At 45.3% G+C, this 207,142-nt stretch overlaps 1 protein-coding gene across 9 annotated transcripts; it reads left to right on the plus strand.

Annotated features, from left to right (window-relative positions):
* Window positions 1-22,604: 22,604 nt before the first annotated feature.
* Window positions 22,605-180,503, plus strand: OSBPL3 (oxysterol binding protein like 3). Of its 9 annotated transcripts, none has more exons than XM_045827450.1 (25): window positions 22,605-22,928; window positions 41,704-41,834; window positions 76,383-76,450; window positions 106,175-106,415; window positions 121,334-121,450; window positions 121,612-121,665; window positions 122,627-122,740; window positions 126,030-126,197; window positions 126,806-126,929; window positions 127,899-128,002; window positions 128,207-128,299; window positions 129,557-129,713; window positions 139,975-140,102; window positions 143,643-143,750; window positions 148,667-148,801; window positions 149,729-149,822; window positions 153,603-153,853; window positions 156,517-156,654; window positions 164,305-164,368; window positions 166,330-166,408; window positions 167,581-167,725; window positions 171,634-171,781; window positions 175,060-175,186; window positions 177,012-177,134; window positions 180,144-180,503. In XM_045827450.1, the coding sequence occupies exons 4-25, from the start codon at window positions 106,323-106,325 to the stop codon at window positions 180,238-180,240; spliced, it is 2,661 nt and encodes an 886-aa protein (XP_045683406.1). In that variant the 5' UTR covers window positions 22,605-22,928; window positions 41,704-41,834; window positions 76,383-76,450; window positions 106,175-106,322; the 3' UTR covers window positions 180,241-180,503. The 9 variants fall into 9 exon arrangements, with proteins under 9 accessions (XP_045683406.1, XP_045683404.1, XP_045683411.1 ...); XM_045827448.1 differs by having other exon boundaries at window positions 76,383-76,432; XM_045827451.1 differs by lacking the exon at window positions 22,605-22,928 and adding an exon at window positions 40,116-40,305 and having other exon boundaries at window positions 76,383-76,432.
* Window positions 180,504-207,142: the final 26,639 nt, after the last annotated feature.

The raw sequence follows: 207,142 nt of genomic DNA on the forward strand, positions 1-207,142 counted from the left end.
TGCAAGTGTATCGCTCTGAGCCTATTGTGTGGACACTATCTTTAGTATTTGAGCCTCAAGCTGACTCTCCTTTTGGTTCTCAAGTGCTTTTTTTTTTTTTTAAAAAAAAAGATAACTTGTGATCCAGCAGTTGCAAAACTTTAGAATTTTCCCTTAAAAATTGTTTTCAGTATGAATGTTTTCTCTTTTATCGCCATATGGCTGAACGAATACCTATTATATGACTCCTTTGGGCAGATAAACAATTCTTTTGCATTTCTGTGGAAAATCTTTTTTGTCTACACTCAGCATACCCTTTTTCGTGACCGAGTCTAGCTAGCCCTGTTCATCTATTGGAGCTGTTTTGAGGCTCTTATTAAGTCGTGGTAACTGATAGATGTGTAAATGCCATCTCGTCAGGTAGTGATTTCTGACTGACTTCCCTCTGTAGAAACACTTGTTTTGTCTCTATTTGCAATTATGAAAGATAATAGTTTCTTATTGTGTGAAATGACTTGTCCATTACTTACAGCCAAAAGCCTCCTGACCAGCAGCCCCTGTGATGTGGGGTCAGGAATACTTCCCACCTGCCCCGCAGGATCCTGGTACACAGGCAGTTTGAAAGAAGGTGTTTGAAGATACGTTTGCTAAAGGATGACACACAGTACATGAAAGGTATGACGCACAGGTCCTTTGGTGCGTGATATTTAAATGCTTAAATATCCCCCTGTCTGAGTACAAAAATTAGAAAAGAAATTAGTTCATGTACACTCTCTCTGGGCTTTCACATGATGACGGTTTTTGCTTTTGAACCTAACCTATAAAACCAGGTCTCATTCATGTAGTTTTTCTAAATTTGAAAGTTGGAATTTGTTGTAAATGGGCTGTTGGAATTCAAGAGAAACTGTGGTCAAGTCAAAAGACCTTTAGTAACTGAAAGCACAATGATCAATACCACAAGGTTTAATTAACTGCTGCGGCATTCCATTACCGTATGTCATCTGTGTTCGATTACTTGTCTCGGTCGTGTAGATGGTTGAGTTTCTAGATCATTGTAGAGCTGAGTGTTGGTTTCTAGCAAAATATCTAAGACCCTTCATGGCCGTGGACAGCGGGTGTGGGACTGCGGGGAAGAGGGTGGGTGGAGGTGGTGGAGGGTATGGGGGGATAAATGGTCATGGAAAAAAATACAGTAAAAAGAAGAAAAAATATCTAAGACCCTTGTTATCTCTAAGGGATGTTACTTAATTTACACAAGGTCTTAGCACGTAAATAAGTGACTGCTTATTAAATCCCCTTTGATAATTACCATTGCTATAGAACCTCTCCCCACCACCCCCACCCTCCAAAAGAGTGGCAGGCACTTGAAATTAGTGTCTGATTTTTCTTATGTTTGTCTAAACATGTTCTGAAAACCGGGTTTGAGTTAGGCTTTCTTGACACTTGGTTTTCGGGTTACAAAACTTTTCACCCCAGTGGCCTCAGTCTTCAATTAGCATCCGTTAAATGGGCAGAGAGGCAGAGACACTGTTATTTAAAAAAAAAGAAAAAAAGAAAAAAACAAGCTTCTGCCCTGATCTGTGTAGTTCAGTTGGCTGGGCGTTGTCTGGTAAACTGAAAAGTCACTGGTTCAATTCCCAGTGAGAGCACATGCCTAGGTTGCAGGTCCGTTCCCCTGGTCAGGGAGAGTACAAGAGGCAACTGATCCATGTTTCTCTCTCACATTGATGATTCTTTCCCTCTCTTTCTCCTTCCCTTCCCCTCTCTCAAAAAATAAATAAATAAAATCTTTAATAAATTTTCAAGGTTTAAAATCTGGTGACTAAAGCCATAGTTATAAAAGCAGCAGGAGCCAGGGTTAGGTTACGGAATCTTTGCTCTGGTTTAGAATTTAACGTGAAATCATTTGCAAAAGCCATTCTCAGACCCCACGTGCCTTCTGTTCCTTAGCTCAGACAAACTGGAACCAACTAACCAGCATATCTAAGGATCGACTGTAATTTGTTTTTTTTTTAAAGATTTATCTTAAAAGGGTAAATGCGGATTCACTAGTTCATCCTGATTTTCAGATAGTATAGGTATGTTTGCCATTGATAAGAGGTGCCCGTTTCCTCTTCCTCTCCCACTGCTGCGTATTTGAAAGCCAGCAGTGGTCTCAGCCCTGACTGCACATTGGAATCAGTAATAAGATCAAAACAGAGTGAGCATAAAAAGTACAAACAGTACATTTTACCTTTTTGTCACACTGTCTCTGCAACCCAGTGTGCACTGGCTACATAAAGCACAGCTTCTTTCAGACCAGCCACATTTCCATAGCTCAATAGCTCCATGTGCCTGGTGCCACCACATCGGACAGCGCAGATCTAGACCTAAGAGTTCAAATAATTTTAAGAAAATGAAGATGTCCATCAGGAGTAAAAGCATGCTGAGAATCTTGTCTTGTTCTCGGGGTTGAGTAGGCAGCGACTTACAGATCCTGGTAAAATGTTAATTAATCCATAGGAATACAATGGATACATTTTAAAGCACTGGAGAAAAAAGTAGAACCAATCAAACAAAAGGCAGGAAGTAAAACAAACAAACAAACAAACAAACAAACAAATAAGTAAAATAAGCCCTGGCTGGCATAGCTCAGTGGATTGAGTGCGGGCTGCAAACCAAAGTGTCACAGGTTCGATTCCCAGTCAGGGTACATGCCTGGGTTGCAGGCCATGACCCCTAGCAACCGCACATTGAAAAAAAAATTAAATAAAATAAAATAAATGAGAAATCATGGCTGAGGGTTAAAAAGTACATCTAGTCCCTTCAAACTTTGGAATAGTGCGCTGTAATTGAAAAGAATCAGGTGGGCATGCACTGATGTCCCCGCTGGTCCCGTTTACTGGCACTGATGCTCTCGTGTAATCCCTGCTCCTTGACCAGAGCTGGGCTTGCGACTCTCTCCTCATGAACAGAATGTGGCAGAAGTGCTGAGATGTTACTTCCAAAATTAGGTTACAAAAAGGATGTGGTTTCCATCTTGGGTACACTCTCTCTCAGTCCCTCTTAGGTCACTCACCCCAGGGAAAGCCAGCTGCCATGTCCTCAAGTGACCTTGCAGGAGGCCTGTGTGGCAAGGCCAACAGCCATGTGCACTTCCCACCCCACCCTCAGTCAAGCCCTCGGGTGAGACCACAGGCCCAGCCAACAGCCGAATGCAACCTCATGAGAGACTGTGAGCCAGTCACCTGGGTGAGTTGCATCTGAAACTCATGCACAGAAACTGTGAGATAATAAATGTCTGTTGCTTTAAGAGTCTTAAGTTTTGGGACAATTTTTTATGTAGCAATAGATAATGGACACAGTAGCCATATAGCAACATTAAATATCAAAAAACCAGTTGCTGTTTAGTATAGGTGGTGTGATCCCATAGATATAAAGACCACCACAGTTAAAATGTGTGAGAGGTAGATGGAATAAGATTTGTCCATATATATGATTATTCCAGCCTTTGCTTTTGCCCTCTTCTCTCTCCACACACCAAGGTGAGTTTTGCCTCCCTGCGCCCCTCCTTTTAGGTGCTGAGTCAGAAGCATATAAAGAGATCTGCCTGAGAGTAACGAGGATTTAGTGAGAGACCAAGGTAGTCTATATAATAAAGACCTAAAGGTTAAGGAGAAGGGAGAGGAGAAAACTATACACAAACTGGGGCTGGAGAAAGTTTTGTGACTTAGCGTGTCAGAGCCCCTGGAGTGCCTAGGAAAGCATAGTGTGTGGTGTGATTGGGGCACCTTTAAGGGCTTTCTAGAGTTGGGTGCAAGGATTAGAAATGCTTCTTAATTAGCATTTTTTATGTACTATATTTCCTTGAATCTCACTTTATTCAAAGACTGGACTATGTGGAATGTAGAATTTATTAGAGTCATATATATATACACAAATATGTATATGTAAATATTGGTATATAACAAAATGTATAAGGAAGCAGTGAAGGCCTTTCATTTTTTACTCTTTATTCTTCTACATTTGAAATTTCAATAGCAAACCTATATTGATAAAAAAATCTGCCCTGGCTGGCGTAGCTCAGGAGATTGAGCGCGGGCTACAAACCAAAGCATGGCAGGTTCAATTCCCAGTCAGGGTACATGCCTGGGTTGCAGGCCATGACCCCCAGCAACCGCACATTGATGTTTCTCTCTCTCTCTCTTTCTCCCTCTCTTCCCTCTCTAAAAATAAATAAAATCTTTAAAAAAATACTACCAGAACTTTAAAAAAAAATCTGAAGGAGGAGCTGATTCACTAAAACATCTGTGAGAAGCTGTCAGTGCAAGACAGATGTGACATAATTCTGATCAACAGCTATGGCATGGGTGGCAGTGGGGCACCGGTGGCCTCAGTGGGGACATAAGACAGCACAGCGGAGAAGGAAACGGTCGCACCCTGTGTCACTGAGAGGCCTTTGCTGTGAATGCAGGTGAAACACCCAGGGTTTGTTGGAAGGAACTTGGAGGGGGAGCTGAAGACCCAGCAACTGCGGCTTGCAAGAGTCAGAGAAATTCTGTTTCCTGACTGGCTTGTGACCCAGTTTTTTTTTTTTTTACTTTATTTTTATTGTTGACACTGTTAGAGATGTCCCCATTTTCCTCTCCCCTTTGGTCACCTCTACCCAGCCCCCACCTCCCCTTCCCTCCGGCCATCACCACACTGTTGTCTGTGTCTGTGGGTTATGCATGTGTGTTCTTGGCTAGTCGCTTCACCTTCTTTTAACCCTGGGATTGTGAAACCTGGGAAAAGGAAGACGGCCCTTTCATAAAATTACTGACAATCCTAATCATCCCCTAAACAGCCTATAAAAGTCAGTGAGTCAGGCCAGCTCCAGGGTGCAGAGAGATGGGACCCCTCAGGTGCTGCTGGTGAGAGTGTACACGGCAGAAACAAAGCAGCCCTGTAGAGGGGAAGCTGCTCAACTCACGGATTGCTAAGCAGGCAATTAGATCTTCAGATTACATACACATGCACACACATACACACATGTATCCAAAGGAAAGTAATTCTCGCTCTATGCTCCCACTCTCACATCCCCAAACACCTCAGTCACCCTCTGCCTATGAAAGCTGTGCACGCCTGCTGGGGCACTCAGCTGGCTCTGGTACAGCAACAGTGTGCTGAGGATCTGTCTTCCTTCTGTCTAGCACTGTGCCAGAAGGCAAGGGATTCAAACATCCTAGCGAGAGTCCTTACCTATCAGTTCTTAAAATCTGGTTGAGGAGAGAAATCACACCCACTAAACAGTGAGTGACAGTGTTGGGTAAACTGGCACTATCTACCAGCTGTCAAAATACAAAACCGTGTGGCACAGAGAAATAGTTACTGGGCAGTGCTAATAACAACAACCAGACCGCATTGTATACCATCAACCCAATGAGGTTATTTGGGCATTTACAAACATTTCCATTATAAAGTTTACTGAGGAGGAAAGGGTTAAAGGACTTGCTCAAAATCACAGACTTTCCCTCCCTCCCTTTTTCCTCTGCTTGCTCCCTCCCTCCTCCCCAGCCTCCCTCTCTCCCTCCCTCTCTTTCTTCTTTGCTCTTTTCAGCTACTATTTCTTTAACAGATGTTTATTGAGCACTTACTATGTGCCAATCTCTATATTCAGTCCTAGAGATAAAAAGGTTAGCAAACACCATGGCCCTGAAGTTCCTTGGAGTGTGTAGGGGAGATAGATCCACTAATCACACAAATAAATATAAAATTATGATTTTGGTAAAGTTGCAAAGGAAAACAATACAGTGCTAAGAGACTATGTATCCTGATCATGGGGTTCAAGTCTAGTTTGACCCCTGCTCTTCCTGCCAGTCACCCTTTTCCTCCTGCCAAGTAGCCAAATTCTCATCCTAAAGATAATATTGCTGATCTGGCTTTCTGGAATCTGTTGTCCTTTGAAACTGTCAGGGTAGGTCACCATACATGCATCACAGTTGTCATTGCTGGGGCACAGCAGCGTGATGCCAGGCTTCAGACTTAGAGAGCTCCAGCTTTGTCACTTTCTATCTCTGTGACATCGGGCAAGCCATCGGGTCTCTCTGAGCCTCAATCCCCTTAAATGTAAAGTGGGAATATTAGTACATGTCAAGCACATGGGATGTAATACAAGGCAATAATTGACTGTCATTACTATGACTTAAAACTGAGAATGTCATTTCCTTCAAATCTGGAGTTCTAAACCTAGGAAAATCAGGTAGCTTGTTCAGAGTCAGAGCCATATCTGATGTCTAATTAGAATTCCCCTTCTTTCTTTTCCTTCCTCCCTTCTCCCTCCCTCCTACCCTCCCTCTCTCCTTCCCTCCCTCCCTCCTTCTTTCAAGAGCAACATCAGTTTGTTGTTTCATTTATTTATGCATTCATTGGTTGATTCTCATGTGTGCCCTGACCAGGGATCAAACTCACAGCCTTGGTGTATTGGGACACTGCTGTAACCAACTGAGCCACCTGGCCAGGGCTCTAAACTAGAGTTTTCTACCTTATGTTTATGAAATCTTTTTCAAGATAAGAAATGCATGGTAGGTTTGAAGGCAGAAAAACAATGGAAATATATATTCACAAAAGAGAAAGATAAGATCCTTGGTGTTTGTGTTTATGCAGTCATCATTTTCTGTTAAAGAAACCCATTTGAGTAAGAAGTTTCTAGCTAAAGCACTTTAGCTGCCTGTTTTGGCAGCAGTAATGGGTGTGGTGCCGAGACTCTTAAATACCCTGTGGTTCTGGAAAGCTAGAGTCAGGGTTTTTGTTCCTGTAAAAGTGACGTTGGATTGTTTGTCCACTTGCATCCAGTAAGACTATTATCCACTGATTGCAATGCATCACAACCCTCTGGAGATATTTGGGCATCCATTCTATTAAATTCGTGGCTCCTGGCTAACACTTGTCTTCTCTGACACCTCAGCTTTATCCAGATGAGCAAATTGTTGCCAATGTACATCCATTATTCTGATCACTTCTTAGGAAGGAGGCTGTGGCGGTACGAGTGACCTGTCCTGCTGAATGGTGGAGGGAGCCCCGCACCCTTCAAGCTGCAGGCTTGGAGGTGCCTTGATGTAAGGGGTGGTGTTTGGACTAGGTTCTAATCCTGCTCTGCCACTCACTAGCTGTGCAACTTGAACTGGTCACCAACCTCTCTGAACTTCAGCTTCTTTTCCTTGACTTTCTGTGCCTGGCACATAGTAAGCGCTTCTTAAGTGTTTTAGGTATTACTGCTGTGGCATAGGTTTTATCCTCCCCATTTTTTCATATGGGAATATCAAATTAAGTTCAGAGGAGTTAAGATCAAGGCAACACAATTAGTTGGGGGTGCAGCTAGTGTTTAAACCAGAGTTTCTCAACCTCAGAGCTACTGATAATATCAGATCATTTTTTGCTGTCTTGTACATTGTAGAATGTTTAGCAACATCCTGGGCTCTGATCAGTAGATGCCGGGAGCACCCTCCTTACCCAGTTATGACAGCTAAAAATGTCTCCACACATTGTCCAGGGTCCTCAGGGGACAAAGACGGTGCCCTACCCCAGGCGGGGAAGCAGTGACTGAAACCCAGGTCTTTCTAGCTCTAAACCCTATAGTCATTCCATGACGTGATGCTGTCAGTTAGAGATACCCCTTGATCCCTTATTTAAAATAGACACTTAAACAGGCTTCAAAAGTTGATTTCAGCCCAGTTGTGAGGTCAGTACCTCCTGTTGTAAGTTCCCCTCTTTTGCCCTTTTGGCCTTTTCATCTATTCATAGTTCCCAGGTTGACTTCTGTTCACTCCCCATCAGGTCCCCACTGACCTCATGTCCCCATCCCTCCATCATAATCCTCTTTTCTGCCTTTAGATGCTTTAAAGTTTTGGTTACTGAAAGGTTGTTTGGCAACCCAACTCAAACATGAGCAGAGGACCTGGATACACATTTCTCCAATGAGGACATGAAGCTGGCCAGTGGACATATGAAAAAATGCTCACTGTCACCAATCATCAGAGATACACACATTAGAACCACAATGAGATATTACCTCACACCTGTCAGAATGGTATCATTAATAAATCGACAAACAATGAGAGTTGGCAAGGCTGTGGAGAAAAGGTAACCCTTGTGCACTCTTGGTGGGATTGCAAATTGGTGCAGCCACTGTGGAAAACAGTATAGAGTTTCCTCAAAAAATTAAAAACAGAACTAACTATGACCAAAGCAATTCCACTTCTGGGAATATATCCAAAGAAACCCAAAACACTAATTGGAAAAGAATATGTATATCCCTATGTTCATTGCAGTATTATTTACAGAAGCAACCCACATGCCCATCAATAGATGAATGCATAAGGAAGAACTGATACATATATACAGTGGAATGATATCTCCATAAAAAAGAATGAAATCTTATCATTTGTGACAACATGGATGGAGCTAGAGGGTATTATGCTAAGTGAAATGTCAGACAGAAAAAGAAAAATACCATATGATTTCACTTATATGTGGAATCTAAAGAACAAAACAAACAAACAAACAAAACAGACAAAGACTCATAGGTACAAAGAACAAACTGTGGATTGCCAGGTGTGGGGTGGGGGAGGTGTGGGAGTCTGGATGAAAAAGGCGAGGGGATTAAGAAGTACAAATTGGTGGTTACAAAATAGTCACAGGGATATAAAGTACAGCTCAGGGAGTATAGTCAATAATATTGTAATACCTATGTCTGGTGCCAGGTGGGTGCTAGAACTTTGTAAATTATATAATTGTCTGACCACTATGCCGCACACCTGAAACTAATATAAAACAATATTGAGTATCAACTGTAATCAAAAAAAATTTTAAAGAAATTTGGTTGTGGTTGTTTAGATGTGCCTTTTGCTTTTATTTATTTATTTTTTGTTTATGTATTTTTTTGTCTTCTGTTTTGAAAGCGGAGTTGAGCATTTCAGGTTAAAAGCCTGTGTACCTCACCAGCACTTGCAGCAAACACTCTTCGTTCAGATCATCCAGGGAGTTGTTATGAGTGGTTCCAGGTCTGCTAGTGGCATTCGGATTCCGTTGGGGAGTTTTCCAAACTACGCTGTTGATTCTAACAGGCTCAAGTGTTGAGAAACTTCAGAGATGCAGAGTCCATTTACTGCATTAGCAGTGCTTGTCCATCAGCATCCCCGGAATTTGTTTAAAGAAACAGGCACAAAAGATTTCTCACAAGCAGAGATTAATTCAGCAATTCTTGTTGAGCCCCGAACTCTTCATTTTAACGAGTGACTGAGGTGGTTCTGCCATGGTGTCCCCAGACACTTGGGGAAACCCTTTCAGGAGTTAAGTTTGAGTCATACTGGGTTCTGCCACATGCAGGCCGTGTAACCTGGAGGAAGAGGTGAGACTTCTGAACCCCAGTTTCCTGATCTGAAAAGTGAGGATATGTGGGGGAGCTTTGTCCAACAGAGTACCCCCAGGTGGTATGGATGAGAATAAGTCTTCCAAGACATGATCTGCTTGGGGAGGAGAGGGGGCCAATCTCTCAGAGGAGAAGGGCCTTGAGCCTGTTCCTCAGTGGGCTTTTACTGGGCTCAGTTTGCACAGGAATACAGGTAAAACTCATCAGTCATTGTCAGGCAGTAAGGATCAGACAATAGGTAACATTCAAAGAACTCTGAGGGCTTATTCTGAGTCAGAGTCTGATGACTAAAGGGCCATAAAACTTTGGGAAACAAACTCATTTCATACTTGGACACTTATCAGAAAATTGAGGGCGTCCTTAGCAAAGCAGGTTTCACAGGATTTTATGCATTCTTTCTTAGGCCTGATCTCCCTGGGGAACTGCCTATTCCTGCCCAGGGCTGGAATTGTTTCAGGCTTAAGTCAGGTAGGGGAAGTAAGGCAGCTAAGAGATTAGGAGACTTCTCGAAAACAGAATGAGGACTCAGGCTGCCTGAGGACAGAATGAGGACTCAAAGCTTAGGGGTGAGGGTCCATCACCCCCTTTTTCTGTAGCCTTCTCCAAGTCATTCCCTGAGGACTCCTTCATGACCATGACTGTCTTAGGTCATCTCTCCCTTGAGGAATCTCAACTGCTATTGGTAACCAGTCATCCACCTGGGGCCAAGCAGGGTGAAGTGAAAGGGGCAGAGGCTGCGCCCCTGCCAGGGAGATGAGCTTTGTCTCCTTAGTGGTTTATGGTCCCAAGGTCCTTTACTCAGCCTTAGCCATGGTGGGTTATAGCTTCTGAACCAGGCAGGGCTGTTCCCAACAAGGATAAAACAGAACCCACCTTGCAGAGTTTCTGTGAGATCAGAGACATCGCACAGGTGTAAAGCTTTGGGAAGTGTTTGTGGCCATCAATGTGGCTACTGGGTTTAAAACCTTAAGCAATTTTGATTATTATTCTTACTAAGAATTTTTTTAAAAGATAAACCTAACAGTAGAAACTATTTATAGATTACTTTTGTGGGGAGGGAAGGGTTCTTCCCCAAAACAGGTATAAGGCGTTCTCAGGGGTGGCTGCCAGCCCCCTTGGGTGCTGTGTGTGTGCAGTCGCCTCCCCCACTGCAGCGGGAGCTCCCCCACAGTGTTTGCTGCCCTGTGGCCACCCAGTCCTCTTCTCTACCCTTAAAGTGGCCTGCACACCTTTGTGGAATCTAATGACTGGTTCTATGACTTTACTAGAGTGACCGTGACAAAGTACCATGAACAGAGTAGCTTGAACAACAGAATGTCTTGTGTCCCAGTTCTGCAGGACCGAAGTCCCAGATGCGAGTGTCTGCAGGGCCGGTTCCTGCGGGGGGCTGCAAGGGAGGACCTGCTCCATGTCCTTCTCCTGCTTCTGGCAGTTTGCTGGGCTGTTTGAAGCATCACCCCAGCCTCTGCCTTCTCCCTGTGTGTGTATCTGTGTCCCGATTTCCCCTTTGTGAAAGGGCACCAATCGTGTTGGTTGCGTGCCCACCCAAATGACCTCATTTTAACTTGTTAGAGACCCTATATTCTTAGGTAAGGGCACATTCTGGGGTACGGGGGTTTAGAGCTTCAACATATGAATTTTTGAGGACATGGTTCTACCACAGTGAGGGTCCCCTCCACTGGGAATTGAATGCAAAACCAAGATGTTATTGATTCTTCACTGCAGTGAAGAATATTCATGCCACTCGCAAAGTGGGGCTTGAACAAGGCAAATTCACCATCACTTAGTTGTGAAAATAAGTCACAAGCCCACCACCACCCTGAAGGAGAGGCTCCCTGTGATCACCACTGAGTGCCCTGTCCCCAAATGACAGGTAACACCTTCTCTGCCGATGTGCCCAAAGCCGCTACCATGACTCTGTGGGGGGGTCTCTCCGTGTTTTCTGACAACATGGAGTCTTCATTTCTCTAACACCAGCCATGTTAGGAAGTGTGATTTCTCTCTCCATTAGCAAAGGCAACGATGGCCTTGTTTTCTTTAAATAAGGGCAAGTGCTTAGAACGTGCATGACCTCTTGGTTTTATAGCTCATGGTGACTGCTGACACTGGTGGGGAAAGAGAACTGACGAGATGGATGTAAAGATAATATACGCCGTGAAGAGTAAGGCTCTTAAAAAAAAAAAGCAAATATGTGGCGTCATGATTTGATTTTCCCAAAGCCTCACTGATGTGTCCTGGCATCTGGGCACTCAGATGTAGGGAGGATCCCACAATTCCTTAGCTGCTAAGTGGCTCGCTGTGCCTAAAGTGTTTGTGCGAACGAAGTGGTTTATGCTGAATACCTGTCTTCCTTCTGAGAGCCTGGAGTTTTAGTATGTGCTGGAAAGAGAGTGCCCGTGGGACCAGCCCCCATTGAAAACCGGGGACACATAGGCTCCCTGGGTAGCAGCACTTCCCATGGTTTCTCACATGTTGTCATAACACTCGTTGCTAGAGAAATTCAGCGTGTCCTGCCCTGTGTGCCTCCACAGGGAAGCACTCGGAAACGAGTGCCTGGCTTCCTCCCTCCCGATGTCGCCCAGCCACCTGTTCTCTTTGCTGGTTTTGCTTCGCATCTCTCGGCTGGAATGACTCACAGCCAGGAGTCTGACAGTGTCCCGAGTCTGCGCATCCCCCCAGCGGATCCTGCAATGTGGAGGTGGTCCTGGGGCGCCTTGGGCGGAAGAGCAGCTGCTAGCAGGAGGAAGCGCCTCTTTAAGCTAAATGCCTACAAAAACGGGATGCTGACATCACTGCAACTTGTAAGTGATTCAAGTGATGGCACTCTATTTGGGATTACTATAGATAGAAAGTAATTTACTATATAAAAAATAATTTTCTGGATTAGAAGCCCATCGAACAAGTGGGAGGGCCTTTTTACTTTTATTGTAGAAGACGCTCCTAAGTAAACTGTGAGGGAGCTGGAAGCAGGCACCAACGAGCTGACGTTAATTAGAAAAAAATGTTTTTCCTCCTAAAACATTGGCACTCGATTTCAGTCCATAACTTCTGGGAAAAGTCAAAGTGCTTTTGGAGGCTTAGGCCGGGCCCTTCTTATTGCGGTGATAGTTAGTGCAGAAATATATACGTACAGATGCTGTTATCTGGAGCTTGAAGGCAGTCCCTGGAGAAAACATGAGAAAGATGTCATTTTCGAGAATAACAAAAAAGCACTTTAAGAAAGGGAACCAAAACTGGATAATGAATAATGAGTGTGCAGGAAGCGGATGGTGCTCTGGAAGCTCAGGGAATTGCTTGCTGGCTCTTGATTTCTAACAGGTCTGTGGTTCTCAGACTTCTTGGAAATGAGGCTCGCATCTAGGTGTTTGAGAATTGGAACTCTGCACCAAGCTCTGGAATTCTTCAGTGCACTTGACCAACTGGATCATTCTCAGGGCGCCCAGGAGCCCAGTGGTGTGGGGTCAGGTATGCGAATGAGAGGCCCACGCTTCTCCCATTCCTCTCCACCCCCGATCTGTGGCAGAGCCCACACCACCCAGATCCGGGTAGCTCCAGGCATCTTGAGCAATTCTCTGCCATCCAAGTTTGGAAATGACAACTCTAGAATGCTGCTGGCTGTTGTGAGACTCTGGTGCTTTCACCGAAGAACGGGCAGAGAGCTGACTGCAGCGGCATTAGTCAGGAGGGCAGACCCAGCTGCGATAAATGGGAACTCGTGCTCTTAGCCCTGGGCCGGCACAGCAGGGCCTGAGGAAGCAGGGACCTCGGGAGAGAGAGGAACCATTCGTGACCTTAAGGCCACGTGCAATTTGAAATGTGTACACAAGGAATTTACCCGGAAGGGTGAACTCTGTAGTGGAGGATTGATTATTGAACAATTCCAAGTTTCTAGAACCCAGAAAAAAAAACTTAAGGCCTCTGTACGGTCAAAAAGGATGTCGCAAAGTCCACATGGCTCTGCTACTTTGGTCCTTGCCCAGAGTGCACTTGAACTTACTTTATACCCCCCAAAATCTGTCTTTGGCCTCCATGAAAACTACTCCCGGTGGTCACAAGACCTTCCTGGGGTTAAATAATGTTCTTTCTTTTATGAATTGATTGTCTGAGCAGCATTTTTAAAATGCTGATTTCTCTTTCCCTCTCCCCTGACTTTTAGGAAATTAAATAATTCATTGAGGTCAAATTCACATCATAAAATTGACCATTTTAAAGTGAGTAATTCAGTGGCATTTGGAATATTCAGCATTGTGAACCGTCCCCTCTCTCCAGTTCTGAGACATTCCCATTACCCCCAAGTAACCCCGTACTCATTAAGCAGTTTCTCTTCATCCTCCCCTGCCCCCAGCCCAACCACCGCAGACCTGCATTCTGTCTGTGCGGATTTACCTGTTCTGGAAATTTCATACAAGTGGAATCATACCATACGTGGTCTTTGTGGATGGCTTCTTTCACTTAGCATAAGGTTTCTTCAAGTTTCATCCACATTGTAGCATATTATCAGTACTTGAATCCATTTTATGGTTAAGTAGTATTCCATTGTATAGATATTCCACGGTTTGTTTATCCGTTCATCAGCTGACAGACATTTGGGTTATTGCCACTTTAGAGCGACTATGAACAGCGGTGCTGCTAGAAACAGAAACGTTGCGTGTTCCCCGACTCTTGCCAACCCAGGTTCTCATCTCTGCAATGCAGATGATGTTGGTGCCCACCTCACGGGGCTGTTAGGGTTAAATGAGGAGTGGACATTTATAATAGTGCCTGGGACACGGTTAAAGTTCAAGAAATTCTTGTTATTATCGTTTTATTATTTTATTTTTTACGTATTTTATTTATTTATTTTTAGAGAGAGGGGAAGGGAGGGAGAAAGAGAGAGAGAGAAACATTGATGTGCAAGAGATCCAGTGATCGGTTGGCTCTCACACGCCCCCAGCTGGGGACCTGGCCTGAAACTCAGGCATGTGCCCTGACTGGGACTTGAACTGGCGACCCTTCAGTTTGCAGGCTGGCACTCAATCCACTGAGCCACACCAGCAGGGCTTTAAATATATATATATATATAAATAGTTATATATTTAGTTATATATATAACTAAAAAAGCATCAGGAGTTCATTTCCATCAAGGCAGATAACTTTATACTTCTTAATAATTCTTGAGGTCATCATTATATAAATTTAATAATTAATGTAAGAAGTAGTGACCCTGAATCACAAGTGAAAGGTTAACAGTGAAACTATGGTTAGTATTGTCTGGGTAAGAAGGCAAGGATGAGTGTGATACCACATTGCCGAACTTCCACCAGAACTTGGCATTGGGTATGGTACACAAGCATGGCATTCCAGGGACTGCAACACAGTATCTTTTTAAAAGTAATGAGCTATGAGTTTGCAGAGGACAAGTCAGATAATAGGGGCCTTGGTGTGCCGTGTCTCAAGCAGAATTGTGTGATGAACGTGGTAAACGGAGAAGACCATGCCGACACTTCTGAGCCCCGTAGATTTGAGGGGATGCTGGAAGATCAGAGAGGAACTCGTACAGGGGTTGTTGAGGTGTTGTCCTTGAGCGGTGACTGGGCTTATGAAGAAGCAGCAATGTACCAGGGAGTCACCTGTATGAAAAACTACTAGTAAATGGGGAGAGACGGAGCAGAGGAGGGGAGATTCAGAACCAACGCTGTGAGCTCTGGTGAGGTGAAGGGTGGCGGTGCCGTGGACGGTGTTTGGAGAGCTGGAAAGGGAGCTGCTCTGAGTCAGGCCGTGGGGACACCTTCGACATGTCATTGCAGGTGTGTCACGTCGCTCACTTCTAGGTCCACACGGTTTTTACGTTCTGTTTAGGAACGAAAGCAGATACACTCCTGGTTGCATTCTCAATATCCATTTTCCACTTTTTCCTTGCTGTCATCAGTAGGAATTGGTTAAGATACGATACAGTAACTATCCCACAATTCCAGTGATGTCACAACAAAAGTTTATTTCTCACTTGTGCTGAGAATGCCTCTCAGCTGGGCTGGGTTGAGGCTCCTTCATCTTCATCATCCTCACACGGGGCCCCGGGCTGGCGGGGCAGCCTATGATGGGAATACTGCCCAAGATGAAACAACTACTAAAGGGAAAGGGGGCATTTAAACCTAGTTGTTTGGAGTCTTTCAAAATTCAGTTGTATCTGTTCTGGTATAAACTGAGTTGGCATCATACCTATTTAGGGCTTTTTAGTCTTCACAATAATTATTTTAAAGGATTCACAATATTCTGTTGACGAGTATGAAGTAGCAATTAGGAAAACATGATACAATTTAAGTTTGTTTTTACTTAAAAATTACAATTGCATGAAAAACACTAGAAGGAAACAATGAAGAATAATAATGTAAGCTAGGGTTGTTGTCTGTAGGTAGAATTATAGGCCATTTTATTCCCTTTAAACGCTTTTGTCAATGACAGTTGATATTCAGTATCCTATTAGTTTCAGGGGTGCAGCATAGTGGCCAGACATTTACTTATATTACTTTTGTTATAAAGTAGATCTTGTGAGAAATAACGACGTAAAGCAAATGGATTTTCTCTCGTTTCTCGGTTTCGCAGCCCCAGCAAGTCTGCCCACTGACTCGGAGGAAAAGCACGCGGTCTGGGTATCGCTACGCCTCCTTCCAGGTACATATTCTTCACAGAAGAATTCATTCTTGGTTCCGGGAATTCAGTTCATCATATTGTGAGTCTCTAACAGCCAGAGCAAGACCATCACAGTGTCTTCCCCGCAGCGCTGGTCTCACCTGAGTGAGACAGTCCCTGCTGCGGGGGGTCGTCGAGAGGGGGATGGGGTGAAGGGCCAGTGAGCAGCGCCCTGCGCCGGATGAAACCCACGGGACCCAAGTCCCAACCCCGCTGCAGAAAGGAAGAGGTTAACACGAAGGCGAAAGACCCACTTCCAGAAAAGGTGAAAATACATAGCCATTAAGGATTCCTACTTTTCATTTCTATAAATAGGGCAAGATCTATGGGAACTGGGCCATGGCAAGCGAGAGGCAGCTCAGGGAAGCCCATCTCTGAAGTTCCTTTTGATGGGACTTGGGAGAGTTGACGCGGGTCTTCTAAGGGGTAGGGAAACATGTTAAAGGGTAAAATCAAAATCAGTTAACATAGGACCCCGACAAAGTGATAACTTAAGGACCTGGCATCTTTCTGATGTCAGCTTGCTACAAGAGCATCTGCATGCTCTCCACCCCCACTCCCACTACCAGCAGGAAAGGTAATTTCTCTGGGATTCCCTTTATTTACTCAACAAACATTTGAAGGCCAAGGAGCTGCTGGGCGCCGAGACAGTCCTTGGGAGGTTACAAACTGGATTATAGGCCCTGGCTTGGTGAACCTATAATCCAGTTAGTCAGAAGTTAATCAGAAAAAATCACAAAAATCAATGTAATTGCAACTGTGATGGGTGCTACCAACATACACCCTCCCCCCCCACACACACAACCTCTAACAAGAGCATAAGATAGATGGACTTGACCTAATCATGCAAGTCAAGGGTGACAACAGAATGACATGTAAAGGATGAGTCAGCATTGATTAAACGAAGAGAAAGGAACAGCGCATTTTAAGCAGAGGCATATCCCGGAGAGTGCTCCTCGTCAGGGAGAAGCAGCCCAGTCCTGGAGGCAGGTCAGCGTGAGAGAGAGGGGTGAGAGGGAGGGGCGCCGGGCAGGAGATGAAGCTGGTGGGCACCAGATCCCCTGGGAGCTTGAAAATCATGTAAGGAGTTTTGTCTTTTTTCCTGAGAGCAAGGGGCAGCTGTGGACAGGTATTTAGTTTTAGATTTGGGTTTTAAAAAATCACTCTGGCGGCAGAGTGCAGAATGCCCTTCAGGAGAGCAAGAGCGGGTTTCAGGGAACCGGTCAGAAGTCTGCTCCCGCTTTTCAGGCAAGAAATGACGGTGGCAGGAACTGTGCAGTGGTGTTGCTGGGGGAGCCTGAGGTGGGGATTGAGGGGGGTTGGTGAAAGACGGAGCCTTCTGGGTTGCTCTGTGAAAACTGAAACACACCAAAGAGGATATATAACATATAAAACCCTTTTCTGCCAACACACTTGGTGGAGATTTGGAGATAAAGATAGACAGTGCATGCTGTAGCTTGGCTCACTCAACTACTAACCCAGCCTCCTTCTAGTGTGCCTTGCTGCAAAGCTGAAAATCTCCTTTCCCAGCCTTCTTTGCAGCTAGATTTGCAGATGGGATTTGGAATGTACCCATCACATGCATGCATGAAAGGCACAAATTTGCAAATGAGGTAATAAAGGAGAAGCAGGACTCAAGGTGCCCGCTTTATTGGTGAGGCTTGTACCAGGAGGGTGTGGTCGGGGCAGTTCGGCCAAGTCTTTCTGGTCTGACAGGCAGCCTCCTGGCAGTGGCAGGAGTGGCAGTCATCTTGGCAGCCCAGCTTGGCAGTGCCTGGCATATCAATGTGGACTCTTATTATAGTCCTTAGGATTTAGCTCAGACAATACTGGAGGATGCCCATGTGCCGTGGAGACAGTACCTGAAAGATAACGGAGTGCTCAGCGGTGACTTCTGAGGTGGTTCAGTCCTGAGGGAAATACAGATCCATGGTTTAAAGTGTATGACATTGGTGTCCCTGTACCTGCCTCTGTTCCTTGTTTACAACTGCCCTGTATTCGCCCAGTCTAACATGCAAAAAATCTGGTTCTTTCAAATGCCTGTGAGAAAGGTAGCCTGTTGTCACTGAAGGTGAACAGTCTTTCTCTAGAACCTCCCAGAAATTTAAACGTCTAATGAAAAAATGACCATCAGTTAGAATGAACTGTCACTTTTAGTGGCACTGATAATATGCACTTTAAGCAGGAGCTGTGTCTAAACCAGGAAGCTTAACAGTGTTGCAACTTCCTCTGCGAGGACCACTTTATTGTGACAAATAAGAATTTTTGATCAAAAAGTTAAAAATGTCAACAAAGACAGGCAGGAAGTGACACTCTGCTCCTAATTCCCCAAATAATTTCTCTGTTCCCTGAACACATTTTTGGTGCCTTTCTTAGGACATTTTCCCATTTTTTTAAAGCTTGTATTGTAGTTATTTATGTCCATGACTGATCTGCCCAATGTATGCAACTGTAAAAACATTGAGGGCAGGGACACACACTGACTCATCTTTCGGTCTCTTCAAATGCCTGCTGAGAACCGTCCCTGACACAAAGGAGGCGGTTAGTCTGTACTTAATGAAGGAGTGGTGGCATCTTGCACAGTCCCGAGTCATGAGGACTAACACTTCTGCAAGTATGCTAACGAGGTGTTCTGTGCAACTAAATATACTTTGATTCATTTTCCAGAGAGAAGAGAAGGGGAAAGAAAGTGAGTGGGAGTGCACAGGATGGAGAAGGTGGCGTCACTGCTTCTGACAAGTGTTTTCTCCAGCTCCCATTGGTGGCAGGAGTGGCACAAAGGGGACACTCTAAGAGGGTAGGAGACTCGGCCTCTGATTGCTCATAGGCTGTAGGATTCTAGTCCAATGCTGGAACTCTCTCCCCTTCCTCATGAAAGGGATTGAGGAAGCGAAGAACCATAGTTCCTCCTCATCACATTGTCTTACAGTCACCATTCCAGAAGATTTAAGCTCTAATTTTATGATGATTTAAGATCTTAATCTTAACATGTCTTAAAGTTTTTATATCCTCAACGTGGTAATTCAGCATCATCTCATGTGTTGACCTATCAGTAGCTGCTTCCTAAAGCACTGTGTTTAGAAGGATTCTGCCTGCCTCTTTGGGTTCAGTGGAAAGACGGTGTTGATTTAATAGTGTTACCTGGTAAGAGGCAGGGAGGGGAGTAGCAGCAAATAAGCCAAGATAGGTTATCCCTGATCTAGTCCATTGCCTTCATTTCACAGGAAGGAAATGAGAACAGAAGCTCACGTCTTGAGCTTACTTTGGGCCAGGTACTGTTCAAGTTGCTTTCACATGTACATATTTACTTAATCCTTAATCAGTCTTAAAGGAGTTAGCATTATTTGATTCCCATTTTGCAGATGAGGTTTAGGGAAGCAAATTTTTCCCTGGAGTTCACACTCTGGAAATCCTTATTTTTAAGCATTTCTCTATACTGCCTCCTAATCTGGGAGCACTAACTGTGTGCTGTGCTAATGGTACAGCCAGGTGCAATTTGGCCCTCCTGGAGACTTCTGGCAACGTCCAGAGACTTTTTGGTTGTGGGAAGGAGAGGGTATTCCTTGAATCTATTGGCTAGAGGCCAGAGATGCTGCTAACTGCGCAGAGCAGCACCCAGAAAAGAAGGTGTATCTGGCCCAAAATGTCAATAGTGTTGAGATTGAGAACTTGGAATTAGGCCATGTGAAAGTCATTTTCAAACCGATGATGAAACTCTTCCTGTGGCCCAGTAAGTACAATTACTGTCTCCATTTCACAGACAAGGAAAAGTGCTCTCAGAGTCAGGAAGATTACAGGACAGGAACCCAGGTAGCCTGATTCTGGAAGCCTCTGGAGTTCCCCTTCCACAAAACTCCATTCTCATCAGCTTCCTTTACTGTCAAAACACATAAACTCTTTAAAAAAAAACTCATTATCTTTTCTATTTTTAAAAGATTTTATTTATTTATTTGTAGAGAGGAAAGGGAGGGAGAGAGAAATATCAATGTGCGGTTGCTGGGGGTCATGGCCTGCAACCCAGGCATGTGCCCTGACTGGGAATCGAACCTGCAACACTAAAACACATAAACTCTTTAAACACATGCTTACATATTACAGATTTCAGAAGCTAAGGATGTACAGCCAGCTCTGAAAAATTTCCATCATGGTGGCTGTGTCTTCATAGATTAAAAAAAAAGTATTTGTATTTGTTCAATAGTTCAGAGAAGAGGGTCTTTAGAAGTTCATAGTATAGAGCCATTGACCTCGCTGGAGTAGGCACGCAGATCCTTGCTCTAACATAAAACTCCGAGGAGAAAACTAATTTTAGAACATTAACAAGCTTTCCCCCCCAGAATAATTAGCTCTGCGTGGGATTCAACCTTAATTTTTTTTCTTTTGTTGTAGGAGCTAGCAAGCCTGGAAGCTTATTTAGGAGGAGAAGAGGAAATGAAACGATTAAAACACAGTATGATTCCTCTTTTTCTAGGAGGTGAGGTACAATCTGAGTATGAATTACTTTCTCATCCTGTCCAACCGACTGCCTCAAGTACAAATATAAAAAAAATATATATGTACAAAAACTTGGTTAGCTGGAAGAAATTGAAGAAGCCAAGAACTGAATGCTCGTTTCAACAATAAAGCCCTAGCAAATAACTTCCTTTAGGACGCGAGGCTCGTCTCCTGCAAAGAAAACCATGCTAATATAGCAGGGTGAGGGTGGGAAAAGGAGAAAAGAAAAAGACGTCCAAGAGCTTGAGGGAAGGGGGGGGGGGGAGGCAAAACCTAGCTTCCCTCTGAGAGAGGAATTACGGAAAAATGCGAGAAAGACCGGGACCACAGCGTCTGAACTGCTCCAGCCATCCAGGCTGGGTGTGGGCACGGTGCTTCCTGGAATTTGGAATGGAGGGTCAGGCGCCTGCCGGACCTGTCCGCCCACCCCGCGCTGTCAGGTGATGTCGGGGGCAGGGGGATGACTTCAGAACCTCCAAGTCATTCGATTTTAAATCTTCTCCCGTAGGGTTCCCCGTATACACGGACGTGGGCAGCCTGACAGTGGGTTCGCTGTGCAGCTGGTTGGGATCCTCCCTCCCTCGCTCGCTGCTTGCCAGATCCAAAACAGTCCCAGACACCCCGCAACGCGGATGGTTCCAGAAGCCGAGAATCTAGCGCGATGAATGAAATGCGAATAGTATGGCTCTGGCAAGAGACTCAGACACCTTAATTTGGGGTCAGGTGGGAAACTGGAAAGGCGTCGGCTGCCGCAGGTGGCAGATGGCGCTGGAATTTAACATTTGGGAGCCCCTACTCTACGCCAGGGAGCCTGGTGAGCGAGCCACACTCTTTGTTCAGCTCGGTGAGGCAGTTTACCTTGCATCTGCCCTTTCCTCGGCCTGGAATGCTCTTCCCGAGACCAGTTCCTTTCAGGAATCTGCATAGAAGCCACCTCCGCTGAGAGGCCCTTGGGGTGCCTTGGGCTCCCTGTCACACCAATCATCACTTTTGAAAGCCCTGCTTAGCAATCACCCCAGTGCTCACAGTTCATCAGCATTTTCTCGTTTGTTTATATTTGCATATGTTCTTCTTTGTTTATGGCCTGTCTTCCCGCTAAAATATAAGCTCCATGAGAGCAGGAACCTGGTGTGCCGTCATCCCCGCTGCGCGCCTGCAACTGCTTCCGACGCACACCGGCGCAGCGGGACAGGTTTGGCGCACGCCCACAACTGGTGCTCCCGCCACGTGCGGCACCCCGCAGCAGGTTCGCTGGCTGCAAACCGACTCCAGGTGATCAGTTGGCTTGCATTCACGCTAGGACCCGAGGAGGCCTAGGAGTGTGTGGGCAGTCGAGTTATGTGGACTTTACCGTCTTTTAAAGAGCTCCTGCATTTTAACTCTGAAGTCGCCCCCCTCCCCCCCCCCACCCCCGCCCCGTCACGAGAACTGCATGGAACGAAACAACCACACTCCCTGCAGGCTGCCTCCCAGGCCCCCCGCACGAGTCTGCATCGCTGCCTCTGCGCGACAGGGTCACAGTCTGGGGCCAGGGCTCCGCGCCGAATCTGTCCTTCGCCATCCCGTGTCTGCAATCTTCCCGTCACCACCAGCTCTCCTCCGTTCTCGACCCCTTGGCCTCGGTCTGACTTCCTCAAAGCGTCCAGTCCTCTGTGCCAGTTCGACCACGTTGTCCCCTGCAAGCTCCCCCCTAACCAGCCCCTCCCGCGCTGCCTTCACATTTCCCCTCCTTCCCTAGCCCGGAAAGGCCACTCGACAAATATTTATGGGGCATCTACAGTGCACAGATAGCTCTCGGGGCAGCTGGAAGCCCCTTCCCAGGCCCTGCCTCAGCTCCCACCTCCCTCCACCCTCCCCACCTGCCGGGAGCCCAGCGCCCCAACTCCCTTGTCTGCGTCATGGAATCCACACGCTTTTTCCAAGTGTATCACCCCACCCCCTTCCCCGGAGCCGACTCCTGATTGGTGGGCGCATGGGTCACTCTGCGGCCCCTCTCACCTTCCCCCGCCTTCCGCACATGGCCCCGCCCCCAGGGTGGGCTCGGGCTCCTCCTCCTAGTTTATTCCCTCCTGCTAATCGCTGGGCGAGGAGTGCGGAGAAGTTCTGGGCAAAGTCCCGGGAAGCGGCGGCGCTATCGCAGCGCCCGCGAGCCCATGAGCCCTGCTGGGCCAAGGGACTGCAGCGCAAGACAGTCAGTTCGCGGAGCGGGCTCCAACCCCTCTGTCGGCCCTCGAGTGGCCGTCCCCGCCCCGGTCTCCTGCAGCTGGTGAGGGAACTGTCAAACACACGTTGCCGGGGGACGGAAGAAACCGGGTTTGCCTACTCCCGGGTCTGTGGACGAACCTCAGAGCCCGGCACCCACCGGGGAAGTAGGCAGCGTTCCCGGTTGCAGAGCGAGCAGGTAAGCGCCGGGACGCCTGCCAGATTGGTGCTGGGGTGTGGTAGGGGCCCGGCGGCAGCGGTGGCGTGGGCTTGCTAGGACTGCGATTTCGGAGTGGGGGCGACCAGTCTCGGCAGGACCCCGGGGTCAGCCCGAGTCAGCCTCCTGTCACCGAGAAGAACCTACCGGCCGGAGGGGCAGCCCCGAGCCAAGGAGACCGTCCTCGGCGCCGGTGCCAGTCTCTTTGGACGTAGGGCTCGAGTGCTGCCCACCCCAGAGCTCTGTCCTTGGAGGGATGGTTTGGCTGGGATTGAGGGCGGCAGCGTGAAGGCGTGGAGCTCTGGGGGGCCTGGGTCGCCGGTGCGCCGGAGGATGCTTTGCAGAGGGGCTGTCCTGGGTTGTGGGGAGGAGCGCCGCGGGGGCGGGAGGTCACAGGAAACCCGTTTAATTGGACTGAGCGCGAAGCTTTACCACATCCGCGGAATGGGGCGCGGCTGGGGGACCCGGGTGACGCCGGCTTTGCAGGCACCCGGCTGGCTCGCTCGCCTCGTTCGCCAGGCCTGCTCCACCTAACGGTGCCCAGGCTGGGGTCTGAGGGCTCTCGCCCCTCGGGGCTTCCTAGCGCCCTGGTTATCGTCTTAGATCCTGCAGATGCTTCTTCTTAACCCTGGACGCGGCGCCCTGCTTCGGTAATGAAACTTGCCAACCACCTTCTGCACACTTGTACGCTCTCTCCTCCCTCTCACAAATTACCAGTCTCCCGAGTCTGGACTCTGAGCCGAGGGGACTGTGAAGCTGTCGCGTTAGATGTGTCTGGGAACTGCGTTGAGGTACATAAGGTCCCCCAGGTGTTGCACTGACCCTCAGGGTTTGACTACGGAATGGGGCATTTAGAAGTATTTTAAGCTGCAGATGCGAAGGAGATCCTTCCACAGACAGGTGAAAGTGTAGATTTGACTTCTGATCATGGACCCTCCACCCCCAAGCGTGACCATACAAGGTGAGGTCCCCCTTCTGGCCCAAGGAGACCAGTCAAGCAGGCCTGGGCTGAAATGCACTGAGGCTCAAGCCCCTCCTCCAAGTTGCTAGTACACCACCTTGTTCCACATTCCTCACAGCGCTCAACTCTCTCTGAAATTCTCTCCTCGGGCTCTTTACCAGCTGCTTTCCGCCCATAGAATGGAAGTTCCAGGAAAGCAGCGATCTTATCAGTCTTGTTCATCACTGTCTTCAATGTCGGCAACAGTGCTGGACACACGCAGTAGGTGTGCAAGAAATACTTACTGAATGATGAAATCCTCTTTAAAATATGAGGACTGGTGATTTTCATGGTGATTTTCTTTTTCTATCGGAGAAAATTAAATACCAATAACTCCTCTTGATTGAGTGCCTACTAAGGACTAGCTATGTATTGGGAACTTTGTATAGATTACCTCATTCAACATTACAGTGGTCTTGTTAGCTAGATATTTCTAACCAGGTGGGAAGTTGAGGCCCCACCAGGTTAACCAGCTTCCCCAGGATGATCCTGGCAGAACTGGAATTCCAGCTCATTTTCTCTTCTGTTGTTCTGGGCCTCTTCCAAGAAACTGAAATGTGTTTTCCACCATTACAGCCCATAGATCTTGAGCTTTATTTGTAACAGAAGCTATTGCTTCGCCAAAGGAAGATTTGTGGTTTTCTCATTCAGATATAGTTTCAATAATAAATAGGCCAGATACTACCAGGCTGCCATAAGCCCATATTATCTTATTTAATCTTCACCAGTGTTGTGAGGCCACCTCCATGTTGCAGATGAAGAAACTGCGGCCTAGCCTCAGGGACTTGCCGGGTGGACAGTCCATTGCTGGGCTAGATTTTGTGAATAGCCCTTCTGACTGCAAATATTTAGCTCCTTCCACTGCATAGAAATGTGTCCTGCTCCCACTACTTAATTAAAGGTTACTTCATTATTGTAGAGTCCAATTGATACAACATATTAAACTAACAGAATTTGGGCTATAAACTTTCTGCTGCCAATATCAAGTCTCTGTTGTATGACTTTCTAAATTATTGAGACTCTTGCTGCCATTGATTTTTGTGGTTGAGTGTATGGTTTGTGGGCCTGCTAGTTGAGGGACTTTAATGTAGGAGGAAAGGAAATTCTCCTTTCACCTAAATTTAAATTTACTTTCACCTAAATCTAAACAGAAACCCTGTGGGTTTTGCCTGTTCTGATAAATGAGCTCTGAACACAGGAAAGCCTGTTCTGATAAGTGAGCTCTGAACACAGGGATGCTTTGTGCCTCTTTTTTTTTTTTTAAGATTTTATTTACTTATTTTTAGAGAGGGAAGGGAGGGAAATAGAGAGAGAGAAACATCAATGTGAGGTTGCTGGGGGTCATGGCCTGCAACCCAGGCATGTACCCTGACTGGGAATCGAACCTATGACACTTTGGTTTGAAGCCCACGCTCAATCCACTGAGCTACACCAGCCAGGACTGCTTTGTGCTTCTTAATGAAAGTGCTGGGAACATCCAGCTGGTTCCTCTGGTCCCATATGTGGAATGGAGAGTTAGAGACCCCTGTGAATCCCAAAAGCTCCTGCAGCAATCTTTTAGTAAAGTAACTAAGTTTCAACTCTTTATACTCTTTAGTGAAACTGAGGGCAAGAAGTTACATAAGAGTGTGGTGGTTGCTTCCTAAAGGGCTAGCTGCAAAATAGGGGATGGGAAGAAATTAGAGACTCTTTTCTTCTTCTACTTCCATTCTAGTTTTAGGAGGGTAGTATAATGTTTTTCCCTGTGTGAGGGTCTGGATAATTCAGTTTTATTTATAACATGCCTCTCAGCAGTACTATATTTTTATTTATTTATTTATTTATTTATTTATTTATTTATTTTTAGAGAGAGGGGAAGGGTGAGAGATGGAGAGGGAGTGAAACATGAATGTGTGGTTGCCTCTAGCACACCCCATACTGGGGATATGGCCTGCAACCCAAGCATGTGCCCTGACTGGGAATCGAACTGGTGATGCTTTGGTTCGCAGGCCGACACTCAATCCACTGAGCTACACCAGCCAGGGCTGGTACTATATTTTCCTCATTGTTAATTCCATTTCAGTAGTCCCGGGAGGGCAGGAGAATGCTCCCACCTAGAATGCCCAGAGAAGTGACGGGAGTATGGGACACCAAGGGAGATGGAAGCTGTTAGGTTGAAACGCCTTCCATGAATAATGGAGGGCTGCTTATAGTTCCCTGTGAATTCCTGTCCTGTGTATGTCTTACTCACCAGGTTTTTAGCCCTCTCCTCTGGAAAGCTTCTTGACTTCCAAATCTGTGTTCATACCAGGTTTATGCTCACCCCAACTCTTGTCTCTGTCCTCCTCATGGTCTCTCATACCCATGCCCTCCCGCTGCCCCTGTACCATCTTAGCTCAGAGTCTTGGAGGCTTCTGTGCTCTGGCCTAACGTTGCTCACAGGTGGATTTTCCTCCCTCAGTCTCTTCCTATCACAGCCCGGTGGAGTCTGTAAACATTCATGAGTTACATTCATAACTTATATAGTTAATAACAGTAATAATAAAAGCAGCAGTAGCTTATGAACTTTTTATTCCAGGGACTGTCCTAAGTGCTGCCTGTGAATTATTACATTTACTCGTCAAGAGCAACAACACCTGAGCTGGCACTATCATTTGTACCCCCGTCTCCAGACAAAGCTAGGAAAAGCTAAGTTTGCAACAGCGTCACACAAATCCAAGGTGCAACAGAGACCCAAACCCCAGGTGCTTTCTCTCTCTTCACTTAAGTGTAGACTGCTTAGCCAAAAGGCCTGATCTGGCAGTCCGGACTCCCAGTCGCCTTCGCCCCGTCATCACCCCACCCTGTGCTCTATCACCCCACCCTGTGCTCTGGCAGCCTGAGCTTGGTGCAGCATCGGAGCATTTTGCCTTTTGCTCATGCGCTCCTGTTGCCTAGAAAGCTCATTCATGGTGTCTCTCCGTGAAAGCCCATGCCTTTCAAGGGTGAACTTTCATAAGCTACTTTCATCAGAATAATCTCTCTGAACTCAATCTCTCACAGCATTTAAAAAAAAAAAAGTGAGTCCCCAGTTCAGTTTCTAACTTCTGAGTGTGTTGGATTCTTTCTTTCCTTCAGCACTTTGTTCCGTTCCTACCCCCCATCCCCCCATAGGAGTGCCTCCTGGCTTAGTCATTTATGCACATGTACTGCCTTCCTTTCTAGATTGTAAATGCCTTGAAGGCAGGGCCAATATGCAATATCCCTCCTCTTTCTATCCCTCATGTTGTTAAACCTGGTATTCTATCTGTAATAAATAGGTGCTCAATTAAAAAAGAGACTATGAAACAATTGTATTTGGTTATATTCTCTTTGAATATTCTGTGAAAAAGTAACTAGAACATGGCATTGTGTTTCCTACTTTTTGATCCACAGTACTGTGGTGCCTTCAGCAATTTATGATGAAGCAATAAAAATCCTAGTTATTCAAGTCCATGGAAACCACCTTTTGAGGTTGTTTTCACCTTGGAGACATTGCACAGAGATCTCCAACCCCCACATAAAGCAAACACTGTAGAGTAAATATCATGTGTCTTACATGCACTATTGTTTTCATACACATGGTAATGTTATTACAAATATTAAAACTTAAGGAATTGAAAATAAATTTTTGTTGATGTTTTATTGATTGATGAATATTTTACATTTTATACCTGATTTACCAGATTCTCTATGAGTAAGCTCTTCTCTTAGCTCATTGCTCAGCGTGTGAACTAAGGTCAGCATGCTGCTTGCTGCCCTGCTCCCAGGCCACGCTGAAGGTGCTCTGCCCTCCCAGCATTTGCATATCTTTTGTTCTCCTTATAACGTTATCCCCTTCCCCCATATTCACCTGGCTAATTCCCACTCATTCAGCACATTTCGGCATGGATGTCCCTTGTAGGAAGCCCTCCTCTGCAGACTCCAGATTGAAGGTGGAGAATACTCATGGCACCCTGTGGCCATCCGTGTTAAAGGGAGTGGCTGCCATACCTAGTTGCAATTGTAGGTCACTTGACTGAATCTTTCCTGGAACCACTGACTCTCATCTGGCTCACATTAGAATCATTTAGGGATCTTAAAAATCCTCACTGGAGGGCATGCTCGTTGATTTCAAAGAGGAAGGGAAAGAGGGAAGGAGAAAAACATTAATGTGCAAGAGATATATTGAATCATTTGCCTTCTGTTTGTGCCCAGACCAGGGGACTGAACCCACAACCTAGGTATGTGCCCTGACTGGGGGTCAAAACCGCAACCCTTTGATGTATGGGGCGATCCTCAAACCAACTGAGCCACCTGGCCAGGGCTCACTTATGGATCTTTTACAAATATTCCCTGCCAAGGCCCGCTCCCACAGTTTCTGGATCAAGTCAGCAGCTTGTGGTAAGGAGGGCTGGTCACTGAAATCATTTTCTCTTTTAAAGGAGTTTTCTCAGTCTATATTGTAGCTGGAGAGTACTCCACTGTGTGAATGGAACCGACTTTATCCACTTATTTCTATTTTAATAACAGTTTCATTAAGGTATACTTGACATTTCATACAATTCACCCACTTAAAGTATACTTTTAGTATATTCACAGCTATGCAACCATCACCATAATTAATTTTAGAACATTTAGAAATTGATTTTAGAAGTGAGTTTCATCACTTCTGAAAGAAATCTGCACTGATTAGCAGTCTCCTCCACTCCTCAGCTATTAATCTACTTCAAATATGAATGGATGTGCCTATTCTGTACATTTCATGTCAGTGGAGTAATGTAGTATGTGGTCTTGCATTTAGCATGTTGTGTTTAAGATTCTTCCTTAATCTAAATTAATGTAGCATGAATCAGTACTTCATTCCTTTTTATTGCCTAATAAATAAAACTGCATTGTATGTATATGTCACATTTTATTTATTTGCCAGTTGATGGAACTAGTAGTTTATTTTTTAAAAAAAATTTTTAAAGTGAGAGAGGGAGGAAGAGAGGGAAAGGAAGAGGGAGGAAGAAAAGGGAGGGAGGGAGGGAGGGAGAGAGTGAGGGCAGGGCAGAGAGAGAGAGAGAGAGAGAGAGAGAGAGAGAGAGAGAGCGAGAGCAGTTTGTTGCTCCATTTACTGATGCACTCATGGGCTGATTCTTGTACGTGCCCTGACCCAGGACCGAACCACAACCTTGGTGCAGGGGGATGATGCTCTAACCAACTGAGCTGCCTGGCTAAGGGTAGAACTGGTATTTTTTAAAGCTTCCCCAGACAATCCTAATGTGCACTCAGCAGCTAAACAGGAAGTTTTTTTTATGAGTCTTGTTCTTTGTTGTGTCTTGGTGCTGGAAAAGTGCCTGGCACCAGATAGATGTTTAATGAGCATCTGAGCAAATAAAGCATTTAACTGAAAGTGTAACTCCCATTACGTGGGTGTCATAAAAAAGTCATTAAAAAGAGATCCTTCTAGTTGATTGTTTAGATTCCAATTTGAACAAAACAACTGTTTTAAAAAATTATGAGATAAGGAAATTTGAAGATGGATGAAATGCTATGATTTCTAGTATCTGCTTCAAAATAACCCGGGGATCGGAAGGAGTATAGCAGTAGCAAGGCTGCTGGTTAATTGATGATTACTAGAGCTAGGTGATGAGTTCATGGGATTTTTAATGCCATTTCCCACGGCGTCTGCTGTGCACTGGGGTGCCATGGCCACACGTGGCTACTGAGCACTCATACTGTGGCTAATCCTTACTGAGAGTTACTGTGAGTGTAAAATACACACTGGGTTTTGTACAAGAAAGAATGTAAAATTATCTCAATAATGTTTTGTTTATATGTTGAAATGATAATATTTTGGCTATATCATAATATATAACTAAAATTCATTTCACCTGTTTCCTTTTACCCTTTTTAACTGGCTACTTTAAAAAACCCAAATTACATATGTAGCCCCTATTACAATTCCGCTGGACGGTGCTGCTCTACGCTTTTGTATGTGCCTGGAATTTTTGGTAATGAGTTAAAAATATCTAAGACATCTGAATTTTCAAAAAATCTGGAGTAGTCTTCCAATGTCATTCCTGGACATCATCTACACAAAAAGTTAAAGATTCTTCTACAATAAATGGAAAAGCAGCATGAGGAAGTAGAATTTCTCCTTTAGTTATTCTCCTGATTCTTTCATCTGTTTGGGAGCCAGACAACAATTGTTTCTAGACTCCCCGTAACTGCTGGGATGTAAGTGGAATGTACATATTTCTTAAACAATGATAACAATAATGGGTGGACTCTGAGCTGAGAAGCACATTGCTTTCCTGTAACGTTTCTTTAGATGAACGTCCTGTCGCTGTGTAGATGTCTGTGTCAGCTCACAAAACAATAGCCACGGCGATGAACCCAGTGCTCTGAGACAGATGAGCCCAGAGGACACTCTTTCTCACCCGTGTTTTCTGACATAACAGAGTGGACCTGGATTGAAAAATCGCTTGAATGTAAAGTAGAAAAGAATTCAATGGCAGCTAGCAGCCCAGCCAAGAGGTCATCAGAGGATCTGTGACTGTCACTATAAAACAAAATAAAGTTTATTATTTGATTACTCTCCATGGAGAAAATATTAACTGATTACTCTCCATGGAGAAAATATTAACACCTGTTTGTTTTGTCGGTATTCTGTGGGTCACTTTTCTCAATATAACATTCCTCCACGTATGTATTCAAATGTACCATTATTAAAGATTCCCGTACTTGTTTTCAGTCTTGATATCAAATGCAATACAAGGAATTTAAAGTTACAGTTTGAATCTTAGAAAACAAATATTCTTCCCCAAATTATCTGTGGCGGGCAGTAATCTGAAATGGTTAGAAGCACAAGCTAAATAATATCTTTCTAATCTCACAAACATTATTAAACTTGAAGGAAATGCCTTGCTAGTCTGAAAGCACTCAGGAGGACTTTTGTTCACACATTAAATAAGTATTTATTGTACGTGCCGGGCACTATGATGGGTACAGGGCACACAGAGGTGAATTGAGTGGGTGTGGAACCTCTCTTCAAGGGACGTACAGTACAGGAGGAGACACAGATGTTAAACAGTGACAGAGACTTCGTTAGTTATAATGGGGATTTGAGGCTCAGAGGGAATGAGTCTGCATTTTAATTGGGACCCTGGAGAGTGACGTTCCATTTTTCTGTAGGTCATGATTCAGGCCATTGATGGTCTGAAGCAGGAGGAGGGAGGCGGATGTGGCTGGGGCATCCTCAGCGGAGCCAGACCTGGGGAGTCCCAGGCTCTCTGTTCCCCTCTGCTGACCGTGGGGGGTCAGGCGGAAGTGAGTAAGCTCGAGAAGGAGCAGTGTAACTCCTCTTCCAGGTTTTCAGTTGCTGTGATGCTACACATAGCTTTGTTTATTTGCCATGGGAAATTAAATCCAAAGTTGCATTTCTAGTACCTTTGAAACTAAAACTGCATGAGATCTAACAATCTGTTCTCCAGCAGAGAGAGCCATGGAAGGAGCTTAAAGTAACTCGCTGGCTCCGACTCTGGTGCAGCTCGGCTGTCTAGTAGCCGCGATGAAGTGAGTGGGGGTGTTGGAAGGCCCCAGAGAATATAGGGAAGACCCACTTGGGTTTTCCTCACAGGTTCAGAGCTGCTTCCAGCAAGTGTTTAGTGGATGTGGAGTGAACTGATGTGTCCCTTGCAGCTTGTTGGAGGCATTAGGGAATGGGGACCCATCCCGTCTGTAAAGGTGGCTGGGGAACAATGACGGTCATTTGCTCATTGGTTGTCCCACATCCATTTACCCGTTCGGATTTCCACTTGAGAAATCACTCCTGGGGCCTTTGGGTATGGTCTCGTGGGGCCGGAACGAGGGCCCCATTCTCCTCCGCTAAGCGTGGCCCTGTGAGCCTCTTGCTGCAGTCTGGGTCCAAGGCCAAGGGTCATGGAGGTTCTGCTGCCTAAGGCGCGTCCTGACCAGACCATTTCTGTTCAGACCACATTGTCCTGGTCTGGCTTCCGGTCCCCTGACCCTGTGCAACTGCTTGCTTCTCCAGCCTCCCCCCAGTTCTTTAAACTGATATTTTCCCAATACATTTTCTGTGGTTTCACTTGCCAGATTGGTTTCTGTGGCTTCTACTCAAAGGACCCGTGACCATCAAAGGCCTAGAGAGGTTTAAGTAGTTCACCCACCATCACAGAGGGAACAAGGGGCGGAATCGGGTGGAGGCAGGACATGCCTCTATGGCCAGGCATTCAGTGTGGTGGAAAGCACGGGACTCGGAGCCCAGGATGTGGATCCAATCCCAGCAGTGCCTCTACCTCCATGACTCTGTAGGAGCAGAGCAAGAGCCATCAGAGATGCATTTGCTGAGAAGCGGACAAGTGCACCAAGCCTGGAAGGTCCCTTATGATTGACATGAAGGAATGGAGCAGAATAGAAGGCTAGGCAGAAAGGACTTGGCAGGCGGAGAGTGGGGGGTGAGCTGACGCACAGCATTGTAAGGAATGACGAACCCTTCACTTTATGGAGACAGACTCTTTCAGATGAGAAAAGTGACAGGAGCGGAGAATGGAGAGGTAGGTTGGGGCCCAGCCGCAGCAGATCTTGAACCCCATAGTCGGGGTTTGGACTTTATGCTGCAGAGAGTGAACAAGGAGGTGCTGGGTGGGAGCTCTCCTCGAGAAAGTACTCTAGCAAAGGGAGAGAAGGTCACGCTGGGAGTCCAAGCCCCGCGAGACTGGAACTGGGGTGCTCACAAGGGGAGAAGAAAGAAAAGACAACACAGAAATATTGGGAAGTTAGAACGAGAGCCTCTGGGAACTAGGGGGTGGGGGGTGGGGTTGAGGGAGAAGGTAGAGGTGATTCTATGGGAGATAATAAACGGTGCTGGTACAATCAGGTCAAAAACAAAGTGGGTCAGTGACTTCGGGTCATAGTTTGCAAACTGGCCGTGCTGGAAGTATTTGTATCATGGAAACCAGCAGAAGCAACAAACCAGGACGTTGTTTTTTCCAGAGAGCTGGTAGATAAACATTTACTAGTAACCACTGTGTGTCCTAAATATAAACTGTCTCTGAAGGATACACAAGAGATTGGTAACATCAGATTCCCCAAGGCAGGGAGAATGGTGGCAAAGGTGCAGATGTGAGATTCAAACTGCACCTTCTGAATTGTGTCCCAAGTAAATATGTTACTTATTTGGCATCAAATATACTAGAAAACAAACAAAAACTGTGGCTCTAGAGTTGTAGGCCTGTGTGACTGTGTTATTTAAGATGCCATTGAAAACAGATGAATAGATCTTAGGGAAAAAGAACGGTTTGGGTTTTGAACACACTGAGCTTCAAGGGTATGGGTGTGATTAGTGGAAATGACCTGTAGGTAACTCAGAAGAGGGCAAAGCTGGTGATCACTTCTGAGAGCCAACAGTGTAGCTGAAATTGTGGGAGTGCAGGTTTCCAAGGGAGGCCCAAGCCTATACCCCTTTTGGGCTGGTCCCAGGAGAAAGAGGGGAATGCATGTGGGATCTTGGCGAACGCCAGCCAAGAGGTAGGTAGGGAAAGGGTAATTAGTCACAGAGGTAGGAGGACGGTGTAATGATACAATATTAATAGTAGCTTCCTTTTACGGATGGCCTACAAAAAGCAAGGCACTATTCTCAGTACTTTTTGAAAGAATATCACCTGACTTAATTCTCAGAACTGCTCTCCGGGGTGGGTATAATTTCCATGATGGCTAGTGAATAGAGGAGGACAGTTTCCCCCCCAAAAAGAAACAAACTAGAAAAGAGCTCCTGGAGGGATGTTCGTAGGGCATGACCTTGAAATGTAAGCTATCAAAGGTGAAGACACTTCAAGGAAGAGGGGAATGATGAGCAAAGGCTGACAGTGAACTATTAGATGTAGGCAGAGGTGCGTGGGAGTTTGCCGGTGGTGCGTGGCTGCCCCGCTCTCTGGCAAATGGAGAGCCACAGAATGTTTATGCTTTAATTAGTTTGTGTTCTTGAGCATTTATGCAGCATTCATTGTCCGAGGCGAGGTCTGGCAGGAGACGGGAAGCATCACCATGGCACTCTGAGATACGGCCCGTCGAGGCCCCGTGAGCACGGGTGCTCTGTCTGCAAACAGGAACCGTGACGGCCGGTGCCAGCCCTCTCTTACTTCTTGTTGTTTTCCTCTCCCGTGGAACTTTGTTGTAATGAGTCTCGTTTTCTCTGACAGATGTTTGGTCAAGTGGTTTCCATGACAAAGTCCTGATTTTAAAAACTAATAACAAAACATGCCACACATGGAAAAAAAAACCCCTCAAAACAAATGGTTTACAAAACATGTTCCTTCTGAAGGGTTTACAGTGCACTGTAATCATTAACCAGTCTTTTCCTATCAAACAGCCAACTGACACAGAGAGCTCTGAGACAGTTCTTCGGCCACCGCGTAAGGCTAGGGTGGCGAGCACTGGAAATGATCTTCAGTTAGCCTTCCGGGCGTTCTGGGCAGACTTGGCCCCTGTGCCAGCTCCAGCAGCTCCAGGGCTCCGAGCACGCCCACAGCAACTCTCTGTCCCGAGTCACAAACAGCAAATGGACCCGAGGACGATAGTCAGAGCAGCTCTCGACCTGCTGGGAACTATGGCAGCATCACCCTAGTTAAAAAACTCCAGGCCATCTAGCAGGTTTTTCCCAGAACAACCATCGATCGTCTCCTGCATCTCGGCAAACCAGCCAGCAATGTGAGCTGCGTGGCAGCCCAGCACAGGTGCATAGCCGGCCCGATTTGGCCTGGGTGGCTCAAGATAATCACCCGAGCCGTGGAGCCAGCTGCTTCCACTGGGGGGTCATTTTTGCTGCCGTCAGTCACGTGGCCTCAGCGAACATTTTTGAAAGACACGTCTTGACATTGAAGCCCACATTTTCCCCAGGGAGAGGTTCACTCAAAGCTTCCTGGTGCGTTTCCATAGACTTTTTACTTCACTTGTAACATTGACTGGAGTGAAGGTGACCCCCATGCCTGCTGGGTTTGAGAACGCCAGTCCGCATTCAGGGACACTACCAGCGCCACCGTTTGCAGACATCCCGGAGGGGCAGCGCAGGGGATCGTGGGTGGATGAGTTGGCGGCAGGATGCAATCCCGAGCCTCAAGCAGTGCTTCCACTGGCACTGCCATCTTCACTGGTGACTTTCCATCCCTTGAACCAGGGCATGTTGGCACTGGCGGCTGCATGTTGTTGCCACCCAAACCAGAAATTGGCACAGATGCCACTGTGTCAGGGTTGTAGCCAACTTTCCTAATGTAGGTGCTGACTTTTTAAACTATCCTCTCTCTGGCTGCAGAGCAGGTCAGCGGAATCTATTTTGTTCACAGCAACCATCCGCTGTTTCACACCCGGCGAGTGAGCCAGGAGGCACACTCCTGGGTTTACCAGTTGTGGGAGACACCTGTTTCAAGTTCACCCGCACCAGCAGCAACAATCAGGACAGCCCGGTCAGGTGGGGATGTGCCTGTAGTAATGATTTTGATAAATTCCCCATGTCCTGGGGCATCAATGATGCTCACATAGTACCTGGTGCTCTCAGATTTCAACAGAGAGCTATCAGCGGTGATACCACGGTCACGTTCAGCTTTCAGATTATCCAAGACCCAGGCATACTTGAAGGAGCCCCTCCCTGTCTGAGCAATGTCCTTAGCAAATTTCTCTCTGTATTTTTGTTTACTTTTTAAATCCCACCACGTTTGTAGATCAGATGGCCAGTGGTGGTAAATTGCCAGCATCTACACGTGCAGTGACGACGATGTTGATATGTGTCTTTTTCATTCCCATTTCAGCTTTGATTTAGTAGTGGTTTTACAACACCTGTGTTCTGGCAACAGACCCATCGCAAAAAAAAAAAAAAGCTGGCTCAGAAATTTCTAACATTTATGGTCCTGTAGCTTCAAAAATCACTACTCACACAGACAGACTATTTCTACTGATGGCTGGGTAATTGCATGAAGCAAGAACAATTCAATATTTTCTCCAACAAGTAGCCTTTGGTTTCCACACTTTTTTCATGTACTTATTACAGAGTTTACAGACCAAGGCTTTGTGCTCAGGAGAACTCAGCGTTATGATTCCAGCTTCAATCTCCACACTGTCAGGTTTCCTTTGGAAATACTTGGTGAGGGGATGCGAACCCGGGCCATAAGATGTTGTGCAGGCTGAGCCTGCACAGAGAACCGATGGAAACTTTCAGTTCGTTCATCTAGTCAAGGACTGCAGAGTGTTGAACTCTGCAGAGTGTCAATGAACTACAGAGTGTCATTATTGAATTAATCACTGAAAGCCAGTTCTAGACATGACGTCAGCTTCATTAAGCTAAAAGAAGTAGTAGGAGACTGTAGACACTCCAAGACAGCAAATATTTCTAATTTTGTATCAATTACACGGTCTGTGATCATCTTCCGGCATGCTTCATTGTTTTCAGTTATAATACCAGCAATATCACAATTTTCTCTGACTTCAAACCTGAGTTTACATATCACATCCCACACTGAGGGAGAAAGAAAGGTGGTAATTGATGCTCTAGTAGCATCTGCCCCTGCTGGGGGTCCTAGGCTGGGGGACACGGCCAGGAGGTCCCTGAGGGTGTAGCAAAAGCCTGGGGTCCAAGTGGATCCCTCCATCTGCCCTGCCAAGGCCCACCTGCCAGGAGGTCCACAAAGGGGCACGCAGGTGCAGCGGGCGCCTCGCTCCCTTCCATCCACAACTTCCGGCACCCAATCTTAGTTGTTTTTTGGACTCAAGCTGAATTTGCCTATTGTGGTCATGTATTGTTCATCTGTTTTCATTTTATCTGTCAATAAATTATGGGCTGGAGATTCTATTTTCCAGAAGACAGCGAATAGGGAATCAGGAAAGTGTAGGTGAATTTTTTTGTGTATGATTTATATATGATTTATAGAAATAATGTTCTTTATAACACATGCATGAGACACCAAGCGTGTATCAGCGGTCCTCTGATCTTGGAACTACACATGTGTACCAACAGTATAGTTTCACCCCGATTAGCTTTTCAATGCAGTCCTTCCCTAGACTACTGTTGTCTTAAGTTTGTTGTATGCAAGCCGTTAGATGTGAGGAAATGACACATATGAGGAAAATAATAACTGTGGCCTAAACATGGTTCAGAAAAAGGTCTGTCTGGACTTCTTCATGCCGACCAGCTTAGACTCCTGACTTGTAATTCCTGTTTTTCTAGTCTTTGACCCCCGGCCAAAATAGCATTCCAGTTTGTTTGTTACTCTGGGTTCTGCATCATTTGTTTCTTGATTAAGGACCTGAAAGCCTCTTTTGTTCTCTGGCATCTGCAGGTTGTACTTTAATGTGGTACGTGCACGGGTGTAGGTGGCTGTTTATATAAGATAGCTGCCGTTTCTGACCCGCGGATTAAGACACCTTTATCTGACCAGTGCTGGGTGACCAGAAGGACAGGATGCTGGAGTTTGGGTCTTTGCAAAATGTGTGATGTGTGGTTCTGAGAGATGTCCCAATTTTCCTTCATGGCTAAGAACTGCACAGAATAGTTGGGCAAAATAACCATGTTCTTGGGGCTTGCTCTGGCTAGTGAACTCATGCAGAGGTTTGGCATGTCAGGGACTTTCCCATACCCTCCTCCTCTCTCTCAGAGGAGTTGTGTGAGAATTAGCCAAGTGTTAATAGATGTGAAGGGGGTTCTGGAGGACACGAGAGCCACGTGATTGCTAGCTGGGCAGGGAGCCAGCTGGAGGAGTGTGGTCCCTTCGAATGGGATTCCCAGTGTGGCGGTCCCCGATGGTTTTCTCTGAGTTGGTGGTCTAAACTTCAGTAGCGTCACCTGCAGGGCTTGTAAAAACACAGATTGCTGGGCCCCGCCCCAGAGCTGCTGATTTGGTGGGTCTGTGGTGAGGCCCAAGATTCTGTGTTTCTGACAAGTCCCCAGGTGATGCAGATGCTGCTGGTCCAGGGACCCCTTTGAGAATCCAAGCACCAGCTCAGTAGGCAAAAGACTCTGAGTCTCCCTCCACCAGCCCTGAGTCCACTCTGATTCAGGGAAGAACTAGAGAATTCTGGTTATCATAACCTCCATATTTTGCCTAGCATTTCCACACTTGTAAATCACTTCAGTATACTTCTCACAACAAAGCAAAAGCTTGTGAGGTAGGCAGGACGGGAACTAGCCTTGTTGTACAGGAGGGGAAAATCCAGCTGAGGACCTTGAGTGGGAAGTGATTTACCCAAGGGGCAAATGGCAGAGCCTGAGACCTGCATCTGGATTTTCTTACTGTGGCCTGAGGGTGGCCTTTGTGCTCCTTCTCTTTAAAGGTAGCGGAAAGCTTAGAGGTCACGTGTTCTAATAATGCTCAGTTTGTTCAAACCACCCTTTCTGCTCCAACAGCCTTTCGTTCTGGAACAGTTTTAATCATTTTTTTAATCCTCACCTGAGGATATGTTTGCTGACTTTTAGAGAGAGGAAGTGGGGGTGGGGAGAGACAGAAACAGTGACGTGAGAAGCATTGATTGGTTGCCTTCCATATGCACCTGGACCAGGAATGGATCCCGTAACTTAGGTATGTGCCCTGACTGGGGATTGAACCCTCAACCTTTGGCTGAGCATACGGGTGGATGCTCTAACCCACTGAGCCACCCAGCCAGGGCTAGAACAGTTTTAGATCTACAGAAAGGTTGTGAAGATAATGGCAAGAGTTCCCATATGCCCCCCACATCATTCCTCCTATGATGACTACCTTACAGTAATGAGGTACATCTGTCACAATTAAAGGAGCCAATACTGATATATTACTGTTAGTACAAGTGTACACCTTATCCAGATTTCCTTAGTTTTTACCTAATGTCCCTTTCATGTTCCAGGATCCCATCTAGGATTCAACGTTATGTTTAGTCATCACGTCTCTTCTTGGTTGTCACAGTTTCTGAGGCTTTCCTTGTTTTCAATGAGCGTGACAATTGTGAGGAATGCTGGTCAGGTATTTTGTAGAATGTCCCTCAGTTGGCATTTGTCTGATGTTTCTCTCGTGATTAGGCTGGGGTTGTGGGTTTTGGGGGGAAGGCCACAGAGGTAATGCCATTTTTATCACATCGTGTTCAGTGTACATCCTGCCAACTTGATGTGTCCGTGCTGATGCTGACCCTGGCCCCCGGGCCGAGCTAGTGTCCATCTGGTTACTGCGCTGTGAAGTCACTCCTTCCCCAGCCCACTGCGCGCAGCCCACACTGAAGGAGCGGGGAGTTATGTCCCACCTCAAGGGCGGAGTATCTACTGGGTTATTTTGCTCTGCATGTAGGTTTGTCTATCCTCCCCCATTCACTGATTGATTTATTCAGTTAATCAGTGTTTATATCAGTATGGGTTTGTGGATATTTGTTTGGCTTATAATACAATAGCCCTTTATTTATGTCAGTGTTCCAATTCTTCCAGCTTTGACTACAAGGAGCTTTTTCAGTTGACTCCTGTGTCCCTTTGACACAAGCCCATCATTGTCTGTATTGGAAGTGCATCCTCACTTTCCGGCACTACAAGATGCTCTAGACTCATCTGGTATAATTTCCGTCTCAGTCCTAGAATCATATTTTTAAGGTTGGTCTCGATCCACAGGCTTGATTTCACCGTCCACTCCCTGAGTCACTACCCACAGTGGAAAACATGAATCTGTCACATGTTGAAACTAAGGCAGTTGGCACCTGGGAAGGCTTACTCGAGGTCACACACAGTTGTTTGCAAAGCCAGGGCCTGAGCAGGTCCAGGTCTCGGTGCCCTGGGCTTCTTTCTGGTCCTGTGCCTTCTCTGCCAATTTATGCTGGCAAATTCTGCCGTTCGGCACCTGGCTCAGTATCCTCCCCTCACCCAAGGGTGCCTAGGTGATCAGATGTGAGCTCCACTGCACATGCTACTGTCTACCCAGGACAGATCCCAGCAGAAAGGGGCAGAGAGTACGGGCCCGATTCTCGTGGGTTCTTGTGTCCAGCCTGTGTTTTTCTATCAGAATATGGTTTTGGAATGGTGAGCACGTTAAAAACCCACAGATCTGACTGCTGACATCGGCCCTTTGTAACTGTGGTTTGAGCACGTGACTGGCCTCTGTTTTGTGGGGTCCGAGGGAGGCTCGTAGAATCCGTGCACTCTTTATTTGGGTTTTCCTCCTTTTCACAGGGGAGGCGGAATGAAGTGGATGTAAGCCGCAAAACTCAAATTCGACTTCATCCTAGGAATTCTTGGGATCCGCCACAAAGACTGAGCTGAACACATTGGTTTTTGGTGTTCTGAAGGCCCCAAGAACCGAGTGTTAGGATGTGGTGTGACTAATCAGTTACACCAAGAAGCTTATTTTCTCTTGTGGGAGGAAATAATTCAGTCTTCAAAAGGTCTGTAGATGCGGGGAATAATAAAGGGAAAGACTTATTTCATGTCCGCTTCTCAGATGTTCCACTTCAAAAGATACTTTTTGATTTTTTAATAATTGAGGGGGAGTGCTCTGGCTGAAGAATTATTCCTATAAACGGTTTTAAAGGAATACAGCAACAGGGGTGTATTAGGATGTTTTGTTTGCAAGTAACAGAAACCCATCCAGCTCAAAGACAATTTAAAAGAAAATGTATTGGCTTATGTTGCTTAAAAAGTCTAAGAGTAGGCCTAGTTTCTGGCATGGCTGGATCTAGGGGCTCAAGTCGTGTCTTCGGGGCCTTGGTCCTTGCCATCTCCCAGCCTGTTCTCCTCTGGCTTCACTGGCAGCCAGGCTTTGACTGTGCGAGGACCTCGCAACAGCTACGGGCCTTTTCCTGCATGCTGACCAACTCTGTCCTGCCCATGATGGCTGCTTCTGATTGTCCCTGCCTTTGGTCACGCCCCTAACTCTGAACCAGCAACTGGGGACAGGGTCATTAGGGCAGTCACTGGCTTGGCAGGGGTCAGGGGAGCTCACAGAAAGACTGACGTTCTGGTAGCAGAAGGATGAGGTGGCTGGACAAAAATGATGGATATCCATCTTTTGCAGCGTTGTGAGCACTCAGGGTAAACGCTTGCTGAGTGAGTGCGTGCTCAGCTCGGATGCTCTCCATGCATTTGTTTATTTCGTCTTTATTCTGTGCATTCTTCTAGCGAGACCTCTTAGTTACTCTTTGATTAATGTGCTAACCTGACTGTCAGCCCTTGTTGGGCCCTCAGCAAGTCTTCTTCTTGTTGTTTTTATTGCTAATTTCAATTATTCTTGGCTAGATGATGGTGATCTTCTCTTTAAACCTGTTTAACCAGGTTAGTGTTAGACAATTTATGTTTGGTTTTGGCTGAACCGTCGGCATAAGTGCCTTTAATAAACCTGCTTTGATAAAGGAGGTAATTCCCATCTTCCTTTCTCCCTTAATGCCATTCCTAGCTCAGATCATTAGTGGTTAATTCAAATTGTTACTTCTGTAAGGGAGAACAATTTTTTAAAAGAATCATTACATGAGCCAAGAATTACTAGTTCCAGATTTTTTTTAAAAAATTAATTAAAAGTTTGATTATTCAGATCTCTTGCTTGTTTTCATTGTTGCTACCTGCCTTCTGAAAGTTTCACTATTAGAACCTTTGCCTGGAGGTGGACGAGATAAGGCCAAGGGAGTAATAAAACTTCAACAACATAATTTTTCTCATTTCTTTCTATAGGGGCTCCTCATTTGGTGATATTTCTGCAAAACCAGTTTTGTACAATGACTGACATGAACCGTGATGGATTATCTGTGAGTTTCAGTTAATCATCCTTTTGGTATCTCCTTTTACAATAGGACGTTGAAAACTGGCTGCAAAGTGTTCTCCTTCTGGTGGTTGCCAAGACTTCAGATCTTTTCCATTCGCCTGCTTCTTGAGTCCTATTGAGATCGAGTTAAAAATGAATTAATGCCAAGTTCATAAGAGGGTAAGTATTTGGGTCTGTTCGTCAGCCTCCCAAGTGTCTGTTATTTCTATATTTCATAGTCCAATAGAAAAGATTTTTCAAAATCTGCCTCCATTGGCACAGATAACTGAGTTTAATATATACTGATTTTATTTTGTCCATTTCTGTGCTTATTTGAAGCATCGCTTGGCTAGTTGTGCCATCGATTCTTTTTTCCCTTTTTTTAAATCTCCAAAGTATTTGCATCTGGGCTATGGTTAAGATTCACAAAACCCATTTTGATTAGGTTTCTCATTCATTTAAATACTACGTAAGCAGGGCATGCCTTTGTATGGTGAGAATATTTTTAGAAGACTAATGAGGTGGAAGGGTTTGTGTTTCATTCCCTTGGTTTCCCTCTGTTCAGACACCTGCACTTGCCACTAATTACTGCTCACATGACACTCTCCCTTTCTTTATCTGTTGTGCAGTGTTTTAAAATAATGTTGGGAGGGAAGCTGGGCACTGAGGCACAGATCTGCATTAGAATAAATAGTTGTTGTTTTTTTTTTTTTAGTAGTTCAGCAGAAGGCTTATTTAAGAGTAATTGCTATTTTGGTGTAATTTTAAGAAGGTTTTGTTCCTTTTCATCTTTTTCTGCAATTGTGGCTTGTTCCCTATAGCTGGTCGCCTCTGGTCACCCCCTTTTGTTGCTATTGTTGTTTTTCTTAAACAATTGTGAACACCATTTGTGGCCTCTGCATTACTTCAGGGATAGAAAATTGCTTTCTCTGGGATCTTTTTTTAGTAGTAGGCTCTTGGGTCAAACAGTGCAAAGCAGTTGGGTTTGCAAGTGGCTAATGCTCGTTAGGACATTTAAAAACATTTATTCATGAAAGATATTTTAAAAAATGTATTGTCCTTGGGAGGTTTAGCCCATTGCTTTTCTTTTATTCTAGGTAAACTTTTTATTGATGTGTAATGCCCATGCAGGAAAGGATACAAAACACAAATGTAGTTGAGTGAGTTTTCATAAGATGAACACCAGCGTGCAACCAGCATCCGGATCAGAAACAGAAGATTACCCCTTCTTTAGAAGCCTCCTTATATTGTCCCCAGTCCCTATGCCCACTGCAAAGGGGGTCCCCTGACTTGCAGCACCGTCAGATTAGCTTGGCCTGTTTTTGTCATTTAAGTTGCTCTTTGGATCAGTGAGATTCACGCATATTTTGGTGTGATGTTGTAGCTTGTTCGTTCTCTTTACTGTTAGAATTCCATTGTAGGAATACCAGAATTTGTTTTTCTACTCTACTATTGACAAACATTTGTGTGTTTCTGATTGGAGGCTGTTACAGTTAATGCTGCTCTGGACCTTCTTGTACATAGCTTCTGGTGAACACGTGTGTCTTTATAGACTGTGTACCCAGGAGTACAGTTTCGGGGGCACAGCATTGGCATGTGGGTAGCTTTTGTTGATTTACCCCTTTTTCCAGAGTGGTTGTGCCAGTTTCCTCCAGCGGCATATGAGTTCTAGTTCATCTACATTCACACCTGGCATTGCCCAACTTTTTCTTTTTAGACATTCCGGTGGAGGCTCAGTGGTATCTTGTGATTTCAAAATTGCATTTCCTTGATTAGCAAAGAAGTTGATCACCTTTTCCTAAGTGTTTGGGTCATTAGTGCCTTGCTTTAGGAAAGTGCTTTGATCTTTGTTATATTCTTTAGTCATTTAAGTCACAGCCACAATTTTCAGTGTTAAACAATACTAAGCAAAAAACTCAAAAGAAGGATTTGATTAGCATTTATTAAGTTGTGATACGAACTTTTAGGCCCAAGAACAAATCTTCAGGCCTTCACTTCATTTTGTTATCTCTGTCACTGGATTTACAGCACTGGTTTGGGAGTTTAAGGAACGTCTGTAATGAAAATTCACAGTCTTTATTTCTAATTCAGTCTTTCATCCTGCATTAATTGAGTGGATGTGTTGGATATCATAAGGGATGCTAAGATGAAGACCTTGGTCTTGAACTTTGAGGAGCTCACATAAGTACACAGCACAGTGAAATGATGCTATTACAAAGCTCTAAAAATGTGCCCTGGGTGGGAGGGATTAAGTCCTATGAAAGGAATACAGGGGCATTCCATAAGCATTGAAATGCCTTAGAACTTGACTGGAAGTGGCAGGAATGGGCATTTTCCAAAATGTGGCCCATTTGGGCCACAGCAGGTGGTTTAGAATGGCTGGATTACAGGAAGTGCAGAAGGATATAGAAGAGGAAATTCAAAGGGAACAAAATAAATTTTCATAATGCTCAAAGAGAGACTATCAATCAAAAAAGAACCAAAAAAACTCATTAGAAAAAGCAAATGGAAACACACGGAGATGCTATTTTTTACTATCCCATTTGCCGAGATTTTACAACAATGTTTGACAAGAGGTTATATTGACAAATGTGTGGAGAAATAGTCTCTATTTGTGGCTGAAAGGGGAATACATTGCATAAATCTCTACGGAAGACAATCTGGCATTCTTTCTCATATTGAAGATGTGTACTTTTGATCCAGCAATTCTCTTTTAGAAACGTACCTTATAAATAGCTTATGCATGAGCAAGCCGCTATAATGGGAAAAGATTGGAAATAACCTAAATGTGGAAGACCCAATGAAAAGAAAGGGGGCGGTCCCTCTCTGTTGCTAATATTGATATGAAACAATCTCCAAGACTGTACGTTTTCAAAATTATTTATTCTAGTGTCACAGGTTCAATTCCCAGTCAGGGTACATACCTGGGTTGCAGGCCATGACCCCCAGCAACTGCACATTGATGTTTCTCTCTCTCTATCTCCCTCCCTTCTCTCTAAAAATAAATAAAGAAAATCTTTAAAAAATATTTATTCCATAGATGTATACTGAATGCCGATGAATGTGCTGGGCCCCTGTGGGTCCTGGGAATACAACAGTGAACACAATTTTTCCCTGGGAGAGTTTGTGGCTTAAACAAATAAGAGTACCAGGGGCTGGGGGTTGTAACTTGATTTTATATAGAATGAAGAAAGGCCTCTCTAATAAGGTGACCTTTGAGCGGAGACCTGAGGAGAGATAAGCACAGGTGACACAAATGTCTGGGGAAAGAGTGGTTCAGCTAGGGGAAACAGGACGTGCAAAGGCCCTGGGGCAGGGGGAGCCTTGGTGTTTGAAGAGTAATGGAGCCCAGTACGAGTTTGTGGAAAGAAGTGGAGAGAAGTAGCAGGGCAGATAAAAGAGATGTGGGGTGGCTTAGATGGTGTAGAGCACATGTGAAAAGAAAGGTAAAATGTTTGTACATGAGGAGGGTCAGAGGGTCAGAGGATGTAGACGTAGGAGGTAGAATGCACACGAGCGGTCAGATGTTAGAAGACAGTGTCAGGGATACTTGAGGAATCACATAAACGGGAGCAGCTTCGTGGGAAGAAGTGCATATGGGTAGAGAGAAGAGGCCTGCCCTGGCTCATGCAGAGAAAGTACTTGTCTAGAAGCAGCTTTAAAGCAAGGGATACGTGGATTGATCCAGGCAGAGTATGTAGCACGGGGACAGGACTGAGACAGAACCGTTCAGGTGTGTACGGAAGAGCGGCTGGTCATGGAGACTGACCCTCCCTTCCAGGGAGGTGGGAAGATGGCGGGAGCAAGGACCCAGAGGCCACTGGAGCTGTCCTGAAGGCCAGAGCAGTGAAGGGGCATGGGAGGCTGAAGGCTTGTCTGTGGCGGAGCTGGGACTCAGACACCATGCTGACTCCAAGTCAGTCTTTCCATTAAACTGAGGAACACGTGAGTGTAACATAGAATGAACACTTCTGAGAAAAGTAGAATGTCAAATTACATACACAGTATGAACCCAATGACAGAATAAATTAGATAGGTAACCAGAGTACATTTAGGGATGAAATGCAACAAAAATTTATAATCGTTATCACTAGATGGTAGAATTACATGTTTTCTAAAATTTCTAAATGCAATGAACATGCATTATATTTCTTAATCTGGGAAGGGAATAAGCTTAACCTGCAGCTTAAGGGGTTTTGTTTAGATAAGAATTTCCTTTTTTGAAGGCATTGGTGCTCAGGAAGATGATGGTACCCACACTGTCCGCCTTTGCACCTGTTACACTGGATCCCTTTTCCCTGTCCCCGTCTGAGACAGTCCACTGGTGCCTGGGGTTCCAACCTCTGTTGCTCATTCAAGGGCTTTGCCCATGGGTTCACCCCCTCTTTCCTGCATTATCAATTTCTCCATCTCTTGGATTTTTTCCCATCAGCCTCTAAATGTGCAGAATGTATCCTGAATCCAATCCCTTGTCACCAAACCTTTCAGGTCCAAGCCGTCATCATCTCACCTTTGGTCTAGACTAGTGTCCTCGCTGGCCTCTTTGCCCCTCTGCTCCTCCCTAACAGCCTGTCCGCCCCACAGCAGCTGGGGAGCACCACTAGATTGGACGCACCGTGAGGGCAGGAACTCTGTGTCTTGTCTACCACTTTACCCCTATGATGCCAGAAAAATTCCTAGCACATTGCAGGTGCTCCGTACTTTTTTGTTGCAGGAATAAATGAATCCCTGAATGACGCAGTGGCACCCAGGTGCATTATGGGAAAGGTTTAAGTGTGTTTTGCCTTATTAGTAGGCCTAGCTGGTAAATTAGTATGCCACTGGTTTTAAGCAAATTCATGGGTGATGGTGCTGTAATGTTGTGTTAATTCAAAAATAATTAATTGGGAGCCTCTTACATGCCAGAAACTGTTCAAGTACAGGGGTCTGTGTAGCAGGGAGCAAAATAAAATCCCGGGTCTCATGAACCCTCTAGTGACCAAGGGACATCATGGGTCTTTGAAGTCATGGTTATGGAGGGTGGGATCATGTTTTCCTTCCTCATCTGCCCAATTGCTTTATCCTTTATTCCGAACCATCCCATTGGAAGGAATACCTATCCCATCCCTTTAGTACCATTGGCAAGACTCCTTGGTCATGGGGCCACGTATCAGGCCTAGTATATTTCTTACATTCTTTTGAAAAAATCCTTCCAAAGTGTCTTCCAGTATTATATTTTCTAGGTACCATAGGTTGGCCCCCATATTCCTGTTAAGAATCACCAGATTTGAAATTAAAGAGTGTGTCAGTGCAGAATGACTTTTTGTTTGTCTAGCGTCCCAGTTTGAACTTCTTTTTCCTTCACTATTTGGACAGAACCTCAGTTTCTTTGCAGAAGGAGGAGTAAGAAGCATTGCAGGACTTGCTGCTTTGTGCCCTCCCCCCCCCCTCCCCCACACACACACACTGTTCTGATTGGGGTGAGAGAACTGGCCAGGCAGCCGGGAATACTATGGGTGGAATGGTGAGAGCGCTGTTTGTCCAAACACTTCGCTGAGAGCAGAAATGTCCAGGTCAAATGGGTCCCTAGTGAATGTGTTTATGTGAATTCAGGTAGTGTAAATGATTCTTGGCGTAAGAGTAGCTATAATGACATTCGTAATTATACAGAACTTTGCAAGCTATTTTGGTTTGATGCCCTACCCTGTGACTGAAAGATTTTGACATCCTGATGGTAAAAGGTTCAAAAAGTAACAGTCTCTCTTGGTACAGAGAATAAATAATAACCTCATGTCTAAAGATACCTTAATTTGCAAAAAGATTGATCCAAAGTGTTTGACTAGAAAGAGTTTTCATGATAACGCAGCTAGAGGATGATTTCTAGGGTTCAGGGTGGTGTTTTGGCTTGAGTGACAGTGTATTTTGACATCATGGCTCCTTTGTCTCCGGGAAAACTGCAGTTCTTGGGGAAGGGCGAAGAGCGCATCACCGTGAAGGAGGAAGAAAGGTCTCGGATGGAAAAAGCTCCGTGTGATCTCTCCGGGGCTGTCATCTCTGGTGTTACTCAAGCCCTTTCTCTGAGTACGTTTGAAGGTCTGTCCCAACGACTGAGGAAGCGTTTCAGATCGCCTGTCACTGTTGTTGAAGTGATTATCAGGAAGGTGATTTTCTTCAAGAACTGTTTTGTTTCACAGTTTGTAGCAAGGGTTATCCTGGGGTGAGTGCCGCAGCCTTTCAGTTCATGCTGTTGCACAATTAACACAGTGCCAGATGGCGTAGGCCGTTTATTAAATCGAGCCTCAGTCGTGCCTTGGTGAAAAGTGGCTTGAAATTTCATTTTTTATTTGTTCAGTCAGCATTTATTAAGCATCTACTGTGCCAGGTCCTAAAACAGGGAGTGGATATAAATCTATAGCTTCTGCTTAAAACGAGAGTCCTTCCTTGGCTATGGAATGCTTAATCAGTGATACAATCTGACTGCTTTTTAACAAGTTTAGTCCTTTTTCTCTTCATCTATTTGGTTTTCATACTGAGAATAATAACAAGTGCTCACTTAATAAATTCCTATTTAAGATGAAGATTGAAAATTCGGTCATAATTCAGCTGTCATACACTCCTTTCATAAGAGACATTTAAACCCACGTTCTGAGCAATCTTTCCTGCAGGGACAGGAAATTAGAATTTGCTGGTATAATTTTCCCTGAAGGAAACCCCAGGGAAGAGGTGCTTGATTTGGGGAGATGAGGGCTGACTCCCTGGCAGAGCTGACAAACGGTCGGCTCTCGGAATCAAGCTGTTGGATGAGTTGCCAGAACCACTGGAGGGATGAACCAAAACTACTCTGGTGTGGGTTTAATCTTTTCATCTTTTAAAGTAGTATGGCGTTCGAAAAGCCCAGAGTTGTTTCAGGGGAGGTGGAGGAAGGGAAAGGGAATTGGGCAGGGAGATGTTTTAAATTTGGGAACCTCTATGGTACTCTTACTCAATGGTTGGCGATTGCCAAGCCTGGGGAATCCTGGAAATTACCTTGATCTCCTGAGGATTGATGTAACACACAGAGTTAAAAATGTTGTAGGATTTTGTCTATAGCTATACGTGTGTCTGGCGTGAATTACATTGAACTAGATGAAAAGTTTTAGTACCAAGTCTCTTGAGGAGGCTCATGTGAGGCCTTCCTTCCTTCCTTCCTTCCTTCCTTCCTTCCTTCCTTCCTTCCTTCCTTCCTTCCTTCCTTCCTTCCTCCCTCCCTCCCTCCCTCCCTCCCTTCCTGGCCTTTCTTAATCAGTAGAACAACACCTAAAATTTCATTTATTGTTTCAGAATGTTAAACTTTGTTGCAGAGGTGGAAGAGTAGTCCATACCTACCTGAGCTCCCCGAGGCGCCAGCCTGCCGCACTGCATGATGAGCGTCAGGGCAGACGCGAGGCAGGCGCAGGTCCCCCGGTGCACGGCAGCAGTGGCAACGTGAAGCTGCGCAAATCTCGAGCCTGCGGGCCTCGGTTTTCCCATCCCTCAAATGAAAGGTTGAACTACTTATGTTTTGCTTAGTTCTTAAAATTTTTCTCCTTATTTCATATACTAATCTTAACTTAAAGAAAAGAATATTAGTCTTGTTGAATAGAATTTTGTGTGTCCTTCTGGTGCCTGGGTAGTTCAAGTGCGTCTTCACCATTGCATTCTAAGACTTTATCCGTGTCTGAGCTCCTGTTTCACAGCACGAAAGGGTAGCCAGAGGGGGTCCCTCTATCTTCCCTCCTGTTTTTCCTTTTAGTTATTTGGTGAGATAATCCAGTTAAGAGTATCCCCGGGAAGTGTTATCAGTGATACAAAAACTCTTTATAGTCTCATTTGTACTTGAATAAAATGATTCCCTTTTATGTTTAAAAAAATGAAAACATTTGAGGTCTCTCTGAAAGTGTTTACTCGTTCAAGGTGCAAGATGTACCGTGGGTGTTATGTCTGATTTCTGAGAGCTTTTGCAGAAGGTTTATGTCTAGAGTGTTTTGTCTTTTTTTTTTTTTTTGGTATTTGTTTAGAGTAAAATTAATACAGAGCTTTTCTTACTAACACTAAGGAGGATCAATACAGGTTTCTCCCCTGTGGTGCTTTTTTGGTTGGCTTTTAAATGGAAGAAAACAGAATACTTTCCTTTAACTCAATTCTTACATCTTTTCCAGTAAAGTAGGGAACTTGGGGAAAAAGAACAAGATATCTTTGTGTGTTTAGGTTATAAACACTCTTCTGGCTTGTGTAAACCAAATTTCTTTCTCAGCTCTAAAAGTGTTCTTTTTTAAATTTTTGTATCTGCATTCACATTCATGGCCTCTGTGTATATATTTAATATTACTAAGTGACCTTTTTGGTTTGTATTTACTTTTGATTTTTCTCTCTTTTTCTAAACCAAAATGGATCTGAAATTAAATATAAATCCTCTATGCACAATGGAATACATAATTGTGATTTACTTTTTCCTTGAACAAGGCGTTGCTTTATAAAAGGCAATTTACTTATTTATATTATTTTTATTTTATTATTTAAAATGTTTTTTACTTACTGATTTGAGAGAGAGACAAAGAAAGAGAGAGAGAAAGAAACATCAATTTGTTGTTCTACTTATCGATGCCTTCATTGGTGGATTCTTGTATGTGCCCTGACTGCAGGGAGATCCAACCTGCAACCTTGGCATGTTGGGATGGCACCCTAACCGACCCAACTAACCAGCTAGGGCCAAGGCATGTTTATTTTTAAGAAACATGAACAAAGATCACTTAAAGACCCACTTTTGTTAGGCCATTATAAAAAGATTCGCACATAAGATTTTGATTGATTTCTTTGGCAGTCTATTTCCACAATCCCAAATTTCTTTATTTTCTCTTCCCACTTTCTGTGCTCTGATACCACAGTCATCAATAATTGGTGTTAGGCGAGACTTCCTTTCTTGCTCTCCCCTCCCCTCTCCTCCCCTCCTCCCTTCTCCTCCCCTCCCAACTTTTAAGATTTCCTCTCTCAGCAACTCTCAAATGTGCAATACAGTATTTTTAACTATAGCCAACTCTGCTTTATTTTATACTCCCGTGACATTTATTTTACAAATGGAAGATTGTACCTTTTGATTCTTTCACCCATTCTTCTCCCCTTCCCCCATTTCTGGAAACCACCAATCTCTTTTCTGTATCTGTGAACTAGGTTTCTCTTTTTTCCCTTTTCTTTCTTTTGGATTGCACATATAAGTGAAGTCACATGGTATTTGTTTTTCTCTGTTTGACTTATTTCACTTAGCATAAAGCTCTCTGGGTTCGTCCATGTTGTCACAAATGGCAAGATTTTCTTCTTTTAAATGGATGAGTATTATTTGATTGTGTGTGCAGATTTGTATATGTGTGTGTATGTGTATATGTGGATAAAGAAAATGTTCATATATCTGTCCATGTGTATGTGTGTATATATTTTCTTCATTCATTCATTCATTGATGGACACTCAGATTGTTTCCCTGTCTTGGCTATTGTAAATAATGCTTCAGTGAACACGAGGGTACATATATCTTTTCAAGTTAGTGTTTTCATTTTGTTTGGCTAAATACCCATTAGTGGAATTGCTGCATCATGTGGTAGTTTTATTTTTAATTTTTTGAGGAATGTTCATAACTGTTTTTCATAGTGGAGGCACCAATTTACATTCTAACCAACAGTACACGAGGGTTCTCTTTTCTCCACATCCTCACCAACACTTGTTGTTTCTTATCTTCTTGATAACAGTTATGTTAATAGGCATGAGGTGGTGTCTGACTGTGGTTTTAATTTGCATATCCCTGATGATGAGTGATGTTGATCATCTTTTCATGTACCTGTTGGCCATTTGTATGTCTTCTTCGGAAAAATGTTTATTCATATCTTCTGCCCATCTTTAATTGGATTTTGTTTTGCTATTGAGTCATATGAGTTCTTTATGTATTTTGGACATCAATCCCTTATGAGATATATGATTTTCAAATATTACAGTCATTCTATTTATGGGGGTGGGGGTGGTGGCGGCTGTTATATAAGTATTAAATAAACAAATATTAATTGTGAGGCTTTGACACAATTTCATACAAATGCAACTTTTATCTTAATTAAGATTTAAGACTTAGCTTTACATAAATATGAAACTAAACTTTTGTTTCACCTCAGGTTTGTTCTCTGTGGTTTTGTAGCTTGCCTTTCATCTGTTGGGCACTGTCTCTGTTCTGTCCTCGGCGGTGGTCTGAGTTCCAGATTGCACGGCAGCTTTAATTCTGAGCGAACTTGTGCTGGACGGCCCTGTTTTTCCCCTTTTATCTTTAGCCAAGAAGTTTTACAAGTTTTGTGTGTTGAACCAAATAGTTTCTTTTTTAAAAAATATCTTTTATTTTTTATTTTAGTCATTGTTCAAGTACAGTTTTCTGCCTTTTATTCCCATCCCAGCCCACCCACCCATCCCTCCCCACTTCCCTCCCATTTCCACCCCCTCTAGTTTTTGTCCATGTGTCCTTTATATTTGTTCCTGTAAACCCTTCCCATTCTCCCCTGAAATTCCCTGCCCTCTCCCCTCTGGTCACTGTCAGCCTGTTCTCTATTTCAGTGTCTTTGACTGTATTTTGCTTGTTTCTTTGTTTTGTTGTTTAGGTTCCTGTTAAAGATGAGATCATATGGTATTTGTCTTTCACTGCCTGGCTTGTTTCGCTTAGCGTAATGCTTTCCAGTTCCATCCATGCTGTTGCAAGGGGTAGGAGCTCCTTTTTTCTTTCTGCTGCATAGAATTCCATTGTATAAATGTACCATAGTTTTTTGATCCACTCATTTACTGATGGACACCTAGGTTGCTTCCAACACTTGGCTATTGTAAATTGTGCTGCTATGAACATTGGGGTGCAAAGGTTCTTTTGGATTGGTGTTTCAGGGTTCTTAGGATATAGTCCCAGCAGTGGAATTGCTGGGTCCCAAATAGTTTCTACTTTAGCCTTTGAGAGCTTTGATGAGTTTATTTATTTATTTTTTGAGTCTCTCTTGGTTTCAAGACTGGTGACAAGGACTTAAGTGAACATCAGTGCAGGCATCTTGATTCTTGAGAAAGTCCCTTTTACCCACGCATGTGTGTATCTGTTTCTGTTTGTGCGCATCTGGGTGGGGGAATATTTGTTTCTGGAACCTTGATTGCATCACTAAACATTTTCTCTGGTGAGAAAAAAAATGCGGTGTGGTAAAGTCATGTTTGCTTTGGCACTTTTGTGCTGGCACTTTGTGTGTTTACAGAATAAATACTTTCGATGGCCTGGCCTGGGAACCTAACCATTTATAATAGCATTTCCATGGGGAAAACCAATTGTAGATTCCAAGTAGATGAATTTTACAAACATTATAAAACACTGGAACATTGGAAGCTGTTTTAATAGTCCAGTAAGGCCAGGCCCTCCAGTTGGGCTGTGTCTGAGTGAAGGACCTACCAAGTGACTTTATTAATGTGATTATCATCATTTGTAGCCCAATACTCACCAGCTATGACTTTTCTCAGTGGCTCTCTCTGTCTCTCTTGGATGGCCTGGTCTTATATTCACCATACAGTTCACTGAGCTTCTGGAGAGGGAGGCAGTTTGCTCCTCTGGTTGGACGAGGTCCACTCTCCCTGGGATGTACAAAAGAAGGTGATCCCTTGGAGTCTGCGAATGCAGAGCTGGAAGGTATAAACAGAGACCTAGAAATAACCTGAATGCTCACTGCCTTCATTTGGGTTTCCCTGAAAGCATAGCCTCAAGCAAGGAGTGAGTGCAGGTAGCTCATCTGGGTGGCAATTTTAGGGAGCAGGAGTGAGAGAGCAGGGAGAGGTTCAGGGAGAAAGAAAAGCCAGTGTGAGAGTGTGTTATGAAGGCTGATAGAATAGGCAACTGGGGCTCGATTCTGCTCTCAGATTCTTCCTTTAGAAAGATAAGAGACTAGAGCGTGTGTACAGCTGTTCCTGTAGCCTCCAGGGGAGGTTGTAACCTGGGCTGTTAATGCTTCCCCATGTTGGGGCTGCCCTGCCTTCAGGCTGAGTGGTGCTCAGCCCCGGAGAAGGTCCTGGAGGGCGTCCTGGAAGACAAGGGAGACACCTGCGTTGCCTGTGGTGGGAACTGGAAGCCTGAGTCTAGCCTTCTCGGAGCCCCCCGCAATGTCTGTGGCTGATATCAGAGCTGGGCCGAGGGGTTATGACGAGGGGCATCAGAAGCATCTACTGCTGACACCAACACCAAGAATGGACTGATATATAAAGTGCAGCCAACTATATCATTGAATCAAAGTAATTGTAAGACCCAGCATTAATTTATGTACCTCTAAGAAAGAAAACGTACCACTAAGGAAAAAAAATATGCTGTCGAGTAAACTATGATGGCCATTAAATGTGAGGCACACCTAATATCAGAGATGTTAAAATAGGGGAAATATATTTTCTAGAATTGATGAAACAGTAATAATACTATTGTTGGCATGGGTAGCTAGATATGAATAAAGGAAGGAAGCGAAGGAAATCAGACATTATTGAGCATCCTCCACTAGGGAGCATAAGCCTGCTTCACCAGGAAGCTACCACGTCACACGCTCCAGGGGATAGCAGCGTTGCCCCGCCAAGGGGATCGACACCCCTCCCTCCCCTGTACAGGGAGGAAGGGCCAGCTTTTCAGTCCCCCCTGTCCACTGGCCCGGACTATGAGGGGAGGTAGCACTTGCACAGTAGAAGCCAAGCTGGCAACCATAGAGGCCGGTCGGTCTAGCCTGGGAAAAGGGTTGGATTGGCCAAGAGAGACAACCCCAGAACACCTAGGAACTAGATTGGTTAGTGGGTGGACCCATCAGAAACCTTCAGAAAGTTTAGGAGGTTAACTGGTTCGTTTGAAGGAGCACATGGTCCTTCCCAAGACCAGGATAATATAATCCCAGCTAACAAAGAGTTTTCTCCCTCTTTTTCTCTCTTCCCCTCCCTACCTCCCTATCCCCCCATCCCCCTCTCCCACCCCACCCATCCTACCCACCCCCTCTCTCTTTAAAATCAATAAACATATCCTCAGATGAAGATTGAAAAAACATTGCACTAAAAACGTGACTCTGAGGTTCATTCCTCGTGAGGGACTGTTGGTGAAATAACAACATGTGACTTTGAGAGGTAGCCACTGGGGAGTGCGGGCAGCAGTCGGAATGCCGTTCTGCAGGTTTCTGCTCAAGCCAGGCCGCGCGTGCGCATCCTGTGGGCCCATTCTGCAGACCATTGACTTATACCCTGCAGAGCTTTATTCTGAGTTTCCTGCATGTCTCTTTCTCTACTTCAGTACATTTTTTGGAGGGCAAATAGTAAATGGTAACATTTCACACATTTATAGGACTTCAGCTTTGCTTTTATTTTATAAATCCTATATTATAGAATTGTGAACTCTTAGAAGGAACCTTAACATCTTTGAGCCTGCCTTCCATCTGACGTTTAAACCTTTCTAAAAATCTCATCAGGGAGAGGAACTCCCATCTTTGTATTTATTTATTTGTTTGTGTGTTTATTATATACATATCTTCTTGAGGTATAACCGACCAATGGTATAACCATTGTATCAGTGTCAGATGTGCAGCATGATGTGGCACTTGTGTGCACTCTGAAATGATCACAGTGGGACTAGTTTCTTCTGTCACCATCAAGAGCTGTAATTTTTCCCCTTGTCACAAGCACGTTCTAGACCCACTCTCCCAGCCAACTTCACACACGCACTGCAGTTCCGTTAACATCAAGCTGCACACCAGCCTCCCATTCATTTACTCATTTCACAGCAGGAGGTTCTGTACTTCCTAACCTCCTTCACCCATCACCCCCCACCCCCCAACTACCACTAAGTTCTCTGTATCCATGAGAATTTTTTTCTTGGTTTGTTTTTTCTTTTTGATTCCACATATAAAGGAGATCATATGTTGTCATTCTCTGTCATTTTTTAGACAGCTCTGAGCCTCCCCGGAACTCAGCAGTCCAGCCTTCTCTCATACAGATTGTCTCCTTTGTTTAGCGATTTAAAGGTGTGAATGGGGCAGGAATCATGAACAGGAAGGCTCATCCGTTTTACTTGAAGCACATGCCAAACAGCCAGTCTTTTTTGGGTGACTGCTCGGTGCTGTGGGAAAGAGAAAGAATGAAGAGAGTTATTATTCTCACAAAGCTGACGATACAGACGGAGTCAGTGTCTGTCTCACCTGCTGCTCTTCCTCCCCACCCCGCCTGCTACTACAGCGCGCCCATCCAAAGTATGTGATGACGAGGGAAGTGAGCAGAGCAGGGGAGGGAGAGGTCAGTGCCACCTGGAGAGGGCAGGGTGGACCTGGAGCCTGGCCTTAGGAAGTGGGCAGGACCGCTGTGCTTGTGTGGCCTCCTGTTACTTCAGAGTTCAGGAGTCCAGAAGCTGTTCTATGACCTTCTTGTTAAGCGAATCAATTAGCTAAGCTTATTTAACAAAAGAAGATATTTGGAGCAAACAAAATAACGATAATATTTCCTCATAATGACTCCTATTTAGCAGGCACTATTTATTCTACTTAACCACATTTTTTAAGTAATTGAAACTTGCCCTTTTAAGAACTGTGGCAGTTTTTTAAAAAATGACCAGAAATTCCCATACATTGATAGATAGTGTCTATATACCCTTCTTTTTAATGAGTCCTCTTGTGACTGCTTCAACCAATAGAATATGGCAGAAAGGATCCTGTGTGGCTTCTAACACTAGGTCATAAAAGGTCATGCAACTTCTGTCTGCTTCTCTTGGAATACTAGTTCTGGGGAAGGCCATAGATAAATATGATTACTCTGAGGTTTCCACGCTGCAGCAGCTTAGTAAATGGCCCCAGCTAAGCACCCAGCCACCAGCCAGCACTAACTGCCAGCCTCAACTACCGGCCTTGTGAGGGAGCAATTTCTTCAGATGATTCCAGCCCCAGCTGACATCTGATCACAGGCCCATGTGAGCACCTGCACCAGAACTGCCCAGCCAAGCTGTTCCTAAGTTCTTGACCCCTCCCTCTAATTATGAGTCAAATAAAATAGTTGTCTAAAGCTACTAATGTTACATGTTACATAGCAGTAGGAACAAGTACCAAGAAATAGCATTTTAAATCAACTGTCTTGCATCTCTCTAAAATGTACTAACTATACTTTTGAACAGAGTGTAGACATAATTTGAACCTCTTATATAAGCTGAACAAGAACAGCTTATATCTCACATTGTGATTCATGCAGTTATTAGGTTCTTAAGATATGCCAGTGAATTGTGTGCTTCTAGTTTTTTTCTTATTCTTTGCTGCCGATAATCTTTTCACCATGTCTGAGTATGCCACGTTCAAGGTTAAAGCACATTTGGAATCATTGCTTTCAAATTCAGGTGCTACATTTTATGAGAGCGGTTTTAAAAAATATTTAGTGAGCACTTATTTTTGTGTGGGGCATTGTTCTAGGTGCTAAATGAGATGCTAAACTTTAAGAGAGCAATGGACTGTTGAAACCAATGTATCCCCAGTTCCTGGAAAAATTCCCAGTGCTCACTAAGCCTTTGCTGAATGAACAGATAGAGGACACTATGTTAGGTGATCAGAGCAGGTGCTCACAATGGATTCTGTCCTTAGGGGAATGACTAGGATGGAGAAGGGGCTGGAGACCATCATGTGGCGAAAAGGAAATGTTGATATTCAGCCTAGAAAAGAGAAGAGTTGCTTGAAGGAGGGGAGGATTGTTATGTGGAAGACAAATGGTGCTAGGTTGAAAGAGGATTTTCTCTTGTCTTTCTATTAGCAAATAATTCCTTAGGTGGAGTTTATCAGATACTCGGTGTGGTTGTTTTGGCTCCAGAATGTTGCTTGTTCAAATACAAGAGAAAAGCTAAGCATGGAATTTGTCAGGGTAAAAAACAGGCATTGACTCATTGTGCCAGAATTATTGCTCATGCTTTATAAAATAAATATATATATATACATATATATTTTTACTCCTCACCCAAGAATATGCTCATTGATTTTAGAGAGAGAAACATTAATGTGAGAGAGAAACATCGATCAGTTGCTTCCTCTGTAGAGGACAGATGCCGTGCCCAGGGATTGAACTCACAACCTAGATATGTGCCTTGATGGGGGGATCGAATCTGCAGTCTTTCGGTGTACAGGAGGATACCGAACCGAGCCACCTGGCCAGGGCATGAAATATTTTTGACAACAATGTAGATGTAGGTTGTTCATTCATTTAAAGTGTCAGTATTAAAGAGTGAGAAGACCCTCAGAGGAGTTATGTACCTTGCCAAATGAGATTACAAATACTAGTTTGTGGTATAAACTTGTGGATGAAATAGATCGTATAGAAGAGCTCTTGGCATTCCTTCTCCTTTGAGGAAGGAGGGGGGTCAGGTTTATTGAGATTTGAAATTTCTAAGTGGCGCCATGGCATTTTTAACACCTGGAGTTTCTTCTTGTTAGCATCAGCACCGTTGTCTCAGTAATCGAGTCAACAAGGTTAATGGAAATAAGAAAATAGAAGCTCTTGCTTAAAGTTTCCTAATAAGTTACAGCTTTGTTTGTAACCAGACTAGACTACAAAGACTTCATCCATCCCTCAAAATCAAGATCACTTTCTCATCTTTGGTTTCTCCCCAATAAAATTATTTTCTTAAATTATTCTTGATTTCTGATCGACAGATGTTAAAATTTCTTCCTTGGTTTTGTTTGCATATTAAAGGAAATGATTGACTATACTTTCTTGTCCATGCTGGGAAGAGTAATGGAATAAGGGATTCTTAACTATCGTTGTCTCTTCCAGTTTGTGTTTAACCCGAAACACGAGATAAACTAACTACTGACTTCCCTGGAGCACAGAGATAAGTGTTCAGAAAGATTCCGAATGGACCAACCGAAGTGACATCTGTTTATAACTTTTACTCTAGGCAGTGATCTTTTCAGCAGTCCATCCCTGTTTACTCATGTCCTGGGGAAGAGAAAGTCAGCCTCAGGAAACATGAGAGCTCTTCTTACAGCCGCATTTCCATTTTATTAAATTCTCCTTGCCTGATTGCTTTCAAAATTGAGTCTGCTTCTTAGCATGGCTCTAATATTAGATAAGTCTCCTTGGAGATATGCATACATATAGAGTTATAGTGTTAACCCTGATCGTATGTAGTTTAATACAGTTCTTAGAAAAGTGTGCTCTGATTACATTATTAAAATATTCCACAAAAGCAAATATAGAGACCATGGAGATAAGACTGGAGATGGTAAATTTCTGGTTATGAATTTGGTGCTTTGATTCCAGGGTGATTTTGAAGGTCGGGGAGGATTGGGAAAAACAATGGCACTTTTAGGTATCATTGCAGACAGTCTTCCTAAAGGAGCAGACTGTGTGATCAGTGTACCCCAATCTAATCCCAGCAGTGTAAGACAGTCCTATGACTCTTACAAGGGAGTGGGCATATAACAGACTTCTTCTATTTATCAATAAGAGAAAAAAGATTCCTCTTTCTCAATTGCAAACTTTGAAGACTTCAGAGAAGTAGAGAGGGAGCCTGGTGGGGGGTGGGGGGCGGAATTTGTGACGTCTTGCTCAGAGAAGAATTGAGTCTGTGTTTTTTAAAAATTTTTATTTGTTAAATATTGGGCTATGTTTCTTCCAAATGATGCCAAATACAGGTGTGCCTTGTATTGCTGACCCCTAACCTGTGGCAATGCAAACTGACATCACATATAAGTGATGGGACGAATCTGACCTAAACACGTATCGTCGGATGAGGGTTATCTTCCACTTTGACCCAGCAGGCACCTTATACGCTAATAGTTGGTGAAAGTATTTTTTGTTGTTGCTGCTTTGTAACAATAGTTTTCATTTCACTTATATTCTATTACTGACAATCTTGTCTTAATCTAAGAAACAATGTTATTTGTCATGAAAGTTTCTAATTCAGCTACATGAGGAGAATACAATGAAAATATTACTGTTTCTCAGAGGTCCAGCAAAGGAGACTTGGACAAGATCAATGAGATTAGCCTTGAGAGCATTAGGTTCATCTGTGTAATATTTAAATAAAAAGTTGTTGAGGTCATTGATACTGGTTGTTCAAATGAGGCTTGCACTGAAGTGGGGAGATGTGTGTGGGGGTCCCACCCACAAGGCCCCCCCTCCCCCGGCTGCCACGGATGAAAATAAGTCTACCAAGGCACATGATCTGCTGGGGGAGGAAAGGTGGCTGATCTCTCAAAGGAGAAGGACCAAGAACCTTTTCCTCAATGGGCTTTTATTGGGTTCATTGTGCACAGGAATACAGAGAAAACTCATCATTCATTGTCAGGCAGTAAGGATCAAACAATAGATAGCATACAAAGAACTATGAGGGCCTATTCTGAGTCAGGGTCTGTTATCTAAAGGGCTACAAAACTTTGGGAAACAAACTCATTTCCTGCTCGGACCTTTATCATTTAATTGAGAGCATTCTTAGCAAAGCAGGTTTCACAGGATTCTTCTTTCTTAGGCCTGACCACCTGGGGAACCTGCCCTTTCCTGCACAGGGCTGCCCCACCTTCTGTCATTGTTTCAGGCTTAAGTCATGCAGGGGAAGTAAGGCAGCCAAGAGATTAGGAGACTTCTCACAGACAGAATGAAGTCTCAGACTATGTCAAAGCCAAGGGGTGAGAGTCCATCACCCTCTTTTGCTGTAGCCCCCCAAGTCCTTCCCTGGGGGTTCCTCCTTGATCGTGCCTGTCTTAGATCGTCCCTCATTTGAGGAATCTTACCCATCATTGGCTAACCGATCAAGCATTTGGGGCCAGGCAGTGTGAAGTAAAAGGGGCAGAAGTGGCACCCCTGTTAGGGAGATAAACTTTGTCTCCTTAGTGGCTTATGGTCTGAAGGTCGCTCACTCAGCCTTAGCTATGGTGGGAGGGGGAGGGAGTGGGTTACAGCTTCTGAAACCAGGCAGGGCAGGTCCCAACAGAGAGGTAACTTTTTCACAAGTAAAAAAAATGCTCTCAGGTGACCTTATGTTCTGTAACTTCCAAATTCTTCCCTTTGACTCCAGCTGAGAACACTGACTTTCAGATTTCCATTTTAGAGCAATTACACATATGGTCTGCCTTCTCTTATCAGCTGCATCGCATTCCATCTCTTCTTTTAAACTTGGCTTTTTTTTTTTTTTGCATCTTATCCATGGAGCTATTTATAGACTAAAGCAATAGAATTCCAAGAAATTGTAGTATTTTTTGTCTTATCCTTATGATTTACACCATATATAACTCACATGTATCTTTGTATGGGTATGTTTGACACTCTCTTTGGCTGAAATTCCAAATTTTGATAGGTAATTTTGTGAATTATTCATCTGTTGACTTTTCTCTGTTAATAAGTAATTATGTAAACATCGACTATGGGTAAGAACTGGTAGTATATACAAATGCTTGCCTCAACTGCAATGTAAGATAAATGAATTATGGAAAAGCAGATTTTCTTTCTTTTGCATAATATACTTAAAATTTTGCTCAACTGTCACTTTCCCTTGGGAACAGAAGTATAATTAGAAATATCATTAATGACCCTAGTGTGGTATATTTGAGATTAGTCTCGGTTGGGTTTTTAGACTGGCCTGTGATTGTCAGTGGTCTTTTTATAGCTTTCTGGGTGATTCTGTTCTCTTTTACATGTTTTGCTTCTTTTAATCTACTCATAAACTTAAGATGCTGTTATGCACATGAAATCATTTAGTAAGTCTTGGGTATAAATCAGAGTCCACTGAGAGAAGAAACATGCTAAAGGGCTTTTGTTTGCATAGTTACTTTTCACCTTCACGGATCATTTGCTTTTGAACTCTAGGGCAGCGTTAATAAATTGTAGAGCTGAATTGCCTCACATTTGACACCCTTTTGGGGAGTTTGCAGGTGGTACTAATGATACCGCCCTCCTTGAGCATGTGTAACCAATGTCCTCTTAATTCTTCATTTTAACCTTGAGCCATGGAACCCCTCGCAGCTGGGCCCCAGTTCTGCGGGCGTTTGCCTGCTTGGCCTGTTATTACTCCATGAATCACTGCTGGCCTTATTAAACTATTTTGGGCAGCAGCCTTTCTATCCTCCTTATGTGAACTTTGAAGGCTGGAGTTGCTACAGCAGCATAGGACCTGAGTGGAATTTGAATACGAAGGAAAGAAGGTTCACTGGTTTGTAACAGGGCACTCTACCTATAGGATGATAAGCTATGTGCCCACTGAGGCCACACTGTGTCTTGAAAAATTTTTTTGTGCTTAAAAAGTGACCCCAGAAAGTTCATTTCTGAATGTGTAGTATTTAAAATGCCTGACTATTGGCAGTTAGGTCCCTTCTCCATCCTACCACGGCCCCTTCCTTTTTCTTTCATTTTCTGTGGTTGATAGAGTCTAGCATATCCATAATCCTGGTTCATGTTGGTAGTGTTCTCTTGCTCTTGTGTTCTAACCTTTTGAAGAGCTCAGATCTACAGGCGCATAGTATAAGCCTTGACTAAGGCTTGACTAAAGAAAGGAAGCACAGTGAATAGGAAAGTGGCCTTAGGTGAGGCCTACACTTGAATCCCTATAGTGATGGCCAATGACATAACCTCTTTAAGTTTAAAAGAAGGAAAGTGTGCCCAACTGCACAGGGTGCTATAAGGATTGAGTAAGTAAGATGTGTAAGAGTTAGTTAATGGGAAAGCTACTATGGGTTAGAACAAGTTGGTAGAAAAAGTCCTCTAGCTGACATGGAACAGGCTGGTCCCACAACCACATGTGGTGGATAAAAATTTGGGAGGCCTATCTCAGGAGTGAGGAGACCCAGCTCCACAGCAGGTCCCCCAACTTGGGGTTCCAGTGCCAGGAAGAGAAGTCCCCATAACTTCTGGCTACAAAAACCAGTGGGGATTGAGTCAGTGGAAGAAACTTCTGGAGCCCTAAGCAGTTCCTGTTAAAGAACCCATAAACAGATTTATTCAGATTCATTCTCTCTGAGCTCCAGCACCAGGGTAGCAGCTTGATATGTACCAGTGGCATACAGGGAAGAAATAAAGTGTCTGGCATGAAGGCAAGAGCTGGGGGACAGCCATCTCCCAGACAGAAAGACAGGCAGAGGCCATTGTCCCTTTTCTGAAACGTCCCAGCACAGACCTACAGAGCCAGCAGGCAGGAAGGTGCCATATTTGAGACTCCATCAACCTGGCTGACACTCCAACAACCTGGCTGCCCTGCTCTGGAGATCCCCTGAGACTCTGCCCCACCCAACTTACAGGCCCACCAAAACTGTTAACTATGACTTTTCCATATGAGTGGCTGGTCTTGGCTTATGCGTTATAAATTCTAGACCTAAATCCTCTCAAACAAGCAATGGCTGGTCTCAGGGAGGCCCCAGCCCCATACCTCTTGCTAAATAGCCCTAGACCCAGCACTAACAGTAGCCAACCTAGATTTATAGCTTGGCTTTGCCTGAGAACCCTCAAGCCCAGCGTAAGTAGCAGCCATCTCAGATTGCTTTATAACTCAGGCAGGGTGGCCCTGGGCAGAACACAGGTGGGGGCTGACCTTGGCCTGCACCACCCAGGAAACCCCAGAGCCTGCACACCATGTGGACAGCTACAGAACACATCAGAGCACCACTACCCTTCCCCTACACAGCTGATCCTCCATGGAGGGTGGAGGGTGGTGGTCAGTGAACACAGCCAGTCCTTGTAGCTGACTGGCCTGGGTAAATATCTCCTATTGACCTGCCAACAGTAACCAAGGCTCAACTATAAGAGGAGGGTGTACTCAGCCCACATGAAGGTCACACCTTGAATACCCAGCTTGGGTGACAGGTAGACTGTGCCAGTGGACCCTACAGGACACCTACTACATTAGTCCATGCCACCAAGACAGGGAGTCATAGCAGCTTTACCTAATACATAGAAACAAACACAGGGAGGCTGCCAAAACAAGGAGACAAAGAAATATGGCCCAAATGAAAGAACAGATCAAAACCCCAGAAAAAAGTACTAAACAAAATGGAGATAAGCAATCTATCAGATGCTGAGTTCAAAACACTGGTTATAAGGATGCTCAAGGAACTTAGTAAGGAACTTATGTGCATCAACAGCACATAAAATATCCAGTCAGAAATGAAGGATACAATAATTGAAGTAAGGAACAATTTACAGGGAAACAACAGTGGAGTGGATGAAGCCAAGAATCAAATCAATGATTTGGAACATAAGGAAGCAAAAAACAACAATCAGAACAAGAAGAAGAAAAAAGAATTAAAAAAATGAGGATAGTGTAAGCAGGCTTTGGGACAACTTCAAGCCTTCCAATATCTTCATCATAGGGATGCCAGAAGGAGAAGAGAAAGAGCAAGGAATTGGAAATCTATTTGAAAAAATAATGAAAGAAAGCTCCCCTAATTTGGTGATGGAAATAGACATGTAAGTCCAAGAAGCAGGGAGAGTTCCAAACAAGATGGATGCAAAGAGGTCCACTTCAAGACACGTCACAATTAAAATATCAAAGGTTAAATAGAAAGAGAAAATCTTAAAAGCAGCAAGAGAAAAACAGTTAGTTTCCTATAGGGGAGTTCCCCTAAGGCTGTCAGCTGATTTCTCAAAAGAAACTTTGCAAGTTAGAAGGAATTGGCAAGAAATATTCAAAGTCATGAAATGCAGGGACCTACAGCCAAAATTGCTCTACCCAGCAAAGTTATAATTTAGAATCAAAGAGCAGATAAAGAGTTTCCCAGACAAGAAAAAACTAAAGGAGTTAATCATCACCAAATCATTACTATATTAAATGTTAAATGGACTTATTTAAGACAAATAAAATAAAAACTATGAACAATAAAATAGCAATAAATACCTATCATCAATTGACTCTAAAAAACAAACTAAGCAAACAGGAAGAACAGAGACAGAATCATGGATACAGAGAGTGTTTTGATGGTTTCCAGGTGGGAGGGGGGTTTAGGGGAATGGGAGAAGAGGTGGGGGGATTAAGAAGTACCAATAGGTAGTTACAGAATAGCCATGGGGATATAAAGTACAGTATAGCAAATGGAGCAGCCAAAGAACTTATACACATGACCCATGGACATGAACAATGGTGTGGGGATTGCTTGAGGGGGTCGGGGATGCTGGGTGCAGGGAGCCAAAGGAGAAAAATTGGGACAACTCTAATAGCATAATCAATAAAACGTAAAAAAAAGAAAAAAAAAGAGAAAGTTCTCTAGCCTTTATTAGGGGGGCATTATAATTCATATAGTCTAATGTTTCATTTTAAAGATCAATCACTGGGACCCAAAGAGGTTGTGCTTGCCTGATGACACATAGCTGTGCATGAAGCATGAGGATGAGAACCGGGATTTTCTAACTCACAGTCCAGTGCTTTCCCACTAGAGCACAGAACTGCCCCGCATGTTACTGGCAGGGTTGCATTTGAACTACCCTGAGCCTTGTTGACAGAAATATTTGTTGTTCATCAGAAACTACTTTTTCCATATGCAGTTTCACATTTCACTTTTATTTCCTTGTCCCTTGCTGCTATAACAAACAAAATTGTTTTAAGCCACAAAATTAGGAAAATGCACATTTATTCCCTTACAGTGCTGGAGGTCATAGGCCTAACATCCTTCTGGAGGCTCTTGTGAACCATCTAATTCTTTGCTCCTTCTCCCTTTAGCAGCCACTGCATTCCTTGGCTCATGATCCCGCATCATGTCTCCTTCTCCATCATCACATCTCATCACGTTGCATTCTACTAACTCTGACTTCCTGCCTCTCTTTTAAGGACTCTGTGATTACATTGGCCTCCACATGGGTCATTCTGAATAATTATCCCCCCGCCCCATCTCCAGGGCTTTAATTTAATCATACCAGCAAAGAGTAAGATTCACTGGATCCAAGGATTGGATGTAGATTTATTGGGGGCCATTATTCTACCTACCCCAGACAGACAACTGCCTTACAACCCAGAATTCCCATATTATCCTTCTTTTTCACCTGTAGCTCTGAATTTGTCAGTCTGCTCACATACATTTTTGATATCCATTTACTCTCTCTGTGACTCATAATGAATTTATTTTTAAAGAATAGACCTATTCTAGAAATTCAAGGCATTGACACCATCTACTCAAATGGCTGTTCCCAGCTTACCCTGATGCTGAGAGGCAGTGGTTGGGGAACAGATGCCTGAGAGCATTCGCATGTTCATTTTCTCCTTCTAAACATGTGCTTCCTGTGAGAAAAATACCTAATTTGGGGAATTTAAAAAGTCTTCTTTAAATTCTACCATGTGTTATGTGGGGTTTGGATTAGGCAAGCATTTCCTTTCTCTTTTTGAGTGTACCTCATATTGGAATGATTGTCAGCAGAAATCTCACCGATGAATTTATATAATCAGGGGTCCTTCATCTAAACCTAGGGTCCCTGAACTGTTAAAGGCTCAATGGAAGGACTTCAGGGATCTGGACATATTGGGACTGTGCAAGGCCATCTCATCATTTTTCTGGAAAGACTCACCAAAACTTCCATTAGAGTTTTAAGGAGCTTAGCGACCCAGGAAAGGTTAATGACCCACAGAATAGACAGCAGTTATGTTACTTTCCATTTCCTGAATAGGTAAAGGCCTTTGGAAGTGTGCTGCATGTATTTTAATACTCGAAGAGATCTTTTTTAAGCTGGAACTCAACTTCCTCCATTCATGTCACAATAGACCTCCCACCGAAGCCCATGTCTTTTCTGCTGTCTGCAGTAAAAGGTTTATTCTGTTTCTGCTGGCATATTCTGAGATATCTTTAGAACAAGATATGGGAAACCTTTGTTAAGTGTAATCTGAGTCTTGGATAGGCACTATATAATTTGTTTGTTTAAGCAGGAATTGAAGACAAAAAGTTTTGTGGTGTTTTTCTCATATCCCCTGAATACCAGTTGTTTTATTTGCAATTTTTTTCCCCTTTGGAACTGAAAACTAACTTCCTTCAGTGTTTTGCCATGCATTTCTCCCTGACCTTTGATTGCGATTTAGCCTTTCTTCTGACTCAAGTTTCCTCATGAAGAATGCATGATATTTTCCTGCCTTTATCATTCACTTTGCCTTTGCTTTTAGTCTTATCTTGCCTTATGGAACCCAAAGGATAAGGACTGACTTTTGGAGTTTGCTTAGTTTCCATACATTGCTAGATAAATGAGGCTTTACCGTAGCAAAGAAAGACTGTGTGTGCATAAGGCAAAATGATAAAGGGAATCCAATGGTGTGGTTAGTTGCTCCATATCATTTCAAGCTTAGTGGGCAAAACATAAATGACCAAAGGTGATTACTTATGCTTTTTGAAACATAAAGGTTTTTAAAAACAGGTACTATTTGGGATTAAGCTCAGATGACTACAGAAGGGAATATTAAGTTTTGCTGATTTGGCAAAGCAACTTCCAATCATCAGGCAGAAAAGGGAGCCTGTCATTGTATGAAATCTCCTTTCTCGACAGGTTCTTGTTCCTCTTTTTTTCTAATATGTGGTGTTTTGGAGAGAATTATTCCCTTGACATTAATAGGATCTGTACTCATTTTCTTTGAAAACTGTGGGAAATTATGCAAAAATATTGCCAAACTATTTGTAAGGAATATGTTGCTTTTGATAAACCTTATTTATGTTCATTTTTTTTTAAGAAAAAGAATTTAAGTCTCATTTAGCCCAACTTAACCATTTTAGAGAAAGGGAAAAAATGAAGTTAGGATAGATGGTTTTTACAGCATTTATCAGATTTTAGTGACAAATTTAGTGATAAAATGTTAGACTCCATATTCCAACCCAGTGATGTTTCATTTTACCATATTGCCTGTGGTTTATAGAAAGAGGAAAAGGTTGGATGATTAAGGAAACAGATTTTATACCTTGTATGGGGTACACCTACACCCACAGGCATGGCTTAAAGGCCTATCAATACCAAGTGTTGTCTAGGATGTGGAACAACTGAGCTATCAGGCATGGCTGGTTGGAGTATGAAAAGGTGTGGCCATGTTGGAAAGTAGTTTGGCAGTTTCTAATGTTAAACAAACACTTTTACCCAATGGCGTAACAGTTCTGCTCTTATGCATTTACCCAAGAGAAAGGCCTATATGTAAATGTTTATTACAGCTTTTTCATAACAACTGAGAGCCGGAAGTAGCTCATATGCTCACCTACTGGTGAACAGATAGATTGTGGTATATTTATACCATGGAATACCACTCAGCAGTGAAAAGGAAGGGGCTGCTGAAACTAGCAACAGTGTGGCTGGAACTCCAAATTATGATGTTGAGAGAAAGAAGCAGACACACAAAGGGTATATTCTGTATGACTCTATTTAGTTGAAGTTCTAAAACAACCAAAACTAATCGACAGTGATAGAATTCAAAGGGATGACTGTGGAACTTGATCACAGAAGGGCAGGAGGGAACTGTTGGGGTGAGGGGAAAGGTGTTTCTGTTGTTTGCAGGGGTGGTTACCTAGGCGTACACGTTTGTCCGAACTTATCTAACTGTGCACTTAGAAGGGGTGCATGCTATTTTATATAAAGTGTACCTCAGTAACGTTGATTTAAAAAAGAGAAAGAGCTGGGATAATGAGAGGCTAAGGTCCTGAACCACAAAGCACAGCTCATATAAAGCATAAAATATTTTTACCATGCTATTGAATTTTCTCTGATCTCATTTTCCCTCTCAGACCTGTGGTCCTTTTGTTACTGTCCCGTGCCATTTGCCCAAGAGCACAGGCATAACAATAAGCCAGCGTACCATTGTGAAAAAAAAAATGAATAATCCACTCTTGCACATTCCCACGAGCAAGTTTCCTCTGTGCTGGAGGATATTTTGCCAACTTAAACCGTAATCATGGAAATCATCTAGAGCTTCAGTTATTAATTCTTCTTTAGTTACCCAAATGTTACCAGCATAACTGTATATGCCAATAAAATGATACCTGGAAAAATGCCAAGTGCTTTTCTGTTCTCTAGGAGGAAGTTTAGAGGATTTGTAGACTGAATAGGTTGACTTTATAGCTATGTTCTCAGCTAAAAAAAAATCCAAAAATGAAAACGTTGGCATCACAGTTGGGATTCTGAGTCATATTTTAAATCCTTCAAGCCTGTAGCTTAGGCAAATGCTATTCAGAAAACTCTTAAACTGTATATGTGTCTTTGTCTTGCCAACTCCCCTGCCAGCTTCTCTCAGACATTTCTTTCAGTGACATCTAAGGCTGGAACTGAAGTCACATGAATCCTCTTGCAATGAGGTCTAGACATAAAATGAAATCAGCATTGCTTCTAACTGAGTTAAAGATTGCCAAGAGCTTTCTCCTTAGTGTGCTGGAGGATTATTAAGTATCTTTTAGAACCCAAGGCACATTATGGAGCATCTGATTTAAATAACATTAGTGATTATATTCATTCAAGTTTTCTTTTGCTCAACTAAAACAGAAAAGGCCACCAGTATTCTTTGTTACAGTTTTAGCTATATTATTTTCACGTGGGTCCATGTATTAGTTTGCTGACGAAACATTTGACAGGCATCTTGCTAGATAGCAGGATATAAAGGTGAAAAAGAAAAGTGTCTGCCCTCCACGAGCTTACAATTCAGAAAAAAAGGCAAGACTTGCAAACAAATATTTTTATAATACAGTTGCCAGAATAAATTATGTGAAAAGGCAGCCTGGTGTGGGCCAGCTTGGGAATGTAAAGTCCATCTGGTCTACCCTGGAATTTAAGGTCAATGTCTCCTTATTGATTTCATGTCCGGATGATCTCTCCATTGAAAAAAGTGGGTTATTAAAGTTCCCCATTGTTATTGTACTGCTATTTATTTCTCCCTTTAGGTCTGTTAATATTTGCTCTATATATTTAGGTGCTCCTATGTTGGGTACATAATTTTTATGAATATTACACCCTCTTGTTGGATTGACCCCTTCATCATTATACAGTGACCTTCTCTGTCACTTACTACAGTCTCTCTCTGAAAGTCTCCTTTGTCCGATAAAAGCATTGCTAACCCAACTTTCTTGTGGTTTCCATTTACATGGAAAATCTCTTTTTATGCCTTCACTTTCAGTCCGTGTGTGTCCTTATATCCAAAGTGAGTAGGCAGCATAGACGTGGGTTGTTTCTTATCCATTCAGCCACTCTGTGTCTCTTGATTGGAGAAATCAGTCCTTTTGCATTTAAAGTGATTATTGACAGGTATGTGCTTATCGCTATTTTGGTCATGGTTTTCTGGCTGATTTGTAATTCCTTTGCTCTTTTTTTCTCTTGCTGCCTTCCTTTGTGATTTGATGATTTTTCTATAGTAATATGCTTAGATTCCGTTACCTTTGTCTTCTGTGGATCGGGGTATGTTCGGCAGGAGTGGATAGAAAGCCCCATCTGAGCTACAGTCTGAGTGGGGCTGCTGTGCCGCGCTCACGGGGGGGCAGGATGCCTGCTGCAAAGGCTCGGAGACAGTTCGTGGGGACCTGCAGTGGGCGGGTGGGCTGGAAGGTGGAACGTGAGGTGGTAGTGAGGGGAACTGAAGCTTGTGTGTACGACTGAAGACTCAAGACTTCCTTGTGAAAGGAGGTAATCCTCAATCCTGAGCATGTTAATCATCTTTTGAAAAATGTCCACAGGTAGATCCCAGCACTATTGAATTAGAATCTTCGGGAAGAGGCCATCAGCATGTAGTGTCCTTTAACATGTCTAAGGATGATTCTCTGTGTAGCCAGATTATCTATTATTTGTGGGAAATGAGTCTCCACTGAGGAAGTTTGGCAGGGACATGGCGTCCCCTCTCAGGCTCAAACTGAAAACCAGAGAGAGCTTTTTATAAACCAGTGTTCATCTTGAAAGCACTGCTTCTGCAGCTGCGAAGAGGCCACTATCGTTCTTCTCAATTTGGAACGCCTCGGAGGTAACTGTTGTAGGCATAAAGGCAGAATCAATTCCACCAACACTGCCCACCAAGCCCCGTTCCAGGAGCCCGCCTAGCAGCTGTGTTCACCTGTGGTCACAGCAGTGTGAAACCGGAGGCTGGTGGAGCTCCCTCTCTGGCTATTTAAGGGCCATTTTACTGTGACAGCATAAGCTTATCTTTCTAACTCCTGCGATGCGCTCCTGTCCTAAACTGATCCATGGAAACCAAAACAGCTATTCTACTCAGCCCTTCCCATGTCCCAGATACGGGGAAAATAATGGCTGTGGAGTTGGGCATGTCAAACCAGCCAGCTCTCTGAAGTCCAACCAGATACAAGTGCGGGGAGACAGCCTGATTTAAACACACCGCTAGTGGGACCCACCTCTGTTCCTGCTTTGCTCCTCTCTGTGCGACTCAGGGACGCCGCTCGTGACAGACAGGGATGGGGAAGAGCAGCAAAATGTTCCCATGTGAGTAGGAACCGCTGACTGCATTTTCAGCCCTGAGAAGCTAGAAAATGCTCTTGCAAAAAAGGGATTTCTTCCCCAGGAATGTAACTTAGGGGGAAAGACATCCTTGCGGAACTCACCTGAGACATTGCAGTACTCGCCTGAGACATTGCCTGCTTCTCACTTGAAGCAGGCAAGTGACTGGCCACTTGCCAGGAAGGAAGAAAATACTTATTGTTAAATGAGAAGTCCGGAAGGAGAGATGTGGAATCTAGTAGGTCTCAGAGTATTTGGGCGGGAATAGGGATATTTCTGCTGTCTTAGAAAAGGCATCTGGAGATTATATATATATATATATATATATATATATATACACACACACACACACACACATACATATATATATACATATATGTGTGTGTGTATAGAGATAACATACATATATTTAGTAATTCTAGTAATAAATTTAGTAATTTTAGTAATAATATTTAGTCATATTTAATAATCCTGTATTTAGTAATTCTGTGTAGGAATCCATACTTGGTACTATAATAATAGCAAAGTCGCAACATGAGAAGAACAGGTACAAACATGAAAGGTGGTAGACTACCACTACTTTTTCCCCTCTCACTTTATTTCAAGTGATTAAATATGTCTCGAATATATTTTTGTTTTTAACAATGTTGAAAGTACAGAAAATTAATAAGAAAAAAGGCGGAAATTCCCATTATTTTGCCACCCAAATGTAACCATCTCTTTGGGTGTTTTCTGTGATCTTTATTTTCAATATACTTTTTACATAGTTCTATGTACTTTTATATTTAGCATTTTTCCTTTTTTTAAAGATTTTTAAAATTCATTTTTAGAGAAAGGGTAAGGGAGGGAAAAAGAAAGGAGAGAAACACCAAATGCAAGAGAGAAACAGTGATCGGTTGCCTCTCGTAGGCACCCCGGCTTAGAACTGAACCCGCAACCCAGGCATGCGTCCTGACCAGGAATTAAACCAGCAACCTTTTGCTTTGTAGGACGATGCCCAACCAAATGAGTCACATCAGTCATGGCTAGCATTTTTCTTTTAACATGAACAATTTACATGTTATAGTCTTCATAAATATTTTTAGAGGCAGTATTATTCATGATATAAAATAATATATTCTAGACAAATTTGCTTAACTTTACCTCTAGTGCTGGGCATTAAGTAAGAGGATAACAACATTTTAGAACATTTTGATAACAATTGCTAAATTGGTTTCCCAAATATTTATTTAAATTAATTAATTAATTGATTGATCTTCATCCTCACCTGAGGGTGTGTTTATTCATTCTAGAGAGAGACAGAAATACCAATATAGGTGAGAGACACATCAGAAACATCGATTGGCTGCCTCCTGTATGTGCCATAACCAGGGATTGAACCGGCAACCTTTTGGTGTATGGGATGATGCTCCAACCAACTGAGCCACCTGGCCCGGGCAGGGTATTGATATTTAAAATTACTTTTCTAATTTTATATGCGGACAATAATATCTGCCCCTGGGTCAGGTGAGGGAGGAAGCTGTTGGACTGATGCAGGGGCAGCTGCAGGGCCGCAGGGAGGGCGGCAGGAAGCGCAGCTGGAACTTGTCAGGGCCTCAGACTTGGTGCAAACCTGTCAAGTCCTCCCTTCCCCCTGCCAGGTGTCCCAGCCCCTCGGCCTCTCCGTCTGCTTTGTCTGTCTTCGTGTGTCTGATGTCTGTCTGTCTGTGTCTCACTCTGCGTTTCTGAGTCCGTGGGCTGTTTCTCCTTGCCTGCCTCTCACTCCGCTCTGCCTGCCTGCCCTGCTTTCCCATTCTCTTATCTCTGCTTCCCCTGCACACGGCTAAAAACAGCTCCTCACCGTAGCCCCACTTGTCCCCTTCAGTTCCGTGGTCACGAGCCTGTCTCTGTCCCCGTGTCTCTTACAAATTCTGGACAAAGTGAATCTGCTTGGCTCAGCTCCCTCAGTGCAGTGTCTGCCTTTGCTTTGGGTCACCCCAGTAACCAGGGCGGGGAGGGGCGGAGCACGGGGAGGGGCTGGTGCTCAGAGAGAAAGGCGCTGTGGAGAGGTGCCCCTTCCAGGTGCCTGGGGCCCAGTCCTGAGCCCAGTGCTGATGAGTTTCACTCCGCAGAGATAAGTCGGCAAGTGGGGCTGGTGTTGTTTTGTGGGCCTATTCAAGAAAGCTGAGATTAGCAAAAACCTTCTCTTGCTAGAGGACCTACCATAATTGATGGAAAGCATCTTCTAGGATTAGATTTGCTGTCCCTAAGGGGAAGGTGACTTTGCTTCATTGCTCCCATTGCTGAAACTGTATGTGTGGTGGGGGGAGAGTAGGGGGGCTGGGGGTAGTGAGCTCTACTGCAGACAATCTCGGAGGGTCACACTTACATGTTTGCTCTTTCTTTTTCTTTTGCTCTTCTCTTAAAGCTTATTCAATCCTGCCCTTTGTTTTGTTTTTTTTTTGCTTGTTTGTTTTTTTTTTTTTGTATTGACCCTAAGGTAATTAGCTTACTTTGTACTCTGAATGAAACCCTGTGGTTTTCCGAAAGGAGGAAAATCCATCACTTTTCCCCAGAAGCTCTGGGTTGGTGAGGGGTGGGAGGTTGTAGGGGGGTGGGGGAGGGGGAGAGATCCTTGACCTGAAAACCTGAAGTGGGGCTGACAGCAAAGCTGTACATCAGAACCAGGTGGTCAGGCTAGAATGAGATAGGTCGCAGGCCTGGGGCTGAGCCAGGGGCTCTGTGCAGGTCAGAGGAGAGCCGGGGAGGGGATGAGGAGAGGGTGGGGTGGGGGTGGGCCAGGGAGGGCAGCCTGTGTTGTTACAAACTTCCCAGCTCTCATCTGCGATTTATTGTAATGATGAATCACAAAATGCAGTCTGTTTCTTTAATTGTATAATAAGCAATACGTGTTTGTGAAACCACATTCTAAAGGCACCAAGGTATTCACTGAAAACAATTTCCCTCCCACCCTGGTTACTCAGCCACACAATGTTCCCAGGCAAGAATAGTTTCAAGAATAGTTTCCTGGTTGAGGAAATCAGGAGGCAAAGAGGCAAATCGCTGGGATCACCCCGGGGCAAGGGCAAGCCTGCCTTTCTAACACCAGGGCTGGCGCTGTGCCCTGCTCTCCTCACCTGCTCTGTTGGGGCCCTTCGCAACACAGTCCAGACACTCAGGGTTTATGGATAGTTTTTGTTAACATTTTATCCACCTGTTTTCTAGTTCTCCCTAAACAATACCTTTTCTGAGGCCAGGCCAATCCCGTTAGTCCCTATCACAGTGTGTGTAAGTCATTCTAGGGTATTTTTAGAATGAAGTACGTCCACAATTCTAATGGTTCAAGGTCCAGAGATTCCACAGATGTCTTTCAGGTGCCTGCTAGGTACTGGGCGGAGGACATAAGAGTAATAAAAGACTGTACTGATCTTAAGAGACATTTAGAAGTTGCCAAAAGTCATGACTTTTTGTGCATCTTCCCTGAAAAAGATATTTTTTTTTTTTAAATCCAGCAGTTGGACTTTCTGTATGAATGTTGTACTTCAACCAAAAGTTTTTAAAAAAATCCTATGATGTGAACTCCTTTGTTTTCATTTCTATATAAGCAGACATTTACTGGAATTAGAATTTGGGGAGAGGAGCAAAATGCCATCGACACTCCAGCCTCAGGGATCCCTTGTGGGTGGGTTTGAGTGTCTGAGTGGCAGTGGGGTGGGCTTCCCACTGTGGGGCATGGCCTGTGTTTATCCGGTCCTTTGGGATAACAGGGAAATGATGGGACCAGAGAGTGTGCACCCCATTCCCCAGTGCTGTAGCCGGGGGACTGCTGCTCTGAGCTGTGTTCTGGAGTTGAACTTGGAGGGCAATTTCCCCTTATTGGAAGTGCCATCAGCTTTCTGCTTCAAGTGCATTGCATAGGGCTTTCTGGATGCCCTCGGTACGTGACCACAACCTAACAGATTGCTCTGAAAAAATGAGTTTTGAGTTTCAAATAGCTGTTAGTTTTGGAATGTAACCTTTCAGAAGTTGAAATGACTTGTCCTTACTCTATTTCTCTTTCTGATTTGACTACAGTTTGGACTGTTCTTTTGACTAGTGAATACTATGTATGTACATGTATCTATTCTAACCTACATGGTGGTATTTCTGAGAATCAGAGTTGTAGTAACTTTTTTTTTTAATGTGGGCCTTTGCCAAATGTAAAGTAAGCATACAGATCAAAGATCACACAACTGTTTTGGAGCTTAAAGGTCATTTGAACGTCACATCTAGATTTGGCTTTTAATTAGTAAGGGATTTAATTAGACCTCTGATTGCTTGGAAATAGGCCCTCAGTGATCTAAGCGGGCACCGCCTACCAGGACAGAAGAAGGCCTTCAAGATCTTGGAGGACCCCGTGTTTTATTTCTGGGTATGATTGTCAGCAACCTCTCAAATGAAGAGGAATCTCCGTGATCTGTTAGAGAGTTCTGTGATGACTAATGTGGCAGCTGGGGTTGATGAGTCTTATTATAATTTGTATTGGTGTTTCCACGTGTTGAAGTTGACTTTGACCTCTGACTTTTGCTCTTTCATTCTTTCCTTTCCATGAGTCCTCTAGAGCATATATATTCAGGCTTTATGTGAAATGATATGAAATTATAGGCTCCCGTGCTGATATTATTTAACTCATTTGTTTTCAACTTAGTATGATATTTTTAAAGGAGTCATGGTGGAGCTCTCAAAATTTCTTATTGGAGCTTTTTTCCTCTATTTCAGAGCACAGAATAGTTCTTTGAATCTTAGGGCTAGATTTCAGTGTCAGAAATCTGACTCTGCAAAAACAGATTCACCTCAGTGCCAGTGGTTTTTGTGGAAGAAGATAGGTAACTGTGTGTCTGATTCTATTTGAATCAAAGGTTATTTTTAGAAGAGGATAATTTTTTTATTGATATATAATTTACATACCACGAACTTTACCCTTTTAGAGTAAATCAGTGATTTTTTTTTAGTACACTCACAAAATTGTGCAATCATCATCACTATCAAATTCCAGTACATTTTCATCACCCCCAGAAGAAATCCTGTATTTCCCCATTTCCCCCTACTTTCAGCCAAGGCAAACACTACATTCTTGTCTCTATAGATTTGGTTATAATAGACATTTCATATCAATGGAATCATATAATATGTGGCTCTTTTTTTATCCCTCTTCTTTGAGTTAGCACAATGTTTTTAGTGTTTATCCATGCTTAGTATGACTCAATGTTTTATTCATTTTTATAGCTGAATGATGTTCCATTGTATGGTATCTTAGTCAGTTTGGGCTATTATAACAAATTGCCTCTGACTGGTTGCCTTAAACCATAAACATTTATCTCTTACAGTTCTGGAGGCTGAGAAGTCCAAGATCAAGGGCCAGTGAAGCCATTGTCTGGTGAGAGGCCACTTCCTGGTTTGTAGATGGCTATCTTTTCATAACCCGCAGGGCTGAGGGCAGAGAGGGGAAGCAAGCTTTCTTTTTATAAGGGCACTAATCCCATTCATGAGGGCTCCACCCCCTGACCTAATTGCTTCCCAATGGCTCCACCTCCAAGTACCATCACACTGGAGATGAGACTTCAACACGTGCATGTTGGGATGACACAGACATTTAATTTATAACATATGGATATTCCACTTTTTGTTTATTGTTTCTTCAGTTGATAGACCCTTGGGTTTTTTTACTTTTTGACTATTATGATGCTGTGAATATTCTTGTACAAGTTTTTGTCTGGACGTGTGTTTTAAGGTCTCTTGGGTACATATCTAGGAGTGGAATTGCCGCCTCATCTGGTAACGATGTTTAACATTTTGAGGAACTGCCAGATTGCTTTCCAAAATATACATTCCCACCAAAATGTATGAGAGTTCCAATTTCCCCACATCCTTGCTAACACTTGTCATTATCTGCCTGTTGTTTTCTTGTCTGTATCTTTTTGTAGTTTTTTTAACCTTTTAAAATACTATCTTTTTGATTGTTGATACTATTATAGGTGTCCCCATTTTTGACCCCCTTTGCCCACCTCCACCTTATACCCCCCACCACTCTGACCATCACCACACTGTTGTCTGTGTCTAAGGGTTATTTAATTTGTATTCTTTCATGGTTAATGATGTTGAACATTTCTTCATGTGCTTTTTGATCATTTGTGTGTCTTCTTTAGTGAAAGGTGTATTTAAGTCATTTGCCCATTTAAAAAATCGGGGATTTTTTTCCTTGTTGAGTTGTAAGGGTTCTATATATTCTCTGGATACTAGACCCATATCAGATAGAAGATTTGCAAGTATTTTTTCCCATTCTTGGGTTGTCTTTTCATTTTCTTGATGTTATCCTTTGAAGCATAAAATTTTTAAATTTTGATAAGGTACAACGTACTATTTTTTTCTTTTATTGCCTTTGTTTTAGGTGTCATAGTTAAGAGATGATGACCTAATCCATGGTCAGGAAAATTTACCGCTATGTTTTCTTTCAAGAGCATTATCTTGTAGTTTTAGCTCTTATACTTACATCTATTGCATATGGTATGATGTAGTGGTTCACCTTCTTCCTTTTGCATGTGAATGATCCACTTTTCCCGGTACCATTTGTGGAAAAGACTATTTTTGCCATTGAACTGTGTTAGCACCTTTATCCAAAGTGAACTGGCCATACATATGAGAGTTTCATTTCTGTGTTTTCAATTCCATTCCATTTATCTATGTGTCTTTATGCCAGGACCCACTGACTTGATTCCTGTAGCTTTGTTGTAAATATTAAAATTGGGAAGTATGAGTCCTACAAATTCGTGAACATCGTATTCTTGATATGATGTTGCCATCTACTCCTCTCCCACATTCTCTGAGGGATCTGTTCTCTGCCATTGTGAAGTCGTATTCGACCGGCTACTTTGAAGTGGCCATGAGTTCAGTTCCAGGTGCAACCTCGCTGTTCTTATGTAAAAGGTATGGATTTGGAGTCAGGCATATTACAAAAGTTTGAGCAATAGCTCTGTCTCAGTTTCATAACTATAAAATGAAGTTAAAACCTAAGTCAAAGGATAATTCTGAGAATTAAAAATTACAATAAAAGATTTAAAAAATAAATAAAATAATTCTTCCAATGTTATCCTACTAAAAAAGTGATATACATAGAAAAGCATCTAGCATGGCACCAGGAAACGATAGATATGAAATCAATTATCTGTTGCCTTCCCGATGCCCCTCTCAGGGTGTGAAAACTTCCCTCGTACCTCGTGAGATGGTTCTGAACTTTTCCGTAAAGTCAGCCTTCTTCCATTTAGAAACCGTGTTCTCCAGAGTCATCATGTGGGTTAGTATTGTGGAACTTTCTAGTCTGTTTTGTGGTATTGTTTGTAGTACAGTGTTGCAGACTTGGTTCACTGCTTTATCGCCAATGTCTAATGGTACCCGACCCATAGTAAGTGACCAATAAACATTTGTTAAGTGAATAGATTATCGATCTCTTGTTCTTGTTTCCTTGGTAACTGTAGTGCAGATTACTCAGAGGTAGGTTTTGAAGTAAACAGTTGCATGAGTATTTAATTTCTGAAATACTTTCCAGAAGATTTTTTGAGCCTCTGTCCCATTGACTGAGTGCCACTCTTAGGGGTGGTTCTTTATTCCTCTCCGTGATGTTGCACTTGCCGTTCAGATGTTCCCTTGACAGGGTAGTTCAGACTGAAATAGGAAAGATTGAGTCTGAGCAGTAACCTTTAGAAAGCGAGAAGGGGTGGGGAAGTTAGGTTTGGGAGAAGATACGTGATCATGAGAGACCCGGGAGGGGCTTTTAGGGGAGGTGGGGTCAAATAGAGAACTGCATCTCCAGTATCTAGAACATTGCTTATGGTGTTTATGGGACAGTCATGGTTTCTCATGACTTGACATCTCTCAAGTCTGGACATGAAACTATAAGCAAAGGGTATCCGAGTGTTATTACTGGCTTTTGTGAGCCTGATTCATAGCCAAGAAACAGTGCCTGTGCACGTTAAACTACAAGCTACATGACGAGGAAGCCAAGCTTTAAAAGAGTTTTAATTTCATGGACTCATAGGATAATGGAGTTTTTTAATTAGACAGGACCATCAGGCTAAAGGAATGTTGGTGAAGGTTACCTGAAACAATGGACTCCATGATCAAATAGGTTTACAATTAATTCAACAAAGTGAACAGATTTGGCTTTGTTGTTGGCTTGTTTTAATGCGGAACCTCTCAGAGCCTTGACGTGTTAGTATGGATTGCTGCGTGTCTTCACGGGGGAAGGCAGAAGCAGTACTCCCCAAGGTAATGGTCTATGGGGACGTATTTCTTCCCCCGTAGAGAGCCCCACGGGACTGGTGTTTAGCAGGGTGCGAGTTGCTGTTTCTAGGAAGGGTCATGTCTGCTGGTACATTATGTAGAAGCGGACTACGTCCATTGTTTTACTAAGGGAATTTTCCAAACAGCAAGTGCTTCTGTTAGGGATTAAAATCAAACTCCCGAAGCACTGTGAATGTATGCATAAAGTATCCTACCTCCCAGGATCTAGTTTTAGGAATGTGCTACTTGTATAGGTCGCTCTATGTGGTTGGTGCCCTGTAATCCCTGACCTGATGACCTGGTGAAATTTGGTGGCTGCAGCTTTTGCTCTTGTACACACTCCTTAAGGTGGAGGACAGGGTGGGGACACACACAAAGCGAAACCACTGACTTCTGCTGTGAAATAAACAAAACGGGGACAGCTGTTCTGAGCGGTCGGACAAGCTTGTTATGACTGCAATACTGTCCTGGGGTTCCGCGGGAGAGAAGACGGCTAGAACTGTGGATGCGGGCTATTCTGTACTTCTCACAGTTCTCCGCTCGTCCCTCCCTCCACCCAGACGCCCACCCTGCTTTCTTTCTTCCAAGTCATCTGGTACGGTTTGTTCGTTTAGCTTTCTTTAAAAGAGAGGGAGGGAGAAAAGGAAGGGGAAGAGGGAGGAGGGCATGCAGAGAAAGAGAGAGAGGAAGAAAGAGGCATTGGAAGAGGCCTTAGTGGTGTAGCTGCCTTGTTTCCAGTAAATCTAGTTTGCATGTGTTGGAGTGACACCATTGTCACGTAACAACAGCACATCTGGGAGTTCCCAGCATCAGTGGTTTCCGTTCACACCTCTAGGTAAAAGACCTAGCGCCACTGATCGTCCTATTGACGTCCTTGGGAGGTTCCTGCACTCCCCTGCTTGATGACTGTGGGGAAGGGCGACCTAGGCAGGCTCTCCCATCCTGGAGCATCATGTTTCCCCCACAACAGAGACACAGCCCAGAGAAGAGGGTCAGAGAGTGAGGACTGCTGGAGGTATTTGAGTCAGAATCTGAGATTGGTGAGTACTGGATCAGGTGACCGACCATTTTAGAAAAATGAACCATAGGAATCAGAAAAGTAATGACTGTTTTCTTTTTATTTCAGTGATTTGTGTTTCTTATTTTTAAAAATCAGGCAATATATATATACACACACACAACACACACATATATGTGTGTGTTGTGTGTGTGTGAGTGTGTGTGTATTTCTGTCAATGTAAAAAAACATCCAGACCTGTAGAGAATGTTTATGAGTTTATTTGAGCCAAACTGATGGCAATTGCCAGAAAGCAAAATCTCAACGGACTGAGAAATGCTTCAGCAAATGGCAGTGTTACCACTTATTTTATACATCAGAATCAAAAGGGAAGGCGGAAGGGCGTTACATGAAACCCACCGGTGATAGATTAAGGAGGTGGGAGAAAGCAAAGTGGGGGAATCTCTGAGGTCGGATAAAAAGTAAAATAGAAGCCCTGGCTGGTGTAGCTCAGTGGATTAAGCGGGGGCTGGGAACCAAAGTGTCCCAGGTTTGATTCCCAGCCAGGGTACATGCCTGGGTTGCAGGCCATAACCCCCAGCAACCGCACATTGATGTTTCTCTCTCTCTCTATCTCCCCCCCCCCTTCCCTCTCTAAAAAAATAAATAAATAAAATCTTAAAAAAAAAGTAAAATAGGTAAACATATACTTTTACATTGGTGGTGTGGGATAGTTAAAAACTAGCATTCACAGCACAGAGAGATGGTATGTGGGCAACAGGATAGCAATAAGGGGCTCCCGGGGCTCCTGCCCTGGTGGGAGCCTGTGCCCTGAGGGTTCTGGGAAAAGGGGATTACTCTGACATTCCAAGGGAACGTTATCTTAGATGCAGAAAGACAATAAGCAGACTCACTTACGGTAAAGACTGACCTTTATCAAGGAAGCTGCAGGCCCGGGACTGACTACCCACCAGGTCACACTTTTAGTTGAGAAGTTTTTGTTTCGGACCATCCCATGGGCTTACTTTCGGTCTCTGAGTTTGTGAGGCCACCGCGCAGGCCTCCCCTGAGCCTGTCAGGGTTAGTCTGCAGCTTCTTTTTCAGCAACAGTTTAAAGGGGAAACTAAAATATTACTCAGAAATCTCAACCAGAAAATAACCAGTGTTAACATTCATTTCAGGCCTGTCTCTCTATCTGGGGTGAGAGAGGTGAGGAGAGGAATGGGTAGAAAAATGATGGGCAGAAATAATGGTATCAGACTGGGCTGAAACCAAACATAGTTTTAAAAGTAGAATATTCTTGTAGAAGACATGATACTCTGTACAGAATTTCTTAAAGAATTCAACAAAATTAATAGAATTAATAACAACTCATTAAGAAACAAAATACAAACTGAATATACAGACATCTGTCACATTCATAACACTAGTCAACAATGAAAAAAAATAAAAGTAAAATATTCCATTTGATCTTACTTGACTTGAACAAAAGGAAAAGAAATGGCCAATCTATTGAAAGGCTATTCCTTATGCTAAGTGGGTTAGTTGTTTTTTTTTTTTAAGATTTTATTTATTTATATCTTAGAGAAGGAAGGGAGGGAGAAAGAGAGAGAGAGAGAAACATCAATGTGCAGTTGCTGGGGGTCATGGCCTGCAACCCAGGCATGTACCCTGACTGGGAATTGATCCTGCGACACTTTGGTTCACAGCCCGCGCTCAATCCACTGAGCTACTCCAGCCAGGGCCAGTTAGTTTTCCAAGTTCAGAAGAGAGATATTTGGCAGCCAGAATGGGTTCAACCTGCTGTGACAGCTTAACAAAGGATCTAACACCTCACTTCCCTCCCTCCTCTGACTTCAGAGGTGTGTGCTTGTTTTATTTTGATTGTTAGGATTTATGCTTTCAGCTTTGATTCCTCTGGCCATTCCTCCCCATATTTAATTCTCATCAATGCCCTTTTAACTCTTGATTTTTTTCTATGGCTTCACCATTCCTAATAATTTACTATTTGGTGGGCTTTTATTGTCAGGAGTCATTAAGTTTTTTAACAAAAAGCATATGTCCTGAGTTGTTTTACCTTTGGGAATTGTTGCCTATTGTCTTTATTTTTGAAAGACAACTTCCTATTGCTTAGGCAATGTCTCATCCATTACCAGTGGTGCAGCTGCTTCTCCCCCGAGGAAGAAGTCCAGCCTCCGGAGCAGCAGGCCTGCACTTGTTCCCACCCAGTGCGGGAGGAGGGCCAGGACCCAGAGCTGCCGAGCCCTTCGCTGGGCACCTGAGGCTCCAGTGGTCCAGCACAGTCTCTGTTCCTGCCCGGCCCCCACCCCATCGGCTCTGTGCTCCTGCTCGTTGGGCTGCTAAAGAGAGAGCGAGCCTCGGGAGTTTGTTAAGTTTTGATTATATTTCTTTGGGCTTGGGAGAGAGCAGGCTTTCCTTCAAACTATCCAATACCTCTCCTGGCTTTTTCTGAGCTTGTGTCCTTATCCTGTCTGATCTTTTCCCTGCATTTTGCCAGGTTTGTCTCCTCCCCTTTATGGTTGCCATTTTGGCTTCTGCTCAGTAGAAGGACTTTCCTCCCTTCCCCTTTAATTTAAGGGAACTGGCCGGTTGCTCCCTGGGGTGATGGGAGAGCCAGTCTTTCCTGCCCACTTTAAGGGGCAGGGCCATTAATTCGTTTGGTTTGGGGGAGCAACTCCAGCTCTTCTCTCGAGTTTCTGTGAAACTATGGTTTCCTGACTTATTCAGGCTTAGCCAGTTTTCTCCCTTCTCTTTTGTTAATATTGGCTAATACCTAACTAGCTCCCTGTGCTAACATTAGCAATCTGTGGGAATGCCTGTCTTGAGTGGGGAACTTTTATTTAAGAATATCTGTTTGCCTGAAACGGTAGAATCATACTGGGCAGTGACTATTTTGAGTTGGTACATTGGATATCAGATTACTGGAACACTTGAATGTTGGGATATTGGCTATTTTCCTGGTGAATGTCTCATTTCCTTGCAAAATTCACAGCTTGCCTACAGGCCAAATGATAGCTGCTGGGTGCTTTTTGGAGCTGTTTCTAGGACTTTGTAAATTGTGTGGGAACCCTCTTAAGCCTCTCCCCATCCATCCCCACTGTCTGGAAAGGCATCTGGCTGGCTGAGAGTGGAGTTTTGTTGCCATCTGAAGATAGTAGAAAGGGGTAAATATTTATATCTGCCAAAAAAAATTAGCATCTGATAATTGTTTAAGCTGGTAACAATCTTTGTTCCAAAATATGATCTTTTGTTTCACGTCACAGACTATTTTTTAAAAACTGAGTATCTGTTATAAGCCATTCCTAAATGACTCATGGACTTCACACGTCTTTTTGTAACATTCCCAGTGCTTTCCGGTTGAGGCTGTGGAAGTCGGAAGGTCTGATCCTTTTAGCGCAGCTCGTTTCGGCACTGACACAGTTGGAAGTGCCTGTAAGTTGCAGTTGGGCTTATTATTAAAAATCCCTGCTGACCTCATGTAGAAGATGCATAGTTCATGCTCTCCTAACAGTGGAGGGAATGGGATAGAAAATTTCCCCAGTGACTCGATACACTTTGGCCACTGAAGTCGAGCCATGAGCGTTCTCGGAGCCCGTGGAGTGAGAGCACACCCAGCAGACTTCCGGAGGCAGAGATGCCCCGAGGTGTTCCCACCTGGTGCTGAAGGGAAGGAGGGGGAAAGACGTGGCCAAGTGCGGTTCGGTGCGCTGTGAGGCTGTGCTGTCCAACATGGTAGGTGGCAGCCACGTGGGGCTATCTAAGTTTAAATTATTTACAATGAAATCCAATTTAAAATTCAGTTTCTTAGTTGCACTGGCCACATCGCAGGGGCTCCGGAGCCGCGTGTGGCTGGGCGCGGCCGTATCCGATGGCACCCGAAGTTCTGCTGCGTAACTCCGGTTTGCGTGCCGATCTTCTGTTTCGTGATCAGTCAGGGTTCATTACAGCCCTAGAGAGCTGATCACCTGTCTTTTCTCCCTCCCTCCTGCCTTCTGTCATTCTGCTGCTGCAGCTCCAGTGACGAAGCACTGGTCTCCACATTGACTTGCTGGCGTCCTCTGGTTTCTGGGCATGGATAGCCCTTGGGGAATCCTGTGCGTGGTCCACACTAGACCTTCACACCGCAGGATCAGCTAGACAGCGCTCTGGCCAAGGCCCAGGAGGTAGTCAATGTTCCTACCCAAGGAATGAGTGATTCTTGCGATTCTGACTCTTGAATTTAGTAATAAAACTGCTCTTTCACAATCTTTAAATGTATCCACTTAGGACTTTTCCTTCAGTTCCTTCTTTCCCTTCTGGATGTGTCTTCTTCTTCTTTTTTTTTTTTTTAAGATTTTATTTATTTATTTCTTAGAGAGGGAAGGGAGGGAGAAAGAGAGAGAGAGAGAGAAACATCAACGTGCGGTTGCTGGGGGTCATGGCCTGCAACCTAGGCATGAACCCTGACTGGGAATCGAATCTGACACTTTGGTTCGCAGCCCTCACTCAATCCACTGAGCTACGCCAGCCAGGGCTGGATGTGTCTTCTTGATGGAGAGTGCAGTCCTGGGATCTGTCCCAGCTGTACCCCCACGGACGGACCCTATGACCTTAGTAAGACAATTTCTCTGTGGCTCAGTTGCCCGTTGAGAACCCGCTCTCAATCAATGCTAAAGCTAGTGAAGATAAATGCCAAGTGATAAGTGGGAAATGTTAAAGTTTGTATTAACGGGTTTGTAAGGGGCTTGTCTGTCTCGTTACTGTTGTGCCTAGTTTTCGATTTCCAGAGTCCCACTTGTGGTCTGTCACTGTCAGACACATGCCCAGCTTGGCTGGCTCCTTGGCCCATTCACCCCACAGCATGCTGCATGTGAGTCACGGGGCTAAGTCTAGGTTTGTTGACCGGGGAGCCCTCTTCCAAGTCTGACCTAAATGACAAAAGCAGGATGCTGTGTTACGGGGAGCCGGCTGGCCTGAGGGTCAGGAGAAGGGGATTACTGCTGACCGAACTCTGAGTCTCCTTGACCCCGTGTTCTCATCCTTCCCCCAACCGCCCTGGATGTCTGTCAAGGGTTCCTGCCTGGCGTTGCAGTTTTCTAGTGCTGTGTAACAAGCAGCCCCAGATTTGGTGGATTAAGACAATGACCTTAGCCATCAAATCTGCCATGTGGGCAGGACTCAGTGGGGAGAGCGGGACTTTTCCTCTCAGAAGGCTGGAGTGGGGGACATTCGAAGGCTCACTACTCACATGGCTGGGAGCTGGGCGGGTCTTAGTCCTTTTCTAAATGGGCCCCTCCGTGTGTTCTCTCTACGTTGCCTAGTTTGGGCTTCTTCACATCCTGATGGCTGAGTTGAAGGGCAGGCATCCTGAGAGAGAGAGACAAAGAGAGAGAGAGAGCGAGCGAGCAGCAAGTGAAAACTATATTACCATTGCTAACATAGCTTTGGAAACCACACAGCATCACTTTGCCTATAATCACAGGCCCACTCAGGCTCAAGGGAAGGGAGCAGTGACTCCCACCAGTCAATGGAGAAGCATCATTGTCACTGTATAAGAAGAGCTTTGCGATGAGATGTATATTGGTCTCATCATCTTTAAACAGTGGATCTTCCACACCTTGTCGTGATGAATTAGGATTGGCGTCAGCTCTCTCTAAGCCATCCATAAGCCTCGAGGTCTGCCTGCATCTGGGACCTGGGGCCCTTTCATTTTCAGGAGGTAGGATCATCACTGCTCTGTGCGGGGCTGCTCTGCCTTCCAGTGGGGGTGGGGGAGTCACCATCTGCACGGCACTGGGACTCAGTTGCTGAAAGGTGCTATCGAAACATAGAATGATATACTGAAGCACCTTCAGTGTGCTAAGCTTCCTGATTCAACTGACATCGGCAATGAATGCACCATGTATGGGCATTTGGAGTGAAAGTCAGGGGCCCGCTTGCTGAAAGTTACCTTTAAAATTAATCTGATGGAATCCAGCTGGACTTGAGAACATTATTTACACCTCCCATTTTGACTTAGGTTTCCTCATTTGTAATGTCTATCACTTATGACTCTTTTGTGACGTTCTCATTTGATGCTCCTAAACAATTAAGACCCGTCTTTCTACCCAAGTTTTAAGTTTGAAAAATGGATACTTTAGAATATTTCTTTTCCTATTTGAGATCAAGTAAGTTTTAGTAAAAATCTTGTAGCTAGTATAAGGGGGAGCTGACGCAGGTCATCAATGTGGTGAATAACCTGCCACACGCCAGGCTCTGTGCCAGCTGTAGGAAATTAAAATGGTCTTCAAATTGCTTCTGATCTGCACGCTCTCCTGGAGGGAAAAAATAACCATTGTATTGTGGGCATTAGTGACAAAGGGGTGTGTATATTTTTCTTGCCATTTGAACTCTAGTGTGCCAGTAACCGCCCTGTTTTTATCATCTGTTTTCTCTGTCTTTTCCTTCTATTTCCCCTCATAATTTTTGTTCAGTTTGGATAGTTTAAAATAGTGTTAGTGATAGTGTTGTATGTCCATTTTCTTGCAGCATCCTGCCCCTAGGAGTGAACAGAGCTTCCTGTACCACTTCTTCTCCCCACTCGCATTCACTAAATTAGCGATTCCTTGCTTTCTCTGTGGCTTCTTACAGGCATCGTTTCAGAAGTACACCCCCAAAATATATCTCGGGAAATTCATTTTATAGAATTTGTTTAAGCTTGGATTCTCAGTCCTTGGGTTATTTTTAGTGAGGTAGACAAAACTGGAAGTGTGCACATTTGAAACATTAACCATTAGGTATTTAGTTTCTTGTTATTTGAGAGCGTTCAGTTAGTGCTCGTGGAGCTTTTTATTCATTCTGAGCTCAATGTTTACATTTCTGAAAAGACCGATGAGTAAGTTTCTATGGTAGATAGGTAAGTTTTAAAAATTTACCTTTCATATTTATTTCATAGTGACTTGACTGATAGTCTGTTTAGATAAGTAATGAAATGCAGTCCGTGGTTGCCAGTTGTTAAAATTCTACCCGGCCTCCGCCAGCAGTTGTTAGGTGAGGGAGGGTAACAACGCCCACTGATAAAAGTCAAACCACAAGATGTTATTTATAGCGCTTGGGGGACGCTCTCTCTTCCTACCCTTTAAACTGCTCAGTCACATCCTGCTTTGCATTTTAATTTGATGTAAATTTACATGCAGTAGAAGAATTTCTGGCAGTAGATACTAACATGAAATTAAACACTAAAATGAAAGAAGGCAGTTCTGTGGAGTAAATCTCCGTATCATTCCTGGGTGGAGACAAGATTTCGGGCAGCAGTTCCCAACCCTCACCGTGTATCACAGTCACTGGGGAGCTTGTCAAAATGCCCTCCCCCAGGCCTCCCCGCAGAGTGGTTGAGTGAGTGGCGTGGAGCTGGCCCGGACTTTGGTATTTGTGGAAGCTCCCTGGGGCGGTCCCAACCTGCAGCCAGACCTGAGAAATATTGCATGCGGTGTCCTCTCCACCCTCCATGTGCCTCTCTTTATAGTCAAGTCCTACCCACATCTTCAAGGCTCCCTGCAGGCCACCACCTCTTTCTTTTTAAATTTTTATTTAAATTAATTGGGGTGACTTTGATGAGTAAGATTACATAGCTTTCAAGGGAACATTACTATGATACACGGTCTATATACTGCATTGTGTGCCCGTCACCCAAAGTCAGATCATCTTCTGGTCACCAAGTATTTGGCCCCCTTTACCCTTTACTACTCCCCACCCCACTTTCCTCTGGTAACTGCCACACTGTTGTCCGTGTCTGTGAGTTTCAGTTTTATATCCTGCATCTGAAAGAAATCATATGGTTCTTAGCTTTTTCCGACTGACTTATTTCACTTAGCTGAATATTCTCAAGGTCCATCCATGTTGTTGCAAATGGTAGTGTTTCATCTTTTCTATGGCTGAGTAGTATTCCATAGTATGCAGGTACTATGTCTTCTTTATCCAATCAGCTATTGAAGGGCACTATGGTTGTTTCTACACAGAAAACAGTATGGAGGGTCCTCCAAAAATTAAGAAGAGTTACCATATGACCCAGCAATCCTTCTTCTGGGTATCTGCAACAAAAATTTCAAAGCATTTATCTGCAAAGATATATGCACCCCTGTGTTCATTGCAGCACTGTTTCATGGTGACCAAAACAAGGCCACCTCTGTCAAACATTTGCTTACAACTCCAGCCTATGAGCTCCTCCCTGTGAGTCCCCACAACCCCTAACTAGGTTTCCTACCCTCAGCTGTGTTTTGTTTCATCACGTACATTTTCTCTCCTTGGTCAGATTGATTTCCCCCTTGGATTAAGCTTTCATCATTTAGTTCCATCTCTTAGGCTTTGGCACAGCCGTGGACACACAGTAGGTACCTTATAGATCTATACTGGGTTGATTTTGCATCAGCGTGGCTGTTCTCCCTTATCCCCTTGTCTTTGCACTGTAGCCTACTTTATTAGCCCACATTTATCCATGAGTGTTTCTTCCTCCTGAGCTGTGGAAGGGCAAGCAAGAGTGGCTAACCTGTGGAAGGAGGAGGAAACGCAGCCCATTCCTGATTTTATCACTTAAGAGTGGAGGGATTGTCCTTGATCTGTGGCCTCAACATTCAGTCACCCTGTTCTAGAGTGGCTCTCAGGACCATGGGGGTGACAAATGCAAGACGGAGCGGGCTGTCCTGCTGGAGGAGGCGGAACTGACCTGAGGAACGCACCTGTACCGTAAAGCCTACTGACGGGTGTGGGATTATTTCAGGAGAAGATAATGTACTCCGAGAACCTGAAAATAGAAAAAAAAGGGAGAACGGATATTGGTAAACAACAACCAAGTCACGCGCGATAACTTGCCAAAATATCAGATCTACCACTTTTCGCCTTTGTTCATTGGTTTGGATAAAAGGAAACTAAACTGTCACAGGGAGCCTCAAATGTATCCCTAGTCCTCTGGAGTCGTGGTGAAAAGCTGAAGGACTGGAGGGGGGTGTGTTCTACCTTTCCAGGGACTGGAAGAGGGTAAGGAAAGTGTTCAAATAACTGTAGCCCAGCTAGTGTTTACGAACGGGGTGTGGTTTGGGGGGAGGTTCTTGACCTCTTTCAGGACAAGTGTGTTGGGCAAGAGATTTGCCAACTTAAGAGCATTCAGCTGAAATTTTATGGGAAGGAAAAACGTTAATAAAATTTGGATGGAGAACACTAGGCATAGCAAAGATAAGACTGGTATCAGAGAAGGAGAATGTCAGTCATTCACACACACTCCCAACCCCCCACCTGGGAAGCCTGGTGGTCAGAACACCTGTAGCTGCCTGCCACTGTGCAGCCTCTGAGGATGAGGCAGAGTAAACCTGCAACATTAAAACCTGGACATAGATAGGGTCATCTGAGCCATCCACCTAGGTTAGGGTGGTTCTCATGACCGAAATATGATTCCAGAAAGGAACATTTTGCTTTAAAGAAGCAGCCTATGGAAATCCAGCCCCTAAAGGTACATTGCCAGGTATAAGGTTGCCAGGAAAGGTTGTTAGGGTAGGGTCAATATTATTGATTGCCTGACAGAGGACATAGAGGATGCTTTTACCCCAGAGACTGTAACTCTAGAATAGAGGCCACATGTGCTGAAAAAACCCACTGGAGGCTTCGTTCCGTTCCCTTACACTCAACTCTTGACTTGTTTTGCTGGTCCTTTGATTTTTAAGAAGACTGAGGAAATGTGGCAAGGAGATGCCTCTGAAAAGGAATGGAAACTTTGGTCAGTTATGTAGAATGGCAGGAGCCAGGAGGTGACATCCTTAAAGAAGCCATATCCTCTGGAAACATTTCAACAGTTCGGACAAAAGAAAGAAATTAGCTCTCTATTGGCCAAAGACAAAACGGTAAAGAGACTTCCAAAGGAAAGGATAGCTACTGTGTTCTGACACACACATGTAACCCCAAATGATTCCTATAAAGAGGACAGGAGGAAGGCTCCTATGGAAATATATAAGCGTGCTCACACTGAGAATTTTTTTCCTGTTGACTCAGATTAGTGAAGGATATATATATACAGTGTGGCTCAACAATGATTGCTACCAGTCTCTGGTAAAAGGTGAAAGATTTATGTGATCTGAAGAGAAACCAGAGGGTACTACCAGTCTTTGGAAGTTACTTTCCCACAGAACAGAAAATGAGCAAAATGCAATCCCAGGGTGAGAGGTAGACACAGCACCTAGTGGTCAGGGTAGTAAGAGCGAGTCAAAGTGCACAAAATACGTGGCATCCTTTCAGAGAGCTCAGAAGCAAAGCAGGGGCTCACAAGAGAAATAAAACTGGGGGTGGGATGGTTTCAGAAAACGTTTCAAGGCAAAGGCGACCCGTGAAGTGCTCTTCGGAGGGTGGAGGGATTTTCCGCGGGTGGGGGAGGGACACCGGGTGTGAAGGGCACGCTGCACACAAGGACTGGCCGGGAGCAGGCGGAGCAGCATGATTAACTGCAGGAGAGCCTAGAATGTAGGGGGCGCGTGTGAGTTTTTGGAGATTAGGTTTGAAAACTAACAGCTGAAATGTGATTGAGTGGTGTACTTCTTTGAGTTTTACATGCATTACTTAAAATTTGTTTTTCAATTACAGTTGACAGTCAATATTATTTTGCATTAGCTTCATGGGTACAGCATAGTCGTAGATAATCGTATACTTTATAAAGTGTGGCCCTGTACCCACCTGGCACCATACATAGTTTTTTATAATAGTATTGACTATATTCCCTGTGCTATACTTTATATCCCTGTGACTGTTTTCTAATTAACAATTGTCCTCAATCTCTTCACCTCTGCCAGCCAACCCCTCAGCCTCCCTCCCCATCTGGCAACCATCAGTTGATTCCCTGTATCTGGGAGTCTGTTTCAAGTTTTACATGCCTTGTTCTAGTCAAACTTCACACAAACTTAGTACTTCTCTTTGTTCCCCTTTTCAGATGAGGAAACATCTCAGAAGTTCAGAGTTACCCAGTCTGTAGTGGACAGAGCCAGAGTCCAAAGCCGGTTCAATTGAACTGTTTTGTGAAGAGTTTTGGATTCTTAACTTAATTCCATGACTCCTGGGAGTTTAGAGCAGAGAACAGACCCTGGAACCTTTTTTGGGAGGATGAGCTGGGGGCGGGAATGTCAGGTGGGTTAAAGTGAAGAGACACGTGAAACAGAGACCCCCTAAGTGGGGTTCCGCAGTGCATTGGTGGCTGTGGGCATGGAAGAGTGGAAGATGAGTTGGGGGTGATGAGATGCGCGTCAGGGCAGAGCTCTTCTAGCTCTGAATCGCAGTGTTGGGGACCTGTGGGGGGAGGAGTCTGGGTGGCTTAGGAGAGGGTGGGGGTCTTAGTCGGGTCAGGGGAGCCAGCACAGGTATCAGCATGAGGGAATGATGAGTTTTTTGCTCTTGAAGTGACCAGGAGGCTTCAGGTTCCGGTGATAAACGCAGGGGCCGTCCACCAGGCTGGGATCCGGGGGGGGGGGGGGCAAAGCAAACAGCGGGAATGCACAGCTGCCATACTGAAGTCGTGGGTGTGGGTCAGGCGACCAAGAGCTAAAGTCGGTAGGAAGAAGTGGGTGAAGGGCAAAACTTTGGTAACACTTTTAAAGATAAGAGGAATTAGGTAAGAGTGTTACACAATGATGATAGAATAATCTCGGTACAACTAAGGCCAGGAGTGAGCTAACGCTTGCAAAAGTGCTTAAAGGCTACAAGACAGTTTACAAACATATATCCAGGGCCAGGTGAAAAAATAAAAGATAAGCTTCTAGGTGTGGAAACTATCTCTTCCCAAAACATCAGAAGTCAAAAGACTTACTCTAATTCTACTTGTTTTTCCATCTATTTTCTAAAGAACTTCTAGTTAAAAAGAATAAACACGGAGAAGAGGAAAGTGAAATCCAAGACAGGTGAAGGGATAGGAAAGAGGTTCTGGGTTCCAGTCCAGCCCCAAACACACCAGAGACTGAACCACTTCCATCTTCGCAGGACCTCTGGGAGTAAACTTAGTACACCACATGAAAGAGGCTGACATAGTGTCCAAAGTCCAAAAGTGGGTAGATGCTGTCAGGATTATTAGACAGAGAAAGGAAATTTCTGAAAACTAGACCAGTGATTCTCAAGCCCGGCCGTGCATGGGAACTTGGTAGGGAGCTTTTACGAAATACTGTGGCTCAGGTCCCACCCTCGAAGTGTATGATGAAAGCGGTGTAAGGACATTATACCACCCCTTAGGGCATTCCAGCAGGCATCCAGGGGTTAGAAGCACAGTTCCACACCATGAGTTCTGTCTATCACCAAAGTTCTTGAATGAGTTATCTATTACTACATAGGAGGACAGTTCACGCTTAGAAAAGGAGCCTATTTGAGTTCACTTAAGATGGGACATGCTGAAGGACCCTAGTTTCCCTTTGTGGTGAGGTTATCGGATCATAAAAATACTAGACACAGTCGATCTTGTTTTTACTAGTTGATGCCCGAAGATTGGGGGAGGGTCACCCCCAGCTCAGGAACGCGTCTTTGACAGGGCTTGGATGACATAGGGTATGAGGTCTACAACACTGGGAACCACCTGGGTTGAAGACTGTTTGGTGAGAATCTGGTAGCTGGTGAGGACGACACAGCCCAGTGAAGCAGAGCCGGTGGCCAACGCCCCTCCCTGGAGGGAAGCGTGCGTGCAGGGGTGCAGGGTGAGTGCCAGGAGTGATGCGCAGTGGGGCCTCAGCATTGCAGCAGTGTCCTGGGCATCGAGGCCATCAGCCAGTGTTGCCAGAGAAAGGTCTTTATGAGCAGCAAGCTCCTTGCCCACTTTTTAAAGGAGGATGTCAGATTTCTGAAAACTCTATTTGATGTTGATGTTTCTGTCTTGTGATATCCTTGTGACAGTGGAAACTTAAGGTCTAAGTTGATAGCTTCTCTGCTGGTGCAGGATAGGACCGTCTGGACTAGAGCAGGGATGTCAAACTCCTCTTCATCGGGGGCCACATCAGCCTCGCGGTTGCCTTCAAAGGGCCAAATGCAATATCAGCTCCTTGACAGTTAAGGAGTAGTTACATTTATATGGTCCTAAAATTATTTTGGCCCTTTGAAGGCAACTGCGAGGCCGATGTGGCCCCTGGTGAAGATGAGTTTGACACCACTGGGTGTGACATGGAATTTTCATAATCACCCTTTAGAAATTACCTTTGCACCCTTCTCCATATCTGCCTGCAAGTGTTCTCTCCTAGAAACCTACCAGCTTTGACTTGTCCACCTGTAATCTTCCAAAAGGCAGGTAGTTAGCAACGTTGGTCACTCAGGTCTCTTCTAACCTTCCTTTGCCTTTCTTCACGAGCAGTCTTTGATATGCCACGTTCTGGTTCTGGGAGCAAGGGGTTACTATGTGGTTCCTCCCTCCCTTCCCACTTGTTCTTAGGGTGTTTGGGGAATTAGAACTGCCAATCCAAGGCTGGGGCTCACCCAAGAAGATGACATGGAAGGCTTGCTAGAGTTGGAGGCTGAGTAGAAAACTACCTACTAACTACCAGTAGAATACCTGGCCCAGCAGCAGTTTGTACAACTTTCTAGCTTAAAAAAAAACAAAACCAACAACAATGATAACTTATTTAAACATTGTCTTACTTTGCAACATATCCGAAGTTGTTTCCAAGAATACATATACTACACAAAGCATAGTGGGTAGCTGAGAGAATTGGAGCACAGTGACAATCAAGGGAAGCCAAGCACACAGAAACACTCATCTATTAAAGATTGCCTGCAGCACGCCATTAGTCTGACTGTGTCCATCCTCGTACCCCCAACAAAGAGGGGTATGTTCTCAGACATACATTCTTCATGTCTGCAGGCCAAGAACAAGCCAGTCATTTAGGAGTGGCACTTTGATCCAAGACCTGAACTGTTTCTCATAAAGGTCCTTTAAAGCCTTTGTCTTGTGTAAATTGGTACGGCCATGTTGCAGAGCCATTTGGAACATCCAGTAAAACCGAAACTAGTTCTGCCCTAAGATTCAGCAGTCCCACTTATTTTAGAAAATTACACCACAGCCTCACTGGGAGAAGATCCTGCAGCACCATTTTTTAATAGCAAAGACCAGGAAAACAACCTAAAGGAAGAATAAGTTAAACAAGGCATAGTCATGCCAAGGAGCAGTGTCGCAGGAATAAACTAGAATGTATGTGTGGTGTGTAATTATTGTGAGTGGAAATAAGCCAGCTGTAGAAATGTCTGGCATGGTACTATTTATTGTGAAAAAAAATTAAAAAGCCAGAAAAATGGTGGATATGTATGTTTGTATAAATAAGGGTAGAAAACAGTTAATTTTGGGTGATAATAACATGGATTATTTTTATTTTTCTGATACAAGAGAAAAGCAGCCACTGAGACGTTGTGCATGACAGTGACCCCGCATCCCACACAGGCTAACTCATCGAGAGGTGACTGCCCTGTCGTGTTTTATATATGTTTATGTGATTAGCTCATCACTTCAACAACCCCTTTAGGGAGAGCTTTTAATTATTTCCATTTGTCAAGTGAAAAGCTGAGAATTAGAGAGGCTAAAAATGTACCTAAAGCCACTTAGGCTGGCTTTGGACCCAGTCCATTTGAATCCAGAGCTTATAGTCTTACTACACGACTATACAAAATTTCCCAGTGGGTTGGATGTAATGCCCGTCATTGTAGGTCAGGGACCTAACCCCAGGGGATAGGGCAGGAGAAGTATGTGGCAAGAGCCTGGAGGGTAGATATTTTGTGTTCAGGATCAAGGATAGATCCATGGGCGCTGACTCTTAGAACCAGACTACAGTTAATGTCTTAATGAAAACAGGGCTCCTAATCAGGATGAGGGAGGGCATGGGCTTCTGCTCACCCCACCATGCCATGTAGACCTTAGCAGGATAGGGTCTGTCTGGCCAACTCTGTCCTCATGTCTGCAGAGCTGTTTGAGAAACTTTGATGTGATGATTAAAGATGGGAGTGGGGACTGGAAACACGTGTATCTGGCATTCACCATCCCTGGTTAGAAGTAGGAGCTAAGCAGCGGCACAGTATTGTCTTTGAAAAAGAGCTTGGGAGTCCACTCCAGTCTGCTGTCAAACGTATGGAAGATGCCGCAGGAGTCTATGCCCAGGATGAAATATTAACCTTGGCAGTGGTTCTTAAAGGTGGGTTCTTAAAATCAGAGTCATGTGGAGAACTTGTAAAAAACAAGTTACTGAACTTCTGGTCATGACAGCAGAGTTGAAAACATGCTGTGTTTGCCTTCCCCCATGACCACATGAAAATTACATCTGAAGGACAGAACAGCCATCACTGAGAACTGCCTACAGTGTGGCTGAACAGAACTAAAACCAAGGACATAAAGAAGCTCCATCAAGACTGGTAGGAGGGGCAGAGATGCCGAATGGGCTGGCCCCATGCCCACATGTGGGGGTTAAACATTTGGAGGGATATCTTGGCTGCAGAGGTTCCCCCTGAGGAGTGAGGTGTCCCAGGCCCACGCCAGGTTTCACAGCCCAGGGATCCAGTGCCAGGAAGAGGAGTCCTCATGACTCTGGCTATGAAAACCAGTGAGGATTATGGTTGAGTCAGAAGAAGGTATTCCCAGGTGTTCCTCTTCAAGGGCTCATGCATGGACCTACTTGCTGAGGGACTCACTTGCTCTGAGCTGTGACACTGGAGCAGCAGCTTGAAAACCTCCAGAGACATATGGGGAAGAACTGAATTGTTAGGCTTCAGGCAAGGGCTGTTTTTCTCCTAGATGTACATGCTGGCAGAGGCCACTATTTCTTTGTTGAGCCCTCCCCTCTGCAGGTAGAGGCAAGTGCCATATCTGAGTCTTCATCACCCTGGCTCGCACTGTTCACCCCATCCTGGTGATCGCCTGAGACTCTGTCCCACCCAACTTGTGGGTCCACCCAAGCCATTTTCAATGGATTTTCCATTAAAAAAAAATAGCCTGTCTTGGCTTAAGCTTCAGACTTTCCTAAAATCTCTCAAAAGATCACAAACCCCAAATAAGCAGCATTTGACTTTGGTGTGCTCCATACCTCTTGCTAAGTGGCCCTAAACTTGACACTAGTGGCTGCCAGTCTTGGTTTGCATCTTAGTCTCTCTCAGGTACCTCTAAGCCCAGCACAAGTAGCAACCATCAGCAGTTCACTCTCATACCAGTTCAACTCATACCAGGTGGCCCTGAGCAGAGAAAAGGCAACAGCTGACTTGGCCTGCATCAGACCCTTACCAAGAGGCCCCAGAATCAACACACCCAGGAAACAGCTTCAGACCACACTAGAGCACCACCCAATCACCTCCACAAATAATACACCACAGGGCAGGTTCAGTAGGCATCAGAACCCTGCTAAAGTGAATCCTGCTCTATAAAGTCAGCCCCTGTATAACAGGTCTTTCACTGTAGTCACAGCCAGTCCCCACAACCAAGTAGCCTGAGGAGTAGTCAGTTACTCCCATTGATGTGCTAACAGCAGTTAAGGATCAGTTACAACAGGAGGGCGCACACACACACACACACACACGGAACACTTCTGGAACACCTGGCTCAGGTAACCAGGAAAACTGAATCAGTGAGCTCCACAGGATACCTACTACATAAAGCCACTCTTCCAAGGCTGGACACATAGCACCTCTTCCTAATACACAGAAACAAACATAAGGAGGCAGCCAAAATGAAGAGATGAAAAAACAGGTTCCAAATGAAAGAACAGGACCAAACTCCAGAAAAAGAACTAAACGAAATGGGGACAAGCAGTCTGGACTCAGAGTTCAAGACACTGGTTATAAGGCTGCTCAATGAACTCAATGAAAACTTGAACAAAGAGACAGGAAACATAAAGGAGATAAAACAAAAAACATAGAAAAGAACCAGTCAGAAATGAAGAATATAACACATAACCTGAAGCATACATTAGAGGGAATCAACAGTGGAATCAATGGAGCAGAGGATCAAATCAGAGATTTGGAAGGTAAGATAGGAGAAAACACTCAGAACAGTAAAAATACAAAAGAATCCAAAAAATGAGGATAGTGTAAGGGGCCTTTGGAACAATATCAAGCATAATAACATCCACATCATAGGAGAACTAGAAGTAGAAGAGAAAGAGCAAGGAATTGAAAACCTATTTGAAGAAATAATGACTGAAAATTTCCCTAACCTGGTGAAGAAAATAGACATGCAAGTCCGGGAAGTGCAGAGTCCAAAACAAGATGAATTAAAAGAAGCCTACAACAAGACGTATTGTAATTAAAATGCCAAGCATTAAAGACAAAGAGAAAATCTTAAAAGCAGCAAGAGAAAAGCAGTTAGTTACCTACAAGGGCACTTTCATAAGACCGTCAGCTGATTTCTCAACAGAAACATGTCAGGTTAGAAGGGATTGGCAAGTAATACTGAAAGTGATGAAAAACAAAGACCTACAACCAAGATTACTCTACCCGGCCAGGCTATCATTTAGAATTGAAGGACAGATAAAGACCTTCCCAGACAAAAAAATCTAAAGGAGTTTATCACTACCAAACTGATATTACAAAGAATGTTAAAGGGACTTATTTAGGAAGAAGTAGAAAAAAAGATAAAAAATATGAATAATAAAACGACAACAACTACATACCTCTCAATAATTACTTTAAACGTAAATTGATTAAATACTCCAGTTAAAAGACATTCAGTTGCTGAGTGGATAAGAAAGGAAGGCCCATATATGTACTGCTTACATAAAACCCATGTCAGATCAAAAGACATACAGACTGAAAGTAAAGTAATGGGAAAAGATATTTCATGAAAATGGAAATAAAAAAAAAGCTGGGTAGCAATACTTATATCAGACAAAATAGTCTTTAAAACAAAGGTTATAATGAGACAAAGACAGACCTAGCAATTCCACTTCTAGATATTTATCTAAAAAAGTCCAAAACAAATTCTAGAAGACATATGCATTCCTGTGTACATGCAGCATTCTTTACAATAGCCAAGGTATATTCATTGATAGGCAAATGAATGAAGAAGAGTTGGTACATATATACAATAGACTGTTACCAATAAAAAGAATGAAATTTTGCCATCTGCAATAGCAAGGGTGGACCTAGAGGGTATTATGCTAAGCAAAATAAGTCAGACAGACAAATAGAAATACCTTATGATTTCGCTTATATGTGGAATCTGAAAAAACAAACAAACAAACAAAACAAAACCCAAAAATGAACAGACAAAACAGAAACAAACTCATAGATAACATACAAGATTTTGATGGTTGCCAGATTGGTTGAGGGTTTAGGGGGATGAGGAAAAGGGGAGGGGATTAAGATGTACAAATTGTCAGTTTTAAAGAGCAGTCATAAGGATGTAAAGTTCACCATAGGGAATATAGTTAATATTATAATGTCTATGGTGTCAGATGGGTAGAAGACTTAATGGGATAATCACTTCATAAGTTATATAAAAATTTAATCATCATGTTGCACACCTGAAACTAATAAAATATTGCATGTCAACAGCAACTGAAAAGTAAAAATTATTTTAAGAATTAACAAGTGAATACATTTCTATAATTTATAATTTTTGTTTACATACTCCTTAATCATCTCATGACAAAGTTTCTGTAGTGCTATCTATAGGAAAAAATTGAAAGGTAAATTAGTGGTGCGTCTCTTGTGAATAAAACTAATCAACTAAAAAAAAAAAGCAGGTTGTCAGGCCCTACCCTCAGCTCTTGACGTCACAGATTTGTAGCCTGGGAACTGACATTTCTGACGAGTTCCCAGTGGCTGCCGCTGCTGCTGGTCTGAAGACCGCTTTTTGAAAGTCACAGGACTAGGATAATAAACTGGGGTTTTGGCTTCCTACCCTGTCTGCTATGTCACAAATACACAAGTGGAAGAATGAGTTCAGGGTGGATAAGAACAGTTGAAAACTATTGGCTATGTCAGAGGGTCTCAAACTCTAATATGCACAAAAATCACTTGGGAGATGTGTTAAATATGCACATTATCAGGCCCATCCCTAGATATTCGGATTCAGTTTATCTAAAGTGGAGTTTCCAAGATCTGCATTTTAATCAAGGGTCCAGGAGACTTTGAGGAAGGTGAACCTAGATACTTTGAGAAGTCGGACATGATTGCACAGTTATGGGGGATTTACAGTGGGTCAGCACGTCTGGGCCAGAGATGCCAGCTAATGAGCAAACATCCATGAGCGATGGAGAGGATCTCAGTGCCCTGGGTGCGCTTCTCTTAGTGAGTCTCCCAGGGTGACCTCCTTGAGTGAGGACAGAATTCACATACCCACGCCATCCATGGATGCTGTGACGAAGAACAAGTGGGCCAAGTACATGGAATGACAGTTGGTCCCTGAAAATATCTTGACAGACTGGAATAACAGGCCATCATGATTAATAATGATACTACTACTAATAATAATAATAAGAAGAAGAATAACAAAGTTACACCCTGAATTTCAGTAAAAGGAAGTCAAGGATGCCCCTTCAGAAAGAAGAAAACCTAGCTTCTCCACAATTGCTCCAATATCCGAGCCCCAGAGAACAGGGAGCACAGTTAGTGGTCGCAGTGTGTACAGGGCAAGAGAGGCAATTGCCACCTTCCAACCAGCACTGCCAGACCACACTGGAGCTTGTCTTCTGGTCTGGGCACCATTTTCAGGGAGGCACAGATGGATGGAAGTGTAATCAGAGTTGGACATCTGTGACCATGAGGGCTCTGGATCTGTGTCACATGAGAAACGGCTGACAGAAATGTGGCCCTTTGCTCTGGAGAAGAAACAGTCTGATGGGAGGGAGGTGGGGATGGTGGGGAGAAAGGTGACTCTTTTTCTCTGTTGTGATAGAGGGTAGATCTAGAACCGATGTACGGAAATTAGAGTGAGACAGATTTCAACTGTAAATGAAAAACCATCTGGAATTCTTTTTTTAACAACATTAAATCTCTGTTCTGGGAAATGGTCAAACATTGATGATCTGGCAGCAATACAGAAAGAATTCTTGCTTTGAGTAAGAAGCTGGGCTAGAATTCACACTTAGGTTCCAAGATTCTGGGCGATGATTGACAAGTATTTTCGTGCTTTTCCTTCTATTTACTCAACAGTGGTAAATAAATGGTTTGAGCCACTGTCAGACTTTTTGTCTCATGGAAACTGACATGCTGCCAGCCTGTGTCCGTGTGCATTTCCGTTGCCATGTCGGGCTCTGAGCAGTAACAGATTCTCCCCTAAGAAGTGGATTGCCAAGGGCATGAAACACCTTCTTCATGGATGGTGAGGGGTGGGAATGGCTGTTCTGTTTCAACAGGAGAGAGGAAGCATTTGAATCTTTAGTCGTCTTGACCCCAGCCTTCCCGGAAGACAGAGGGTCTTTGGAGGGATGCTTTGCCCATAGAGAAGTGGGGGGTGGAGGTGTCTTTGACTCTGAGTCTCAGTCCTCATCCCGCAGGGACAGCCAGGGAGCGTCCCTGCCTTGGTCAGCGGTCCAGGTCCTTGCGGCAAGTCAGCCGCATCCCACACATTGGCCCAGGATCGGCCCTGGAGGGCACTGTGATTGGAACCCTCTTCCTGGAGCCCCTGCTCGTCTGCAGAACTCACCACCACATAACCAAAGCCCTGCTTGTGGTCATGGAGCGTTCTAGAAGTCAAGACCGGAAGTGCCACTTATTTTTAAAAAGCTCCATGTCTAGGAGTAGAACAATTTTCTTTTACCAAAGATCAGAAGTGGATATTCCATTATACATTTGTTGGTGTTAATTCAGGACATGGTTTATCTATATGCTGTCTGGGCTTCATGTGAATTGTTTGCAAGGATGGAATCCAAACCGGTGGTTCTCAAACAGAACATGACCATGTGTGTGAGTGTCAGCCCTTCGGCCTAAGGGGAGAATAAGGAGCTGTGTTATATGCCCGTGTTTCAAATCGGCCAGCTAATGTTAGGCTGCTTTTTTGGACAGCCAATGGTGATGAATAATGTGGCTTGTACACTTCAGCATTTCTGTCTGCCTCCCAAGCACGTATGCTATTTGGGTGATTTAAAAATCTGTTCGCACTTGTGCTATGGATTTTGGGAAATGTTACTATGTTGAAAGACAAAAGTGTTTTAGAATTCCACAGAGTCCTTATATAGCTGTGGCTGCAAGGGCGGGTAGGAGCTGGTCTCAGCACGGCCACCCCTCTCAGGAAACCGGGAGAGGAATAAATGGAACTAACATCTGTTCGGGGGTCTGTCCTATTCAGGCCAGGCAGCTGATCCTCATTTCCTCCTTTCCTCCTCACAGTTCCTCATTTCCGGGATTAAAAACCCGCAGGTCAGAGAGGTTAATACATTTGTCAAGATGCACAGGGTTTATAATGAGGGAGCACCGGTTCAAACTTAGGTCTGGCTCCTCTCGAGGCACGTATGTGATGCATACATCTCCTTTCTAGCATTTTCCAAACTCTGTATTCTTTCCTAAGTGAAAGTGTCCCAAATAAGTCTTGAAATCGGTCTTTGTTACCAGAAATGCTTGGCAGTGCCTTGGTCATCTATTCTTGGCCATTCTTGGTAGAAATCAGAGCTCTCTTCTCCCTAATGGAAGCCCCATGTGTTTGCATGTCTTACGCCCATTGGACTTTTAGCCGGAACTCCCTTTTCACCTGGGCTTCACCCATCAGCTTCCCAGGCTGGGTGGCGATGGTGACAGAGGACCCAGCTCACCCCAGAGGCCCAAGCAGGGCCTTTTTGATTTGACGTAAATGCATCGGGCTTTACACACCTGTGGGGTTTGGCTACCAGGTGGTCTGTTGAAATGAAAGCAGGTTCCGGACTGGACTCTGTCCCACATCAGACACTTGGGTTAGGCAGGAGGCACAAGAGCGGCCACACAGCCTATTCCTGGAAGCTTGGGCATGTCCCAGCTCTGTCCTGGGGCATGGGGACAAGCACCGGCAGGAGAAGGTTACCCTGGACAGGTACTGCATCGTTCAGCAGAGGGATTGGCCCCCACCAGTTGGATCAGGGGCCAGGGGATGGAGAACCTTCTGGGGTGGCTGCGCATGCTCCATTCCTTCATCTGGGTGGTGGCGATGGCAGCATTTGCAAAGGTAAAATTTCACAGAGCTGTCTGTGCCCTTAGGATTTGTTCACTTTACCGTGTGCTACTTATGTCTCAGTAAAAAATAAAGGGGGGAATGAATGATTGTCCATAAGTTGTTCACAGTCAATGAGCAGGGGAGCTGCTATGTTGTGTTCAAACCCCTGGAGTTAGAGGTTTCCCATGGAAGGGCCGAGGGGAGGGTACAATCACTCGAAGGTTTTCATTCGAGCCCCCCTCATCCTCTCAAACAACCCCAGCTGGTGGCCCGGCCCCTAGACATGATCCGTCTCCCCGAAGCGCTTTCCTTCACCCTTTTGCTGGGTCGGTGGGTGATGTCAGCTACAGGGAGCAGAAGACACGAGGCTTCTGTCTGACTTCCTGGTCGAGGTCCTCTGCTTCGGGACTCCCATCGAGCCTCACCCATCTGGTCACCCCCCAGGCCAGCCCTCAGGGTTCTCTAGGTTGGAAGCAGTGGCCACCTCTTCCCAGTAACCACCATGCCCCCAGGGCCACCGTGGCCTTCATTCTCTATGCTGCCCTGCTTTAAGCAAATTCTTTCCCCTCCGAATTTGACTTCTTTTGTGCTTTAAGCTGCTCTTGGTCATTTTAATAGAATTTCTGATGAGGCTAGGCAGGCAGGTTCCGGGGGATGGATGAAACAGATCTATTTTCCTGGGCAAAAATTCCAGATGCACCTGATGGGTGTGGGGGTGGGGCTCTGCATTCCCACCCTTTCTTTTCCCCAAGGGGGAGAGAGAAGTAGGTGTGGCCACTGACAGTGGTTTTTGCAGAAGTCTTAACATTAATTACCAGTTGAAAGGAGTCGGGCCTGTGGCCTGCTCACAGCCCTGGCCTTGGCAGCTGGCACCTGCGAAGGGAAGTTTGGTGGAGTTAAAAGATAAGGAGATGACCCCATTCATCGGTTGTCCTGACCACAGGGTAATGGTGCTTCTGATTTTTCAGTTTCAGAGTTCCCGTGACTGCATTTCATTGCCCAAGGGTTCTTTTCTTTTTCTTCTTCCCATGTCGTGTACTACCTCATCCCATACGTACTGTTAGAATCTCAGCCTTGAGAAACAATAACAGAAGCTTTTTGGTGGCATCCCTAAGTCACTATGGAATCAGGTGTCATAGCAATGGCTGCCCCCTCCCCCTCACATTTCACCATTTTTTAAATCTTAAGCAGCAACAGCCAATGCTGTTGTTAAATGAACCATTAATATATCTTCACAGCCTCTATTGGCAGTTGTTAACTAGACTGCATTTGCTTCTAACTTCAGGTACAATTAGTCATTCCCCAAAGTAAGGCTAAGTTTGTGAAGAGGCTGGTCCAGTGTTGGATCCAATGCATAATGCATACAGAGATTTGGGGGGTTTCTAAGGAAGCAACATGGGAATTGAGTTCTATAACTACAGGCACCTTAATTTTGTTTTCTGAGATTTTATTTCCCTTCATTGTCTTGGTTTTAATTTATGGCTTTAGTATATTTATTTATTTGTTTGTTTGTTTGTTTTTTAAGAATGAAGTTTTAGTGAAAGGCAGAGGAGATTTAAGTACTTAATAATTAACCAAAAGTTTGATACAATGATGCAGGCTCCAACCAGCGGTGTCTGCAGTGTTGTGGATGTGATGAACAAATTCACACGGACTGCAGAAGTCCTGTGGAGAAAAAGGGACAGCACGGCCACTCTCTGAGTGAGAGAGCACCCCGAATCTTGCTTGGACAGGCTTTTATTGCTTTTCTGGGAGCATTACCTCAAGGAAGATCTTTATTCACCGTTGTCAGGCAGTAATGATCAAACAATAGATAACATTCAAAGGACTATGAGGGCTTATTCTGAGTCAGGGTCAGATGGCTAAAGGGCCATAAAACTTTGGGAAACAAACTCATTTCATACTTGGACACTTATCAGAAAATTGAGGACATTCTTAGCAAAGCAGTTTTCACAGGATTTTATGCATTCTTTCTTAGACCTGATCACCCCACGCAACCACCCATTCTAGCACAGGGCTGCACCCCCAGGAAGCATTGTTTCAGCCTTAAGTTAGGCAGAGGAAGTAAGGCAACCAAGAGATTAGGAGACTTCTTGCAGACAGAATGAGGACTCAGGCTATGTCAAAGCCAAGGGGTGAGGGTCCATCACCTCCTTTTTCTATAGCCCCCGAAGTCCTTCTCTGAGGGCCCCATTGTGACTGTGCCTGTCTTAGGTTGTCTCTTCCTTGAGGAATCTTACCTGTCATTGGCTAACTGGTGATCTGCCCAGGGCCAAGCAGGGTGAAGTAGAAGAGGGCAGAGGTGGCACCCCTACCAGGAAGATAAGCTTTGTCTGGTAAGACAAAGCTTAAGATAAGATTCAGTAAAACAAATCTCCTATCCCCCTCCTCCCAAAACAAAGATTTTTAAAAGTTGCTGTTAAGTACACATGACATAAAATTCACCTTTAAACCATTTTAAGTATGTAATTCAGTGACATTTAGTATATCCATAATGTTTTGCAACTCTCATTCTTACCTAGACCCAGAACTAATCACCCTAAAAGGAAAACCCACAACCATTAACTAGTCATATCCCACTCCCCAGCTTCCCCAGTCCCTGGCAACCACTAGTTGGCCTCCTGCCTCTATGGATTTGACCACTCTGGGTAGTTTATATAAACAGAAGCAGATGATAGGTGGTCTTTTGTGTTTGACTCCTTTCACTTACTGTAACATTTTCAAGGTTCATGTTATAGCATGTACCAGTACTTCATTATTTTTAGTTCCTGAATAACATTGCATTGCATGGTATACTCTCTGTGCATTCTCTTAGTCCCTTTGGACCGCTGTAACAAAATCCCACAGGCTAGGTGACTTATAAGCAGCAGAAATATATTTCTCATAGCTCTGGAGGCTGGAAGTTCAAGATAAGGGTGCCAGCATGGTCAGAGGGCCGCCTTCAGGTAGCAGACTTACTGGTGTATCCTCTCATGGTGGAAGGGTTAGGGAGTTCTGCATGGTTTCTTTTATAAGGGCATTAATCCCATTCATGAGGGCATTGCCCTCAGTACCTGAGCACCTCCCAAAAGCTCCACCTCCTAACACCATCACTTAGGGCATATGAATTGGGGGTGGGGGGTACGCACATTTAGACCATAGCATATACCATATGTAGTCTAGCCATTCATTAGTTGAGGTATGTTTGGGTCATTTCTCCCTTTGGCTATTGTGAATAGCATTGGCATGAATATTCCTGCACAAATTTTTGTTTGTTTTCTATTCTTTTGGGTCTCTTCCTACTAGTGAAATCATTGGATCATATGATGTCTATATTTAATTTAAAAAAAAAAACAACCAAACTGTTTTCAACTATGGTTGCTCATTTTACATCCTCCACAGTAATGCCTGAGGGTTCCAATTTCTTTTAAAACTTGTTATTTTCTGTTGCTTTTTAAAAACATTTTTGTTATAACTATCATAGTGGGTATGAAGTGGTATCTCATTGTGGTTTGGGTGGTTTTTAATACTACTGATTTTGTATGTTTCTGGACTCAAACTTTTTTACTACACACTGTTCTTATGCAAAGCTACATAAAAAATCACATACACATAATTTCCAGGAAGAGGAAGGTGTGAAAGCACCTTTGCCTTCACAGTCCTTGGTGTCACTAAGCCTCGTGGCTCTGTAATCTGTCCTGTGGGTAAGCTACTTGCAGACAGTCAGTGGCCAATTATAAATGATGCCTCATGCCTCTGACCTTCTCTCTCATTTTTTTCTTTGATTTTAGGGATTTCCTCTGGATCATCCAAAATGCTTTTAACACATATTGGATAAGAGCTGAGCCACCTGCCTGTTGGGAATTTCCATACTCTCTGCTCCACTGTCTTCTGATGGCATTTTGACTGCGTCAAGGCCACGCGACCCACCTGCTCATCATGAGTGATGAGAAGAACCTCGGAGTGTCTCAGAAATTGGTCTCCCCGTCAAGGAGCCCAAGTACCTGCTCCTCCAAGCAGGGAAGTCGGCAGGTAAAGTTTTAACTAATGCCACTTTTAATATGCAAATTTAAGTCAGGAAGTTTGCAGATTAAAGTGTGTATATTTACTTGGGAACGCCTACTTCTCAGTTTAAGATCATTTGCTTCCAGTCATATCCTAATTACATGAGACAAGTACATTTTAGATGATTTTAATAATGCAGCTTCAGTGCCTACCAGATGGAAAGAACTGTATTTGGCTCTTTGCATTATTTTACTCAATCCTTGCAAGTGTCCTCCAACACAGATATTAATATCCCCATTTCCTCCATGAGGAAGCTGAGTCAGACCCCTGAGTTACTTTCTTAAGGACAAATAGCTAGTAAGCGGCAAAGCAAGCAACCCAACCTCAGTCTGTTGACTCCAGAGCCCACACTGTCATTTATACCCTACAGACCAAACCAAAAAAACAATTGCTTCTGCAGTAATTATGATACCCCCATTCTCCCCTGCCTTCCCTTTACCAAACCTTTTATGACACCTTCCAACCACAGGCTGCCCTGACAGCGACCTGGAGTCCCACCTGCTCTCTTCCTCAACATATGAAGAAGCGGTCAAAAGTAGGAAGAGTAAAAAAGCGAGTCAAAGGACTAAATAATTAACTCCTAAATAACAGTTAGCTAATTATGTGAGGATTTTGTTTTGTTTTGTTTTGGTTTTGGTTTCCTTTCTAATAAATCCTTATGGGCAGAATTTGCTGGTGTGAGATCAGTGGCAGAAAATGCACATTAATCATTACAACTCTCCCACCTTCAGTTAGGGAGAGAGAGAGAGTGGCAGTCCCAAAGCCCTGGGTTTACCACCAAGGCAGCCTCTGAGCCTCTTCGCTGTCTGCTGGCTCTGTTGGCTTTGCTGATGCTCCATGGGAAGCACGGGCCTAAGAATTGGCCTAGAGGTCTTGGCTGCAGATTTGGAAGCAACAATTTGGCAACCTCCCACCGCACGCATGTCCACATATCTAGAACACATGATCACGGGTCTCTCCATTCCAACGCTGCTGGGGACGGGGAGCCTGCCACCTCACAATACTGCCCCATGTCATTAGAATCCATGATTCTAGCCAAATTAGATTTTTCTATAGGCCTGACATTTGAGGAGTCCTCCAAGATCTCTCCTGAGGGGGTTAAGAAGAATAATTTTTTTTCAGCACAGTCATTACTTTCTGCTGGGATTTAAACCATGACTAAAAATAGTCCTTGGCTGACGCATCATGGCTCCCTGGGACTTCCATTTTCACGAGGGTAGCTATGCCTGCTCCCTTTGTCAGCTTTCCAGCGGGTATTTCTCTCCCTAAGCCAAATTTCTGGTTGGGGTTAGAGCCAAATGAAGATTTTCCCCCTACACTTTGTACCTAGTGGCATCTATTGTTTACCCTCCTTGGATGAAGGGGCAGAACATGATTTATTTAAGCCAGAGCTTGTAACACCATGGGAATTGGAGCAGTCCAGTGAAACCCTAGGACTGAACACCACAGAAACGTTTTTGGCGGGGTGGTGTGTTATTTGAAATTGATTTGGTTTTCGTAGAGCTTTTTCTGAGGTTATATCCTAAAGGATAAAAGAATTGTGTTTGATGCCTCAACTTTTTCTGACTTAGAATGGTTGGTCTCTCACCTGTTCATCAGATGGCCGTCTTTTCTATTTAGAATCTCCCACTTTAATGTGCTCGTGGTGTTTCTTTATAAACAGAAAGATGCATTTTCCCTCTGTGGCATGGGTGTAAATGTTTTCCTCTCTTTCTCCCACCCCCACCCCCCGGGCCAGCACCTGTCTATTGGTCGTAGCTGCTAGGAGCACTGTGTTGAAAAGGATTCTGCAGTTGGGTCTGGGCGCAGTGGGAAAGTACCATGTTTTTAGCTGTGGCTCATGGGCACAGGCAGGGTGAGTGGCAGCACAGGTACCACATTTGTCACCCCTTCGTGACATTAGAGGATTGGCATCAGGAGATCTCTGCCACAGTCTCTGTATTCTGCTATTGGAGACACGTCAGGCGAGTGACATCAGCCTCAGTTTTCCATCCATAAGATGGCCTTGTTTCCAGACCCCCCGACCCCCTGCAAAGAAATAGTTTGCTTTGAAGTAGACCATCCTGTACATCCAGGGCCTTTACCGGACAGGAGCCTGTGCTCCTTGCAGGAAATCCCCGACGAGAGGCGGACAACTTACACAGAGAATAGGTTGTTGGTCCCTGCTGACTGTCTTAATCGTACCCTGCTATTTGTAGTGTTCTGGGTTGATCTTTGCTTCAGCATTCTTCCCCATCCCAGACTCTGGCCCAACTGTCCCTTTAGCTAGACTGATCCACATGAAATTGTTCTGCCCTCTTGAGTTTTGTGATTTTCTTGAGCAGAGTCTTCATGTATTGCTTTAACCCTTTAAAGATGACTTTTTTATAAAAATAGTATCTGCTCACTGTAGGCCATTTCCCAGGTACATGTCTTCTATGTGAACTGCATACCTTAGTTAATTTACTTTTAAATGGCTGCTGACAGGTCAAGTTAAAGGAAGCCCGAGAATGACTGTTGGTTGTGGAGGTCATCTGTGACATCGTCGAGTGGTTTCCTTTGAGTGGGGGGCATAAAGGGCTGGTTAGGGGCTATTCACGAGGGACTAGGAACAGAGGGAGAGGTTCCCCAAGTCCTACCAGACCCCCAGGCAGGGTCTGTGAGGAGCCTTCGTGGATGTTCTCTTTGGGAACCTTGAACTTGGCTAATGCCATGCTTAACACTGCCTTCTCCCTCTACGTGAAAAATTCTTAGATTTATTCATTGATGGAAAGGGTATATGGTTCTTTGAGTCCCAGGTCTTATTTATATATCTTTTTGGTGTTCACAGCACGTGGCAGATGCAAATTAGTGGACTGAGTGTACTCAGTGCCAGCAGCAAGCACCACCACCCCGCCACGCCCCGTCAGGGCAGGTTAGAACGGAGGGCCGGGTGTGCATGTGGCATGGGGACTCAGAGATTCCTCAGCTCGCTCACTCGTGACAATTGCGAGGACCTTAAATAATGAACAAAGGCCTCACTATCGAGTTTCTTCTGCCATGCGATGATGTAATCCCAAATGCCTTGTATTCCTGTGGCCTCTGAATGCGCTTCTCCACTGGAAACTATGGAACAGGAGCACAGACTGTCTCTGTTGACACTGACCTGTGCTCACACTGGCTCTGCAGCCTGCTGGCTGACTTGGCCAGGTTATATAAAACCTCCGAGTCTCCATGTTTCAGCTGTGAAATTTGGATAATTGCGCTTCCCTTTGAGAACTAAATGAAATAATAAATACAAAGTACCTGGACTAGCAGATGGTAGATGTTTGGTAAGTGTGGATTAAATTAATGAATGAAGAAGTCTTTGGTTGCTAGGTAGAAAATTACCGCTCACAAAGCTCTGTAGACCCGTGAAACATGCTGAGAGGTATCTGAGTGGGAGAGGCAACGGCTCTTTCAAAACATGTACAATACGAATAATTGCACTTTCCCGTTGTGTTTTCCCCACCGCCCTGTTCCGTTTCTCTCCTAGAACTCTCAAAGTAACACATTTCAGAAGCCAGACTGAGCTGACGATGAATGAGTAGGTTGTATCTTTATTGAAAGAGTATTATGTGCCCTAAACTTCTATTTCTTCAACCACTGTCTATCGAGAAGCTATTATTAAAGACTGGGCAGGGAGATTTGTAGCTACGAAGGTCAGGACAGCTGAGCAGACTGCTACAAACATGAGGTCGACTCCAATTGGGAAAACTTTGAATTGGAAAGAGGGCACGACCTCCATCTGTTTTTCTTGTTTTCTCTATGTTGCTAGCATTTGCTATATAGGTCAGAAATCAGAAAGAGAATCCTGCTAAAATAATTGGTAATGCCTTGGCTCATGATCACAAGAGATTTGACATGGAAAGATATATTGCCAGATAGGTCTCATACAGTCATGCAGTTTGTTCTTGTCACCCTTTTGTCCCTGGGCTAATCTAAGGTGGCCTTTGAGCCTCCCAGGGTCATCAGTGAGAGTTTATTTCTGCTGGCTATTAGGTGCCGCAGCACTGCAGGCAGCCCAGGCTGGCTGGGCTGGGTGCCAGAACCCATAAAACACAGGAATTGAATGAGAGAGAACTTGCCAAGAAGAAAAATGTGAATTCAAGCTATCATGCTCAGGTGTTTATAAGTTTAGTTATCTGGGTATTGAAAATACTTAGTCCTGTTTATTTCTTTGAATTTATTGAGTCTTCAGAGACATGCAGATTTACCAGCTGCCTTTTGTAAGTATGGGCTTCATAAACACCACGAGAAAGACCAGTCAAGGAGGAAGGACTTGGGAATGTCATAGTTTATCACGTTGTTCTTTGATAGGCACAGAAGATGAAAGGCAATGACTATGAACTTGCTGGGGAGCCAGCAAGGGCTTGAGTTTAAATCTCGGGTTGTTTATAAGCTGTTTGACCTTGGGCAAGTTACTTAAGCCCTTTGTGCCTTGGTTTCTTATATGGTTGTGCAAATTGCTTAGCTAGAAGACAGCCTGCGCGTGGAGAGTGCTATATAAAGTGATGGACACATGAACCATTCACCTTCCCTAAGTAGAGTTCCAGGAGCCCTCAAGCAGTTCCTTAGGGTGATTGTCCCCTGCCTCGTCCTGTCAGCTGCACGGGGACGTGCCACGGTGCAGAGCCAGTGACTTGGCTTCTGTCTGGATGCCTCTGGGAGGAAAAGTCAGCAAGGGACCCTAGACATGAACACGTTTCTGGTGGCATCTTTACAGCTCATAATATTCTTTCCTATGATACTTTGGAGTCTCAGAACAATCCAGGGAGGTCTGTACTATTTTCTGCAAAGAAAATATGGTCCAGAGATACACTGCCTTGTGCAGAGTTACCCAGCTAACAAGTGATAGGGAATCAGGCAACCATCTATTTGGAGAACACTGGATTGCTTAGATGCCACAAAGCTTCTTTAGAAGTTCGTTCAAGTTCCATGTGCCTTATGCACAAATGATCACTGTTTAAACAAACCCAACAAAAGCCAGCGCCTCTATGAATGCAGGGACAGGAATAACATGGGAGAGAGAAGCAGCCTTAAGGATCCCTGGGGTCTGATTGCCTGTAGCTGTTTTTTCTGCTGGGAACAACAGAGAAAAACAATTAACTATATATTTCTGACTCAGTTTTCCAGATTCTGCCTTTCTGAACCTTTACTGTCTACCTTTTAATCGCATCTCTGGTTGTGACAGTATACTTTGGAAGTAGGAAGGGCAAAGATACAAGACTCAGTTCTCAATGTATTTCTATTCTGAGTAAATCCTGCAAAGAAAAACCAAACATTTGCTATAGGAAGAGGTTGAACTCCAGCTAAGATGACATATTTGGGTTGTCAGGGTATCTCTGCTACTCTCCATGTCCACAAATGATAGACTGTCAGCTGCGTTTCCCACCAAAGAGCCGGAGCAACTGAACCTTGAGAACACTTCGGGGAGTTGCCGAGCTGTCGATACTGTTCTGCAGTTCCAGAATAATGAGCACAGCACGTGCATATTGGTGGGTTTTAGAGACACTACCTAGACAGGAACTGTATGGGCTGCCTTAAAAAATAAATGTATTTGTTCGGGGTTGGCATGGGCCATCGAGCAGGGGACAGAAAGAGAACCCTGGCCCAAATGCTTTTATTGAGAGCACAGCTTACTAGTGGTGCAGTTACTGGAATTTTCTCTGGAAGCTATAATGCAAATGTGAACTAAGCTGGCTCAACAGTTCTGTCCTAGGGAGGGGAAAGTCTAAATTTACTTCAGTGTCATGATGATAGTAAAATACTAAAGGCCATGGAATGACAATGTGAGGAGTAGGAAAGAGGCAAAACAGAAGGCTTCCCTAGGACAATCTGACATCTCTCTGAGGTCCTCTGCCCTCTGGCCCCAGCATCGAGTCCGGCTGGTCTCCCTCTGCACCTGCACACAAACTGGCATCAACTAAAATCACCTCCTCTGTCCCCACTCCAGATGAGTCACATTCCTGGCATTCTCTGGCAAATGGTGTCCGCCTTCCACCCCAAAGATATGTCCACATCCTAATCTTTGGAACCTGTGAGTGTTAACTTGGTAAAAAAAAATGTCGTTGCAGATGTAATTAATTTAAGGATCCTGAGATAAGGAGGTCAGCTTGTCCGGGTCAGCCTTAAACATTAATGACCAGTGTTCTGATAACACACAGAGAAGATAGACATGGGAGAAAAGGTGAGAACATGGAGGCAGAGATTGGAATGATGTGGCTACAAGCCAAGGAATGTCAACAGCCACTACAAACCAGAAGAGGCAAGGAATGCTATCATGAACTAAATGTTTGTGTCCCCCACCCCCGGCCCCCGAATTCCTGAGTTGAAGCCTTAACCCTCAAGATGGTGGCAGTTAGAGGCAGGGCCTTCATGAATTTAAGATCAGGTGAGGTCATGAGGGTGGTGCCCTCAAGATGGGCTTAGTACCCTTGTAAGAGGAAAGACATCAGAGCTCATTCTCTCTCACGCTTGGAGGAGAGGCCATGTGAACACCCAGAGAGAAGATAGCTGTCCACAGGTCAGGACGTGGGTTCCTACCCCTCCCCGAATCTGTAACACCAGCACCTCGATCTTGGACGTCCCAGCCTTTACTCTGTGGGTTTTTGTTACAGCAGCCAAGACAAACACATTCTCCCTGGAGCCTCCAGAGCAAGCATGCCCTGTAACACCTTAACTATAGACTCTGGCCTCCGGAACTGTTAGAGAATAAATTTCTGTTGTTTTAAGCCACTGAGTTTGTGGTAATTTGTCAGAGCAGCCTCAGAGACCTTGCTTCTCCCTGTAGATCAATTTTTCTTCATATCCCAGCTCAAGTCCTTACCCTAAGGCAGATCTAGTCTGAGCCCTTCTGCAGTGAGTTTGTTTGAATCTCCCATTCTGTATTTACAAGTTTGCATGTTTGTGGTGTCTCTTTATTTTTAATGTATGTTGGAGGCCAGAATTTGGTTTTACATCTTTGTACCTCCAGTACTTGGTGCTAAGCCACACACCTTTGAGTAGACATTACTTTATTAAATAGAAGCTCAGTATGAACTCGAATAAAGCCCACTTAATACGAAAGTCACTCCTGGATCTGAACCTGTTGCTAGGTTCTCATTAGGAGAACCAGTACTTCTTGTATAATATTGTGAAAAAAAGTCACTGGTAACTTGGATGAAGGATAAGGAATTTTATCATGCTAAACTTCTGCCACCTATTGCTATGGCTGTTAAATCATGCATGCATTAATTAATCAGAATGTGTCTCTCCTTTGATTGCAAGTTTCAGTTAGCTCTGAAAAAATAGCTTGTGCATTCTCTAAGAGAGAACACCATTATCAGCGAATGCCATCCAGCAATGGGGGGGTTCTTGATGTGTTGTGAAGGCCCTGTAATTGGAGTGCAAAAGCATTCTATCTGAATACAGAGTCTGTGATTCTCTCCAGTGCTAAGGCACCAAAGTGCAGGGCTTTATGATATACCAAAGAAAAACATTTTTTTAAATTAGAAGGTAATAGAAAATATGGAAAGAGGGCTGAAAAGTATAAAACGAAGAGCAGAAGTCTCCCCCTGTCATGCCTCTGACCCAGGCCCACTCACAGAGGAGTCCACATTGGAGATTTTCTTTGTCACCACACGGTCCATGCCCAAGTACGATGAGTTAACCCAGGATCTCCTCCACAGCCCGTCTATCCCTCTGGAGAACAGAAGTTCTTGGGAAGGGGAGGGGAAAGGAGTCAGAAGACAGGGCCGTGGTCCTTAAAGGTCCTTCGCTCATTTTTGTGGCCCAACGCAAATCAGTTAGAGTCTGTAGCTCTAAAATGAAAGAGCAGGGTGGGCGACTGCTACTTTCTCTTTCAAACTCTGACATTTAAAAGAAAAAAAAAGGAAATACTGCTGTTTTCAACAACATGGATGGATCTCAAGAATATTACACTAAATAAAATAAGTCAGAAAAAGTTAAGAACCATATGATTTCACTTATATGTGGAATATAAAACTGAAAGCAACCAATGATCACACAAGACAAATAAACACAGACAACAGTGTCCTGATTACCAGGGGGAAAGGGGGTGGTGAAGGGGAAAGGGAGTCAAATACCTGGTGACAGAAGGAGACTTGACTTTGAATGGTAAACACCCAATGCAATACACAGATGACGTATATATAATAGAATTGTCTACTTGAAAACTATATAATTTTATTAACCAGTGTCACCCCAGTATTTTTAATAATAAATAAAAATAAAAAATTTCCATGACTCTATGAAGGAAAACAAATCATTACAGTATACCCAGGAGAAAAAAAAAAGACTCTTGCAGCCCTTGAGTGGACAAAATTGTCCCGTCGTCATCGTAGGCTGACCAGCGTGCACACGAAGTGCAGGAACGTCAAGGATGGACTTACTCTGCTTGGGGAGAAGGTGGTGCTGGGGGCAAGCACTGGGCCGGCAGCAGAGTGGGCAGCCTTGGGTGCACTCTAATGCACCCACCGGTGATCTCGTCCAGTGTGGTCGTTGAGCAGAGAGATTCTGGGGGTGGTCTTCCACCCAGAAAAGGATCCACCACTTAACAGTTTGTGATCTTGGGCAAACTATTTTGGAGCTTCATTTCTCTCAACTGTGAAAGTACCTTCATTATAGAATCGTTGCAAGGCACACAGAAGATATTCAAGAAATAGTATTACTATAATCACTACCACAATAGCAACCATTAAAACTCGACCACCACCCCCGTGGGCTGCATGGACAGAGCAGAATGGCATTATGGGTTGGTGTCTCCATCCATAACAGTCGCTACAGCTCCCAAGAGGCCCTTATTTACAGAGCACAGCATTACAGGGAGAAAAGTGCATAAAAAATGCTCTTCCTACTTTTAAAGGGCTTGCCTACAAACTAGGCAGATATTTAACAAATATTAATGACCCACAGATCTACCTGAAAATCCTAAAAGAGTTCCAATATAATTAGAGCCACAAATGCTAAGTGAGTGATCACAGGGTAGAAACAATCATTATATGTGCATTGAAGTTTTTTACTAATAGTATTTTCATTATAAATCCCTTTGTAGTCAACACATTTGGAAAGCAATTTTCTCTGTGGAAACCCAAGGTGGGGATGACCTCAGGTAGAGACACAGCTGACAGCTCACCTGGTTTTTTCCTCCTCATTGTCAGCATCAGCTGCTGCCAGTGACCTTCCCTTCTGGCACCCCCTGTGCTTTCTCAAGGGTTCATGCCGAAGACTGAGCACATATTCTCCCATTACCTAAGTAATTAAGGCACCAATGTTTTTTGGTCCATGACTACCCAAGTCATTAAGACAAAAGACTTGGGAGCCCGCATCGTGTGTCTGTTCGCTATCCCCGCCCCGGTGTGGGTCAGTGAGTTACATCTGTGTGTGAATGAGAGGAAGGAAGTGGCCGTTGGCTGTGATGACTGCTGCCGCCCTCATAGCCTTGAGAAGCAAAATTGGACTGGGTTCTCTCCCCCTCCCCCTCAGCCCTACTTTTTTCTTTAATCATCTCACTTAGAGCTTAACGTCGGAGACTGTGCTGAGGATACCAGACTGAAGCTCATGCTACTCTATTTTTTATTTGTTTTTTAGGAGACTTTACCAGCCACTGTTTTATTTTATTAAGTATGGTAAGAAAATTTAACATGAGATCTACCATCTTGATGAATTGTAAGTGCACGGTACAGTACTGTTCACTAGTGGCCCATGTTGTACAGCAGATCTCTAGGGCTTACTCATCTTGCATAACTGAGACTTTATATTCACTTAATGTGATAGGAGATTATGATACAAGAGTTGGAAGGGATCTCACAGCTCATTTATTCTGACCTCCTTCCTAGTCTAGGAATCCCCTTTGCAGGTACATCTGACAGAGCTTTCCAGGGACTAGAGACTTGCTCTTTTATTGGATAGCCACATCAGTTTTGTAATTTTACATAGCACTAATTATTAAATAATCAGACAATTCCTTCATTATGCAGACCTGAAATGCAGGACCTTCTAACTCCTATCCATTAGTTATAGTGTTGCCCTCAGAGTGTATTGAGTCAAATCCTGATTCTTTTTTTTTTTTTAAGAATTTATTTTATGTTTAGAGAGAAGGGAAGGGAGGGAGAAAGAAAGGGAGAGAAACATCAATGTGTGGCCACCCCCCGCCGCTGGAGGCCCAGCCTACAACCCAGGCTAGGCCCTGCCTACAACCCAGGCTAGGCTCTGACTAGGAATCAAACCGGTGACCCTTTGGTTTTTAGGCCAGCACTCAAGTCACTGAGCCATACCAGCCAGGGCTCAAATCCTAATTCTTAAGCTAGTCCAGTCTCTTAAAGGGTGGCTACTCTAAGGGGGCCTGGGGCCCAGCAGCAGCAGCAGCAGTGAGCTCACCTGTGCAGGTGCAGAAGCTCAGGCCTTGCCCCAGACCTGCTGCACTGAAATCTGCATTTTGACAAGATCTTCCGTGATTGGTGTGCACGTTGCGGTATGAGAAGCACTGCGTTTGATCACAGGAACAACCACTGTACGTTCCACTACTTTGTTCCCTTGCTTGCTGTCACCTGAGCCTACTGGTGGTCACAAAATGTCAGTTGAGGAAGAAACAAGTAGCAAGAGCAACAATCGCAAATTTCAGTAATTGAAATATAAGTACAGAATTGGCCTGACCTAAGTTAAAGCTGTCATTGCATTAACTGGAATGCTACAGACAAGTGTTTCCATGTGTCCATAGTACAATCGTAAAAGGTGATATTGATGATCCTGAGGCTTTAGAAGGTCAAAAATGCCTTTGACGAACTGAAGACGCATGAAGTTATGCTCCATGTGATTTCATGTTGGGTCTTGCCTTGTGATTTCTAAAATCCTGAAAAACAGACTCAACCACTGATCAGAACAACTCACTCTCTGAGTCACGGCAGATAGAGGCAACCACAAAACTTCCTTCCATCACACTCAAGCTGCAGGGAGAATGACAGTTGAAACTCTTTTCTATTTCTGACGTCGCTGCCAGGACAGTGACTGAGAACCCAGCCTGCGAGGTGCCCGGGAGAGGTGCACTGTGGAAAACAGCTGTGCTGGAAGGAAGTGCTTTCAGCGAGTGCAGTCAGCAATATGGAGATGAACTCGGCCAGCTCGTGAGCATGAGTAAATGCTTATCTGCCTTTCCAATCACAAAGTCTCTTTCTATATTTGGCATTTTTTAGATGTTCAGTAAAACAGACTGAATTTAACGCCAGATGACAGTGCCAGACTGTCTTCAGTTAAACTCAAGCAAAAATCTTAAGATGCCCCTTCCCCCACACCCTGCCATATTTCTCTCCCCACCGGCTCTCCATGGTGAGCTTTAAGCCTGCCACCCTCGGGATGGGACATCGGCCCAGCCACACTGGGCTAAGTCAGCAGGGCCTTGGTCTCCCCAGGGGCCCAAGTCCACTCTGTACTGTGTATCTCAGCTCAAGGTGCATGTCCTACTCCCTGGTCACTGGGGATGTGACAAACAGGTGGAGCCACTCCCTGATACCCAGCCCTTTTATCCGAGAGAAATGGGCATCTCGGCTTTTTTCTGTCCCGAGTACCCATTCGTCCCAATCCAGCACACTGTACTAAAGGCCTTGTGGGTCCTTTCTGTGCTCTCCCTTGCTCCTCAGGCTCATTCACTGGGTAAGTATTTATTAAGGCCCCTGTGTCCCAAGTAGCGAGATTATAATAAACCATAGCCAGCTCCTGTCCCCGTGGAACTGAGTTTTAGTGAGGGAGACAAGACAATGCAAGTGAGGTTTGTGCAGGTGCTGAGGAGTGAGTGAGTTCTGTCTGCGGAAGAGGTTAGGGGAGTCCCCAGCTGAGGAGCAGATGGGGCAGACGCTCAGATGTACAAGAAGCCTGGAGCTGAGATGTGGCTGCTTCCAGATTCCCTGCCCCCGTGGGTGTGGTGGCAGGTCTGGGGGGCGGGGCGGGGTGGGGGGGCAGACCTTGCTTGTCAGCGTCCAGAGGGCATTGTTTCTTAACTCCTTAGCCACCTCCTGGATTTGCCTGCCTCTGTTTCCCTGCCCTATGGCATTTATTTCTGGCTCATCGGAAGTCACGTATTTGAACTGCAGTAGAATATACACTATGCTATCATATGGAGCAGAGGGATTAAAGATGTAGGTTTTGCAGTCATTTGGCAGCTTTATAGCACTGGGGAAGTTATCTAATTCTCTTTTCCTCAGTTTCCTTATTCAAAAAATAAGGAGACTAATAAATTCAGTATCACAGAACTGTGCAAGGATGAAGTGCAATATTGTAAGTATGGTCACTAGCACACTGCCTGATGCTTAATAAATGTTAGCTATTGTAATTGCTTCATTACTTTGTTTAACATATTTATATATACTAGGCTCTGTTAAGTAGTGAACAAGACAGAAAAGGTTCCTGCTTTCCTGGAACTAGAAAGTATACATAGCATGGTGGGATCTAATGTATGGCCTGGTGACCGTATATAACTGTACTGCATTATATACTCGAAAGCTGTTAAGAAAAGTAGATCTTAAATGTCATCACCACCAACAGAAAAAGTGGTGATTTTGTGAGGAAGTGGTAGTGTATTAAATCATCACATTGTATGCCTTGAACTTGCATATCTATTATATGTCAATAATATCTCAGTAACAGTTTGTCAAAACTTAGTTACCCTGTGTTCAAAATGCTTTCGCTCTGATCTGGATGGTAGTTACTGAAGATATAGGTATATAAATTCATTGAACTGTATGTACCCTTAGAATCTGTGCATTTCGTATGTATATTACATCCTAATAAAAATGTGAAAATAAATAATAATCAAAAGGTCCATTATCTTACCACTGAAGTATTGCCAGTTTTGGTCTATCTTGGGATAATTTTGTGATGATTTGTGCATTGTCAAGCATTTTAAAATAAATCTTCAGAATTTTTAGTTTTTCTTTTGCATCCCTTTTTAAGATTCCTTTTCAGTCAATTAGTTGAAATAACCTAGTAGCCAACAATGGGAGATTAATTGTAACAACTGTTTGTACATCTTCAAAATTGCAAACAGCTCAACAGCAATAATTGGCCAACAGAAAGCTTCTGAAAAAATAGAAAGGGGGAAGGGAACAAAATTGCTAGAAGAAGATGAAAATGCTTATTGCAAAAGTACTTTCTTGATGCTTCAGGATTTTCAATATTTAAATACCTAGAATTTGAAGATAATAACCTGCAGCTAAAATGTCATTGTTTTAATAGTTTTAAAGATTTTATTTATTTATTTTTAGACAGATGGGAAGGGAGGTAGGAAGAGAGGGAGAGAAAGTGGTTGCCTCCCATGCACCCTCTACCAGGGACCTGGACCAAAACCCAGGCATGTGCCCAGACTGGGAATCCAACCAGTGACCGTTTAGTTCGCAGGCCCGTGCTCAATCCACTGAGCTGCACCAGCTGGGCCTTTTCATCCAATTCGTAAGGCAGCCTTACCATAGTCCCATGTCACCCTACCCCTCCTTCAGTCCTCATGTCTGTAGCTTTTGGTTAAAACTCAGACTGAGGTCTAGTGGTGAATAAACAGTGACGGTGCGATAATATCAAAGGGAACAAAAATAGAACTTAACAGTGAAATCTTTTCTCTCTGCCATGGTTGCCAAGGTTTGAGCACCAAAGGAGAGAGAAACTTTCCCTTCCAAGAGCTTTTTGGGAAAAAAAAAATCAAACGTGATGCCATTAAATTACAGCATTAAGTCCATAAAATCCAGGAATGGTATAAAAATTAAATTTGAATCTCTTCTCCCCAACAAACCCAGCTAGACTCTCCATCTTGAATGGATTTACTGATAGTATGAAGGACTTCTTCGTGTCATTATTATTTTTTCTTTTAAAAAAATATATAATCTTTATTATATTTTTTCCATTACCATTTAGTCCCCTTAAAGCCCTCTCCCGCCAGCAGTCACCACACTGTTGTCCATGGCTCCCTTTTCCCTATGACTCAACCCCTCCGCCTCCTCACCTCCCCGCACCCCGCCCCCACTGGCTGTCATCTGTTCTCCATCTATGCGTCTGTCTCTGTTTTGCTTGTTAGTTCAGTTTGTTTGTTAGACTACACATATGGGTGAAAGCATATGGTATTTGTCTTTCTCTGACTGGTTTGTTTCACTTAGCATAATGCTCTCCAGGTCCATCCATACTGTAGCCAAGGGTAAAATTTCCTTCTTTTTTTATGGCCAAGAGGAATTCCATTGTGTAAATGTCTGATAGTTGTTTCACCCACTTATCTATTGATGGAGACTTGGGCTGCTTCCATATCTTCGTGATTGTAAGTAATGCTGCAATGAACACAGAGGTGTCTATGTTCTTTTGAATTAGTGTTTTGGGGTCTTTCAGATATACTCCCAGAAGTGGGATTGCTGGGTCAAAAGGCAGATACATTTTCAATTTTTAGAGGTATCTACGTACTGCTTTCCACAGCGGCTACACCAGTCTGTACTCCCACGCACAGTGCATGAGGGTCTCCTTTCTCCACATCCTCACCAGCACTTGCTGTTTGCTGATTTACTGATGGTAAATGTGTGAGAGGGTATCTCATTCTGACAGGTGTGAGACGGTATCTCACGGTGGCTTTAATATGCGTCTCTTTGATGATTAGTGATGTGGAGCATCTTTTCATGTCTATTGGCCATCTGTATGTCTCTTTGAAGCAGTGCCTATTCAGGTCCTTTGCCTGATTTTTAATTGGGTTGTTGAGTTTTGTAAGTACTTGGTACATTTTGGATATTAACCCCTTATCAGATGTATTAGTGAATATGTTCTCCCATTGTGTGGGCTGTCTTTTTATTTTGTTGACAGTTTCCTTCGCTGGGTGCATTATTACTTTCAAAGGCAGCCATTTAACATGAACTCTCTCGTTGGAACAGGACAGCTGGGAAGTGGTAGAAGGACTGAGGGGAGAGATGAATTACACCCAGGAGCCACCAGTTCAGACAGGATTTTTGCTGAAAAAGCGGAAATGGCCCCTGAAAGGCTGGCACAAGGTAAGACACGGGCCTTGGCCTTGGCCTCACCTTTATTTGCACCCAGACTACCGCACTCAACACAGTTCTTAGGCACTTAATTTGAAGTTGAAAATTGGGACCAAGGGAAGGGCGGCCATTTAAATGGAATGTTTTCCTGAATTGCACTTTCTTTCCCACAGAGATTCTTCTACCTGGACAAAGGAATCTTGAAATATGCCAAGAGCCAAGCTGATGTAAGTCTCTGTATCAACCCGACATGCTATTGGGGAATTTGGAAGGGCTGGCTGTCAGCTCACGGGCGGGATTGTGCACATGGTGGGGGTGGATTCCATTTCTCTGACCTGGGGGCCCCAGAGGGGTGATAATTCCTTCACATGGAGCAGAGGTGGCTGCGCCCCACTGTCCCGGCTCTGGGTTCAAGGTGGGCTCGGTTTACCTGCTGAGTGGGGGTGGGGGGCTCTTCTCGACACCCTACTGTGTATCCAGGGGACTATTCGGGCCTTAGGGTCACACTGAGGAGTTCTGTGGGTGGGAGAAGACATTTCTGCAGTGAGAACAGGAACAAAGCACAGGGCGAGCGCCACTCCCACTGTTAGAGTGACTGAGGGGTTTGGCGGAGAACGCTTGGTGAAGGTGACGCGGAGTTCCCCTTTGGTGTTGACTCTGAGCAGATGGCGCAGGGGGGCTTGGAAGGACTGTTGGTTCTGCCCCTCGTGGAGGCCCTTCCCTCCCCCCTCCTTCCTCTCCTTGCCCCCCTCGCCTCGAGGTGCTCGTCCTGAAGGGTTGTGTGCAGAACGCTTGGCCTAACGTCAGGCCCGAGGTAGCTTGTCTTGGCTCCCTGGCCCCATTCCTCTTTTCAAATCACTTCCCCATGAATTCAGACTCTGGAAGCTGATTCTGCGGGAGGCAGTGCAGTCGAAGGTAAATTCGCTGCTGTGCGGTCAGTCCACGGGGCTCACCTTCTTCCTCAGTGGCTGTGTAAACCCCTTGTTACATCACCCCTCACAGGGCAAATAAGGTGGCACACACACGGCACTCAGAGCTCAGTACTGGTCCACGCTAAACACTCGATACGCCGCAGTTCTTAGGGTTGCTGCGAGTGGGTGTGCAGGTAACGGTAGAGGGAAGGAGTGTCAAGGGTGTTACGGTCACTTTAACACCTGGCTCTCAAGTGACCGCTTCCTGCCTCTGCAGATAGAGAGAGAGAAGCTGCATGGCTGCATTGACGTTGGGCTTTCGGTGATGTCTGTGAAGAAGTCGTCCAAGTGCATAGATCTGGACACAGAGGAGCACATCTACCATCTGAAGGTGAGGCCGCCCGCCGGGTGCCAGCTCCCATTGCAGAGTTCCTTCCTGTTGCCATAGGGGGCTGCTGGTGATGCCTTTTCAATATTTCCAAACACCTGGCCAACACGTAGATCTTCAGTGTGAAAGTATTTCTAACGGGCCCTGTTGTGAGGGACTGTCACGCTGCTGAAGGTTTAGCGTCCTTCCCCTCACTCCCCGTGACTGTGGCAGTGACCAATAACCAGAGCGTCATGTTTCCAAATACAGGGTGCCCTGCCCTGGAGGGTGCCATCTTTAGTCAAGAACCATTTACTGTAGGTTAAGCTGTGTTCCTTGAAATGTACTATTTAATATTTAGTCCTATAGTTTTGGCTAATTTTAGATGGATCCATTAAAATGCTCATATTAAATTGAATGTTAAGAATTTCCCCCCTAAAGTGTGGGCCTCTAAATAGTAGCTCTCGGCGCTGCTTGACTCCCGCTGCCCCTCTGTCCTGCAGGTAGTAGAGATGGTTGAAAGAGTGAAACGAGAACTCCGTGGATTCAGATCTGGTTCAATCCTTGGCCTGCTTACTTACTAGCTGTTGGCCTCTGGCAAATTATTTAATCTCTGAAAGTCTCAGTTTTCTCACCACCCAAAATAGGAATTATTCAAGTAGGAAGCTTGATATAATGCCTGGCCTACAGTAATCTCCATAAGTTCAGTTATTGTGTGTAATTATTTGGTGGCACCCAAATGATGGAAATTGAGAAAATGTTAGAACTCTTTTCTCACTTGGCCGCGTTGTCTGGACTGTCGGTGATGGGGGCTGAGTGCTGGGAGAGTAAAAGCACGGGACTCTGAACTCCGTGTCTTTAGATGTCCTTCCCCATCGCGTACATGCAGTGCTTGGGCAGATGCACCCAGCGCGTGCCTGTGAGTGACTGACCGCACAAGACAGTCAGGCCCTTCTGTTTCCCAGCCTACGCCTGTGCCTGTGGGTGCAGTTAACTGTGTAAAGCAGGGTTTCTTACCCTCAGTGCTAGTGACCCGGTGGCCTGGAGGATTCTTTGCTGTGGGGGCCAATCCTGCGCCTTATAGGATGTTGAGTGGCATCCTGGCCTCTACCCACTAGATGTCACCAACAACCCCCTCCAGTTATGACAACCAAAAAATGTCTCCAGACATCGCCACCTGTCCCTCGGGGGGAGGGGCTAAATCACCCCTGGTTGAGAACAACTAGTGTGAACTAAAGAAGGGAGAGACCTATAATCTTCATTTAAAAAAAAAAACAAAAAACAGCTTTGCCCTGGCTGGTGTAGCTCAGTGGGTTGAGCGTGGGCTGTGAACCAAAGCATCACAGGTTAGATTCCCAGTCAGGGCACATGCCTGGGTTGCGGGCCATGGTCCCCAGCAACTACACATTGATGTTTCTCTTTCTCTCTCTCTCCCCCCCTCCCTTCCCTCTCTGAAAATAAATAAATAAAATCTTAAAAAAGAAAGATTTAAGAAAGAATGTTTTCTGCACTCCCATTTAAATGGGCAATCTTCTTTAGAATAATTTAGATTGTTTCTCCACATAGTTCCAATGGCTCCTAGTTCTGTGTTTTGACACAGTCGGGAAATTATAGGTTCTTGTTCATCCACTATTCTAGTTAACCGAATAAAAGTGATTATTAATTCCTAATGTTTAAAGAACTAGAATGCCTTAAGATACATTAAGTGTTTAATATCATGATTAACACAGTTTCATACTTCTCTGCGTTGATTCACTTTAAGTTCTATTTGTGTTTCTTATTCATTCTTTGGAACATCAGCTGTGACTGTCAGTATAGGTCTATGTAGTTATCTGAGGCTCCTACTTTATGGCCTCAGAGGCAGGCAGTTTTTAAAGGGGCTCATCCAATCCCCTTCTCTTATTTTATAGATGATGGCTCTGGCAGCAGAGTTCATTGCTGTCCACCCACAGTCCTAGAGCTACTTGAGGGGCTGAAACAGACCCCAGGTCTGTTCTTTAATTAAGTGCTTTTATCCTTCTACCCTGTTCAACCAGTACCCAGTGAGTCTCGATGAATACCCTGGATGCACTGATTGTTAGGGGCCTCTGAGGGGAGATCAGTGCTCAGGGTGATGTAGATGCCTGTTAACCACATCTGGGAAATGAATATACTTCAAAAACATGATTTAGGGGAGACAGAGAGGTGAGCACTGGTGTCGCTTCTTCCTGTACACGTTCAGTAGCCCCTGGAGGGGTGTTGAGCCTCATACCTACTTCTAATGAATACTTCCTCAGTGAACGATGCTGCTCACAGCTCTCTTTCCACGTCCTTGCCCTCAGCGGTGGCGTCTGTAAAGGTTGTAACAGGACTGACCTGAATTTTTCTTTTTAGAAGTTAACCTACTGTGCATCCTTTTGGGGTGTTATAAATTGCCACTGCATGAGTCTTGGTGTTCCAATATAGAGATATATATCATTTTTCACTTTGAAAATATTAATATGCCCTTATATGCACACAAAAATATGGACTATTAAGAAATGTATATGGTGCATAGGTGTCCGTTATAATCTTTGTCATACTTTTATGAACACTTGAAATATTTTGTCCTAAAAGTTACTATTTACAAACATTATTCTTCATGGAAATTAGACATTGATAGATAGATACTCATCTATGGAGAGAGAATGGCTAAATGTTCGTGTGTGTGTGTGTGTTTGAGAAATCCTGGAGACCACCAATAATAGTTATCCGACTTTTTCTGTTTCTGAGAGCAGGAGAAATGTTCTTTTAAGTAACCTTCACATGTACTAACATGTATTCCTCAGCAATGTATTCTTTGACAGAGAAGATTAACATGGTTAAGTATTTTAGGAAGAATTTACTAATTCCAGTTCAGAGAAGATTAATCTGAAATGTCCTCATTATAAAAGAGTTTGAAAAGAAATAGGGCGCTCGTATCTTCAGCAGGGAGAGGAAAAGCTCGGACACGAGGACTTGGAAATGCTTGGAGACGTATGAATGTGAACTTCAGATTTAGTTGTCTAATATAACTCACACTGGTTTGCTTTCTTAATAATAGCATAACGTTTGGACCCTTTCATAGATGGCCTAAATATATAGTTTATGAAGACCGTCTTTACTCTCCGTTTCCCCCTCTGATTTGTTCCCATAGATCACACAAATGTAAACTAAGTCAATAAGCTGATCTTTCTACATTTCTGCACGTGCCAGTGTGCAAAGAGGGTGTCGAGAGTGAACTTGACTTGGTGAAGAATGGTTCCTTTCAGTGAGTGACACTCTCGTTTCCTCCTTTCAACTGAACACAATTCAGGTGAAGTCACTGGACGTCTTTGAGGAGTGGGTGTGCAGACTCCGCCACCACAGGATGTACCGTCAGAATGAAATCGCCATGTTTCCCCACGAAGCCAATCACTTTTTCCCGGGACCCACCGTCACGGACTCTGTGGATGGGGTCTTTGACTCCATGTCAAGTAAAAAGGTAGTCAGTTGCCAGTAATGAATCTAAACAAAGGGGGTGGCTCTGGGTGGGGAAGTCCCACCTTGGCGGGGCTGGGTGCTGTGTGGGAAGAAGGGGAGGCTTGGGGGCAGGCGCAGGTGAGCTTGAGCTGGTTTCAATGGGCCTGTTTGCCCAGCCAGTCGGAGCCGGGTCTGCGGAGCATCTGTCTTCTCTGGGACCGTGACTGAAGCAGAGCGTGAAAAGAGAGGTTTATCAGCCCTGAACGCTCCAGCTTTCTCCTGACCAGTTTGACTTTGGTTTTCTTGTCTGGTTGTGAAATGCAGCAGGGACATTTGTGGCTATACAGGATTGCAAAATCTCCCAGCATGTATGTCATTATTTTGATATGATTATCACTTGACAGAAGAAGACATGAAGGACTTTAGTCCAAGGCCACCGAGCATGGTATGGCCAAGCTGGGGCGACAGGCCGAGCTAAGTTCTTCAGAGGACTGCTTTGCTAGAAGCTTCTTTCCAGTTACAGGAAGAGGGATCCCAAGAGCGACTGGCCCACGGTGGTACCCTTTTACCCTAACGTGTCCGCACGGGGGTCTTTTCCCTTACAACGTGTTTTTGTGTTCCGTGGAACAGCGTAGCAGTATATCAAAGCAGAATTCGCTTCAGACTGGCAGCAATTTGTCCCATCCTTGTGGCGGGGAGGCACGAGTTCCTTCGTGGCTGCAGTCTTCGGAGGACATGGAGCAATGCTCAAAAGGTAGAGTGACCTGCAACCTCTGCTGCTGTCCGTCACGGCTCTGAGGTTACACTGCTCGTGTGCTTACACCTCAGGTGAACTTAGCTCCTGCTTACCTCCTTCCCCAGCACTGGACTGCGTTTCCCTGCATGTTTTGCTTATTCAGTCTGCACTTCGTGACACTTTCCTTGTAGAGTTTCACATCTTCCCCCGAGGTTGTGTACAGCCCAGGCATCCCAATGACCTGTTAATAGGCTTAGCAGGTTCTCCAAGTGATTCTGATGACACCAGTGTTTGGTTGGCATGATCTTAATGCATTTGGACTTTGACTCCATGGCAGAAAGAGCTACTGCTGCCCAGTGAACAGCAAACTGAGGACTGTTCTTGAGTTAGTGACCCAGGAACTGGTTTGAGAATACTGTTAGCTCTTGTTAGGTCGATCTGCAGAGGATCATCAGGGTCCTCATGCAGGTCCATGGTCCACCAAGTTATCTTTAAGGCCAGTGCAACCTTCACTAATGTAACTTGTTCCGGGTCCTAATAAGTGGACAGTGACACCCTGTTACTGTGACATTAGAAATGATGGTGACGATTTGTGCTTACAATGTGCCAGCACTCTAAAAGCACACTGCATACATTAGCTCCTTTAACTCCCAACCATCCTGTGAGTTAGGTTAATTATCTAGAGCTAGGTGTATAATTGTCCGCATTTCCCAATGGGGAAACTGAAGCACAAAGCAGTTCTGTAATGTGCCCGAGACTCACAGTTCATTAAGTGGATTCAAAAGAAAGCAGCCTGATTCTCGAGACCCATGCCTTTATCCACAACAGTCTGTTGCCTCTTCTGTAAAAAAAGGAAGTCAAATTTCCTGTCCTTACAGATGTACATCAAATATAGGTAAATGAGAAAAGTAGCTGGTGCTAGCTACACAGTGAAACCTGAATGTCAAGTTAAGTGCTCCTGCATTGCCCTTTGCTTTCCCCCCACAGACCTGGCACACTGTCACTCCTACCTGCTAGAAATGAGCCAGCTCCTCCAAAGTATGGATGTCCTGCATCGGACATATTCGGCGCCAGCTATCAACGCCATCCAGGTTAGCCAGAGCCCTCCTCCATTTGCATTCCGAGTCTCTTCTGCCTTCCTTTCTCCTCGCTGCCTTTCGCTAACAGCGGGGTGTTGTCTGGTCAGATGCTTTGGCAAGTTCAAGGGGATGGAAGTCGTCACTTTGCTGTGTGTTTTCCCCTGTTGCTGTGGTGGACTTTACTGTCTGTGCTCTCTTTCCCATTTTGAAACAAAGGGTGGAGCTTTTGAAAGTCCCAAAAAGGAGAAAAGATCACACAGGAGGTGGCGGTCCAGAGCTATTGGCAAAGATGCCAAAGGAACACTACAGGTAACCACTGCCTCCCCAACGGGCTGGATTCTTCTCTACACCCCGAGTGCTAGGGGTTATTTGAACTCAAGTAGGAGAATAGACAAGTGGGCATTCTAGTTATTCTCTCAAATACCCTGTGCAGAGAGATGACTTCAATCTCTTAAATTTTTCTGGACACTACAGTAGGTATGCAGTGGGTATTGGGTAAGGGAAAATAGTGTGAGGTTGGAGGGATATAGCCATTTCTAGGACTTGGGTTTCTCCTTTCATGCTGAGCCTGCCTGCCGCGCCCCTGCTTGAGTAGGCGCTCTGATCCGCCCCTTCTGCTGCTGCTCAGTGGATTCCTCAGCCCTCTGAGCTGGAGTTTCTGGGTACGTGATGTGCAAATGCTCTTTTGCCTCTTGTCTCCAATTTCCCATCAGATGTTTACTGTGCCACACTAACTGCTGGCTTTCCCAATACCGGCTCAGCCAAAGGCCGAGATCTGCAGCTTGGCCATTGCATGTTAAACTGCAACATCATTAGGAATAAACCAGAAAGTTACAGAGACGTCATCTGTCATATTCTTGTAGACTCTTTGGTTCGAAGCAGTTTATGGGCTGAAGTAAATACAAGAGTGATTTCTGTAGAAATATGTGAGAAATTAGATCATTTTGTAGAAGCACCAGGGGCAAATTAAAAACATACACACATGTTTTAAATCCTACCCACTCTAACAACCCAGACCCTGGATGACCGTTGCGGGGAGGAAGGAGTTGAGTGGAACTGAGAAAGAACGCGGCAGCTTGGGTGGCCATTTTCAGCCTGTAGCTTCAGTGCTTCTGTTATTTGTCAAGAATACAGCAGTCTCCCCTCAACTGCAGTTTTACTCCCCCTAGTTTATTTCCTATGGTCCAAAAATATTAAATAGAAAATGCCAGAAATAAACAATTCATAAGCTTTAAATTGCATGCCCAGATGATTCAGTGCTGTTCGAGGTTTCAGGCGTTCCCCGGGCGGGGGGTGGGGAGGTGGTCTTTTAACATATCCCCGCAGACAACGACTGATTGCTCGTAGGCAATTTCTCACCCATTTTTATTTTTGCAAGAAGTCGGTACAGCTTGCAGTAGAAAGTGCTTTCCTGAGTTTTCATTTATTTTCCTTATAAGTAATCATTCAACAGAAAGACTTCCCTACATATCGTCCTTTTCCTACTACTTTCCAATCTTAGAAACCTATAAATATTCTAAGTAATTTGCATCTGAAAAGTAATATCTCCTTTTGGTATCACTTCAGGTCCCTAAACCTTTTTCTGGCCCACAAAGACTGCACTCTTCCAACCCTAATTTGTCAACGCTAGACTTTGGAGAAGAGAAAAACTATTCTGACGGCTCTGAAACCTCATCCGAGTTTTCTAAAATGCAGGAAGACCTGTGTCATATCGCCCACAAAGGTGAGTGAGCTTGCTTTCTCCCTAAGGTGTCCGATGGAAATGTTAAATGCGTGTCTGAATGTATTCTGTCCTTGGAGAGGGGACCTTAGTAGGGTAATTTGCTGATCTATGAGATTTTAGGCAACCCAAGTTTTATTTTATTTTATGTCCCTGGGAGTAGGAGTGTCCTGGCAAAAAGTTTTTTTGTTTTTTGTTTTTAACATTACTATTAGGGGAAATAGTGAGAGCATTAGGTATAATTTAAGAGTTGAGCAATTTATATTCTGCCGATGGGGATGCAAATTGCTACTATTCTGGAGTACGCTATGATATTATGTTTCAACTTAAAAAAATCTGCCTATTTAGTAACTCCGCTTTAAAGAAAATATTTGTAGGAATTAAAATTTATTCAAGTAAAGATATGCATTGTAGCATTGCTTATCACATCAAAAATTAGAAATAGATGTTCAACTTCATTAGCCATTAGGAATTGCAAATTAAAACCATGCTATTACCACACACCTGTAAGAATCACTAACACTAAAAAAAGTACCAACAGCACCAACTGCTGGTGAGAATATGGAGAAACTGGCTCTCTCATTCATTGCTGGAGGCGATGCAAGATGGTACAGCCACTGTGTATAGCAGTCTGGAAATTTTATATAAAAATAAACACACCATGAACCCAATGTTCATTCACATTCCTGGGCCTTTGTCCCACAGAAAATATTAACTGAAGTCCACAAAAACCAAACTGTACACAAATGTTCAGAGCAAGTTTATGTGTATTAGCCAAAAACTGGAACAACGCTAATGTTCTTTAACAGGTGAATGGTTAAACAAACTATGGTATATCCTTACAATGGAATACTACTCAGCAATGAAAAGGAGCAGACTGTGGTTATGCACAAGAAGTTGAGGGGATCTCAAGGGCATTGTGCTGACTAAAAAGTCAATCTCGAAAGATTACATAGTGTATGATTCCACTTACTAACAGTTTTGAAGTGATAAAATTAGAGAGGGGGGAAGAGATTAGTGACTGTTGGGTTACAGACAAGGAGGAAAGGGAGGGGAAAAGTATGGGTGTGATTTTAAGGGTTAGAAAGAGGGACTTGGTGGTGATGGACAGTTCTGTCTCCTGATTCTGGTGGTGGTTCATGAATCTACACGTGTGATAAAATCACATTGACCTATATTTACACACGTGTACACAAATAAGAGCATGTGGAACTGGTGAGATCTGGGTAAAAGCTGTCGGCTCTCCCAATATCAGTTCCCTGGTTTCGATGCTATGCCGTAGTTATGCGAGACATCACCACTGTGGGGACCTGGGTGCAGGGTGCTCGGGACTTCTCTGTATGGTTTTTGTAACTTCCTGGGAGTCGACAATGATTTCAAAATAGAAAGCTTTAAAAAATTAGAAATAACCAAAACGCCCCACAGTCGAGGGACTAGATGTTTTTAATGTAACAGAATCATATGGCAGAAGAGTCCATAGCCACATAATACTAACAGCTGCCTTATTCCAAAGTCCGAGCCATCTATCAGGTATTTGTTAAGCATTTTACATGCATTGTCTCATTAATACTAGCAACAGCCTATGGAGTAGGTGTAAGTGGTCTTCTCCGTTACACAGGTAAGAAACCTGAAGCTTAGAGAAGCCAAAGAACTCCCTGAGGGTCACATGGTAGAAAGCAGCCAATCTGAGACTTGAATCCTAACTGGCCTGACCCCGGAGTCTGCACTCCTCCCCTGGTGTCTCAACGCCCTCACAGACGGGGCAGCCAGGGTTGTTTTATAGAGATAGAAAGATGCTCATAGCATGTCGTTGACTAAAAATATAAGGTCACAAACAATCTATAGGTATGGTCCCAATTCTTCAGAAGAAATAAACTATATAAGCCTGGTATACACAGATATACTCAAAAGTCTAGAAGGAGATACACCAGCATTTTTGTGATGGAGGCTGGAGTAATAAATACTTATCTTCTTTGCACTTATCTTTTAAATTTCATATATTAATCATTTTTTTCACTTAAAAAAAGATTTTATTTATTTATTTTTTAGAGAAGGAAGGGAGGGAAAAAGAGAGAAAGAAATATCAATGTGCAGTTGCTGGGGGCCGTGGCCTGCAACCCAGGCATGTGCCCTGACTGGGAACCAAACTTGCAACACTTTGGTTCGCAGCCCGAGGTCAATCCACTGAGCTATGCCAGCCAGGGCTTTTTTCACTTTTTTAAAATTGTTATTCAAGTACAATTGTCTCCATTTGTCCCCACCCCCAGCCCTCCCCGTTCTACCTACCCCCACTTCCTAACCCTCGATCCTACCCATTTGACTCTGTCCGTGTGTCCTTTATACATCATTTTTAATGGAGAAAATGGGTTAAATTTTTCTGAATGGGAGGGCTGTGTTTACTGTGGGAAAGAAGACATTCCCTCTCTTGCCTTGCTCTCCTAGACCTGTGTTTCTCTTCCTTCCCGTTACTGATTCCTTCAGCTCTCTGTTCCCTCGCCCTGCAAACCTAAAACACGTTGGCTGTGAGGAAGCCGTTTTATGCTCTTTGCAGTGCCCACCTCAAACTCTGGTCCTAGTTCTTACTAGGACGTTGTCAGCGTTTTGCAGTGCTGTTACATGGTCCATCTGTGGAATGCATGGCAGTGCTACCCTGGCCCTTTAAATAAGACTCTTCTCACGTCCCCTTGTGTGTTCTCTGCTGTTAAAGGATCAGTTATAACTAGGGCATTGCATGTTAGGTTTGGAGGGAGGAAATGCCTATAAAGCAGCATTACTTTTTAATAATATGAACTGTCTTTTTAAAAGTGGGAAAATCACTCTCCCGACAGAAGGGAAATAGCCCAGCTTTAACCTCCACGGAAGAAGCTGCTTCCCCAGCAGGAGAGGGTTATTGAGTGGATCCATCGATCCCGTCCTCCTACAGAGACTCAGACTCATAGACAGTCTCTAATGGCCTCAGCCAGCAGTTCTGTCTTTTGGGCTTTGTGAAAGCCCGCTGGCTACAGAGCTACCACGTACCTAGACAAGGTCAAGGTCTGTGCTCCCAGGAAGGCTGGGGCGCACTTATTCCACAACAGCTAGCACCTGGTGGGCTTATAGACAGCGACCTCCATAGGGAGCCTGACGAACTGCCGTCCCTTCCTGCCGTATTAACACCCACAGAGACTGCAGAATCTCGGGAGTCTCTTCCACGGGCTGTAACTCAGAGGCCTCCTGGGCTAAAGTTCACTTTCAGGCTTGCCTGAAGTCCGTGACCTTCATGCTTTCTCGCTCCCATACATTTCTTCCAGCATAAGCCTGATTTTGTTGCTGACACTTTTGATTGTACTTTCTTGACCCTATTGCTAATTTATTGCCTATTTTCCAGCACAGTTGAACTAAAGCCAAGAATTCTACTGATTTTGTAATCTGCTATATACCCACCGTTTCTTCAACTTGTTAAATTGCACTGGAATTCTCCCTGTTGTGTAGAAGTTAGAGCAAATGGTAGGCAACCAATATATAACCATCGTAAAAAGTGCTTGTTATGTTTTATAGACTATAAATTTGTTTTTTATGGTGTATCTTTGAACTAATTCTCATTGGTTCACGCGTCTGGCTTTGTGTTTATGCTGACACATAAAAAACAAAAAGTCTTAAGATCTAAAAGTCATAAGTAATTTATACAGCATATATTAGCCATCACATTCCCCAAATTGTACTTTATGGAGCACTTTACCCATAAAACGCTTTGAAAACAAAAGATTTAAAATGTCTGGAGAACGTTGTTGACTGTAGTTTCTTTTGCAGTTATGCAAGAGACGATAAATATTAAAGGTCCTGATAAGTCCGTCAAGCAGCAGAAGTTCTATTAGCTTGTTTAACTCAATTAATTATTTGCAATGTTATTTGGGGAATTCCCCCCCTCCTCTCCAAACAGCTATGAGCTGTTATCACGATGGAGCTAAAATTTCTTAAGAACATACTTCAGGAACACTGCAAATAACAAGCCCCTTTGGAGCTAGCCCTGACGCCCGCTGAGTCAGAAGGCAGGCATTCATCCTGTGCCACCTCTGTGGTCGACTGGCTGCAGGACTTCGGCCTCGCCGGACCTTTCTGGGCTGCAGCTGCTCCATCTGTGAAACGTCCTAAGTGGTTGTCCTGACTCTTTTAGCTCTCTGATTCTGTAATGGTCTTCCTTGATTAATTTGCATTGAATAGAAATAATTCATACTGTTGTGTATTGTTACAAGGATATTTTATGAGAGTGTTCTAGTAGTGATAGGAACTGAAATGACTGGACTTGGGGAGCAGATTTAGGATGGGAAGTCAGGAGTAGTATAGGACTGGGGTCAGGGTGCTCCAGATCGAGGTGGAAGTTCACGTTCTCCCTTGGAAGGGAGAAAATGAGGTTTTACAGATACTTCTGCAGTCTGTGGAAGGTGTTTTCAGTCAGAGAGATCTTCATTTACAAATGTAAAGGCTAGCAATAGAACAAAATTAGATTCTTTTTAATTTGATATTCTTTTGTTTTTGAATCTCTTCCCGTGTTGAGTTTTAACTGAGTCATTTTGTTTATTTATTTACTTATTTATTTTTATCTTTAAATTAAATTTATTGGGGTGATATTGGTTAATAAGATTATTGTAGGTTTCAAGTGTACAATTCTGTGATATATCATCTTTATATTATATTGTGTGTTTACCAACCAAAGTCAAATTGAGTGGTCACTTTTTTAATGGTTTTGAGCATATGGAAGCATTGAATAAAAAACCAAGTATGTCACAGTGACATCATTTTCATCAATCAAAAGCTAAAAGATGTACTCATACATGGCTTAAAGAAAAGCCATATCATTTATCAAACGTGATTTAGCATAAAGATCTGCTAAGCAATTGTATTTATGTAAATAATCAGTAAGTAAGTAGGACCATTTAATTAAATCACTCTGTACACTTAAATTTAGCATTTTAAAACCCTCTACATTCTGTGAGGTTTCAAAATTAAGGGACCCAGATTACCAAAGATAAAACCACCCCAGATAGTTTAGGGATGTTAACATTCTAAAGAAAATTCACCAAAATGTGGTTTTAATTCAAAACAGGGAAAGATAAATAATGAGTCCTACTGTGTGTTGGGTACTATATAATAGCATGTGTTTTCAGTTTCCTTAAAGCATTCTTGAGACATGGGCATCACCCACACATACAGAGGTGGAAGGTGATGGTTTGTTTGATATCTAAACAGTAACTAAGTGGTAGAGGCAGGATTGTGGGTCACGTTTGCCTTATTACAAAATTTCTTAACCTTTCACCACACTGCTACCAGAAAGGTGACATCCGTGATTGTCCCGTCTTCCTCAAGACCTTATCCCTTTCTGATGCTGAGAAAATTCCAGAGGAGCATATTAAAAAATTGAGCTCAGGTAAATGAAGAGTATAGATGTCTCTCAACACCAGCCGTGGCCCTCCACACACGCTGCCGGTGCTCTCACCACGTGGCTTCCATGCCGTCCTTTTACTGAGCTGATAGAGACGGTACAGGTAGTGGCCACGAAGTGTCAGCTGTGTGATGCCTATGGTGTTCTGTTCTGTCGGAGGCTCGACCCCAGTCCCTCTAAGTACCGTGAGGGGACCTGAGGAATGGCTGAAGATAGCCTGGGAGAGAGACGAGTAAACCAAGATGCCAGAATTGCCTTCCAATATTTGAAAACCTCAGGAGAGAAGAAGTAGTTGTTTGCCAAGGAGGAGCCACTGGGGACAATGTCAAGTTAGGAACCCAAAGGACTTCGTGACCCCAGAAGAGTGGACCACTTTGGGAGACAGCGAATGCTCTGAGAAGTGTGGAACCAAAGACCGTTCAACAAAGCCCTTGGAGGTGGAGAGCTGCTGGTCATTCTGTGTGGCAGTGGCCTTCACGGTCATTGAGGTTCCGTGCAGTTGTGAGCGCCTAAGACTTTTACGTGGTCTTGTTTATTGTCAGATACCCGTTGACGTGACACAGCCATTCGGCATTCTTTTTCTCTGGCATCGTGTTAGAAATCTATAAGGAAGCTCTCCCGTCACAGAATATTCCTGACCTCTGAGATTCTGTGTCTTCGGTGATTAATGTAAATGTGACCCCCTATGAGCAGCCTTTAATCGGCGCTCTGTGTGTGCCAGGTCATGAGGCTGCTGTGAAGGACTGTTTTAATGTCCCCTGAGGGAGCCTAAGCAGTCATTGAAGAAATTTAGTGCATGGGGATCTGGGCTTCTGAGCCCCTTTGTCATGTGGCTTAGAGAGTGCTTTACACCTTAAAATTAAATACAGTGACTATGCCCTGGCCAGTGTGGCTCAGTTGGTTGGAGCAGCGTCCCATAAAACAGAAGGTCACGGGTTTGATTCCTGGTCAGGGCATGTACCTACATTGCAGGCTGAGTCCCAGGTAGGAGAGTGTACGGGAGGCAACCAATTGATGTTTCTCTCTCTCCCCCTCCCTTCCCTGCCCCCCACCCTCAGAAAGAAAGAAAGAAAGAAAGAAAGAAAGAAAGAAAGAAAGAAAGAAACTATATGAGGTTCTTTCTGCTAACTTTATGCCCACCACAGTCTTATCAGCTATACATTTTGAACCAAATGGTGTATGTTCTACCAATTAAAAAATTTTAATAGGAATCTTCCAGTGTGGTTGACACCCAGCATTAGTGCAGGCCATCTGAAAGCCAGAGAAATTGATTTAGTAAATTGGCGACCAGCTGAGTGCCACATTTATTTAATTTAGAGCAATAAATAAGACAGTGAAAAAAATTTTTTTGCAATTAGGTAAGGTGATGAATATTAACTAGACTTACTACAGTGATTATTTTGCAGTATCTACAAATACTGAATCATTTGGTTGTACACCTGAAACGAATGTTATATTATTAATTTTACCTCAATGTTAAACAGGAAAGAATTCTAATAATAAACTAGAGAAACTTCAAACAATGGCAGTGAAGTGGCAGCTCCCCAGGACCCACTCAGCTGGGTGGCGTGTTCTGCGGAGTTGCCCAGGCTGGGAGGGAGCGCCTATGAGGGCACGAGAGGCCGCGACTCCACTGGGGGCTCGCTGCTTTCCAGCTGGGTCTGCTCCTCCACCGCTCCACAGAGTCTGGTCAACCCCTCACTCACAGAACCTCTGCCCTGCAAGCAGTTATCTGTAGGCGTTGTCCTGGCAACAGAGGAAAGCACCCCCCTAAAGCCGCTGCCTGTATTTCGGGAGACCGCAGTCTCCACCGTTTGGCCTTGTCCTGCGCTTCTCTCCTCACCATCCCTGTTACCATCACAGTAACATCTGTTACTTATTATGTGCTCTGCAGTGGGCTAGTGCTTTACCTGCTTTATCCTACTAATCCCCTAATGGTCTTAGGAAGTAAACGCTATTATCATCCCCATCCACAAATGAGGAAACTGCGTCATCATACACTTGCCCCTGGTCACACGGCGAGGGAGGGATGGAGCTGGGGAGAGTCCAGGGCTGGTGCTGGAGCCCACACTGCTGGTCACTCTGCGGGGCTGCCCACCATTTCAGCGCAATCGAACCCTTTAAATCAAAGAGCTGAGTGTGTTCCACAGCCGTTATTAGAACATTCAGTACCTGTTGACCTGTGACCTCTGTCTTATGTAGACGGAAGCACCACAATGTGTGTGTTTTTAAACAGAGTGTTTATTTGTGCTATGACTGTGAACATGCTCGAAGTCTACTGCTCAACACCACAACCTCAGACCGTTTCAGCGGCAGCCTACGGGAAGGTTCGGTCATCCTCACGGCTGTGAATGGAAAGAAGCCAGCCAATAATGCGCCTATGGTTCCCGTGATACTAAGTGGGCCACTCTTGAATCCTAAAATCTCTAAAAAATCCAGACCCATGGAATTCAATAATATACCAGGCCATTTGAGAAGTATGTCTCGTCATTCTTCCTGCCCTTCTGAAACAAAGTATATTGAAGGAGATGGGGGAGATACTATTCAGATGTGATGTCCATCACCAGTAATTTAGATGGCACTTTCCTCATTTGTAGGAGGTCATTTGTACATTCTGTGCTCAACACCTGATGAACTGTTTTGCTGTATGTATTAGTGGGTGTTTTAAATTGAATTCATTGGGGTGGCATTGGTTAATAAAACCATACAGGTTTCAAGTATAGGACTCAATACCACAGCATCTGCATACTGCACTGTGTGCTCAGCACCCAAGGTCAAGTCTCCTCTGCCACCGTTTAGCCCCACTTGGCCCTCTCCCCCCTCTGCCCACCCCCCTTCCCACTGGCAGTCACCATCCTATTGTCTGTGTCTGTGTGGTTTTTCGATCCCTTCACTTTTTTCACCCAGCTCCCCGAGTACCCTCCCCTCTGACAGCTTCTCTCCTATGTATTTATGGTTCTGTTTCTATTTTGTTGTTACCTTATTTTGTTCGTTAGAATCCACATGTAAGTGAAGTCAACCCTGTGGTATTTGTCTTGCTCTGACCAGCTTATTTCACTTAGCCTAATACTCTCGAGGTCCATCCATGCTGTTGCAAAAGTAAAATTTCTCCTACTGCTGAGTAGTATTCCATTGTGTAAATGTACCACGGCTTTTTTATCCACTCATCTGTTGAAGGGCACTTGGGCTGTTTAAACATCAGTGCCGGCATCCGAGTGCCTAATAGTGCTAAGCTCCCACTGTACCTGAATACTCACTGAAGTGAGCAGAGTGGCTGGCTGCCGGGTTAGAGGTGGGGTGTTCTGGGTCAAGCAGCTGGAAAGACTAACAAGGAAGAGGGTAGGTAACACCTTATGTATTTTGAAATAATTTCAAACTTATCAACAAGTTATAAGAATAATACAAATAACTCCTATATGTATGTTACCCAAATTCACCATTTTTAATATTCTGCCACACATATTTTACCTCTTTCTACACATATCCACATGCACGTGTGCTTATTTTTCTGAGCTGCGAGAGTAGGAATCCTATGTCATGCCTCTTTTATGCATTTATATCTAAGAGTACATTTCCTAAGAATAGGGGTATTCTTAACCACAGTGGAGTTATGAAATCCAGGAAATTTAGCATTGAAACAGTGCTGTTACCTCTTCTGCTTCCTTACTCAAATGTGGTCAGTTATCCCAGGAATGTCCTTTGATAGCACGTTCCCCTTTCAGTACAGGATCTAGTTCACCGGTGGCAAACACAAGGCCCGAGGGCCGAATCCGGCCCTCCACCTTGTTTTATCCGGTCCGGCACCTTGTTTCTACCTGGTGGCAATGCCGAGCTCCTTGCCCCTAGTTAAGGAGGAGTTACATTTACACAGTCCGAACACTACATTCAGCCCTTTGAAGGTAACCTTGAGGCTGATGTGGCCCCGTTGAAAATGAGTTCGACACCCCTGAGTTCTAGTCCATCAAGTACTGCATGTAATTGTCATGCTCGTTTAGTCCCCTTTAATTGGTAACAGTCCCTCGGCCTTTCTTTTGCTTTAATGAAATTGATACATAGGCCAAGTTTTGAAAATAGGATGTTCCTTATTTGGGGTCATCTGATGTTTTCTTGTGATCATGCTCAGATTGTCCGTCCCTGGCTGGCGTACAACAAGAATGACGGTGTGTCTTTTTCAGGGTGTTTTACCCCCATGTAACACAAAGCCCATCTGACTCATTGGTGATTAATTTTGGTCACCTAGTTAAGGTGCTGTTTAGTTCCCCTACTACATTGTTACTATTTTTACCCTGAGAACCAAATAGCCTTGTTTTCAAACATTTCCAGTCTTAAAAGCAAAACTCAACATTAATAAGAATCCAGAAGTATAGTCCTTTCAAGTGTCAAAATGTCCTGGTGATAAGTCATACAATTATGGAATTTTATAGTGGGTAGGTGCTTTGGAATTGACAAATGTGATTTTAAAAAGTTGAATAGACTTTATTTTCTTAGAGCAATTTTAGGTTCACAGCAGAATTGAGCTTATAAAGCACAGGACCAGCATATACAACCCCCCACTCACACCTACAGCCTCTCCCACTACCAGCGTCCCACCAGAGCGGTCCATTTGTTCCGATCAACACCCCTGCACTGAAACGTCATTGTCACCCAGAGTCCGTAGGTTACCTTAGGGTGCCCTCTCGGTGCTGTGCATTCCAGATGTGTGTTTCAACAGTCAATGTAGAGTGTGCCTTTCCCGTGCTCAAGATATTCAGGGCTGTTACTTTTCTAAGAAATACCTCTCTCAGTGTCTCGTTCTTAATCACGCCTCTTCCTTCATTCCTTCTCATAATGATTATATCTTTATAGTTTACTTCACTTTAAGGTCAGCTTTCAACACCATATCCGCGGAGAGAGAGAAGCTGAAGCAGCTGCTGGAGCAGGATGTCTCGTCCCCGTCGGCCCAGGTCGTGGGCCTGAAGCGCGCCCTGTCCTCCGTAAGTGCCCCGCCTGTGCTCGGACACACCTGACCACGGGTTCTGGCTCATGAATTTCCCGCACTTTCCACCTCCACGCTTGTGCTGAAAATTCATGAGAAAACCAAACAAATGATCTAAATGACATTCTATCTAGCCTTTCATCAGATCTTCTTAAAGACCCAAACTAAGCCCACCCCAAATCCTAGGAGCTAGTATTTCATTGAGCATAAGATACTTCAGGTTTGGTTTCCTCTCTTTGTCTTGATTCTTCTGTTTCTGGAAAGCTTTTGTTGTGTGTTTGTGTGCGTCTGACAGACACTGGTTTGCTAATGCTTACCAAAAATCTGACAGTTGGGAGATTTCTGCATGTAAGACTTCACAAGCTTTGATTGACTTTCCAAATAACAGGCCGTAGAGCAAAATTTTAAATTCCCTCTGATCTTCTCTGCTGCACAGCACCGATTCTGGCTCCCATTCTTTCAGAGGCGTGAAAATTACAGTGGTACCTCGGTGCTTGCCGTTAATTCATTCTGGAACTTGTGATGAGCACCCAACAAATTTTTGCCATAAAAAATGTTCTTTCACGGGATGTCATCATGACTCATACAAGTTCCAGCACGTGCGATGAGCCCTGAGCAAGTGCCGAGTGCTGAAACTTTTTTTCTCGTCAAAATGTGGCGAGTACCAGGTTTGACAAGGGCTGAAGCCGACGAGTACTGGGGTGTGATTGTATTTGATTTGATTTGATTTGATTGATAGTACGGAACACTTAGCTCCCCCACCCGCCGTCCCGCCCATGGGCAGAGAGAGATGAGCCCTTGCCCTGAAGGTCATCGTCTGCCTGTGTGACAGCAGGAGAACCCCTGTCCAGCGCCAGATGTTCCCCAGGGAGCCGCTCCATCTTTCACTCCCCGTCTCTCCTTGTTGTCATCTGCTCCAGCTCATCCTTCAGAGGAGTTAGGCTTCCGTGAAGGGCTCCTAGAACCCTTCCTTCGAATGGCTGATGTTGTCTGGCTGCTCCCTTTGTATCTACAAAAAGCTAGAGAACTTTTAAAATCGCATACTTATTTGCTCCTGCTTTTGTTCTGCTTTGGATTTCCTGTGGTAAAAGGAGAATGTGTGTGCACCTGTGAAATTATCATCTGCAGAAATACTAAACTTGCTATTTAGGCTTAGGGAGGGGCCACGAATTCTAGGATCTTGTTTTCAGAAGCCAGCTGAGAGAGCGGGAACATATCCACTCATGTTCCCTGTCACCATGCTGGAGCAACGTTCATGGTAAATGCATCGCCAGTAGTACCTAATAAAACACGTCAGGAATAGTCACTTGGTTGAACATTCCACGAATGTTACCTTTGAAAGAAACAAGAAATAATGTGGACCGACCTCATGTGTAGAGTCTTAATGACGTCTGCCTTGAGGAGCTCTGGGGGGGTCCTCAAGGTCAGAGATAGAAACGCCGCCTTTTGGACTGTAGTGGCCAGCCTCACACGGGGCGTTCACTTGGTTTGAGAGAAGCAAGGTGGTGCTTTTTTTTAAAGTTTATTTACTGGTAAAAAAAAGCATTTATTATTGTTCCCAGGTTGCTTTCAGTGCTTTTAGAAGGTGGCTCCCTCTTATGGGCTCTCCAAGTCCCTTTCATTGTGGTCGTCCTCTCCCTGCCCTCTCCCCGTGGGGCTCTGGCCTCTCCCCGTGGAGCTCTGTCCTCTTCCTGTGGAGCTCTGGCCTCCTCCCCGTGGAGCCTGGCCTCCTCTAGGTAATCTGCTGGGCTGGTGGGGCCATTGAGACGCGTTTGGCCATGGTAGCCCAGGCCAAAGGTGGCATTACCTTCGCCAAAGGGTTCCTTGTCACCCCTGTTCAGGATCATGGAAGCTTAAGCTGCATCAGAAGATTCTTTCCTTTTTGTCTTGGACCCCCGATAGAGTCATCTTGGGGCTCTCAGACTGGATATGTTGTGCTGTACGTGCAGTCTTGACATTTTTCTTTTTCTGCCTGTAGCTTGCAAAGGAAAAAGAAGCTAGTAAACTCACTCATTTTTGAAGCCATAGTAAGATTCTAGCCACGGGTATGGATTCTAGCCACTTATACTAAGATACCAGCGACACACTGGCCAGAATACAGTGTAGAGATTGTTGCTACTTGTAACAATCTCTGTTCTGTGTGTTTAAGAAACTTTTTTACTCAGGGTTTCCTAAATGATTTTCGAGAATTTCCAAATAACCCATTCCATCCACAGGCACTAACAAATAAAACCAAGATCCTTGCTTGAGACCCTGGATTAGACAGGGCCACAGGCTTCTGTTTCTCGGCAGGGGACCTGTGTGTGGGCCCTGGTGGGTGGGAGGCCCCGAGGCACCTGGGAGAGCGTGGGGAAGACGGGCGGGGTGGGTCTGTGTGCAGGCAGCGAGGAGCTGATCATGAGAGTGTCTGCGGAACTTGTTCCTTTCCCAAGACAGAGCGCTTGGAGAAGGGTTGGTCAAGAAGCATGAAGGCAACATCTTCCTTTGCTGCCAGGCCAGTTCCTCCCTGGGTGGGCTGTTGGGGTAGGAAATCAGCCCAGCCCAGCGGGGGATAAGAGAGGCCAGGGGTGGGCGTCCATGTGTTCCCATCTCGCCCCTGCCCCCCATGGCCAGGGCCCTGGCTCTTAGCCCTGATCCAGGTAAGTGAGTTGTCTTATTTTTTAAATCAAATATCTTAATCATAAAGAATGAATACAATAATCAGCGCTTATACTGGGGAACAATAAAATTAACCCTCCACAAAATTCTACTTTCTAAGATTCAATTCAACTGGTGTGATAATTAAATAACATTAAAATATGGCCAATCATAAGGGGTGAGAGCTGCATCTTTTTTTAAAGATGAAGGAAGCTTGGAATCATTTGGGAGCAACTTCCACAAAGAGACTACAGTAGCCCTCTGTATCCACAGCTTCCACATCCACGGATTTAACCAACCAAGGATAGAAAATATTCTTTCAAAAAAATGTCACATTGCCGCTGAAGTGTACTGTGTAGTTGGGCCTATGATGGTCATGGTGGTTGTGATGGCTGGGTCTGTACTGAACATATACAGACTTCTTTTCTTCTCATTATTCCCTAAACAACACAGTATACCTCAGTATACCTGTGTACTATTTACACAGCATTTATATTATATTTAGTATTATAAGTAATCTGGAGATGCTTTAAAGTATATGAGAAGATTTTATAAAAGGGACCTGAGCATCCGTGGATTTGGGTATCAGTGGGGACCTAGAGCCAGCCCCCTGTGGACACAGCTGGGAAACTGCTGATCAGCAGAGGAGCTGAAGGTGTTTGTGATTTCCTTCCCCGTCAAAAAGAAAGCCTTCCTAACAGCCCCTCCTCCCGTCTCTGGAAATGGGACTAGAGAAGGGCCACTGCTTCCAGAGTTTTCTTTCATTTCCCAGGCATCTCAGAACCGGTGTCCTGTTGGGCGGCACTCCGGGAGAGAAGCCCACCAGGACGTGCCCCCTCAGGGCCCCCGCACGGGGCCCACTGCGGCGCTTTTCTGAAACGCTATTTTTAACGTGTTCCAGGCCCTAGCACAAAACACAGACCTTAAAGAACGCTTATGCAGAATCCATGCCGAGTCTCTGCTGCTCGACCCCCCGGCTGCTGCCAGGTCGGCGGACAGTCTGGCAGAGGTGGGTAAGGCTTCTCCTCCGGTGGCGTCTCCGTGGTCCCCTTGCCTCCCCCCCAGAGGGGGGCTCGCACCCACCGCCGCACCCACAGCGGCCCGGGTGCCAGGCCCTCCTGACTCTGCTGCTACCTGCATGTTAAAGACTGTTTCCCCCCAGAACTCTTCTTCCCTTCGTGTTTCTTTCCCCCATTTTTCTCCTAAGTACCCCCCCGCCCCATTCCACTAGGTGTGACTGCCACGGGAACTGTGGAGAGATGAACATTTTCTCTTCTTCTGAAAAACCCCGATGTCCCTGACCTGAGCCTCCCAGTTCCCCGCCGGCGTCTGTGCTTCCTCTGTGCGGCCCCCTCTCTCTCTTCTTGGCCGTTCCCTTCTTCCTTTCCCGTGATTTTTTCCTTTTCTTTCCTTTTAAAAGCACAGCCTTACCCAATGAGGGAAAAAAGACTCTTACTACAATTGAAGGGTTTTGGCCAGTTAATAGTACCTTAAAAATGTCTCTTCTCAAGACTTGAGGTGTTCGTCTAAAATACTCTTTGTGTTTGCAATGAGAAATTTCAGAAAAATACAAATGAATTGCTTGAGAAATGGAAAAGGGTAATTAGGGTTAAAACTGTTTTTTAGCTATCTCTTGTGTTTATATGCCTGCCTCAGATATGCTAAATATTTTATTCACACATTTATTAGACTGAGTGCATCTCAAATAAAAAATAAAGAAGGTAACATACAAGGTGCATGTGTGTACATTTAAAAGGAATTTCTAATACCTAATCCATCTTTCTCCCTTTCCTGTCCTCAAAGAAAACAAAACCTCACACAATCCCTTCGCTCCCTGGGAGGCTGCGGTGTGACAATAAGGGGAGGCTAAAGTCGGTCGGGGCCCAGCCTGCCACGCCCAGGGGCCCAGAGGCCGAGAGGCCTTCAGGGCCGTTTGGAGCACAGGCGGCAGCTTGCTGGCAGGTGGGACTCTCTCTTCTGCTGACAGCGTGCCTTCTCTCCACGGAGCTCACAGGCCCTTTACTACACCTGAGACCAAGCTTTGGTCACCTGTGAACTCTACACATTCGCTCCCCCCAAGAGATCTTCTCAGTCATTCTGGCCCAGGCTGAGACGGAGTCTCCCGCAGGCTTGAGCACCTCTGCGTTACCTGGGGCGGCCTTCGCTGTCAGCCTGCACCAGGAAAACACGGGATCAAAGAGGCTCAGAAATCAAGGGGAGGGAGACGAGTGGTTCAGTCAGTTAGGTGGGCACAGCACGAAAGCAGTTTGGGGAGGGGTTTGCATCTCCCATTGCACATGAAAATGAATCGCCAGTGAATTAGAGTTAAATATAAAAATTCAAACGGAAAAGTATTGATTTAAATATTTATCAAAGGGCTTAGAGTAGGGAGGCCTTCCTAACTCTGGAAGCAATAGGAACAATGACAAAAGAAATGTTAACTGGATCTGGCTATTGTTGTTCCTCGGGGGGAGAAATGGTGTGTGTGAAAAAATAATGCATGTGATAGAATAGGAAAAATGTTTTCAGTGAAAAATGACAAACTCAGCTAATGCTAAGGAGGTGGTAATGTATGTCATGTTTAAATCATTAATAAATAATAGCAAGCAGCTTAAGACCTCAACAAGTAAATGGGAAAAGAGAAACAATTCATCAAAACCCCTAAATACAGATAATTTTTTGAAAACTTTTTATTTAGTAATACTTATAAATTCATAGGTAATTGTAAAGAAATGCAGAGGGAGGGCTCAGGTACCCTGACGTAGCCTCCTCCAAAGTTAACATCTCAACATGTAGTTTTTTAAAAGGAAAAAAGTTCGACCTAAATCTTAACAGACAAATGTCAATTAAAATAATTAGATTAGCACACAATATGTCTAAAGTATTTGGTGCCCTTATAGGTATAGAGAAAATAGAGGTTCTCTTACTTGTTGATGTAATTAGGTAGTGTGTATTTTGACTTAAACATCTTAAATAATTCTTCTGAGAACTGATTTTAAGGAATAATGAAATGTAATCAAAGACGCATTTGCAAACACGTTCTCCATCTTTACAAATTTGGAAACGCCCTCAATTTCCAATCAAGGAATTGGTTCTCTGTGGCACACAATTAACGTAAAATGATGTCTATCAACTGAAGCTTATTGTCTCCAAGAACTCTTAACGGCCTGGGGAAAAGATCCCAATGTAATGTTAAGTGAATATGGCAGACTACCCAAGACTTTGTACAGTGCAATCCCAATTCTTCAAACTTCAAAAAAATCCATATACAAATATTTTAATACAAAAATATACCAGCAGATCAATAGGAGCCACATCTGGGTGATGAAACTTGATGGGATGCTTATTTGCTTTTTGTATGTCCTATTTTGAACACGTTACTTTTATCTTCAGAAGAAATGTTAATTTTGAAAAGAGTGATTATGCCGCAGTGTTGTTTGGGGGAAGTTTATAAAATTAGGTAGGATATTTCAAAGGCAGTTATTTCAAAGCAAAACTACATGTATAAAAAGGATTGTAGAGAAACGTATGAAAACAGTCCCAGTGGCGGCTTTAACGTGCCGAGACTGTGTGTTCCCTCCCCTCCCTTCTCTCCATGTACTTGCGCTTTCGTAGTGTAAAAAGTAGATAAACAACTGCTCCTGCCTTGCAGACTTCAGGGGATGTTATTTAATTGAACTGACTAGATTAATATTTTTTTTACTGTTGTTCAAGTACAGTTGTGTCCAGATTAATATTTTAACACATGAGGTCCTGTGTTGTACAAGACCCTGTGAGATCAGTAGGCATTTATAGGAAGCAGCCAAGAAATCTTTCTGACGCATCAGTCTGGGCGAAAGGCAGAGAGAGCGTGAGTGGCTGGTGATAAATTAATGAGTAGAACGGGTAAATAAATCATGAGAGTCTTCTGTGGCAGTGGCTCACCAGAGACAGGACGACCCCGCTGCTTCGGCAAGCGTTCGGGGAGCTCCGTTACTCACCCTGGCGTCTCCCCTTGTGAGGGGGGAGGCCTTGGGTTTGCAGGTGGCAGCAGAGGTGCGTCATTTACAGGTCCTACAGTGATCCTTTACTCGGGTAGAGAAGAAGCCTGCGTTTCAGAAAGCTGTATGGAAAGCTCTGGCTGCAGTGGCTCAGTGCACTGAGCGCCTGCCTGCGAACCAAAGGGTCACTGGTTTGATTCCCAGTCAGGGCACGTGCCTGGGTTGTGGGCCAGGTCAGGTCCCCAGTAGGGGGCACATGAGGGGCCAACCACACACTGATGTTTCTCTTCCTCTTTCTCTCCCGTCCCCCTCTGTCTAAAATAAATAAATAAAATTGTTAAAAGAAAAAGGAAAGCTGGGGTGCATATTAAAATGGGTAGGGTCTTTCAGCGAATACCTTGGGCCAGCTGTCATAGGAAGAATCCAAGAGCAAAGGAGACACATTTAAATGTGTCCCTGGAGTAAACATTTCATAAAGAGACCACTTGCCCTTTATTAATTATGAAAACCTGCTGTGGCCCTCCTGTTTTAGCATCCCCATCACGGGTATAATTTGTTTATGAGGCTGAGAAGCGTGTTCTAAACTTGTAACACTTCTGGGAAAGACATAGAAACAGCTCCTTTGTCAGCCCAGTGAGAAACGGGAACTAATGGGAAGTCCAGGGCAACTATCTTCTCCATTTGGTAGAAATCAAATCCTCATGTCCTGAGTCTGTGCTCATTCCTCAAGGTCAAGTCAGGTGTCACCTCTTCTGGGAAGCCCTCTCCACACACCGAGAGTCCCCCGACAGACTCAATCTCACCTTCGTCTTCACTTCTAGAATCCTTATGCTCCATGGTCTTGGTCTTGTGTACTGGATGCGTCCTCTGCCACGCTCATTCAGGCCAGAAACCTGGGCTTACCCATCATCGTGTCCCTCCATGGCCAGCGCAAAGCAGTTGCTAAATTTGTTGAGGCAAATAGAATTTTCACTTACAACTTGAATAGAAAGCAACATTCTCTAGTGCACAGGTGGCAAACACAAGGCCCGAGGGCCAAATCCAGCCCTCCGCCTTGTTTTATCTGGCCCGGCACCTTGTTTCTACCCAGCAGCAGCACTGACCTGTTGCTTAATTGTTAAGGAGTAGTTGCATTTATACAGTTCTAAAATTACATTCGGCTCTTTGAAGGCAACCATGAGGCTGATGTGGCCCCCAGTGACAATGGGTTTGACACCCCTGCCCTAGTGGAGAAGTCTAGAGCCTAGACCCAGTGAGGAAGGGGATGGAGAGCCAGGCCAGATGAGAAAATCGCGATATTCTATTGTGTTATTTGTGCGTAGCGGCTTCTGAAGGGGACCGGGAATTTCCTTCCCTCGAAGAGTCATTGTGGTTGGAGAGAGACAGAAAAGAATTTATTTCCTTCATCCATGAATAATGAATGATCTGCCACCAGGGGCACTTCTGGACCAAAACACACTGTTCATTTGCCAACGGATAGCTCAAAAGCAGCGTATTGGCTCAGTGAGCACGTGCGGCCGAAGAAAGCTACATCGCTCTGAACCAGCCGCACAAACACATGCGTTCAGTACAATTCAGAGGAAATTTCAAACATCCTGCAGTGGCAGAAAATAAGAGGATGTGATTCAGAGAGCGTTGGGATTCTTTTCTCTGACGTGGGACAAAGACTGACTTGGACAGTCTTTCTCTGCCTCGAGTTTGCTCATGTGCCTGAGCAGCCGGCGATGTGCCCGTACGTGAGGTGCCCGTTTGGAGGAGACCTTCACTTTTCACTTTATTTTGTGTGAGGCTTGTTTCTCCTCCACTCTGGAGCTAACCTCTGCTTCGAGCTGCTTGTTCGCATGGGCCTGTGACCTTGCCTATCATGCAACAGAATCCGTTGTTTATTTTGCTGCTCTTGAGACTGTTTCTAAATATATGTATTTTTTGTTTTTGTGTTCAATAGGAAAACTCCACAGATGACAACCGACCTCTGGTCCATCAGCTTTCCAATGAGAGCCGACTCTCCATCACTGACTCCCTTTCAGAGTTTTTTGATGCACAGGAAGTTCTGTTATCTCCAAGCTCTTCAGAAAATGAGGTTTGAGCACTGCTTCCGGTTAGGGGCCCCAGAATCTCTCTTGTTGCTTTACCCATTCTCTTGATGCCCATATTTAGAAACACTAAACTCCATTGCTGCTTTCTACTATTATATTCTGAGGATCTTCTTATAACTCATACCCCTCCCAAAACACAAAAGAATACAGGATCTTAGAGAAAAAAGTTTGTAAAAGTAGGTATTGGGCACTTCCTTATTTCTGTTACCTGATTTGTTATCCCTCTTTTCAATTACATGCTAATCATTTTGACTCTTAGCTATTTGATAATGAACTACTTCTATTACAGGGCCAGAAATTAGCATCTTGTATTTTTTTATCATTGAATTTGACCTATATTAATTTACAGCACACTATTATTATGTTGTTATACTGTTGTAATGTGGTTATTATAATAATTTTAATATATAACAATATTGTTTTAAGTTGATGCATAAAAACATGCTTTCCTGAATAGGTGGTGTCATAGTTGCCATTGCTGTGTATGAGTGTGTACTGGTAATTTTACCCCTTCAGTATAGATGCACTAATTTTGTTTATTAATTTCTATAGAAGATTCTTTTTGCACAAAGAGTTCAAAGACGAATTGTAACTCATTCTACCCAAGCACTAAAAAATTCTGAAAATGCAGCCTGAATTAATAAGAATTGTAGCAACACCTAATATGTTGAGTTTACCTGTGTTTTCCTTGTGAGAACAAGTCAAGAAAGTTCAAGGATTTTAATAACAGGTGTTCACTGTGAACACCTCCTGTGCAGACAGGTGTGTGGGCCTGAATAAAAAGAGCATCCAAAATTAGGTCTCTAGGTTTGCAATATGGGATTCAAGCTGTTTGATGATTAGTAAATGTGTTATGGAAATCTGGCTTATTTACTCTCACTCTAAGGCTTATTATTTCTTCTTTCTCATAGGTTTCTGAGGATGATTCGTATGTCAGTGACATAAGTGATAACCTTTCCGTGGATAATCTCAGTAATGATTTAGATAGTGAGAGACAAACTGTGGGTAAGATTTAAATTATTTGATCTCTAAAAGCTTGGATCTTTTTGGATTACTAATAAACATATGCCAGTTCTATAAACTTAAAGATTAATGCAACAGATATCTCTTACATGGTCATTCTTTCTGCAAACATATTAGAATATAACTTTTTGTCTTGAGTTTCTAGTGGTGTTTATAATTTAGGAATTCTATAGGGCTTATATAGTAAACGTTCTCTTGTGAGTAGTAATTTAGATTCAGATCCTTTCAGATAACACATATAAAAATAATGAACTTACATCTCCAAGAAGTGGGGGCCCTCAAGTTACCCTAAGATGTTCATTTATTACTGGTTGATCCCAGGAGTAGGAATGAAGCCCAGGAAATGTTGTTTGAACCACAGGGTACCTAGAGTGTCTGGCTATTCCCAAACAGCTCTGATTTAGCAGTTCTGTGAGCAGACTGAAGTCTGTTTAGCAAGGTGCCCTTATGAGGGATCTGTCTATTGGACAGTTCTCTGCAAGAGCACCGTAGCATCATATACTTCCAGTCTTGGCACGCTGTGTGCCTTGCATATCTCGGTTTGTCTGAGCCATGCATTGGATCCCAAGAGCACCACCTGTTTTCTCATCTACAAGGAGGACAGGGACTGGGTCAGGTCCTTCTTGATATTTCAGTGCTTCCCGGCTCAGCAAGCATGTGTGAAATATGAGGATTTTGAGTTGTTATCTGAATGCCCATGAGTCTACTCTTTGGGGACCACAAGAAAGGCAGGTCATTTGACCACCCTCTGGAAGAACATCCTTCTAGCATTCCACTTGCTGGAAGTCAGACGCTCATTAGGCTCTATCTTGCTTGAAATGTTTCTGGAAAGATGAATGTTTTGGTGGGAAAGTCTAAGAATCAATCAATGGTTCAAAGCAGAAGACTGATACCATTAGGAGCTACTTGCTTTCTAGAAAAACAAGGTGAATTGAAAGAAAAATAAAGAAACATCACTTAGTCCCTTGCCATATAGTACACTGTGGATAACGAAGACCAACAACTGAAGAAGTCCTCTTTGAGCCCTTAGGAAGGGGGCCAAGGGTTCAGAGGTCAGAGTTGAGAACAGGGGACTTGCCCTCAAACCTAAAACCACAGCTGTGCTGAGTTGACACCAGCCAGGAACAACATGTCAGAGGTTAAGGTTGGTTTTCTCTACCTCATCCACAGCCATTTTACTAGGATGCTGACCAACACTGCCTCGAACAAACAACGGGCTTAACTCAACTTTCTGCTCTGGCAGTATTTGGAAACAAAAATAAATGCCCTCCAGTTGCTGAGGAAGATTAGATTTCTAAACGTCAGTGCTCTGCTGAAATGATTGGATATAGAAATAACTTTTGCAGGGGAGAACAATGGGGAGCACAGAATGGGGACAACTGTAATTGAAGAACAATAAAAAAAGAAATAACTTTTGCACCCATGACAGAGGTTTGCCTACAAAAGGAAATAGGATGGGATCAAGGCCTTGATAAATGATCAAGAATTACCCTAGAATTTCTCTGAGCTCATTTTAAATGCTAGGCATTTGCCGTGCTTCCTATTGATGTCTTTTCCCCCAAAAATCACACAGGAGCTGCACCATATGGGTGCTGTGGGGGGGTTAAGTCGTTAGGAATACAGATTCAGGGGCAAGATTTCCTTGCTTAACCCCAGCTCTGCCTCTCACTGGTTATGTGTTCTAGGGCAAGGACTTACTTGTTCTGTACATCAGTTTCTTTATTCATAAAGTGGGAATAATAGTACTGTTTACCTCAAGAGGGTGTTATAAAGAATAAGTGAGATAGCCCTGGCTGGTGTGGCTCAGTGGATTGAGTGCTGGCCTGTGAAGCAAAGGGTCACCAGTTCGATTCCCAGTCAGGGCACACGCCTGGCTTGTGGGCAGTGTCTCCAGCAAGGGGCACATAAGAGGCAACCACACATCGATGTTTCTCTTCCTCTCTTCCTCCTTCCCTTCCCCTCTCTCTAAAAATAAATAAGTAAAATAAAAAATAAGTAAAACTATTTTTTAAAAAAGAGTAAGTGAGATAATGTGTACAATACTTGGGAGACTTGCTGCTGAGGGTAAAGGCTAGATACGTATTAGCCACTAGTAGTAGTCGTAGAGTGTTCTTTCAAATTTAGATTAGTTTAATCTAGGAAAATATTTTGAAATTACATGGAAAACTGTTTTAAAAAACTCTAATCATTTGCAGCCATTTACTTGTGTAAATCAGATTCTTACCCATGTTGAGCAATGGAAACAAATTCAACAATTAACTGGATGCTTAGATAAACATAGGACTGCAAAATAGGACCCCAGTTTCATTTATACCTTCCTGTTCATCACAGTAGCATCTTTATTCAGGGTGATTGGCTCTGTAAAGAATACCTGTTAAATATTTATTTTTAACAAATAGCTATATTCAAATATGATCAGCTCACCACTTTCTCCTAAGTTGGTGTAATGCAAAAGATTTCATTTGAAAATAGGGTCTGTTGGGATGGGGAAAGAATGCCAGAGCAGGAGGCAATGGGAGCTGTCACGAGGGAAGAGATTGACAGAGGCATGAAACTCGACATGCAAATGCTTCATTCATCAGGAAACCACTGGACCAAACTGAAAGCAAATGTCAAATGGGGATTAAATTGTCAAACAAATACAAAAACAAAGGATTATGTCTCAATGTATAAATAGGAAAGCAGACGATTCCGAAGAGAAGAAATGTTCTTGAAAGCATTCCAAAACACACTAGGAAATTTCTAAATGGAATTTAAAAGCAAGAAGACAACACTGTCCATCTTACAATTTGCCAAAAATTAAAAGCACACGATGACAGCCCTGAGGAGCCCTCGGGGTGGGGGGACAGTCACACAGGCTGCTGATACACGGGAAACTGAGACAGCCTTTTTGAGGAGCCCTCTGGTTGTACAACTCAAAAGTCTAACAATGTTCATAGTTTTTGGCATAGTAATCCCATTTCTGTGTTTCCTATGAAAATAATCAGATGATCAAATATCTAGGAATATGAACACTCACTACATTGTTGCATCATAGCAAAACATTGCGATACGTCCAAGGCCAGCAGGGGACAAGTGATTCATTCAATTACGGCACTGTAGTGTGGCATTTTATTTACGGTTATTTAAAAAGGATGTTTTGGAGGAATTTTGACTAGCACGGGCAAATACTTATATTACTGAATAAGCAGGACAGAAATCTAAACATGTAATATGAGTTATATCCATGGAGAAAACACTAAGTGAAAATACTCCAAAATATAAATCACTGCTATTTCTGGGCAGTGGGATGATGGAAGACTTTCATTTTCTTCATAATTATCCTGTAATAAACACAATTGTTTGTATCAGAATTTAAAGCGATTTTGTAAAAAAGATTTTAAAAGTTTTGGGTTTTTTTTTTCTGGAATTTTAAGTGCTCTTTAAAAAGAGTGTAAAAATGAAAACAGTAACCTGCTCTGGACATAGAAACCCAGTTTCCAGTTTCAGTATAAGTGTGTGTAGAGCACGAGGAACTAGCTTTTGAACAGGAGCTTGAAGGCCTCTGTGAATGCAGTCCACGAGGTTTAGTGCATGTGATTTTGGTACTTAATTTAGTTGTGCAGAACTCTTTTTATCTTATGACTTTCCCTCATATTCTGAATCACTGATTAATAGTAAAACTGAGTATTTTATTAGGTAAGGTTTCTTTTATGGGTTTCTTAAAAATAATGAAATAAAGCGAAAAGACTTATAAGACAAGGAGGCTTATTTCCCTCTCAGAGCCCGTTCTGGGAAGCGGTGGGGAAGCCAAGTCCAGAAGACGGACGTGCTTGCCGGCGCCCTGCCCCAACACCAGCAACATCAGCGTGTGGAACATCCTGCGGAATAACATAGGCAAGGACCTGTCCAAGGTGGCCATGCCGGTGGAGCTGAACGAGCCCCTGAACACGCTGCAGAGGCTCTGCGAGGAGCTGGAGTACAGCGAGCTGCTGGACAAGGCCGCTCGGATCCCCGACCCCGTGGAGAGGATGGTGAGGACTCAGCCTGCCCACTGCGCCTGCGCCACGCTCAGGCCCGGCCGAGCCAGCACCGCCAGAGCCAGAGCGACAGCCAGGGCCCCAGTCCCCTCTGGTGTTCCCTGGGATTGTTCTTTTGATGGTTCATTTCTCAGTGGCATCTGGTTCCCCTCTGCCTGGCTGTTTTCAGTCACCTGTCAGGACTTGCCATGTGGCGGGGAAGTGGGGGACGCTTCTCCATGACAGCTGGTGCCTGAGGGTAGTTCTGCGCTGTGGGTTTGTGCGGCTTCTTCCCCGCAGCCTTCAGAGGGATTGTTCTGATCAGCCTGGCTGGAAAACGTCTGTCTCAAGGGCTGTCAGGGTGTTTATTTTTACTATCCGGCTGGACAGATTTAATTTCTCAAGCTGTTTTTTTTTCATCCATGGTAAATTTCCCTGGAGGATGTTTTTGTTTATTTTTGGAATTGCCCAGGCTCCTGGATTTTCAGAAAATAACACAGAAGAGATTTTCACATAAGAAACATTCTTCTTCCCCCACCCCTTCTGATTCTACAGAGCTGGGGATGGGGGGGAGGGCGGTGGTTGTTGTCTGATTCTATAGAGCTTTTTTTTTTTTTTAAAGCTCATCCTAGGAAAATTCACCTTCTGTTCTCTACTCAGTTAGCATTTCCAGTGAAGGGGCTTCCAAGTGTTTCTCATCCTTCCCCATCTCGTGGGGGATTCCGTGGTGGTGAGACTGTGGAAAACTCAGCCTTTTCTGCAACTGTGGCTGACTTTGTTCTTCAAGAATTTCTCTTCCCCTTTTTGCTTCCTCACATGCTACCTGCTAAACAGTAAGGTCATTCACTGTGTGGGAGGCTGGGGCTACCTTGTCTTCCCCCAAGAGTTTCTGTCCTGGGCGTTTGCCGATTGGCTAAACCGGAGTTGGTGCACCCCCATAGCTTCAGGCCCTGAAGTCACCGCCCTCTACCTGATAAAGGACACCCTTCTTTTCTAAATTCTAAGCATTCTGCAATTTCAACCTCAATTAAGGCTTCATTACTTAAGTGATTTGAAGATTAAGGGGAGCTCTAGTGGGTGCAGAGAGACATCCCTCAGTCATTCCGCAGTCTCTGGGGACTTCTCCCATCACGGGATAATCAGAGCAGGGGAGAGAAACAAGCACTGCATCTTTTCAATCTTCTTTGTCGCTCCTCCCCAGAGACTCTCGGCCAAACAAAGGGAAGCACATAGCTTCCAGGGCAAGTGTTAAAAGTCAGCATCTTTAAAGAAAATGATTGGCTTTGAAGATGAAAGTATTCTTAAAGGTGCTTCATGCTTGTGGCAATTTAGAAGCCCTCAGGTTGTTCAGCTGATTGATTGGTGTGGTTGACCTTGAGAAGAAGCTTGAGAAAGGCGGTGCATTCCAGCACAGTGCATCCTGGGAAAGTGCTGGGAGCACTGAGGGGGAAGCTTACTCTGGGGTCCAGTTCACTCCACTGTGGGTGGACTCTCTCTCCTGTTCCAGCCCAAAAGGAGGAGCCTGCATCGGGCCTGCTCCCTCCCTCCCATCTCCCCCAGTGTTATGAATAACACCAGGCTCATTTATACATTTTGGTATATTTTAAACTGTGAAGGTGACTCAGGGTTGGTTCAGCATTCAGCATAGACAGGGCGGCCTTGCTGTTTAACAGGTAACACACATCTGAGGGAGCAGAGAGAATAGACACCCAGGTCTCCGGAACAAAGACTGAATTGAGCATGTGCGTTGGTTTTTGTAAACAGTCCAGCTGCTCTGGAGTGTTCTGTAGTGTGAGCTGGTAAAGTGGATCCTGTTTGCAAAAGGCTAAGGGAAGTTGTGCAACTAGTGAACATTTATGAAGGGCATTCATCTTTTTTTTTTCCAAGATAAGAAACCTCATGAAATGTGTTGGGAAGAGGAAACGTGGCAATTGTTACTCAACAGTATAAAGGGAAAGCTGCCATTGTACTTAGGGTTAATTTTTTATCTGCCCCCATCAACCCCAAAAGACAAAAATAATAATGTATGTTTTGTTACCCCAAATAAAGATGCTGAGAGCCTCACAGGGAGGGTGTTTGTGAATCTTTCATGTCCACCCATAGTTTTCCTTTCTTTTCCTTCTTGAGTTTCCCCTTTCTCCTCTCCCCAAAGCAGAACTTTGTAAAAGGCACCGTGCTCTGTGCTGGTGGCCTGTTGCCCAGGCTTAGGAAGTGACGCTCACAGATTTTCTTTTGTCAAAATGAATTTTGAGATTTCTGCAGTATCAGATTGGGAATGGTTCAGCTTAGGATGCTTATTCCTGAGTTTTGAGGGAAGTTTGGCTTTTTTAAGTGCTCTTCCTCCTCCTCCTCCCCCCAAAACCTCAGCACGGCATCAGGATTCTCAGGTATTGTCAGGTTTAGAGGTACTGCCCTCTGCTTAACAGCCCCCAAAATAGTGCAGTTCATGGTACATATCATCATCTCGAAAGCCTATGCCAACTTTCGGCATCAGGACAAATGGGGAGTTTGAAAACGTTTGGTTCATTTGTTTCCGGGGCCACAACAAACATTACTCAAGCCTGCAACTTTAAACCAAAGTTGGTTTGGTTGTCTTTACACCTGGGATGAATCTTTGGCTTTCTGAAACAAACCACGGTCACAGAGAAATAACTATGTTTTTCTCTTACTTGCCTTAGGTGTACGTGGCCGCCTTCGCTGTGTCGGCCTATGCGTCCAGCTACTTCCGAGCCGGGAGCAAGCCCTTTAACCCGGTTCTCGGAGAAACGTACGAGTGTATTCGTGAGGACAAGGGCTTCCAGTTTTTTTCAGAGCAGGTGGGTGTACACCCTTGCTGTTTGTGTACATGGCCTTTTGTCCGCTTCTGCTGAAGGAGTTGCTTATGCCTCCCCTTACATGTGCTTTTGAAATATTTATTTTCCTCCTTTCACCAGCTTCAAAGCAACTGAGATGATTACAGTGCTTTTACCCATAAAGAGAAGGATCACGTTCCCTTCCGTGGAAACCTAGCCATCACTCCTGGGCACAAAGGGTACTAGCAATGTGAGCTCCCTCACTTGGCCATAGGCATTGGCCAGGCCTTTCTCTTTGTTCCAAGTCCTAGTGAGAGAAAATTTCAGAGTAAGAAGCAGTTGCCCAAACTGCCACGTAGAGGTTTAAAACGTGTGCCCTCAACGTGCTGTCCCTGTCGTTCTAGAGCATGAGCGCCCCCATCAGGTTGGGTAGCGCCAAATCAATGCATTACTCTTGATTGTAAGAATACATTCAGGTATGTATTCAGTCGGTAAATATTGCTCCAGCACGTACCGTATGCCTGGCGTTGCTCCAGGGGCTGGGAGAATGCAGTGGGGTGGGGGCCGTGGATGCCTGTCCTCAGCTAATGGATGGGCGTACTTCATACTTACACAGCCTGAGTTCCGTAAGCTTCCACAAGACTCTTCCCATCTCAGAATTAGCAGAGAATAATGTTCAAGAACAGGATCTCTGGGTCCAGACAGCATAGGTTCAAATCCCAGCTCTACCTGTTCCCTAGGTTTGTGACCTGGGACAGGCTGCTTCAGCTCCCTGGGCTTCAGTTCCCTCTTTGCAGTGGAGGTGGGGATATGGCGCAGACTTCAGGCGGCTTTGTGAGGGTTCAATGAGAAATGCTCTCCAGGGCACTCGGCCCAGGGTCTGGCACAGGAAGTAAAAAGTGTTACATGTGTGTTTGCTCCCGTTTCGGACACTTGACGGCATGACTTGCAATACTGTAACACTGGCAATGTCCAAAATGCCTGTCAATAAGGAATGGTTTGGCCAAAAAAATGGGTACAAAGATACTGAAAATAAAAATAAAAAACAATTCTCCTCCCCGGTTAAGGCCGTGATTGAACACGTCCAACCACCATATAACCCTAAATGGCCCTGTAGGGACATTAAACGTGATTGGTTTGATACATGTCTCTCCTGCTGATTCTTAGAAAACTGAGGGGAAAGGGGGTGGGGTTTTCTAAAATATGGTTTCCCTTCCTGTCACGTGCTACCCTCTTTGTCAATGGGTGTGCATTATGGGGAAAGGAGGAGCGGGGGTGTGGCTGGCGGCCTATGAAGACAGTGCTCGTGGGAACTGTGAGTCACAGGCCGTGCTCTCTGGAGCTCAAAGGAGAACGGACCCCCAGCAACCCCCAAGCACGGTGTCTGTGGCCTTCCAGCCAGAAGCTAACTGAGAAATTAAACACTGATATTGGGGAGATAGGGGGTTAAGTCAGTAGCTAAAGAAATACGATAATCTGATTCAAATTCATCTGGGTTATTTAAATACTTAACCTAAAATGGGCTGAAAATATAATTTGGTTACCATGGCATTATGTGCACTCATGTGAAAAAACAAAGGCCAAAAATAGCCCCAAACTACAGCCGACAATCAGGATAAGATGAGTAGCTATGAGAAACAATAGTAATGTGAGCTCGTCTAAGCTAAGCTTCAACCCTGTGAGCCCTGACAGGACAGAGCCAAGTTCAGGGTCTGCCTGTGTATCTCTTGCGGTGACTCGGAGAGAGAGAGCGGAGCTCCCAGGCACATGCGCACAGAGATGGAAAGAGCATTACATAACTTAGTCTTCAGTTCCACGAAATGGATCCCAAGGAAATAGGCAGGAAAGAGATCTGGGCATTGTTAGTAGCATAGGGTGTGCTGGGTATAACGTACACCTGCTTTCAAATCCTAAGCCCACCCCTTACTCCGTGTGTGGCCTTGTATTAGTGACTTAAATTTCCTGAGCCTCAGTTGTTTCTTTTTTTTTTTAAAGATTTTATTTACTTAATTTTAGAGAGAGGGGAAGAAAGGGAGAAAGGGAGGGAGAAGAAACATCAGTATGTTATTGTCTCTCCCATGCCCCCCACCACTGTTGACCTGGCTTGCAACCGAGGCATGTGCCCTGACTGGGAATCGAACCAGCAACCTTTTAGTCCGTAGGCTCTTTGGTTCACAGGCCAACACTCAATCCACGGAGCCACACCAGCCAGGGCTCAGTTGTTTCTTTATAAAATAGGAGTGGTAGTGCTAGCTCATAGGTAGCAATAAGGCTTAAGTGAAATTATAATACACTGCTATATAAAGTATTATTGCACTGAGAACAATACACGTTCAGCACATTGTTACTGCTCTTATATTTAGAGGCAACTTTTAAAATCTTTTTAAATATACAGTGTTAAGAGTAGTAAGAGGAGTGTTGAAATAAGATATACTGTATCCACGCTACTCACTCAAGTGCTTTGAAGGGGGCCTAATGTCACCGGTGTGTCTGGGACAGAAAGCCAGCATGGGGCAGCCAAGAGACCTCACAGCCGGCTTCCCCGGGGTGATACCATGTACCCCGATCACAGTGGAGCCACCTCCTGTGTGTGGAATTTAGCCTTGTGGCCTTAGATAGTTAGTTCTTCTCATACGCCCGAGAATGGATGCGTCTCTCGGAGACAGAGCCACGCCAAGGTTACAAGATGCTGATGCATGAACTACAGAGCTGCTCCTCGCACTCACCATGAAAAATAGACCCGCCGCGGGGCCCAGAGGCGTTGTCAGCACGACCAGGCATGCTTCCCCCAGAGACAGGTCACTCGGGGAGAGGTGCGTGTGGTGAGAGAGAGAGGTGGCTGTTTAATTCAAGGGGCCGGACTGCCCGCTTGCCGCTTCCGGCCCAGGAGACATTGAACTTTCCTTTCCTAGAGACCTCACGACCCTGCCCTTGCCCTCCACGTGCAGGTGACAGACTTCGGCTTTCAGAGCTCAGGGGCTGCTTTGTCTTCTTGCACCTCTACCCTGAGTAGAGGTCACCGAGTGACTAACATCATAAGCTGGGGAGGGCCCCCACGTTAGCATTTTTGGGGTGGAATTTATTCTAACGAGGAAGGGCATTGATGGAACGCATATCTCCAAGTGAAAGGAACCGGGAAGTAACAAGAGTCACTCGGCTTTTCTGCCATGTGTTCTGGACATCGTTCGAAAAGTAATGTTGGTGCCTTTCCTCCAAGCCCTGGGTTTTGTCGCCTCGTGGTTTCATGGGCACGTGGATGTTCGAAGTGGTCAGTGACCAGGGAGGTTGAGGTGCGCCCCAGAGCTCAGCTACATCGAGCTGTGTCGTTTCTCACCTAACAGACCCAAACATGCAACGTCAATGTGACTCGTGAGGTCGGAAACCAGAGAAAACATGCGTTGTTTCAATTTTCCTTGTAACTCGACATGCAGAGTGCCTCACGCTTTTCAAACTGGTATGGGGTCTCATTTGATCTTCAAAACGCCCACAGTGTGGCCGGCGAGGAGAGGATCAGTCACAGGCGGGGATGCCGAGACTGAAGGTGGCAGCATTGTCCAGTCCCCCTCGGCTCACGCCCTTTGCTTCCACTCCCTGGCCCCTGTCCGTCAGCTTTTTTTGGAGGTCTCTTGTGTAGGTTTAGTTGCCACTGGATTTATCAGCTCAGAGCCACTGGATTTATCAGCTGCCCATGTGAAAATAGCCTTTTTTGTACTGTTCAGACGATGGGATTTTGTCTGCCTTGGCCACTTAAACCTTTCATCCTCCAGACTCACGGGAGGACTCTGTGCTCTGCCCCCATTGTGAGCTGGCGGGCAGCCTTTGTGGACCGGATACTTCTAGGAGTCCATTATAAACATTCCTGTCATCCGTTCCACCGTGTCGGGGAAGGAGCTTCCTTTGTGCCAAGAAATCTGATTCAGCCTTGGCTTTCTGAATAAGCCCAAAAGGGGGAAATTCAGGGAAAAAGGGACTTCCTCTGTCCCCTCAGGGACTGAGGCTCCTGCTGCCCGGCACAGAGCGGACATGCGTTTGGAGCTTCATCGGTGGCTGCAGGACTCCGCTCCGAAAACTCGTTTCAGTCAGTTTTGCTTCTCTGTGTACCTTTGGGACAGGTTTGCTGTCTAAATTTAGGACGTGCAATTAAGCTATTGCCTAAAAGTGGCTTCTCCTAATTACCTGAAACTTCAGTTGTCGGGTCCCTGTGTTCCTGTCATCCTAACCATTTACACACTCTCAAGAGTGTGTGGCAGGAACACTGAGTGGAGTTACGGAAAGCTACTAAAATGGGAGAAATTCAAAGAAGTGTTTTTTTCCCTTTGCTCCACGGGCTCGGCCCTTCTTCCTTTTCTGTGACGCATCCGGAGAACTGGAACAAAAATTCTCGGACAGACTGTGAATACCCGTGCCTGTCACTCTTCTCGTTGCAGCCTCACATTCCCTCTCTGAACAGTTCTTTTATCTGGTAGAAGCCAGAGGTGTTTACTGCGGATCACAGTGACCTCTTGTTTAAAGACCTTGTGGGGGTGGGGGGGGGGGATTCAAGCTGTTCCAGTAAAACTAGCAGTGAATTAAATGGAAGGTAGCTAAACCAGTGCCTCTCCTTTCCTAGGTCAAGTCCTCAATGTGTTTTTTTTTTTCCTGTTGTTTTTCTTTTTTCACAAGGACCCAGGTGTATATCAAATAAGAGATTAACTCTGAACACAGGGGAAGAGAAAATAATTGGCAACTGCATGTTCCCCCCAGTCAGGCCAGTATCTTTGGCATCATTCTTAACAGCTCAGTCTCTTATAATCCCCATCCTATCCACCAGCAAACCCTAGGGCATTTGTGCGGAAGCCTTCCTTCCAAAGCCGGCTGTGTTCACTGCCCGCCCACTGGTGCTGGCCACCGTGCCCACGCCACCATAATCAGTGACGGGGATTATTGCAACAGACTCACTGTCTGGTCTCTCATTTCCATAGCAAGCTCCTCACCTGCAGCCAGAGTGATTGCTTCAAGTAGGAGGCACAAGTTCTCTAAACTCTCCAGTGACTTCCCCTGTCACTTGGAATGAAAGCGGAAGTCCTGGCCGGGGCCCACCAAGCCCGCCAAGATGCCACTGCCAGAAACACGCCCCCTCCCGCTTTCACTCATTCAGTCTCAGCCAGGCTGCCTTTTTGCTTCTCCTAAAACACACCAAGCACCTGCCAGCCCTGGGCGGTGGCTGCGTCTTCCACCTGGGACGCCCCTCTCCCAGCTCTCTGTGTGGTTCACCTCCTTATCTCTCTCCACCCCAGAACTTTCCATTATCGGGAGTCCTGCCCCAATAACCCTGTCTGGGACAGCACTACCACTTAGCCCTCCCCCATCTTTATGGCTGGCTTTATCCCTAAAAACTGGCACCACTGACAAATTACATACTCATTTGTTTATTGTCTGCCTCACCCACTTCTGCACTAAAACGTTAGCTCCATGAGGGTGGAGGTTTTTGTTTCTCACGGTGTCCGCAGTGAGTGGGGCAGGGCCCGGCACCTCATGGGGATCAGTCAAGTCCGATGAATGCCATGCAGAGACTGGCCACGGCCCCCTCCCTGGATGGTTTTTTTGTTTTCCATCTGGCACTTGCCCTCTTTTCCACAACTGCCCTTTGAGGACAGAGGTGAGCCAGGAACTAGGACTACATAGTTATGTCTCGGGACAGCTGCAGAATCGATGTATTTAAGGGATATTTTTATAAATCCAAAAAAGAAAAACTCACAAAATACACAAATGTTGAAATACACTCTTTCCCATCTGCTTCTTACCTGTTGATGCATTCAAAGCATAAAAGTAACTAGGTCAGGGTGAAGAACGCCTTCAAACACATAAATCAATTACAAGAATTCTTCACCATCGGGATCTCATTGACCTCAGGCTTGTAGAAAGAAACGTGCATATAAAATCCACATATGCTAATCTCCTGAATGTTTGGGGATCCTCGCCAATCAGAGGGGAGAGGGATGCTGGGAAACCAGTCTAAACCGGATTTAGGCAGTAGGCTAACACAGAGTGTCTGTTCCGGGGCTGGGTCAGTCCCGACTCCAGCTAAGACTCGGATGCCTCTGTGGGTCACCACTGGGTCAACGGGAACAGAAACGCAGCGCTGAGGCAGCTCCAGGCTGTCCTGGCCCTGCTGTTCTCTGCCTGCAGGGGTGCCGCCCAGAAGTGGTGTTCAGACCGCGTTCCTCATTGCAGCCGAGGCTCCGCAGCGGGTGGCTTTGAGGATCTCTTCTCTCTCCCCCCAAACCATGCTGTGAACCAAACCCACTGGTTTTACCATGACTTCTTCCCTGTCCGTGTGGCGGGGAACCCTTCCGTAACCTTTCTGGTGTCTGTCTCCTCGTGTGTAACAGGAAGCCTTCGGGCTGAATGCCCTAAATGTAGCATACTTTGGTAAGAACCAGCTGGCAGGAATTTCTGGAAACACGGCTGGCACCATGACTGGTCTCACTGACACTGAATTACAGTGACCGCACCTGCACCAGCCCTGAGCCTCGAGTTACGTCCGGAGGCGCTGTCTTCCCAGGAGTGCCTTCGTTAGCGAACCGAACCGAAGTGGTGGCTGCAGCGACGAAAGGCAGGGGGCCCGCTAGGGGGCGCGCTCCAGTCCGCTGCAGGGGCCTCCCCTTCCTAGGATGCGACTGTGTATTTACTCACGTCGCGTATTTCTATCTTCACCGAAAGTGAATAAAATTTTTTTAGCAGTTTAGCTCTTTGTAGAAACAGGATTCTTTAAAAAAAAAATTATCTTCAGTCAGTTCCTATAGGTAATTGGCAAAGAGGTTGGATTTGTGACTTTCAGAAGAGTGAAATCTGCGAAGGCCAAGAGTTTTATTTTTATTGAATTTATTGGGGCGACACCGGTTAACAAAATTATACAGGTTTCGGGTACACAGTTCTGCCACATGTCATCTGTGCACTGCACTGTGTGTTCACCTAGCCCAGTCAAGTTTCCTCCCATCGCCATTTATCCCCTCTACCTTCCTCCACCTTCCCCCACCCCCTGCCCTTCCCCCACCCCCTGCCCTTCCCCCACCCCCTGCCCTTCCTCCACCCCCTGCCCTTCCCCCACCCCCTGCCCTTCCCCCACCCCCTGCCCTTCCTCCACTATCACCATGCTGTTGTCTGTGTCCCTGAGTTCTTTCCCCTTTCTTTTTCTTTTCGTTCAATCCCTCCACCCCGCACCCCGCAAAGTGAGTTTTTGTATTGCCAAGAAGTAGCATTTAAAAATATTTGGGATTTGACAATTTAATTAAATGCAAGTACTTTCAGAACAGGTTAATAGGGATTTTGACCTTGGTAGACAATGTTAGATTATATATAGGGTTTATGAGCGGGCAGCAGTTGTGTGTCCCTGATTTTATTTTCACATCTTTCCAAACGTGTCTCTGCCCTTATCACTCACCACCCTCCACCCCCCGGCCACTTTTCTCCGAGGTTTCCAGAGGTTTCCACTCACCCAGTTTCTTCTCATCCCTGACGAACTTGAGCGATCGAAGCTGGCCGCACTCGGAGCACCCTGTGAAGGGCAGGCTGGTTGAAAGAAAGCTGAAGAGGCGCTGAGCACTGTCACATCTCAGTGCCAGGGGGACAGAATGCACTTCCCAAGACACAAAGTTAATAACTTGTTTTGTTTTTGGCTCTTGTTTCCGTCAGGTCAGCCACCACCCACCTATCTCTGCATGTCACGCCGAGTCGGGGAACTTTGTTTTCTGGCAAGGTAATGTGCTGACTAACGTATCTGACCCCCAGTATTTTGGGGGATGTTATAGATTTGTGTCGTAAGGAGCTGCTGGTGAATGCTTGTTAAGATTAAAAGTGGGCCCTGGACGTGGGCTCGCTGGAAGTATCCACTCGTGTTCTTGCCTGTCATCCCTGAGCAGTAACTGATATTTGTCTGCTTCACAGCTGAGGAGTCAGGAGGATAATTTAGTTGCTCCCTCTTTCAAAAAATTCTCAATCGTGTGATCACCACCATTTTCCTGTAACGTTTTCTCTCTTTCATTCCGTAGACATTGAAAGGCCTCACATTTCAAGAGACACAAAAATACTCAGTTGTTTATCATAGTCTAGATAGCAGAGGGGTTTTTGCTTTTCAAATTTTTTAATTTTATTTCTGAAATCACATTTACATTGCTGACTTTTCTTAAATTTGAGAACTGTTCTCTCTGGATTTGGGAGGGCATGGGTTGTTCTAAAGAATAAATAAGGCTACAAATATTTTCTAAATGGATTAATTTTTTCTTGCCTTTTGGACTGAGGTCCTTTGCTAGCTTATTAGCTATACTTCTTTGTTTCACTTCTCAGTTGTTACTTTAGGATTCGTATTATGTATCTTTAATGTATCACGGTCTACCTTCAAGTAATGTGCCACTCCACTTGTATTATAAAAAAACTTACAAAATATACCTTCATTTCTGCTCTCCCAACCTTTGTGCTATTGTGGACGTACATTGTATTCATGTATATTATAAACCCTGCAGTACATTGCTACTACTACTCTCTTTGCTTTACATGGCCAATTATCTTTTTCTTGAGGCACCTTTATCAAGATACCCAATGGTTTTTAGTATATTTACAGAGTTGTGCAACCATTACCACAATCAGTTTTTATAACGTTTTCATTATTCCAAAAGAAACCTATTTATCAACTCCCCCCACCCCAACTTCCCATTTCCATGAGTCTCTTTCACCCTGAGACAACCACTGACCTACTCTCCATAGATCTGCCTTTTCTGGATAGTTCATGTGAATGAAATCATGTAGTAACGTGTGGCCAGGGTCATCCTGGGCCAGCTCCGCCTCTGTCCTGGCCATCGGGCATGGCCCCACTGGCCTCCCTGCTGTCACCTCTGCCCCCCTGCGGCCTGAAGCGTCATGCCGCAGCCAGAGGGGTCAGTGGTCTGTGCCTTTCTCCTTCTGTTCCCCGTCTCCCTGCTGGCACCACCACTCATGCAAGTCGAAGAAGTCTGAAATCATCCCCAAGTTCTCCCTGTCACTCACACTGCACACCTGGTCTGTCACCCAGTTCTATTTGTACGTCTTTACTGGTCCCGGGATCGTTCCCTTCCACTCCATCCCCACCACTACTGTCTGGGCTCACTTCACCCTGGTTTATCCCCAGAGTAGCTGCCGTGGCCTGGTAACTTCTCGCCTGCTCCTCATCTCTCCTGCTCCTACTCCGTTCTCCTTACTGCTGCCAATTGTCTTTGCAAAGTCAGTCCCCTGCTCAGACAAACACCTTCTTTTGCCCAGGGCACACAAACCAGACTTCCTAGGCAGGCCACAGAGCCCACTTTTGGTACCCAGTCTGTCTGTGTTCTCTTCCCTCTGGACGGTCTGACCGATAGGACCGAACCACACCCCGTGCCCCACCTTGAACAGGCTATGTCTTCTGCCTTCAGTTGCTTTCCTCGGCCTGGTGGCCTCCTGCATGGTGGCCACTCCTCTCCTCTGGGGTCGTTTTGCCTCACAACATACTCCACTGTATAGCTCTCCCAAGGGGGCTCTCCCGAGGGGGCGCTGGATTGCATACAAAGTCACAAAGGCACCCTATATGGTAACAGGTTTTATTATGAAGACTGTCCTGTGTCATAATCGACCATCTATGTGGCCCAAGAACACTTATATCTACCTAGCTCTCCCGCTAAATGTGTAACATGTTGTATTATTGTATTTCAGATGTGAGATGGAAAAACAAGTTCTGGGGCAAATCCCTGGAAATTGTCCCCATTGGCACAACCCACGTGACTCTGCCTAAGTAAGTGCTTCTGTGGGTGGGAACTTGACAGAATTCAGGGCCAAGATAATGGCTTTAGGACAGGCTGCCCACGCACCCCCCGCCCCCAAGGCACTGAGTGGTTTTTTCTTAATCTGTTTGACAGTCAGTCCAAACGTTCCCATTTTGACAACCTCACATTTTATTTCCCTCAAATGAAAGTGCTTCCTGGAGACCAAAATCCCTTGAAAAGATGCTTTCTGAAAACTCATTTCCACTTTCTAAAAAGTTAAGAATGGTGGTTTTTCTTTAACATTGCAGTCCTGCCTCACTGTTGAGATTTCTTTGAAGGGAGATCTGGCCTTGATCCTTCAGGGACTGTTGACACTTATTCATAAAACAAAACATGGCGTCCAGAACCACGCCCCCAGGATCCATGTGCCCTCCCTCATTCTGCTCCTTACTAATTGCCAATTGCACATCCTTGGGAGGTACCCTAACCTTTCGGATCTCCAGTGCTGTCATCTCTGAACTGGGCATAATCAACCCTCTACTTCATTGGGCTGCTGCAGAGATTAAACAGATAGTATATGCAAAGCATGTAAAATCGTATGTGGCCCGTGGTATGTGCCCTGCAAGTGCTCGGTCTGGCTACCATTATCCTCATAATTATTATTTACCTCCGTAAGTAGTGTCTGAGCACTTTCTCATTGTAAAATACTTAAGATATATATACATTAAGGTTTATACATATGATACATGTGCATATGCCTACATGTGCATATATTTACATGCATACATATATGTGTACCTAAATGTGTGTGCTCACATGTGTGTCGGGGAAGAGCAGATTGCGAATGCCTTCCCCCACTGCCACTTCCCTTTCCTAGTTTGGGGACTTCACGCAAGTCACCTCTGGCTCTCAGTTCCCTCCTGTGTTGGAGGGAGTGGGCTGTCTGCAGAGATGACCCACTGTAGAGAAGCCTCTGGTGGCAGCTCCTGAGCCTGACTGCCCTCAGCTCCATGGCACAGGTGCCTCCCTGGAGAGTAAAAGCTCAGGCCGCCCAGCGTGGCTGAGCAGCTCCGTCCATGCCGGTTCCCTGGGTGCAGGAATGAGTGTTTCCTGACACGACTTGTTTGTGACAGTGGCGTGCTTGTCTGCATGCACTGTGGGCTCTGCTGAGAGCTGTTCCTCTCACCCTCTCCCCCTCTAGTTTTGGAGATCACTTTGAGTGGAACAAAGTCACCTCCTGCATCCATAACATCTTAAGCGGGCAGAGGTGGATTGAGCATTACGGAGAGATCGTCATCAAGAACCGGAATGACGATTCCTGCCACTGCAAAGTGAATTTTACCAAGGTGAGCTCTGGTGGCCCTGGGCGCTCTGGCCTGGGAAGGCCCTGGCACAGCCGGGGCTGAGGGGCACAGGGGATCTTGGGGAACTTTTCACCTTCGCTTTTGTGCCGGCAGACCAGCCATGCCAGGGGTTCCCTGGTCCCAGTCCACCTCTGTCACCTGGACCAGGGCCATGGCTCCTCCTGGCCTCCTTCCTTCCCTCTGGCCCATCCTCAGTGCAGCAGCCACAGGGAGCCTTTGGAAACAGGTCATCATGCTGCCGTGTGGATGGACCTTGAAGACAGTATGCTGAGGGAAATAAGCCAGACACAAAAGGGCAAATGCTGTGTGATTCCATTCTTATGAGGGACGCACCTCAGTCAGGGCCATGGTAACAGAAAGTGCAATGCTGGTGGCCCCGGGGCTGGGGGGCAGGGTCTGGGGAGGGAGTGTTTGATGAGCGCAGAGGTTCATTTTGGGGGGACAACAATTTCTGGGGAGAGAGATGAGGCGACAGTTGTACAGCATCATTAAGGTACTTACTGTCACTGAATTGTACACGTGCACATGGTTGAAACGGTAGGTTTCATTATGTATGTTTTACTACATTTTTTTTAAAAAAGGAGGTTGTGTCACATTCGACCAGATCTCCAACAACTTCCGTCTTTCTCACGGTACCAGCTTCATCCCTACAGGGGCCCACGGGCCCCGCCCAGTCTGCACTTCCCTACCCACCCCTCAAGCTCACACACACACATGTGCACACACGTGCACACACAGGCATGCACACACATCCCCTCCCTCCTCTCCAACCTCAGCGTGCCCGTCCTTCCTCACTGTGGTCCTCAGGCCACACCGGCCTTCTTTCTTTCTCTTCGTCTTCCCTGCCTGGACCCCTCTCCACAGATCCTCCCACCGCCTGCCCCCCTTGTTATCACATCCCATTGTTGGGAACCGCCCTGACTGGTATCAGAGGCTGAAACCCCCGCCTAGGCTAAAGCTAAGGGAACGCCCTTGGAACCGTGAGCCAGCCAGGAGACAAAAGCTTATCTCCCTGGCAGGAATGCTGCTTCTGCTGCTTTATCCATGACTGAACCCCCCAAAAGCTTGGTCAGTTAGCCAAAGACGGGTAAGATTCCCCATGGGGGGAAAGCGACTCTAAGACAGGCACGATCACTTTGGGAGGCCCCCCCCAAAAGAAGGACTTGGGGGGCTGCAGCAAAAGGGGGTGATGGACCCTCGCTCCTCGGCTTTGACATAGCCTGAGTTCTCAGCGTCTGGGAGAAAATCTCCTTATGTCTTGGTTACCTTAGTTCCCTTGCTCCACCTAAGCCTAAAACAATGACAGGGTGGTGCAGCTCGGTACTGAGAAGTGCGGATTCCCTGGGTGATCAGGCCTAAGAAAGAATATGTAAATTACTGTGAAACCTTCTTTGTTTAGAATGCTCTCAGTTGAATGAGAAGGGTCTTAGGAGGAAGTTAATTTGTTCCTCAGTCTTACAGCTCTTTGACCCCCAACTCAATAGACCGGGCAGAGTTCTTTGTTTTCTATAGTTCCTTACTTCCCCTAATGAGTACTGTACTTTACCTGAATTATTATGCAAAATGATCCCAATAAAAGCAGGTATGGACGGTAAATCAGCGCGCTCCCCACTAGGGGGGGTGGCCATTCTGTCCCTACTTCCCCACAGAAACTAGTTTGTCTCTGTGCATGTGTTGTTCTTTCTCGCGTGTGTTTCGGCTAGCCATCCACAGCGTTCCATGGTCACTGCTGGCCGGTGACCCACACACAACATCCCATCTTCTCCGAAGCTGTCATCGCTGACTGCAATTAGCTTGCTCCCTGTGGGTTTCCTTGTTTATCTGCTACACCCCATGCCCTCCTGCCACCCCTGCCCCAGGAGAGTGGCAGGCCGGTCTGTCTTGCTCAGGGCTGCAGCCTGCCGCCTGGAAGTGGTGCCTGGCGCCCAGTGGAGGCCCATCCGCGCAATGAGTGAGCGGACTGGCCTGCGGCACACGCGTGGAGTGGTCTGCGCTCCCTCCCACCTGCCTCGGTGGCGGCCCCCTTGCTCCTCTCTTCCTCCTTCCATGCCCTGTTGCTGTTAAAAATCTCAAGTACTTCAAAGGGCCTGAAAGTGTTACCCTACCCTCAAAAATATTTGCATTGAGTTAAGGTGAATTCTAAGCTGAGGTATTTGGTTCTCATCATGGGATCTCACGGGGTGCCCTCTGGGCCACCTGTAGCTGGTGGGGGGGGGGCATGATGGACGGGTGGACTGGGGTCTTTCTTACATCCTGCAAGTCGGACTGGGCTGTAGTCAGACACAAAGCTAGTAGTGATCTGGCGTTAAATAAAAATGGCCCTGCCTCTTTGAAAGCTTCGTCTAAGCTGTCTGCAAAAAAAAAAAGCAAAAGGCAGCCTGGCACAGAATCCGCGCGCTCTTCCTGCAGGGGAGAGCCGCCCAGCTCTCAGCATTTCCCCCGAGGAGGTGTGCTGGGCTCCTGTGTCTCCCAGCCGCCTGGTCCTTGTCCACCTCAGACCAGAGCGCAGGTTTTTGTAGCCCCACGAGATGAAGAGCGTTCGGACGCGGGCCGTGTGCCTGCTGCGGAAAGAGAACCTGCGAGCAGGCATCGGCGGCGGCGCCCGTGGGTCGGGACTGCCTCCCATTGAGGCCCCATCCCCTTGCCAGCGTTGGCTTTGTTGGCAAATATGTGTGAGAAAAAACCCGGCATCTGCTTCAGAACAAACTGAACAGCCTGGACAGTATTTTTATCTTTCTTGCCTCAGTTTTACATGACGTGAGAACTGACTTTCAAATTTCTTATTTATTTATTTATTTTTAATCATTGTTCAAATACAGTTTTCTCCTTTTTACTCCCAATCCATTCCCACCTCCCACCCCTCCCCACTTCCCTCCCATTACCACCCTCCCCTTAGTTTATGACCATGTGTCCTTTAAGTTTGTTCCTGTGAACCCTTCCCACTGTCCCCTGAAATTCCCTCTACGACTTTCAAATTTCTGCTTCAGGTCAAGATGCTGAGCACAGACTTGGGGTGGGGAGGCCAAGCCGTCAGACTACGGCCTGAAAATGCCACTCAACTTCATTAGCTTCCAAATATGGATTCTGTTTTGGCTGAAAATAGTACTAGGGTTTTTGAATTGTGGAGTAATGCCTTCCCTTTTTCTAGTGGAGACTTTTTTAGGGCAGCCAAGGAATTGGGAGATTTTCTTTTTTTAATGAATTCTAGGAAGTCGGAGCTCCCTCTGCTGGGCATGGTGTAGTACTGCATAAAGCTTCAAGGCAGAGCTGAGCTGAGCTGGTCTGGTCTCAGACCTGGTCCAACCACAGTGTCATATGGATTGGCTCAGGTCCCTGTAGATTGGATGAAAAGACCTATGGTTGGGGGGAAAATGATAGAAGAAACTGAACGTTTGTTGGTTGACAAAGTGGCCACCTGTATTTGTTTATAAAAGACTGTCTTGTTCCTTTAGAGAAAAAAATTACAGGAGGTATATTTCTTTCCAGCTGCAATAGTCAGACCCACGGCGAGCACCAGGGAACCGCTGTTCCGGGGGGTGGGGGGCGGGGAGCTTACAGGCCAAGCACACTCCATGGCTGATGTGGACAAACTGAACTTTCCCTTATTACTTTGTGTGTCGAAAATGTAGAAGAAAATGCATCTCACACACCCAGAAAAAAACGTATCAAATGTTGGTTCATTGAATTGCAAACTGTAAATAAAGGGTTAGCTATTAATTTTTATTACATAATTAAAAGTGTAATAAAAAATGATAGAATCCAGAACTGGCGAACTATATGCAGTGTAGAATTATCCTTATGGTTCTCTCCGTTCCCTTTTTCCCCCTTCTCAGTGTCTGTAATAAGTGGACCCCATAATACTAAACAGACCACTCCCGCTTGACTTCTAGGCAAAGTACTGGAGCACCAACGCCTGTGAGATCGAAGGCACCGTGTTCGACCGGAGCGGGAAGGCGGTGCGCCGGCTCTTCGGGAAGTGGCACGAGAGCATCTACTGCAGCGGCGGGTCCTCCTCGGCCTCCTGTGTCTGGAGAGCGAGTTAGTATGGGGGATGGGGGAGGGGGAGGCATCGGTGTTCACCGGCGCCCCCTGCCTGCTCTGAGCTGCGTGTGAGCTGTCGTTCCTCTTCACTCACCGAATCATCTCTCAGACACATCCCCAGGCTTATCAGCGACTCCGCCGGTGGCCTGGGGTTCTTTCTCCCAGAACGAAGCCTTTGCTACTCCCCGGTCGTTCTGTCCTCCCGTCAACACACCTCACCCCTGTGCCTACACTGGGCACTAAGAAGGGGTCAGTGAAGTACCGGAAGTCATGCTAGAGCAGGACAAAGAGAGAAACGTTCCCAGAAAAGCAGGGCGACCTGAGGGCACACAAGAGTTAGGGATCCCCCAGGTCCGTCCAGCCCCACAAGCCACTCTGATCGCCCCTGTCATGCCACAGGGATGCTGAGCCCTGTGGGCGGCCGTGGGAGGAAGGACCAGGGGCAGCCAGACCTTCCTAACAGGCCCCAGGGTGTTTTAAGACTTTAGTTCATCTTCTAATCTGATAAGTAGGTTTCCCAGCCGTGGTCCTATTAAAAAAACATTGTTCTGAAAGACCACCATTAGGACGTTTTAGGCTGATCAAAACAAGAAAACCATTCTAATAGTGGCTTAAACCATTAGGAAATGGGCTAATAATTACTAATAAGTTGGTGGGTGGCCCCAGGGTTGACGAGAGGCGGCTTGCCTGTGTCAGGAGCACAGGTCAGGGAGGGTGCATTCTGCCACTCCTGATATGGTGGCCGTGTTGCCCTCCTGGATGTAACCGTTGTCACACGTCACTGTCACATCCCCACGTGACAGGCCACCAAGCAGGGAGAAGGGAGGACAAAAGAGCGTTCTTCACTTATGCCCCACTCTTCTCAGGAGCGCAGTTTCCTCGGGTCCCCAGCGAATGTGTCTTTACATTCTGTCAGCCTGGAGCGGGTCCAGACCCATCCTGCAGCAATGCGGGGCACCTGGGTAGCCCGGAGAGCGTCAGGTGGCTTTGGATTCACCCCCTAGGGAGGACACAGTGCCTCCAGACCAGAGCAGCTTCCCATTAGCAAGGAAGAAAGGGAGATGCCTGTGGAAGGGGCCGCAGTGGGTAGCAGCCACCTTCTCCTCCATCGCCCAGGTCGCTGGAAGTCAGTGTGGGCTGGTCCCGGAGGCCGCCTCCCTGGCCGCAGAGGCGCAGAGGCGCAGAGGTGCATGTGGGATCCTGCGAGGAAGCACTGGCTCTCCTCTGCTTGGAGCCTGTGTCACAGAGCGGGGCTCCCATCCCCTCTGGGTGCTAAGGCAGCACCTGGACGGGAGAGCCTGCATGAGCTGTTGTCACTCTTGCTGTCAGTGTCTTATTCACGGACTTTCTCTCTCTGCCTCGGCCACGAGCGTCCTGGCCCGTCTCCAAGCAAAGCCCCCGTCTTCAGTCTGGTGGGTGGAGATGGGGACAGGTTTCTGAGGGCACTTTGGGAAGCTTTGATGTGATTTCATACTTAGGATACACAGAGAATTAGACCTAGAATTTGACCAAGGACTTCGAAATGTCCGGAAGTGGTCTGTAGAAAAGCTCACGGAACACATTTGTATTTGTGTACATGAACAACTAGAGCTTACGCTATGCATGATTTTATTAGTCTAGATTTGATTTACCCAGTGTAAATTTGGGGGGTTTTTAGCTTGATTTAGCTGGAATTCAAGTCAGGGCAATACGCCTGCACTAACCTGCTTGGGCCGCCATAACAAAATACTGCAGACCGGGCGGGTTCAACAACAGAAACTGATTTTCCCACGGTGCTGGAGGCTGGGGAGTCAAAGATCAAGGAGCTGGAGAATCCGGGTTCCGGTGAAGGATCTGTGCAGACAGCCGCCAGCCCAGGGCCCGCCCCACCCCTCTGACCTCATTTAGCCGTGCCTACCTCCTCAGGGGCCCCATCTCCAAAACAGCCGCACTGCGGGTGGGCTTCAAGCCTTGAACTTGGGGGAGATATGGACATTCAGTGCATAGCATTCTGCCCGGGCCCCCAAATGCATGTCCTTCTTATGTGCAATATGTGTTCACCCCATCCCACCAGCCTCCCAAAGTCTCGCCTCATTTCAGCTTCAACGCTAAATTCTGAAGTCTCGTTAAATATCATCCGTATCAGGTAGGGGTGAGTCATGACGTATGATTCATCCTCCCCTGCTGTGAGCCTATGAAACCAAATGTGCTTCCAGAATACAGTGGTGGGACAGCCATAGGACAGGGGTCCCACGAGGGAGACATAGGAACGAAGGAGAGGGGACAGGCCCCAAGCAAGGCTAAAAACCAGCAAGGAAAAAATGTTATTAGATCTTAAGGGTCCAGGATAATCCTCTGTGACTCAATGCCCAGCCCTCCAGGTCCGTTGGGGCAGTGGCCCTGCCCCCAACATCCCCGAGGCCCTGGGTGGCAGCAGCCTGGCCCATTTGCACTGCAGGGTGGCCTCAACCTTTTCAAGGTGGAGACTGCCTGGCCCCTCCCCCCTGCCTGTGCCGTCTGGGCCTGTCGTGGGAGTGGCAGCCAGACGATATCCGAATCCCCTTCAGCCATTCTCGGCAGCTCCAGAAGGATGACAGGTTTGCCTCTGGGCAGCTCGCTCCAGGGCCCCGTCCTCTGAAATGACAGCAGCCCAAAGGCCATTCTCCTTTCGGTCTTGGGTCCTCCGTCCCCTGCGGGTCCAGCTGCCAGTGCTTCTGCCAGTGTGACCCACCTCTGTTCCTGGCTCCGCTGAGAGGGTTTTTAACGGAAATGTGTAAGGTTCGGCAGGGCAGGAGTTAGGGAAAAGAAGGGCAGGTGTGGAGGGAAGAATAACATTTACTGAGCACTGACAGGGGGTGGTCCAACATGACTGCAGGCAGAAGACAGTTTTAGGAGAATTTGACATCTCTCAAGTGGAAAATGGATGCTCTAGAGTGATAGTCTTGTTAGTGAGGAAACATGGATCTCGAGTTCTTTTGAACAAGTTTGTTTTAGGAACAAATTATTTTTCCGGGTTACACAGTATAGAGCCTTAAGGACGTTTTGTGAATTTGCTGTGTAGCCGCACAGAGGAGGCCTTTCCCTGGTGGGTAGAAGAAGACTTCCAGAGAGGAAAATGTAGAGGGACTATCCAGCCCTCGTTGTTAGCCAGAACATGTTAATGCAAACGGAAGAGTGTAAGAGTGTAACGCTGAGAGAGAAACATCGTAGCTGGTCTGAGATGAAAAGCGTGAGGACGTTAAAATGGAACGTAACTGCAGTGCAAGGTAGGGATGAACGGTCTCTCTTTCTTGCAGATCCCATGCCAAAAGGCTACGAGCAATATTACGGCTTCACCCAGTTTGCACTAGAATTAAATGAACTTGATCCGTTGTTGAAGGCTCTGTTACCACCTACGGACACTCGGTTTAGGCCAGACCAAAGGTAAGGGTCCTTTTTTTCCATCTTTGTCTCCAGAGCTGTAGAGCTTTATATAGACTGTTATTAACAGCTTCCTGGACCCCAGAGGAGCCTGGGATAGACAGATGATGCCATCAGGAACAGGGGTGCAGGGGACCGCAGAACCGTCACATGGGCACCATGGAGCCCAGCTTACGTCTGTGTGTGGCACGACCTCTCTTCATCGGGAGAGCCCCATTCCTGTGGAAATATCAAGAAATGTGTTTTTTAAAGAGTTTTACTGCATTCAATTAAAAAATGTATTGTGCATTTGAAAGGGTAAAAAGCGCCCGCCTCCTCCCCACCCAGAACTGGAATTACTCTGGTGCGCTGAGATCCGGTGTTTGAGTCTCCGTGTGCTGCTGACCAGCTGTGTGACATGTGACATGTCTGCTGACCAGCTGTGTGACGTGTGACACGTCTTTTCACCTTCCTCAGCCTCAGTTTCTGACTCTGAAAAATGGGGAGAACGATCTCTCCCCTAAGGCCTTTCTAAGTAAGACTCAAAACCCAGAAGGGAAAAAGGGGGTAAAACTTGACTTTATTTAAAAACACACATGTACACGCAACACCCTTCTTCGTGGCAAAGTAAATAAAATGTATACGCAAAGTCAAAAGATAAATAACAAACTGAGAAGTTTATATCTGCTACTCATTTCATGAACTGTTTCTAGAAATCAAGATCAACCCATTAAAAAATGGACATAAGAAAATGAACAGGTCACAAAATAAGAAGTGCAGATATCCCTTAAATATGAAAAGACGCTTTATCTGACTCAGACAAGTGCACATTTTTAAAACCCCAGGGACATGCCGTTTCTTAACCTACGGATGGCAATGATTCGAAGGCATGGCGTGCTCTGAGCCTGTGGGGAAAGGCGCTCCGGTAGCCTTGCTGGCAGCAACGTGAATCACTGTAATGCCCATGAAGGGCAGTTTGATTGTATACATTACAGACTCCCCCTTCAGCCCAGCAATTTCACTTCCGGAAATTTCTCCCTACAGTACACTAACCCATGTGCAAAATGAGAGATACTCATGGCCCTTCGTTGCAGCATTAACTGTAACATGAAAAGATCGGTGACATCCCGAATGTCTATCAGTAGGAAATTGTCAAAATAAATTCAGATACATCCCTACAACGGAACACTGTACAGCTTTGAAAAATGCAGGTGTCCGTGTGCTACCCAGGGAGGGCTCCAGGTGACACCGGGTGGGGGCGGGGCAAAGTAGGTCTACAGCTGTACGTGTGGCAAATAATACAGCAGTTAGTAACTAAAACAGGAGTGAACTCGGTTCCATGTACTCACAACTGTAAAACTATGTTTGCCTCGACCTGCGTCGTTACATAGAGAGTAAAGCAAAGGGAACCAAGGCACAGACAGTGCAGTACACACAGCCTGCTACCACTTACGTTTGCAAAAGGGAGGGAAGAGGTGAGGATACGCATTCATGTTTGCCTTACGCGCATGGAGAATCTCCGGGAGAATGCACTAGACACTAGTAACACGGGTGGAGTGAAGGGGGTGAGACGGGGGGAGGAGATCGATAGGAAGAATTAGAGATGAGGATGAGTGGGAGACTCCAAGTGACTTTTTAGAGATCTGATTTTGGAACCACATATATAAACCACCAGTTCAAAGAACAATATCTTCCCTTACTCCCTCAAATACCGTTTGAAGGGTGGAAGGGGGTCTCGTGTGTAGGAAAGCGTCTGGCGTATCCAGTTGGGACACATGCGGTCCCAGCAGTAGTGATCGTTATAGGTCTGTGGGATTTGATTCCTCTATTCTCTTCCTCAATGCCTCAGGTTTCTCGAAGAAGGGAAGGTGGAAGAAGCTGAAATACAGAAGCAGAGGATTGAACAGCTGCAGAGAGAAAGGCGGCGGGTCTTACAAGAAAATAACATGGAGCACCAGCCGCGGTTCTTCAGGTGTGTGCCGGGCCCTGGGGGTCGGCAGGTGCTAGAGACACCCAGTGCTTCTGGTGTGGAGAGTGGACGGGGGTGCCCCCTCCCCACGGAAGAGCGTTCTTCGCATTTTCCCGGCTTCAGCGTGGGGACACCAGCTCCCTCTGCGTGAGGGCCCGCCCGGCTGTGACACTTGGCTCTAGGCCGCCCCTTCCTCCGTCCTTCCCAGCTGCAGTGACTTCCGTTTTGCACCTCTTGCTCTGGCCCAGCTGCCTCCCAGCCTCTAGCCCAGCGAGTTCGCAGGGGAAGTGGTCAGTGAGTCAGTGCTAGTGGAGAAGCAAAGGGACCGCCGTCACCCGGCTCCGGGGCCCGGCCAGCTGGTTAAATCCGTGCCTGAGCTTGGTCGCCCACCCCGGTACATTATACACAGCGACAGGCACAAGCAGCTATCACACCACCGGCTACCAAAATGCCAAGTCCAGTAGTAGTCTCAGTTGCAGAAGTCCCAACAACACACTTGGGCTTGGATGTGGAAGAATTACTCTTCAACTTGCCAAGAGGGTCTTGTTAAAAATAGTCGTAAAGCTGTGGAAGGGGCATCGGGGCTCATCAGCCCTTCACCCCCCTTTTCCTTTGCCCGAGAAGGAACGAGGGGCCGGGGACCAGAGGCAGCGGCAGGAGGGGCCTGTGCAGTGTCCTGGGCCGGGGCCTGGCTCTCGGACCGCCAGGCCAGGGCTCTATACGGCTTCAGGGGGGTTGTTGTTTATTCATTTTTTTTTCAAATCAACATTAAAACACATATGCAGAAAAGCTGTAGGCTCCAGCCCCGCCCTCCCATTGAGTCTTGCTTTCAGGGAAACCAGGGTTTTGTGGTCGTTTATGTGGATTTTGTTGTTGTTATTGTTTTGTTGTCATTGTTTTTTAACGGGCAACAGAAACACTTTTAGGAGAAACCAGTTACTAATACATCACACCAGCAAACTAGCAAAATATAAAGCATGTATTCAAACACAGCACACTGGGAATAAGTAATGTTTCACCCCCAAGTACAATGCTTTTTCTTTCAAAGTTGATGTGGATTCTGTCAGATCCTTCCCGATCATTGTTACAATCTCAGGGCGTGAGCAGTTGGAGACTGGCTGGCCAGAGCTTCATCCCCAAATATTCATAACTTTGTATAAATGTTTTAAAAATAAGACCTTAAATTACATTTTTGAAAACAGGCCAGAGACAGGTAAATGGATAGATTAACAAATAGACTGATGAATTGGTAGATACACACATACACCCTTAAGTAGGTCAATTCTTTTTTTTTCCTTATAAATCATCTAGTGTCACTTTTAAACAAGGAGAATCTGTAATTATAAAGATGTTCATCACAGTATTTTTCAGAATCATTAAAAATTGGGGGTAACCAAGCTGTCTCAAGGGCTAGGTAAGGAGATTCATCAACTGGATGTAATGCGAAAGCATCAAAAATGACTTCACACGCTCTGCGGAGGCCTATGGGAAGCGCGTGAACATTTAAATGCAAAATATCACATGTCACGTAGGCTGGCGTTGCATCTGAGAGTTGTGTCTGGAATGGAGAGGGCAGAACACAGCTGCAGCCAAGGGCCGTGGCTTTTTCCCTTTGATTTCTCTGTGAAATTGCCAGCGTGTTGCACATGGCGAATAAAAACCTGGAGAGAAGGCACGAGTTCTTCAGCAGCCACGGTCCCGGCGAGGAGACGCCCGAGGGGCGGGCGTGTGGGGCCTCGGAAGTTTCCCTGCACGCTCGCTGAGGAACAGTGAAAACGTCATCGGGAGTTTCCAGTGGAAACTGGAGCTTGGGCACAATTGGGCCTCTTCGTTTCCTAGTGAAGTCTTCGATAGGCAGATTGGCTCATTTTAGACACACCCTCTACTAGAATAGGGAAACAAATATGAAAAAAAAGAATGACCTGTGTTCCCAAGAGTGGAAAAACAGGCACCTCTACTTTCGCTTCTAAAACACATAACAGTATCCATCAAAATGACAATCCACATTCTCTCTGACAAATTCTTTGACAGAATTTTTTAATGTAACTACTCATGTACCTATGAAATAGCATATGTGTTTATTATGTTATTATAAACATATTTATAGTAGCTAGAGATTGAAAACAACCTTCTCCATGCCCTCCAGTAGGGTACCTGTTAAACCGAGGTGCATCCCCACCATGGACTATTATGTAACTGTTTTTAAAAAAATGAGAAGTCTCTTGTGGCCAGAGTCACCAAACCTTTTCTGTAAAGGGCAAATGGCTGGTACCGCTAGCTTTGCAGACCGTGAGGTCTCCGTGGTGATTGCTGGACCCCGTTCAGCAGCGTGACAGCAGCCACAGACAGACAGCACTTAGGTGGGCCGGCGTGGGCGTGTCCCGGTAAAACGGTATTGCAAAGGCAGGAGGCTGGCATGGGGCCTAGGGCTGTAGTTTTCTGACTTTATGGTGGAAAATGGCCTCCAAAATATAGTTTGTCAAAAACTCAGGAGATAGGGCACCACAGAGGACTACCACTGTGTAAAACACGGGGGCGGGTGGAGTCTGTGGGCCTGCTCCTGCAGGCAGGAGATTCCCCTAAAGGGGTGAAGCTGGTAAGACGGTTGCCTCCAAGAAGACCTGGGGGACAGGAGTAGGAAAAACACTTCCAGCTAGTCACCCTTTCCTGCCTTTTGAAGTTGGACTTGTGCATTATCGTCAAAGAATAGCGAACCAAGGTGGTTTTTTCCAGACTGTCTCTGCTTCCTATTCCTTTGGTTCTTAATGTTAACGTAGCACGTGATCGGAACAGCCGGGTTGCCTCGGCTAGTACACAGCCCCACCCCGGGGGGCGTGGCTGTCTCCTCGCAGAGGGTCAGAAGGTAGTTTCCAGTTTGCTCCCAGCTCCAGTGCTGGGCTCTCAGGGATACGGAGAACGACAGCAGGGCTAGGAGAGGAGGGATGGATAGGAGAGAGAGCTCAGAGGGCAGTGCTTTCAGGAGCTTTCAAGACATTCTTTCCTCTTCCGCAGGAAATCCGACGATGACTCTTGGGTGAGCAACGGCACCTACTTGGAACTCAGGAAAGATCTTGGTTTTTCCCAGCTGGACCATCCTGTCTTGTGGTGAAAAATGAAAACCGAGCGATGCGTTCTCGTAATTCTGTGTTGGCTTTCTGAAGCGACAAACCTGTGTCTATATATTTAGAAAATGTTCTCTGGAATGTTCACTTGTGCTTAGCTTGGCGTTTTAAGTGTTCAAGCACTCTATATTTTCTTCTGTAGGGTTCTTTACAATTTCAAGTGTTATGATTGTTTATATAAATGTAGAACACCTTGAAATTTCTTTTTTATATATAAAGTATTTAATAAAAATGAAAGATTCATTGTTAATGCGTGGGTTGCAAAAGAAGCTTTAACACTAATTTTCCAAAGGTTAGGAAAATTCAAGTTGAATTTATGCCTTATAAAATTATGTTGCAGAAAAAAACAATCCATCTCTCCCGGGTGCATTAAGAAACAAGAATGCCCAGGGTGACTCACCCATGAGGACGCTACCCAGGTTCAATTCAGTAGCTCAATCTCTTTTTGCCTCAGACAGCTACTGACTTGCTCAAACAGAGCGATCCTGCGGGTGCTGGATTCTGAAGGACATTTGCATTTGCATTTGCATATGGGTGGTAGAGAGGATGGTGTAAGGTTGGTGGAATGTGTGTTTTTTATACGAGGTGCATATGGTACCTTCTTGAAGAGGAAGCCTTTGAGCTCATCCCTCCCCGTAGTTTTTATTGCCTTATGTGCGGAATTATGCAGGTCATGGCTCAGAGGAATTGTCTTTAATCTGAGAAAAATCCCCATTCATTAAATGTCCAAATGAAATCCCAGAGAGGCAGCGGGAAATTTCTCCTTAGAGCTGAATGCTTGACAAGAAACTCTTTTCTGCTTCCAACACCCCGGCTTCCTGCCCTGTCGGGCCACATCCCTGCCAAGTGTGGAGTGTCCCAGCTTAGAGTAAAACATCCAGCACATTCCATGCACCAGTGTGGCTCTGTACACATTTAGCAAAATAACTGATTGTTTTAAAATACTGTTGTGGTATTTTCTACCTCTTAATAAGCACTGTATTTTAGATCTTGTATAAAAAGTCGGACCATCTGCCTTATAGACATGTGTAGAGAATTGATGTTCTTCCTTTGTGTTGAGCTCTGATAAAGCTTTTGGTGTCTTACCCTTTTCCCACACTTTCTTCTTACTCACGTCCCTCTCTTGTGGGTCTTGCAGCCGCCCTGCATTTTACAGATGATAACTGCCGGAAGGGGAAGCTTCGTCTTTGTAAATGTGTCATTTCAAGTGACGAGAATGGAGTCTGTGCAGCAGTTAAATTGTGCTACCGAAAGCAGTTCCAGCTTCTGCCCAGATTACATTAAAACCAAAGCCTAATTTTTTAAGCCTTTTACTCTGATGTCCATAATAACTCTATGGAGTGTGAAATAAAATGGTGTGGTATAAAAGATTGCTCCCAAAAATATTTTTTAGATATTTACCTAACTTCAGAGCCCGTAGAATGCGCTGAAGAGCAAAGCAGGATAAATACCAGAAAAAGGAATGCCTGCTTTGTCAGTGTCACACCGAGGAACCAGTGGGACGACGCCAGGTTTCCAAAGTGGAGAGGAGTCTGCAAGTGACCAGCATTTTAAAACAGTAAACTCATCAGATGTCGCACTCATCCATCCCTTTCATCACGATGTCATGGTGAACACAATGTGAAGAGCATTTCCATTTCCGAGCCGTTAAATGACCCAGTCACCGTCTGCGGTGGGCGCTTTGTTCTTCTCTTTTCAAGCATGGGTCCAGACTCCACCCCCAGACGGGCAGGAGCAGGCTGTCGACTTCAGGGTACTCAAGGGGAAAACAAATCTGGTTTTCACAAAGTGAAGATAAAAGTTGAATTTTAGTAATATGGACTATTAAGTAGGTCTGCTCTAGAAGTTGGTTCCAAAAAAGAAAAAAAAAAAACTGGACGGATGTAGCTTTGTCCTGCAGTATTTGTAAATTCTTTGTCTCGATGCTCTTATTTCAACTGATACTGTGTTGTGTTTCGGAATCACAGGATGAATGGACCAAATATCATCTTTGTAGTCATCTTATTTGAGATGGCGAGGGGGAGGAGTTAGAACGTGATACAGAACTGTATGCAAATTTTAAAATCCACTAGTCTGTGCCAGTATCTCGAAAGGGTTTTTCGGACATTTGAACTTTGGGGATGCATCCTGACACTGTCACCTTAAAGCCGCCTTGAGTAGGACGTGGCTTCCTTATTTCCTTTCAGTCCCTGTTTCTCAAAAGCACTTTGCCACCTAATTCGTAGCTTGGTGTCTTTGTTTTTGTTTTTTTTTTTTAAATTAAGATGAAGAAACCAAACATGGGGTAGAATTGAGGTAAAATTCCAGTGTTCTGGACTCCAGATCTCCTGATTAAATAATGCCAATCCCTGCACCATTGAAGACACTTGCCATAACCAGCCTTTTAGTTCCAATTCTGTCCCAAATGTATCGTGAATTGCACAGATATCCTTGGAAATGGGACTTGGTACAGCCCACCACATGGCACTCAGCTGTTCCTGTGGCCGCTGTTGACTCCCCTCAGCGGGGAGGGGAGGTCCCCCAGCTGACCTGCTGGAGGTCCATTCGGGGAGGAGCCTACAGTCTGCAGTGCAGCTGGGCAGCCCATCGCTTTGGTCCCCAGGCCCCAAAGCCGAGGTCAGCACTTCCCTGAGTCAGATGTACCCACAAAGCCTCACGGCAGCTGCCCTGTGCACGTCAGCCCCTGGGACCCAGGCTGGTCCTGGTATGCATGGAGCAGCAGGCCGGCTACCTACCAAGTCCCCAGGATGCCCCCCTGGGGGACTCTGAAGCAGAGAAATGTACACAAACCAATGTTTAAAATGTTGTCTTTATCCAGGCTGCTGCTTTTCTCATACTCCTAGTTACTTCTCACGCATCATTGGCTTAGGCTTTGAGCACTGCCCTTCACCTGTGTTTTCCAGGTTTATGATGAGTGGTCTCGTTCTGCTATGAACAGTGTCCATTGTAAAAGAAAAATGATAAACTACAAAGTTTGTATTTGGCTATTGAGCCTTGTCGTAGGTCAGCTGCACATTCTATTAATTCCATATGCCTTCCAGCTCTCCCAGAATTTCCTCAGACCCTTGAGTTATGCGTAGGAGCAATAAGAAGCTGTTCTTATGACCCTAGGTAGTTCCAGTGTATTGGCATAATTTATTTGAATGTCTTTAATTTTGATATTAACATCGGCATATATCTATTTTTGCTACCAGATGATAGCTATTTTCATGTACTCAGTTTTCCTCTGCACTGTGTTAATCTGCTACTCAATGTTAGCCATTGTTTCTCTGCATTGACACAATGTATCACACAACTCTGCAAATCACAACGGTCTGGAACACGAAGCATTGTTGGAGACTTTGGTTTGGGGGGATGTGATGAATAGAAGTCGCTGGTTTATGGTATTCTTGATGATTCGTGATCTTCCTCTGGGACCCTCAGAGGATACTATTTTTTTAATGGATATTTGTAAATCTTCCATCTAGCTGTTTATAAGATTGTGTTCTGTTTAAATCCTACCCTTCAACTCACCCCCTGTGCCTCCCCCCAAAACTCCAACTACTTTGTCCCCCTCATGTAGCCAGTTGACTGAATAAATCACGTGGAAAAGGCCGTCTCTGTCTGGTCTCCCGGGTGGGGGTGCCTGTGGGGCTGCTGAGAGGGGACAGAGCGAGGCTCTGGCCTTGGCTCTTCCGAGGAGGACGCACCAGGTTGCCTGCAGGGACGGGGGCTGAAAACAAGGCTCTCCTGGGGCTTAAGGAAACCTGGGGCACACACTGGCCCTGCCTTTGGCCCCAACATTTCCAAGCTGCACTGCAAATGCAGGTCCCCCAGCTCTTAGCCCTGGGGACCTGGGACAGCTGGCGCCCCGGCCCTTTACCTCAGGGCACTATGGAAATAGCCTCATTTTCTGTGTGTCCTCACGTGCAAAAGGAAAACGATGACTATTCATACCAATTTCACGGCCCCTCCGAGTGGCCGACTCATCTCCCCGCACAACCAAGCACGTTCTGTGCGATGTCAGGAACGCCCTTAGCTTCCCCTGAGGTCCCCCCGGACGCAGTGGGTATGTTGGTGGTGTCCCGCGTTGTACAACGCACTGAGAGCAGCATCACACACGTGGAGTCACGTCTCTGCATCCCTGGAAACACGAAGGAGGCGACCCAGAGCAGCTCATGAAACTCAGCTGGCTTCAAAGAAAGGAAAAAACAAGCTATTGAAAGACATTTGCAGGATATTGGTGAAAGTCGCACATAAACATAATGAAGTTACTGATAATTTTCATGTATGTGATGTGTATTGCCTGTTGTTAGGAGCTGAATCTGCTGTCAAAGGAGGAACATTCTCCAGTGTTATTCAAGATAATGTGTCACGAACACTAAAGGAAACCTTAAAAGGCAGCCTCAGCATGCTTTACCATGTGGGCCACCATCATAGGGGTAGGTTTTAAAGCATCCTTACGTGTCATCTTTGAGGAGGCAATGCCGTTCGGATGGACAAGTTCCAGGCCCTTGGTTTACAAACGTAGTCATATTATCTGCTGGTCATGCCGACAGAATACCAGCACTAGCACAGCTGATGTCCATCAGTGGCCAGCAAATCAGGGCGACACCATCTTAGGAGACACACCAGTCAAGGGCGTCTTACTATGCATGTATTATTTGGGATTCCCTGCAGGAGATTCCAACATCCACTGTAGTTCAAGAGACTTCAGTGAAGGGGCCCCTAGGCAGCTGAGATAGTAGCAGGTTTAAGGCTCAGCAGCAGCAGCTAGAAGTGCTTGCAGCCCAGCAGGGGCTGGAGCTCTGAGGAGGGAGCAGCCAGCACCAGGGGCTGAGGGACTTGTGGCCTCTGCCGGAGAGTCCAGGCCAGAGGGAGTAAGAACTACCCCAATGGCTGCCTCTTCTGGCCCCTCCCTGAACCCAGTGAGTCGGAGTGGCCCCACCCCGCCCCAGTGCAGTTCTCAGAGCTCAGACCTCAGGCAGGGGGAGGGTCCAGGAAAAACCAGCACCTGGACCTTATATTCACTAGGTTAGTTCATGTCTGAGCTTTCAGAAAAATTCTCGGCAAGTAAATAGACATAAGAACCTCTTTTGCTTTTGGGGAGGGGGGAAGGATAGAATTTGTTAAATAATTTTGGCTTCCAGTTATTTTACCAAGGATGAATTATAATTAACTGTGCATTTTAGAAACTCTTTGGTTCTCCATATTATTGTTGAAACATTTTTAATGAGCTAAGAGCAGCCTCTCTTCTTTATTAAATGTCATAATGTAAGCAGATATACAACTGGGAAAGATATATCGACTACCTATTTGGCCAATGTCCTGGAGGTGATTTTGCGCATGAACACACGCGCACATGCACACATACGCGAGCACGTCCCCCAGGCCGTTCAGGTCCTGCCAGCGCCGCGTAGTCTCTTAACCAGAGTCTGCTCACCACGGAGCTGGAACACCACCTTCTCATTTCCTGATCGCTCTACTTTAAACGTGGCACGTTGGTAGCAACTAGGCAGGTTTCTTTCTTTCTTTCTTTTCTTTTGTTTCTTTCTTTTCTTTCTCTTTCTTTCTCTTTCTTTCTTTCTTTCTTTCCTTTCTTTCCTTTCTTTCTTTCTCTCTCTTTCTCTCTTTGTCTCTCTCTCTCTCTCTTTCTCTCTCTCTTTCTTTCTAAAACGCTGTATATTGCTTTCACACTCTGAGATGTAAAGACAAGGGCCTTGACACCTCCCGCCCCGCGGCACGTCCCGCGTGCTGCATGCGCACTTTAAAAGGGGCTTTGAGACGGGGAGCAGCCGGCATCGGCTGTGACGGGTTCTTTGAAAGACACTTACTGAGCCCGGAATGGCCCTCACACGGGGAAGCGGGCCAGTCCACAGCCACAGTGGGGTAGGAAGGCTCCGTGACGGAGGCGTTCAAGTTCAAGTTGTGGGGGTGGGGAGTGACCGGGCTCAACCACGCTGCAGCCGGACGCACACGGAGAGGAGGGCCGGACCTCAGAGGCAGGGCAGAGCGTGAGAGGACGTGACGGCGGGGACGGCTGCGGGCGGGGGTGGGGACACCGCACGTGACTCATGGCTCCTCTCCTTGCCAGTTGAGCCACAGCACCGCTACCCTCCTCACAGTGAAATTTCTGATGTTTGTCGCATCTGCTGTCCGCTCGGCCGGTGGAGCTGGGCAGTGCTCAGGTGCCCAGGGGACCACAGGAGGCCCAGGAAATCACGCCCAGGACCCCACTCCTGCCTCTGGTGCCAAGACCACGTAGGCTGCCACCCCCAGGCCTCCCCCACGCCCCAGCCTTCCATCCACCCGTCCAGACACAGTCTCAGGGTGGGGAGGCAGGCGGGCCTGAGAAACTGGACAGGTCCACCATCTCTCCCGGAGGGCCTGAGCAACAGCAGAGCAGACTGTCTGAATCACCTGATGAGACTAAATTTGTTTAACTTTTTATTGTGGTGAAATAGACATAAAAGCTGACCACTTGAACCATTCTCAAGTGTACAGCTCAGTGGCATCGTGTGCGTTCCCACCGTACGACCCTCACCGCTATTTATTTCTAGAACTCTCACTGTCCCACACTGAAAATTGGTGCCCATTTAAGGGTCCCTTTAAACAGAATCGGAGAGCTAATTTTTTCATGCCGACCAACCGGTGACGGGCGCATGCGGAAGACCAGATCAGTTATGGGCAAGGTGAAAGCCTGTTCTCACTCGTGTCTTTTTTCTCTGTTGTCTCTTTCTCACGTGTGAGTCATAGCGTGAGTGCGTGTTGCAGCCCCACAACAACCCGAGTTAGTCCGTCCCATTTAACAGGCTGGTTTGCTGAGAACCAGGGCATCGGTGACCGGGCCAGACTCTCACGACTAGTTAATCGTGACACTGAAACATGAGCGTGTGTCTGACTTGTTTCCAGATCTAGCTCCTTCTGCTACAGAATGGGATGCAAGTAATGTGATCCCAACACCCTGGTCTGTTCCAAGCTTCAGAATTTGTTCTCTGATTCTTCTTTTCCTCATCCAAGGACAATTTTTTTCATTGTTCTGTTAGAAAGAAAGGAAGAGAATGAGGGAGAGAGAGAGAAACATTGATGTGAGAAACATCGATGGGTTGCCTCCCGTGTGCACCCGGACAGGAGTTGAACCCACACCTATGCGTCCTGACCGGGGATCAAACCCGTGACCTTTTGGTTTATGGGACGACACTCCGACCAACTCAGCACGCAGGCCAGGGCTGGTTGTCCAATTTGAGTCCCAAAGTTCCCCTCAGGCCTTTGAACCTGACAGAGGCAGTTCAGTGGTTGGGAACGAACCATGGGATGGGACTTGGGAAACCTAACTCTAGTTAGTGGCGAGACCTCAGTCGGTCACTTACCCTCCGCAAATCTCGTTTGGCCCCAACAGCGAATGAAGAGATTACCCCTAATGGTCTCTCTATGCTGCCACCTGTGCTCTCAAGATGAGGAGGAGATGTTCTTCCGTCAATCAACACACACTCCTGAACCCCGAACAGGGGCCGGACACTGGCCCTGTCCCCAGGGAGCTTACCTACAGGTTACAGAATCTGTCCTGAGCTATTCTTTTCTTCCCTCTCCTGAAAGTGGGAGTGATTTGGCTGTGTGGAGAATGACATTGCATGCTGAGAAAATGCTGTCAGCTTCTGAATCATTGTGCTTTTATGGAGTCAAAATCACCCACGAGGGAGCAGTTGCTGCAAGCCTGTTGATATAGCCCTTTGCCTGTGCACGTTCATCCAGCCAGCAATGCAGGGAGCACAGGAACAAGAGAGAGAGCAAGAGAGAGAGAGAGAGAGAGAGGCCAGTTTCTGTTCTCCTGGATTACTGGATTAGAGCCGGCGGGGCAGTGGGCGGAGGGAGAAGACGATGAACACACACACAGATGAATGTTGGGTGTCCCAGATGTGGACAAGCTGTGGAGATAAACCCTCGAGGACGATGGCAGGGAAGACTGGAGCATGTTACTGGTTCATGGGACACAGTGTAGTAAGGGAGGGTTCCTCTGATCCGGGACTTGGGACTTGAAGGGAATGAGAAGGAAGAACAGGAAGAGCAAATACAAGCCTGAAGCAAGGGCGAGTCTGGTGCAGCTTACTTGGAGGCCGGTGTAGGTGCAGCCGCACGGTGGAGTGGGAGGGGGGAAGGATGAAAATTAGGTCAGGGAGTGACTTAGGGTCAGAGGACTTGGTGTTTACCCTGAGCGAGATTAAGTCAATAAGGGGTTTGGAGCAGAGGAGCGACAAGATTTGATTCACGATTTAAGAGGGTCGTCTGACTGCCTGGCGCAGACTGGGGGGCCCGGGGAGAGCCAGGCAGCCCAGTTTGAAGGTGGTCAGACCCATCCCAAGAGATGGTGGTCGTTAGCACCAGGGTAGAAGTAGTGGCGGTGGAGGGAAGCAGAAAGAAGCAGGAACTGCTTTGAATGCAGAACCACTGGGGTCGGTTAGGGTTAGGGTTAGGGTTAGGTTTGGGATGCGGGGGAAGGAGGGAGGGCTGCCAGGCCTGTGGCCTGAGCTACTAGAAGGACGGCGTTTCTGAGAACTGAGATAAGGAAGCCTAGGAGCAGAGCAGATTTGGGTGCTCTGGTGAAACACCCAGTGGTGATTTTCTCCGAGAGGCGCTCTCAAGGAGGCAGCTGGGCATACGCGTGCAGTGAGGGTGGAGGCAGCAGGCTCGGGTGGCTCCAGCCCTGCACGTCTGTGAACGGAAAAAAGAAAAGAGAAAAGATGGCTCCTGACCCTTTCCTGGCAGACACCCTCCAAGCCTTCGGAGTACTGCTCCTCACAAAAGTGGTTTGGTGCATCTGGAACCGTGGGCCGTGCCAGATAGGTTTTGCTGGAAATGTGATTTATAGTGGGGGCTATGGGCCACCCTGTGTCAGTGTGATCTCTGGGGGAACTGGAGACTAAGTGACTAGGGTCACTCCATGCCTATGTGACCGACCCTGGTCACCAAGGCTTCCCTGGTTGACGATACCCAATGTGTTGTCACATGCAGTCGCAGGGATTTCTCGTGTGAGAAATCCTCCTCCGTCTCCCTCATCCCTTTGTCCCCACGGTCATGGGGACGGAGCCCTGCTTATCCTGGCTGTGCACGGAGCCCCTGTCTACAACAGCCCTAACTCCTTCCCATCCATTCTCTAGGCTGCAGCCAGAGATTTTCCTAAACTCCGACCGTATCATTAATCTCTTTATAATCCTTCTCAGCTCAGAACACCTCAGCACGGTGTGTGGGTCGCACGGTTGTCAAAGCCCAACCTTTGGAGTTAGAGAGACTTGGGCTGGAGCCCTGGCCCTTCTGTGGTCCGCTTCCTCAGTTCTAAACCAGATTAACGCCCGCTCCCCACCCTCAAGGGTTGTTGTGAGGATCACCGGCTGCTGCCATGCACAGAGCAGCGACCTGTGCCAATCACCAGTCCAAGGCTCCCTTAACACCCCCACTCACCAGGGAGGAACTGGAGACCTCGAGTGGGGAAGTTGCTCACAGTCAGTCTCATGCCTGGCAAAGCCAAAGGCGGGTAGGATCAGGGGTGGGAGGTGGGGATGGCTGGGGTGGGCAGGGAGTGGTGGGGGAGAAAATGGAGACAGCTGTACTTGAACAACAATAAAAAAAATGGTAAAAAAAAAAAGGCTCTCAGCCTTTAAGTCAGAAGCCCTCAGAAAGGGATGGGGGCAACCCTGAGGACCCCCAGGACCCATTGAAGGGGAGTGCAAGGTCTCAACTATTTTCATAATAACATTAAGACACCATTTGGCTTTTTCATTCTCTCACAAGTGTTCAGTGGAGTTCTCCAGAAGTGATGGGACCCGTGAGAGTGCCGTAGGTTGGCGCAGAGGCAGGTGCGAGAATCCAGCTGTCTTCTGTTAAGCCAGACACTAATGACCTGGCAGGAACATAAAGCCACACTATCCTTCCCTCTAAGGTTCTCGTTTTGGAGACCATAGCTATGTTTTATTAAACCATGTTTTTATGTTAACATGTGATGGGTTTATTATCCATATTTTATATGAAGTAATGTTTCTCAGTTTGAGTTTCTAACACAGGAAATATCAACAGCCATAACTTACATAAAAAGCTCTCTGGGGTCGCCTATAATTTTTAAGAGCGCGAAGTTTTTTTAAGAGCATATTCGATCGTAAAAAACAGTGTGAGAAACGCAGCACTAAGCACTAAGCTGTACATAATATATGTAAATTGCTTATCACAGTGCCTAATGGGGAGAGAAGGCTCCACAAATGGTAGTTTTTACTACTTCAGAAGGCCCCATAAATGAATAATAAATACACTGGCCCGTGACTACTCCCAGCCCTACTTCTCATCGCTTTCCCGCAGGCACTGTCCTCCCCTGCCGGCTGAACTGCCTGCAGGCAGGATTCCCTGCTTTCACGGGCTCCCTTCCCGACTCCCCCTGCCCACACACACACACACACACCTGCCTGGCTCACACCTGCCCGTCCCAGCTAAGCCTGCACTGGGCATCCACATCTTTCAGGAGACTTTCCTGAGTTCGGCACTATGACTCCAAGCCCTGCCCAGTGATCTTCTGGTTCAGCTCTACTGACCTGGGCAGAAAGTCACGTGATTTTGTTGGTTTCCTCTGGAAAGGGACCAGAGAGGAAGGTTTGTTGTTGCCCATTCAGTGCACTTGAGAAGGAGCCCTCCTTGCCGGCACAGAGCAGTTTCCCATCACTAGAACCACACACGCAAGAGAGATCACGTGCCAGGCCGGTGCTTCCCCAAATGAAGCCTAGACTCCCTGCATCCAGGCCTGGCGCCAGTTAACAGGCAGATTCCTGCCTCCACTCACGACCTACTGAGTCAGGCTCCCTGAGAGTTGGGCCTGAGAGTATGATTTTTAAAAACACAGTCCTGTGCTCATTTGGTGATTCTTATCCACAGCAAAGTCTGAGAACTGCTCTTCTAGGTTCTACTAGGTGCCGGCAGAGAGACTACTCCATCCAGCGGGAGACAGAGATAACTAAGACACTGTTCTGCTCTTTGCGGAGTTCATGTGCTCTGGAAAAAGGATATGACAATGAGAGAGAAAATAACCTATACTGAATATTGACTACAAATGGAAATTAATAAGGGAGGAGCTGTTTCTATTGGTAAGGGGGTCTGGGGATTTCACAGAAAGTGTGGCAGCTGAGTTGGTTTGCATGGGCCTTTTTAGGCAGAGAAGGACAGCAAGGTCACTTGGGGCAAGGAGTAGAGCCTGTATAATGGGTGGCACATAGGAGGGCCCCAAACCATGTAGCATCGTTTGCTTTGATGTTATATTCAACCAAGAAACTTTGTGGATATTAGTTTGGTTACTGAGCTGCTGTGTAGTAGATGGTAAACATGAGTTTTCCAGCCATCGGAGAGACATTTGTAGATCCCACATTACTAACTGACAAACTAATATCCCAATTTATCAATTAGCTTTGGTTAGGGTGTATCAATATCCCAGAGCATGTCAGGTGTCAAAATTAAGTTTCTAACCTGTAACATGACGGCCCTCGGTGTGGTTTCATGAGGCATGAGCTACCTGCCCCATGAGGTTTGCCAGAGAACCAGCTGAGCTCTCAGACCTCCTGGAGCAGACACTGTAGATTGTTTCTCAAAGTGACACCTTTATCCTCCGTACCTACAGAACTTTGATTCTGTTTGGATATGGGCAGCATTATATTTGAAGGAGGCTAAGCCCCCTCCCCAGCCCCACCCAGCCTTCTGATCGGGCTATTCCTCCTCTTGTCTGTGACTAACTCAGGATGCAGTTTCAGCCAATGAGACGGGGGAAGAAAGCTTCTGGCAGTTTTGGGAATAAGAGAGGGCCATCTCTTCTCCAGCCTCGGGCTGCTGTTTGTGCAGACTGCTTCCGCAGTCACCCTCACACCAGGAAGAGGCCAGGCTGGGGACAGCACCAGGGGCTAAAGATGACAGTGAGAAACGGCAGACAGAGCCCAGGTGTGGGGCAATGTTGCCGAGTCTCTGAGTCAGCCATCCTGTGACCGCTGTACCTCTGCACGTCTCGAGAAATGACATGACAAATGTCCTCATTTGTTAGGCCATTTTAAGTTGGGTTTCTCTTTTTGTTTCCTTTCCAACTGAATGCATACTCATGACACCCCACCCACACAGACACACACAAACAGCATACCACATGTCACTCCCCCAACCTGGGAACTGCAATTAGGGTGTCACAGGAAATGTCGGAGCAGCCTTACTCCTGGGCCTTCGGAAACTGGGATATATTTAGGGAACTAGACAATTATTCCGAGTTCTACTTACTTCTATAAATAATAACACTTCTATTCCTCCTCGAGGACAGTGTCATCCTGTCCTCAGCACCTCTCAGCGCCACACACACCCTTCTGCAGTCACCAGCAACTTTCTTACCTCAGCATCTTTTCTCTCTGATAGCTTTCGCCTGCTCATAGCTTCTTCTGCCTGATTTCTCTCTGGGTGTCTTTCAGCTTCGACAATTGACTAAATGCATCTACATTTCAGTTCTTCTGGAAAAGGGTCACATCCTTGTGGGTAAGGCTTTCATGCCAAGCCATCTTATCAGATGCTGACAACACTATAAATGGATTGCACCTGGGTCATAGGTCCAGGCCGGGTCCACCCAGCTGAGACCTAGGTGAAAGGTGACACAGTACCAGTAGGACAATTTACGCAGAAAGAGCCACTTACAAGCGGGTTGTGCAGTATGGCAGGCATTGTGAAGTACAGTATGCGTTACCTGTTCAGTATCATGGGTGCTTGCCACATGTTCATCCTATATGTATTCTCCTCTTAATTCAGGATCATAGACCATTTGGCTGGGGACACAGACATCCAGCAAATGACATTTCCTAGGCTTCTGCTAGGTGTGGCCATGTGACTATATTCTGACTCTAAAGTGAGAAGTGGTATGTTCAGTTTTTGGGTTGTGCCTTTATTAATTTTTTTAAATCCTCACCAGAGGATATGTTTATTAATTTTAGAAAGAGAGGACGAGAAAGCGAAAGAAACATCGATGTGAGAGAAAAACACTAATTGGTTGCCTCCTGTAGGCAACCTGACCAGGAACCAAACTCACAACCTAGGTATGTGTCCTGACTGGGGATCGAACCCACAACTTTTGGTGTAAGGGACAGAGCTTCAACCAACTGACCCACCCAGCCAGGGCTTGTTTTTCTTTTCTTTTTTTAATATATAATACATATTCTTGGCAGAAAAATGAGAAACTAAATTTGGTTTCATAAACTTTTTAAAAAATATTTTATTTGCTTTTTTAGAGAGAGGGGAAGAAACAGAAAAAGAAAGGGAGAGAAACATCAGTGTATGGTTGCCCCTCAAGTGCTCCCTACTGAGGACCTGGCCTGCAACACAGGCATGTGCCCTGACTGGGAATCAAACCGGCGACCCTTTGGTTCGCAGGCCAGTCACTCAATCCACTGAGCTACACCAGCCAGGGCTCATAAACTTTTTTTAAAGCAAGATAAGTGGGAACAATACAACTCATTAGGATTTAAGGCTCTTAGGCAGCACCCAAGACACCACTCTCATAGCAAAGGACACTCGCGCTGATCTGATTCTCTGCCAAGTGGGGGAAAGTGGGGTGGTGGGGGGGAAGGGGGTTGTGCTTCTCGGAAGCAGAGGAGTTCAGGCTCACAGACAAGGCATGCCCTTGCTTCTCCATGAAATTACCTGTAGGGATGGCCCCGACAGGAGACGGTGACCCTCAGCATCCCTGGGCTTTTCTGGGGAAGACCTGGTGTCAAATATCCCACCTTCCGTGCCCAAGAGCCATCTTAAACCCCAACCTTTTGACGGTTCGTTCCTCAAGTACATTCTCTTCACTGCTTCCTGCTCCCCGAAGCAGCCCTCAGAGCACAGTTTGGGGTCCAGTCGGCTTCAGGGCTGGGTCTCCACGGCCCCACAGGCGCCCTGGAGAACGGCCCAGGTGGGCGCGGTAGGGGAGTTCAAATTCTGCGGGCTGATTAAAATATCTTTTCCATTTTCCACTTTCTTCCCAAAGAGTTCACCCTGTGTAGGGCACCCAAGATGTTATTTTCCATAAAACTTCTTTGGAGTTTCTATTCTTCATGGTGGACATTTTTGTTCACTTTTGAATCATGAAAGTAATTCACTACTTTCAGAAAGAGCAAAAATGTAAATAGTTATAAGGTAAAAAGAAAGAATACACTGGGAATTTCCTGAATTCATACCACCCCTAAGAAAATAGTGTTAATATTTTGGCATAGAATGTTTCACTTTTTAGCACTATTTCTATTATATACATTTCTATATCATATGTGTCAATGAATTTCTGGTCCTTTGAGAAATATAAGAGGAAGAAAAAAAGAAATGTAAGTATACAGTTTGCATCAGATTGGTTTGGGAAGTAAATCACCTTTAGGGGAAGAGGTGAGATTTTAACATGGGGGTTCACATCTGCTCCAGGAGGTTTCAGTTAAGGCAGTCCATTGTTGCTTTAATTTTAATCAAAAAAATTTTAATTTATTGATTATAGACAGAGGGGGAAAGTGAGATAAGCATCTTGTTGTTCTGCTTATTTATGCATTCATTGACTGCTTCCTGTATGTGCCCTGACCGAAGTTCATTGAGTTTTAAATGGCATAAAAGCACACCCTAGTGCGGTGATGAAGACCTCGTCATGAAACGAAACCTCGAATTGCTTCAAAATAAAGTTGGGTTTCTGGGGAGATGACACAGGATGGCCTGCAGGTGATCATTTTTGAAGCTGGATGAGAGATACGGGGCAGGGGGTACTTATTATACTATTTGTTCCATCTTCTTTGGTACGGGATTAACATTTTTCGTAACGAAGGTAAACCAGACAACAATTACGCCCAGGAACTGGTGCACAGCGGTAGATGAGAATCTGACTCAGGCCCTGTCCTTTTCCTACGTCTGACCATTTCTCTTTTCTCGGAAGCACCCATGCCACAACTAGTACATTAGTCACATAACATTAACCACCGCGGCCAGCACCCACACGCTCTTCCTCCCCACGTGTCTTTGGTAAGACCAAGCGGCAGAACAGCGCAGGTGGGTGGGGCTGGGGAAGGGTGCGACGACCGCAAGGAGATCCAGCAACCCTGTGCAAGCCTGAAGCGTCATGGGGTTCTGGCTGTTCCCCAAATCTGTGTTCATTCTGCGTCCTCATCACTGTGGACTTTAGGCAAATGGCTTTATCTCTGAGCCTTGGTTTCTAAAGCAATGAAATGGAAATAATCACCCTGACTTCATAGCACAGAAGTAAACCAAATAATGCATATAAAAATTATCACCACAAGTACTGAATCATTATGTTGTTATCCTGAAATTCACATATTGTTATGGCAATTATACCTCAATATAAAAAAGTAAGTTAAAAAATTACTTGGCAGTGTGTCCGACACACAGCAGGTGTCCAGTGGCCACCGCTCCCGAGTGCGGGTGGAATCTGAAAGGTCTGTGCCTTTCTCAACTCACCATAGTGTCAGAAAGGTGTTGTGTCTGTATGGTAGTTTGTAACAGGATGAGAAGAAGTTGCCATGAAGCCCAGTGTTGGAATCCCTCTTAGGAAAAGAACTATAATTGTTGGGAAAATAGCTTTGAACCATGTGGAGGGGGAACTATGACATTCCAAGGATCTGGCATGGCTGAAGTCACACCACAGAGATGGCAAACTCCCAGGACCACCTCATACATCATTTTTAGTGATGTTTTGCTTTCTTGTAAACTCTTCCTATTCCTAGCCCCAAGCATTCTGTAACACCTTTCACACACGTACGCCTGTGTGGGTGGTATTTGTGTAAATGAAAGAAAGGGGCTGGATTCCATGCCTGGGGCGCCTCCCAAGGAGAGAGGGACTAGGTGACCCTGCAGACCCAGGATCGTAAAGCCAGAAGTGAGCATGAGATGGAAGTCCTGGGAGAGGCACGGACTCTTCGGTGAGGTCCTGGTTCTGGTTTGAGGGCTCAAGGTGAAATACGGATTATTTTAAAAAAGAAAAGTCAGGCAAGTGACCGTGACACTGTTTGTGCTAAGTGGCAAATGCCACCAGGAAATGACTTAGAGAGAAGATGACTTCCTTGGAAGCAATCATGGCGGAGTCTCGGGGGAGAAAGAGGAAGAACAGGGCCCAGAAGTCCCTCGTGACTCGGATCGGTACAAGGAAGGAGTCTCAGCCCCAGCAGGTGTGGCTCAGCGGACTGAGAGCTGGCTTGTGAACTGAAAGGTTGTCGGTTTGATTCCTGGTCAGGGCACAGGCCTGGGTTGTGGGCCAGGTCCCCGGTTGGGGGTGCATGGGAGAGGCAACTGAGTGATGTTTCTCTAGCACATCAATGTTTCTCTCCCTCCCTTTCTCCCGCTCTTTCCCCTTTCTCTAAAGATAAATAAAATATTTTTTAAAAAATAAGGATCTCTCCTAAAGAGGGACTGTCCCCTCCTAAAAAAAAGCAGGACCCTTTCCAAAGAGATGTGTGCACCTAAGTGACCCATCTATATAAACATGGGAAATTCAAGATAAAGAGGGATCAGAACCACGAAGAAAAGGCAAGGGGATGGTTGCGGAAACGAGGGAGGACGTGGTTACGGCCCTGGGGCCTCTGGCAAGCCCAGGCGAAGGGACTCACGGAGTGTCCCGTGGCTGGCCGAGGGCGTCATGCCGACCCAGGAGGAGAGCGTCGGAGCGTGGGGAGAGCCCCCTCTGGGGCGTGTCTTCATCTCTGTACGGGCAGGCGCCCTGGCTCTGCAGAGCCCAGCGGCCCGTGCCGTCAGTGTTTCAGAAGACACGGACGGCTCTGGTGAAGGCGGGCCAGAGATGGGCCTGCACTGACAGGCGGCAGCACGGCCATACCAGATAATTGGCCTGAAAAATTCCTGAGACGTGCATCAATATATCTGACACCGAGAGTCTCCACAGAACATGAAAATACCAACTGATTATGAATCAGTAAATGGAGGAGCCACATGAACTGCCATCAAATATGAAAGCAATTAAAATGAATTCGTCATAAACTCTATTCAAATGAAGGCCACGGGTACGTGGATTTATGATTCACACCAAAATATGAGAGAATAATAATAGCACTTTATCTTAAGCTATCACACTTAATTTTGTTTTCAGTGCGCTTCAGGTACTGGCTGTATAACTTGAGATGTCTAAATCATGAAGCAGAAGTATAGGCCAAATGATTTAAACAGTGATGTAGAACTAAACACTGAGTTTGTTGATTCCCAAGAGCTTATAATTGCCTAAACAGAATGGAATTCATGAGGAAAATACAGTGAAAACCTTTTTATTGACACTGATGCGTGTTCAGGAGACTACAGACAGATTCTTCAGGGACGGGTGCGGGGTGGGAAAAAGGAAAGCTCAGTCTGTTGCCAAGCACTGGCTTGCATACCACCTGTTCCTGCTGCCTACTGGACTGAGAAGACAGCCCAGGGTTCAAGGGCATAGTGTCCCATAACAAGGCGATCCCATAATTCCACCAGTGCCCACCACCCACCCCATCCCTGTAGGCCCTTGAATGTTGTGGGGTGTTTCATTGTTTGAGATAACCCATGTCCCATTAAAAAAATCAAATTAAATTTTTCAAAAAAGAAATGACCCAAGTCTCTGGCAATTAGGTTCTTTATCTCTTAAATCAAGTCTCATCTCATAGTTGTTGTTGTTTTTTAATAAATAAAAGAGGCATTAGCATATAGAAGGAGAGGCAAGCAGCCAGGGGAAAAACAAAACAAAACAAAATACCCTTTAAGTTCTAGTGACCTGGATTTCTAAAAAATCACTGAACCATATGGAAATCTATTTCTAAAGTCCCAATGCTCTTTGCAACGTGACAAAACCAAGTTAGTCATGGAAACTACTAGCATCTGGTGAGAAAGACGTCCATAAAATCAACAGCTATTATTTATTAGGCACCAAATATATACGAGGCACGGTGCCAGCTGCTTAACCTACAGTTGGTGGAGAGAAAGGACCTGCGGGTGACTCTGCATTGTCACGTCTGCTCGCAGCCTCCGGCCTCAGCTCCCCACTCCTGCCCCAAACTCTGTGTGATGCCCCCCCCCCACCCCGCCTCGGAGAATACTGTTCTTCCATTCCCGTCCTTACCAGTCCTTCGTCTCTCTGGCCCCAGGCCACTGCCAGGAAGGTGTTTGCCAGCCCCATGCAGAATCCCCTCTTGTAAGTGTCTGGGTTTTGGGTCCACAGCACTACATCCCAGCTTCCGATCGACAATGTAAAAGTTTCAAGTAATTTCAGAGATCGAGTTGTCGCAGTAAGAAACATCCAAACACTGAGAAAATAATAAAATAACCAAACCCTGGGGAGGGGGTTGTTATTGGTAGAGAATTTTTGTAAGAATAGTTGGGCCACACTGACAACCATTGCCCAGGAGCAACATCTTAATTGATTGGGAAAATGCTCTGGAATATGGCAGTTTTGCAGCTTATTTTATACAGTTAGACAAAAAGGAGATGTGAGGAGGGTCCCATGAAATCCATCGGCGGTAGATAAGAAGGTGGGAGCAAGAAATCTCTGGGACTGGATAAAAAGACGCACTAGAGAGGCACACGCTTCTTTGACATTGGAGGGTACGGGACAGTTACTAATAAACATTGACAGCACATGGAAACGGTACATCGGGAATAAGATGCCAGTGAGGGGTTCTGTAGTCTTGTGCTCTGGTCGCGGCTGGGCCCTGAGGGTGTAAAAAAGATCACTCTGACGCATGTGTTATCTTAGATGCAGACAGACAGCAGCCAGGCTCACTCAAGGTAAAGACTGACCTTTGTCAAGGAAGCTGCAGGCCTAGGATGTGACTACCCGCCATGACACACTTTTAGTTAGGAAGTTTTTGTTTCAGACCATCCTGTGGGGTTACTTTTGGTCTCTGAGTTTGTAAGGCCACCGTGCAGGCCTCCCCTGAGCGTGTCAGGAGTAGTCTGCGGCCCATTTTCACCCACAGAGTTCAACCTCTTCAGACGAAACACATGGGACCAGAGAAGCCAAGGGCCCACGCTGGCCAGGAGGCCAGATGGAGGGAACCTCGGGGCAGGGAAGTCCTGTCTCCTGCTCTTTCCATCTTTTGCTAATGATGACACTTGATAATTTATTGATGGGTGAGAAGCAACACATTGGAGAGTCTATATGATCTGTAGCAGCAGCCAGATGGCCCTTAATAAAACATTAATAAAGCAAAAGCAGATGTCATTAATAACATATTACACAAACTTACCTGAGAGCCATCAAAAGCAGTTTTTCCTGGACCTCCTTACAATGGAGACTTTATCAGACAAGACAGAAAAGAGGGAACCGGCCTCTAAATGACAATCTGAGAACATGTTTCGTGGTGCTTGTAGACATTTTGGATAAGGAAAGATTTTAAATGTAATTTTATGGTAATGACAAAGCTTTAGTAGAAACAGAAGCAGGGTCCTACAACTTCCACCTTGCTTGAAAATCCAGGCCCCAAACTAGACTACCCCATTTTCCCACTTTACTAGAAGAAGAGGTGTCTGGATGGCATAAAAAAAATAATGTGTGCTAACATCAGCACAACAGCCATCGTTAGACGGGACCTCGGGGTAGGTGTGTTACCCAACAGGCTCCGGCCCAGAGCAGCTCTGCCCGAGGCCGGCCCGCCGTGTGTGGGTTCCGACTTCATGTAGGAACGGTTTCCCAACACGAGTGCAGGTGAGCTGGGGAGCACGTTTCTTTAGGCTGGGCAGCATGAACCAAAGGAAGGACTTGGGGTGGAGGAAGTGTTGACAGGAGAGAGCCTAGGCTCCCTAGAAAACGTGCAGGGAAGGAGTGAGCCAAGGCGAGGCTGCTGGTTGCTTACCTGGGAGTCAGAGGAAAAGCGAGCCCTGCAGACAGGATCGGGGGAAGCCTGGGCCAGGCGGCCGCTTCCCACTGCGCCTCTGGCTGCACACCTCCTTGGGACCCTTCCAGTGTAGGAGGAGGTGGAGAGTCCACGCCCGGGAAGAGGCATGGTGTGTGCTAGACTGAGCCCACACTGCGTCTTTGTCCTAAGGGCTTTCTGTCTTTTTTTCTGTGGGTGAGAATCTTAGGGGAGGGTTTCAGCAGAACATTCACCAGCTTTCCAGGTGTATTTTTAATTTGTTGATGTGTCATAAGGAGCACATAAGGGGGTTTGGGAATATTCTTTGGTCTGCTATACTGTTTTACTTTTATCTTGAGTCTGTCTGGCTTTTAATGGGGTTTTTGTTATTGGTCCCCTGACTTCACCTGTGCTTGGGTTTAGCTGGCACAAATGACATTAATTGGGTCTCTGTTCTCTACCTCCCCGACCACGGAGATTTAAGCTAGGTATTCCGTTAGGGAGGAGAGGTGTGAACCATTCATACTCAAGTGCCCTTGGTTAGGGGAGCTAAGTTCTTGCGATTCACCGGCTCGCTGTAAGTTGCTCAAATTATTCGGCCTTCTTTAATTTTCTTGTCTCAGTTTCTCCATTCCATTTTCCTAGGAATTGTCCTAGCATCTTACCATCCCGCCTCAGTTGTAGGGGTCACTATTCCAGAGAACGTTTAAGAACAGAAGAAATAACAACCTGTGTTGAATGAGTAAATATTAATTTACCTGAAAGTGAAAAGTTGGACTTTCTGAGTTGCATTTAAATGTATGACTTCCTCTCAAAATTTGCCTGTCAGGCAGTAGTCAAACGTTAAGACTTAGCACTTACTGGGGTTGCTCAGTGGGTTGGGTGTCGTCCTGCAGAGCGAAGGGTTGTAGGTTCGATTCTCAGTCAGGGTGCATGGGTGGGTTTCAGTCCATGTTCCTAGTTGGGGTGTGCAGTCGGGGGCATGTGAGAGGCACCCAGTCTATGTTTCTCTCCTTCTCTTCTCCTTCTCTAAAAATAAATAAAATCTTTAAAAAATTTATTTAAAACAAATTAAGGCTTAGACTCAGATTTTAGTTTAAATCCTGGTCTCAGCAGTGCCAGATTTGTAGGATACCTCTAAGATTTAGTGTTTTTCTTCTGTAAAATAGGGATGATTATACTGTTTGGATTTGTACAAAGATCCAACAAAATAATGTATATAAAGGACCATGCTGAACATAAACATTCAAAAATACAGCTGTGCGAGGAATGCAGTGCGCACTGTTCTGACTAAGCTGACAGTGGTGGAGTTGTGAAATCATTCGTGGTTTCCTTTTTGTAATCCTTCCACACGCCTTTCAACTTCCTCATCAAACCCTGCTCTCCAGAAAGGACCTGTGTCAACATTTAAGCCTTAATGTCATTGTGTGTTGCAGTGCAACTTCCCTGGGCAATGCTTACACCTCGAGCCCACTTCTAGTTCTGGAACAGGAGGCTAATCAGGCTGGAGAAAGGTCTGGCCTTCTCCTTGGCTGGGGCAGGTTTCAGGGGAGGAAGGAGAAACGAGAAATGGAACCCTGGGGGGTCTTTCAAGCACGCTAGTTTGACTTACCTGGATCCTTCTTTGCCGGGTCCTGATCAGACTAGTTTTTCCCGAGTGCATTTTCTGACAACTCTCCTTCCCAGGTAAGAATGGCTGGGTTCCGTGGCCAAGGAACAAACTTTCATCTACCCTCAAGGTTCTTCTGGCTGGGCTGATAATCCAATAGACACGAGATAGAGTAGCCAGAGAAAATAACCAAATGTGACACCATATCTATGGCACCCCACATGCATGAGGGGTTCCGCGGTAGAAAGGGAGATGTGGGAGACGTCCTGAGCTGGGGAAGAGGTGCTGCACCTTGGGGGCTTCAGAGGGTCATTGCAGGATGGTGAGGAAAATAGAACAGAACTGAACAGAAGTTTGTTCTGCCCTGTAGATAGGTCGAAAGGAACGGTCCCTGGTCACAGCTTATTCTGGGCAAGGCCCCTCACTCAGTTTCACCTGGGTGGTTGAGGGGTGGGCAGAATTTCCTCTTGAGCATGAGGCTCAAGTGGCTTTTAGCTCAAAGTGGCCTGTGTGCCACTGAGGCACCTCTGGGGCTGGCTCGTTCCGAAGCCCCGCCCTTCTTTCCCAGCTCTTCCAGCAGCTCGCTCTGCTGGTCCTTGTGAGCTTGTTAAGGGCAGAGAACGGCTTTCTGTAAGCAGATGGTGCGCACTCAGTGATGGATGTGAAATGAAGGAGAAATCCTAGGAACTGGAAACCAGTAATGGCTGCTGCCATGTCCTGGCGTCTGCCAGGTGCCCGACTAGTCACAGGGACCACAGGTGTTAGGTGTTGTCATCTCCGCTTTACCGATGAGGAAACCGAGGCTCGGAGGAGTGGCCAGAACAAGTAGGAGTGAAGATGGGACCTTTGTGCTTGTGCCGACTCCAGCACCACGTGACAGCCCAGTGTGCATCGGTGGCCACGCTGACACGGGCATTTGCCGGTTCGGTTGGTTTCTGGTGTTTGTATTAGTCAGAGTTCTCCAGAGAAACACAACCAAATAGGTTGTACCTATATCCTATATCTGTATTTACCTATATAGATATATCTGTATAGATACAGAAAATTTTCTGGGAAAATTTTTCTCTATACTTCTATATAGTTATCTATGTATCTATATATGTATGAATGTAGATATACAGATATATCAATATAGGATATAGGGTAGATATAGGATATAGGATATATCTATATAGATACCTCCTATCAGTTTTGCTTCATTCTGTCTATGGATATCTCCATGTATTTGTATTGGAGGAGCTTTATTATGGGAACTGGCTCCCAGGAGAGCCAGTGGCATAACTCAGTTTGACTCCAAAGGCTGGAGAACAGGAGCGCCCAGGTCTGAGGACAGGAGAGTGGACGCCCCAACTCCAGCAGAGAGCACATCCCGCCCCCAACCCCCCCACCCCGCCACCTTCTTATTCTGTTCTGGCCTGAGGGACTGAACGCTGTCCACCGCCTTGGAAGGATGCCTTCTTCACTCAGCCTGCAGATTCAAGTGCTGGCCTATCTCCAGAAACACCCTCACCGATGCACCCTCGCGGAAACAATGTCTAGCCAGCTATCCGGTCGTCCGTTAGTCTAGTGAAGTTGGTACACAAACTCAGCCATCACAGTGTTGATGTTTTTGATACGAGAACACTAGCCCGGGAGACAGCGTTGCTTTGAGAGACGGCCTACTGGAGCTGGGAATCCCTGTGCACCCCGTCGTACTGGCCTTCCAGCCTGTGCACCCTGTCGTGCTGGCCTTCCAGATGCCCCAGAGAAACCCAGCCTTCGCCCTGGCAGGCCCAGGTTTTCCCATGGGAGAAATGAAGCTTGACGATTTCAAAGTGTACTATGAGAAAAAAAAATTCCACCTCTGCCAACAGTCCGAAACAAAGCAAACCCTCTCAGGGTGTCAAAGGTGCCCCGAGGTCACCCCCTCGGGAGCTCAACCCCTAGAGCTGGTTGCTCTTCTGTGGTCCAGACGAGTAAATCCATCAGTCAAAATTGAGTCAGATGCCGTGATCATTTTTCCTTGCCAAATTGCTTTTTTTCCATTGTAATTAGCCTTTCTAAGAACCTTACCAAACAACAAATGTGTATACAATTCCCACTCTCTCCAGCCAATTAAAACTCAGCTAAGGTGTTATTGGTAATAATTGTTGTTGATGGGAGCCCCTCCCTCACTCTGCCACCCGTCTCTCCGCGTTTCCTCAGCGATCCTTTAAACCGGGTGTAGGATTAAGAAGGTTTATTTTTTTATAGTATGTGCTCTCTAATCTGGAAATAAATTACTTAAACGAAAAACAAGGTTGCTGCCGTGTGAGCGTCCCTGATTGGGATTCTTATAAAAGCCCTCAGCGTGGCCAACACCTTGCTGTTTCCTGAAAGCATTTGGGGGCAGCGTCTGCTACTGCTCTCAGAAACCCATTTCCTCATTTGTCCCCCAGGTTCAAAGTCTACCTTTTCTAACTTCCCTTGTGGTTAGGGGGACCATGTGACTGACTTCTGGGCAAAGGAAGGTACCCTGAAGTGTCAGGCCCATAAAAATTTCCCACGAGGGAGCAACCGTGCCTGGGCAACCTTGGCAGACTTGGCTAGAAATGGCAGAGCCTGGTTCCTTTAAAAAATTATATATTTATTTTTAGAGGTGAGGGGAGAAAGAGAGGGAGAGAAACATGGAGGCAGGAGAGAAACATCAATCAGTTGCCTCTCCAGCACCCTTAACTGGGGACCTGGCCCACAACCCAGGTGTGTGCCCTGACTGAGAAGTGAACCAGCAAACTTTCAGTCTGAAGGAGAATGCTCAGTCCACTGAGCCGCACCAGCCAAGGCGGAGCCTGGTTCCTAAAGGAACAGAGACCACTGTCTTCCACCCCCATCTCCCACACTCTGGAACTACCTTCCATTGTTCACTGACTTCCCTTGACCCTGATACTTATCCCCCTCCACATGTTAGATGCTCCAGCCAAGCCTTCCCAGGGCACGGGCCATTGAACTGCTTGCCCCTCACCCTCACTGTTTATCTGTCTGCCTCCCCAGACAGCCTCCCGAGCAATAGGAGGGTGTGCACCACATTTCCCTTGCTCACCATTGTGTCTTCAGCATCTAATATCCTCGGCACATGGTAGGTTTAATAAATGTGTGTTAGACTAACAAGGGTTGGACGCATGGACTTTGCCCTTCTCTGTGCTGGATAGAGCCAAATTAGACCCCGAACAGCCTTTGCCAGTGATGATGCTGAGATGAGAAGAGCGTGCACCGCCTTGAGTCGGGTTCCTCGTGAATATTTCCAGACACCTGGCACCTGGTGGACAGCTGCCAGCCTTCGCTGCGCATGCCCTGAAGACTGACAATGATATAGGTTTGTACGTGGACAATGGACAAAAAAATGGGAGTTTTTTATAACTTTGTTTATTTAAAGAGAATTTCATAGAAACAAGTGTGGCAGATTGAAGAGCTCTGGAAATTCTTCGGTGTTTCCACTGACAGGTGTGATTCCCCTCTCTCTGAATGGGCGCTGCTTCCATAAGGGAATGCGGCAGAATAGACTGTCTTCAGGGGCTACATCATAAGACAGGGCTTCTGCCTTCTTTCTTGGAACACTCCCTTTTAGAGCCCCAAGCTTCCATGTATGAAATCTGCCTTCCCGGAGACCACCATGATAAAGAGGACACACGTAGGGGTCTGCTTGATAACCCCAGGTAACCATTGCCTTCTTGCCAAGGCGTTAGACACGTGGGGGAAGCCATCTTGGGTTCACCAGACCGGGCCATGCGCTGGCTAAATGCCACTGAGCGATCCCGGTCAGGGCCACACGGGAGGCACTGACGAGTCGTGCAGCTGAGCCCTGGCCGAAGGCTTGGCCTGCATAATCAGGAGATATAAATGAAATGGTTATTGGTTCAAGCCACTAACTTTTAGGGTTTGTAGTAAATGATAATTAGAATAAGAAATTACTTCATGTCCTTATTTCTCTGATACTATTTGCATCGAGACTTAATTTTGGCAGTTTTGATTTATCATTTGCTGGCTGCCAAGGAAATTCGAGTTCTCCTCTGACTGTATCTGTACCGGCAATTGAACAAGAGATGGTTGGGACCCTGAAGGAGACAGGTTAATCCTGGTCCATAGTTAATCCTCCATGAAGACATCTATTTGAAAGTGGCAGTTGGTAAGATGCATTGGCAATACAGTACCTAGCTTCAAAAAAACATATTTGGGATAGAGGGAGTTAAAATAAATTGGTTTAAAATATATATATCAGCCCCAGCCTGGTAGCTCAGTTGGTTAAAGCATTGTCCCAATATGCCAAGGTTGTGGGTTTGATCCTTTGTCAGGACACATACAAGAATCAACCAATGAATGAATAAATAAGTGGAACAACAGTTGATGTTTCTCTCTCTCTCTCTCTCTCAAAATCAATCAATAAAATTTTTTAAAAATTTTCAGTGTACGCCACATTTTGTTTTGTTAGTAGCTATGTTTCTCTGAGAAGTACTCAATATGGTAAAAGGTAAAATTATACACAGGTGAAAAATTTTAGGCTCAACTTAAAAGTGACATTATGTGAAAAGCGATTATTATAGGAAAAGAAACTAACTTTTATTAAGGGCCTACTATAAGTTGAGTGTTCTTCATATATCTTCTATTTTAATCTCATGTCAACACTATAAGTAATTTTTAAATGGGAAGTTAAAAATTTGCCTATGGTTACTCAGCTGGTAAGCGGAAGTTTGGATTTGACTCAAATACTGTGTGTGTTCTTTCTCCTCTGTAGAGGTGATTCATCTAAGAGAGTGAGGGTGGTCTCTCATCATGGTTTTAGTTTGCATTTCTCTGATGAGTAGTGACATTGAGCATCTTTTTATATGTCTATTGGCCATCTATATGTGCTCTTTGAAGAAATGTTTATTAAGGTCCTCTGCCCATTTTGTAATTGGATTTTTTCTTTCAGATGGGTAGACTTATGGGAGGGATCACCTCATAAATTATATACTAGTCTGACCACTACGCTGCACACCTGAAACTAATATAGTGTTGAATGTCAACTGTAATTGAAAAATAAAAATTAAAAAAAAAAGAGTTCATATCTCTTCAAAAGTGGCTCCCAAAGAACTAGGAAGTGGTTCTGGCAGCCACACACAGCTGGTCCATTAAAATGCTCATTTGTGAAATGTACCCCATTAATGATTGTTCCAGTTGTTGCTGGCCTTTACGGATTGGTTGCTCAGTAAGGATCTGGGCATAGAATAGGGAGTACACGACTTCCCGTGGATGTATTTCAGAAGTTCTGTAACTTGAAACACAGTTTATTCAGTGAATCTTTTTCAAAGCGAAGATTTGTCATCCCCATGACCACCCCAGTTTATCTCCTGTGAAATCCTGTTTTCATGCAGCCCCATTTTCCAAAGGGATTTATCTACAAAGGAGTGAGATTATTGGTGTTTGATGTTTTCTTTTTATTCACTTTCTTTTTCTCCTTGGGCT

The sequence above is a fragment of the Phyllostomus hastatus genome, unplaced genomic scaffold (assembly GCF_019186645.2).
Source record: "Phyllostomus hastatus isolate PE091 unplaced genomic scaffold, TTU_PhHast_1.1 phas_scaffold_78, whole genome shotgun sequence".
Taxonomy (NCBI): Eukaryota; Metazoa; Chordata; class Mammalia; order Chiroptera; family Phyllostomidae; genus Phyllostomus; species Phyllostomus hastatus.

Bases quoted from the DNA above. Each gene is read 5' to 3' on its own strand.
- OSBPL3 (XM_045827450.1), top strand. From the start codon at position 106,323: ATGAGTGATGAGAAGAACCTCGGAGTGTCTCAGAAATTGGTCTCCCCG. The intron at 106,416-121,333 runs GTAAAGTTTTAA...TCGTTGGAACAG, and splicing joins CCAAGCAGGGAAGTCGGCAG to GACAGCTGGGAAGTGGTAGA. The intron at 177,135-180,143 runs GTGTGTGCCGGG...CCTCTTCCGCAG, and splicing joins CACCAGCCGCGGTTCTTCAG to GAAATCCGACGATGACTCTT.